Source organism: Drosophila obscura, unplaced genomic scaffold (assembly GCF_018151105.1).
Source record: "Drosophila obscura isolate BZ-5 IFL unplaced genomic scaffold, ASM1815110v1 contig_186, whole genome shotgun sequence".
Taxonomy (NCBI): Eukaryota; Metazoa; Arthropoda; class Insecta; order Diptera; family Drosophilidae; genus Drosophila; species Drosophila obscura.
Window position 1 is genome coordinate 7,835,277 of NW_024542774.1, and position 272,077 is coordinate 8,107,353.

General features: G+C 47.1%; 38 protein-coding genes, 1 long non-coding RNA gene and 2 other non-coding genes across 60 annotated transcripts; 17 read left to right on the forward strand and 24 right to left on the reverse strand.

Moving 5' to 3' along the window:
- Positions 1–19,498: 19,498 nt before the first annotated feature.
- LOC111075871 (protein phyllopod) lies at positions 19,499–24,538 on the forward strand. The gene is made up of 2 exons (XM_022369382.2): positions 19,499–19,945; positions 22,806–24,538. The coding sequence occupies exons 1-2, from the start codon at positions 19,754–19,756 to the stop codon at positions 24,105–24,107; spliced, it is 1,494 nt and encodes a 497-aa protein (XP_022225074.2). The 5' UTR covers positions 19,499–19,753; the 3' UTR covers positions 24,108–24,538.
- A 3,816-nt stretch (positions 24,539–28,354) lies between these two features.
- On the reverse strand, positions 28,355–32,007 carry LOC111075882. Its single transcript, XM_022369401.2, is given in 2 exon segments — positions 28,355–30,929; positions 30,931–32,007. Coding segments are annotated over 2 exon segments (2,646 nt in total). The 5' UTR covers positions 31,143–32,007; the 3' UTR covers positions 28,355–28,495.
- A 1,757-nt stretch (positions 32,008–33,764) lies between these two features.
- Positions 33,765–37,723, forward strand: LOC111075915. Its single transcript, XR_002607980.2, has 3 exons — positions 33,765–33,907; positions 37,388–37,584; positions 37,651–37,723. It is a non-coding gene; the product is annotated as an uncharacterized LOC111075915 (long non-coding RNA).
- Positions 37,724–38,016: 293 nt separating this feature from the next.
- LOC111075895 (stress-activated map kinase-interacting protein 1) lies at positions 38,017–40,183 on the reverse strand. Its single transcript, XM_022369417.2, has 2 exons — positions 39,805–40,183; positions 38,017–39,720 (listed from the first exon to the last, which is right to left on the reverse strand). Exons 1-2 carry the CDS (start codon positions 40,087–40,089, stop codon positions 38,287–38,289), a joined length of 1,719 nt encoding a protein of 572 aa, XP_022225109.1. The 5' UTR covers positions 40,090–40,183; the 3' UTR covers positions 38,017–38,286.
- A 240-nt stretch (positions 40,184–40,423) lies between these two features.
- LOC111075896 (zinc finger protein 239) lies at positions 40,424–41,847 on the forward strand. The gene is made up of 4 exons (XM_022369418.2): positions 40,424–40,534; positions 40,594–40,704; positions 40,766–41,325; positions 41,383–41,847. Exons 2-4 carry the CDS (start codon positions 40,636–40,638, stop codon positions 41,588–41,590), a joined length of 837 nt encoding a protein of 278 aa, XP_022225110.1. The 5' UTR covers positions 40,424–40,534; positions 40,594–40,635; the 3' UTR covers positions 41,591–41,847.
- A 10,722-nt stretch (positions 41,848–52,569) lies between these two features.
- Positions 52,570–53,932, reverse strand: LOC111075888 (lysosomal aspartic protease). Its single transcript, XM_022369406.2, has one exon. It carries the CDS (start codon positions 53,889–53,891, stop codon positions 52,662–52,664), a length of 1,230 nt encoding a protein of 409 aa, XP_022225098.1. The 5' UTR covers positions 53,892–53,932; the 3' UTR covers positions 52,570–52,661.
- Positions 53,933–59,388: 5,456 nt separating this feature from the next.
- LOC111075879 (diuretic hormone receptor) lies at positions 59,389–66,307 on the reverse strand. 2 transcript variants are annotated; one of them, XM_022369391.2, is made up of 12 exons: positions 65,770–66,307; positions 61,752–62,061; positions 61,497–61,695; positions 61,339–61,432; positions 61,094–61,268; positions 60,952–61,025; positions 60,775–60,885; positions 60,503–60,691; positions 60,294–60,409; positions 60,159–60,215; positions 59,891–60,104; positions 59,389–59,819 (listed from the first exon to the last, which is right to left on the reverse strand). In XM_022369391.2, the coding sequence occupies exons 2-12, from the start codon at positions 62,026–62,028 to the stop codon at positions 59,787–59,789; spliced, it is 1,539 nt and encodes a 512-aa protein (XP_022225083.2). In that variant the 5' UTR covers positions 62,029–62,061; positions 65,770–66,307; the 3' UTR covers positions 59,389–59,786. The 2 variants fall into 2 exon arrangements, with proteins under 2 accessions (XP_022225083.2, XP_022225084.2); XM_022369392.2 differs by having other exon boundaries at positions 59,389–59,813; positions 65,770–66,306.
- Positions 66,308–68,260: 1,953 nt separating this feature from the next.
- LOC111075908 lies at positions 68,261–69,026 on the forward strand. Its single transcript, XM_022369431.2, has 4 exons — positions 68,261–68,340; positions 68,400–68,519; positions 68,589–68,745; positions 68,805–69,026. The coding sequence occupies exons 2-4, from the start codon at positions 68,436–68,438 to the stop codon at positions 69,017–69,019; spliced, it is 456 nt and encodes a 151-aa protein (XP_022225123.2). The 5' UTR covers positions 68,261–68,340; positions 68,400–68,435; the 3' UTR covers positions 69,020–69,026.
- Positions 69,027–69,223: 197 nt separating this feature from the next.
- LOC111075898 lies at positions 69,224–69,759 on the forward strand. The gene is made up of 3 exons (XM_022369420.2): positions 69,224–69,326; positions 69,381–69,564; positions 69,632–69,759. The coding sequence occupies exons 1-3, from the start codon at positions 69,237–69,239 to the stop codon at positions 69,757–69,759; spliced, it is 402 nt and encodes a 133-aa protein (XP_022225112.2). The 5' UTR covers positions 69,224–69,236.
- A 79-nt stretch (positions 69,760–69,838) lies between these two features.
- LOC111075914 lies at positions 69,839–70,482 on the reverse strand. The gene is made up of 3 exons (XM_022369435.2): positions 70,390–70,482; positions 70,236–70,331; positions 69,839–70,174 (listed from the first exon to the last, which is right to left on the reverse strand). The coding sequence occupies exons 1-3, from the start codon at positions 70,480–70,482 to the stop codon at positions 69,839–69,841; spliced, it is 525 nt and encodes a 174-aa protein (XP_022225127.2).
- Positions 70,483–70,643: 161 nt separating this feature from the next.
- On the reverse strand, positions 70,644–71,557 carry LOC111075899. The gene is made up of 4 exons (XM_041593181.1): positions 71,528–71,557; positions 71,252–71,437; positions 71,070–71,168; positions 70,644–71,012 (listed from the first exon to the last, which is right to left on the reverse strand). Exons 1-4 carry the CDS (start codon positions 71,555–71,557, stop codon positions 70,644–70,646), a joined length of 684 nt encoding a protein of 227 aa, XP_041449115.1.
- Positions 71,558–71,681: 124 nt separating this feature from the next.
- Positions 71,682–72,584, reverse strand: LOC111075884. Its single transcript, XM_022369403.2, has 2 exons — positions 72,303–72,584; positions 71,682–72,248 (listed from the first exon to the last, which is right to left on the reverse strand). The coding sequence occupies exons 1-2, from the start codon at positions 72,501–72,503 to the stop codon at positions 71,697–71,699; spliced, it is 753 nt and encodes a 250-aa protein (XP_022225095.2). The 5' UTR covers positions 72,504–72,584; the 3' UTR covers positions 71,682–71,696.
- Positions 72,585–72,601: 17 nt separating this feature from the next.
- Positions 72,602–73,407, forward strand: LOC111075885. Its single transcript, XM_022369404.2, has 3 exons — positions 72,602–72,811; positions 72,880–72,963; positions 73,030–73,407. The coding sequence occupies exons 1-3, from the start codon at positions 72,629–72,631 to the stop codon at positions 73,393–73,395; spliced, it is 633 nt and encodes a 210-aa protein (XP_022225096.2). The 5' UTR covers positions 72,602–72,628; the 3' UTR covers positions 73,396–73,407.
- LOC111075883 lies at positions 73,348–74,508 on the reverse strand. Its single transcript, XM_022369402.2, has 4 exons — positions 74,389–74,508; positions 74,209–74,322; positions 73,743–74,146; positions 73,348–73,686 (listed from the first exon to the last, which is right to left on the reverse strand). Exons 1-4 carry the CDS (start codon positions 74,482–74,484, stop codon positions 73,422–73,424), a joined length of 879 nt encoding a protein of 292 aa, XP_022225094.2. The 5' UTR covers positions 74,485–74,508; the 3' UTR covers positions 73,348–73,421.
- A 198-nt stretch (positions 74,509–74,706) lies between these two features.
- Positions 74,707–75,899, reverse strand: LOC111075897. The gene is made up of 5 exons (XM_022369419.2): positions 75,727–75,899; positions 75,546–75,659; positions 75,130–75,359; positions 74,962–75,072; positions 74,707–74,905 (listed from the first exon to the last, which is right to left on the reverse strand). The coding sequence occupies exons 1-5, from the start codon at positions 75,841–75,843 to the stop codon at positions 74,740–74,742; spliced, it is 738 nt and encodes a 245-aa protein (XP_022225111.2). The 5' UTR covers positions 75,844–75,899; the 3' UTR covers positions 74,707–74,739.
- A 122-nt stretch (positions 75,900–76,021) lies between these two features.
- LOC111075900 lies at positions 76,022–76,971 on the reverse strand. The gene is made up of 5 exons (XM_022369422.2): positions 76,915–76,971; positions 76,735–76,851; positions 76,439–76,668; positions 76,260–76,370; positions 76,022–76,202 (listed from the first exon to the last, which is right to left on the reverse strand). Exons 1-5 carry the CDS (start codon positions 76,969–76,971, stop codon positions 76,022–76,024), a joined length of 696 nt encoding a protein of 231 aa, XP_022225114.2.
- A 723-nt stretch (positions 76,972–77,694) lies between these two features.
- On the reverse strand, positions 77,695–80,152 carry LOC111075893 (general transcription factor IIH subunit 1). Its single transcript, XM_022369413.2, has 6 exons — positions 80,067–80,152; positions 79,705–79,928; positions 79,296–79,634; positions 78,252–79,220; positions 78,006–78,181; positions 77,695–77,930 (listed from the first exon to the last, which is right to left on the reverse strand). Exons 2-6 carry the CDS (start codon positions 79,856–79,858, stop codon positions 77,805–77,807), a joined length of 1,764 nt encoding a protein of 587 aa, XP_022225105.1. The 5' UTR covers positions 79,859–79,928; positions 80,067–80,152; the 3' UTR covers positions 77,695–77,804.
- Positions 80,153–80,452: 300 nt separating this feature from the next.
- On the reverse strand, positions 80,453–81,141 carry LOC121403747 (activity-regulated cytoskeleton associated protein 2). Its single transcript, XM_041592783.1, has one exon. The coding sequence runs from the start codon at positions 81,094–81,096 to the stop codon at positions 80,512–80,514; it is 585 nt and encodes a 194-aa protein (XP_041448717.1). The 5' UTR covers positions 81,097–81,141; the 3' UTR covers positions 80,453–80,511.
- Positions 81,142–81,158: 17 nt separating this feature from the next.
- On the reverse strand, positions 81,159–82,084 carry LOC111075894. 2 transcript variants are annotated; one of them, XR_005967695.1, is made up of 3 exons: positions 81,948–82,057; positions 81,657–81,791; positions 81,159–81,314 (listed from the first exon to the last, which is right to left on the reverse strand). It is a non-coding gene; the product is annotated as an uncharacterized LOC111075894 (transcript). The 2 variants fall into 2 exon arrangements; XR_005967694.1 differs by lacking the exon at positions 81,159–81,314 and having other exon boundaries at positions 81,492–81,791; positions 81,948–82,084.
- A 94-nt stretch (positions 82,085–82,178) lies between these two features.
- Positions 82,179–84,787, forward strand: LOC111075862 (activity-regulated cytoskeleton associated protein 1). The gene has a single exon (XM_022369367.2). It carries the CDS (start codon positions 82,349–82,351, stop codon positions 83,099–83,101), a length of 753 nt encoding a protein of 250 aa, XP_022225059.2. The 5' UTR covers positions 82,179–82,348; the 3' UTR covers positions 83,102–84,787.
- Positions 84,788–85,020: 233 nt separating this feature from the next.
- LOC111075861 lies at positions 85,021–86,510 on the forward strand. 2 transcript variants are annotated; one of them, XM_022369365.2, is made up of 2 exons: positions 85,021–85,179; positions 85,336–86,510. In XM_022369365.2, exons 1-2 carry the CDS (start codon positions 85,120–85,122, stop codon positions 86,116–86,118), a joined length of 843 nt encoding a protein of 280 aa, XP_022225057.1. In that variant the 5' UTR covers positions 85,021–85,119; the 3' UTR covers positions 86,119–86,510. The 2 variants fall into 2 exon arrangements, with proteins under 2 accessions (XP_022225057.1, XP_022225058.1); XM_022369366.2 differs by having other exon boundaries at positions 85,022–85,179; positions 85,339–86,510.
- LOC111075858 (spermatogenesis-associated protein 20) lies at positions 86,466–89,419 on the reverse strand. The gene is made up of 4 exons (XM_022369361.2): positions 89,134–89,419; positions 88,942–89,079; positions 87,420–88,886; positions 86,466–87,361 (listed from the first exon to the last, which is right to left on the reverse strand). The coding sequence occupies exons 1-4, from the start codon at positions 89,274–89,276 to the stop codon at positions 86,692–86,694; spliced, it is 2,418 nt and encodes an 805-aa protein (XP_022225053.2). The 5' UTR covers positions 89,277–89,419; the 3' UTR covers positions 86,466–86,691.
- Positions 89,420–89,671: 252 nt separating this feature from the next.
- Positions 89,672–96,902, forward strand: LOC111075854 (protein clueless). Of its 3 annotated transcripts, XM_022369358.2 has the most exons (8): positions 89,672–89,803; positions 90,032–90,369; positions 91,543–92,662; positions 92,710–95,041; positions 95,095–95,220; positions 95,280–95,495; positions 95,579–95,790; positions 95,878–96,902. In XM_022369358.2, exons 2-8 carry the CDS (start codon positions 90,183–90,185, stop codon positions 96,068–96,070), a joined length of 4,386 nt encoding a protein of 1,461 aa, XP_022225050.2. In that variant the 5' UTR covers positions 89,672–89,803; positions 90,032–90,182; the 3' UTR covers positions 96,071–96,902. The 3 variants fall into 3 exon arrangements, with proteins under 3 accessions (XP_022225050.2, XP_022225049.2, XP_022225051.2); XM_022369357.2 differs by lacking the exon at positions 89,672–89,803 and having other exon boundaries at positions 89,871–90,369; XM_022369359.2 differs by lacking the exon at positions 89,672–89,803 and having other exon boundaries at positions 89,872–90,369; positions 92,743–95,041.
- LOC111075859 (ubiquitin carboxyl-terminal hydrolase calypso) lies at positions 96,592–98,800 on the reverse strand. Its single transcript, XM_022369363.2, has 2 exons — positions 98,365–98,800; positions 96,592–98,304 (listed from the first exon to the last, which is right to left on the reverse strand). Exons 1-2 carry the CDS (start codon positions 98,549–98,551, stop codon positions 97,064–97,066), a joined length of 1,428 nt encoding a protein of 475 aa, XP_022225055.2. The 5' UTR covers positions 98,552–98,800; the 3' UTR covers positions 96,592–97,063.
- On the forward strand, positions 98,791–99,276 carry LOC111075864. 2 transcript variants are annotated; one of them, XM_022369370.2, is made up of 2 exons: positions 98,791–98,990; positions 99,103–99,276. In XM_022369370.2, the coding sequence occupies exons 1-2, from the start codon at positions 98,883–98,885 to the stop codon at positions 99,211–99,213; spliced, it is 219 nt and encodes a 72-aa protein (XP_022225062.1). In that variant the 5' UTR covers positions 98,791–98,882; the 3' UTR covers positions 99,214–99,276. The 2 variants fall into 2 exon arrangements, with proteins under 2 accessions (XP_022225062.1, XP_022225061.1); XM_022369369.2 differs by having other exon boundaries at positions 98,792–99,020.
- Positions 99,277–99,450: 174 nt separating this feature from the next.
- LOC111075866 lies at positions 99,451–99,964 on the forward strand. The gene has a single exon (XM_022369371.2). It carries the CDS (start codon positions 99,732–99,734, stop codon positions 99,921–99,923), a length of 192 nt encoding a protein of 63 aa, XP_022225063.1. The 5' UTR covers positions 99,451–99,731; the 3' UTR covers positions 99,924–99,964.
- Positions 99,965–100,105: 141 nt separating this feature from the next.
- Positions 100,106–101,850, forward strand: LOC111075860 (lipoyltransferase 1, mitochondrial). Its single transcript, XM_022369364.2, has 3 exons — positions 100,106–100,769; positions 100,937–101,398; positions 101,471–101,850. The coding sequence occupies exons 1-3, from the start codon at positions 100,188–100,190 to the stop codon at positions 101,639–101,641; spliced, it is 1,215 nt and encodes a 404-aa protein (XP_022225056.1). The 5' UTR covers positions 100,106–100,187; the 3' UTR covers positions 101,642–101,850.
- A 25-nt stretch (positions 101,851–101,875) lies between these two features.
- LOC111075863 lies at positions 101,876–102,454 on the reverse strand. Its single transcript, XM_041592784.1, has one exon. The coding sequence runs from the start codon at positions 102,396–102,398 to the stop codon at positions 101,982–101,984; it is 417 nt and encodes a 138-aa protein (XP_041448718.1). The 5' UTR covers positions 102,399–102,454; the 3' UTR covers positions 101,876–101,981.
- A 233-nt stretch (positions 102,455–102,687) lies between these two features.
- On the reverse strand, positions 102,688–106,248 carry LOC111075857 (tyrosine-protein kinase Shark). Its single transcript, XM_022369360.2, has 5 exons — positions 106,070–106,248; positions 105,463–105,956; positions 104,880–105,401; positions 103,556–104,816; positions 102,688–103,497 (listed from the first exon to the last, which is right to left on the reverse strand). The coding sequence occupies exons 1-5, from the start codon at positions 106,143–106,145 to the stop codon at positions 103,004–103,006; spliced, it is 2,847 nt and encodes a 948-aa protein (XP_022225052.2). The 5' UTR covers positions 106,146–106,248; the 3' UTR covers positions 102,688–103,003.
- A 1,141-nt stretch (positions 106,249–107,389) lies between these two features.
- LOC111075880 (dnaJ homolog subfamily B member 6) lies at positions 107,390–125,314 on the reverse strand. Of its 5 annotated transcripts, XM_022369396.2 has the most exons (8): positions 125,100–125,314; positions 124,568–124,607; positions 109,564–109,726; positions 109,392–109,501; positions 108,980–109,255; positions 108,513–108,725; positions 108,105–108,447; positions 107,390–108,030 (listed from the first exon to the last, which is right to left on the reverse strand). In XM_022369396.2, exons 3-8 carry the CDS (start codon positions 109,626–109,628, stop codon positions 107,925–107,927), a joined length of 1,113 nt encoding a protein of 370 aa, XP_022225088.2. In that variant the 5' UTR covers positions 109,629–109,726; positions 124,568–124,607; positions 125,100–125,314; the 3' UTR covers positions 107,390–107,924. The 5 variants fall into 5 exon arrangements, with proteins under 5 accessions (XP_022225088.2, XP_022225085.2, XP_022225089.2 ...); XM_022369393.2 differs by having other exon boundaries at positions 124,568–125,314; XM_022369397.2 differs by lacking the exons at positions 124,568–124,607; positions 125,100–125,314 and adding an exon at positions 113,474–113,663.
- Trnae-uuc lies at positions 123,262–123,333 on the reverse strand. Its single transcript has one exon. It is a non-coding gene; the product is annotated as a tRNA-Glu (tRNA).
- Positions 125,315–127,887: 2,573 nt separating the features above from the next.
- On the reverse strand, positions 127,888–129,146 carry LOC111075887. Its single transcript, XM_022369405.2, has 2 exons — positions 128,999–129,146; positions 127,888–128,934 (listed from the first exon to the last, which is right to left on the reverse strand). The coding sequence occupies exons 1-2, from the start codon at positions 129,044–129,046 to the stop codon at positions 127,963–127,965; spliced, it is 1,020 nt and encodes a 339-aa protein (XP_022225097.2). The 5' UTR covers positions 129,047–129,146; the 3' UTR covers positions 127,888–127,962.
- A 301-nt stretch (positions 129,147–129,447) lies between these two features.
- Positions 129,448–130,745, reverse strand: LOC111075901. The gene is made up of 2 exons (XM_022369423.2): positions 130,590–130,745; positions 129,448–130,518 (listed from the first exon to the last, which is right to left on the reverse strand). Exons 1-2 carry the CDS (start codon positions 130,635–130,637, stop codon positions 129,475–129,477), a joined length of 1,092 nt encoding a protein of 363 aa, XP_022225115.2. The 5' UTR covers positions 130,638–130,745; the 3' UTR covers positions 129,448–129,474.
- Positions 130,746–133,193: 2,448 nt separating this feature from the next.
- On the forward strand, positions 133,194–135,873 carry LOC111075867 (ventral anterior homeobox 2). Its single transcript, XM_022369372.2, has 3 exons — positions 133,194–133,522; positions 134,598–134,746; positions 134,814–135,873. Exons 1-3 carry the CDS (start codon positions 133,270–133,272, stop codon positions 135,582–135,584), a joined length of 1,173 nt encoding a protein of 390 aa, XP_022225064.2. The 5' UTR covers positions 133,194–133,269; the 3' UTR covers positions 135,585–135,873.
- Positions 135,610–136,740, reverse strand: LOC111075870. 3 transcript variants are annotated; one of them, XM_022369381.2, is made up of 5 exons: positions 136,518–136,739; positions 136,385–136,461; positions 136,168–136,323; positions 135,947–136,114; positions 135,610–135,877 (listed from the first exon to the last, which is right to left on the reverse strand). In XM_022369381.2, the coding sequence occupies exons 2-5, from the start codon at positions 136,442–136,444 to the stop codon at positions 135,722–135,724; spliced, it is 540 nt and encodes a 179-aa protein (XP_022225073.2). In that variant the 5' UTR covers positions 136,445–136,461; positions 136,518–136,739; the 3' UTR covers positions 135,610–135,721. The 3 variants fall into 3 exon arrangements, with proteins under 3 accessions (XP_022225073.2, XP_022225072.2, XP_022225071.2); XM_022369380.2 differs by having other exon boundaries at positions 136,385–136,739; XM_022369379.2 differs by having other exon boundaries at positions 136,168–136,740.
- Positions 136,741–137,896: 1,156 nt separating this feature from the next.
- On the reverse strand, positions 137,897–153,000 carry LOC111075869 (aquaporin). 3 transcript variants are annotated; one of them, XM_022369377.2, is made up of 4 exons: positions 145,647–145,753; positions 143,302–143,480; positions 138,695–139,048; positions 137,897–138,623 (listed from the first exon to the last, which is right to left on the reverse strand). In XM_022369377.2, exons 2-4 carry the CDS (start codon positions 143,476–143,478, stop codon positions 138,432–138,434), a joined length of 723 nt encoding a protein of 240 aa, XP_022225069.2. In that variant the 5' UTR covers positions 143,479–143,480; positions 145,647–145,753; the 3' UTR covers positions 137,897–138,431. The 3 variants fall into 3 exon arrangements, with proteins under 3 accessions (XP_022225069.2, XP_022225070.2, XP_022225068.2); XM_022369378.2 differs by lacking the exon at positions 145,647–145,753 and adding an exon at positions 144,735–144,840; XM_022369376.2 differs by lacking the exon at positions 145,647–145,753 and adding an exon at positions 152,320–153,000 and having other exon boundaries at positions 137,898–138,623.
- A 6,056-nt stretch (positions 153,001–159,056) lies between these two features.
- Positions 159,057–164,757, forward strand: LOC111081112 (aquaporin AQPcic). Of its 2 annotated transcripts, XM_022377058.2 has the most exons (5): positions 159,058–159,266; positions 162,888–163,119; positions 163,176–163,319; positions 163,673–164,095; positions 164,292–164,757. In XM_022377058.2, exons 2-5 carry the CDS (start codon positions 162,928–162,930, stop codon positions 164,325–164,327), a joined length of 795 nt encoding a protein of 264 aa, XP_022232750.2. In that variant the 5' UTR covers positions 159,058–159,266; positions 162,888–162,927; the 3' UTR covers positions 164,328–164,757. The 2 variants fall into 2 exon arrangements, with proteins under 2 accessions (XP_022232749.2, XP_022232750.2); XM_022377057.2 differs by lacking the exon at positions 164,292–164,757 and having other exon boundaries at positions 159,057–159,266; positions 163,673–164,158.
- A 2,467-nt stretch (positions 164,758–167,224) lies between these two features.
- On the forward strand, positions 167,225–174,955 carry LOC111081114 (protein quiver). Of its 4 annotated transcripts, none has more exons than XM_022377060.2 (7): positions 167,225–167,325; positions 167,380–167,480; positions 168,055–168,102; positions 168,867–168,923; positions 169,983–170,035; positions 170,108–170,201; positions 170,405–174,955. In XM_022377060.2, the coding sequence occupies exons 2-7, from the start codon at positions 167,429–167,431 to the stop codon at positions 170,629–170,631; spliced, it is 531 nt and encodes a 176-aa protein (XP_022232752.2). In that variant the 5' UTR covers positions 167,225–167,325; positions 167,380–167,428; the 3' UTR covers positions 170,632–174,955. The 4 variants fall into 4 exon arrangements, with proteins under 4 accessions (XP_022232752.2, XP_022232751.2, XP_022232756.2 ...); XM_022377059.2 differs by having other exon boundaries at positions 167,387–167,480; XM_022377064.2 differs by lacking the exon at positions 168,867–168,923 and having other exon boundaries at positions 167,387–167,480.
- A 418-nt stretch (positions 174,956–175,373) lies between these two features.
- On the forward strand, positions 175,374–185,797 carry LOC111081111. 2 transcript variants are annotated; one of them, XM_022377056.2, is made up of 11 exons: positions 175,374–175,702; positions 176,769–178,097; positions 178,170–178,305; positions 178,364–178,602; positions 178,675–178,829; positions 179,019–179,186; positions 179,261–179,436; positions 179,508–179,893; positions 179,961–180,082; positions 180,163–183,737; positions 184,494–185,797. In XM_022377056.2, the coding sequence occupies exons 2-11, from the start codon at positions 177,945–177,947 to the stop codon at positions 185,786–185,788; spliced, it is 6,405 nt and encodes a 2,134-aa protein (XP_022232748.2). In that variant the 5' UTR covers positions 175,374–175,702; positions 176,769–177,944; the 3' UTR covers positions 185,789–185,797. The 2 variants fall into 2 exon arrangements, with proteins under 2 accessions (XP_022232748.2, XP_041448765.1); XM_041592831.1 differs by lacking the exon at positions 175,374–175,702 and adding an exon at positions 176,131–176,234.
- Positions 185,798–199,899: 14,102 nt separating this feature from the next.
- On the forward strand, positions 199,900–232,849 carry LOC111081214 (homeobox protein invected). The gene is made up of 4 exons (XM_041593094.1): positions 199,900–201,637; positions 230,763–230,768; positions 231,995–232,146; positions 232,304–232,849. Exons 1-4 carry the CDS (start codon positions 200,188–200,190, stop codon positions 232,574–232,576), a joined length of 1,881 nt encoding a protein of 626 aa, XP_041449028.1. The 5' UTR covers positions 199,900–200,187; the 3' UTR covers positions 232,577–232,849.
- A 17,292-nt stretch (positions 232,850–250,141) lies between these two features.
- LOC111080513 (segmentation polarity homeobox protein engrailed) lies at positions 250,142–254,405 on the reverse strand. The gene is made up of 3 exons (XM_022376171.2): positions 252,791–254,405; positions 251,428–251,525; positions 250,142–251,028 (listed from the first exon to the last, which is right to left on the reverse strand). The coding sequence occupies exons 1-3, from the start codon at positions 254,202–254,204 to the stop codon at positions 250,780–250,782; spliced, it is 1,761 nt and encodes a 586-aa protein (XP_022231863.2). The 5' UTR covers positions 254,205–254,405; the 3' UTR covers positions 250,142–250,779.
- Between the last annotated feature and the right edge of the window lie 17,672 nt (positions 254,406–272,077).

Below are 272,077 nucleotides of genomic sequence, written 5' to 3' on the forward strand. Positions count from 1 at the left end.
GCGGGAGGGCCATAACAATATGTCTAAATTAAATCCTTTAAGAACACACAACGAACCCAGGAAGGACCATTCCGCATGTGAAACATTTCAGCGCGTATTTCATTTAAATTATCCCAAATTTATGTGCAAAAGCGAAACGCGAGACGCGTCGAAATATTCACAGTGTGGCTCTGGCAGGAGGATGCTAAGGGTTCCCCTGGGAGTTGGGCACGCGGAATTGCGCCTTGGAGTCGCATCAGCACGTGGAGCAGCAGCCCAGAACTATGCACATGGGAGTCACAGACAAAAAATTGTGGGCGAACAGGAGCGGTGTGGAGCCAGCGATTGGGTTGGGTATGCGGCTGCGAATGGGGGATACACACATTGCGTTGCTTTTATTTTTGCATCGTAAAACGAAATGAAAACGTCTTTCGCGGAAAGTTTTCTTTTCGCAGCGAGGCAGCTCCCCTCTGAGCCGGGAATCGGTGCGCTCAACACCTCACGGGAGGAGGTTGTGGGTTGGATGGGTCCGAAAACTTGGCGAAAGGCGAGCTAGCAGCCACCAAACGCACATAAATCATCGCCAGCCAAGGTGGCACCAGCAGCAGCAGCAACTTGGGCGTGTCATAACTTTTGAGCCAGGGAGCAGGAATCTGCACGAGTGAGAGAAGGTTGAGCCAGAGCCAGAACTAGAGCCCAGTTGGCCAAGGCTCGGGGGAATAAAAACAATGAGGATGGAGCAACCGATGAGAGTGGCGAAAGTTGGAAAAAATTGCCAGAAGCATCGGCCAATGTGCCTATGGTGGCTGCACATTGTGCTGGGGGGGCCGGGGCCTGTCCGGAATGGCCACTGCAGCTGACAGACAGAACGCCATCGGTGGAGTGCAGTCCAGCCAAGAGCCAAGTGCCGAGAGCCGCCGCAGCAGCAGCAGAAGGACCAAGTTTTTTTCCTCTGTATTTCCGCTTGTTTTGCTTTGGTGTCAAGGTGGCTTCACACCTGAGATTGCGATTACTTTTTGTCAGACAGCCATGCAGCCACACAGCCAGCCGTCCAGGTTGGGTTAAAGTTTTTAAAAATCGTTGATACCCTGAGGCATGAAGGGGTGTATTGGTTTTGAAGATTGCTTCGCTAAGTTCCCTTAACTTTATAGCTTGTAGGGTATCCATATAGCAAACTTCTCTGCTCCGATTAGAAGATAGTTCCACCCCCTGAGACCCACGTAAAGGTACCGAAACTTTCTAATGACTGTGTCTGTATGTGTATAGGTTTTTGTGTGCCCAAAAGGAAGTTTAGTTGCGGGTATTTCGCAGGTCTCGATGCAATTAAAAAGCATTAGATTAGTACTTAGGATAGCCCGTTGACCCAATTACGCGTGTCGATGTCGGTGGCTGGTGGCTGGTGGCTGTGGCTCTGTCTCTGCGCTGGCGGCAATGTCAAACGATGTCCAAAAAAAGAGTCAAACAGTTCTCTACGTGATGATCACGTGATCTGATGATCTGGGCCTGCCAGTGGCCCTTTGACAGGCAGAGCCCCACACGAGGTTCGACAAGCTGCTTCTGGTTCATTAACCGAACGAGTTTTCCCCAAACACAACACTACCAGATTTCTATCTCCGTGTGCGGTGCGGTGCGTAAAGCAATTTGCGATGATGATGACGATGATGGCGACTTCTTGGGAAAGCAACGGTTCGAGTGTGCTGTGAGAATTTGGCACTTTAAGCAATCCCCAAAAGTGGAACTACAACTCCAGCAGCCCCGAAAGAAACTTTAGTCCCAGTGCCAGCCCCAGCCACAAAACCCTTTGGCCAGAGTACGAGGCACGGCGCTCGGGGCATGGGGCACGGGGCAGAGCAATTATTTATGGTCTCGAGACAAAGGCGTAGTGGCAGGGGGGCGGAGACGAGCGACGAACGACGAGCGACTCTGTGTTTGTCTTGTAAGACAAATGTGTAATTAATTGCCTCGCATCAAAAGGAAACTGTAAAACTATTTGCATAGCTCGCAAGCGGATGGTAAATTGTCTTGGCTGTCACTTCATGCAGCATGCGAGTACGGGTACGGGTACGGGTGCGGGTGCGGGTACGGGTACGGGTACGGGTACACACGTGCAATTAATAAATCAGAAAGGACAGGCTAAGCCAAAGGTCGTCTCTCCATGACCCATCCTGTCCTGACTGTCCTGACCCTTGCAAGCGGAAGTCTCCGACAAACAAAGGAAGTGACTTACTTGGCCAAAAGTCTTGTGCAAATTGAGACTCCTTTTTTTTTTGGCAGGGGGGGTTCGATATGTGGAGGTGGTTGTGGTTGCACGCCTTACGCTCAAGTGGCAAGTGTGACTGCAACTAATTGCATTTCATTGCATACATTTAGGCGCTGCCCCTACAGCTGCAATCACAACGCCTCACACAACCCCAAAACGTTACAAATTTGTAGCCAAATAGCCGGAGAAAGAGAAGGAGGGGAGGCAAGTCAACCACAAGTGCCTCAAGTCAATTTGTTGGGCAGAAGAAAGAATAAAGCAAGGAAGGATGTGCCGGGCAAGTGTTGAGTGCTAACTATGCTGTCTGCACAGAGAGAGAAATGGGAATGAACTCTGCCTCAACTGATAAGCAAAGCCCTGCACTCAACCCAAAGCCATCTGGCATTCAATCTGCTCCACGTATTTCCCTCTGTGTAGATGAAAGGAAAACACAGACACAGACACAGTCAGCCAGCAGCCAGCAGCCAGGAAAAGTCTGATTCGGAGTCTCGAACTTAAGTGAGTGAGTGTGTGGGTGAGTGGGCATGAATGAATGAATGAATGAATGAATGAAGCAGGCGGCAAATGGGCAGCCCAGGACAGGAAGCTGCTGCGGCTGCTGCTGCTGCTGCTACTGCTGCTGCTCATGGCAAGGACGTTGTTGGGTAAAACAAAGAGCACAAGAAGGAAGTCGTGAAAAAAATGGCAGCAAAGGAGGCGGAGGAGGCTGCCAGGAGCCAGCAGAGCAGGATGCCGACACCACAAAACGAAACAAATAACACAGAAAAAGCATTCGGAATGGCACTAGAGAGAAATGTGGCAAATGTGGCTAAAAGGAGAGGAGGGAAAGCAGCAGCAGCAGCATGAATAGAGGGGGGAGCGGGCGAGGAGGTCATGTCGTGGCCGTAGCTCATGATGCCTCTTCTTCTCTGTTTCCTCTCCTTCGTCTGCCTCTGCCTCTCAGACTTTTCGACAGCTCGTAAATGGCAACGAGGATATGTGAAAGTGATGTGGCAAGAGAGTGGCAAGAGCTAGGGGAAGTGCAAGAGAGGAAGAGGGTCCGGGTCTCCTACTTGGCTCTCCGTCTATGTCTACGGGGCAGGGCACTGTTCGGGCCCGGCTTGGTGTTGATTGCTGTTTGGGGTTTTTAAAACGTAGTTAGGCTGCCCGGCAGCCCCGGACCACAGCACATGGAAACGACACCCGCGGCACAGGTGGAGAGCACCCTGGAGTGTCGTGGCCAGCTGCCCGGATAACACCCTGTACGGCAATTTCAATGGTTATGGCTTGGGCACGCATACAGCAGCTGTATGGAGGATGAGGAGCTTTCCGATGGGTTGGGGACAGGGACAGGGGGGTGGGCCAGTGAATTGGGAGCATATGTGACAAACCGCTTACCTGAGTAGAAGCTGTCGAGACTCTGCAGCTCTTCATCATCGTAGTCCTCTTCGCCACTGAGACTCAGCAGGTCGTCATCCAAGTCCATGTCCTCTGGCTCCTCTGGCTCCTCTTGCTCCTGGTCCGCATTCTCAGCATCCGCCTCCGCGTCCGTCTCGTCATCTGGATTGTCCGTGTTGTGGGTTCGGGCTGGAATGGAATGGAAAGACACACAAGCTCTTCTTAGCCAAGGATTGCAAGGAAAATGCAGCAGGGACCTGACCTCGACTGGGGGCACGTTCCTGGCTGTGGAGTGGATGGTTGCCAGGGCACCAGGGAGCAGCAGCAGCAGCAGCAGTTGTAGCAGGGGCTGAAGCAGGGGCAGAATGCCCTGCTCGATCCCCAAGTGCATGGAATTTTGATTATGCTAAGCCCCAGGGTGCCATAATTCCATACCCAAGCAAGCAAGCCCCCAAGCTAACCCCCACGCTATCTCTTCCCTGCGGCACCCCCTCACACACACACACTTAAGAGCGTGGAAGAGCATGGAAGAGCATGGAAGAGCATCTAGCAGCAGCGCGCATGCCCAGCGCGAAGAGAGCCACAGCGACTTAAGAGAGACACTTGTTTTGGTCTCTCACTGGCAGCAGCTGCCGAAGGAAGAGGAGGAACAGCTGATAGCAGCACGTGCTGTGGCTCCTTGGCTGGAGGGGCGGTGACGGTAAGCGTCTGCAGAGCCACAAGACTCGAAGTTACTCATACGCACCGTTAGACGTGCCCCTTGCCGGGTGGCAGCTGGGTGAGTGAGTGTCTGCCCTGAGTTGGGGGTGAGAAGTAAACCAAGAAGCTGCTCCGGAGGGATATGCTAATGGGGTTGCTTGCCCCAACAGTTAGCTGGGATGATGATGATGATGCTAGGGAATGCATTGGCTTGAAGACATGTTAACCAATTAACAAGAAAAAGGGCAACACAAAGAGACAGAACAGATCTAAGATCAGTCAGGGATTCGTGTGAATTCGGAGGTCTCTCCACTCAGCCATTCATTCATCCCACCTTCGCATTCCGATCTGATCTCTGTCAAACACGTTTCACAGCATAAAACCCTTTGACATGAACTCATCAAGTCATCGGCCATCGACCATCAGGCTTTCACTGCTCTTGCCACTTTTGCCACTTTCGCGTTTTTCGGCTTTTACTAGTTTCTAATGACAAAATGGAATGTCGCGGCTGCTCCGCAAACCAGCCTCAACGTTGGATAGTGCAACATTCTAAGCGCGTTGTGGCACTGCGAGAATTTCCTTGATGGCGACGTTTCGATGATGTGTGGCATGTGGATGTGAATGTGGCATGTGGATCTGCTTTTATGCCACTTTGCATGCCAGCACATAAAGGCAGTGGCAATGCGAGAGGAGAGCTGCAGCAGGGGGATGTGGGGTGTGGGATGTGGGGGGAGATAGAGCATAGAGCATAGAGCAGGGTAGCCTGCTGGTAGCCTGGACCGCCACACGTCCAATAATCCTTGTCCTGCAGCTGGGGAATACTTCATCAGCGGAAACAAAATTTTACGAATTTCTCCGTGTCTGTGTGTGTCTCTGTGTGTCTCTGTATGTGTGTGTGTTAGTGTGGGTGAGTGTTGCACGTGCTGGCAGCTCCATCTAGCGGTCTAGCGGACCCTGGACCCAGGACAAGTTTTTAACATGCCAAAAACGCATCTCGCGGCCCCATCGTTGATGCCTCCTCCTGTTGGAGAGATGGCGGCGGCGACTTTGACACGACTCTGCCCGCTCTTTCCCCCCCTCCATCTCTGTGTGTGTGTGTGTGTGTCTCTCTCTTTCTCTCTGATGATGCTTGATGATTATTCAACATACGCTCTATGGGGAGTCATATGCCATGCTACCGCTCCTCCTTCCCACCTACTTCCGCCACCTTCTTTTGCCACATATGCACACTGGCTGCTGGCTGCTGGCTCGTGGCTCCTGGCTCCTGGCTCGTCGCTCTCGACGTCGTATGACGCAAAATTGGCTTTCGTCGAATTGTTGCTTTGAGTTTTGCAAATTTTTCGACACAATCCCTCAATGGGGCACACACGGTGGGTGGTGGCGGTAAGGCGGACAGGGGATTGGTGGTCTGGATGCATCTGCATTGGCATCGGCATCGGCATCTGCACTGCATTCATCATCATCATCAGACATCGACGGGCGCCTGCCTGGCTAATTTTATGACTCTCTCGCATCTTTCGCGAATCCTGATGTTAATGAAGCAGATCCCCCCCCTCCTCCTATATGTGTATATGTATGTATGAATGTGTGCGGCGGGATCCATAAATCGAACGAAATTTGCATATGTGGAAACTAGTAGCTCCATCTTTTGGCCATTTTTACGAGCTTCAGGATAATGCTGGTCGGGTGGCGTGGTGGTGTGGGAGTTAGTACTGAGTATTGGGAGGCCACGCCCACCACCACCACACATGCACAGTGGGAACAAACTGCACTGTGGAGACTGACGCTGCAGGCCTGCACTCGCCCAGATTTCCCAGAGCGACGCCTACGATATACAACAACGGACCAGTACCAGCACCAGGACCATCACCAGCACCAGCTCCAGGTCCAGAAGAGAGCAACAACAACAACAACAGCAAAAGGGTAGTCAGGGGCGTAGTCATGACAATTCATGACAAAAGAGTAGGGGGGGGGGATCGGCTGAGCATAGTTCCATCAAGTAACATCTCTTTGCAAAATGGAAAGCAGCTGTCTCTATATTTGTGCTGAACCCCTTTTTGAGCACTCCCCCCACCCGCCACTGCCTAACAACAACAGCAATAACAACAACTCCCTTCCGCTGTCAGACAAAGAATGAAAGCAAGCAAAGTGTGGGGAGAGGGTGGGTGGGGCAGTGGGAGGAGTGCTGGAACTCTGGGTCCAACTCGGACTGCGCCAGGCCCTGCCCCCTTGGGAACGGACTGAAGCGGGCGCTCGGCTCTGCTCTGCTCCACTGCGAGGTGGGACCACCTACCGTGTGGTGGCTCTTAATTCGATTCGTTGGCTCCACTTCCCCATGCCCATTCCCGCTTGCCACCCCGCCCCCTACTGCTCTGTTGCCTTGGCTTTCTCGACATCGTCGTCGTCGTCGTCGTCGTAGTCGCCCGATCCTTGGGGAATTGTTGCGCAAATGCTTTTTGTGTGTTTCTGTTTGAAAATTATTGCAAAAAAAAAAACAACAAAAAAATAAAGGGAAACAGAGGCGAAATAATAAAGGCAGCAGTCGACGTGCATGTAATCGAACAGGAGCCGAGGGGGTGGCAGGGGTGGTACCTACGGGGACTCGATATGTCTCTGATGCAATTATGAAGTGATAAATGAATTATGTATGCAGGGGGAATTGACGGCATTTCTCATGGTCACCAGCAGCAGCAGCAGCAGCAGCAGCAGCACCAAAAAGGTTGCAGTTTGCAAATTTATCGATCTGCCCTGGCAATCGATAAACTATTGGAGTGTGGCAAGAGCAGAGCGAGCTGCAACAGCACCAAAACTGTTGCAGTTCCATTTCGTTCAGTGCTGCGCTTCCTGCGAGTATCAGATACTCCGAATCCCAGCGAAGTTTCCTCATAAAAGTTAACGCTCCTTTTATGCTGCTCGCCGAAACTCCTCCCTCCACCCAGCCACCCAGCCAGCCACCACCACCACCCTGCCGCGGGTGGCAAACCAAAGAGTTTGCTGAGGTGTTGGTGTCGCTCCACTTGCTTTCGTTTGCTGGGCACCTCATAATTTTATGGCCACCTTTCGGCTCATGCATATATGGGAGTCCTCTAGGCGCCAGAGTGTGTGCGAACAGTGGAGAGGGTTGGAGCATGGTGGCAGCGGGGGGCAGCGGGGGGCATGGGGGCAGTGGCAGAGTCAAAGAGACAGAAGACGATAACTCACTTTTGTTTCATTTTTCAATACACAGTGGAATAATAATGGCGAAATGAGCAACTTCGCTATGCAACAAGATGTCTCTGTTCCCCCTCTATCTCTCTTTCTCTGGCTCTCTATTTCGGTCTCCTCTCGGTCTCCTCTCGGTCTCAAGATGCTCCCCAAAGAACATACCAATAAACACGCTACCAAAAGTTAACACACACACAGCAAACACACACAGCACACACTGAGAGTGAGACAGAGAGATAATACAGTGTGAGACAGAGACACCTTCACTCCTTGAGGGAGTAGGAGACCCACCTCCCTAACTCTCTCCCTCCCTTTGTTGTCTACTTCGTCTCGGCTGCTTATATGGCAATGTATAATTTTTATTCGCACCAAGGTTGCTCCCCAAGGACATGTCGTCGTCGTCGTCGTCGTCGTCGCCAGGGCTTCTCTGTCGTTTGGGCATCCTCCCCACCACCCCCTGACTCGTTGCTCTTGTGCAGCGGCCTGCCTTCCCCGAAAATTGCAACATAAAACTTTACACAAATATAATCTATAAGCAGCAGAACTCATATTAATATCCTGCGAGTTAGGGGGAGAGGCCAGCATTTAGAGCGAGTGGAAAGTGTGTGGTTGCGGGGGGGGGGGGGAACACACGTGTGGGTGTGTGTGACATTTTGGCGGGCGCTCAGCTGCACAGTGGTCTCACATGGCGCAAAAAGGGCCACAAAAAGATAGAAAATAACGAATGAAATTATTCTACTGTATATCATTTCTCTTTAACTTCATCCTTCTTCTCCCTTATAATTCGGCGCACCAAATACCTCAGAATTGTCCCACTGTACGGGCACCCGTCAACTAGGGCCTGCCTCCTGCCGCTGCTGCTGATGCGCACAAAAGGGCCAATTCATTCTCGCCGGGTTTCTCATGTCTGCCAGCAGCGTCGCAGCATCGCAGCAGCGTCGACAGCAGCGGCAGCAGCAACAACAACAACAGAAACAACAGCACGAAGTAGAAAGACAATTTTCGGATCCCCAAACTTATCACAGCCTCTCGATTTCCCTTTAGAACATTATACAACACACCAGAGAGTCCGCCAGGACGAGGCCAGAACCGAGGAGCGACAGAGACAGCACAGGGCCAGCAGGAGCAGCAAGAGCAGCAGCAGGAGCCCCAGCAGCAGCACCAGGCGGTGGTGCCACGACAGTAAACGGACGCAGTGCAGCGGCGTGTACTTGTCATATATTATGCGAGTGCGAGCGACAGAGATGGCGAGTGCAGGCGAACGCCCGGCGGTGATAAAGTTCGGTCCTCCGTAGTGCCGTTAGTCCGGGTCCGAAGTGTGCGCAGTGAGGTTAGCAGCGACGACTCTCGACCAGCAGCAGCACACCATTCAGAAGCGGCAAAAGCGTTGGGCTCCCAGGTACCCGCACCCGTACCCGGCAACAACAACAATAATCCAAGGCACCCAGACCATCCAGCTGGCAGGGGAGAGAAGAGAGCACAGCCGGACGGTTCTAGTGGAGGATGATGATGATGTTCTCCTCGATGCCGAGGAGGCTGCAGAGACGAGAGACGAGAGACGTGGACGATGCCGTCGCATGGACTCGCGGGAATTTCGACAGCAGAGCCCATTTCGACCCAGAACAGAACAGAGCAGAGCACGCAGCACAGAAAAAGAGCAACAAATAATGAACAGACACATGGGCTGTACATACATACATATGTACGAGTATGTATGTTTGTGGCGTGTGTGTGTGTGTGTGTGTACTGTTCCATTTAAAACATGTAGCTTGTTTTATTATGGTCGGGATGGGCCACATGGCGGCGGAGGCAGGCAGTGGCGGCCGTAACGAGCAGCGCTTTGGTCATTGGAATCGATGGCTTTACACCCAAGTGCCATAATCCAATGACGCACAGGAATACCAAATACATGGCCCACACACACACACACACACACACACACATGCCCAAACTCAGATATGGAAGTGTGCGTGTATGGGGCCGCATGGAGACATCAAAGTTGATGTGACCAGGCAGCGGCACCAATGGGAATACGATGCCAGACATACAGGGTATCTGTGCAGCTCTCTCTCTGTCTCTGTCTCTGTCTCCCACTCCCTCTCTCTCTCTCTCTCTCTACCCAAAATGAGTTTCGGCACTTTAAAGCTGTGGCTCTGAAAGTCAAAAGGTTTTAAGCCAGATTTCCTTCAGAAAAAGTCAGAACAAGTCCTCTAAGTTCCAGTCTTACCCCATAGTCACCCACAGCAGAAGGTTTAGCCAGGCACCCTGTATCGTAGACAGGCCAAGCCGTGTGATGCATTAACCTTATCCAATTTACAGGAGCATTCCACACTTTTAAAGCGTCACTATTTGGGGGCAGAGAGCTCTCACGTGTCCAGGACCATGCGGATATGCGGATGTGTCCTAGCTGGGTCAACAGCAACAGCACCAGCAATAACAAGAGCAGCAGCAGGAGCAAAAACCTTACATTTGCTATTTATGAGACTGTCGAGAGTTATTAGCCGGACATGTGAAAGACCCAGGGGGAATGCCCAAGACGACGAAGGACTTGGAACGGACTCGTGGCCAGAGGCCGGAGTAGGTTGCTGTTGCTGCTGGATGCTCGGTTGGGTTGGGTTGGCTTATATATCTAGTAGATATATACATATACATATATGTAGATATATCTTACGGCTGGAGGCAATAAAATATGCAAATTGAAGTCAAACTTACCAGAGGACTTGCAGTGCCCGTTGGCATTGGCAGCTGCAACGGATGCACCAGCAAGACCAGCAGCAGGACCTTCCTTATCCCGTGGGTGTTGTAGTTCTTCTGCTTCTTCTTTGGGCACAACCGTGGCCCTGCCCGGATCCTCATCAGCTGTTGTCCAGTGGCTTTGTGGCTGTGATTCATTGGGCTTGAGTGGCTTCTCCTCAGTAAACAGTTCTCCCTCAGCATCCTCCTCATCGGGGTCCTCCTCCCCATCCTCCTCGTCCGCACTGAGCAGCTCCTCCTTGGGCTCCAGCAGGTCATCCACATTGGGCTTGTCCTCCTCCTCCTCCTTTTCGCCAACTGCAAACAAAAATCGAGTATACGTACACGTATAAATTAAAGCTAATCAATTGATAACATTTCGAACACTCGCACAAATTGCTCCAGTGTCGTGGCAGACATTTACGGTGGCCATGTCTACGGTTATGGGCTACGGCTTCGGTATCGGCTTCGGGTGCTACCTCTACTCATGCAGATTATGCCGAAGCACTCCCTGGACGACCATCGTGCCAAAAATTCTATTTACACGTTCTGTGTTTTATTGTTGGGTCCGGCACCCGCTCCCTGCCCCCAGCCCAGTTCCTGTTCCGTTTCTGCTTCTGCTTTCGGGCCTGGGCAATAGCTCAAAACTCAAACTGCTCGCATGGCTGCCTGGCAAAGCCGCCACCTGATCGATGGCCTCTCCCTCTCTCTCACTGCCCAGGGCCTTGCGGGTGTCGTTTCCTCCCAAAAAAAACACACAGAAACAGATAAAACACAGAGCTCTTTCTCAAAAGTAATTGCAACCAGGGTGCAGCAACGGGAACAACAGTGACAAAAGTTGCTCCGGCAAATGGAAATGTGTAACATGTGTAATTGTGCAATTAAATTGAATTTTTCATACATTTCTCCAACTGCTTCGCTTCGCTTGTGAGTGAGCTGAAGTGAGGGAAAGACGAATGCTTGCGGCTTCTGGGTGGGGGGGTTGGACTCGCCACAGGTGGGGAAATCATTCACAGTTGTGGAGTTTCATTCCCGGACTGCAGTTTGGAGAGGTTTAATACATAACAAAGAAGCGTCTATGGATCACTGTGCAGCTACTTTGGGTGAAATTGCATCGTGAAGATGATCAAGAATGATCTTCACTTGGAAATTGAACTTCAATGGTTAAGCCTCATACGTACAAGCCGCCACACGAAAGTGTGAATGATTTGGGCTGGCAAGGAATAAGTCACCATCCCATCCCCATCGCATCCCATCCATCCTCACATGGTGGCAGCTTCGGCTTCAGCTTCAGCCTCAGCGATGCTGTAGAGAGAGAGAGACAGAGAGAGAGGGAGTCGGGGTGGATGGCGCGTGTCCATTTCGTATTGGTGACCGCGAGGAAGGTAAGGACTTAAAATATATTGCCAAAAGGACAAGCCGGAATCACACCGCAAGGAATCGCCATGGAAATGAACATTATGCCAGGGTACTGGTGTGAGGATGGGGCATGCGGCATGCGGCATGGAGCATTGGGCATGGTGGTGGTCACCATAATGGAAGCGAGAACGATGGCATGCGAAGTAAGGGGTAAGGGTAACCGGATGTGGAGACAAGAACATTTGGTTATTATTTCCATGTAAAGGAGCCGAGTGTTGGAGCCACTTGAAAGTGGTTGCTGCTCCTCCCCCCGTCCTCCTGCTCCTGCTCCTGCTGCTGCTGGTATTGGGTGCTGGCTGCAGAGGAAAGGATTGTGGGAAATGGGATGTGGCCCGGGTGGGGGGATGTGGGCCAACTGTGTGCCGTTTGCGGCGGAAGTGCCGCGTATTTTAAAATAAATGCGCGTGGCAGACAGAGACGGAGCATATAGTGGGGGGGGGTCTGGGGAGTGGGCATGGGACATGGGGCATGGGGCAGCTCGCATGGGGAGCAGAGTGAGAACCAGTTATGGTCGTTAAAATTGTCGAAGCACCGCAACAACAACAACGACGACGACGACGACGACGACGCTGTCGGCGTCAGCTTCTTTTTGTGCAAGCCAAAAAGGATATACATCCGCTGTGTGTGTGTGCGGAGTATACTCCTGTGAGTGAGTGCGAGTGTATGGGGTGTTGTGTGTGTGTGTGTGTGTAAGCGCCCATATGTATGCAAGCGATTTTCATTTTTGTTTAAAGCCCCCCAGAGTGCATTTCGCACTCGGTCGCTGGGTTGCCATGTCTCTCTGTATGTGCATGTGTGTGTGTGTGTGTGGGAATAAGTGCTATATGTGTATGTGTGTGTGTATCTGTATCTGTGGAGCACAAGTGCCCGACTCTGTGTGTGTGTGTGTGTGAGCGTTTCTTACTTGTTTTTCGGCAATGGCATGTTTTTAAGCGTTTTACTCAAACATCCACTCTACCCTCAACCCCCGCCACCTACCCTACCATGATCCCACCCCACTCAAACCAACACCAACGAAAAGGTGCGCGTACTGCCACCCACCAACACACACACACACACACACACACACATATTTGTAAACGTAATAATAAGCGTCGTCCCCTTTGACCCATCAATCCGTTGCCACTGCCTCCCCCCTGCCCCCTGCCCCATGCCCTTAGCTGTGCCCCAACGCTTGCCACTTTTCCAGCTCCCAAACGGCTACTAAGCGTGTGTAGAGGGCACCACCGAGCAGCAGCAGCAGCAGCAGAGCAGGGGAGGTGGCAGCAGCAGCAGCAGCAGCGAGTGGGTGGGCGGTGGGGGTGTGCTGGAGGCGGGAGTTGGCTGAAACAAAGCGCGCTTGCAACTTTTATAATAGCCATGTATGTATAAGTGTGTGTGTGTGTGTGGTATTAAAAAAATAATGAAATAACAAACCCGAAGGTGTTGTTAAAAGCGCCAACAATAAATTTGATCAATAGTTGGAGAACAAGAGAACAAGAAATAAATGTCAGACCAGACACTGCCGCCACCCAGAAAGAAAGATGGGGGGCACAGGCGATCCGTTCAGTGTTGGCAAGTGCATAGCCAGTGTTGATTAGCGATTTATAGATCGCGAATTTTAATAAAATAAAATAAGTAATTCTTATATTTTAGCAACTTGCGGACTGCTAGGAGTTATTTAAATATTAAGTTAATAAATAAGGAACTCACTCAACCCCCCCCGCCCCAATTGATGCCAGCCGAGAAATCGTTTTTGCATCCCTATCAAAATGCTGTAAGCCGAAGCCAAACTACTCCTGTACTCATGTGTGTGTGTGTATGGAACCCTATTAAGGAATCCTCAGAGCTGTCAAAATGCCACCACCATAGTTGTGTCCTTGTTGCTGTTGCTGCTGCTTACCCAAAGGTCCCAAGATACCTTTGGAGCCCACACCACACCATACCACACCACGGCACGGCACACAGCAGAGCAGAGCAGAGCAGAGCAACCCGCTCCACATACGAGTACGTATCGTACCGCTCATTGCCATCACCCAGGGCAGATTCTATTTACCAAACTAGTTACCGTTAGACGCAGCCAATATCATCCCACATTATGTACACCAGCAGAGCAGAAGCCATTGCACATGGCCTATGCCCAGAGCGGATTCCTGCTGTGACTGCTGCTCCAGCTCCAGCTACTTCTGCTGCTCCTGCTACTGCTCCTGCTGCTGCGACTGCTGCTCTTGGTCCTGGCTGCTCCTCCCGCTGTTGTTCTTGTTGTTGCTGCTGCTGCTATTTTTGGCGCGCTTTCGCCCTGCAATGGCAAATATTTTGCCAATACACAAAGGACCCGCGCTCACGTTGACGATGAGTTGGGATTGGGACTGGGATTGGGTTGGTATGCGATAGTCTGCTATGGGTATGGGTATCGGTATGGGTATGGGGTGACCGAGGAGGAGGTCGATGGCGAAAGGAGCCGCCAGAAGGCAACGACAACTTATGGCAGCTGGAATCCTAAGCCTTTTGCCCAGCCATGGGAATTCCTTTGCTCCACAGCACAGGAACTGGCATTTTAAAGCCGCACAGTGTCGGCGAATTGTACTCAGCCCTGTATAACTATAAAGAATGCCCAGAAACCTGTTCTTGCCACCTTGCCACCACATGTGTGTGCGCATACTTGTTGCGGACACTGTTCATTTGGCAGAGGTGCAAAAATCAAAGAATTCCTTTGGTGAAAAATGATTTCTTTTGCGTCTTGTGTTTGTCAACAAAATTACCTATACAAATACATACATACATACATACATACCAACATACATATGTATGTATGTACATATATGTATATATAAATGCAAACTGGCTGGAAAGGCCGTCAGCAAATGAAAATTCCCCAGGGAGTTGGCGCATGTTTCTTGTTGCTGCCACTGTGCCGCACTGCTGTTTGTTGTTGTTGCTTTTGCTGTTGCTGCTGCCTCGTCGCTTGGGATCCCATGGGATTGGCCGGAGAGCGCCCGTTGCCGACTCCCCCGAGAAATACATGGCAATGGGTTTTCTGTGTTTTGTGCTTTTTCCCGCGCCGCACACACACACGAGCAACAGCGAGAGAGAGCGAGAGGGCGAGCGGGCGAGCGGGCGAGTGAGTGAGAGAGCAGAAAAAGAGCAAAGCCAAAGTTCGCTTTTTTTATACTTTGGGGAAATTCTCATGCCTCAGCATGAGCATATCTCTCGCTCTCGCTCTCTGTGCCGTCTCTGTGTGTGTGTGTGCGCCAGCTGTCTTTGGGGGCTTCGTGCAGACCAGACCAGACCAGCATACCCTTCCCCACACCCACACCCACACCCACTCCATGCCAGCCCCAATCGCCCTTGCCGCATGCACATGTGTGCATTGGATTTATTGTCAATTTTATTTGTTATCATTGTTGTTGCCTCTCACTGCTCTGCTCTGCTCTGTTCTGTTCTGCTGTTTCTGCCGCATCTCTGCTGTTATTTACACTGACACAATTTGAAATTGTATTAAAAATTAACGGCACTTTGGTTGCCTTGACTGGGCTGGGCGGCGCTCGGCTGCACTAGGAAGGAGCAGGAGCAGGAGTAGGAGTAGGAGCAGGAGCAGCAAATGGAACCCCCGACAACCAGATCACAAAAATGAATGCCCAAACTGCAAGCTGCGTTTTGGCCAAGGAACTTTTTATGCCCCTCTGCAGTGAAGGGTATCTGTCGTGGGGTGTATAGATTCAGTTGTGCAGCTTGTAGCCAGTACCGGAAAAGTCTCTTCGGTAATGAATTATAAGTGCAAAAATATAAACATAAATTATATAATTAAGCGGACAAAGAGCATCCTCCAGTCGTTGGGCACTCCCAATATCCATCCATTTACTTGTTGGTTCACCAGAACACTCAATGTTTCAACCTCATTCTGGGGTTTGTTTGGGTTTTCATGGTCTCCGAGCAGGGCCCCAGTCCCCGCCACTCTCTCTCTCCTACAAAGCCACCCCTCTGGGGGCCGGGCCCCACTGCCATGTCTGTCCATCTCTCTTGCACTCGCCGGCTCTCTATCACTGACAGTTAGGTGTGTGGGTCCCCAGGGATTGGCCAATGCCTGCAAGCTGCAGCATGGTCGGTCGGAGAGAGAGAGAGAGAGAGAGAGCTGGGGGCAGGAGCATGAGTTGGAGCTTCAGCTGGAGCAGAAGCACCGGACGGGACGGGACGGGACGGGACGGGTCGGTGGCTCATCGCAGGCGGAGGCCATTTGCATTTGTCACATTTTGTGGTCCCGCGAGCAAAGTTTGGCAGAGTAATGCTGTGTCCTGTGCTGTGTTCACTCCACCCCCACTCTTCCTGTATCCGCCCCTGTCCATGTGTCTCCTAGGGTTATCAAAGCAAATCAATCAGATGCACACACAAACACACGCCGCCTGGCCACCCCACATGGAGACACACGGATACACATGGATACACGGAACATGGGCCACAGGACACGGAGTCGATGTCAGGCTTGGGTCACTGGGGAGCAACTGACCAACCAATTGGGTTTGCCCAACTTACGTTTGAGACAGGCGCGCGGCTTGGCCTGTTTGCGTCGGGACATGGCCAGGATGAAGGCCTCTCTGGAGGATTAACGTTAGCACTATGCAAGTCACTGGTCAACACACAATTTCCCTATCCTATATATCGGTATGTAGTTCCGGTATATTTGTATAGTCTCTGTTCGTCGGCCGATTTCGTTTCGCGCCAAACACGTGTCCACTTGAGGTTTGTTTTGGTTCTCGATGGGAATCCTGGCAAGCGCTTCGGATATCCTTGCGCCTTCAGCGTCGGCAACTGACTGAATGGTGTCCGCCGTCTTGGCCCACAACGTCGCCTGGCCTGGCCTGGCCTGGCTCTCTCTGGCATAACATCACATCCAGCAACACACAACCGAAACAGAAACAGAAGCAGAAGCTCTTAAAACAAAATGGAATTCGCACAGAGCAGACGCAGTGAGAGAGCGAGAGAAAACAGAAGAGAAGCGACGGTGAGCGCGCCACAGGGAGAGGAACCGGGAGAGGTAGATGCCAACAACAGCCACCCAAGCACTCCCATTCCATTCCATTCATCCATCCATTCCATCCATCCATCCTGCTATCCAGAGCTACCAGAGCTAGCCTGCCAAAGTGAAGCGAACCTTTTCCCCAGAGGGTTGCTGTTGCTTCAGTTCCATCCCCTAGAGACTTGTGCCAGCGAGTCTGGGGCGCGCACCAATCGTGACGTTTCTGGGTGCCGCATTGCTCTGCCACAGCCACACGGAACCTCATGCTGGCCGGGCACAGTAGGCGACGCCGCCACCACCACGTTCCTGTTCGGCTGTTGCAATTATAAAGTCAAGTCAATTATTTTATAGCTACCGCTGTCGCTGTCGCTGTCGCTGCCGCAGCGGCTGCCTGGCCCTACTTCAACTTTCGCACGTGCGTATGGGGGGTCCAAGTGCAAGGGGCGCGATCTTATTGAGCAAGTCCCAAGGTGCCTCCCGAATTGCAATTTCCACTGCCAGGTTTCTCAGCAGCGGGATAACATGCACACACGTAGCACGCAAGCAACTCCTTGGTGGGCCGTGAGAAACGTCGGAGAGTCGAAGTGAGAGCCGAAGGAGCACGAAATGCTCTGGCAGCGGGTGACGACATTGAAGGATGGATGGATGGAATGGATCTTTTGTTGTGATTTCCACTCGACTTTTGAGAGTGCCGCACGCATGGGTTACGACATTTCGATGAAGTTCTGATAACTGGACTCTGATGGCTAACCAAATGAAGTCAATATGAGAATATAGTTGAAGACAGATTCCTAAAGTACTTAAATATATATAAGTAAGCTCCTTGGAGCCAAAGACTGGAATACGGAAAGCTGTAGAACAAATCGGTAATTATTGGTTGATAATCATACAAAAATTTAAATAAACGTTGACTTTTGATTTAATTTCCACATGGGAATACATCAATTCTACATTTCTCAGCGGCGACATCTGACGGAGATTTTTTACCCATGCTGCAAACACCATAGCTAGGCGGTTTCCGAAATTCAACGACAGATGGCGTCACTGCACGTCCAGTTGGATATTTTAGATGTAGTTCGAAAAGAAAATAAAATAAAGAAAAAAAGAAGAAAAGAAAATAAAATAAAGAAAAAAAGAAGAAAAAACAGAAAATACTTAGTAAGTTTCCCACTTTAAGGATTAAAAGATTAATATAAAATATATTTTAATATGAAATTTTAGCTATAAAAAAACGGAATAGCGACATATCTCCGGGCGACATAGATGTATGTATGTATATCCTGACAGGCCCTAACAACATATCTCCGGCCAGAATTTAGCGACATTTCTCCTGCTGAAAAATGTATGGCAGCAGATATGTTGCCCGGAGATACATATGTCGTTACCCCTAAAAAAAACCCATCCCTAAATAATTTTCCGAAAACGGAAAAAACACAATTTAATCGAAGATTTGTTTCTATTCGAAAGGCTTGGATTGCTGATTTGGATTTTGGGGTTCCTTGGATTACAATAAACTTTGGTCTTCCGGTTAGGCTGGATCTCGATTTCGATCCACTGGCACCCTGGCAACTTCCTTGCCAGATTTGGTCCCGATATGGAAATTTGCTACGCATATGCCAACAAAAACGAATGAGGAGGATGCGTTCGTTCCGCTGCTCGTTCAGCGCCCATCGACCATTCATCAATTCATTCATGAACACAGTCGAGGGCTAGTGAGTGGAGTGTTTTACTCCTTTGTTTACTACAGACCCAAGACGCGTAGTACGAGTAAAAGTAGCGGCAGAACGCGGCAGTGGTAGCGGCAGCGTAACCCAGTCCCCCGAAATCAAGGTGGAGGCGCAAAGGCGAAGAAGGTAAAATCGAGAGAAAAGGAAGAAAACATCTGTCGCCGGGCCAGCATAAAGCAACAATCCGGTTGCAAGCTGCAACATTGGCTCAAAAACGATCCAGCAAAGAGAACATATGATTGAGTTGCCCAAAAACAAAAACAACAAAAAAAAAAGAGAAAAGATGAGAAACAAAAAACCAAAACGCACCTTTCGTACGAGTATTTTGAGGCAGCAGCAAGCAAGCAGCTGCCGCCTGTTGTCGCTGTCGGTGCATGGATGAGCCGCAGTCGCAGGGACAGACAGACAGACAGACAGACAGCCTGTTGATGAGCCCACAATGCACACATGCTCCATGCCACACGGTGTTGCCGTGTCTTCTTCCATAATGATAAGTCCCAAGTTGAGGAAGCCGGCCCGACACATTAAATTTGGAGTATTGTCGCTGGGCAGCAGCTGCAGCGTGGGGCTCAGGAAGAGGTACCGGTTCCCCCGCCCCGCCGAATCTGAAGAGGTAACTCGAGTGGCAAAAGTTCAGATAGGTCAAGTCAGCATGGGCGGGGGAGTGTCAAAATATTTGCAGATCGATAACGATTCGCTCCTAATTCCGACATTTAACTAGATATTTATTTTAGAAAATACTCCCCACTTGTAGCAAAAATTAACATAGTTAATCTGTAACTAAGTTGAAGTAAAATTAGTGTCCAGCTTGTATTCATTTAATTTCGTACTGCGAATACGTCAATGGCATTGGCATTTCTCTCAGTATCTCTCAGTGTTCGCATGCTGCCCAGAAACACACAGACTCAGAAGCACTCCCAAGGTATATACGGCAGCCAAACCCTACCCTACCTTTCTGTTGAGATACCTTTAAAGCAAAAAAGGAACGGAACGAACACAGCAAAGAGGAAAACGAAAACCGAAGGCAAACGTGCCACATCGGGCGCGTTCGTGCCACATTCAAAATTTGTGCGTGGAACCCAAAGGACGTTCTGCTCCGTCTCTACGTTCGTCTCGCTCTCTCGTCTCGCCTCGTCTCGTGTCTCTCTCTCTCTCTCTCTCTGCGTTGCGGTGGTATACGAATTTTTTGTTTGCCTCGTTTCGCGCCACCCAACCCCCTAGTGGACACAGTTACAGTTACAGTTACGTTGGGCAACTACGGTTACGGCTCGAGTTTCCGTTACCGTTAGTTCTGCAGTGACGTCAAAGGCCGACGAGTGTCCGTATCCGGGAAGTATCGAGGAAGTTGCAGAAGTCGCCAAAATGTCTGCCAACAACCATCCCCAAGTGGAGCCAGCCGCCGCAGTGGCCGCCGCCCAGAAATCCGCCTCCTCGGAATACCTGAAGCGCACCTGCCTCATCTGTGGCTGCCACACGAACCAGACCATCAATATCTACGAGCCACGCTCCGGCCCGAACATTGTCCAGTTGATCCAGGCCAAATTCAAGTTTCAGGTATGGATTTTCCCCCCCCCCCCCCTTACATCTAACAAAAATCGATAGTAGTAGCTGCTCGTCAGATGAGTGAGTCATCGTCTTGCAACAACAACAGCAACAGCAGCAACGACAACAACAACACCGTTACAACGTCCTTCGCAAAAAGTTCTGTTCTCTGGCTCTTGTGTCCGTGTCTCGTGTCGTGTGTGTGTGTGTGTGCCGGAGAGCATTTGCATGTGTGTGCGGGTTTTTGGGTTAAAAGGGGATGAACTCCGCCAGAGGCTCAGCAGCAAAGGGTGGCCAGGCGGGCAGGACAGGCCGCGTCGAGTCGACAGGTAAAGGTAGCAGCTCCCACAGCATCCAAGCGCTCTCCAAAAGTTTTCCCGCTCTCTGAGAGCGCATATCCATATCCTGTCTGGGAGCAGTAGCAGCAGCAGCTGGTGCATTATTTCCCCTCTGGTAATTGGACACTTTGCATATGCCGCCACTTAGTTCGATCCGATGCCTGTCTGTTCCCATGCTCATAATTCCCAACATCTTGTTCTAATGTGCATTGGGAATGAAAAGTGGACGATCCTTGACCCGATCCTTGGTTTGTTTTCTGTGGAAATGAGTTTCGGGTATCGGATTACACACACAGACACTCTCCTACCTGTTTCCGAACCTGCTCAAGGGCTGGGGGCAGTGGCAGATGCACCACAATGCGTGCACTTCCCAGTGGGAAAAGGAGGAAGGAGCAGCAGAAGGAGCATTGATTGCTCCAATTTCTGCGGGCAGTGAACGAACCTTCCCCAGACGGGACCATGCCAGACCCAGACCCAGACCCTTTCCACTCCAACGGCAGCTGTATTTGCGACTCAAAACTCAAAACTCAACCTCAACACATCAGGGTTCCCCGCTGCCCTGCTTCTCTGCTCCCCTGCTGCTGCTGCTTTATCGCTTCACTCTCTTTGGGTTCTGTGTGTTTTGTGTTATTTTCGCATATCAGCCAGCTATTGAATACCTGAGGCTGTGTCTGGGTTTTATATTGTGTGCACTTCAACCAAAAATTACCGACCCGACTGCTTTTGGGTGTTAGAGGGAAGGAACTATGTACACACATACGTATACGTGCCACGGTGGTGGTAATTGTGTCCTCGGAACAATGCCAAAAAAAACCTGAAAGGGATTCCGGTCCCTAAAATGGCGCAAATCCAAACAAAAGTTCTTGGGCTATCCCTAGCCCTTCCATCCGTCCATCCCCTGGAACAAACAACTTCAAAGACATATTTTTTGGATTTCCCAGCAAGAAGCCCTAAAAAGGAGCCTCAGCAGAGTGCCCGAAAGAAAACAAAGCCCAAACTAGTCTTGTCTACAATTTGAAGGTCTTCTGGGTCTTTGGCTACTCTGCTATTTCGGGGGAAACATATTTTCTACGGTTTCATATCATTCCCATATCACAAAGGAATAGAATGCTTGTAAATGGGTCAGAAGGGCATTGACAGCTACAGGAATAACAGAGGAAGGGTATTTTTGAAGTGGCTGCTAAAAGATTGAAGTGGGAATCCCATCAAAATATTAAATATCAAATTATTAATAGAAATCCTGCAGTGGGAATTACTGATCAATGATCATAGGAGTAACTATCAAATTTCGACTGCTCACAGAAGCTCCCTTTTTGTTTGTCACCCCTTAAAAACCTAAACGCTAAAAACCGTTAAACACACCCTGTGGCTTTGCCCTCGAGGATCGTTATTGCGAAAGCATACACCAACACCACCACCACCTGCCGCGATCGTAGCGTGGCAACCAGAACAGAACTCCACCCGCACCCTCGTAGGCCGCTTGAATTCAGGGAAACCCAATTGAGCCGCTGCCCAGAGTGTGCTGTGCTGTGCTGTGCTGGGACAATGCTCGTCAAGCCCTCAATGACAGTGCCATAAAGTTCAGTTGCAATCAGTTATCTGCCTGCTCCTTACCGCTAAGCCTCCACCTCTTGCTGCCTCCTCTCTCTCTCTCTGTCTGTGGCTGCCGGGTGCCTGCTGCTGTCTGGATTGCACCTGGCCTGCAATTTGCATTATTATACCGTTTACACATGGCCCTTGGAGCACACCTTTCTGAGATCCGAGCAAAGGTAAACAGGGATCGACAATCGTTCCTGATCCTGGCTCCCTACCGCTTCTACCCTTCCTCCCTTATCTAATGCAGGCAGCAGGCAGGCAGCAGCTGTCGCGCCTGCGCGTGCCTAATGTCATAGTTCTTGTTCACCCAGTTCCCGGCGCGGTTCCACTTCGATTCGGCGGGGCGCGTGGCCATTGGAGAAACGGGTTTGCTTTGCTGCTGCTGCTGGCTAACCTAACCGAATATCCCTTCGGCTTTGACTGGTTTTTGGGCCTTTTGGGCCAGCTGCTGCTGCTGCTTGTGCTGCTGCCTGGGCGCAATGGTTTCTTGGGCAGGTGCACGAAATTATTGATACCCGAGGAATGTTGGCTCTTGGGTAATTAATATGCCTGGCCCTGCGTGGCCTGCTCAGCTCAGCTCAGGGCTCGCCCGGCAGTCGCTTCAAAATTGATATGATATATTTTGCACCTTTGCCTGCAGATAGCTCTCCACGGTTCGGTTCGGTTCCTGTGCGAGTGCGAGTGCCAGTTCGAGCCTCATTAGTGGTCACTCGGAGAGCGATCACTAAGTGCATAGGCGTATCGTAATTTTCGAAAGGTTTATTCTGTGGTTATGCATGGCTACAGGTGACAGGACACCCATCGGCTGGGGAGGATCCAAAATGGTTGTGTTGTGCAGCTGGACGCTGATTCTAATACGAGCATCGATCTATTATCAAATATAAATTATATCAATTATGTTTCCATGTCTTACCCGCATTCTCCTTCTCCGATTGCAGCCACTCAATGAGGACAAGTTTCTGTGCTTCAGCTGCAACAATTGGCTGATCAATTGGCACTCCCTGCAGGCGCTCAACAGCAACGATGCCGACAGCCAGAGCCAGAGTCCCTCCGCCCAAATGGGCAACAACAGCAGCGGCAGTCTGCTGCCGCAGGAGCGGGCGCGTCCGATGGGTCGTCCGGTGGCCTATGTGCAGCCACAGGTGCGCGTCAATCCACGGTCTCAGCCTCTGGTACGCGTCCAGCCCCAACCACAGCCCCAACAGCAGCGAGTACGCGTCCAACCCCAACCACAACCCCAACAGCAGCGAGTACGCGTCCAGCCCCAATCCCAATCGCAGTCAAGGATTCGCGTCCAGTCGCGGGTACGCGTACAGCCTCGACTCCGCGTGCAGATCCAGGCCCAGCCCCGTTGCAATGTCAACCTGGCTCCGGCGGCCATCACCTACCGGAAGAGGAGCAGCAGCAGCAGCAGAGGCTTTGGGTCCGCCGACGGCATGAGCAAGATTCTCCGCCAGTGCTACCTGGAGAGCGTCAAGTTCTGGTCGCAGCCAAAGAAAATAACGCAGCAGTCGCTGAACGATTACCTCCGACAGTGCCAGGAGAAGAGCAATCTGCTGGGAAAGGTGCAAGGTGTGGCGCCACGGCGCAAGCAAGCAGCGGTGGCCAGGCAGAGGACAGCCTCTGCTCCCCAGCTAAGCAAGGAGGAGTCTTTGCCACTGGCACCTGCTCCGGCAGCAGCTGCAGCTGCAGCTCCACCTCCTCCGACTCACCAAAGATTCGCCCAGCCGAGTGTCGATGGCAAGGTGGTGGCCATGTTCCGTCGTTTGGGCACCACGCTCAGCAGGGAGAGTCCAATGGATGGACAACAATCAGAACTATCAGCACCCACCACCTCAACCGCATCGCCCCGCCCTCCGCAGATTATGAGCCCCACCAAGCAGCGACCACGCTGGTCGCGAACGCTTGACGATGATGAAGTCCTGCTGGAATTTGATAGCGTCATTTCCGAGGTCCTACCAGTGGCGTCATCATTGACAACATCCTCACCACCAACCACCGCAAGGCGTTGCCTCAGCTATCCAATTACCAATGAAAGGGAGGTGCTGGAGGAAGACCATGGGCAAGCAGACGAGTTAGAGGATATGGAAGTGCTGCAGGAAGAGGAAGTGCAACTGGAGCCGCCGCAGCTCCACGACGACGCAGAAGAAAGCAGCTCCAGCGTGGAAGTTTCCCACCAAGCAACCCTAGAGCATTCTGGCTTGCGGCTGCCCCGCGGCCTGAGCATCAGCCTGATCTAAGGGGCAGATCGATTACCCGGTATGGGTATGGGTATGGGTATCAGTGTAGGGTCCCCCAAGTGGGCCAAAAACCATCAAATGAATAGTCAAATTGAATGCACAAAGCATACATATTATTAGGCATTAGCTAATGTCGTATCTATAGTACCTTGAATTATTTTAATTGTTAGTCAATATATTAGCGTATGTATTAGCGCCTGAGCGGAGATTGAATGCAGCAGACAACAAAATACCTAAGAATGTTAAGTTAACGATGTGGAAAGCTCTATATTTAAAATATATTAGTGTTAATCAACATACCATTCCCCCCATCCCCATCCAAACCCCCACAAGCCAATGTAGTTGAATTTGTGTCTTTTGCTCCAAAAGAAAAAGTATTACAAAATATGAAAGAAAGAAACAAACAAATAAAAGTACTCAAATAGCACAACAGCAATAAACAAAAACACATGCAATTTATCTTTGTTATTTACACTTTTTTACTTTATTTGTGTGATTTTTCTTTTATAATTATTAATTTAAATTAAAATTCAAATTTTGAATTTACGGTAGCAGTGCTGCCAGACTGCTTGAATTTTGCGCCACGCAGATAACAGCGGTCAGTTTTGGAACTAATTAAATGGTGTTTGCCTACAGTACAGAGCTCGCTGCTATGAAATTGCAGTACAAACAGCAGATGGCGCCAGTCATTCCGTTTTGAAAAATACTTTTAGGAGTACAAACAAAAACCAACAGAAATTATATTTAAATATGCCGGTTGGTTCAAACCACATTAAATAAAAGTTCAGCTCCTTTGATCTATCCCATGATGGATACCCATATATCATAGGTGTCCAGCCATCATAAATATTGATCTAGCAGGTGGTACGGCACGTCACCCAACAGGTAGTTATCCCACATAAAGGCTCTGCGTATCTGTTGTTTTTGGGCTAGGTCAGTGTGCATGTGAATCATCTTCACCCACAACTGCCAAATACATTTGCCAAAACAATTCTAGAGACGCAGTTTTGGGTATTCCCAAATATCATTTTTATAGCTTGATTCTGAGAATTATAATTTGCTTTCGCCTCATGTACAAAGAATTGTACAAACAGAATTGTAATTTCGTTTAGTGGACTCGTATTTATTTTAGTTAGCCAATTGCGTAGTGAGAACGAACGTGTTGAGGTCAGACAAGCAACAGCATCGTCGCGGTGTTTATACAAGTGAGACTGAAAAATGTACGAGTAGTACACCCCATCCCCATCCCCATTCATTTTGGCATTACAATATGGCATTTCATCAATACGAACCGAATCAAAATGATGACTGACTGACGACATGACTGGCAATGTTAATAATCTTGTGCGGAAATTTCTACGCGCACTTCAAGTACAGTGCGCCTTAATTGTTGAGGCTGAAACTAAGGTTGCTTTTATTTATAAATAAATATTGTATCAATTTGCCTTCTGAACTTGAAGATGACTTGGCACAGAGCAGAGCAGAGCAGAGAGCGGATCGGAGGAGCGCATGCGAGTGACTGCCGGAAGTCAAGTCCCATCGAGTATACGCAGTGTGGCCGTGTAATGTGGTTAAATTTCTTAATGCCACCGCCAAATGACGGCCAAGGTTGAGGCAGGCAACGGCAACACACTTGCCACACGGCGGCACGTTCTACGCACTGCCACCGATGTGCCACAGAGGCCGGCATTGAACGCTTTGAGACATTTTTAGCCACCTCAAGGATGCGATATCTTGCCAAAAGTGTAGACCTGGCTAAGGTCAGTTCTCAGCATCGGCATCAGCATCGGCATCAGCATCGGCATCGGCATCTGTATCGGCGAACAACTTTCGTTCCATTTGGAGACGAGAGTTGAGAGTCAGCAGCAAATGTCAGTTCAATACACATCAGATTATGTCATCCGTGGGGCAGTCACCAACTCCCCACCATCCCACCACCCCACCAACAAAATGGATGCCTGCCTGCCTGACTCGTTTGCTATAATTTACAACATTTATATTTAGCCTAACATCAAGATCTGAATGAACTTTTTCCATTAAGTTATTCTGGAAAATAACCCGACTGGTTTCTCATTTAACTTTCAGTTTTTCGGTTCCTGTTTCAATAAATTTAATTAGCATATATTTAAAAAGGGAATTTAGCAGCCTCCCCCCGGGCAGGAAGTTTAATCATCCGATCACATGAACCCGTGCTCTGTGATTACTCGCCCAATTTACGGCCGCCTATGGATATGTGCATGTGGATATTATGCAAGAGGTACGCACAACATGCTTCCCGTTGGCCACCGGCATTCATGGCACGATGGGATCTAATATTGGGGCCAGCTCCAGCTCCAGCTCCTGGCCCACGCGGTGAAAAATTGTGCGACAATTAGTTCAGGCATGCAGGCAGGCGCTGTCGCTGCCGCTGGCCAGGCTTCCAAACGGGTTTTCTTCTTGGCCCCAGAGAGTGCTGGTGGGCGGCACTGGCCGATGCGTGTGTGCAAAAATCCCATATAATGTGCACGAGTACATATACCTATTGAAATTGTTTAATAAATCGAAAAATGAAACAAAAAATGAACTCAAAATTGAACAACAAATACCTTGGAACCGCAAAAAAAATAAGCAAAAAAAAAAAAAACGCACGCACGGCAACGATTAAGATACGAGTGTGAGTGTGAGTATGGGTATGGGTACTCGAAATACAGCTCCAGCGGCAAGCAGCAGCAGCAGCAGCACAGGCAGTAACAATGCTAACGGCCGCTTTATGAACAATTATGAACCGCGGGCGAGTTCGGATCCAAGTTGGGGGCGCATGCGTCACGCTTTTTGTGTGCCGCTCGCTCGCTCGCTCCCTCATGTCACTGTGTGAAGACAAACTTTTCGCAGAAATTACGAATATTATTCAGTATTATTCAATATAATTCAAATTGTTGCTTTCACAGGCAAGGCAGACTGGTTGAGATTGTTTGTTGTTGTTGTTGTTGCTGTTGCTGTTGTTGGCTATTTCGTTGGCCTAGTTACCTTCGGTTCTCGAGTGGCGCGAATTTCAGTTTCGCTTTCAATTTGGGGGCTGCCTTCGATTGCGCAAGATTCGGTGCGGTAAATGATTTTGGCAAAAAGACAGCAAATTGCTGGCTAAGCTCCATTTCAAGTTCATTATTGTAACAATGGACCCAACTAATAATACCACCCATTGGCTACCCTACCCCAGACGAGACGAGACGAGAAGTAAACGCTGTTTGTTCAAATATTATTTATTTATGGTTAACACACACGCGTAGGTACGAGTACGAGTACGAGTATATAATACGAGTATAATTTATTGCAATGCTTCTGTAAGAAATCAAAATTAAAAGCTAAAAGCTAAAAATGAAAAATATTTTTATTCTCTCCTGTAATAATCCGTTTTGCTGTTTCCTCCGTCACCATTCCATTCGAGAGGACAACCAATTCCATTTTAAGTCTAAGTAGATATATGGATTTATGCTAACTATAGTTACAACTGAAGAACAAGTATTGAAAATATAGCGAAACAAAAACAATTAAAAAAAAAGATCTGTGGCTGGAAAATGTGGAGCTGTTTTGCCTCTTGCCCAGCGTATGATTAATCTATGGACCCTGAGACTCTAATCAAGTTAATTTCGCGCACCTTTCTCCAAATTGCATCCGTATTATGGCCACTTTTCTAGAACTGTTAATTTATGGCAGCCACTCGGTGTATTTCAATATCCTACTTCTAAGCTAATTAAGTATTTTTTATTAACTATAAAAGAACACTAGTAAATCTTCGTATGGTTAATGGGCCATAAAGTGTGTCAACCCCTGGGGGAAATACACATGTATCTACCATAATGGTGGATTTATCTTCCTATATAAGTAGTCAACAGGTTATTAAATAGTTTGTGAAAACATAACGATCGATACAAAATATGATTTATAGAACCTACCATCTATCAACTGAATAATGCCCTAATGAGAGCCCTAATCTAATAATATTCGATCCAAGAATTGTATCTCCGATCTTTAAGTATTGGCAGTGTTGCGTAAAAGAATGATATATATGGATTATAGATTTGATCTTGAGCAAGAGAACGAACTCCACATTAACTAGACCGCAAGATCCCATTTCCATTTGAAGTTACGCTTATGGACTAAAAATTCGATTGCTATCCCATGTGTGGGGCTATAGATTGGGGGAGTTGTTAGGATCGGAATCGAATCGTGTGTGTGTGTGTGTGTGTGGGATATACATACAGACATACATACATATACAAGGGTGGACAGCATCACAGTGTACAGCCATTAATTTCACAAACAAGTACGAGTACGAGTACGAGCAGTAGACAAAGAGTTCCCACTAAAACTAATCAACAAACAATCCACGCCCCACGCAGCCGCATGGTCTAGTTAACGGGGGACACATCCTGGCCGAACTTCCTGGCACGCTGTCCGAAACCCTTGCTACCATCCGGACCTATGGGTGTGCGGACGAGGCTCTCTGCGGCACGCTGTGCAAAGGACCCGGACCTGGAGCGTGGTGATCCGTCCAGGAAGCTGCCAGTGCGAGATCGCGGCTGTCCATCGTATAAATCGACGCCGCCGCCGCCGCCATGTTTGTAGTTGCTCAGGAAACTGCCAGTGCGGGAGCGCGGCGATCCCTCAAACTCCGATCCGAAGGAGTAGCGGCGATCGTAGCCCGAGTCCGAGGATATGCGACGTCCTCCAATGTACTGGGCATTGTCGTAGGCCGCCAGCTTGTTGCTCAGCTGCTGGAAATTGTTGGAGTAGCGGCGCGGCCACACCTGGTAGCCGCCTCCACCGCCACCCACCATCTGATCGGTGGGTATCGGCTCGCGCTCCAAGTTGAAGTCGTTGGAGGGACGGCGATAGAAGCCGTTGCTCTCGCTGGCGTTCGAGAAGGTGCGCTCGAACTGCATGGATCCGTTGGAGAAGCGCCGCTCCCCGCTGTTGCCCTGGCAGCTGCCATTCGAGCAGACGGAGGTCTTGCGGTAGGCCGTGTCTGCCTGTCCAAAGTCCGAGACTCTCCTCGAGCAGGGACAGCTGTCCGAGCAGTTGGAGTCCCGCCGCTGCGGAGCCCCCGTCTCCGAGCAGTTGCTCGTCCTGCGGGACATTGGGGCGTTCGCCTCCGCGCTGTAGTTCTGATCCGAGCAGTTGGACAGACGCCGCTGCAGGCTGCTCATGCTGGACACCGGATTACTGGCACTGGGCGGACCGACGACAGCAGAGGGCGAGGGCAAGGCATCGCCCAAGGCAGCCGCCGTGTTGGCGGAGATGGTCGACGTATTGCTGTACCGTCTGGGTGCATAGGAGAAAAAACCAGCCGGAGCGCCGCTCTCCTGGTTTCCGATGCTGCCCCTGGGCTGGTAGTGCTGGTAGGGATTGCCATTGCCATTACCATGGCCGCCGTGGAAGTGCGGTGCTGCCGCCTGGTAGAAGCTCTGCTGGAAGTCCGAATTGTTGCGCTTCAGCTTGAATCGCAGGTCCGGCATGGTCTCGTGGCCGGAGAAGCTGCCGCCGCGCGATCTCTCGTAGCTGGCGTCGTTGTAGTAGCGATAGTTCTCCACCATGCGGGCGACGGGTGCGGCTATCTGGATGACGGCCGCCTTCTTGCCCGTCTTCTTCTTGGGTGCAACCATTTCGTAGACCTGGAAGGGACCGCTCAGGTGGCGAGCGTCGCGCGCGGAGGAGGACTCCAGATACTCGACCAGGGCGCACTCCTTCTGCTGCAGCTCCGGATACTTGTTCATGAACTGGCGCACATCCACGGGTATGGCCATGCCAGGCTTGAGGATGCGGATCAGGGCGATCTCGCCGCACCGGGAGAACAAATCGGAGACCTTTTCGATGGTCAGCTTGTCCATGGGCAGATCGCAGGCCACGATGGTGCGCGAGGGCATCGTCTCGTCGAAGCTGGGCAGAGCGTCGATGCGTCGCACCTTTGTTCCCTGGTCGTTCAGCTCGATCTTCCTCGACTTGCGACGCACTGCATCCCCCACGGTCTTCCACTCGCGGGTCAGCTGGCGCACGCGCTTGAAGCTGGACACCAGCTTAAGGCTCACGTACCCCTCCTTGTTGCGCCGCACGTGCTTCAGCAGGAAGGCGTCCTTGAGGATGCTCTCGTTGGAGAAGTAGAACTCCACGGCGTCGGTGATCTCTGCGGCCAGCTCCTCGCTCGGAATGAGCGACGGATCCATGTTGTCGATCTCGTTGGGCAGTTGGGAGGTCGCCTCCTCCACTGGGTCCATTCCCTTCTCCGCGACTCTCTCTTCCACCTCCTTCTCCTTCTTCAAGGCGAGGAACGAGCGGTGCTCCCTGCGCGGCTCTGGCACGGGCGAGTTGGCGGGGGCCACAGCTGGTGGTGGAGACGTGTCCATGGTGAAGTTCGGATGCAGGTAGATGTTGTCCATCTGGTGCTTGCGGAACTTCTCCAGATTGGCCTCGCTGAGCACGGCCGGCGGTGTAGTTTGGCGCTCGGACAGATCCACCTCGTGCATAATGTGATTGTCCACGGCCAGGGGCTTCAGCTCATCGTCCTCCTCCGATTCTTCGGAGTCGCCAATGGAGGAGCCCATGCCCACGTCCACCAGCAGCTGGTCGCCGTTTGGCGGCGACATAGGCGGGGCACTGGGCGCGGTGTCCTCCGATAAGCTTCCCCCACTGCTGCCCAGCTGCGAGTCCAGCGATTCCATCTGGTGGAGCAGTGCCTGGGCCGAGCGTTTGGCGTGGAAACGCAACAGTTTCGAAGGCAGCGATGATGAGAGTGGCACTATCGCCTGGGAGCTGCAACAGGGCTGCTCATCTTCGTCTTCCATCTGCCCTATCCTCGGCTGCCGGCGGATCCCGGGGCTTCATCACGGGCACAGCTGTCAGAATGGGAGCAGCTGGCAATGGAATAGGCGCTGGCATTGGCATTGGCATTGACGCTGATGCTGATGCTGGCACGGGACTCACAACAAAAGTGTGCCCCTGCTCGCCGGCGTGAGGTGCCTTTACCGCGTACGTGTGCTCCGTCTCCTGGGGATTGCTCATGTTGCTGGGTGGATCTTGGTGGCTGACCTTGGCTGATGCTCTGAGATGTCCAGATGTTGGCACTCCAGCAAAAGCAGCTGCAACTGTAACACTCTCTCTCTTATTCGGCAGCTTCTGCTGTCTTTCCTTTGCTCTCTTATTCCGGTAGGTAGCACACTCTCTCTTACTCTCTTAATCTCTAATCGCTGCTCTAAGCTCAAAGCTCTAAGCGCTTCGTTCAAGCCTCTATCTCTCTCTCTCTGTTGATCGTGCTCGATCTGTCTCCTATCTGCAGCTGCTTCTCTTTCTCTCTTTCACTTTCACTTTCAAGTTCAGTTGTCAAAGCTCTCCTCTCTCCCTCGAGATGCACTCACATTGAAGAGTCAAATTGGAATGGGAATGAATGGCAGTGGTAATGCTAATGGGTGGAGGAGCTCCCTATCTGCATTTGTGTAACTTTTGGCTCTTTAACCGTTCATTGAACGAAAGTCAGCTGTTTAAATGTTGTCGCTGTTGTTGCTTGCGTAATGTTGTCTGTTGTCTGCAACGTGCTCGGAATTTGTATATCGGGTAGTTTATTTCTTTTTCTAGGCCGCGCTTGACACCAATTGGCAATGCTATTCAATAAAAGTTCAATTTACAATTTCGAATGCGTTTTGGGGAATTTTTTCCCAGTTCCGTTTTTATTTTAGATGTTTTTTGTTTGTTTGTTTCAAATGTTATAGTTTTAGTTGCTGTTGTTGTTGTTGCCCGTTTCCTCACTAATTATTTCCGTAAGGCATTCACCAAAAAAAGTTTATAATCTTTTTGTTCAACTTTCTGTTTCGCACGAGAGAGTTTGATTGAGTTCATGCAACGCTGCAACGCGGAGATCGACTGAAATTGCAAATTGATTTGAGGCCGGTTAAATACCCTCTGCTTTCGTCTCGATTTTTGTTCAGGCTTTTTTCGTGTGCCGCAGTGGCAGCGGCCACATGAGAGGGAGACGGCGACGGTGACGTTGACGTTGACGGCGAGCGTAGCGTTATTGAGAGTCCCAAGTACGCACGATAGCAACAGCAGCAGCAACAACAAGCGGAGGTCGAAACTCTTGATACCCTAGCATAGCAGATCGAAATATAGTCATCTGATGCTGATCAATTTTGCCAAAGCTATCAATAAACACAGGCCACAATTGTTGGTTCAGTTTTGGCTAGAACACCAGCAGATGAAATGAAATGAACTGCTTCCCCTTAATTGACATATTAACGAACATTCCGATGGTTAATGCTGATCGTAAAATATAGATGATCTGTATTTAGTTTATTGGGTCGGAAATCTTTCCATCACTGCTTGGCAATCATCTGCTCAACATCTATATACCCGCTGCAAGCGTATCAGAAGCAAGCAGCCAGCAAGCAGTCAGCAAGCAGCAGCCTGGGTGAGAGAGAGAGAGAGAAGCCAGCAGAGGCGCCGACAGCGACAACTTATTGGCAACACACACGAAACTTGTTGCGTTGGCAACAACAACAACAACAACTAAAGCAACAACAAGCGGTGCGACAATCGCATTTGCTCAATGCATTTGTCAGCTTTTGTTGTTGGATGAATTTTTATGAATTTTATTTCTTATAAAGTGTTCTCTGCCACACACACACACACACAAACACTGCTGCACACTCACCTGACACACACACACACATGGAAACGCATTTCGAGGCACTTCCGATTTGCATTGATCGTTCGCATTTTGCGAAAATTGGGAAAGTGCTTTTCGTTTAGCAATAGTCGATAGATGTTGGTTGGGTTGTGTGATTTTGTTGCTGCCGGCGCGACATCGCAGTGACCTCGTTGCAAGCACACACAAACAATTGCACAATTACTTACTATGCAACACGCCAGCTTTCAGTCGGGTCCAGCAGCAGCAGCGCCTCTATTCACTCGTATCTATAGGGGAAGCAGGAAGGAAATGGCACGCTTGAGGGTTAGACGACACTCAAAGACAGAGGCAGAGGCAGTGCCTCCAGTGGAGGAGAGCGAGGCGATCAATCAATGGCAGGGGCGGTCCCAGTTCCGCCTAGAACCACTTAATCTATTAGGGGTGTCCTACCCAAATACATACTACGCGTAGTTAGTGCTAATGCAGCATTCGAGATTCGCATCTCATTTAATCTACGACTGACGAGTACGTACACGGTACTGCAGCAGCAGTGGCTGGTCTCTGATCGGCAATTTGCATGTCAAGTGCAAGTTCAAGTGCAAGACTGCGTTCTCTCGGCTTTTGCTTTACACTATGGGAGAATGATTTCACCGCATTATATCATCGCGTATATGAATGTATGCATACGCAACAAATCTATGTATGTATGTTATGTCCCATTCTAATCCTTTTAGCGGACCGTACCCCACATCTATGAAACTTTCTGTGCCACTGTCGTCTTTTTATTGCATCAGCATGCGGGGTGCAACGAGTAAGTATCTGCTGTTTACTCAACAACGAAAAATGAACTGATAAAATTCCAGCAAGAATGCAAGGAGGCGCAACAGACGTTTGCAATCCAATTATAAGGTGAACCATTCATAGTGCGGCTGGCTGCTGCTGCTGCTGGTGCGAGTGCCGGCCACGAGGCGTATACTTAATGTAAGGTCAAATGGCCATCGGATTGTTCATTAATTTGCCAATTGACGACAAGCATTTCATTTCGCTTGGAGTGGCAGTGCCCCCTACAATTTGATTTGCCAACAAGTAAATTATGTTGCCAAAAAATAGCAACAAAAATCTAAAAACCAAGACTTGCAACCTTGCGGTAAGAGACACACAGACACACTGGCACACAAAAGCCACAATAATCACTTTGATTTCTTATTGTTTGTTTGCTGCTGTTGCTGCTGGTAGCACAAACGAAATGGCAAATGATTTATTTAATAAATATAAAAATAAAATTATGTTTCTTTATGGCATTCGGCAGCGGCAGCCTCCAAGAGAGAGGCGTGTCCATCTGAGATAGATTAATCGAGCTTTTTATTGTTTGCCAGAGCTCGCATTAATCCAGGAAGTGCGAGATACACATTGAGGTAGGTCAATGGAAGGTGCTGGTGTAGGCGGGGGTGGGCAAGGCACGCGCAGACACCAAATTGCCTCTAAAAGCCAATTTTTAAGCCTTATGCTGCATTGTTGCTTGTTTGCTTTGTTCACGCATTTATTTGCCTTTATTTAGCGTTTATTTTACTTACTTTTTGCACTTTTTTTTCGACTCGAACCCGAGACGAGCGCGTTCAGGGCCATAGCTATAGCTATAGCTATGGTTATGGTATGGCCGATCTGATTGTGATCGGCGCACATTAGCAATTGTTGTTAGCTGAAGTTTGTCCTTCGGTTGACATTTTGCACGCGTTTTAGTGGCTGTTGAGCCTACGCAAAGGTTTCCACTGAAAACTGAAGTGTTTGGAGATCGTTTGAGTGGGCTGGGAAGAAGAGGCTGGGCCATGGCAGATCTCCTCAGTCTAAATGGTCTTTTGACAGCTCTCTGACTCTTAACTAATTTTAATATATTTTATTTTAATTGTTTGCACACCTCAACTCTCTGCTTTCGTCAATTCAATCAGTCACGTTGCATGAATCAACTCTCCATCCAGCTCATTAGATTGCATGACACTCGGCCGCCAGACAATTGCCAATCAGCAGAGCAGCCTCACCTCACCTTACGTCAAGTTCAATGTTGCACAGTTGAAAGCTGTTGTGGATGTGGCATAAATTATAGTGCATGTGAGATTTGATGAATTATGATCCCCTATGCTGGTAGGCCTGCCAAAAGTGGGTCACGAGAAGGAATACAAGCGCACGCACACGCACAGGGATTACATAAGTCAGAACCTTTTTGTTTATTTCGTTCGGGGAAAACAGGTTCAGGGCAAGGGCATTGCAACCTTCGGATGCACGATCCTCCTCGTTTGTCTGCAAGTTGCAATCACCAGCAGCAGCAGCAACAGCAGCAGCAGCACCACCATCACCTGTATAAAGGGCCAGCCGCACTGACCCGGTGGCATCCACTTGAGATTGTGGTGCGAAACCAGTTCCGAGTCGAGTGAAGTCAAGTGCCTGCAACGAGCCCAGGTTTCGGCACTTCATTAAGGAAGCCTCCTACAGACAGTGCGACACGGGTGCAACCTTGGCAGCGGCTGATGCCAAGTTTTCGATTTTTTTGAGTTTTTCGTGTTTTGTGGCAGGAAGACAACGCTGCCGCCGGCCATCGGCATCGCGATTCTCAGACCTGTAACAGGTTGCGCGTCCAGGCGGTCAGTTGATGACCTCCACCACAGTTGGCATTACATATTTTATATAGTTTTCATTCCATTTAACCGCACGCTTTTAATTAAACTCCATCGTTCAATCCACCGACATCGTAGAGTGCGAAGTGCGATTTTTCCCCTTCTCGAGCGACAGAATTGGGTTACAAATGTCTCAGGCTCGAGAACAAGCTCTGGCTGGGCCGCCGTCTCGCACTTTTCAGCCCAAATCCGACTCCGACGCCGAATCCGAAATTGTTGTGCAATTAAAATTGCATTTTGGTGCCGCAAACGTTTTGTGAATGCCTCCAGTCAGCTGGAGTTTAGTTGCCGACCACAGAGAGTTTGTGGTGCGTGCAACGCATTGGGGCAGGGCAGGGCAGGGCAGAGCAGGGCGGGGCCAGGCATGGGCAACGCCTGTCTCCGTGTGGGTTGGTCTCTGGTATGTGCATAATGAAATAACCGACATGATCATAATGTACGGCACGCGGTTAATGTTAAACCCAAACCCCCCGTTTATTGCCGCTACAAATTTGTGCTGGCAACACAAAGGGGAGGGAGGGAGTTTTGATCTATGAAATTTGAGAATAATTCCAACCATTCTCAACAGTGTTCTCTATACATGCGAGAGTTCCCGTTAGAGAATATGTTATAAATCTCCCTCAATAGCTCAATTAATGTACAGATTGTGATCCCACGAACATTAAGCCATTAACATTCTCACAGCATTTATTTCATAACGAAAACGGAAGCAGAGTTCCACAGACGTTCGACACTGAAACAGTTGAGTAAACAACACATAAATAAATTTGATCGAAACGTTAAGGTTGGCTATGGCACTGCTCAAAAATATTTATAATTGGAAGCACAACGGGGGATAGGATTATCTTGGGGCACGATAATCAAAGTAATGCCAGTGCCCTGGCTCTGGCACTGGCTCTCTGGTTGCGTGACTCAGTCTGTGGCTGCCTCTGTCCAGCGATTTCTTCTAGTTGCATCGTGATTAATCTGCATATATATGTACATATATCACTGCATACATGTATGTATGTCTATATAAATATGTACAGCAGCCGATGGCCTTCATAATATGGCAAACAAACAACGCGACATTAAATTATGCGCCTAGGCCTATTATTTTATGCAATTGATAAATTGACAACGAGCGGACCGGACCCGGACCGCTCACTTTTTTCACATTTCGCAGTGCGTGTCTCTTGCCACGCCCACCCTCAATATACGCCTTTATGGCCGCCTGCACCTGGAAAATGCCTGGCAACTTTCATATCGATTGAACTTTTCGCCAACTGCAGTTTGTTTGTCATTCGGTTTCAATGTCAAGGTTGCTGCCGCCTATACATAGTGCACTTATTGACTTTCAATTAGCTGCAGTCGCTATTGCAGTTGCATCCTTGTAACCACACACACACAGAAAACGGAACAAGTCTGGGGTCTGTGTCTGGGTGCATGCCATTAGGCAAATGAGCTTGCGATTATGCTCCATTGAGTGAAATGTTCTGCCAGCCCACACTGAGAACCAAACCAAGAAAACCGCAGTCTGAAGGTAATTTGTCGCACTCAACGCACTTGCCGATAATAAATTCTACATATATGGGGAAGTGTGAGAGGGGTGTAAGAGGGGTGTGGCGTGGAAATATCATTGAACTCACGCCATATTATTTGACAAATTGCATGAGATATTCAAATTTGTCTTTGGAAAGAATGGGCCTGAGTTTCAGCCAAGGCTGTGCGCGCTAGGCATAAATCATTTGACTCCAACTGGAGCCTGGACAAGACACACTACACAGACATTGTATGAATGTGGCCTGGGAGAATTGGCAATGTTTTCCTTCTATTACATATCGAGAATTTAAGATCTTGACCGATTGTTAGTCATTCAGAGATACATACATACATATATCAAATTGGGCGTATGAGTGATGCCAAATCCTGTTGCTACACTTGCATTTCACCTTTCCGACTTCCTCTGGGAATAGCAGCGCCCCGTGAATCATTAACCATAAATTGTGAGCCTGTTCAGTGCCTCGATATGGTCACGCCAGCACGGAGCATCGAGCATCATCCACATGACCTCAATTGTCGTGCGCTAGTCGCGACTTTTTGGCGTGATTTTGTGCTGACAACCTTGGCCTTAGAACGAACCATTATAATGGAACAGCAACCGATATACGGACTGGTACATACATACATACATACATATATCTATAACAATCAACTAACGGCAGTTGATCAATTTCCACAGCTAAACATCTGTTAACAGGCGAAACACAGCGCCCAACCCCAACCCCAGCCCCAACCAACACTAACACACACACAGGCGATCTCGCTGACATTGCAAAACTAAAAATAAACTTTAGAAAACGAACAATATGCAGTAATACAGACTACCGTTAGGCCCGTCCCCGTCTGAGGCGGCTGCTAGATTAATTGCACTTTGATTGCGGGCCATTGCAATGCCAGAGCGAGGGAGCTAGCAAATCGGAAGCACAAAACGCCAGTAAACCGCATGGAAATCGCGCTGCAATCGAGGCGGAAGCTCGCGTCTCGGGCTTGGAGATCGATCTAGTGTCGGATCGGATCGGATCGACAGTAGACACACACGTGGGATGAACTTTAATGCGTTTGTTTATTTTCAGGATCGGGCTTTCGTAGTTAGTTGAGTTCAATAAATACTTACTGGCTATTTTAAACATGTGTAACACAATCTTTAGTTAGCAACTACATAATACGAACTTATCGAACAGGAGGCGGAGGCTTAGGCGTACGATTTAGGCTTAGTCAAAGTGGGAGGAGGCGGTGGCCCTGGCGAAGACAGAGGCCCGCTTGCTAGGCACACGAGCAGCTTTTCTTGCAGGAGACGCCGCCACAGGAATAAATACTACAACTTGAGCTGCTTCTTTACCTGCTGCCGCTCCAGTTTGCGCTCGCGCTGCTGCAGGAACTCTCGCCTCAGCTCGCTGGAACGCATCTCCAGGATGCAGTTGAGCTTGCCGTGGATCTGCTCGGCCGTGTGCGTGTCCGTATCGAAGTCATAGTGCTTAAATCGAATATTGCTGGTCATGAAGAAGCCGAAAGAGTTTCCCGGACTGCTTGGGGAGTGGGCGATTCCGGCACTGCTGCTGCCCGTGCCCGTGTTCAGCGTGGTCACGCTGGCATTAATGGGCGCCGAGGTGCAGCCGGAAGGCATAGAGGAGGAGGTGGAATTGGACTTTAGCCAGATACGAAGCAGGGCCTTCAGGTGACGCCGCTCCACAATCTCGCAATGGGCCACGGCATCAATGGGCGTGGAAACGGGCTTCTTCTGTGGCCAGAACTTGGCATTCTTGTACTGGTCGATCTCGATCCGCTCGCCGGAGATGCCAAGCGTGACGTCAGACTTGAAGAAACGCTTGTCGATGATGTTGAGGCGGAAGGAGCGATGCATGGGCGCCTCCAGCATATCGTTGTGATTGAGCAGACGCTTTTCGTACTCCTTGACATTGTCGTGCGGACTCTCGTCGCCGCCTCCGGCTGCTCCTCCCCCTGGATCGGCTCCTCCTCCATTTAACGTAATGTCCTTCAGAGCCCTTACCGCTGCTTCGGCCAAAGTGGCCTTATCATCCTCGGAGGTCATAGATTTGGTGCCCAGCTGTCCGGGGTAGTCCACCCTGGTGACGGGCGCCAGGGGTCGCCGCTCTGCGAGGGTCAGGTGCGAGAATCCAAACTTGGAGCAGGGCTCGCGATTGTCTAGAGGCGGGAAGTCTTCCATGTCGTCGTTGTCCTCGGTCATGTAGAGGCCATAGTGCTGCAACGACTTCAGAGGCACGTCTGGATACTGCTGGGAGGTCTTATAGCAAACGAAGCCAATCACCTCCTGGATCTTGGCAGTGGACAGCACGCAGACCTTGAGGGGATAGTTGCGGTCTGGCTCTGGCAGCATGCTTAGATAGACATTGATGCGCTTCGTCTGCATGCCCACCTGGGCGGTGCCATCGAAGCGGGCGAAATCGATGAACTTGTTCTGAGTCTGTTTGGGGCTATTCGCCAGTTGTTCCGTCAGCATGCTCTGAACGCCCTCGTCGGATAGCTCATCGTCGTTCGCCTTTTTCTCCTTTGGGATGCCTGGCTTTATATTTGGTATTTCCTTGCGCTTGAAGAAATCTTTGTCGTCGGGCGGCTGCACTTCCTCGTTGTAGTTGATGCTCTTGATGCGCGCCGCCCTCCGCTTGGCAATGTCCAGTTTCTCCAGCTTTTGGGCCGTGTTGGACCGAAAACGGTGGGCCCCCACCTCGGGGTACATCTGAATGTCGAACGAATGCGTGGACATGTCCTCCTAAATGGAAATTCGTAAATTGATTCAAACAGTTCAAACACACCCTGCAGGCTGCTCGAATGTGATTTAATCGCTGAATATTACCTCATCGTCGCTCAGATCCAGGCCGGGGTAACATACAAAGTCTACTTCCTGCATTGGCGCGTCCGGATGCCGTATATTCCTGTCCGTTGCAGCGCTGGCTAGCGGTGGCTTCAACGGCCTACGCCTATGGGATTCCGCCCCAGCCGATGAGTTGAATTTTCTCAAATAATGCTTTGGCATGTCATCGCTCAGCATCACGGTCTCGCACATCCCGGTGTCGTCGGTGGAGATGAAGGAGTTGCGGATGTGGGAGAGCAGCCAATGCTGGTTGGAGTAGGTGGCCATGGTTGAAGAGAAATGGTTTTATTTGTAAATTACTTTTATTTCTATTTATCTCAGCATCGCGCAAAAATACACTAACGCGTTCCAACCAAACTGTGAACGTTACTTGCGAATCAGTCACTTTTCGCAGGTATTTTTAAAAACATAGTCGCGGCTCTCACAATATATTAAAACTAGCTGCAGGGCATGGAGTGTACGACAAAAACACGTTACAATTACAAAATTTCAAGTGAAGTTCATTTACATTCTGAATTTTCTATGCTTTAAAGAACCATTAAAACTGCCCAGTAAGAACGATTGTGATTCAGTAAAAGTATTTAGTATGTATATCACAGTTTAAATGGCGTGGTATCTTTTCGGTATATTCCTGCGCTGCTATGGTCACTCTAGGCCACCATATGACTTTTTCCAGACGCGAAAAATTAGACAATTTCAGAATAGTTTCCAAGTAAGTTTTCACCATGTCCTATGCATAAACTGGAGTCACGTTATGCTCAACTTTTTCAGTACACATAACTGCATCGCCTCAATGTTGTAGCAAGGCTTAAAATGGCGGGCCTCGAGGTTGAATTCGACGAGACAGCGGTCAATCAGTTTAGCTGCAAGCGTTGCGACCGCGTAAGTATCTCCACGATTTTGGTGTTGGTTTGCTAATCTCAAATGCGATTCCTTATGGCAGACGTTCAAGAGCAAACGCGACCAGACCCTTCACCGCCAGGAGGTTCATAATCACAACAAAACTACCTATGAATGCAAGCTGTGTGCAAAGAGTTTTTGCAACTCGGGCAACCTCGATCGCCATATGAAGGTGCACAACGATGTGCGGCCGTTTGTGTGCAACATATGCTCGAAGGCATTTGCCCAGGCGGTGAACCTGCAACGCCACTTTGCGGTCCACAGTGGCGAGCGGCCGTTCACCTGCAACTTCTGCAACAAGTCCTTCACGCAGCAGAGCAACATGAAGCGGCACAAAATGACACACACCGGCGAGAAGCCGTTCCGCTGTCAACGGTGTGGCCGCTACTTCTCCCAGCTCGTGAACCTCAAGAAGCACAAGCTCGGACACCTCAACGCCAAGCCATACCAGTGCAATTACTGTGAAAAGGGCTTCACCCAGCTCTCAAACTTCAAGCGTCACCTACAGTCGCACATCAAGGAGGGCGTCGACGTGGATGTGCCCGCTTCGATTCAAGCGGCGGCGGCCCTGGCGAGGGAACGTCTCGAGGCGGAGCAGAAACCGTAAGGAATTCCATTCACTCTCCTACTCCAAAGTTTTAATGCATTTTCTACTTTTAGGAGTTTCTTTGAGTGCATGGTTTGTCGAGCTATTTTCGATACGTTCTCGGACTACGAGAAGCATGAGACCAAGTGCCATGAGGAGAATGAGCGGGCCACACTGGAGGTAAATCAAATGGCCCACATGCATCCCGATGACTATTTGCCCATGAAGTTTGCAGTGCCCGACCTGGACACGCACGAGATCATAATCGAGACTACACATTAGAGTTGCGATAATGTTAGACATACACGGACACAAACAACCACACACACACACACACACAGACAGACAGAGCTACACCCACACCTACACCGACACATACAAATAGCAATGAAAACGCGTGTCTGGAAGATTGTAAAAACCATTGCATGAATTATTCATTCTATATACCATATGCAGGCCAACCAACCTAGTTCTCCACTGAAATACAGCAATAAATGCAGTAAATATACTTAATATATGAGTATATAATCAGTTTTAGCTTAATCAGCCCGATTATCTCTGCGTTAACATTGTTGAGGGATGATGGCTGATGGCTGCTAGCTGCTAGCGATTTAGTAGCTCTAAAAACCCTTAACTACAGCCTTTTATTATGTGTGATTTTATGGCCATATGATTTTTGCTGAATTTCATTGTCACATCATCAAAGTGAATCGCTCGTGCGTAAGTTCCCAACCTTTGCAGTGCGTAAAATGTCGCCTTAATGACACATTTACTGCAGCTGTAAAATGCTCCTCCCCTGGCAAACATTCTTGCGTCATTAACATGGAAAAGACTGTCCTTAAAGGCTCGCCTTAAAGGCAAAAAAAAATCAATTGCAACAAACATAGATGGAAGAATGGAGATATCCGCAGAGAGATGGAAAACTGGAGATATCCGCTGCCGTAGCTGCTTGACAGGGAGGTAATTTATACGTATGTTCAACGGATTTATCCTATTTTCTTGGTTATTTGATTGAAACTAATTAAGGGCACGTACCCGACTTGTTTACAAACCATAATTGATCGGAGAGAAGAGTCCTTCTTATCGGCACCCGGATGACAGCCCTGCCCTGGGCCAGGCCATGCATGTCCTTGGGCGCTCTTGGCTCTACTCGTTTTTGCTGCTGCAGCGCCAGTAAATCAAACTATTTATACCTCGAGGCAATAATATTTCATGTTCACATGGTTGTCCTGCTACATTATCCCCACTTTGTATATCCTCCGCTTGTGGATGTGTGGCTCGCCTCGCCACTGCCTGGAGCCTCGGGCTAATAGGTGCACATTTATTAGGCTGCCCAGTGTCATTTGTTATAAATTTATTAAGCTGCTTCCATTTCCATGGCTTGAATTTCCCTTGCAGACTTCCCCGAGTGTGTTTTAAATGAAATCAATAGCAGGGATCTCGGACTCCAATGTCCAATGTACTTTTTTGTGCTGTTCAAATATTCGTGCACTGATTTTGTATGGCCATAGTCGTTCGATTCCCGCGTCGTGTCCCCCTTCGGTTATTTGGCCAGCATGCAAATAATCAAACGGGGGTTGCACAAACATTTAGAGGGGGAACTGGTGGTGTCCTCAAAAATGCCAATGGCTGGGGTAATGGGGTACTGGGTGTCGAGAAATTAACCAAACAAGTTGACAAAGACAAACAGCGCACAGAATCCATTGTGGCAGGCGACGCCTGAAGTTAGGCAACGGAATTCGTAACCTTTGTGGCAGTCCCCCACACAAGTTTTCAACTTTAAACGGTTACTCCCTGAAGTGGAGTGGCTTAGTGCCGCTGTGAAAAGCGCTTTAAAAGCCAATTTCCAATTGTGATATTTTATGCCATACGCCCACGCTCCACCCACACACAGGCAGGAAGGACAGCCCGCATGTCCTAAATTGATTTGGCAAATGTTCAGCCATCATCATCATTATCAGCTCTGGTTCTGGCTCTGGCGCTGGTTGGTGGTGGATGTGGCGGCGGTGGTGGCACGGTCCCTTCAAGTAACAGTCGAAACCACAAGAGTGGTAGCCAAGTCAACGGCAGCCACTGGAAGAAGCCACAGAATGAGCTGAAAATATGAGAACGCTGTTCCTGTGTTGTGTTGGTGCTGCTGCTGCTGCTGCTGTGTCGGTGTTCGCTTTGACGTTAGTGGGCGCACATTATGGCCGCCAAGTGCCTGCCAGGGACATCATCAGAGCCAGCTATCAGACCCACATGGAGCAGAGCACTCATTGTGGAGGCAGCGACAGAACCACATGGAGCGTTCCTCTAGAAGCAGCGACAGGACAGTACCCACGTGGGGTGGCGTATTAAAATGCAATCGCCCAGCTCCATGGCGGTTGTTGCACGCCAATTTGCCGCAAATGCATACCATAATTGAGTTTTACGTGCTCCAGTGCAGCAAACCTAAAAAACCTGATTGCGTATGGACTCGGTTGTGTTTTCCGCTGCGGGCCATCTCTTCGGATGAACTTTAATTAGACATATGGCAGACGGCAATTGAATTTTATGGCAGAACAGAACAACAGAAATAATGGCCATTCGAAAAGATACAGATACCAGTATAGCCACATTTGATTGTCCCAAAGTAAGTAACAGATTTCATTGGATTCGGGAGGTATGTGCGAAATCTATACAAATGAAGTCATTGCCATGCCAGGCACTATTACAATCGACAGATACGACAATAATCGTACCCGTATTTAGGAGTATTGGGATGGATATGTTTTCGCCTTTTGTATTGGCCTTGTATTTATTTTGCGTATGCCACACACAGCGGATGTTTTGACTGGCGAAACGTGACACTCACAGACGGTTTGTCCTTCTGTCCGACTGTTTCCTCGCTTTCTCCCTCTCTGGGTGTGCGTGGATGTCGCCACTCCAATAGCAATGACTGTTTCCCCCAGCGTCACACACATATGCAGAATGGAATGGCTGTCAAACACGCAGGACGCTTAAACTAACGCCACAGCCTCTGCCTGGGCTCTGTCTCTGGCTGTGTGTGTTTGTGCGTGAGTGGTTTTTGGGGCAGGTTAATTTGGGAAATGTGCAAAACACCCAACGGGCAGGTGGCAGTGGCGGGTATCCCACCATTGTGGGTACCACCAGCACCCACCTCTTGGGGCCTAGATAATTGCCATGAGTTGGCATTTCGGGTAGCATCATTTTGTGAAATGAATTGGAACTGGAGGCAATTGCTTATGACTTTGTTTGCCTGAGTGGCTGTCTGTTTAAGCAATCAACACATGGACTCTGACACTAACGTATTGTGATTGGAGATAGATCTGAACACCAACGAAGAGGAATCTGCCCATAGGATACCCTTCTGATATGCAAATCCTGTCGTTTATCTTTTGCCTTTCGCCTCTCACTCGCGATATGAAGATAAAAGTGTTAAGCGTGCACGTGTCCAAACAATGACCACATTTCAGCCTCGAATAATGTAAATTTGTCCGTGTATTAAATAGTCAAAAATATGCACACCCATCGGGGCTGTGGGGTTGCTATGGGGTTTGTTGTTCTGTGCCACACTTGCCACAGATTGAAACGAAGCGTCAAAGCTGTTGACCCGCCTGCACATGCAAATTAGAGGGCGGAACAGCAGGCGAACTCCGATGGATATGCACAAATTGGGTCAACAGTTATTAAATACGTTTCATTTAGAGCATTTAAGCCCCTGGCGGCATTAAACAAATTAAATTCCTGACTGCCTGGAATGTCGCCTTGCACTCCCTTTTGCATATCAAAGGGTTGGCTCGGTCATCTGGGTCTGTCGTCCTTCGTCAATCGTTCATTGTGCATAGGTCATAAATATTTTATGAGTTGCTTGAATACCGGACATGCCCATACGTCCGCCCCTGCCTGGCATTCTGACTGTCTAATTTGTTATTCCGATTCGGACAGGAAAATGAAATAGCTGATGAACAGTTGCAGCTGGCAAAAGAGATTTCCACAATTGTGCAGTAGATGAAGCACAAAAACAAACATTTAAATTGTTTGCAACTTTACTGATTGCCTCTCAGATGGAAAAACACATCTCTGGTGTTCTATGATGGCAATTAATTTAAATGTTGCGCCAATTAACTTGTTTTTCCCGTTTCTACAAGCTACGAGTATCTTCGTTGGAGGTGCAGTCATTATGAGGATGGTTTATCGTTTGCTTAAGTTGTTTGCCTCGTTGATTAGAAGTTGGTGCATGGCAGCGGCAGCATATGGGGCTGTGCAACTGCAGCAGCAGCATGAACAGAAATATTGCATAAACTTGGGTAAAATGAAGCTGTTAGAGATATCATAGTGGGGGATATTCTCTGCCTTGTTTTATCGTTTCTTTTCGCTTTCTTTCTCCATATTTTTGTCTCAAAATATTGATTAGCTGCGCAGATTTTGTCATTGATTTGAATTTTAAATGAAGACCACAACACAAATTTAATATATATTCAAATATGAGCAACAGACTGAACACAGACCCTGCCACAACCCCTGCCACAAAATAAAATATAAATTACAGAAAATCGACCGGGACCAGGACCAGGACCAGGACCAGGACGGGGACCCGCTTCTAATTACAAACGAGTTTACTGCGTATTAATGTCTCATTTGATTTTCTATTTTCTTTTCGCATTGTATTTTTCTGGCTTCTTGTTATTAAAACTCAATTTCGAGTGTTTTACATTCTATTTTTGTGTGCGGCGTTGGCATAAATTTCGAAAGCAGCTTTGCGTTGACAAAGAACAGACTTTGTTTGTGGATAATTTTAGATAAATACATTTCGCTCGGCCATTAAGGGAAACAAAGGAGTCCCGTCCACATGAGTCCATGAGCTTCAGCTCTGGCTTAGGCCAAGATTTATGGCTTAAGCGGCAGAGGAGAGGGAGGTCCGACCCGACACGAGACGAGTCGAGTCAAGCATGTGGATAGAGTGCTAGGTAAGCTGAGGAATATTTCAATTTGCTTGCCGCATTTTTAATATCCAAGCGGAAATTGCAGACAATTTTTCCTCCATCCCCCTCTCTCTCTCTCGCACGCCACCAAACAAAAAGAAAGGAAAGCCATTCTCTATTGTGGCTTCGGTGATTGCCTCAAATATTTTACAGCTGTCTGAAAGCTGCCGTTGATGCGTAACTAAATGCTCATCGTTTAGAGCAGAATGCCACAGACAGGATGCCAAATATTCGAGTCCATTTGGGGGGCAAGTCAGACAAGATGCGTGCAACAAATTTTCGCACACAATTTGTAAATGAAAAGAGGGAACTCTGCCACTCTCCCACTCCACTCCCCACCCCACTCCCCACGGTCTCCTTGGGAAACCAAAGTGATGGCGAGATTGAGGGCTGCATAGAAATCTCTGAGGATTTGCACATCAAACATTTTCAACGCACTCGAATTTCGATTAAAATTCCGTTTGTCATCGTTCGGCAGCCAACAATATGCTTGGCTAAATCTGTAATCCGTGCCTGGTTCACATTGAGATTGAGGGCCACTCCAGCGATGACTCAATCCATTTCGATTCATTTACCATCGAGTGGAGTGGAGTGGAGGATCTCAATCGAACGACTGACCCCGATCCAAGCTAATCAGTTGTGTGGAAACTAGGACTTGATTTGATCCCAGAACTAATGAAGTTGGGGAATACTCACTGCCCATGAGATTTTTCGCAGTGAATTTCCCTTTTTGTTTAAATTGTAATGAGAGGAAGCTGCTGGTAAACAGGGAAAAACAACAGCCAGAGCAGTGAAAATCAACAACAAGAAATGCTCACACTTTTCAAACTTTAAGGTTTGCATTAAGAAAAAAAAAAGAAGAAAAATCCGATAGAGAGAGAGAGAAAATGGGTCATATTACCAAGCAAAGAAACACCCTGGGAAAACTCGGGTCCTTTGCATGTTTTCTTTTACCATCCCTCAGGTTAACACCGTGATATGGCTGTATGCCTGGCTTTTATTTATACACTCGCGTTGCTTTCATTTTTTCAATGCATTTTTTACGCGGGTCCGAAATGAGTTTTAACCGAATGTCTGTTGGGAAATTGTCCGACGTTGTCATACGACGGCCGTAATAAGCGTAATTACTGCCACTTATTCCTGCCATAATGTTGTTGTTGCACGTTTAACTAGTCAGTTTCATTAATCATCAGCGGCCGACGCGTTGCATTAAAAATTCATTAATTTTTCGTTGCATAAGAAAACAATTACTGATGAACAGCAGAGTGTCCCAGAAGCACATAAATATATATATTTTGCAATGCAGATTTTGCCCCCCACTCGTAGCCACCCACAGAGTGACCAATAAGTTTTCTGTTTCAGCCAGCTTTTCCTGGTAGCTTTCCATTGTTATAGCCGACTAACTCACTTTTCAAGAGCTGGAAAACTTCACACATAATCAGTGGCAGGTGCAGTGACTGCCCCGCTCAGCCTGTCTCTTGAGAATTTTACAATGGAACAAACGAGAATGACTTCAAGGCTTCCACTCATAGGTGGAGGAAAGTGCTGCAGTCTGGAGCTGGAGCTGGGGCAGGGCAGAAACAGAAACAGAAACACTCTTAGGGCGTGTTGTGCACACAACATAATTCAATGCAAGCCGGGCAACATTCGAAGAAAAAATTCACTCGAAAGCAAAGGGCCAAAAGGATATGGATATGGCTATTCCCAGAGCCATTTCGTATCCATGCATGAGCTGCCTCTATGGAAGCCCAGGAGCAGCTGATGGGCGGAAGTAGCTGCCTCTATATCTCTCCATCTGTCTATCTTTCAGGACTGCTGGACTGATGGAGGAGTCTTGGTCGAGTGGGACATTCGTCGAATGGCAAGAACACTTTGTCAAAAAAGTGCAGAGCGCATAAATCAAACAGCAGGTCACTGTATTGTTGCCCCTCTGGCCTTCGGCTGGCAGTTGATTTGAATTGCAGAACAGTCGGCATCGCCTTCAAATAGAATTCCAGTGGCTAACCCATTAAGATGCATGAATCGAAGGAATCCATTGGGGGATTAAAGTGTTAGAGTAGTGCTGTGTGGCCAGGGGGGAAAAACTGCAGGGGGGAATGGTTTTTCTCCTCCTAGCCACATCCGAGTTAGCCCTTCCAGCTTTTCCTCCCCAAAGGTTCGTTTCGACCCCCAAAATGTTTGCAAAATTACTCGTTTTACCTTGCTGCTGCGAGTGTCGTAACTTTTTCGATTTCATAAATCTGTGCGGGCCGAGGGTACAAAGGGAATGTGGAATGAAATGGAAGTTTCCCAACTGGCAATGAGTTTGCACTTTTTGACAATGAGGCGCCGCACAACTTTTTTTGGGGGAACACATCAGTTGCACAAAAACAAACGGGCATGCAACGATGACTGGATTCATTCTACTCGGAGCTGGCGCTGCACATATGTATGCCCCATGCCACACGCATTTCGATGGAGGGAATCGCACATTTTCCAATGGAGTGAATGCCACAGGCGAAATTTTGCTGCAGTACAAGGGGTGAGCGCCAAAGACTGTAAGCTGATTTCCATCAGCTAAGTACGACATTATCACCTGCCAACTCAAATTCTCAGAATTCAAATTCAAGCACGGCTGATTAGCTTTATTATGCAGCATTATTTTCCGGCAAATCCACTTTAAGCTGCACGCTGTTAAAGGACTTCGACTGCCTCCTAATTAGCATTCATGTCACAGCCCCGTGGAGAGACTCTCGACAGTTGGGAAGGGACGGGATATTCAATATTTGTGCACGGGGCTACGAGGTAAGTCAAAAAGGTGTACACTGTACAGGATACGCGCTCCTGGGGCAATGCATTGAATGTTGAGAATGTAAATCCCACATGGAAGTCAATAGATAAATTCTATATCATCCACTGGGATGATATATCCCATATCTGCCGTGTGTCGTGTGCCTTTGTCCCTTTTCTTGGCTTCAAAGTCAACTAATTTAACGTTAACATTGTCACGTTTGTTCAAGCAAATCGAACGCTTAAGACACACGACAGAGAGGCACAACAATGACGCGGCGCACGCGGCGTATGTGTAATGTGTGAAAAATGAGAGCAGTCTGCCGCCAGGCATTATTGGGGAAGTGACTGGAAGGATGTGATGGCGCGACCTTGAAACTAGAGACCAAATACGAAGCCGAAGCCGAACCCGTACACGAACTCGAACCCGAAATAGAAACAGTTTTTTGGGGGGCATACAAGCGTAGAGGAGCAATCTTACTTAACACAAAATATATTGTGACAGATCCAGTTTCAATGGCTGTTCGAGGGCTGTTCGTGTAGTTCGCTGCACACTCAAGGACACCCAAGTGCACGAACTGATTGTTGAACCCACTCGGGCGGCTACTTACATGCCGCTTAGATTAATGTTTCGCCCTGGCAGACACAAAAGGATATTTGATAAATGATCCCTGACATGATGTGCCGCCCAACACCCATCCGATGCTCAATATGTGTAAGTACATTTATGGTTCTACCATAGAGCAGATCCCTCTCTTTAAAGGACACATATTGTGTGTGTTTATGTGTGTGTGGAGGAACACTCAAAATTAATTGGCAAGCTAATTGACATTTTAAATGCAATCAGCTGCATGGACCATGCACATGGTCCGGCTCAATCCCTTGGCCACTGTCAAACTGTCCCTTCCATGCCCAAAAAAGCAACAGGCCCGAACACATTTACTCTCGCCGGCCTCAACAATCCCCTGACATAACAAACCACACACACAAAATGTCATATTAAAGTAATTAAGTGGCATAACAACTTTTAGGCAGCGTCCACACCCCACCCTACATCCTCTACACACCACCCGTATCCCGTATCTCATGGCTTTCATGGGGAAATTGGCTTATTGACTCATTAGCCCAGTTTTGAGGGTCATTAGCTAGGGCCTGAGGAATTTAATATAAACAGCAGACCCCCCACAAAGTATGTACATATATAAATTTGCATAGAAATGTCAGGGGACATGGACATAGACATGGCCGTTGGCACGAGATTGTGTGCATAATCTTATCAAATGATTTAGTTCTGCTGCTGCTGCTGCTGGCAGGCGGTTGTTCCTTTGTGATTGTCTATCCCCCGGTTATCTGCCAGCACTTGGACAAATGAGCAGCCTGGACAGTAAACTAGCCCCCGAGTAACATCCGCTTAATGCTGGGAGAGGGATGTTGCCAATTACCTTCTTTTTGTCATGGAAATATCTGAAAGCCTGACAAACATCGAGGGAATATGCCTGGTTATTCTGTTCGCATTTACTTTTTACGCATGAAATGACGTCAAACGCTGCTCAAAAGATATTCTGCTTGGTTTTTTCTGTGAACAATTATTGACATATTCGAACATGTGCAAATATTTTATTCATTACTTTGACGGACATCAGAATTTCTCGTTAAATTCAATCAACATGCACCTTCCAGCATCGAATGCAACGCAGCTTTGAGCGAACACTTTCAAAAGGATATAAGCAGAGCAGGAAGTGGGCGTGGGCGTGGGCGTGGACATGGACATGGACGTGACTTTTATAGCCCTCATTCGGCATTCGACATCCCACACAGTTGATTGCGCAAAGGCCACCGGCAAAATGCTGCAATCTCTCCCATCGATGTTCCAGTAGAGGATTGCACAATCCACAGGCAGTATTGTGGGTGTTGCACAAGGCCAGAAGTACGACGAGTATCAGGCTTGTCAGCCAACGGCTTAGCATTTAAATGGCAAGCCAACGCCTGGCACTGTCGTTAAGAGTCTTTTCAATGGAAAACATTTACCCCTTCTACAAGTAGATGGAATTTACCCTTTATAAATGAAGGGTAGGGAAAGTGGCGGCACTGTGCAGAGGGAAAAACCCAGAGTAGGGCTGTTCGATTTGGGGGCAAAACTGTTTTGGCTAATGGCAATTTATTATCGAATATTTGCGCAACTAATGCCGACCAGGAGCAGGAATCTGGAATCTGCTCAGCAGAGCGAGCACCAACAGCAATGAAGGTTCGAATTCGGATTAGTCAAAGATAATGCAAAGATTCCGACTAGAGAATACCCTGTGGCGGGGCCAAACTACACAGAGTCTGCAGGTACGGAAGGTACCTCCAAGCACAACTACCCACAAAAAGCTCACCCGCAGGGTGTGTATCCAAAAGGTTTCTCTGCCCCCACAAGCAACACGCAGAAATATTCCAAAGACCCTCAAAGTCAACAGTTTTTGAAACCGCAAATAAACGGGGGGTGAAACTGAGAAATGTGGAACGAGATCTGCAGAATGAATGAAACTGAATGAAAGCCATAAAAAGGCCAAACGAAGTGGCCCGGCGAGCGTGTAAGCCGCCAAACCCAGACCCGACGTAGGGGAAAGGTCAATGCGAGAAGCGTTGGCAAAAAAAAAATCAAATAAATGAAAAAGAAAAGAAAACGTCGCTGGAGTCACCAAAACAGGGGATAGTACAGAAACAGAGACATAAACAGAAGAGAAAAGCATCGAAGAAAAGGAAACGCCAGCGATGCGTGCACATAAAAAGGCAATGGCAATGCGTACATATACATACACACATATGTATGTACACACATATACATTGTACATAGAATGTTTTACTATATACTTGACTGGCAGTTGAACGCTGGCTGAAAGAGTAGATACCCTCTAGCAACAAACTGCGGGAAGAACACTCAAAATTTACGCAAAGAAAACCCCCCTTCCCTTGGCGAAAACTCTTCTCCCTTGCTTACTTTTCCAGGGTATTCTCAGTTTTTTTGCATCGTAAAATCCGCCAGAAACCACTGATATAAAGCGGATACCGCGATACAGCAGCAGGGGACTGGGACAATGAGGCTCCAAAATACAAAACCAAACGCTGCGCGTCAGTCGTAAAACATAAAGTTATTTATTTGAATCTGTTAAAGCCCACAATTTGCATTCCGGCAGCAGGGCGAAGAAGCCAACAGCAGACAAAAGAGACATTGTTTTTCCAGGGAATCAATTACATTCCCAGTTTTGGCCCCAAGGGTAAGAGGCTCCCTCCCGTCTCTCTCCCACTCTCTATCTTCTGGCCGAAAGCGATTTTTGATTAACTTCCGCCCACCACGAAGGACAGTGGAATGTGGTGGCAGGAAAAGTACAACGCTTATAATGCATGTGGCAGGAGGAGCGAGCAGGTAATAAAATAATAAAATTCCGTTTTGATTTTGGGCCTGAAATCATGACAAACACGTGCCCAAATATAGCAACAGCTTGCTGAAAGAATTTCCTTCCACCCGATTCGAACAGCAGTTGGAAAATATAGAAATATATTAACGAAACAAAGGAGAAGCAACAGAGGGTATCCCATTCCGCATCAAAGAGCAAAGAGCACAACAAGTAGTTGAGTCAGCTCCTGGCATCGGCAAAACCTATGCGATGGTTGCCCATATCAAATTCCGTGTAATATTTTCCCAGAAAAACGTCCCCGAGTATCCACAGGGGGCCGCTGGGCGAGGGCAGATCCACGCCGATGAGCGCCGAGAAGCAGATCTCGCGATCCTGGTAGATGTCGCGGAAAATGTAGTCCCGCCCGTCCAGGGAGAACTGGCGACTGCCGATGCGTAGGGTTAGGCGTGGCAGCTGCGGCACCTTGTCGCAGGGCACACTGTACTGGCCGTAGTCGGAGGGCGTGCCGCCTATCGACTCGTTGATGAGAATCGCCTGCTCGTAGGGCAGGGCCAGGAAGGAGGTGCCCGTGTCGATGATGACCTCGCAGCCATGCTGGCACAGCTGCAGATCCTTCATGTTGGCCGCCTCCATTCTCACCTGCCAGTAGGCGCGATGGCTCACCGGCACGTAGGTGAAGTTGCCCCGATAGTACCTCGGATTGGATCCCCCGAAGAACAGGGCTCCGCCCTCTCTGTCCTCCTGCCGCCTGTTGAGGTACACACTGAACACGGGGCTGCTGAGGAGCTTCTGCTCCATGATCGCGTAGAACGGCGGCTGCACGCCCTGCATGGAGATGCTGCGATAGGCCAGCCCGAAAATGCCATCGAATTTGGCTGCCAGGAAGATGGGCCCCGGCATTATGGTGGCCTCTGCGAATGTCTGATTGCGGATCTCCAGGCCAGCCACTCGCACCGTGTCGCTGGAGAGGTACCCAGCCAGGCTCCCGCTGCCGTAGTGGATGGCGAAGTGTACTCCGTTCCGGCGATGGCTGCTCGACTCGCGCGCGTTGTAGCGACTGTGCACCATGCAGGCCACCATGGTGGGGGCGCAGCTGGTGGAGGGCACCCACAGGTTCGAGGATCCCGTGTCGAAGATCACCTTAAAGGTCTGCGGCGGGCTGCCGATGCTAATGGGCCCAAAGTACTGGGCATCCAGATAGTTGCTCAGCGGCTCGCTCCTCACCTCCCAGCGACCCCACGACCGACCTCTCTCGCCCACGCCGCTGTACTTGAGCCGCAATCGATCCATCCGTATGCCAAACTGCACGAAGCGATTCCGTGCCGTGGGAAACCGATGCAGGGGGACACGGTACAGCGCCGTTCGGGGACTGGCTCTGGCTGCCACAAGGGGCAGCAGCACGAGGGCCAAAAGTATCAGCCACATAATCGAATCAATAACCTTTGGCATCAAATTTCTATCGTTCCTGACTTGTTGATGTGAAGTCAGGGGCAAAGGGAAAGCAAAATGCAAAGAATTCTGATAGCTCTGTAATAAAGTGAGTTTAAATATTTCCTACGCGTTGCGCGGATTCCAATTACAACCAACGAATACTCTAGAAAACAGAGTCACATCTATGTATAGCCAAAGCCCAACCAAAGGGCATTAAACAGCACGAAAATTCCCGTGTAATTGTAATGGGAAATGTGAAACGTTTCGGCGTGGGGATTTTTCAATTGAACTCCCTTCCCTCGTGTACTGCAATATGAAAGCTGTCCAGGTATCGGATTGCCAGTGAGTGAATATGTGAATACGCGCTCGCGTACTCACACATAGACTCATAGTTGCAGTTGCTGCTTTTGATGTGCTCCGCTCGATTGCACACAGATTTCCACATCCATTCACGAATTGAATCGCTGGGCTACGAATTTGAATGTGTATCCTGCTGTATCCCTTGCTGCGGTTGCTGCTGTTGCTGCTGCAGTGTTTTAAGTGCTTTTTTATGGGTTTGGTTTGCCCGTAAAAATTCAAGGGCAGACATACCGCAAATACATACATACCAACCATAGCCACAGTTTTCATACGCCCCGTTGTCTGGCCAAAAATGTCCTCCAATTAAAACGTCGACTTTCGGGCTAATGCGACAATAACAGCTCTGACACTTAAGGCCTCACATAAAAGCGGAGAAGCGAAACGAAAAGACCGAACGGATTCGCAGATCCCAAAACCATTTCACCGAGTCCTTTCTGTCACCTTCAGGGCCCTGTCTGCCAGTGACAGGCCACACCTGCGCTAATGGGCGCCCTGTGGGCGGCTATATCGGTGCTCCTTTGCATTATTCTTATCTCCAATCAGCAGCGAGGCAAGGCAGGCTGGTCAACTCAATTAATTACCTCCGTATGCTGTGCTGTTCTGTGCTGTGCTGTGCCGTGCCGTGTCAGGCGTAAAAAGGATTGTCCAAGCAGCTTTGATGTTGGCCAAGTTAATTGAAAGCGAAAATTGTGCAAATAACATTATCGCAGAAATTCAAAATGGCATTTGACTGACTCTGAAGGGGAGCCAGGAGAGCCTCCTGAAGTGGCATTCAGTTAAGCAGGCAGGCGCCTCTCATTGAATTTGCCAAACACAATTAGAGGCAGATGGGGAAAACTTTTGGCAGGGTCAAAAGTCATGTCACCAAAGGAATATCTGCAGTCGGTTTGGGGGGCGGGGGGAGCGTCTGTGGCAACACTTGTTGATTTTTCCAGTCAAAGTAAAAGTTTTAGTGCCCACCACAAGGTGTGCCCAAAAAAGGCAAAAGGTAAGCGGAAATTGCAAACAGCAGCAGGCAGTCAGGCTGCCAGCAGGCAGCACATTTTGTATTACTTGATGCTTATAAATTGGGTTTTGGTAGCTCTCTCTCGCTCTCTCTCTCTCTCTGAAAAGGGACTTGACAGCTGCTAATACGAATGAGATGAGACAAGAGACTGACAAGTAACGAAGCAGAGGGAGAGGGAGAGCGAGAGCGAGAAGGAAGTGTGCAGAGACCGCAGCAGCTGTTCAAAAGTTTTTGGCAAGAACTGCAGGTCCAAGTCCCTGACTCTCGTTTATACCATTCTCTAGCTGTATGTATTATCTGACAAAATATTCCCCCACAGGTCCAAGTCCCTGACTCTCGTTTATACCGTTCTCTAGCTGTATGTATTATCTGACAAAATATTCCCCCACACAGAAAAACAGCAGGAAAAGGGTAACGTTTGCGGTTAGCTCTTTAAATGGATTCCATTAAAGTATATTTCGACACACGCTCTGTTATCTGTGCTCGAGACTGTGACTTGTTGCCTTGCTGTATTATTTATGAGCCAATTAGAGGGCACCACGAAACAAAACATAAACCAAACAACTCCGCACAGAGTTCTGTGTGCTGTTTATCGATTTACTCCAGCGGAGAAACCGCCAGGGAAAACTCCAGCAACGACCCGTAAAAGTGCGCCACAGAATTGTTAACCCAGAAACATGATGAATGTATGCTGTGGCATGCATTACCTGCTGCCACTGCCACTGTGTTGAAAATGTCAATGCTGCAGCTGAAAACATGGAAATAAATTGCCAATGCCACGAGATGCACAGCATAGAGAGGGAAATGGAAGGTTTTACATTTCAGAGGATTACTAAGTACGATAACTCATGAATGGTTCACGCAATGAATAAAGCTGAAACGATTGAAATGGATAATAATTTCAGGGGAATCCCCTGGCAGGGCAAAAGTTTAATCGAATCAATCAACACTTTCGGGCACAATTTGATGCACTTTGATACTTTTAAACACTCTCCGTAAACTTCTCTACACAATTAAGAAGTTTTAAAGCGTTTAAAATGGCACTGATGGATATCCAGAGTTCCGGCTGCTGCTTGCTGCTGCTGCTGCTGTTTCTGCTGCTGATGGGGCAATCAATTAAGCTAACGGGCATGTCAAACACTTTGCCCCTCAAATTTGATTGATTTTCTGCGGCAAAAAGCAGAAACAACTCCTATTTTAAGCGACTCATTTGCCCACGAAAGAGAACGATATAAAGCCAATATATATAGAGAATGTATAGCCACGATAAGCAGACGAATACGTGATTTCTCCATGGCTGCATTAACTGGAAGCCCGCCTGAGCTCGATTTGCATAGAGAAAATTGCCGTGTCAGTGGCCGTGGCAGACCCGCTGCTTTCTGTGACAGCTTTAAGTTCCATTCCCCCGCCCTACAGAGCATGTGCAAAGTTTCCTTCAACAATTACACACAGTGCTGTGCAGGCCTGGCGGAACAAATATTTAATTAGTCCTCGCCCTCGGAAAGCAGGCGATGAGACTGTGGCGAAGCCCAGCTAAGCAGATCGAGTGGCAGGACAAACCGACACAACATACACACACATCCTACGGCCAAATTCTGTTTGCCACTTGCAGCCAGTCGAGCGTGAGGCACGTCAAATGGAATTCATTTACTAGGCAGAAGATTAAAGCAGAATTCCAGCCGCCAACTAGGCGCAAACTTTGCCTCTATTCATAATATATTTACACATAATTAAGGGAGATTCGCTGAAAGGCGGCTCCATAAATCACAGTGCGTGTTCCCGCCATGAACTGCAGCCACAAAGCCCACAGAGAGACACACCATCGGGGGGGAGGTATACTCGCATAGAGGACGCAATTTTAGTTAAAGTTCAACTTTACTTTTGCTGCTCTTCCATTAAAATGTGTCATAAATTCCACAAATAAAACCCCAATTTTGCTGTGCATAACGGAATTCGAGCAGAATTTTTACTGGTTGTGGCGTATCTGGGTGCCATCATTCATTTATGTATATTTATTCCATAGGCTTTGTCTGACCTTTGGCCTGTTAATGTGGCCTTAAGTGGCTTGCTACTTGAGGCAGGCGGCGGGTAATTAAAGCAGTCAGGAACCCCTTTGCAGCAGATTTCCCATTGAGGCCAAAGAGCGTTTTAATTGAGTTCCGTTTTGTACTGTTTTCAGTTTTCCAGCTGCTGAAGTTGCCATTTTACATTTAACGGGAACAATTTGGTTAATTAAAATGTTACAATTGCGTTGGCTGGCACTTTTGTGGCGCCTCCTACACCTGCCTCACTCAGGCTTACGTATAGCTACTTCAGACAGGTGGCAAGTGTCCTTGTCCTTGTCGTTTGTCCGTGTCGCCTTCGTGGAGTTGAGAGGCATTTCATGGCGGCGACTGCACACATCGCATATGCTGATGGAAACTGGAAAAGTGCTCAATAATCAAAAGGGCTGGAAAAAGGTGGCAGGTGGTTGGAGGGAGAGGGAGCGACACATGAGACCAGTATGCCACACATGGTTGGGATAATGTTAGTGCCTTTGCCGTACAACTCTTTTGCTTCACGTTGGGTGGGTTTCCTTTTGCTTCATTTTTCATGGAATTACAATTAAGAAAAATTCCCACTTCCGTTTCACATTTCACTGCCAGAAGCCACACAGAAAAAAGAGAAAATAATACGATAATACGAAGAAAGAAATCTCTGCATATCAAATGAACACAACAACCAACATGCTCTGCATTATTCGTGCACATTAAATATTTATTTCTATTTCTATTTATATTTTATTTTTATCTTTTTTCCCCCGCTCTTCCTTTTGGCATGCAGCAGCACGACAACGTGGAGGAGTGTTCGCATTTGGAGTGGAACACGAATATTCGCATTCTCTTTTCATGGTTGGCGTCGGTCCTTCGTGCTCTGCAGTTGCCTTTATGGCTTTCTTTCGTACCTGGTAATCTTCTACAGCCAGGGTGTACTTATATTTGCTTAGTTGTGGGAAGAGTAATTTACATGTATCCACAAACCAAATATTTACTCATATCCGAGCTCACATTTTCACAGATATCCGGCACTCTTTCAACATATGTAAATGTATGTGGGAGCTTTAGTTATTAAAACATTTTAAATTACAAAAAAAAAATGCTACAATAAATCAAATTTAAATTCAAATTTTACTTGGAAGGCTGGATTGAAACTCTATCTCGCCGATGTGCTCTGCGCTCCCTCGCTCTCGTCATTGCAATTCGCATTCGAAATCGTTTTTGCTGTGCCTAGAGATCGCCGTTGGCACTCTTCTTACCTCTTATCCCTACACACTTTTAGTGGGCATCAAAAAGTCGAGCATAGATGCCAAGAACAAAGCTCTGTCAGTTCTGTGTATCTGCACTTGCCCAGAGCACCAGCTCATGCAACATTCATAAGCAACAGACCGCCCCCACCACTGCCACTACATTTTAATATGCAACAAAATATATTTGGCTAAATTTTGTCCGGGGAATGAAGCACTAAGTGGGATGCAAAACTTTCTTGACGGAGACGGAGAGCTTAACCTTTTTGCACAGCCTGCTCAGCTCACTTAACCCATTACAGCCACTCGGTCTATACCGCAGCCGCCTTCCCCCACCCCCCCGGCTCAGGTTGGGTCTCATTAGCGAACAATTAGCCAAAGCCATGGGCAGATTTCCAATTAGGATACCAAATTACTATTAATTATGGATATAATTGGCTGAGATCTTGCGCTGTTGGTTGAGTGGCGGCTGGGATTCGATTGGGTGATAGAAAATTGTGTAAAATCCAGCAGATAATCACTAGAATTTTCATCCATTCGAACTCAGCTGCTGCGTTACGTGGGTTCTTTGCTTACCAGCTACCAGCTACCAGGTTCAGTTTCAGTAGTTGCTGACAAACTTTTGCTTTGTTCCGCCTGTTCGTTTCAGCCCAGAACTCAGTTCTATAGTTACGCGGAAACTCTCTCCACAAACTTAAACTTGCTCAACTTTCATGCCATGCCACAGCAGATGTTGCACGGGGGACATGCAAAGTTTTAGCTCATCTTTGATGTTGGCAATATTCTTTGAAAAATAATTGTATGACAGCAGCAACATCAAAAGAACATCAATATCTCTGAGCTTCAATGGAAACCATTGTCATGTGTACACTCACAAGTAAATAGACCATTTATTCAGATGCTCGATTATGCTACAGTTTATATATAAGTATTTGTACACACAAACAGACACACAATGTATTGGCTAATATTGGAGTACGTGGAGTATTGTGTATGGATTGGGTTCAGGGGTAGCCGTGGGTTGCAAGTTGGGCTTGTGGCTCACATAGACACGACAACGACATTTGACTCGACATTTTGCTGCTCTGCTGTGGCTCTGACTTGGAGGCTGTGCCTGTGCCTGTGTCTGGTACGTGGTCTGGTCCTTCCATCATTGATATTCTCGCTAATATCTAAGTACTACCTCATCGCACTCACAGATCTCCGTTCGGAAATGGAATTCAATGAAAGTTCAGTCTCTTAAGATTCATCTGTGGGCCATCCCCTAAACGGAGTTCTCCTCGAGTCCTTGCTGCAACTTGGAAACGATTAGAATTATTGGAGGGACAGCACGATGTTTGGTTTGCTTTGCCCTGTGTGTTACCTTACCTTCATCATGGGACTGATTGCCCGGGGCATGACACTGAGAGTGCTGCCGGTGCCCAGGCCCATGCCCGTTGTGCTGGCGCCTCCAGTGTGCAGGGCATTGGTGGAGCCACGGTGCAGGGCGTTGCAGGGCGGATGCTGCCCCACCAGTGTCGTGGTGGTGGCCGAGCTGACGCAGGACTCCCGCTTGCCGCGTCCATAGTAGCTGGTCAGAGGCCTGTAATGGATATCAGCCTCTACACATTACATGCCATCCACTCCCGCCACTTACCGCATGCTCTCAGCCCGCGGCGAGCTGCCGCCCTTGGAGAAACTTTTCGCGGTGTACCTGTCGACGGGGAGGGTGCAAGAGAGAGGCAAGGATTGAGGGTGGTGAAGCTCCAGCTTTGTTGGACGCTATACCCACCGTCGGCTCTGACTCTGCTGGATGTCACGCGTGTCCCGCCATGTGGAGATGTGATGTCGCAGCGCATTGCGCACCTCCGAGTTGAGGAAACAGTAGAACAGCGATACGGAGAAGCCCTGCCAGGTGCAGCAATAATTGCAAACAATCAGCGAACAATCAGCGAACAATCAGCGAACAATCGGAACGGGAAACGACAAGGGGGAACCCACCTGTGTACTCAGCAGAGCAGCGCGCAGAACGGCGAACATGTGACCCATAAGACCGACCTCGGACGGGCCGGCCAGCACCACCAGGTAGGTGATGCCGAAGAGGGGAATGAGCACCAGCAGTGCCTTGGCCGCCTTCCTATACTGACGCGTCTCCACGGTATTGGCCGAGCGCAGTTTGGTGATGAGCACCTGGCAACAGAGAGCAAGAGAGATGAATGGCTGCTGCTCTGAGGCTGCTGTGAGGCGCTGCTGCTGCTTTCGGATGCACTCACCCACATGATGCGCAGCAGGAAGGTTAAATTGATGAGCAGCACCGCACAGACGGGTCCCTGGAATATCCAATCCACATTCGTCTCCTCCATCCAGGGGCAATTGATGTCATACTAGAAGACACGGAGCAGGTTCAAAGGCGCAACTAGGGCAGCCGGAGCGCCAGAGACGAGACTTACCTTTTCGGTGCTGTTGTAGGTGACAGTCAGACTCTTGGCCACCAGCCAGGTAACGACAAACAGGGCCGGACCACCTGGCCAGCAGAGAAACAACAGGGACCTTTAATTGGCTGCGCAACCCTGCCACCACCCAGCTACTCACCCCATCCGATGGAGGCGTAAATGTTGAAGCGTATATTGTCGCCGGAGAAGGTGTTCACCACCAGCATGTACAGATAGAGGCCCTCCACCAGCATCCAGAAGAAGTTTGTCAGCGTAAAGAAGTGGAAGAGCGTGACCAGAGCAATGCAGCTGGCCTGTCCGCTCCGGATGGAGATCTAACGAGGCGAGCGAGGGATTACAGGAAGGCTGGGGACAACAGGTAACACAACACCGCACTCCGCTCACCTGAACCGATAGCAACAGTATCCAGAACAAAGCCGACATAATGTACGTGAAGAACAAATTGGCGTGAATGGTGTTACGCAGGCAACGCAGCTCCCTGGGGGGAGGCATAGAGAAATGTGAGATGGCAGCAGATGGAGGCGCTGTGGCGCTCCACTTACTTAAAGTACGCAAAGACAATCAAAGCGAGGCTGAGGGAGACCAGGCTGAGGGCGTAACCGATGTAGTAAATGATGGTTGGCAGCTCCACGATGACCTCGAACTCCGTCACCGAGTGGGAGGCTGGCAGATGGGCGCAGGCATCGTAGTTGGTGTACTTCTCCCACGTTCCATTCGCATGGCAGAAGCGGGTGGCATTCTCTGCGGAGGGCACAAAGGTTCAAAGACTCCCCAATCAATCTGACATCACAACTCACTGCTGCTGTCGTAGTGTATGCCCTGCAGCTCGTCCATGCACTGCAGCACGGCCAGGGTGCCGTGCGCCGTTCGCGGCCAGCAGAGGATCGAGTCGAACTGTGTGAGACAGTGGTCGCTGGCATTGCCGTAGGTCGTTGAATCCAAGTGCTCCTGCACCAGGCACTGCAGCTCCACACTCTCCCCGATTCCGTCCAGATTGGACAGCATTAGCAGCGGATCGATACCGCTGCCATTGGCACCGCCCGCCGCCTCCATGTGACTGCTGTGGTCACTCATTGTGTGGACACCACCACCATTCTGCGGCTCCACCTGCGGGGGCGACACCAGATGTGTATCAGAATAACATTCTCCCCCCGCACTCAATCGGGAAGTTTAATTCTTGCTATTGTCTAGGGTACTGCCCGCTGGGCTGTGGGAGGACAAAGTTCAATTGGCAGCTTCTCCCCTTTCGACCAGAACGTGTGGCCTTTTCCCAGAGTGTCCGTTAATTGCATTGACACTGCCACGCTGCCACAGAGGGCTGTGGCCAGACAGGACCTTTGGTTTTTCCTGAAATCCATTCAGAAGCGAACTTAAAGGCAGGCCGAGTGCCATAAAAATTCATTAGTTCGTCCATCAGAAGGCAGACAGAAGCGTCAGCAGATTGGTGGGAAAAGACTCTCCGCTCAGGCACAGCAGACATGTGGCCATAAAAAGAACACACACCCACAAGTCAAAGGGCTCAGTCAGACCAGACCAGACCAGACCAGACGGAGACCAGTCCCCTGGCTCATGGTTATGCATCGAAATTAGAAACGCTAACTTCCTGCCAGCGGGTGTGTGTGGTGGCTTTGGGTGGCATCAGCATCAGCAAGCGGAAATCTCGCATTTTAGCCCTGATAATAAATGATGCATCGTTACATTAATGTGGGGCATAAAACAGGGCGGGAACCGGCGGGCCCACAAATATTTATGGGATGCTCTACAGTGAGTGTCGAAAGCCAGCGGAAGTGCCAATAGAATTAGGCAAACACTAAGCAGCGCAAGAGAAGTTTACTCCCAAAAGAATTCCCTCCTCTGCATTTGGACGAACTTCCAGCGAAATGAAAAGTTTGCCGCGTGGCCAACAGGGCGTATGAATAATTTAAACGCACAATTAATCGAGTTTCCAGAGAACTACAAATTGTTTTACCAAAAATTTATTTCGAAACAGTAACTTTCTACGTAATTTTAATTTGCAGAAATTTTCCAAAAAGCAATTTTCCAATTGAAACAACAACAACAACAGCGAATCCCCGGCAACCCACACAGCCACAATCCATGAAATATTAAGTCAGCAGGCGAACTCCACTCAAATTACAGCCAGAGGAGTGTCTGTGGGTGCTCTACTTCTGGCACAAACTGTGTGGGGTGTTCGCGTTGTTTAAGGGACACTGCTCGTAAATTGGAGCACTGCATGTACATAAAACAAAGCAAAAGTTGATTATTACAACCCCACAGCGCTGCGCACGGACTCTGCCACCAAGTTCTCTCCACGCGCATTCATTAGCTTCTCGCTAAGTTATAACACATACGCCGTGTTGGCTTTTAAGACACGCTACTCCTTACGCTCCAACAGACACCCACCAGAACAGACCAGCAGACATGAGAAATGAGTTGGGGCCACCCAGTACATAAGCCGCAGAGAACAACTCAATTTAAAGTTGAACATTTTGCACATTCCCTGGAGAGGAAGCGAGAAAGCAAAGGGCCTCTAATTACCTCATAAATAATGCCGCTGCTAAAATGGCCAAGTCAGTGGGAAGGCCTAAGTTATGGCCAGAACTGCTAATTGCGTATTTGATTTCAATTAAAAGCGACAGACAGCAACAACAAAAAAAGAATCGCAAAAATCGACATAAGGCAGCAGGAGGCAAATTTCATTTGCAAATGTAAATGCAAATTTATTCTGACATCTCGCATGGACAAATCTCATTTATGGGCAGTCAGCGTTGATGAATGTCCAATCCATCGAACAGAAACAGAAACAACCCATCGGAGAGCAGGACATTTGGCAGCAAACAAAAATGGCATTACCAGGACATAAACGCAAGCAAACCAGCAAAACCCGCATCTGATGTAGATGAAGAGGGACAAATCAAATGCACAGACTGCCCAGAGATCACAGAAGGAATGTGGGCTGTGGTTTGTGGTCTCCCGCCCCCCTCCTGCCACATTCCCACTGCTTCCGCTGTACATGGCTATTACAGAAGATTGTATCTAATCTCGTACGATTGCACACAATGGATTTGCCCAGGGCGACACAAATGCGCAAACGGGAAAGGCACAAGGCATGCCTTGTGGTTTGGGTTCTTGGGGCACTTTTTTTTCTCTCGCTCATGTGAGAATTTCTGCAATTTCCGGCTGCTGCTTTAAGGCTTATAAATGTTTGCATTTAGGGGGGATTTTTGTTAAGCGAATTGAAAATATAATAGTCATACGAGTGTGGTCCGACCGTTTGGCATTCCCCCCACTCGATAAAAATAAAAATAACAAAAACCAAAACCTACATTGAGTTTGAGACTTTGCGGTCCATTGAGGGATCTTTGCGGCTCGTTTTTCGTAATTGGTGGAATATGTTTCATTCTCGCCCGGGACAACGACGGCAACTGCTACTTTCAGTGCTCGTTAATGTTGCTCATTAAATTTTATATGCATAAACAGAAACCAGACAGCAGACAGCAGACAGAAGCAGCAACAAAGAACATGTTAAATTCATAAGCCACGCCGTGTGAGAGGTGGTGTGTGGGGGGGAGGCGACAGGGAAACCTTGAATGGCTGCCCCCAACGAGAGAAAGTTTTTTAATGAAATTGCTCATTTAAGCGAGAAAGCATTGTTTCATATCGGAAAGTTATCGCACACTTTGAAGTCGGAAAAAGTCGGAAAAGTCGGGCAACAATTTTTGCATTTCCCTCACTTTTATTTAGCCTGCGGGGCCAATCAAATTTGATGGTCGACCACTTGACCCGAAGGTGGTAAGTGGTAGAAGCTGGTCGAGAGCCAAGACCATCGAGCATCATAATTTGCAGGCACGCACGCAAGTCCTTTGCCCGTTTCCATTTCCGTTTCCGCTCGGACCAACCATTCGCTGCTGAAGTCAGCACTACCTGGCAGCGGAGGAGGAGGAGCAGCAGCAGCAGCAGCGGTAGGGGCAGGGGCAGACACTCAAACGATTGCCAACAAGTGTGGCATTTTATTGTCTGGCCTTTAATGGCTTTCCGCTCATTGTGTGGCACGTGCAGGTCTGTAGGTCGCTGCAACACACCAGTTACGTGAGGGATTTCAGCTTCTCGAGATAAATCCATAAATATCGGACACAAAAGGCAAACAAGCAGCCGAGTGGCAACAGAATCTGCTCTGACTAAATCTGTTATTTATTGGCTCAATAAAAATTTGGTTTAATGCATTACAAGTGTGTCGAAATATTTGTGAGAGATTTTCACGAGATTTACGGCACGCACCGCACCAAGTGCGGAAGTACATAAAGCAAAAGGGGCAACAAGTTCTGCCTGGTTATCAGAGAATGAATGGGGGGGGGGGATCACCTCCTGGCGGTGGATTTGCCCAATCGATTCTGCAAACACACCCTACAAATGGCCCCCCAATTGGAACTCTTCCCGCAGAAACCGCAGCGTTGCCCACTGCATTGTTCCCTCATCCATGCGCCCGTGTGAGTGTAGCTGCGTGTGTGGGTGTGCGTATCCTTTAGCCATTTTAATTAACCGCAAATTGTTTGCCATTCTTTCTGCACACCCAACATCAGCCTACTGCCATGCACATGCCTGCGGGGCACAGGAAACCCGCTTACATTGTTGGCACCTACTGCTCCGAACCGGGGGCCTGGGTTCCTTTGTGTCCTTTGGGATTTCGTTATTTTTTTCTTACATTTAACACTTGCAGATTGCCGAGCTTAACGGGATTCTTCCACTGACCACAGAGTGAGAGTGAGAACGGGGTGTGGTATGTCCTTTGTCCCTTGGGCCAGGACAGTCACTTACTTGACCCGGCTTAAATGTGTTTAACGCCTTCTCAGCTGCCAAATGATGATGTTTGAGCTGCTTTCTTATACGCGACTATGTGGGTGGGTTTCCGTTTACACCAGTCTGTGTCTCCCTTGCGCTGTCTCTGTGTGTGTGTGTGTGTGTGTGTGTGTGTGTCTATCTGTGTGTTTGTCTAGTTGCCTTGGTTATGGATGGACACACCACCCACCCACAAACACAGAGCAGAAACTTTATGGTTTTGGTTTTGGTTTTTATCCAGAATTATTTGTTATAGTTACACTCGAACTTGCACAATAACTGTGTGCCCTTTGGGCGCCACTGACTTTATGTCGTTGCTATTTTTTCGGAGGAAATTCTTTTTTTTATATATGCGAAATATATGAATTTTTTTTGTTTTGTTTCTTTTTTTCGAATATTTTTCAAACAATATGTCAATTTTTGTTAATATTTTAGTTATTCTTTCCGCGCTGGCATCTGTCCCAGAGCCCAGAATAACCAAGAACCGCACTCGCTCACATCCCGCTGATAACTGAAGCGTTGCCCGCAGGAACCATCTTAACATTCTGGACGTCGTTCTTACCAAAAGGCGCGAAACGCATTTGCGGTCCACACTGCAAAAGCTACCCCAAAAAGCTGCGTTCCACAGGAGCTTTTTGGCGGCAGGCAACGGCAACAGGTGGATTCCATTGGACCCGTAGGACTTGCAGTTTTCTAATGCCTGAAAATCTGCCTATTTGATTTATGCAAATATTTGCCGGAGTCCGATATTTGCTGAGCATTTCCCTGGCTGAGGCCCTTTCAGTCTGTTTGCTTAGGTCGCCAACGGTATGGATCCTGGATGTATCGGAATTGCTATCAGGGATACGCGACCCTTTGAAGTCCCCCACGTTGATTTAATTGTCAGTGTTCCAATGTTCCCCAACCCAGGTATGGAGCCGCATGTGCGGCTAATCAAATTAAACTCGAGTAGAGAGCAGCCGCTCTGGCTGAAAGTTATTGAAATATCAGTATATGGGGTTCGCATGGGGATGCTTCGGGCTAAAATTGGTTGCCGGAAATGCGCTGAAATTAAATTGTAGAGAAAACAAAGGACTTTTTTTGTATATACATGTATATATTTACAGAAGCTTTTCATTCCACTCGTGAATGTGATATTACAATGATAAACATTTAGATGGCGGCTGCTGCGGGCTCTGGTATGTGTAGGACACACACACTCACAGGATGGGCATGGATGTGTGGAAGGGGCTGTGAAGTGCGCGCTGGCAACATCCTTATCCAAAGTGTTTGATTTTCAAACAAATGCTAATGTCAACTGCCACTCAAAAGCATTTAAATTCCAATTTTAAAAATGCTTTTTGTCTCTTTATTTTTATTCGCCCCATGCCAAGAGCAAGCGAATGTGTTCTCTGTCTCTGTAGGTATTTCCCATTCTCTGTGTCTCTTTGTGTCTCTCTGCATCCTCTGTTAGCATTAAAGCGTTTATCCTGTCGCATGCAAATTTAATGTCACACGCATTTCCAGTGGTTCTTTTTTATTCCATTTAAATGTTCGGCAAACCTTTTTCCATCGATGAGTGCCCGTTTTCCTTGAGTTCTTTTGGGAAATACGTCAAAGTTTTTCCATTTACTTTACAGCAGGTAACTTTCAGCCAGAGTGGAGCAAGCTTTCGCTGCAGTTAGCAAAGAGATTTTTCAATTAAAGTCTTTTGGGAAATGGAAAAACTAGTATGCATCAATCAAGGTGCTCTCCGCTGTGCTAAGTCGGTCTTGAGAACTTGAGCAGCGTCGTGGCCACGGCGCGTGGCATGGAAACATTGAAGCGATTGCTTGGTGCCGCCCAAAGCCATCAGCTTAGTGGCTAAAGGCATACGGTGAAAATCAGTGAGCAGAAGACACAATAAGAGCAGGGCGACGACAGACAGGCGAAAATGGAAGAGCTCACACGAGCAGGAGTGTGGGTGGGTGGGTGGCACTTGTGCTGTGGCGGTATATGAGCACTCAACAATTACTTAGCAGCCGTTTCATGGGGCTCGTCTCTCAACAAGCTCATTAATTGCACGACGCACTAATTGGCAGAGCTAAAGGATTTATTCTACCTCTGACTTCTTCCGACTGGCTGACTCATCCCCATCGCTCTGTAAATGATATTCGAGATTATTCTTCTGGTATTTCCCCAGTTGTGGTCACGCCCGAGCTGCTGCACTCGCAATCGGAACCGGAATCCGGCTGCCGTCAACCTCTTTTTTTCGTGCTGTTTTGTTGTGTTTGTTTACAGCCTTCAACAGACGCATTGAACCAACAAACAATGACAAACGACCCGTTTTCATTACAGACTCATTAGCTCTTCAATTTGGCCAGATTATTTGGCTATATAAGCGTCAGTCGGGTGGGTTAACGAATTTCATTATTTTGCCGGCACCCAACCCCAGTGGAGGTGAGGTGAAAGTTCGTCCAGATGCCCGAGCTGATGATTTATTTGTGCTCTTTGATCTTTGCGCTGTGCCAGGCCCACGCCCACGCACAGACCGCCTACAATTGCTCAGCACCGCCGAATTTTAATAATTTTGTAAGTAGAAACAAACCACAAAATGGATTAATACTAATGATTGAGCCAAACCCTTGCAGGACATTAACTCTTGCTGTCGCACCCCGGAACTGGATATGGGCGATGTGCCGCAAAAGTGTCAGAAGTACGTGGGCCAACTGAAGTCTGCCAACGCGAATTATCCCAGCTATGCCCATTTGGTAAGTCTGCAACGGGAGGGAGAGGGAGTTTCCTGCATTAATCGTTGCTCTCTCTTTTTGCCTTCAAAGTGCTATCCCGATTGCATTTACCGCGAGACGGGTGCCCTGCTCAATGGTAAAATCCGAATGGACAGAGTTAAGCAGTATCTGGAGCAGCATGTCCATCAGCGGGATCAGGATATGGTGGCCTACATCGTGCGCTCCTTTGACTCCTGCCTGGGCAACAGTGCGTATGCGTGTGCTCCTCGCAATAGCTAACCATTAATCCAATTTGCTATCCCGTAGTAAAGAGCCACATGAAATCAGCCAGCATTGCGGCATACAAGGTGCTGCCCCATGGCTGTTCGCCCTTTGCCGGCATGCTCTACAGCTGCGTGAATGCCGAGACCTTCCTCAACTGCCCCGCCAGAATGTGGAAGAACGAGCGACCGTGCAACCAGGCCAAAGAATTTGCCGCCCAGTGCAATCCCCTGCCGCACGTTCCGCTGCCCAGTAGCTAAGAATTGCACCCCCCATTTATGCAGCCTCAACAAATATTTGTAGTAAAATGCTTCGTATTAAGTTTAATCTGTGATCGGGTTTTTTTCGGGTTTGATTACATAATTCATCCATTGATCATTAGCCAGCAAATTGACCGTGCCAAATGGTTTGCCCTTTGGCTGCTCCAATTTGGTTGTACGATCAGTCAAAGTTCGATGTTCCACGGAGCAACACACAATGAATCCGCCGCTAACACTCGTATTTGGCCTGCTCCTGTGGATGGCAGGAGTGGATGGTGCCTTCAGGGACTTTGTTGTGGGACCAGAGGTGACTAGCCCGAAGCTTACCCACAACCCCAAGCAAGTAATTCTCCCCCCTTAGGACGATTTAGAAGACAACGCACTGCAGACTGATGGACTGCAGCAGGACCCAGAGGACTATCATGATGAGGATGTGCTCGTCTCGTTTCAGAGCGTAGAGCACGATGGCCTTGTCGATACTGAACTGCTGCTGAAGGCTCTCATGCAGCACGCCCAACGGCTCGGCCTCAGCTTGGATGAGTTGGGTGAGCGCCTCATTAGGCAAGCTTCAAAGGTGATTTCTGAACCCAAAACAAACCACAATTTGTACAGCAAACATGAGGTATGCGGTCGAGGAGGACAACGAAGATAACCAGCTGGATCAGGATATGCTGGGCTGCAATGCCAGGGATCAGGAATATGCCCAGCGGCCCACCTGGCGGGATGTGCTCTTCAATTGATCCTCACGAATAAATCAATCAATATTGTGTGTACAATGATCAAAGCAGCTGCAAGTGTGCATTTATTCGGGGGTAGGACTCATTCGCAGTGAGCACTGTACGCCCTGGCCTCGGTGCACATGGTGCTTTTGCTCGCCGCACGCTCCGGACAGTTTCTGTACACATACCGATGGGCGCACAGGCCGTACATGACCGACATGGAGGAGCACTTGCCTGTGATGGGCATACGGCGACGCTTCAAGCTCTTGATCATGCCCTGCTCCTCGCCTGCACACTGGCCAAAGCCCTCCGTATAGATGTCCACAAACTCCTGATGCCCCTGCAGCAGGGCTTCCATCATTTTGCGTATATTGTCCATCACCAGACGCGTGCCATTCAAGGCTTTTGCTGCCTCGAAAAGGCACTCGAAGCTGCACTGTAAATGCAGCAGCGGCCCATTAAAGGATTCCCTCCGAGTCAATAAGGATCATACTTACGGGGGTTATGTGTGCCCCATTGACCAGATACTGGCCGCACTGCGAGTTGTATTTGGACAGCTCCAGCAATGGCATTTTGCAACAGTTTTTCAATGCCTATTTCAGGGAGGATGTGAAACCCAAAAAGAATCTCTTGGCGGCTGATAATACTCACATTCAAGTCGGGACGCTGGGCGCAATCCGGCTCGCTGGCCAATCCTGGACTGGCCAGGAACGAGAGGAGTATCAAAGCCAGCTGGTGTAGCATTTCAGGCAACTTCTGGTCAGTGGACAGCACCAGATATGCCATTTATACCCCCAAAACCAACCGGATGGGCGAATGGCATTCGACTTGGGCCATTTGCTGCTGAATGCTGCTGAATGCTGCTGAATGGGTTGCTCGTTTGGGATAAGATAGGTATTTTATTTTCAAATGGGTCTGGCACCACGCGATGCACGCATGGTTGGGCAATTGAGATCCTGCAGGCGAGCCGTCTCGCACAGCTCCGTGTACGACCAGCTGGACGAAGGACAATAGTTGAACACATATCTGGTGGTGCAGATGCCATAGTAGAGGGGCACCGGGGAGCACTGCTCCACACCGGCCACCGGACGCGGCCTTCTGGCACGCATCATTGCCTCCACGGCACCAGGACACTGCAGCATGCCATCCAAGTAGACGTCCAGAAAGTCCTGATTGTTGCCCAGCAGCCGCTGCAGCATGCTGCGTGCATTTGCCACATCCAACTCCGATCCGTTCAGAATTTTGGTTGCATTGAAGATGCAGTCGTAGAGGCACTGCCGCACACAGAGAGTATTAGCGGAGGAAGGGCTGTGGGGGCAGCTTCAACTTACGGGCGACACGCGGGGTCCACCGTCGGGCATGTATCTGCCGCACTGCTTGCCAAAGGCCTCAAAGTGGAAGGTGGGAATGCTGCAGCAGCCCCTGACAGCCTGTGGGGGGATTAACACACAAATTCAAGCCCTGCCTTGCCTTGCCTTGCCTTGGTTCAGCCGAGCTGAACACTTACACTCACATTGAAGTCCTGCCGCCTCGTGCAGTTCACGTCCGCTGGCGCAGAGGCCACCAGGCTGGAGCACAGGAAGGCGCTCAGCGAGCAGCAGATCATCAGAGCTCTGTGGCTAGCCATTATTTGTGTCAGTCTGAGCTGCGCCTGAGCATAACCGCTTAATTTATAACGCCATTGCGACTCCGGCGACTGCTGCCGGCGACCAATTAATGGAGCAAATCGCCATTTGTGGCTTGTGACGGACGTTTAATTGAAGGTCTCGTGACCCAGCGGCTGCAGCACGTGTGCCCCAACTCTTAACTGACTCCACATGATGAGCATTCGCTTCAAAATGCTGCTGTTCAAAGTCTACGTACCTATCTATCTACCGACACTCAATCACATGCAATTATAGTGTCTGGACCCAAACCGATTCCCCGCATTAAACGCATTCGAGTTTCATGGCTCGCAGTCACACAAACGACTCGGAACATATATTTGTGCTAGATCTGCTGATACAGGTGACACTAGCTACAAATGAAAACAGAAAAAGGATAGCTGCCCCTGGGCAGAGCCGACTGCTCGCACTCCTTGTCTGCGGCTCGCTCTTCGAGACACTGCCATCGTCGAAAATCCTCACGCACGAGCGGATTGTCTCCTTTAGGATGCTGCACTGCTCATCCTGCTGCCAGTATTTTTGTGGACACTCGAGGGTCAGATATATCGCCGCACACTGCGCGTGGTACATGGAAAAGGGCGAGCAGTTGTTGGCCGTGTTGGCAGTGAAGTTGCCCAGGCCCAGTGTCTGCTGCAAATGTGCAGAGTAGAGCATTATGAAGTCGGCGTATTTGGTGCCCAAACTGTCACACGTCTCGTACGCCTTCTTCAGGGCCACTCCATAGCTTTCGTATCCATTGAGGGGACTGTACAGCCGGGTGATCATCATGAAGAGCTCGGGCATTTTGAGTTTGAACTGCGTTTCGTCGCGTATCCCCCAGTGATTGAAGATGCAATCGTAGCGGCACTGTAAAAGGCATCCTTTATTATCACAAAAGCATCGTTTGGGGGCGGTACTAACGGGTCCATAGTCGCTCAAGAAGGAGGTACAGTTGCTGCCCACAAAGACGAACATGCTGAGGATGTTCCTACCGCAGCACCAGTCCAGGGCCTTGGTGTTCATCAGCTTCGTGCAGTTTGCCATATCCAGAACCTCGCCGCGTGCCACGCCCACCAGCAGCAGTGGCATGCAGCACCACAGCCAAAGAGCATTTGGGGACATTTTCTTCAATTGGGGCTAATGAATTTAGAAAGGGTATCAAATACTGATTTTCTTTTGTTTTTTCCAAATGAAATAATAGGCACAGACATCTGTTTAGGGTTAAAGCCACACCAACGGCCATCTCCATGTCATCTCTCTGCCTGCCACACGCAACGCTGTGGCGAATGTTCCCACTCGATTTGGTTCATTCGTTAAGCGAAGCTGCAGCCATGTGGAGTGGTTGGATTGCCATTCTGCTCTCAACGCTCTCCTGGACACTTCCTGCACTCGAGGCAGCCAAGTGCAAGGCAGCCCCCAAGTCTGTACAGGTGAGTATCCATCCACACCCCACCCCCACAGTAGCCAGCAATTAAACAGGTGCAACAACCCACCGCAGAATGTACAGATATGCTGTCCCGCTCCCATGCCCAATTGGGGCGTCTACAACGTCGAGTGCCGCGACTCCGGACAGCAGCCAAGCGTGAGTATCCCCGTTAGTGATCTCTTATTGCTCATCCGCCCCTCCTTCCATACCCATTCCCCACAGTGCCGTCTGGCCTGCATATTCAATGCCAGCACGGCCCTGCAAGGCCCTCGCTTGCGGCTCGACCGAGTGCGACCCATGCTGCAGCGCGCCTTTGGCCACCAGTCCACCATCGACGCGTACGCCTCGAACTTTGGCAACTGCTCCGCCCTGGTGTACAGCAAGTACCAGGAGCTGGCCGGAGTGAGTCGCCAGAGCGACGCCTGCGACAGGCACGCCCTCTTCTACAGTCTGTGCGCCTACTTTCGGCTGATGCAGCACTGCCCCACGGCGTTCTGGCAGCGCAACAATAAGATGTGCCAGGAGGCGCGCTCCTACACGAGCAACTGCTTCTGGCCTGGCTTCAAACGATTCATGAACAGCACCTGAATAAACTCGGTGGACAGAACCAGAACTCAGCTTTTATTGCGGCGTATGGGTTGCGTGATCAGGTCGAGAATGCTCTGCTTGCACCCGCTCCGGTAGCCCTTGCAGCTGCCCCTCTGGCCAGCCAGCTCGGCGATGTAGTAGCGCTTCGGCAGCGACTCGTAGCGAGAGCTGGTGGGACTGAACATGACGTGAACCAGGCTGCCCAGCACTCCATTGAGATTGCCCAGCTGGTAGCAGTTCGCCTCGCAGATCAGCCGCAGCAGGCACTGATCACCGGAGCCGAAGCCGTGCCTGGAAATTTATTTCGGTCTCAGTCTGGGATCATTCGGGGGGCAGAGATTACTTACTGCTCAAAGCGGCGACTCAATATCTCGTAGAACTTTGAGCGGGAGAACAGGGATCTCTCGTGGCGATGCCTGGGCACTGGATCGCCATCGCCATCTAGCGGAAATCCCTCAAAGAAGTCCTTGTAGTCTCCATCGTCCTCGTCGTTTGGTGGCGGTGGCGTCGGCTGCTTCTTGTGCTTGTGCTTACGTTTGTGTTTATGCTTTGGTGGCTTCAGGGCAGCTCCTCCTGCTCCTCCACCTGGGGGCTTTTTCTTCTTCTTCTTCTTATGGTGCGACGGCTTGTGCTTGTGCCCTCCAGAATGATGATCATTGCTGTAATCCTCATAGTAGTCAGGCCCGTAGTGTCCAGGATGCCCACTGTACTCACTCAGAGCATAGTCCCCATTGGTGCCATTGCCATGTCGCTAACGGGGGAGGCGGAAAGGAGGAGTATTGGTAGCCATATGACAAGCCAATGGAAACTTACCAGAACGACCGGCTTGTCTGTCCAAGATTTGGGCAGTCGGTAGGTAACCTCAAAGTTGTAGGACAGAAAAACTTCGGCCTTCAACTCCAGGGGTATAGCAATGGCCACAAAGATCTGCCAAGTCGAAGGGAATTGGGGAATTGGGTAAACCTTGACAGCGCAGTTTCAGGCACAACTCACCGAAGACCCACCCCCCGTATTCCAAACAAAGTGGGACTGTATCCCATGCAGCGAGCACACAGCCAAAAGGAGCAGATGAATCCACGGCCAGCCCATTTCTACCTCTGGACAGCAACAGTTGCCCCATCGAACTGAGCCGCAAAGACCACAAAGACTGCGGAGTAAACCTTTCTCTGTGCGAAAAATGATAATCCAATTATGAGCTGGCAAAGAACCTGGCTGGGAACTTTGGATGGGATCTTTGTTTCTGGCAGCGAAAGTTGCTAATTGAAAAGCGAGAAATGCGAATCAGGTCAAACGGTTGGCATCTTTCTGCCTTCTGCACTGTACGCGTATATTTCTTGTATCATTCTACATGTGATGCTGTCGCTTCAGCAGCTCCTCAAATGGCTCCGAGATCAGTTCCAGAACACTCTCCCCGCAGTCCGAATGGTAGTAGTGGCAGCTGTCATGCCAGCCATCGTGCTCCGCCTGGTAGTAGCGCAGCGGCAGCTGCTCCGACTCCGAAGTGCTGGGACTGCAATATTTGGAGAGTCAGTCAAATATATTCACCGAATAGAGAGTTCCTCCTACCTGAAGAGCACATGCATTAGGCTGCCCAAAACGCCATTCAGCTCGTTCAGCTCCCCAGCACTCGTCTCACAGATCAGGCGCAGCAGACAGGCCTCGCCCTGGAAGCCGCTTCTAAAAGTGCAACTTGGCTCAGGCCGGACTGAAAACCCCCTCGAAGCTCTCACTTACCTCTGCAATTTGTCTATGAATATGCGATAAATGTTCGAACGTGTGATCAGAGCGCGACTTGTACGCTGATGGATGGGAGCCTCAGTGGTCTCCTCCTCCTCCTCTTCCACCTGTTCCGCATTGGTGCAGTTCTGGCAGTCACCTTTTATCTTACGGCTCGACTCCCCCTCCGTCTCCTCGCCTTCCTGCACCTCTACCTCTTGCTCCTCCGACTCAATGGGTCCGTTTTGCTACAAAAGAACCAAATTCCATTATCATCGTCATTCTATTTGTCTGTTTCGGGCTGTTTGCTTTGCCCTAAAGCCAAGCCAAGAAGCTGTTAATTGGGGCACAAAAGGTGTGCTAATGTCTCAGCAAATGCGGCATTTTATAGCCTCAAACAAACACAACACAACAGCCACAATAATTGCACTCACAAATAGCGTAAATTTGCCCCAGTTAGCGGGTAAATTGTAGTTGGCCTCAAAGTTGTAGGACACAAAAACGTTGCGATGCGGCAGCTCCAGGGGCACTGCCAGGGCCGCAAAGATCTGCAGGAAAAAGAACATCCAATTGAGGCCAGACCAATCGATACCATCCATTCGTGGATGCACTCACACCGTGGGTGCTGGCCGTTGTGAAGGCCACATGGGCGTCGGCTAGATCCAAGACACAAGTCACAAACAGGGCAACCATACCCGGAAGGGGCCGAGCTCCAATTGAAAGCATTTTCATTTATGGGGAAACGCACGACAGACCTCCACGCAGTTCAGTCAGCAACTGAACCGACAATGGCCGCTGGGTACTCCACAGCAAGTGCGTGGTACTGCGGTGAGAGTGTCCGCTAATTGGATAAGCAAGCCAGCACCCCACCCACAGAAAGAAGAGAGAGAGAGAGTCGTGGTACACTATTTTATTTTGTTCTACGCCCACTTACAATGTCGCTCAGAGCCTGCTCCACGGGCACTGAGATCAGATCCAAGATATTCGCCTCACAATTGGCGATGTAGCCGCTGCATTCCCGATGATGGCGACCATCCCACTCGGCTTGGTAGAACTCATCGGGAAGATGCTCATCCTTGGAGCTGCTGGGACTGCAACGAGGGATCATTGAGTGTCGTTGAAAGATTCGATTTGCGGTTTTAGCTTACGTGAATATAATGTGGATGAGGCTGCCCAAGAAGCCATTGACTTCGCCCAACTGCGAGGCATTCGTCTCGCATATCAAACGCAGCAGACAGGCCTCGGCAGGGTAACCAGATCTGGGCAGGGATAGGCATAGCGATCACAAATAAGTATTATAAATATTACAAGAAGCTGCGGTACGCACCTTTTTAGTTTGTCACTGAGCATTGAGTAGAATATGGAGCGATTCATCAACGACAGGGAACGTTTTCCGCGCGACTTTGATTGCGATTCCGTTGTTGAGTTGCTGCTGCTGTTCCTGTTGGTGTCGCCCTTCTGATCCCTCTCCCGTTCAGTGCAGTTCTGGCAATGCCTGCCGCTGTCCCCACGTCCCGAGGTGGGATATGTCAGATACGAGTCTTCATAGTCGCCCATCTAATGATGGAGTTGGTACAACTTACACAAAAGACTCACGACACAAGCCACACAGCAAAGACTCACCAGAATGGGCGGATACTTGTAGACATGCTCTGGCTGATAGTAATTGAACTCGTAATTGTACGACAGAAAGACATTCCGATGCGGCAGGCCTATGGGCACCGATATAGCCATAAATATCTGCGAAACGGAAATCCGATTTAAATATCGACCTGGAATAACCACAACTTGAGGCTAGATTACCCCATACTCAGAGTTTGTGGTGAATAATAGAGCAGAGTTCACTGAATTCCAGTTCATCATGCACCACGCCAGGCACAGCCATTGCGAAGGGTATCTGTTGTTCATAGCATCCAACAACTGGTCCAAATCGTATCTAATGATCCGATGCTCGATTGATCGATGCTTGTCTCTTCAACTTTGAAATTCGACTGGCTGGCCGCCCTGGCCAGCAGCGGCCAAAAAGGTGCGTGGCCAAGAAGCTGTTAATTAAAATCCCGAATAGACATGCAGAGCCGGCAATTTGGGTCGCCCCGAATTGGTTTAATGCAGTTCAAACTGTAACCAAACAACGGTCTTCCAGTTTACGGTCTTTCATTTCGTAGTGTTACAAAATCACGTACGATATTCCCCAATGGCGTCCCCCTACGGACTATATTTACATCAGAATCGTTATCGTCTAACGTAGGCTTTAAGTTCTCCAACAGGGAGAACACCCGCGGAGCGCGATTCTAAAAATATCTATTTCGCATCGATTGGTTAGCATTCAAATATTTTAGCTGCTAATAACTGCCGTCTTGTTCACGTGTATGCGATATGCACTACGATGCCCAAGAGTCCATTGAATTGGTCAGTGATTTGGGCATTAGTCTGCAGTAATCTGCCTAAAAAAATTTTAAAATATTCAAATATTCACCCAACATAAAGAAAATAGCAAGGGACAGGCACAGAAACCGAACAAAATGAAGACTTGGATTGGTTTGCCAATTGAACAGAGCAAGAAACACTTAAGAGTCCCTTATATAGTTTCAAATTATGATTTATTCTGCTCACTTATGGCTATGCTCCTATTCTATAATAATGGTTTGTGAGGTGAGTGGCAGAAGCTCGAGTTCACCCACGGCGGGTTCCTGCTATCTGTTGTTGCGCAGCTTGCGCTCCTTCCAGGTGACAAACTTGGAGTTGGCAGTGCCCAGCAGCTGGTTCATGTGCTGAGTGAGTGAGGAACGCAGCGGCGACAGCTCGTGCATGGCACGATTCTGTAGAAAGAGCAAGGGAGAATGAATAACTGCTTACAGATGCTTCGTTTGGTGGAGGGCCAATGAAAAGCCTACCTCAAATGGAACCAGCTTGGCCATTTTGAAACGTTGTAGGGTGTCGTGCATGCGCTGGAGCTTTGCCTCCAGCTCTTCGGTGGTGGGTGGAAAACAGTTCCAGAAATGTTTCAGCAGCTCCGACAGTGAAAGATACAAATGGCGCAATTCGCGCTGAAAGTCGCTAGGAACCAGCTCTGTTCAAAAGAAAACAAAACAAAACATAATCTACAAGAAGAAAATTAAAGAAAATGCAGTGCAACTTACGTCCTGCCGACTGCTCTTGGAAGCCACGCATCAAGGTACCGCCCGGACTTAGCTCTCCGAGAGCATTCACCGCAGCCTTGGGGCAGATGACACCGCGCTGTACACTGCGATTCAGCCAGGACTCCGAGTTGCGCACCAGTTTGTACTGCACTTCCTCCAGGCTAAACTTTTCGCTGTGATTTTCGTACATGCCGTGCTGAACGGGTCCGTTGAGGTAGCGCTCTACCTTGGAGAGCTCAAACTGCTTGGCCTGGCCCGCGTCACCGTTGGATGAGTCGTCGTTGACTTCCATTAGAGGATCGCCCAGATCATCGTAGTGAATCTTTTCCATCAATCGCTGTTTCTTCGTATTCGGCTCATCGATGTCCGGTGTATCGGCGGGTTGGGACTTTGCGGATGTCGCAGTAGCCGTGGCCTTTCCATTGAGGCCGTTTGTGTAGGCAGATTGCGATACTGGTCCGGTGGCCTTGTTGGTGCCGTTGGTCATGGAGGAGGGTGCAAAGTTGACATTGGCACAAGTCTTGAGTACCATAATGGAATGCTGGTTGAATCTCTTGATCATGTTCTGGTGCACAATGTTGCCGCTGTTGACGACATTGCGATCGCCGGCCACGCTGCCAAAGCCCTCCTCCAGCGGTACATCTTCGAACTTCTTCAGATCCAGAAAGGGATCCCCAGCTCCCTTCTGCACCGCCGCCTTGAGTGCCTGATCATCGATCTTGCCGCATTCGGTGAATATGTCCTTTGTGCCAGCGGTGAGGCGATCGCGATGAAAGTAATGAGATTGAAAGAACTTTGTCCAGAACTCCGACTCGGGCATCTTGTTGGGCACGTTCTCCATGTGCTTGCGCTTGACGGCGGGATATGTCTTAAATATGCAGTGTATAACATCGGAGGTGAGGTTGTACTTCAGGCCATTGCATCCATCCGTTTGGGGCTTGATGTCAGCCAGAAATGCGCCAGATACACCTACAGAAGAAACCCAAAAAAAAAATCATAAGCAATGACAAATATTTGAGGATAAGGGCCTGCCTGATCACTAACCGATTTCCTGGGACTTGCCCATCTTTTTGAGCGCATGGTCTTTGGCATGCGTGGACCAGAACTCATCGCTGGTAAGGACTTTTGTAATGACCAAATCTTTGTACAGCTGAAGCAAGTTGGGATTCTCCATAAGGACGCGGTTCTTGTCCTCTAGGTCTTTGTCTACCTTGCGCTTGAAGTTGGGCAGCAGTTGCTGGAGCAGCTCCTTGACCTTATCGCGATCGGCCAGCATTGCCGGCATGCCCTGGCGATTGACAAAGTGAAAAGTAGAGGTGTTGCCATCGTGGAGCACCACCTGTAGCTGCACCTTTGGCTTGCCTTCGGGCGAAATTTTCTGTGCTGCACGGGTGAGAGGGAGAACGGCAGAGTTTAGTTTCTCTGGCATCAAACGCGATCTGGTCGAGCATACTTTTGATATCAGCATAGCGGTGAGACACTGTCACCGTGTCTCGGTGCTCGGCCATCCACGCCAGACGCTCGTTCATCACGTACAGGGTCCCATCACCCTTCTTATACCGCACCTCGCCCATCTGCAGCAACACATCCTCGCTGCTCGTGGTCATTATGTCTGCTCAGTGCGCAGCGATTTCACATCAGAAAATTCTGAAGCAGACGCCAGGACTCGACCGCAATCTGAAATTGCAGGGAATGCGTATTTTATCATCATTCAATATCATTTTCACAGATGCCCCAGCCGCGGATCTTCTCCAAGCGGCAATTTTCCCCTCTGGGCTACCGCAAAAACGCAAAAATACTTTGCAATTCACGCACCTCAGAAAAAATGTGAATTAGTGATGATAAATATATGACATATCAATATATCGATATATATTTTTGCTGATATATTTGTAGGTGATAGTGAAGGAAATTATTTGAAGTGAAGATATAATATATCATCGGTAGTACATGTCCGAATTCAGAACAAATCAACATTACTTTTCTGCTGTTTCACGCCTTTAGATCAGATTTACCGACTTTTGGTTCTTCCTATTCTCCATAGTAATAGTTTCTTTAAAAATATCGATATTTTTGTGCGATAGGCGGAACTAATCGGCGTTGTATTTTGAAAATAACAATATCATCTGTCCTGATGCGCCTTTCCAAAGCGATGCAGCTGGAGAAGATGTGCCCCAATAAATCGAATGAACAAACATTAATGCTTTTTAACTTATTATCTTATTTCAGTTTTACTATTTACAACTATCTACAGCCTTCTTCAGTGTCTGGTACGCTCCACTGTACGTCCCCGGTCCAACAAATCTCGAAAACTCTTAATTTCATGCCTTGGAATACTCTCCCTGTACTTGGGCTGCATCAAGCCGTAGATAAAGTCCAGCTCTGTTTCCTCGTCGTGCCGGCCGTCTGGTAGCTTGGCCAAAAGCGCGCGCTGCTTGCAAATAAACGAATCGATGACTTCACCTCCGCTCTGCTTCGTCTCGAAGATCTCCATGTAGATTTGATAGGAGGGCTTGGTGGGCGAGAAGTGGTCCCGCAGAAGCTGCAGGGCATCCGGCCATGTTTTTGCATCACGACGCACTCCCTTCCACCACACAACGGCGATGTTGTTGAACAGCAACGGCAGCCCCTTCAGAGCGTCCCGATCGCTGATCCCCTCCACCTCCTTGTACGTCTCCACCGCCGTTATAAATTCATCCACGGCATCGTGATCACGCTGCCCACTGAAGCGGACGGGGCAGTTGCTGAAGCTTCCCTTCGATTGCGGCTCGTCGTCTTTGATGGGTGCCAGGGCGCGTATTGTTTCGATGAGTATGCGGAATTGTTCATCCGACATCTGCGTCATTTTGTCCCCAAATTTGATAGTTTCTACTTCACTTCGACAGAAAACTAAGAAGGGAAGGGGAGGACGGCGACGGACGGTGGAGTATACAAAACTGGTCAACAACAGGCCACAGGCGACTGTTTTGTTTTTGTTTAGTCAACATTTTCTCTTGTGAAATAATCAGCTCATGGGGGGCTTTTTCGAAATTCGAACATGACATGGTATTGCGAAATGGGGTGCTGCAAAAGTCAAGAAAACTTGATTTACCGCAATTTATATTTATATTATTAATATTTCATGTTCAGTAACTCCATTAGGAACAAGAACATTTAATATAAAAATCTGAGGGTACAGATCCCATGAAATTTACTGGATTTTCAGATATACATGTGTAAATGTAAATGCAAATGCAATCGACTATAAGCGCATGACTTGCGTCAAAGCTGAGCGAGTTTATTCAGGTGTTTTTTTATTTGTAAACGTTTTTCCAATCACCCAATGCCGTTCTCTGATTAATATATAGGGTACTGCCATCCCACTCCTCGGTGGCCTAAGTTGTTGCCAGCCTGAGTTGTCCATACCTTCAATAGTTGTATTATGCCATCTTCGAATTGACTCTCTTGCGAGCCAGAAATAACTCTCCCTCTCTCGTTCTACATGTAGGAGAGGAGGGGATTCACTTTTCCTATCACACCTTTTATCTGGTTCAATTATATCTGGAATACATAGCGATAAGTGTTGTTAAAACTCAGAAACATGCATTTGTACTTAAACTAACTGGAAAGTCTGCAAAAATGGAAAATAATTGATAGAAATACAACATTTTATCTAAGACTATTTTCGTTATGTTAATACACGATATTCTGACTCACAGAAAATAGTTATTAAATCAGTCTGAATTTCACAACTGCGCGCAAATTGCATTCGTAAACTGTACAAAACATAGAGAGCTGCAGCTGGTACTATCAGCTTTTTTTTTGTATGGTGAATCATATGTATCGAAGCAACAACAATTTTGTCGAGTAGTGTAATCAAAGCTCTCTCTTTCGAATTCGAAACTGTATTTCACAACAGTCCGCTTTATAATGGATCCCAAGTAGCGGGAAAAGTTTAGTCACTTCGACCCAACGGCAACATTCGCTTCAGCCCCACTGGCTTTGTGCGCCGTTCACAACACAAGAACAAAATAAATTAATAACAACCAACGTGTTTTCGCTTAATTCCTCACCAAAGTAACCTCGAACAGAACCAACACCACAGAACACAGATAAAAATGGCGCAAACAATACAGATGACCCAGGAACAGCTACAAGAGCTCATCGCAGCCGTGCGCGCGTCCGGCGTGAGTGGCGCTGCCGGCGGAGCCGAGGGAGCTAATGCCAAGGCAAAGGGCAGCTTTGCTGCCTGCAACCATCGTTTTGGCGGAACACGCGACTACGATGAGGTCGAGGCATTCATTTCCAACATTGTCACCTACAAAGAGCTGGAGTGCATCAGCGACGAGAACGCCCTGAAGGGTCTGTCTCTGTTGTTCTACGGACTCGCCTCCACCTGGTGGCAGGGCGTGCGCAAGGAGGTCGTCACCTGGAATGACGTCATCGGGCTGATCCGCGAGCACTTCTCGCCCACCAAGCCCGCCTACCAGGTTTACATGGAGATCTTCCACAAGAAGCAGGAGGATATTGATCCCATCGATTCCTTCCTGGTCCACAAGCGCGCCCTGCTCGCCCAGCTGCCAGCAGATCGACACAACGAGGAGACCGAGCTGGACTTCCTCTATGGCCTGCTGAATATCAAATACCGCAAACACATCACCCGCCAGAGCGTGAAGACGTTCAAGGAGCTGCTGGAGCAAGGCCGCATCATCGAGCACAACACCCAGGAGGACGAGGACCTGGCGGCAACCAAGAACACACGTGGCTCCCGCCGCACCACCCGCTGCACCTTCTGCAACTTTCGGGGCCACACGTTCGAGGCATGTCGCAAGCGCAAGAAGAACCGCGACGAGGAACACGACGAGGAGTAAGCCAGACAACACAAGCATTTAATTTGGGGGCGACGACGGCTCACCGCCAGCAGCATTCCGCTCCCACCCCCCGCACACCAGAGAACTTTTCACCGCCGCGCTAGCCGCCCTGCGCCCTGAGAGAGTGCCATGCCCCCCAAACCCAACAACAGCGACAGCGGAGGAGCAGAAGCAGTTTTAAAACCAGAGAAAGCTTTTATCCCCAACGAATTCAACTCTTTCACTATCGCACACACACACACACACACACACAACACTCACACTCTCAGTCAAACGGCGTGCCGGTAAGCAGAGAAAAGCTTCTCTTTCTCTCTCTCTTAACAACTCTTCCGCTATTTGTGTGACGAGTTTTGCTCTTTCAGCGATTGCGGCCAAAAATTGGTGGCCACTGCAATCCCTTCGAAGGGCATTTCTCCGATAATGAGTGGCGACGTCTCAGAACATTCAATTTCACGCTGCCCTGCGGCTATTTTGGCGCCGAACGCCAACTCTTGGAACTCTCGAAATTTATTTCGAAACACTGTTTTTTTAAACTACAAACTAGAACCAACATCGAGCGCTGCCAGTGGAGGATGGGAGAGGATCACGCATCTCGTTTCGAGTTTGGATGCTTTGAATCGCAGATGTAATCCATGGCCAAACGCTGGTGGGATGTCCAAGGCGAAAGCCTTGTGCATCTACACCTGGCTTTAGCTCTGCAATTGCAATTGCGACCGAAGCCCCGAATAGATGTTGCGGGATCCGATCCTGTCCCCCGTCTGGTAGAGCTCAACAACCGCCGCCTTGACCTTGTGCCTGTCAGCGAAGAGGCAACGTATACGTGGCGTAAATGGTGACCACTGTATGCACCATACTGCAGGTGCCACCGTTTTAGCCGTTGTTTGCGTTGCTTCAGGTCTGTGCTTGGTCCTTGATGAAGGTGGCAAAAAACCCCCCGCCCGATGAATGCTCGCTTAGATCCTTTTGCATGTGGCTGTCGCTAGCCCAGGGCGGTGACTCCATGCTGGACGTGGCCTCGGCTGCGTCTGGTATGTGGTTGCTGCCAAAGGTGATGCTGCTGGTGCGACAGGAGCTACAGCGGGCACGATCTGGGCAAAACCACAAATTTCTCCGGAAATTTGAAACCAAATCAATTTTTTGACTTTGTCAAAATATGATCTATCTAGCACACATCGCACTACGATGGCTCCCGATTCGCCATTCGTGCGGTTGGCACGCCAAATTGCCAAATTCGGGATTACGGGTTCTGGGCTTTAACCCCTGCGATCCCGCGGCAAGCATTAGGCACGCCTTTCCCATCCACACACACACACACGCGAGCTGGGTCTCGTCGTTGTCGCGCATCTCCGGCCGGCACCGACTCTCCCAGCTCCACAATCGCTAAAAAACCAGACACTTGTGCAGAATCCATAGGCGCGTAGTGCCATCCAATAAGAGATTTCGACATGGTGGCCAAACTTGTGGGCGCGCCAACTGCTGGAGACTGGCCACAAACGCTCCACGAGAATGGCTCGCATTCCTCGAGGGACAGGAAGAATATTGTCAATTCAAATGACATTAAACTTGTCCCGAAAGCTGGGGGCCTATTGACGACCATACGTGTCTGATTTGAAGCAAGAAAATATAAACTGTAAAGACTGAAACTAAAACCAGAAAAAACCAAACCATAAAAACTACAAAACCGCATATGTTAAATTGTTTATTTATTCAATGGGACTGGGTGGAGTGGAGGGGGAGTGGAGGGGGTGTAATCTGACTCCAGCAACATATATTATTTCCTATAAAAGAAGCGGCTCCTCTCAATCAAATTGGATATTGGAAACTCTGATTCTGCGTTAATTTCGATATCGATGGCAGACGCGCGGAAGACACCGTCTATCGATGAGCTAAATTGCACTCCTGCTTTCTGGGCAATACAACCATCGTTATTATCGATAGTGCCATCGATGGTTTTGCTTTTGCTTTCTGGGCAATAATAATAATTTCATCCAATCAATATACCTGATATCAACAACTGAATGCACAAAACACACCGTCTGACGGAGAGCCAATACATGGAGGTTGAGGGTTTGCTGCAGGTAAATAATTGTGCCACTTGCAACCGCTGTAGCGGCTAGGTTTTCTGAATGTTATGGTTGCTACAACGCCCTTACTTTTTGCCCCGTCGCCTGCCGTCTCCACCCACTCGCAAAAAACACACATACAAACACAAATTTGTGCCTGCCCACGGAAAGCAGGCTATGGACATGCCCAGTAGTCGGGAGCACGACCAGGAAGGAGAAATCGAGCCGGAGCCATCATGCCGACTGAGCCGGTATAATGTGACGAACCTGTACGATGGACCTGTTACGGGACCGGGTCCTGGGTTTGGACTATCAGCGGGACCGGGACGTCAGCGTTGCTACACAATGCCGCACGTACCTCCACCAGCGCCGCCCTCCACACCTACGCTGCTGACCAGTGCCAACAGCAACAATAGCAATAGCAATGGAAATTGCAGCTCCAGCTCGCCCACCTGCTCGGCCGGTCTCACGGCCGACAATCAACTCAATCATTTTATCTATGTGAAAGGCAAGAACCTGCGTCGAGAGTCGCGCTGCGTCGACTCTGAACTGTCCAAGCTCTTTAACGTTGTGTCCATCACGAATCGCCTCACGGCCTTCAAGAATCGTTCGAAGCAACTGCAGCTGGCGGATCGTGGCATCATTAATGCATCGCGAACCATATCCAAGCTGCATGGTGCGACGGCGACCGCGACAGCGACGAAAATCTTCAAGATTCACCGCGATCCCAAGGACTTCCTGCGCGAAACGGACGAGGATTCTGTATCGGCGCCGGAGTACGATGAGGAGGAGGAGGATACGCGATTCCGTTTCTTCCGACGAACACGGCACTCCCGGCGACACTCTTACACCCGCATGGAGCGCAAGTTCGCCCGATTCGAGCATCACGAGCGCATGGAGACGATTGTCGACAGCTTTGATGCGGCCATGAGCTTCAACGATGCGGACACCTGATGGGCAACGAAAGCGTCAGCGAGCTCCATCAGAGGCACGCGCTTGGCAGAGGTGGTTGGCCAACCAATGTGATGAATGTGAATTTCAACTAAATTATTTTTATTACTACATACTACTATTATTACGATTATTATTACCGAACTGTTCTCTCCATACACTTAGTTCCCTTCAACGCCGATTGCCGTCGCGTCCTTGCGACTCTGAGTCCGACTCATTCCGACTCGGACGAAGGACGCAGCGCAGGGCAGAGCATTTAGTTTAGCTTAGTTTTTACGCCTCTGGGGCGGAGCAGAAGCAGCCGGAAGGCTGCACTCATGTTGTGCTTACACAAAAAACCGACAGAACGATTCCAATAAAAGCACAAAATGTGTTGTATGTATTTGAGAAGAGAAGAGAAAGAGAACTGCTCTTTGCCCCCCCGCGAATTGTGTGGGGCTTTTTCTTGGGCACAATAGACGTGCATGTGTCTACAAAGTTCCGAGAACCGAGCTGCGCTTTGTAAGCGAAAACAATAACATAACTAATAATAACATTCAGTGGGGGCTTAAATCTAATTCGAGTAATCTCCAATATTTAGACGCGCTCGGTGAAGAAGTTGGCCATCAGGTTCTCCTCCAGCTGCGTGGGATCGGTGACCGGCATGCGGCAGACGCGATCGTGGCAAATGTAAACTGTGGTCTTGCCATTTACCATCTTGAATTTCTTCTGCACCCTCTGATTGCTGGCATCGTCGGGATGCAGGGGGTCCACGTGCAAGATGATCATGCCTGGTATGAAAAACTTACGACAGATCTCCACAAAGCGCTTGGTATCATCCGAGTCGGGCCCCACCACGGCCACCAGATCCAGTCCGTTCTCGTGCAGCAGCAGTGCCGAGAGCATTTCGGGCAGGGCATGGCCAAAGGGCGAAACGTCGGCAAAGAAGTTCAGCAACTTGGCGGCTCGCTGTAAAAAACTCTCCTCGTCGTAGTAGTGCGACAGCAGCGTTAGATTGCGGGCGGAGACACTGTTGCCGCAGGGCTCAGCACCGTCATCACCATCCTTTAGCCGAACAATCACATTGGGGGCATTCTGTTGCGAGAAGAAGTAGGCACCATTCTGCTCGTCCCAGAAGAGTTTATCCTGGGTCTCTTGCAGCTCTTTGGCCCAGCGCAAGGCGCTGAGGTCCAGCGAGGCCTTGTAATAGTCGAGCAGACCCTTGATGAGGAAGGCATAGTCATCCAGGAAGCCATCGATTTGTGATCTGAAATGTGGGGAATATCATTATCTATGACTGCTTCATCTGCTAGAGAAACACCTACTCATTCTTCTCCAGGGCTGGATCCCCCACAGCCACCCCATAGCACGAGCGCAGCAGCAGCTTTTGTTCCGGATCATACATCTCCTTGCGCAGAAATTCTAAGAGTTCTTTGGCCGCTTTCATGTACTCCTCTCGCTTGGCTGTGCCACAATTGGCCAGCTTGGAGAGACCCGACAGCATTAGGCCATTCCATGCGCAGATAATCTTTGTATCCAGATGTGGTCGCGGCCGCTCATCCCGCAGCACATGCAGTATGTCATTTGCCGTCTCCAGCAGTTTGTCAAGTTTATCCGGCTGCAGGTCAAAGTTGGAGCAGGTGTCCTCCTCTGATCCACGCACAATTAGTATATTCTTTCCGGTCAGATGGCCATGTGGATCACTGTAGGTGGGCACATTGCCCTGCGGCTTGAGACCGTAATGGAAGGCATAGATCTCAAAGGCGCGCTTCGGCAAGACGTCGTCGAAACGCTTGGCCTGGTCCTTGAAGGCTGCTTCAATTTCGCTCCAGGTCCACGCGTAGAAGGCTCCCTCAACCTTGACCGTGTCTTTGTGAGTGGGCAATGAGTCGGCATCCTCGCCGGCATAGAAGCCACCCAGGGGATGGCGCAGGTCCTTCATTATATACTTATAGATATTGTCTGCATAGGTCAGAAAGGGTGCGCTCCTCGTCAGCTTATAGGCATTGGAATAGGCCGCCATCAGTTGGGCCTGGTCATACAGCATCTTCTCGAAGTGCACGTTGTGCCAATCCTTGGTTGTGGCATAGCGCGCAAAGCCACCAAAGATGTGGTCGTTGATGCCGCCACGACCAATGTGGTCCAGAGTCTGCAGCACCATGTCCAACACGTCCACATCCTTGCTCACCAGATAGGCATGAAAGAGGAAATTGAGGCGAGGCACCTCGGGAAACTTTGGCTCCGAACCGAAGCCACCGTTCGCTTGGTCGAACCGCTGCTTGTGTACACCGATAGCTTCCGCCAGCTTGGCGTCGGCGCTGCCCGGCTCAAAGGCAGCCTCTGCAACAGCGGACACATCCTCGTTTGTCTTCAAAGCATTGAGAATAGAGGAGCCCGACTCAATAAGCATTGGTCGATTCGTCTGCCATTGCTTGGCTATGGCCAGGAGGACAGTTTTGAACGAAGGCATGCCATACCGGCCTGTCGGGGGGAAATAGGTGCCAGCGGTTAGTGGAGCCAAGTCGGGCGTCAGCCAGATGCTCATGGGCCAGCCACCGCCACCCTTGGTCATGCGCAAGAATGTCATATAGATCTTGTCAATATCGGGACGCTCCTCGCGATCCACTTTGATGTTTACAAAATGTTCATTCATAACTGCCGCTGTCTCAGCGTTCTCAAACGATTCGTGCTCCATGACATGGCACCAGTGACAGGTTGAGTAGCCCACAGACAGAAAGATCATCTTATTCTCGGTGCGGGCACGTTCGAAGGCCTCCTCGCCCCAGGGATACCTGCAAAGAGTGGGTTATGCCAGCGCTCAATCGATGCAACGCTTAGTTTACTCACCAGTCCACTGGATTATACGCATGCTGCAATAGGTATGGAGACTTTGAAGAAACCAATCGATTGCCTGGAGCCTTTGGCGGCGCTGCCTTCGTTTCCCCTCCACTGGCCATTCCACGGTAATCTTGGCTAACTCCCGAACTGTCGAATTGGGACTTTAGTAACTACTTCCAATTATTTATGGGTTTTGCTTACTCGATAGGACTACGCCAACTGCGATGCAACACTCTCGGTGGCGCCTGGGGGGCAACAACTGCTGCGATTGACGTAAACGCGTGAAGGTTCCTTGCCGCTGTCAAAGTGCTTCGTATACCGAGATGAAGTTTGCTTCTGAACATATCAAATTGATGTTGGATATATCGAAGCGCTTTCTTTTCACTGGGCCACTAAAAGTGCAACGTGTGCAAACGCGTCGAAGCTGGGACTAACTAAGGCAATGTTTTTAATTTTATTTTGCATATCAGCTGTTTGACTAGGGCTGGCGGCAGCCAATTACATGGCTCATTTGCATAGGGCTGGCGAAACATCGTTGTTATTGCAATTGCGTGAATGAACTATGTAGACGAACTGGTAGCAACAGAGCGGCAGAGATTTGACTGACCATATAGTATGTATGCAGAATATATTTCCATCAATCAAAGTATTTCCAGCAAGAGTTCAGACACAATTGCCTTGTTTTTTGGGTTCTACCAGTCAAACGTAGTAGTATCCTTATCTATTGCAGTCGTATTTATTCAGCATTAAAATTAACAGTAAATATCTATTATTCAAAACAAAGAAAATATGTACTCTTTTCCTGAATTTGAACTAACGGAAATTTAAGCCAACTGAAATGCCATCCGTGGTCGCCGAAAAATACTAAACCGTGTGAGTGGAAAAATAGTATATTTCTGGGGATCAGCAGGGTATATTTGATCGCCAAGTCCGCGGTCACACTGCTGCCTGCCGACAACAACATAACTTTTCTATTTTAAACGGGCCTTTAATCGAATTATATTAGGTGTAATGTGCTGAAAAATACATAAAATAGCTACTTATCATAGATGTTAATGAGAAAGTCACTCATTCAACACCCACCACGTTTGTTATCTAGATTAGTTCATTTTATATAAATCAAAATCCTCATCTCGGCTGTGGCAAGCGGTTAGAGTTGTGTAACACGGTCGGGCCCGAAGACAGCAGCAGCAGAAACGCGAAAAGAACCTTGTGTCGCTGTGTTTTTTGAATTGAAGCAGATTAATACCATGGCGCTCGAGATGGATACTAAAAATTCAAATTCATCGGGGACGGCGGATGCAGCGGCTGCAACAACAAAAACCAACAAGGCCAAGGAGAACAACAATTTGGCCGGCAGTAAAAAGAATCAAAGTCAGAACTTGGTCAATGGCAATGGCACTACTGCTGGCGATGGCCCCGCAACGAAGAAGAAAGGTGCGTTCAACCTCTCCCTCCCCATCACACCCACCCCTCCTGTGCTCTCCATGGAAACTACCTGAATATTATTGCTGCAAAATCGAATCACATAACATTTTTAACATTACGTAATGGGTTTTTTCTCCCTATCATGCCTTAAAAGCGGCGCCCCCGCCCGCTGTCTCTGTCTCTAGCTCTGCCTCACTACCCTCTACCGCCCCCAATTCACCTCGCGATAGGCTGCAGGAGCCGCGTGCGTTACAATTGCAATGTAAAATGTGTGTTGGATTCGAAGTTACATTTTCATTTCGCTCGTCTGTCGTCTTTCGTCTGCCGCCTGTGCCTTCGTGCCAGCATGTGTGCATGTGTGTTTCTTGGCATGGCAACGCACATGTTGTTCACCCAATCCCGACTGTTCATTAACCCCTGTGGGACTGGCAGGGAGGAGATTTCTTGTTGAGTTTAACCTACAATTAACACGTGCTAGCTGCCCCAACTGCATGCAACAAACACACACACACAGATTACTCGACAATTATGTAAATCATGTTTTCTAAAACAGTTCGACACATCGCATCGGCCTATCTCTCGCCTGCTATGCTCTCTTTTCAACCAACGCATCGCGGGAGCGTTTTCCTCTTGCCCGCTCTCCGTGTTTACTTTGCATCATTGCTATCAGCCAGAGCTCTGTTCGTTCCCGTGCTGTAATCTCATAGGCGACAGTCGAAATTAGCATTGCTCTGGTAAAAATCGAAGGAGATCTCACGTTCGTTTACTGTCTGGGACTCTTCGAAATCGAATCCGATCCCGAACCCGGCCGGCCCCTTTGGCCTTATCAGTGGCGTGCTCTTTCTTCTGTTTGTTTTTCTGTCTTTTGTTTCATGAACTGCACACACACACACACACACGCGCAGGCAAATACAGACACAGTGAGTGGCGGCAGTAAACGAACATGCTGGTTCATTCGTTATGTAAATCTGAGACACACAAAAGACTTCAGAACCAGCCTGGGACTTAGCCTTCAGAATTCATAGGTATTGTAATGTATTGTACATTAAACAATGTCTCTGGAACCCTGTCAAAAGTTCAAAATGTTTTGGTTTTTAGCACTCCATTCGCACCGAATTGGGCCCCAAGTCTTTGTCCGCAAATTGAATGACAATACTAACCAGAATCCCATCCAATCTGTAGGCAAGAAAAACCGAAACAAAAGCCCACCCGTAACCGCAGATGAAGCCGCTCTGAGCAATGGACATGTCGAGGAGAAGAAATCCGAAGAAGATGGCGAGGCCTCGGCATCGGCATCGGCCGATGCTAATGCGAATGTGCTGGCTGTCAAGGAAGAGAAGGCGGCGGGCGGTGATGGATCGGCTGAGGCTGCTGAGCTCGAAACGGAGGACATTGACCTGGATGCCCTGCACGATGTGGGTATTCATGTGAACATCAGCTGTCCCGGAGCAGAGCTATTGACCGTGCAGCTGTCCAGCATGGAGCTGGTCCAGGAGATCCATCAACTGCTCATGGATCGCGAGGAGTCCTGCCACCGGACCTGCTTCTCCCTACAGCTGGACAACGTGACGCTCGACAATTTCGCCGAGCTGAAGACGATCGAACAGCTGGAGACGGGCTCCACCATCAAAGTGGTCGAGGAGCCGTACACCATGCGGGAGGCCCGCATCCATGTGCGTCATGTGCGCGATCTGCTGAAGAATCTGGATCCCGCCGATGCATATAATGGCATTGAATGCACCTCGCTGACCTACTTGAATACGATCACGCAGGGCGATCTCTTGGACAAGAAGAAGACGCGACCCGACTCTGTCGATTGCACGCCGCCGGACTATGTGACCCCCGGAGTGTTTGAGCCGCCACTGCTGCCCCTCCATCCGAACTTCAAGAACGCCAAGGGGCCACAGGCCCTGAAGGTGCTCACCACATCCGCGTGGAATCCGCCGCCTGGTCCCCGCAAGCTACACGGCGATCTCATGTATCTGTATGTCATCACCATGGAGGAGAAGCGCTATCACATCTCGGCCTGCTCCAGGGGCTTCTTCATAAATCAGTCCACGGACGACACCTTCAATCCAAAGCCAGACAATCCCAGCCATCTGAGTCACTCGCTCATCGATCTGCTCTCCCACATATCGCCCTCGTTCCGACGTGCCTTCCAAACCATACAGAAGCGTCGCACACTGCGACATGCCTTCGAGCGGGTGGCCACACCTTACCAGGTGTACCAGTGGGCGGCCCCCACACTGGAGCACACCGTAGATGCCATACGGGCCGAGGATGCCTTTAGCTCGAAGTTGGGGTAAGTGGCCCCTAATTAAGCAATCCCAATTGACCCTTTACTCACAGTCTTGGCGGTGGTCTTTCGTTCGTTTCGTGCAGCTACGAGGAGCACATACCCGGCCAGACGCGCGACTGGAACGAGGAGTTGCAGACGACGCGTGAACTGCCTCGCAAGACACTGCCAGAGCGCTTGCTGCGCGAGCGCGCCATATTCAAAGTCCATGGTGACTTTGTCACTGCCGCCACAAGGGGAGCCATGGCCGTCATTGATGGCAATGTGCTGGCCATCAATCCCGGTGAGGACTCCAAGATGCAGATGTTCATTTGGAACAACATATTCTTCTCCCTCGGCTTCGATGTGAGGGACCACTACAAGGAGTTGGGCGGTGACTTCGCCGCCTATGTGGCACCGCGCTACGACCTCCATGGTGTGAGGGTATACAATGCCGTCGATGTGGAGGGTCTGTACACCCTGGGCACGGTAGTGATTGACTATCGCGGCTACAGAGTGACCGCCCAGTCCATCATACCGGGCATCCTAGAGCGCGAGCAAGAGCAGAGCGTTGTCTATGGATCCATAGACTTTGGCAAGACTGTTTTGAGCCATCCCAAGTATTTGGAGTTGCTGCGGCAGGCGGGCAAGCATCTGAAAATTCTGCCCCACTCCGTGTACAACGAGCGAGATGAGCCTGTCGAGCTCTGCTCTTCGGTGGAGTGCAAGGGCATCATTGGCAACGATGGCAGACACTATATTCTCGATCTGTTGCGCACCTTCCCGCCAGATGTCAACTTCCTGAAGCTGCCGGAGGTCAAGCTCAGCACGGAGCTGGCTGAAATGGGTTTCCCCATCGAGCATCGCCACAAGTTGTGCTGCCTCAGGCAGGAGCTGCTGGAGGCCTTCGTTGAGGATCGGTACGTGAACTTCATTCGGATCGCTGCCATGCATCTGCAGCAGCTGAATGCGAAGAAGCCGGAGGATACAGAGCCAGAGAAGAAAAAATTGCCTGCCATAGAAGAGGCAGAAAAAGAGAGCAAAGAGAATGGAAATGCAACTGGTGAAAATGAGAAGCAGAACGAGAATCAGCCGGAACCGGAACCGGAGAAGGAGAAGGAACAGGCTACCCCTGTCGAAACAAAGAACGCCGAGGCGATGGTCAATGCCATACGGGAAGCCCAGTCGAATGTGGCCACCTCCAATGAAATTCAGGCTGCCGAGGTGGTCAAGCAGGCATGCGCCGCCGTTGGCTCGATGAAGGAAAAGGAATTCGATTTTCGCTTCAATCCCGACGTCTTCTCTCCGGGCATTCGCCACGTTGATGGCGAGGAGGGCACCTCTGGGTCGGTGGCTAAGCAAAAGCTGCTCGTGCAGGATGCCGCCGAGTTCCTTGTGGTTAAACAGATACCCGCCTTTGTCAAGGAGCACCTATCCCACTCCTCGCCCCCAATTGATGGCCAGAATCTGACAGAGTCCCTGCACAGTCACGGCATCAATGTTCGGTATCTGGGCAAGGTGATCAAAATGCTGGGCCAGATGCCACGCATGGACTACCTGTACCGCATTGCCATCATGGAGCTGATCGTGAGGGCAACCAAACACATTTACTACACCTACATGCAGAGCACCGACCCCATGCAACTTTCCGTCGCCATTAGCCATTTTCTGAACTGCTTGCTGACCAACGGCCCCGTCAATCCTGTCATCAGCAACGATGAGGTGCACAAGAAGCGTGGCGGCAACGGTGGCAAGCACAACAAGCACAAGTCCTCCAAGGGCGGCAAGGGACAACAGCAGGCGGCAATCAATCAGAATGGTGGTGGCAGCTCAGCATCCTCCTCCAGCTCCTCGGGCGCCTACGACTGGACTCTGGTCACACCGCGTTCGCTGTGGCAGCAGATACGCAAGGAATCGAAGGCGTACTGGGACTGGGATCTCGACTGCGACTCCATGGACAGTGCCATGCAGAAGTTTGGCATCATGCGGATTTGCCTGCTGCGAGCCTTCTGCCTGAAGGTGGGAATTCAGGTGCTCCTGCGCGAGTACAACTTTGATTCCAAGCACAAGCCCACATTTGGCGACGATGATATCGTCAATGTGTTCCCAGTGGTGAAGCACATAAGCCCCAGGGCCTCCGATGCCTACAATTTCTACACCACGGGCCAGGCCAAGATACAGCAGGGACTGTTCAAGGAGGGCTACGAACTAATCAGCGAAGCGCTCAATCTGCTCAACAACGTATTTGGGGCCATGCACCAGGAGAACGGCTCATGCCTGAGAATGCTGGCCCGGCTCAGCTATCTGCTGGGCGATGCCCAAGATGCCTTGGCCATTCAGCAGCGTGCGGTTATCATGAGTGAGCGCGTAAATGGCATTGACAATCCATCGACCATTTTGGAATACGTAAGCATTCGCATCCCCCTCATGCATTCAGTTAATTGAAACGATTCTTGCAGACACACCTATCGCTCTATTCGTTCGCCAACGGACATGTGGGAATGTCCCTGAAACTTTTGTACAGAGCCCGCTACCTGTTGGTGCTGACTTGCGGCGAAGATCATCCGGAGGTGGCTCTGATCGATGTAAGCATTGAATGCATGTGTATGGAACGAGGGATATTGAATGCTTCTTTTGATTTCAGAGCAACATCAGCTTGATCCTGCATGCGCTGGGAGAGTATGAGCTGTCGCTGCGCTTCATCGAGCACGCCTTGAAGCTGAATTTGAAATACTTTGGCAACAAGGCAATGCATGTGGCAGTCAGCTATCATTTAATGGCTCGCACACAGTCTTGCATGGGCGACTTCCGCTCAGCGCTGAACAATGAGAAGGAGACCTACTCCATTTACAAGTCACAGGTAAGAAATCCATACCCCAGGCGTTGGCAGCCAGTGGAAATTTGTACGTACCATTTAATTGTGTTTGCTTTACTTTCGTTTAGCTTGGCGATAAGCATGAAAAGACTCGGGACTCGGCCGAATGTCTGCGACTGTTGACCCAGCAAGCTGTGCTCCTGCAGCGCAAGATGAACGATATCTATTCCAATGGCAAGCTGACCAGCGACCTGCCGCCCATTCACATTACACCGCCCTCGATGGGCTCAGTGCTGGAGATGCTGAACACAATCAATGGCATTCTGTTTGTGCAAATTAGGTGAGTCCTATGGCTGCGGCAAACGAACTCAAAACTGTTGCTGTTGGCTAACGTTTCGTTTTTCTTTCTTTCTTTCGACTCACACAGCCAACGGGACATCGTTAAGGTGCGCAGCGAAATTGAGAAGCATTTGAAAGCCAATACCGATGAGAGTGAGGTGAACGAGGCGATCAAATCGATGGTGGCTGCTGCGAATAACAACGGGGAATCCGAGATTGTGGCGCCCGCTCAGCTGACAAATGGCGAGACAGCAGCCACCAATGAGACGGTATCAAGTTGAAGACTCTAAAAGCAAGCAACAAACAAAATGTCACAAAGTCGTATCGTATCGCCAAACTTATTTTTGGGACTCTGCTAAATTGCAACATCAAAAGTTTTGAACAAACTGCAACGTCAACAACAACAACAACAATAAGCATGCTAAACAAAATAACATAAATGAAGTGTCTGCGTTTTTTAAAGGCTGCTCCTTGTACTGCTCACACACAAACACACACACATCGCATCGCAACGCAACGTATCGCGTATATAGAAATACATTACATGTAGAACGGCTATAACCCTTAATGCGGTATATGCCAATAAAATATTTTAGAATTAGTCAAGCAAACTATCAGTCAGTCAATCCACACACAAACCAAGCATCGTTATCCACTTTCCCCCCAGCTATAAGACAAAAAGTTGTAATGTTTTCAAACAGAAACACACAGATAGACACACACACACACAGATTGTTTTGTTAACCATTTGAGAGTGCCCATCAAATGCCTTTTATAGTTAATAATAATTCATTGATTGCACACATCCTATCCTACTATAATGCATTCATTGTTTTCTGTTGGAATCAACTTCACATCGAGTGCATGAATTGTTTTACATTAAGGTGCGCCTTGGCATTGGCATAAAGAGAGATCAGAGAATTATTGAATGAGTACGTTTTTTGTTATACAACCATCATATAGATATATATACATATATCAGAACATTATATTACTTATAATGCATACACGTTTTGCTGGGGTCCTTGCTGTGTCAAGGACTTGCCGAACATTAATCATATGAACAAAATGGTTTTTTATTATTAAAATGATCCGAAAAATGATCAATAAAACTTAAGAAGCTGCCAAGCCAAGCTGTTTTCTGTATTCACCAGGTTTTGGGGATACTCTATTCGATACTGGAATGGCGGTACATCGACGTCAACATTTGGTACACATAAATCGTAATGTATAAATGCATAAATGTAGGTACAATATATTCAGAAACTTAATCTCTACTTCCGTTTCCTGCACTTGTTGCGCCCCTTTCGGCGTCGGCCAGGAGTTTTTCCTGGAGATTTGCCATTTTTCGCTGCTGCAGTCTGCTGCGGCTGCTGCTGCTGTTGCTGACTCTTGGGCGTGGAGCCCGCTGTAGCTCCAACGTTGCCTCCAGCACTCGAGGCGGCACTGTTTTGTTTGCTTACTCGATTGGCAGCACTTTGGCCGCTTACCTTCTTCGAGGGCAACAGATGCTGGCTGACCAACTCGCCGAGAACGCCCTGGTGGGCCAGCATTGAGAGGAAGGTGCAGATGAATTTGTCGTAATTGTGCGTACGACGACTGGCATCCACTTTGAACATGTGCCGACGATCGTTCTCGTCCGCCAAATGCTGCTCATTGATGGCAATTTCTGTGTCCAGGTTCTTGAGCAGTGACTGCAGATCCCGGGCTGTGAAGGCGCTGGGTTCTAGGAGTGTGGTGGGTGTGTCCGGTCGCTGCTGGTCACCATTACCCGATTCGCCTTGCTCGTCAGCCTTCAGCAGTTTTTGCAGTGTGCCGGAGACAATCGCCTGATTGGTGCGAAGCATTTTCAATTTGTGAGTAATTGCAATCCGTCGGTCGGGCACAACGGCCATCAGATTGAAGCGTATGTCCTGCTCGCCTGTGGCTATGCCCAGTCTCTCCGCCATCACACGCCGAAACTTATCCGTCCAGTCCTCATGGTCCTCCCATCCGCCATGATTCATGGGATACGGCTTCAGGCCATCGAGCTCAAATAGCTGACCATTGATGGGCACAAAGCTGACAAAGTGAAAGGCTTCTCCCGTAAAACGGCAACTGGCGACACCAGCGCCAGTTCGCTCTAGGCGGCGTCGTGCCTGCGGCATGGCATGGGAGTTGTGGGCACATGCCAGCTCCGGAGTGTTGCCTATGGCCAGCCCTTTGTTCTCCGGACTCATGCCTTTGGTGTGGATCTTTAGGCGACTTAGTGTATCGCCCAGCTGCAAGTTATTCTCGTTGCAGTTCAACAGGACGGAAAGCAGGGCATGGGTGGCACAACTATTGGGCACAACCTGCTGGGCAAAGAATATGCTGGAGATGGCTTCTTCGTCCTTAACGAAGATCTCGGCGGTGGTCTCCACAATTTTCCGACGTGCTCGCCGCTCTTCGATCCAGCGAAAGAGGAAAATGAAACCGTAGGGGCTTTCGATCGGCTTCTGGAGATCATACACCTCCTCCACCTGAACGTCGTGACCTAAAAAATCAATTGAATTTGAATATGGTGGGCTGAGAAGTCAATCAGGTTACTAATTACAGCCGAAATCCTCTAGGAGCAGCGTGAAGAGACCCGGATCGGACTCCAGTTCCAGCCAACCGTCCGCTAGTTGGGCCATCGGCATGGTGGTAGCTCCAGTCGTAGATCCCAGAAGAGAATTATTGAAAATGCTGTTGGCTGCAGCCGCACTTGTGCTGGTCGCCCCAGGACCTGCTGCGACGTTCATTGTGAAGAGCCGCTCCAAAATACTCGGAATATGTATGTCCAAATGCTATTTACGAAACCGATCAACGGTTGAAAAGGAATTCCGAGTAAATTGTCGTGTTTTGCTATTTGCGGCAGTCTTTTTTTCATTAATTTTGTTGTCTTTTTGATTAATGTTGGAGATGTGCAGAAACGTTTTTATAGTTTTTCGATAGTTAAATAGAGATGGGAGCAATACCAAACTGCATGATCCGGCAGCACTGTTCAACGTCAGCTGTTATTCACGTAACTGGAACAACACCAAACTTTTCTCAAACTTTTCGCTGAAATATACAAAATTTGTCCTTAAAGAAATGGTACGCACCACGGTAATTGGTCTGGCCAAGCGTGTGCCGCTCATACAGTTCCGCAAAGGAGGATTGGGTGCGGCTGCGGCCGGTGCACAGACTGCAAATAAGCAGGCAAGTTCAAAGCCAGCAGGAGGCAAAAAGGTTAACTTTTGAAGCCCATTTACTAGAAAATCTATTGTGCTGTAGTGTAGAATTGGAAAACACTAATTTGCTCTTCTTCCAGCTGGCTGGAGGACCTGCCATAGAGGATTGGGAACTGCCGGCACGCTTTGCACGCAAACCCATAGATCCCCTGGAGGCGGAGTATATCAACAACGGCGGCATACCAAACTAAAATTGCAAAGCTTACGCGGAAAAAATGTTTTATTTATAAAATAAATTTGTCTTGAATCCACCATTTGGCACGAAAATAGTAATAAATTTAAAATCTACGACTAATTGTACAACAACAAAAGATAGTCGCAGCTGGAGCGAAAGCTCCGAAGTGCTTTTTTCTCTCTCTGGTCACACTCTATAGAATTTGTGACGTTTTAGACGCTTTATCAAAAAAACCAAAATATCGAAACGCAAGCCACATTTCGAGGTGCTATTTTTTGTGGAGAAGACGTTTCATTGCCACCCAGCCAATTGTTTGTCTACCCAACGCTCATTTTCCGCCGCGTGCCGTTGACCGTCGCGAACAAAGAGTGGAAAATTTCCAACTCAGCAGAAAAATCCTTTTGTGTTGCGGTGTACCGTGTGGAAGGGGAAAAGTGAAACGAAACCTAAATAACTGCTGCTGTGCTGCTGGTCAAGAAAAGAACGTCTTTTCTGGCCCAAACTTCTGATCGTCTCGCATTTGATTTAATTTGGATGGGTGTGAGGCGTAGTATGCAAGAGAACTGCTGCAACAAGGACTGCCTGGGTCTCCGAAAGCGTGTCTGCGGTCTCCATCAAACCTTCAAGTGGCTGCACCAGACCCCCGCACTGCACGAGTATTTGATCTCCGCCAGTTCGGTTGCTGCAAACACAGGCAAGGCAAACGAGCCCAGAGCAACAGTCTAAAGTCCACCCCAAGACCAAAGCAATCAAACCAAACGAATATAGATCAACAATATTAGCTAAAGTAGATAGGAAATTCGATTCTAAATTAGGACAGACAATCAAAATTCAACCTAACCGCACAAAGAACAAACAGCAACAACAACCGTTACGAACTTTTGCCGACATCTTTGACCTTGTTTTGATTACAAGTGCACTCAGTTGTTTGCACCCCTTGCACCCCGCTCGCTTGACAACTGATACAGTTTTCCTCTTCCTCGAGGCACAATGAGCTTGCTCTTGCGTCGCAATTCGAGCCAGCTGCGTCTGCTGCTGGCATCTGGAAGCAAAATCACGCGCCTCGCCTCAACTGATAGCAGCGATGTAGGTGAACCATCTGCCCCAGCAGTGCCCCCCACAGCTGTAAAGCAGAGCAAGCCACAGCGACAGGCCCCAGCAGCTGTGCCAGATGCCGAGATCAAGAAATCGGTGTTCATCTCTCAATCGAATGACATCTTCACCAACCTGGCCCTGGAGGATTGGCTGTACAAGAACTTTGACTTTGGCCACCATCACGTCCTACTGCTGTGGGCCAACGATCCCTGTGTGGTCATTGGTCGCCACCAGAATCCGTTTACCGAAGCGAACGTCTCCAAGCTGATGGAGCGCGGTATTACCCTGGCACGGCGCAACAGCGGAGGCGGAGCCGTTTACCACGATCGGGGCAATCTCAATTGCACCTTCTTCACGCCCAGAGAGCGCTACGATCGCAAATACAATTTGAATATTGTCACTAGGGCGTTGTTCCGCGAGTGGGCCATCAAGGCGGAGATCAATGAGCGTGACGACATCGTGATAAGGAACAAGAAGGTAAGCACGGGGAGCAGAGCTTCTTATCAGCCACTGATCTCTAGTTGACCTTGCATTAGCGCCAGCACACACACACACACATACAGCTGAACTCGTATTCGTATAGCCAGGCCAGTCAGGTCTGTTCCCCAGTCCCATTGATAATTTACGCCCTTGCTCAATTACAGATTTCAGGAACAGCCGCCAAGCTGGGGCGCCCGAACTCCTATCACCACTGCACCATTCTGGCCAGCGCCAACAAGCTGCATGTGGGGGAATCCCTGGTCAAGGAGCCAGCCAACTACATCAGTCGTGCCACAGCCTCAGTGCCTTCGCCCATACGCAATCTGGTGGATGTGAATCCGAATGTGAACGTCTCGCAGCTGCTCTCCGCGGTGGGATACGAATATCTTCGGACGGTGGCGACCTCTTTGGAGGATGGCGGAAGCGCCCAGACAATGCAGCAACGCGGCTTCCAACTGATCAATCCCACGGAGAAATGGTTCCCTGGCATCGAAGAGCTGCGGTCCAACTATAGCTCTTGGGATTGGGTCATTGGAAAGACACCGAAGTTCACCGTCGAAAAGGATCTCGAACTGAAGGGCGACGAACAGGGCATGATGCTCAAGCTGACTGTAGAGGTGGAGGCAGTGAGTGGAATACTTATAGCTTTTATAACCCCTTATTATATCCCCCCTTTAATTGCGTAATCTTCCTTGCAGGGCTTGATGAAAGAAATCGGCATTAAGCTGCCACACAGCGAGGAGACTGTGCCCGTGGTGACGCCCCTCCAGGGCAAGGCCTATAACGAGCAGAACCTGAATGGCATCATGGGTGCCCTGAAGCTTGTCTCCGCATCCAATGTCAAGCAGGCAATGAACGGCTCCGGATGATTGGAGCTTTCTTAGCGGCAAACAAATATTAAAACCTTTATACAAATAGTCCAACTAATCCGCCTAACGTAGATATAGTGTTTTCATGAAACCATATATTACTAACATAGTTTACAATTAATTAACAAAACCAACTAAACCAACTAACTTTTGTTATCCACGTTATTTTTTTATAAAAACAACTGCAATAAAATGTTGAAACATTTCTATACAAATATTAAGATCCTTAACGGGGAAGAACAGTAAGAACAAGCACCAGTAGGAAGGACACTGTCGACCGATAATTTAATTGCTACAAACAGCAACATATACAGTACAGTAGATATTGGTGAATGAATAGCTAAAAGCCCGTATCACGGTAGTCAAAGGTGTGGACATCTACCTCGAAGCGGTGATAGCGCTCATAGTATTGGCCAAAGAAGAATCCCTCCGTCTGATACAGCATATACATTCGATATTCGGCCTCGCTCATGAACCTCTGCTGGTACGAGTCTCTGCAGAATTTGGGAAAATCGTCCATAAACTTAAATGATCCAGAAACGTCATAGTCGCAGGGCAAGTGCGTATCATCGAATGATAACTTAACTTTTGGCAGATCTGTTCTCGCTCGCTTAATGCGCTTAATGGTCTTCGCGGCGGATGGCAGTATAACAGAAGGGGCACGGACTGGTACCTTTGCCTTGGATGTGGCGTTGCTCTTCGGGCCGAATGCATCGTGGGTGCCATTGCTGGAAGAGTTGCTGCCTCCGTTCTCCATGGAGATATTCTTGGCATCGCCGCATGGCAATTGGACCTGCAATTCGAGACTGAGGATCTAAGGGTCTATGCAACTTAGAAGCAAAAGCACTTACCAATAGTAACACAATTAGCGTCAAGGATATGAAATACAATATGATCTTCATATTATCGAATAAAAAACGAATGCTAACAGTGTGTGCCTTGTTCGTGGAGTGAGTGTGATTGAATAAACTGTGTGGGCGTGACAACAATATCACTGACAAACAGTCGGAATGTTTTTTTCTCTTTAGGCAGAAACAACAGACACATCAGGATAAATACAAAAATTCATTTTATATGTAAATGTTTTAAGGCACTTTCGATTGACACATTTGTTGTACGAATATTACAGATTATACAATACATATACATAGATCGGGACTCGCGAAATACTTTTAGTGCAGTGGGAAAGGGGATATAACAAGCGCGATCAACGAGCCCCTAATGTCTAATGACAAAATCAAATAAAATAAAATACTCCAATAAATATTGCGAGTAAAAAATAAACACACAAAAGTAACTTTAAATAAAAAAAGATTGCACTTCAAAAGAATGGGACGAAGGTGGAGCCCCCCACACGGGATCCTATATATGAACGGTTTGCACCATATCGGGCAGGTTTTGGTAGTCGGGATCGCGGGTGAAGAACTCCATTAGATAGGCAAAGGTTGGCCGGTCTTTGGGATGCTCCTTCCAACAGCTTAGCATTGCCGCATAGATGTAGGCCGGGCAGAGATCGGGCTGGGGCAACCGCTCGCCACTTTCCACCAGCTTGATGGCATCCACATTGGAAATCTCGCCATAGGGAGGCGCACCGAGAGCAAACATCTCCCAGATGGTCACACCGAACGACCACACGTCACTGGCATGCGAGAAGACGCCCAGATTGAAGCTCTCCGGGGCGTACCAACGTATCGGCCAGCGACCACCCTGTGTGAACTGGTATTCGGTGCTGCCGGGCCTCAGGGAACGCGACATTCCAAAGTCACTGATCTTGGCCTGCTGGCGGGCGGTCAACAGTATATTCCTGGCAGCCAAATCCCTGTGCACAAAATGCTGAGATTCCAGATAATGCATGCCTGCAAATAGACTTAAAGTGAGAGCTGAACTACGACTGTGTCGAGACTTTGTACATACCACAAGCGATCTGAGATGCCCACAACTTCAGCTCTGTGTTGGCGGTGATCTGTGCACTGTGATCGAGTATGTACTGGAGCATGGAGCCCAGGGGAGCCAGCTCCTGTACCATCATCAGCATATCTCCCTTCGATATGCCAATGAGACGCACAATACACTTGTGCTCCAGGCGCATCATCACCGAGGCTTCGCGCAGAAACTCCTGTTTGTTGCTGTGCTCATCGCACAGCATTTTGATGGCAACCTCCTGGCGAGCCGACTCTATGGTTCCGCCGCCGCCTCCACCCTCACTGCTCTTCTTCAATAGCCAGCCACGGTGCACAGAGCCGAATTCCCCGTGTCCGATTTCGTTTTCCAGCAACAGATTCTCTCGGTCGATGAAAAATCTCAGCTTGGCCGCCTCCAAAGCGGCTGAAGTGGGCGTGGTTGGAGTTTCGCTGCACTTCCGATGCAGGTAGCCAGCCATTTCGCTCTCCGTGGAGGCGGTGGAGATGAGCGAATTGAGGCGCGTCGGCGCCGGTGGCAGCGCCTTGATCGGTTGATCCAACAGCCAGAGCACATCCATAGTAGGCTGATAGCCATTGGCGTTCCACTGGCCGGCACGCTCCCGTTCAATGGCCACATCGCTCTTGGTGAAATACTCCACTTCTGCTTCAGTCTTTTGGGCAATTGGAGGCAAGTCAATATCAATGGGCGTATTGTTTCTGGGCACATTGTACAGCTCGCCCTCAGCTGCAGCTCCTGCTACGGCACCAACTGCATCCACATTGAAATTGGAAAATTCCGTGGAGAATGACAGACTCTTGAGCATTGGGGCAGCTGCCTGGAGCTCCTGCTCCCGCTCCGACTTGGCCAGCGATCCGCTCACACTGCTCTCGGACTCGGATCGCTTGCTCTTGGATTTGCTCTTGCGCAGGCTGTTCATGTCGAACAGAGCCTTCTTAGGGCTCGTCAGGCGCAGAGTGTTGAACATGGAGCTGCTGTTCTCCTTTTGCTTCTTCTTCGAAATGGTCAGGGCGGGGACATGCGGGTGGGCATTGTGCGGATGCGGCACTGGAGTGGGCGGCGTCACCGGTGGCGTTGTCCTGTTCTTCACCGTAGAACGTGGTATGGTCGCAAACGAGGGCACCTCCGGCTTCGGCTTTGGCGGCACGGCATACTTAAGGCTAACTGGCAGGCCATACGAGAAGCGCATAAAGTTGGCTATCAGATGCTCCAGGCTGGGCCAGTAGGGACCGTCATCGATGAACACGAATTTCGACTGAAAGGCAGAGTTTGGTTAGCGGAACTTTTCGACACTTAATTATTGGGTTGCATCACTCACGCCATCCGACTGCACTTTGACACCGTTCGAGTAGAGAGTGGCCTGCGATATGCGAAAGTTCTTCACCACCTGATCGCTGAGGAGGGTCAATACCAGGCCAGACGCCGCCGGGGATTCGGAAAAGCGCACAAGGAAGCAGCCAGAGGTGTCGACACCGGGCTGCTTGGCCAACAGCTCTTTGGCATATTGCGTGAGCATGGCCACGGCCTCATCCCTCGTCTGTGTGCCATGGTACCACTGCTCCCTGGTGGTGCTTGCCGGCGGCAGCTTGTAGTTGAGCAGAAATTGCTCGACGGCTGCTTGTCCCGCTTCCTTGGCCAGATCAAAGGGAAACTCGCCAGAGCTCGTGCGTGGCAGCAGGGGAGCTTCGGCCAGCAACAGCTCCTGGACAGCCTCCAGATTGCCATGCTTGGCCGCCTCATGCAGCGGCACGAATCCGTTCTCAATGTTTCTGCCCTGGACATTGGCCTGCGCAGAGATCAGGGTGCGTATGAAGCTGGCCGGTTTGTTCCGTGCCGCGTACTGTGTAGATTGAAGCGAGAATTAGCAGGGAAATCAGCTATCGAGATCGTTGGACACTCACATGCAATGGCTGGCATCCGAAGGAGTCGGAGCTGTTGACCTGAACTTTCGCATCCAGCAACAGTTTCAAGATCTCCTCATCGCAGTGCAGCGCAGCCAAATGGAGGGCCGTCTGTCCATGCTGATTCTTGGCATCGAAGTTGCGGTAGCCACACTTGAGCAGCTCAAACACCACTTTGCTCTCGTTCTTGCTGGTGGCACGGTGCAGCAGATTGGTCACGCCATGACTGCGTGTGTTGTGTGGCGGCGGATCACGTAGCAGCGGTACCGTCAGCTTGGTGGGCAGACCATTTGCCCCCTGCTGATAGTAGTCCACCAACGTGTCCAGCCCGTGAAGTATCTTTGTCTGCATCTCATCATCGATGGAGAAGAAGGCATCCTCCCCGTGGCGTCGCACCTGATAGTGGCACACCTCCTCCTGGCAGAGTATCGACAGTACAAAATCGCCAGCTGCTGTGCTGCTCTCCCGCACCAGAAACGTACCATCCTCGTAACCTGTGGTGGTTGGAGGGGACAATCAATTTAAATTACGATTCATTAGGGTACGCCACGCCCACGTCCCTGTTTTCAGTGATTGAGAAAACCAAAGTTTTTGTCTGTTTACTTGCCTTGTCTCAACAGATCGTCAGCCGCCTCACGTGATAGATTGGCGTGAAACCATTTCATGTGATCATCGCGACTCATCGTATGGCCATCTAATTGCTATCCTTTTCTATTTTAATCTAAGAAATTAAAACTATATTTTAATTTATTGTGTTAATAAATTGTTTAGCAGTGTGACCGCGCCGATAACGATAAAAAATACCATCCGACCAAAAAATAAATACCATTAAATACCATTTTAGTTTCGAGAAATACCATACCATAAAAACACCATAAAGTGACCAAGTCGAAATATAGCATTATATGCCTGGAATTTTTTTAAAAATATCAGTCTTACCATGTATAAATTCCTCAAGTGATTTCACTTGATCGCGCTTGAAAAATATATCGTTATACCGAAATATTGATTAAATATACCATTATATTCCGATATATATATATTGGTTATCGATCAGAAAACTGAACGCGGTCTATCGAGGTTGACCCATCAATGAGAGTCACACCTGTTCATATTAGGCGCTGGTTTAAATTTTAATTTCATGTATGTGAAATAATCTGCAATCAAACTAAATACTAAAGTAAAAACACGTTTATTTTAATGGTATCGCTTATTGTTTTATTGCGTTTCTTTCAGTTGTTTTTTGTGTGTTTGTTTTCATCCTCTTTTCAATTTTTTTTGAAGGCGCTACTAAAAACAAAGAATTCAATTATGAGCGATTACTTGTATGTTAGATTATATTCATTTGTTTTCTCTCCGCTAATTCGTTTGTGGTGGTTATGTGAGAATAGGCTTAAGCATTTAAAAAACGACTATACGCTATGAAATATGTCATTAAAATTAACACAAAGAGTTTTTTAAATTATGAAATATATTTATATTAAAACATTTAATGTCATCAGAAATGTATTCATTTATTTATTTATTATTCTGCATATATGCATTTATTGGGTTTTAGGTTGTTTCTTTTTTCTCCATTCAGCGCAGAGGAGCACTCATGAGTTTCGTTTTCGATTTTTCGTTTCTTGCTGTTTTTCTAGTTGCTGGTTCTTTTTTTAGTTTTATTTTTATTATATTTTCTCTAGTAAGTATTGTGGCAACTTAAGTGACTAAAGGTAGATAGCTACGTACATACATAAAATATATATTTAATTCCCCCCACTCGACTCACTCCCCCAATTCATATACACAAACACGCAAACGCACACGCACACTGACACACACACACAAACACTCGCCCTTGGATCCAGCGTTCAAATCCGCCCTTAGAATTATAATTAGTGGCTTAGAATTGCTTAAGCGTACAGCATTTTCGATTGTGTGTTGGTTAAGTAGCTGTTCTAATCATTTTGGATTTTATTATTTTCAGGCATTTTGCCTCGAAACAAACCACCATCAAGAAAATATACAAATTTCGCTTATGTGTGGCAAGTTTTCGAATCAAATTGCTGAAAATCTAACTAGCATTGACAATGAATTTTGGTTCGACTCCTGGCCGGTTTTTGCTTTTGCTTTTGTTGTTGTTTATGTTGTCTTGGTCCTTTATCCACTCTTGCTGCTCTGGTGATCTTCTTCTTCTTCATCTTGTGTGCTTCGGCTCCTGGCTGCTGCTGTTCTTTCCATTAAAAAATAACTAAATTCTAATGTAGAACAAAATTAATGAACGTATCTCCATCTATCGAACGAAGCACTCAAGAAATCATATGTTCTTCTTGAGTTTTGTTGTTAATGTTTTTTTTCCATATCCATTTCATTTTTTTCCTTTACATTTATGACTTTTTCTTTGTTGTTGATTGTTGCTGTTGTTGTTGTTGCTCGCCGCTGCCGCTGCTTGTATATGTTATATATATTTGTTTCTTGCATTAATTAGATATTGAAGAGAGCTTTTGGGAAACTCCGTTCACAGTCTTTGATTTAAGGACATCGTTTTCATATGAAAAGACGGTTTCCTTGCCGTTCTCGATGACCCTGCAATGAATTGAACGAACGAGAACAGAATTGTTAATGAGATACTAAAATGCATTTGCTGCAGCCTATCATACCGTTTGGTCATCAGCTTCTTGCCATTGACAAACACCGTCGATGTGGAGGTGCGCTTAACGGCTGCATTGGGGCCACCAGAGATGTGGGTAACGCCACTGCTGCCATTTCCAGCTGTCATGGACGAGAACGAGGTGAAACCGCTGGTGGGGGGCATAAAAAAATCCATCATTGAGTAGTTGAGCATGGGCGCCCCAAAAGGGCTGGCCATTTTGTGCTGGTGATGGTGATGATGATGGCGCGATGCTCCTCCAACGCCCGGAGCACTGGACCCATGACGTCGACTGCTGCTCGAACCGACGCCACCGCCGCCGCTCGTTGTTCCATTTGTGTATCCATTTGCATCTGAATTAGAGATTAAATAAGATCAATCAGCAGCAACCGCTGCGGATACAACCGCACACACTTACCTCTGAAAAAGTCGGCAAAGGGCGAATTTACGCCAAAGAACTCGCGGAAGACCTCCTCTGGTGGTCGGAAAACGAACGGAAAGCCGCCCATAATATCAAAGTCATCCACAAACTCGTGTGTGTTGTAATGATGACGGGCATGAGAGTTGCGGCTCTGGCCGCGTTCGCCCAGACCATCCTTCCCGTACTCGTCATAGATGCGACGTTTCTTCTCTGCAAAAGCGAAAGCAAAAACACACACAAACAGAGGGGAACATAAGTAAAAGTATGGCAAGTATTGGGGGGGCGGGTTATTTTTTTTCTTGGATTAGTTTGAATAACATTTTGGGCTGCATTTGGGTTAGTGCGCTCGTCTCAGGCCTAACATTAGTTGCAACAAATAAGAACAAAACGTCGTGCGTGGCAGGGGTTGTCAAGTCAGCAAGGAAAACAATAAACGAAATGCTTGCAACAACTTGTGGCTTTACCAAAGAGCTTGTGAAATGGTGTGCCCTCGAACAAGTTACGGAAGGTGAACGCCTGGTAGCGGTTGCCGGACCTTCGGCCGCTGCTCGGATAGTAGTCATAGTCGTAGTCACGGCCATAGCCCGTGGAACCATAGCCATAGCCATAGCCACTGCCTCCGCCTCCGCCTCCGCTGCTGCTGTTGCTGCTGCGATAGCGGGAGTAGCTGCTGCTGCTGCTGTTGCTCGCCGAGGATTTGTGCAGCGTGGCACGGGCATCGTAGATCCTGCGCTTACGTGCTAAACACATGATAGAGACTTAGGATTGTGATTCGTTATCCTTCATGGGATACACCGCGCCCCTTGTTTCCCGCTGCCCAATTCCCAATATGTCCATTGGGGGCTGTGGATTGACTTGTGGGGTGGCCCAACTTACCATCGGATAGGACTTCGTAGGCTTCGGAGAGCTCGCGAAAACGTTTGTTGGCCTCATCCAGATTGTCGGGATTCTTGTCCGGATGCCATTTCAGTGCTAGTTTTCGATAGCTGCAAGGACAGGACGATTAAGAATAAACACCTCCATTATCCCCAGACCAATCTTTACTTACGCCTTTTTCACTTCACTGTCGGTGGCTGTGCGCGCCACATCCAGAACCTGATAATAGTCCACCATTTTGGATGGTTTCTCGTGTGCAGTCGGAGTGTCTAATTGGTGTGGTGGGATTGCGATTAGTTAGTTACTCGACCGTCCAGCAAAGGGTGGTGCTGCCTCTGCAAGAGATTCAAAAATACAAAAATGAAGACTAACATTAGTCGGTGGGTTGCGTACCGGATACAAGAGTCAACAGCACTCGGAAAATTTCGAATTGTGTATTTTTTTTCAGGATGCTCTCCTGCAGCAAAAGCAAAGGCTACTGGGAAACAAAAAAAAAAAAACGACTAAAATGAAACCTGAAATTTATCGATAATTCTCAGTACAAATTTCACATAAGCGAGCGGAACATTCGAATAATGGGTATTCGTATAGTCGGGGATTGACCACAGCTTACTTTGTTTCTCTTTCGCTTCAGTCGACACTTTTTCGAGTTCAATGTCGTACGAAAACCCCATTATGCCACCAGCAGCCGCAGCCGCAGCAGCAGCAGCGCCCACACACACGCGAATTGCGAATAGGTGAGAGGGAGAGAAAAATACAGACAAGAGAGACAGTGGGGCCGCCAGCACAGAGGAGAAGGCAAGCCGCTCCGTGCCGCATGTGTAGGGCGTTCAACAAGCAGTTCAGGCCGTTCATCAAACTGTTTTGGGGCAATAGTTGTTCACGCGTGTGTGCTTTTGCATGTGACTCTCCTCCCCTCCCCACACACGACCCTTTGCCACCTCCTCCTTATCCTCATCCTATTGTTTACCCACCAACCGACATTTTCGTGCAAAATAGTCGCTAATTTTATTTAATTTGCTTTGTTATTGTTGCTATCGCCGCTAATGTTTCTTGTTGTCATGCAGCCCCCTTGACACAATTTAGTTTGATTTTGTTTCTTTCTTTTCTATCAGACATTACACGGGGCAATTGTTGATGCTGCCACACAGGAAATCATGCTGTTAAATATTGGAGCCTCCCCCCAGGCTAAATGACAATCAATTTGCGAGAGAGCGAACACTGAACCGATCGTCAAAATTGACCAACTTTTGCAGATACACGAGTGTATGTGTATGTATATCCAATGTTGTGTTATGTTTGTGCTGTTTTCTGTTGTTTCGTGTGGGTTGGTTGTGTCTGGGAGTTCTTATGGGGCGTTTCACGCGATTTTCTCGACCGTGCGAGTGATCAGATCAGATCAAGTGATCATTTAGTCAACTTTTATCTATATACTTGCGCGTGAGAGTATTTTTCTAATTTTTGTGTGTTCTAATTTATGGGGCATTCAATGACCGTTGCGTGTGCGTAAGATTCATATAAATTTGTCATTAACTCAGATTAAACACGCATTAAAACACCATGCGGATTATCGGTATGCATATATAGCTTTACATACATATGTATGTATATTACAGTCTAAGCTGATTCAAATTGAATCAATTCGGACCTTTATAAGTGCTTCAAAATATGTTTTTCCTTTCGATTCTTACTGCAACATTCAGTTTCGTTAATTGAAAATAATTAATGTTCTTTGCACAGCCAATTCCCAAAGAACTTTTCTACCTATATTTCCCATCAGTTTGAGATTTAAACTCGGTTCGCTGGGTTGTGGCAGTGGCAGTTGCACCGGGATACGTTCTACAACAATCATTTCGGTTCAAATGAGTTTTCCTTACGTTGAACGAATATGCAAATATATAAATATCTTAATATTCTTGCGTTAATCTTCCTGTCGGATGTGGAATGCCCCCACAAATTGCAACAGACTAAATATCGAAAAATCTATTCTTTCAGAACGAAATGAAATAAATTACCCGTTTAGTTTCTATAAACATAGTCCCATATAAACCATATAAATAAATAGCATGTATATATCAAAACATAGAGATAGGTTAGGTTGCTGCCTCATTTATATAAACGATATTTGTGTGCTGTAGTTTATTCGTTGGCTCCTCCTATACATATGTATGTATGTATGTATGTATGTATACCCGTACTCGTATACCTGTTGACATATTCGGCAGATTCTAGGTCGTAGGTGTAGGAACTTGTAGCATTGTCTAAAAGCAGCAAATGACGACTATGACAACGCGGCGTCGCCGCTGCTGCTGGCCAGCCATCCGCATGACACACTCGTTGGTTGGAGCTTTGCACGTCAGCAAAGGCACAGGCCAGGCCAGGCCAGTCAGAGACGGAGACGGACAACCAGACATGGAGATCAAGATGAAGACATGGACGTACGGACGTACGGACGGACGGGCAGACGCGGCGGTTGCGGTTTGAATTTCCCTGCCAGCTGAGCTCTGCCACTGGGGGCTGAGTCAAATCCAATCGCATGGATTCGAATCGAAGCAGTTCACAGACTACGACTATATCTGATGGCAGTCACTCAGCACCTTGCTAGAATTCTGTTCGGTACTGCGGCGCCCGATTGCGAGGGCGTTTTTGCGGCATTTAAGGCATTTTGCGGCTCAGTCCGATGAAGATTTCATTTTGGGGGGAAAACTACTGGATGCCCTTGCGTACAGTTTAAACACTTTTTAATCGGGGAAAGATAGCGGCGGCGTTCGCTCAAAATGTTAATGAGGAAATTAAAGCAATTAAAATAGTCGCTACACTCTCCGCCATACTCTCACGAACAGTTAGCAATCAGAACTGGTTTTAAAGATCAGACTAATTTCATCATGCAGATGATTCACTGTGCGAGAAATTAACAGAGTTACAGAATGTTCTCTTGGGAGTTGTTTCGAATGTAGATACATATGTACATATGTACGTCGTACTATGTGTACACGAGAGTAAGGTCAAAGCTGATAAAAAAAAAACCAAATCACTGGGTAAACAATGCAATGTGTGCATGTACAAATCACTTGATTAATTGAATCACACTCTGGCTCTGACTGTTCCGGAAATAAGCTGCTTTCGGGAAAACAAACAATCGTATGATATTTCTGAAAACTTAAAGATACATGGCAGCGGTCGCTGGTGAGTGCTTGCCCTGGATTGGCTCTAATAAGCAATCAAATTCAATCAGCAATAAATGCAACTCTTTCGGATAAGTGTATTTAATGGGACTGCCTACGCGGTGTGGTGTGAAGCGTCAAACCTGAAACACTCCGCCAAGCTATGTGTATGTGTATGCGTTTGGTATTCTGTGGTTTGCAGAGTGGTGGATGCTGATGCTGCTGCTGCGGCTGCTGCGGCTGTCTATGCAAATTACATCACCTCGTCTTGCCACTGCTGTGGTTTTGTGTTCACACTTTTTCCCATTTGTTGTCGTTTCGATTAAACCTTAATTGTACCGCGGCATAGACCCCCCAGCCCAATAAGAGAAGAGAAGAGCAATCAGGTGTCGTTGCTGCCGTTATCAAGGGGAGAGCCACAAAAAGCGGTTAGGCGGCGGGCTCTCCAGCAACAACAGTTGGTTGCGTGCTCACTTACACGATAGAGTGAGACAGATAGAAAAGGTGGGGGGGCTGTTGTTGGTGTTGCAAATTTTGCCATAACCTACTTTTTGCAGCCAAGGTTCATTTTTGAAGGGGTGAGGTAATACGCTACCCCTATTTAAACGTTTTACTTGCCACTCTCTCACTCTGCCATTCTTTGTCTTATCCCCTTTTACATGTCCCGCATTAACAATACTTGTCAATTAAACAGGCAATGCTTCACCCTACGTAAATACACCTTGATGCAATAAACACACACTCACACACACACACACGCTCTGCCAGAGGAAACCAGCAATGAAAAACTGATAGAGGCCAAAGCAAAGCAAAGCAAATGTGCGATAAGAAAACGCTGCGCATTTGTACGAATCTTGAGCTTAAAGAAAAGTCACGCAATCCGAGTGCGCGAGAGGGAAAGCAGATGCACTCACTCACTTTTAATATTTGTGTAATTTTATTTCCTTTTTTCTTTATTTATTTATTTTTTTTTGTTAACCAGCAATTTCAGTTCTCGTTTTTATCACATTGTTGTCGTAGTCGGCGCGCTGCGTTGCACAAAACATTATAAAGAAATAAAGAAGAAGCCACGCAGTGCAGTGCATAAATTAAATTAACAAAAAACGCTCACGTACGCGGCAACGGTTTAAAATTAAATGCAGAGACCCCCAAACAACAAAACAGCACAGCAGCAGCTGACAGCGCAAGGTAAATTTATATAAGGCGAGGCATTGCCAGAGAGCGCTCTTTTGCTGGACACTGTATATGCGATCGAGGAGTTGCGAAGCAGAGAGCGCGAGTGGAAGGAATGATACGGCCTCACCTTAAATGTATGCAGCCTGGGAGAGCACTCCATGAGAGAGCGATGAGAGAGCTTTTGTTTGCATTAATTCGCTCCCCATCCCTCTGTTTACTGATATTCTTTTTGGTTTTTTTTGTGCGTACCTGGCGTCCGCTCACCGGAAGTTGTTTCGTTACGCCAATTCCTGCACAAATTATCTCCTTTTATCATTTATCTTTCCAGTACGATTTTGTTTTTCGGTCTTCTTATCAGCGCCAGCGCATGTCTACACGAGTGAGATCCGTTACTGGTATTATGGCTAATGGTGGTTTACCCCCCTTTTTCGGGGAACATGATTCATCTGATAGATTCCGCAGAAATGCCTGTGCTCTCCTGTGCCGGGGTTTATCGATTGGAGGTTCATTTAAATAAATATGATTTCTATATAGCCAAAGTTTATAGTGCTATAAAGGCGGCAGAGCACGGCAGCGAATATACGAAAGGCAAAACAAATTTAAATATTTAATTTTAGAAATATGCTTGGCGAGTCGTTGACGCCGTCGAACAGTGGTACACAGTTGATTGAAATTAATATTGTTGGGTTGTCGCGGGTCGAAGATCATAATCAAATATTCTATGGAGAACTTTCAGCCCGTCTATACAGTCCTATCCCAGACACATTCTTCCAGCAAACGCCATTCTCGTTAGCTCTTGAACCAGTGTGCAGCTGTACAACAACAACAACAACAACAAAAACAAAAGCAAGAAGAGCAGGTGGTGATGAGTGCGGGGGGAGAAGGTGCCACGCAAAATGTTGTGCGAAAATTATTGAAAAGTTTATAAATTGGAAATTTTTCTATACAAATTGTTTTGGGTATGTGTGTTTGTGTGAGTGTGGGAATGTATTTTTAGTTTAGCGGAAAGTAAAAGACTCGAGAGGGTGTGGGAAATAGCGAAATGAATTGGTCAAAAGTGTTGCGGAAGAAAAATATGAATGCGAAAACCAACAGAGAGAGAGAACGAGCGGGAGAGTACAGAGAGAGTGAAAACATTAACGAGGGAAGAAAACTGTAAACGGAATGCTATAAATTGGAACAGCGGTAAATGGTCAGTAATTATTACAGGGAAATAACACAAATTAAATGTGGAAAAGAAACAGAGAGCACTGGGGGAAAGTGAGAATAACGAAACGAGATCGGGGAAAATTAAAGGAAAGGGGAGAGCGATCCAAAAGGTGGGAAACTCGCCAAATTGCACAATCGAGGGGCAACAATAGAAGGCACAAAACAAAACAACACTACACAACACAATGCAATGCCATGACATGCCATGTGAAGCAATAATAATAATAACAAAATGAAAAGCCACACACCACAAGACACAAGACCTAGAAATAGACACGTGGGCGTGGGAATCAATCTATTTATAAGGCACCCCACCCACTCACTCCATACACCCACAAGCCGCCTTGCCTTTTCTTTGCATCCAAAAACAAAAATGCTGTTGTAAGTACATTACATGGGGGATATTCTCTCTATCACACATATCGATACAGCACAGAGAACGGACTTTGCTGATTCATCCGCCAAAGAGATTTTTCAGCTGGCCATTCCCTCTCCCTCCCCCCAACCACTGGCAGAGTGTGTTTGATAGACTCAAAGAACTGTTGTAATACATATTACCATCCCCAGAGCACCATATAGCCATAGGGCATGGGCGGGGCGGGGTGTCTTGCCCTTTTTTTTTTTTTTGTTATTTGTAGTAGCCATAGGGGGGGCGTGGTACTCTCTGCACTGTGTATCTAATCAAAGGCGTAACCGCGGCGTCCCTTCCGTTCCATTCCGCTGTTGGATTTGTTTGTTCGGCGAATAAATGAAAAAATCATTCCCATGTAAATTTCGAAATAACTGTGGCTGGGAATATTCTATGGGTGGGGTGGGGTGGGGTTGGCTGGTCTCTGTGGTCATGTTGCAGCCATGTCATGGCTTGTCGGTCTTAATTATGAAGGGAATTACATTCAACTTGTCAAGAGATTTAGCTCAGATCACAAGTAAATCCAGGGGTGGTATTAATAGGTAGCCATACCATACGAAAGTATCTCAATCTCTGCCTTTGGATGAGCAAGTGTAGTTTGGGTTACACTCGTGATCTAATCTAATCAAGCGGTGCGTATAAACCCTGTGCACCCTTCTCCACCCTGCTACCCGTACTTTTGCCCAGCAGCATGGTGGCCTCGTGTGTGAGGGTGTAACCAGCGATCGATCGACTTTGAGTTTGTGTTTGAGTTCGAGTCCGAGTCATGCAGTCATAAAACACCAAAAACTAAATAAGGCAAGTCGGGTTTAATGCCGACAACTGACATAAACAACTACTACCCACCACAATCGTTAGCCAGAAACAAACCTGTAGACCAAGATCCCAAGCAGCACAGCCATTGAGACAGACAGACAGACGGACGAGCAGACGGATGATGATCTCAATGTATACTGCCGTTTGATTTGTGGAATCGTTGTGGCAAAGCTCTGAAGCTCTCTTTCCATCGCCCCATCGTCGGAGGCTCTCCCCATGCTTCCTTGTGCGATGGCATAAATCTGATAGCCATCGCTGGGTGTCGTGTCCATCCTGGGACATAGGATCGGCGGCTCAGCTACTGTGTGTGTCTGCGCCAAGCCAGCCCCACGAAGCAAGTCCGGTTGCCTCCAGCTCTGAGCATCATCTAGATCAAGTCCGCAATGGACAATGGAATTGCATGGATCGCATGGATGGCTTGGCTTTTTGTGTTTGGATGTGCAGCCGTATGTTGCATTGACAATGAAGTTATTAAAGCGCAAACTGCACTTTGCCGACCGCAAAAGCCACAGAACACAGCCACAAACAAAAAACCACAAAATAAACACTGAACCCTGCAGCTATTTTTCTTTTCGTTCAGATCGGGCGGAAACCTGTGATTAGCCCCCAGAGACAGACAGAGATAAAATAAAAAACTAACTCGGTCAGCAAGAAACATAAACCTCTCGTCGGGCCATAAGAGGAGTCCATAAATCCAGCAGATGGATAGTAAAAATAATTTTATTAGCGAAAGCAGAGAGAGGGAGGGGCAGAGAGAAAGAGAAAGAGGGGAGAGACACTAAGCCAATGTAGCCACTGTAACCACTGTTTCCCCCCACCCCATCAATTCAGATCGCAGCTCGTTTCAGAGTTTAAGGGCTTTCTCATAGTCTTAAGTTGCCCCAATTTGTAGCAAGTACCCTAACGTGGAGCCAACGATCGCATCGTCAAACATTTCCCAATTAGATAAACCGCAAAAATCAACAAAGAGAGAAGGATTGGACTCTGGCACTTCTCTGGAGATGCGGTTGAGATGCAAATGAGCAATACAATATCTACAAATCGTCTGTTTGTCTCTGCCTCGAGACGAGACGCGACGGGACAACAGGTGGGCGCTCTTATGGCCTCTGGGTAGATTACCAGCTTTGTTGGCATCTGGCTATAAGGCAGAGTCTCTTCTTTTATTGTGTGTGTGCCTTGGGGTTCGTTGAATGCATTTGCAATTAAAGCCAAAGGAATATAAAAAAAAACGTAGCTTAAGGAAATATCTAGCTAGGGTAATAAAGCAAAAGAGTAAAACAAGCCAAAGCCTTTTGCTAAATTTAGTGTAAAGTACTAGCAGAATGATATATCTTTGGGATGTTCCATTAGCAGCAAAAATTTACCATAAGCGAGCGGAAGTTTGAAAGTTTGTTTGAAAATATCAGCTGTTTGGTTTGCCATTCGCGCGTGAACGTAGTCCGAGTGTGATGTTAATGGAATTGTGATGTTAACTGATGTAAAAAGTTCATTTCCAAATCAGTTTTCAAAGGGAAAAGCTGACACATAGCACGTTAAATCTGAATGCTTTCCACAGAAAGAACTTCAAACTTCTTTTGTAGTCAGCATTTATTGCTGCACTAAAAAGACTTCTTTCATAGATAATTGAAACACTCTCAGATGAGAAGCCTCGAGTGCCTGAAGAAAGAATGAATGCCTTGCCCCTCGAGCACTTAAAGTACAAAAAACAACTTTGAGGTCAACCAGCAGAAGCAGAAGCAGCACCAGCGTCGATGACTCTGTGAGTTGTTTGTTCAGCTGAAAATTTAGCGGCAGACGATGCGTCGTCGTCGTCTCATCATCATCATCTTCACCATAGCCCCATGGGCCATCGCCATCGCCAGCTGTTTGCGCTGTTTGGTCAGCGGAGATTGAGTCTCACAGTCAGAGTCATAGTCCGGCGGGGCCTGTGCCCCAATGATCTTTGGGGCACGCTCACGCTCGTTTGGTCTCTAAGCTGGCCGGCCCAGCAACCAGGCACCCAGGCACCAAATGACAGCGAAAAAAAGCGAGATCTTTTTTTTTATTATAGTCGGCGCTCTGCTCCGCTTTGTGTAGGTTTATTTGCTTTAGTAATTATTATAAATAGTTGGGGAATTAAAGCCATAAACCAAAATGAAAGCTGGGTAGAGATGGTGGCGCCTCGGAGCGTGGTAGCCGCCGGCCGATGGCCACTGGCCGATGGCAAGAAAACGGACCCAATTTCCAAAGCAATTTAATTTAATTGAATGCAATAATCATAAAAAAAGTAACGAGAGACAAAAGACAGTAATAAATTGTTGTAATTGGCAAGTAATTGCTGCGAATGTCACACACATACAGACAGCAGAAAGGTAATTTTGGAATTAATTACACTACAAAACAGTGTTGATAGGCGATAAGCGACAATACAGGCTGGGTGGGCTATGCAAATGGGAGTGAGCAGCACTAACGCTAACGTTTAAGTGTTGGTTAAATGATAAAAGCTGCACTCACGCTTTTCTTAGTGTTGGTTAAGTGATGGTAAAAATTACTTCACTTTGCTGTCACGTTTTCTTGGTTCGGGCAAGGTATACGCGTAGTACGTACACATTTACAATTTAACAAAAATAAAAACCATGTTCCGCCTTGGAACATGACTCAATGATAACCAAACACACATCTTGGAAATGATTCGCAAATTGAAACGAACCAAAGAGTTGTGTTTGGCCATAATTAAATGAACAAACTGGGAAACACTGGTAACAATGCAAAAATCAGATAAATTATTATAATCATTTCTCTGTCTGTCTGAAGAAGCAAACTGATGTGAGACAAAAGAATCTCGACTGACACGCATCCCCAGCGACTGTCTCTAATTAATGGATATAGACACAGAGATACACACAAAAGGCGCGGCAGCCCCATTGAAGAGACCTTCGTGGATCTTGGGTTTGCGCTTTACTCTGAAATCGAATCAAATCCAATTCTAGTCGAAGCGTGTCGTGGCAGATCAGAGTAATGCCGTCAAGTACACAGCGATTATCGTTTCCTATAATAAGTGCTTAGAGAAATTTGAGAGTTGCAAGGCCAAACCCCCATTGATGAGTTGGTGTGTGTGTGTGTGTGATAACGATCAAGTAGCAATGCCAAATTCTTGAGAATTTCAAGGGAAGAACAACATCACGGCAACAACAAAAGCAAAAACAATGAAAAAAAGAGCTACATAAGCACAAAAGTTTGTAGTAAATGACATCATTTCAAGATTCAAGCTTGGAAAGTGTATAAAAATAGCTGCGGTTTGTGTCTGGGGCAAACCTTAGCCAATTTCATTAAAATAAACCATTTAATCAATCCACAAACAAGTTCATTACCCCGATCCAAACCATCCAAGTCTCGACCCAATTAATAGATGATGTTTGTAATATTCGTATACCCCATGAGACACGTGTAAGCGATACCCATGGGCTCTGTGGGAGACAGACAGAGGGAGAGAGAGAAAAAGCATTAGCCCTGTTAACTTGTGGATGAAGATGGATACACGGTATAAAATATGATTATGCTAAGGGGCTGGCTGGGCTGTATGCAACAATCTCTCAAACCCCGAAACTCTTGTTGGGACAACAAGTGCCGCTCATTAGGTGGGGCACTGGGAACCGGTTCAATGATTGATTCACCCGTAAACAGTTAGTCAAGAGAGTAGAGTTTCCCCCAAAGAGGAGCCACACAGTTTCAATGCCGCCGCTGACAGGCAACAATTTTTTTTTGTTGATGTGCGCTTCAAGTGCATCCGGACATTCAATCATTTATCTTCATGGAGCAGCGGGCAACACATCGCCTCAATGGTCACAGCATACTCGTTTTGGCAAAAGATGCGCCGCCACCGCCGGCGTTCAACTGAAAATGGAGCATCGTGGGGCAACAGTGGAGGAGCAACGGCGGAGGAGTTGCTGATTAGCGGAAAGCATTGCAAAATACGCTGTTAATCCAACAGGCGCAGACGTTGCTGCGTCTCATCGAATTAAGCCCGAAAAGGAAATGCAACAACAACAGCCACAAGATACGTTTTTGTAATTTATTTTCACTTGAGCAATGCAGTGCTTAAGCGTGCAATCCAGATTCGTAATGAGGATGAGAGAGAAGCACTCTACGCAGAGTTTAATGCTATCTAGATAATGACATACATACATATATCAAACAAATAGCTATATGTATAGCTGAAATACAATCAATCGGCAAGAATATCTAAAGCTTTACGGACCGAAGCAATCCTTCCTTTAGTTGTTTTTTTGTATTCCGTTTCGGATTCCAATTATTTTGCAGTACTTGCAGGCAATGCATTTGGGCTTCGGTTCGTTCCATTTTCCATTTCCATTTCCCTGCCATGCAATCAATTTTCTCACTTGCCATGGGCGCAGTTTTTATTTAATTAACTATTGCCTATTCTCTCCATCCGAATCCCCATCGCTTTTGGCGCGTTTTCATTTCGTCTGTCTGCCTGTCTGTCTGTCTGTTTGTTGTTTGAGGCGGAGTGTGACTTCTCTTCTCAAGCGTGTGACCGGAGGTGAAATTTTTATATTTGATTTTTTTTTTGGCATTAGGCCCCCGCCATTGCTGGCAACCACCACACGGCAGAAGCGATAAATGTGCGCAGATATGTTGTATGTACGGTCGGGCTGGACAACTGGTAGTGGGTCACAGCTGCAGAGCTCAGCTGCAAACCCAACCCAGAGCTCCGCTTCGCCGAATGAAGCGATTATAGGGATGCAGGCCAGACCAGAGACCAGAGACCTGGCCCGACTGACTTCAGACCGGTTCGTGTCTCTCCCGCCATCCCGCGCCATCGAAGTGCTTTCGCGCCATCGTTTCTTTCGATTCTTTCGTTTCAAAGCGTAAATATTTCAATTTATTTATTGGACATGCGTCTGTCTACCTACCCGGCATCCTCTCAAGCATCGCTTTTCGAACACTTTCTTTCTGTTAGCCTCTCCCTCATCTTTTGGGAGATGTATCTACATACGCGTCGCTTCGTCGTGTCTTGACCAAAATCACCAATATCTGGCCTCGGACTTGGGGCACGCAAAGCCCAAGACACGCCGAAAAATGTGTGTCAATGCCCTTCTTTTTGTTGATTTTTTTGTTGGTGCGGGGCGTGTCTCCCTGGGCGCATTTCCACGAACGTGAAAATGAAGAGTGAAAACAGTTTTTTGCAACAAAGCCAAAAAGGTGTGGTACGCCGCGGATTTCAACTGCAGGCCATGCATGACCTGCGCGTATTAGTGTTCCCCTGTTCCCCTGTAACTCCCTGCCGAGTGCCATCGTCCGATTGTCATGCTAAATGGGCGATGGATGAGGTGAAACTACGACTACGACTACGAATACGAGTACGACTTGGGGGCATTAGCTTTGCTTTTCAGCTTATTTATTTTCGCTTTTTCCTCTGCTTCTGTCAAACTGTCAAACGAAATTTACACGTTTTCCTCCCCAACTGTTGCTGCTGCTGCTGCACCTCACGACAGAGACACAGACAAAGAGAGAGAAAGAGAGAGAGACAATGACAACAAACAGAGACCCGCAGTTAAATGGATAGAGGAGTCACAGAGGCCAGAGCCCCACAGACAAAGAAATGGGGAGTGCGTGAGGCATTTTTAATGGATTGATTGTCTGCCGTTAAAGTTTGCATGTTAATTGCCTTTATGGTGGCGATAGACAGACGAGACAACAAAAGCGCACTTAAAAGTTAAAAAAGATATTACAGAGGTTCATGGGTGTTTGTTTGGTTCTCCCATTTTATCAGTCACATTTGGAAATGGAACATGCCCCAACAATTCAATGAAGCACCTGCCTGCCTCTCTTTGCGAAAACCAAAAAAACCAAATGGTGGCAGCACAAACCGTGCCCTGCGCTCTTCTACAAAACAAACAGAGCTTAGAGACACAGAGCAATGCGGTCGGTCGTTCGTCGGACGGACGGCGCAGGCGCACCAGCCGGACGGGCAGAGCTTAATATGCAGTCAACGTAGCAGAGAAGAGTGCGCTGGAGTGGCAGAGGGGGAAGAGCAACAGCTGCTGCCTTTTGTTCTTGTTGCTCAACTGGTTTTTAACAAATAAAAGGCAGGAAGCCAACGATAGCAACGAATTCTGTATACCCTTGCTGAGTATTCTGCAAGCATTTCGCATGTGAGAGATTCCTTGGGATTTACTTTGAAATGTACACAATATTAGGTATTGGAAATATTGGTTTTATTAACTCTTAATCTCCCTGAACCATAAACATATGATAATACCCTAGGGAAGGGTAAACAATATATGTAGCTCAGTGAGCGTTGGCGTTACTTTTAGCGTTTAACAAAAACGAAGAAAAAAGTTTAACGTCTTTTTTGCTGCTTCTCTCACGCCGCCGCCACCGCCACCACCATCGATTCGACCGGGGCTTGGCTTTCTTTGAGGCAAAACAACAACAAAAAACTATATATAAAAAATGGTAATTTGTACGCTTTTGCCTTTTTATCCGCTTCTGGCTCAATCGTACGTCTCACACGCGCTTCTAATGTCTGGATACCGAGATACAGATACTGTACGGATGATGTTGATGTTGATGATGATGGCATATAAAAAGGCAACATGAGTTTTTCAATTGGCTTGGAAAGTGGCAGACAGCAGACAGCGAGCAGCATGCAACTAATGGGGCGGACACTAGCGAAAAGTAGGCGTGTTGGGCAACAACAATGGCTCACTGTTGGCAGCCCCGGCTTTGCCACACTTTTGATGAATTAGCTGATTTTTTTTTTGCCTCTTTTTCCTTTTCCATCGAGTTTCGAGTTTGGAAAATTGAGTTGCAGCTGGCAACTGGTAGAGAGGGGGGCCGGTGGCGATGGTTCGTTGAGCCGGATCATACCCATTGCTGCGACTGCTCATTAAAAAACCACTTGAACCCAGGCTTCGTGTTATACAGCTTACAGTCTTTGGTTGGAGGTCAATAAGTGGAGCTATTGTCGGATTTTCGACTTCCATGCCGCCCGCCAATTGAAGCCTCTCTCTTCGTGTTGCATGTCTAGATTGTAAAATGGGATAACTGATTTAATTGAAATGCATTAACAACATTAAAAAAAAAAGTGTACTTCCCATACCGGGAATCGAACCCGGGCCTTCTGGGTGAAAGCCAGATATCCTAGCCACTAGACCATATGGGATATGCATGGCCACATCCTTATCTCATATTGTGTTGGCATCCCCTGTTAGAATTTTCGACAACAGATAGCTCGAAATATCCTCGGGAATTAAATTTGATTTATTTTTAAACATTCCATTTCAGCGGTGTTGTATGCATTTTGTGGCATTCAACAGACGCAGCCAAGAAAAGTGGGTCTTTGGGACAGTGAGCTATCTATGAAAGACTTGGTCTAGTGGTTTCCTAACCGGCTTATACCCAGAAGGTCCAGGTTCGATTCCCAGTATGGGAAGGGGCACACTTTTTAGTCTTTTTTTTTCATTTTGTTGTATTAATAAAAAAATATGGACTCTGTATGTTGAGCATCTCGTTGCATCAATGACTATTGGCAATTACTACACTCTTATTTGTTTTCCATTTTGTTTCGTTTCTTATTCGTAATTGCCTAGCGCCAGAGCGAGTGATAGGAAAAAAACCTCAAACAAAATGGGGAAGAAAAAACACGGCTGTCATTCGTCGTGTGGCTGGGGCACATGAGAGAGAGAAGCGGCAAGGCAACAACGTTTCGTTAACAACGACGACCAAAGCTCAAAGAGCGGTGTACTTAACTTTTGTTAAACCGAAAATTAGCCATGCCCATTGCAACATGATGTGGAAGGCAGCAGCAACGACAACAATAGCTTGCCTGCCGCAAAGCGTGGCAAGCAAGCGAATGGTAAAAGCAAAAACAAAAGACAAAACAAGACAATGCCTTGACTGAGTTTTTTTTGTAGATGCGGAAAATTGCTAGTAGTTGTTGTTTCTGACAATTTGATTGCTGCTGCAAACGGAAAATCAATTTTTAATTGCAACAAATTCGATGCTTGCGAGCCAAACAAATTGCTGGACGGCCAAAAAAGGTAAATTACCGCTTGCGCTCGATAGCAACACAAAAACAATTGGCATTTTGAGTCAGAAACGGGTTTAACGGTCACCGAGCGAGCGAACACAGCTGACGCAGCAGCCAGCTGCATTATCGTTTGAGGAAATGCGACAGAACATCAGATCAGATCGGCCAGAGGAGCAATAACTCAAAATCTCAACGAGCGGTGCATTGAACCGTTGTTCATTAGCATACATACGCGTGTGGGACAGAGATGACAATAGCCACTTTCGATTATTGAACTTGTCAAAAAAGAAAAAAACAAAAAATGCCGTCTGCCTGGTGTGTGTCCAGTTGCCAAACGGCCATTTTATTCATTTGTTTAATAACTTACCGTTTTCTGCCTTTGAGCTGGAAACCTCTCCCTTCCTTTCCTTCTTTGCGTGAACCGAAAAGAGGCGATAAATTGTATTATTAAAAGTCGCTCCAATGCGGGACACGATAAAAACTACAAGCCAAACACGATAAGGCGAGCGACAAGAGAGAGAGATAGAGAACACTGCTCGAGAGAGACCACCCCTCCGGCTTGTTGACGGAAATTGCGACAGCAACAATTACAGCATTTTATTGATTTTTAACAAAGCATCGAATTGGCACGAAGCAGCAGTCGTCTAGTGTTTTGCATTTGCACTTGGATTTTGCTTTTCGCTTATTTTGCAACTTTTTTTCACACTTTTGACTTTTTGCAGAGAATAACACAAAAGAATTTCGCACACACCAACACACTCGCGCACACACACAAGCCACACACGCGCTCCGACTTCAATGTCAACTTCGTCTTTGCTTTTTGTGCCTCTGCTTCCTTCTTCTTCTCTGCTTCTGTTGCGATAAATTTTTGGTTATTTGGATGAATGCAAATTAATTACCGTCGCTCTGCACTAATTTAATCTTGCAGCGAACACCAATTATGTATGCCCGCGGCTTTTAACTAAACCCGCCAAGTCAAGCGCGCGATTTTCATGTAAAAATGCCCCAACAGAATTCAGAAAAAGGCGTTCTTTTCCTGTTCGCGCCGAAAGACTTTTTTCCGTACGTTGGGGCTTGGTTTTGCTAGAGATTTTATTTGTTGTTGTTTGGCGACGAGCAATGTTCAAAGCTTGTCCAAGCTTGTTAAAGCGTGCTCATTTTTGCGTTTCAAGCAGCTGTTTGCGCCTTTTCTGTACAGTTTATGATCGATATATATTTTTAGACTGCCAGAATATGGATATCGATATTTTTGTGCGATAAGCGGAACGTATTGGGCGGTTGGATAGCCTTCTTTTGAAAATAACAAAATTATAGCGATTAGAAATGAAACTGTGAAACCGTGATGCTTGCCTAGTGCTCAGTGCTCTCTCGATATTCTCTTAAATTTGTGTTTTATTTTGATTTATTTTCTAGAGAGCTGGAGCGCCTAAACAGTTGAAACTGCATCAGGACTACACCATCGGTAGATTCCGCCGCCCCCGACCGTACTCCACACAACTACATATAAAATGTGTAAAAGAACGGTTCTACGTATATTCTTAGGCTATACGGCAGGATGTTGGAGTCGCGACACACTGACGACAGACTGGAATTCCCAAGACCTGCCCCCAAAAACTAGTCGACATTCCTAGAGAGCTGGCGCCAAAAGGCGTGTCGCTAATTGTCCTCTAAACGACGGCGTTAGGCGCCAACTTTCCAACCGGAAGTAAGGGTAGGAATGGGAAAGGCATCGTCGGATTTGATTCGCCTTGTAGCCGTCGCTGTGACTTTGACTGGTACTGTAAGTATCTCCGACATTTGACCATTTAGTTGCCACATCATAGCTAATAATAAAGGCTAATTAAGCACTTCTGTGACAACACCTGTATGTGGTTCGAGGAAGCATCACAGCACCCCTCTAATGACAATAAATCGCCCGCTAAGTGTCACCGATGAGCATCTGCATCTCAAGCAGATTCCACTCCAGAGCCAGGGGATTGGAGTGGGGGCTATAGCTAGGCCGCTTCTAATTAATTTATGATTTTCCTCACCGCATTAATCTCCCTCGGATGGCGGCGGGGCTGTCGCGAGCCCCACCAAACAAGACAACAACAACAAAATGTCACGCAGATGTGGCCACAACACAATGTTGGGTAGGGGAGCAGGGGGAAACTGGCAACGCATTGGGGTATGGGCATTTTGTGGCATTAGGAGGGCGGGCTCATGTTCGGGTTAGACATTTGTCATAATTACATAAGTAGGATGGCGTCAAACAAAGGAATTAGTTGGCTAAAGGGGAATCGATCAAGGCGGGAGACTCGAGATGCAGCAACATGCCAAAGGAGATGCAAAGATCCGCAAAAGAAGAGCAAGGCAAGGAATACTTTCTTGGGAATTAATTAAAACATATGCTCATCAGTTAGGGCCATAAATCTGCCAGCGACAATTATCAGATTCAATTTGTGCGTGAAACTGTTTGATATCACAGACACAAACACAAACACAGACACAAACGGGGAGTACGACAAGCGTACAAGTTGCAGCAGAACAGCCATTGCCGATGTCAATTAGTAGACTCTCTCAGCATAGAGGATCGTATCTCCCCCCTCTCTCTGTTGCAACAGAGTCCACCCCTTTCACTGGGCCAATTTGACGCCACTCGAGGGGAGTGCGTTTGGCTCATTAAAATGCCGGGCCGGGCCGTTCCGAGCCGTGCCGTGCACAATTGTTGTGGAAATTGAGGGAAAACTCAACTCCCCCCCCAACCACCTCACCCAGTGAGTGCATCACAGAACCCAGTGGCATCGATGCGTTGAGGTGGCAACATCAGACACCACACCACACCACACTTTCTCTCTCAATCTAGAGTACGTAGCGGTATCTGTCAGATCCATGGACGCGGAGGCCTGAGTAATTGCACCAAATTAATTGCCCGCCGCCTGTCAGGGCTCACATTGTCTGCTAATTTTTGTCCGATTGCAATGCCGAGGCAAAGTTTTCGTTTAATTGTCGCCATCAGCAAGCAGCCCATGAATTCAAATCGATTCTACTTGTTCCCCATACAACAAAACAAACGCCAGCAAAGTCCGTAAAGAACAACGAAAGCGGAGTACGGATCTGTATCGGTTGTCCCGCTTCGCTCGATGGTGTCGTAAAAAAAAAACGGAGATCACTTTTATATGATTTAAACTGCATGTTTTGTACAAATCTAATTTGATAATTGGTTGTAATTTATGAGCCTTGTCTGCTCTCTGAAAGCATAAACACGACACGGAATGACGGAATGACGCCTTCAACTTCACGTACTCCTCCCCAAACATGTTTCTTGGAACAGGGAGCCGGGAAATGGGAACCGGGAGCCGGGAGCCGGGAGCCGGTTGCCGGCAGCCTGCAACTGAATTCGAAACGAGCTCACATTAAATTAATAATATGCAGCAGCAGTGTTCATTCCCTCTCTCTCTCTATCATTTTTTCTTAATTATTATTATTTATATCTGTCAGCCTATAGGGCGGTGCAGAGGATGGAAGCAACCAACTCTTGGGGAATTTTTTATGAATGAAATTAAATCCGAGGCAAATCGACAACACAAATCGAGTTATATGCTGGTCCAGGCAAATGTTTGTTAGGCCAATGACCGGCAAAGGCTAGAGATTGGAGCCAAGGTAGAGATGAGATACATTACATTGCATTACATATACAAAATACTCGCATTTATATGTTTTTATTGTTCACAATTAGCTGACCATAATAATGGTGATGAATGACCAGACCATTGGGCATATTTACTTGCCACCCCAACCAGGTCCGTGTGTGGAGATATGCCCCCGGGGATGGATGGTAGTTGCATGGTACATGGGAAAAAAATAGGCAATCTGGTGCAACGGATATTTGGGTACCATATACTCCATTCGCATATTCCGGAAAATGGCGCAATTAATGTAGTCGGACCACTCGCGCGTATCGTTCGTGTGGCACATCTCCGATATACCAAAGTCGTATATCTCTTTGCGGAGGGGCCAAAATATGGGATGAACGTATAATGAGACATTACGGATTCGAGGCTTTAGCCAGTCATATACAATGGGAACGTTGTAGAGGGTGGATTTACCGCGGCACACCTTGGTGACCCCGACACGATCTGGTATATATTTCCAATTGGGATTATCGGTTAGTACGGGATACCACCAGTATATGGTAGTATGATAATCTGTGGTGTGACTTGACGGCCAAGTGGGTGCCGGCGTTCTCGACCTTTTTGCTTTAATCTTTTTTGGAGGCCGCAGAAAGTTGACCCCGCCCCAAGGATTCGCTGGCCAACTGTCGGTGGTTTCCTCTGCGTTGCGATAGCGGCCTTGAACAGCTTCAACACTGGTGGCCACTGTTTTCGTGTAACGAGTCGTAATGCCATCATTCTCTGAACTGGCCCTTAAGCCTTGCGTCGTTTTGGATTGCTGGGCGGCTGGTGGGAGGGCTCCAGGAAATAGACGAATAAGCCCATCAACTGGCGCGCTGCTATTTGTTCGCATCCCATTGCCTTGTGTTTCGTTGTACCCAGAGACATTGGAGTCGGCAGCCACCATCTGACCTCTGATTGTGCCGCCCGCGGACTGTGTTGTTGACTTCGTTTCCAGTTGGATGACATTGGAAACCCACGAGTGGCTGTGTACGATGCTCTCGCTGATATTTTGGAATGATTTGTCCGGTTCCTTAACGCTCAGCAGAGGCGGCATAGCATGCACCAGGAATGGCATCACCTGGAATCGCACATCGGGATGGCTTTGGGATAGCGAATTTGCACTGAATGTGGATAGAACTTACGCTAATCAGGCAACCGATGCCAACAAATACTAGATAATTTTTCTTCATCACTTGAGTTTGTTGTGAATAAAATAAATATATGTATTTTTTGTATTGTTTTTTGTCTTTCGTATTTTGTGTTGTTTGCTCCTGCCCTGCTATGTATGTATGTACTACATATGTAGCACCTAAACAATGGGAAAAGCAAAGCAAAGCCAAGTAGATAAAATTAACATTGCCTTGGCTAGGTTTTCCTTTTGTTTTGTTTTGTTTTTTGTTCTGTTTTATGCCAAGTGTTGAGCAGAGCAGAAATTCCATAAATTAGAGATCAAATAACAAAGATATGTACATAACTACATTGTACATTGTACACTTTCACACTTATACATATACAAATGTATGTATACGTACGAGTATATAGAACTGCAACTGCTAATTGGGAATGGAATGAGTTTTTGTTTTTTTTTTTATTTCTTTTATTGAGTTTTCCGCAACATTCACAATTTATACGTTAACTCCTTTCTATACCATTTATGCCAATAGCCGATCTGATGCAATGGATATTTGGGTATCAGATATTCCATTCGCATATTCCGCAATATGGCGCAATTATTGTACAGCAGCCAATCGTCCATTGCCGATATGTGGCAGGCCTCCGATCTACCCATAGTGTAGATCTCTCTTCGGAGATCCAACCAGATGGGCCTGTACTTGCTGAACACTTTAAAATTCATTGTTTCATTCAATAGGATGCGGCGTTCAAGCCACTTGTATACCCTTGGCTTGTTGTAAATTGTCGACTTGCCTCTGCACACTTTGGTCTGTGGCTTGTTGTATTTAAGAGCATAGTTGCCACCCCATGGCGTATCCTCCAGAATTTCTGTCATGCTACTCTTCACTTGGTAGTGCATTCGCGTATCTTGCCAAAGTACTCCGAAGGTGATACCCCACGGATTGAACACCCAATTTCCCATTCTATCGCTATGCAAACGCGGTATGGATACCGTTCGCTCCAAACTTTTGGTACGTATTATATTATCGCCTGCTCTAGGTTGTATTTTTGGGGCGCGTTCTCCTGGTGCTGCTGCATCTTCAGTGCCATTTCCATCAGCCGAAAAATTTCCAACATCACCTTTTGGCTTAACTTTGGGCTTGGCCCAGAAGTTTAAGCCAGCCTTTGTGAGCGGATGAGGTGCCACTAATCGTTTAGTTGTAGACGACACTATAAATTTCACTGGTGCTGCTGCTGCTGTTGCCGCTGCTTTTTCCGCTGCTTTTTCCGCTGTGCGAAGTTTACTCCGATAGGCACCCGGAAACAGGCCCATTTTCTCCTGGCCAGGCCATGTCCCATTCGTCCTGATTTGACGTTCCGATTTATGGCTGCGGTATCGAGAGCTAGCGGCAGCCGCCTCCAGGTCCTCCAGGACCATCTCAGTCTTCCATGGAACGCTGCTGTTCGCGGCCGCGAAACTCTGATTGCTGGCAGTCCGGTAAGTGGCGGCGCCGGGCAGGGGTATGGCAAGCACAATAAAAGGCAACACCTGCAAGTGCAACGTGGTAATGCGGCCATAACGATGCGGCTGGATGGATTTTAGATGTTGCAAGAACTTACGCTAATCAGGCAGCCGAGGCCAATAAATACTGAATAAATTCTCTTCATCGTTTGTGCAACTGTAAAATTTTACTTATATGAAAAATAAACTTGTGTTTGCCCTCTCTCCCGTGTTTGCGAGTTAAGTATAAAACACTAGCTAGCTGGCAACTGTACTACTATACTATACTAAACTGCAATGAAATATTTAGCTAAGGCTCCTGTCCAAGGCACACCGGATTGAAATATATTTCCTATGAAAATCTGAAGAATTCTATGGGGCTTAACGTATAATTTACATTCCCCATGCAGTCATTATTCCATCAGCCATGGACGCATTCAATCCAAAACTCAATGCACACCAGTTTCTACATGTTTCTAGGCACATTTTCCGTCTGGCATTACCTACACATGCCAATGCCCATGCCATGCCCATGCCCATGCCCATGCCCATGCCCATGCCCATGCCCATGCCCATGCCATGTCCATGCCCATGCTCTGACCTATTAGTTTGTCACACAAATTGGGCAAAAATGAAGCAAACAAACAGACAGCCCCACGAATTAATCAGGCTACAATTTCCACAAAGAGTTCAATGCACGCCCTCCCATGGTAAGGGAAGGGAAGGGAAGGTCCAATGGTGCACCTTTGACAACTGTAATCGGAAACCGAAACCACGAATGCCGTGGGAGTGTCAGAACGTCACAGATACTCGAACTCGATACAGATGTTTAAGCTGTGGATGCCAGACAACCCGCAGGATCTGAGTGCATCATTAGCGGAGTGCGATGACAAAAAACGTGAAGGAAAAACAAAGAAGTGAAGGAAAGACTGACTGCACCACGCGACTGCGCCTCCGTCTTCAAGTTGGACTGTGATTTATGCTGCGTGCGCCTGACAAACACTTGAGAAGTGATGATTTATAATGGAGATGCATGCTCGGTTATTAATTAAATTGTGACACGGTTGTGCTCCATTTAACGTTAAATGCGAGAGCGGATCAGATGGGCACCAGAATGCGCTGATGGGACAGGGTTAGGGCTGGGGATGGAGATGGAGATGGGTATAGGGATAGGGATAGGGATCTCATGCCATAACTGGCCAAAGGGCTAACAAATTGTTAATTGATTCGAGATGCCACGACAACAAGCCAAGAGGCCACAAACCGAGAGAGGGAGAGGGAGAGCGAGAGAGAGCGAGAGAGAGAGAACAGAAGAAGAACAGACTCCGCGTCTCGTCTGGCAGCGGAATTTGAAATATGGCAAGCAATAGTCGAATATTCATTTAGCGCAATTATGAAAATTAAGTTGTCATTTTGATTTGAATGCCCGCGACACTCGGGCATGCGGTCCCATTACCAAGTGCCCCATGCCCCCATGCACCATGCACCATGCACCATGCACCATGCACCATGCACCACCCCTCGTTAGGGGCAGACGTCGAGTATTCTCATTAAATTAAATCAAAATGACAGCGCAGCCCTGCTAAATGGATGCCTTGCAATTCGTCCTCTCGCCCCATCCATTCCAATGCAATGATCCCAGAGATATTCTGCTACTGTCTCTGCCGCTGCCTTTCTGGCTCTGAGTCTCTGGCGACTAATTAACGTGTTTTCACATATTTTGTTCAAGTCGTGCGTTAATAATGAAGACGTTATCACACCGCATCCAGCCACGGCACTGCCACTGGCACCGGCACCCTGTAGTAAGCGACGCGACGTGGAGCTGGCTTCCCGCCAATTGGCCAGCCAGCTAATTTCTGAGGCCTCGCACTATTGAAGATCGGATCTGCTCTGAATTATGTGTTCATAATTTCGAATTAATGAACGTTTCATTTGGGGCCACTGCTAGAGTAAATAAATAAAAAGTTTCTCCATACATTCATGACCCATTCTCGGGTGCTGGATGACCGAGTAAAATCATTCTTTATTGATTAGGTGCTTAGGTGTCTTTCATGGGATGGAATTTTGAAAAATACTGAGACAGATATTCCTTAGAAATCGATTAAATATACCCATGAGGGGGGAATATAATTCAAATAGAAATATCAGAGAAATTCTACACAAAGAGAGAAAAACTTAAAATACTCTAAAGATTTTTGTATCCAATGGAGACACGTGTCTGCATAATCAATCAATAAATCAATCAATCAATCAATCACACGCCCAATAATCAGTGGCATATGAAATATGTTTGCAAACGTATTAAATATATTTAGCAAAGCCATCGAAATATTAAATGCCGCTACTTGTAGACAATTAGCCAAAAATTATGGCTTTTAATCATAGCTGAATGTGTCTCAGAGAACACGAAAATGAAAATATAATATAGGGGAATATAGGGGAATGGGAATGCTAGCGAAAGACACGCCCAGACAGACACCCAAACGATTTTACACACATGTTTTAAAAATAAATCCACATGTGTGTCTGCTTCATCTCTGCCTCGACATCCGCATCGGCTACGGAAACAGGGCTATGCCTGTTTCTTTCACTCCTTCGGGAAAATGCAGACAGATAGCGAGAGAGTGAGACAGATAGCAGAGGCCACGCCCCGCCAGGCATGCGATCGTCTTGCGTGGATGTGCAGGATGCCCGAAATATTCAAATTAGTTTTCCGAATTCGCTCGACGCGCGCTGTTGTTTGTGCAGCGAGTTGCCTGCCGTTCGATCCTCGAAGCCACAGCAGTACCAAATTCAAATATGAATTCCCAATCGTCGGCGCGTCGGTATCCGCACAGTTTCTCCATCGATCAGATTCTGGCCAAGCCAGAGCTGCGCACCACCAATAACTTCGAGGTGATTGGCACGCCACAAGCCGCATCGCAGGATGACAGTGGCAGCGGCAGCACTTGTGATGTGTCGCGCGTCTCCAGTCCGGCCACATCGAGCTGCATGGAGGATGCTCTGGACGATTCCAAAAGTGATATAGATATTGCCTCAGATGACGGCAACGGTGCGTATTATTAATAGAAGAGCTCTGCAGCATAGCCGATAAAAGATAGCCAGAGAGAACCCAATCAAGTGGCAGCATTTCAAAATTACAAAATGGCTGAATGAATATAAAGTTGGTATTTTTGTTGAATTAATGACAATTAAGGAGGATTTTTGAACAGCTTCAACAGACGAGTCTATAAAGCCTATAAAGTCTGTATATCTGCAAGTTATTCCCTCAGCTTTGAAGCTGTGGGAAGCGGCAAATTTGTCTCACTATATCCTATAGCTTCCATAAAATCACATAAAATCCACATTTTGGTGACTGAAAATAATTCCAACAAAATATTAGTTGCTTCAATAATTAAGAGATCGGAAAGGCAAGCACAGTTTCTTGTGAAATTTATAGGATAAGCTTGCTTTCTTTTCTGCATCATATAAATATCGAGACTTAGACCGTGGATCATTTATGTTTCTCAGATATTCCTAGTTTTTGCTAGCAAAGAGAAACTCGCATAGATATGTGTTAGGTTCCCATTCATCTGGCTGCTGACTGATCTCATCTGTCATCAGTGCGATCAAGAAACAAATGGCCAAAAATTAGCTTCAGGGGGTGAACGAAAATACCCCAAAAATATAGAGAAACAAAAAACACCCCCTCCGCCACCACCTACGAGCAGCTAATGATGCAATTGTCAAAATCAACCATAAAGACAATGAAAGAGATCGAGCGATCGGGAAAAGATCTGAGAGGAAAGATGAGAGAGGAAGGTAAAGAGGGACAGCTAGTCCGCCCGTAGAGAAGGAATTTATATGACAATTTGTTTTCGGTCAGCCAAGAGAATGCCTCGCCAAATGGCCAATTAGAGGCTATGGCTGAATGAGATGTGGCTTTCTGATTGAAACGCTTGAGTGGGGTTGCCAACAGCCCCAGAGTGCCGCAAGGGCCTTGGTAAACGGATCGACAAATTACAATTAGCAGCAAATAGTTGGCACCGATCCTGGCAATGGGGTCGGCCCGCTGTCGGTAGCAATGAGTGTAGTGTCCAATTCAATGAATCAATTTCCCTTTGCCCATGCATTTCCTCCGCTTGCAGCGCTCGGCGACGATCGAAAGAAGCGACCGCGAACTGCCTTCTCGGCGGCACAAATCAAGGCACTGGAAACGGAGTTCGAGCGGGGCAAGTATCTGTCGGTGGCCAAGAGGACGGCGCTGGCAAAGCAGCTCCAGCTGACGGAGACGCAGGTGAGGACACGACCCAAACCCAAAAGGCAGACAGTTCCCGTTCCCTGCTAATCCGCACATTGTGCAGATCAAAATCTGGTTCCAGAATCGTCGCACCAAATGGAAGCGCAAGTACACGTCGGATGTGGAGACGCTGGCCTCCCACTACTACGCCCAGCTGGGCATCGGGGGCCTGGCCCGACCCATGGTGGTCGGAGATCGCCTCTGGCTCTTCAGCCAAACGCCCGCCGGCCCCACACCCATCCAGTCCATCATGCTGAACGGCAGTGGTTCCGCTGCGCCCATGACAGCGGCCACAGCGACGCCAATGCGTCCGTATCCAACCAGCGGCGGAATGCCACCGCTGCCGGTACCCAGTGTCATGGAGAGCGCTCGCAATGCCATTCTGTCCCGTGGACAGCCCCTCAACTTTGCCCTGCCCTTTGGCGTGTCCAAGTCGCCTGCGGGTGGAGGAGGTGGAGTGCCCTCCGGCAGCTATGTGCCGCGCTGCAAGTCCTATGCGGGAGGGTACATGGACTACGTCCCGCCACATCCTCAGAGCGAGGCATATCTCCAGCTGAAGTACGCCACCCTGACACCGGAAATGGAAACGGAAACAAGCTCGACCAACGGCCTGGCCGAGCTGGAACGTGTTTTTGGGGACGCCAATGCCAACTTTCTGCAGCACCGGAGCGTCCCTGGCACAGGAGGTGCCACGTCCTATGGTCACGAGGCACTGGCCCAGGCCCAGCGCAGCCGCAGACCCACGCAATCGGAGTCCGAGTGCAGCGACATCGACTGCGAGCAGCTGGACGAGGATGAGGAGACGGCAGCGGCAGTGGCAGCGGCAGCGGAGTAGCCAGCAGCCAACTATTTGGATGCAGTCATCTTAAGAATTTATTTTATGTATGTTCCAGTTTAGATAGGAAAACTACCCGTCAAGAAACTTGAATATCGAATTGTATCAAACATTTCAAGGGCAGACAAGTTCATAAGTCACGAAAGAGTGAAATACAATTTGGTTACAGCCCGATTGATGTCGTAGGCAATCCAGACTATTTGTAGCATATAATCTCCTTCCGGAAATGGCAGCACACTACTAAAATGGTGATTAAAAGTCGTGGTGGGTATCTTTTCCATGATAACAGCATCCTGGAAGCGAGAAAATAGTTGAAAATATATTTTTCAATTGTTGGACACTTGCACAATGGATTAACTTACGTTGAAAGGACACGAATGATTTATATTTGAGAATGAAGTAATTATGTTATAAAAGAACAATATAACTGGGTTCGATTTGGGATTGTTCAGGAATCTACATCCATCCACAGTGACATTGTACATGAACGGCCTATAACCGCTGAATCGTTTATGCAGCGATATATTTACCTAAGATTTCAGAGTGGGATTAGTAGGTGAAACTTGCACTGTGCGGCACTTACCTTTATTTTCTTAATCGGGGCTTGGTATAAGTTAAATTTAGTAGACATGTATTTATACGTCCGATTCACCGACTTTAGATAGCAGTACTCAAAGTCGCCAAACTCTTTATCGAAGGAAGTACATACAAAGTTGGTGAACTCGACCTTCGCTGCGACCTGCCCCACACGGCCTGAAGGTTTTAGAATGTATCCCAGTGCTTCAGGTGGTTTTACATACCTCAATGGCCACATATGCAACCACAATTAATGGAACGAGTACATTTATTTGGGGGGACATCTTCAAACGTCAAAGCCCTAAATGGAACTAAGTTTCACCAACGAACTTCGGCTATATTATTTCTTATAATCACATTTTATCGGTTTATCTTCATGCTATTTGCCCATTGACTTTAATGTCGCCTAAATACATTTTTTGTTTCTGCTTCACCTACTCGTATTGGTTTGATTTAAACATAAAATGATGCCTACGGATTGAGCAATTCGTTTGGTTTCGACTGTTAGTGCGGATACGTTAAATTTCCATCAGAATTTGAAAAGTTATATATGTGTGTACATGCTGCCAGTTACTAAGGGCTTTGGCAGGTAAGTCGATTGGTTCAAATTGCAACGGAATACAAAATTTGTTTCGAAGCAGCCCTAGATTGAGTCCGCAACACGCTGCGATAGAATTATCGAACCTTTAAAGAATTTTTAGAAACGCTGTCGTAGAGAGCTAACAGAGCTGTAGCCTGCAGGCTGTTACGGAGTGCTGTGAACAGCGCTGCTGCCATGCACAGAACATGTTATGTCAACATCTTGCCAGCAATTTGTTGTACAATGTTGCCAATTTGGTAATTTCAGGTTCCAATTATTGCCGCCCAGTGGCGCTGTTTGCTCACGGCACCACTTATACAGCTATTGGCTGCTAGTGGAAGCTCGAACTCGAGATTCCACGAAATCAAATAAATTAATTTTTATACCCGTACTCAAAAGTGGGTGGTGGTAAAGTGGGTGTGTAACGCAGGGAAACGTCCGACCCCATAAAGAAAACTCGCACATAGCCGGCATGCCTGTCTGTCTGTCCGTCTGTCCGCTGTCTGCTTGTTGAGCGCCAGCCAGAGCTAGGCTAGGGCAACCAAATTGGTTCCAGACATGTTACCCCAAGTGTTCAAAATCGCCCCGCCCCCTTCCCCCACACAAAGAACGAAAACGGGCAGGCACTTAAAGGTACGATAAACAAAACGCAGATCGAGAGATGACCAATCACCAGACGCCGATCTGAATCAGCGGATCATAATTAAGCCAGAATGAATAAAATCAGTGCTTCCCCCCCCCTCCCGCCACGCAACCAACTCTTCCCCGCCGCCACGCTGCCGCGTTCCCCAACCCCTAGCGGAGGATGTAGAATGAATGAACATGTACAATCTACATGTTAGATGTAGATATACATTGTAGATGAGATAGATAGCAGATGAGCAAAAAAATGTAAAATTTTTTTTTTTTTTTAAAAAATTATAAGCTCATATGTATATACTGACTGAGTACGGGTATAAGTAGAGTCGTGTCCCCAGAAACGACTCACACGTTCCTTCTCGTTTTAAAATTAGTTATGTATAAATCATGAATGTTTACTGCTTATTATTTTCTTTACTTACTTACTTATTTACTACTGCACTGCATTGCATACATATATGTGCATGCATATGTAAATGATATCCCACAATCCTAAATCAGTTTCACACAAAAAGTTTATATAGTTTTTATTTTTTATTACACATAATCATAATACAATTCGTAGTTTACCAAAGAGGTGCGCGCTGGTCGGTGCTAGCCAACTGAAGCTGCTTTCGAGGTACAATTTAGATGGTTTGGTGCTCTTCTTCGATTTCGATTTGTTTTCACGGCGGTGCGCATAGCATATAATTTAGCTTAAGATTACTCGAATACAGTATTCAACAATTTTGCAGTTGTTTTACTTGTAATACCTAATCAACATACATACATACAGACATGTATGTGGGTTAGTTATTACAACTAAAACAAGTCGTTTGTGTTTCATTCTTTAACAAATAAAATTGGACAATTGTGAGGGGGCAGGGATGGGGAGGGATAGGGCCTAATCTAGGAGAATTTTCAAATCGAGTTCAATGCGTTGTTGTGGATGATGCTGGGGCGAATGAAAATGTAAAGTGGGAAAGCGGGAAAGCGGAAAACTGGGCAACTGGGAACTCTAAGCAGGTGCAAACATTTACAACAATATGTGGATGGAGTACCAGCGTCCGGTCTTAGAAGTCGTACGAGCCGTTGGCTTCATCGTCGCCCTTGCGCACCTTGAAGATGAGCTTATAGAGGACGCCCGCCAGCAGGCCCCCGGCAATGGGACCCACCCAATATACCCAGTGGTCGGTCCACATGCCCTGGACAACGGCTGGGCCAAAGGAGCGGGCCGGATTCATGCTGGCGCCGCTCAACTTGATCTGCAATCAATAAAAACATTAATCACTGCATTGCCAGTCATTGGCTGGCATCTCTGTCAGCTGCCACTTACCGCACACAGATGTCCGGCGGCAATCGACAGGCCCACGGCCAGCGGCGCAGAGCCTTTGATGTCCTGGCGGCCCGGATCCGACACAGCCTTGACCACAAACACCAGAATAAAGGTGATCAGAGCTTCAATGAGCACTGGCTGCCACACATCCAGTGCAGGATCGTATGAGGAGACGCCCAGGCCGCTTCCCACAATGCCGCTGAGGGCCACCCGTATGACAGCAGCGCCAGCAATGGCGCCCACGCACTGCACAATGATGTAGAAGGCTGCCTTCAATATGCTGATCTCACCGACAATCAGGAAGCCCAAGGTCACTGCCGGATTGATGTGACAGCCACTGAGGTGGCCCAAGCCCTGGAAACAAAAGAGAGAGTAATGAAAATGTTTAATGAAAATTCCTTTAAATGGTAGTTCTCTCTCTCTCTCTCTCTCTCTATCTTTATCTCTCTGTGGGATCTATCAAATGTCAAGTTAACAATGCAGCAAAGACAACCTTTGTGCCCTTTGCCATGGCAGCTGATTTTCGCCTTCCAATTTTCCGTTGCACAATCGCCGTACGCTTGCCAGCGGATACGAGCAATTTGTCAGAGATGTGAGATGTGCACTCGAGAGGCAACGGCCACGGCAACATCGATGGATCGATGGATTGGATGGATGGCAAAGTTCAGGCTGAGATTCAGACAGAAAGTAAAAGTGCTGAGGGTTCTGTTGAGTCACTGACTCAGGCGCAGCACTTGGTGGCACTTGGGCAAATGTTAAATGGTAAATGGAAATCGAATCCAACAAATTGCCGCGAGTGCGAGTGTGAGTGCGAGTGTGAGTGGCGGTGTGAGTACTCCGTATTATGAATGAATCGAACGCACTGCATTCAAGGTCGATGTGCAGGCTTCTATGTTGCCCGATATATTTTTGTTTTGGTTGTTGTAGTTTTTTGGAGATACCAATTCGATTTCGATATGGATTTCTCGGTACACCGCGTCGCATGGCCAATGTCGTGCGTCGCTTTGCGTTTAATTAATAAATGCAATGCGCAAAAAATGTTGCACAAAAAGGTAAGCAAAAAATTGTGTTGGCCGTGCAACCACAAAACGCTAATTACAAAAGCCGCCAAGAGCAAGATCGACTCAGTTCAAGTCGGGCCTAGCCGAACCGAACCGAACCGAGAGCCCAGCCCAGCCCAGCCGAGCCGAACCTCAGCGCACCGCAGCGCACCAACAATCCAAACAACAATCCGAACAACTCGAACAACTTTTTGACATTTTGGTTATGCTCATGCGTGCCGGTCTACGGCCGTGCCGTGAAGTGCCATGCCGTGCAATTTCGTCTATAATATTTAGTTGCCACTTTTGTTGCACCTGCCTTTGCACCTGCCTCTTGGTCCAAGATCTCTGACAAGACTGTAGGCCTATCGCATTGTTCTCAACCCTCCCGCCTGCTCCGCTTAATTGCACACTCGAGGAGTCGTCAAATTAATCAAATTTATTGTTCGGCATCTACATATACATATATATCGACAAGAGCCATAATTAAATTTAATATATGCAAGCAAAGCAATCGCGATCGCTCGGATGCGTGTGAAGTCTGTGACTGGCAGAGGCTGAGTCATGGCCTATACATAGGCCTATACATAATCGTAAAATGAGATTAACGTTTGTGATTGGTGGCTTGACATGACATTGGCATAATGATCGAATGCCTGGGAGGATGCATTGCAGCAGAACGCTTTCGAGCTCTTCAAGTACTCCCCATAGATTAAAATGTTTCAGCTTTCATGCTTTGGATAGTGCCAAAAGATCGCTAGTCAGTTATTATTCGATCAGGCCTCGTGTCAGCACTCTCCGCTTCGAAGGCCATCTCGTGGCTACTCCAAGTCTGCCGTGGCATGGTGTCCCCCAGTGCCCCCGCTGCCCCTTCTGCCCAGCTATCGAGAGATCGATCGGTGTACGCATGTGCACAGCCCCTGCCCCTGCCCCTGCCCCTGCCCCAAACTGTGGCTCGACATTTACGCTTAAATCATATTTTATGGCTTTTCAGCTGAAAATTGAATGTTGAATGTTTGTTTCGTTCTGCTTTTCTGCAGCACTTTGGCGACTGTTGTTGGCCTGGCCTACTGGTTTTCCGATTCAATTCAAGTTCGCATCGGAATCGGAATCGGATCGGGCCAAAGCCAAAGCCAAAGTCGAAGTCGAAGTTTGTCTCCGACTTTGCCGATCGATCGCGAGAATTGGAAACGAAAACGTGAACGCAGCACGCACTTAATTTTTCTTGATTTTCCATAGAAATGGCAACACAGCTTGGCACAGCACAGCACAGCACAGCTTTTGCTTCAAGTTGGCATAAGATAAGGCCTTTTTAATTTGATTTTGAAACGAAACAAGGGAGGCATCTCCAATTATATTGTTGCTTCGACCCACCCTCTCCGCAGGTCTGGGTCTCCCTCACAGATTGCAACTTCCATTGGGTTTTTGTTTGTTCTTGATCTGTGCGCTATCTTCAGATCTATTCCTAGTACTACTAGAAGCATTATGTTTGCCAGCTTACCGCACAAATCAGACAAAAGTAAAGTGGAAGCCAAGCCCTCTAATTGTCGGGCCGTGCCACCGATAGACATCTAGGCAACATGAGGCGGACGGCATTTCAGATTTACGACCCGCATAGAACCCGCATAGTTGACAGATCGTATGTATGTATGGTGTGTACTATCTGTACGATCGGTAAATTAAAATGTGCCGTGTACGTTTCATTCGTATTGTTGTTTTGCTGTTTTCTATATCTATTATTTCTTATTAGTTGATTTTTCAATTTAATTCAACTCTAATCGATTTGCATTTTCTGGGCTCCACTTCCTTTTGGCAGTCTGTCAGCTGACACCCCGATGCTGCTTGCATACAAATGTGGATCTTCAAATGATCTTCTACTGAATGTTGGTGCCGTGCCAGAGAAAGGCACACGATACCCGGCTTGAGTAGAGGCTTGGGTGCATGTATTATATTTCCAGAGATATTTATATTTCCCCCTCCCCGCCCCCAGCTTGGGCGCTTGCCATTCCAAGGTACAAAACTACCTGGATATTAAGCACGTTTCTCAATTTGACGCCATGTCTACACCTTGCCATGCTCCATTGAGCAGTTAATGCACTGACGATAACGATAACGCTGACGAACGTACTGCCGGCATTGTCGTCACACCTTGTGCTTGTGGGAAATTCTCCATTCATGCTGCACTGCACTGCACTGCACTGCACTGAGCTGAGCTTCAGAGCCTGCGCTTAATTTCGATCCGATAGGACTCGTGTCGCAACTGCCGCTCATCGAATATCTGTACATAATATTCATACATACATACATATGTATGTATGTATTTCTCATATGCCGTGAACGTGCCACAGGTTGGCAAACGAATCTCGTGACCGTCTCTTGCATCTTTCGCCTGGGTGTTGTTGGGCAACTAATTGGCCAGGCCAGGCCAGCCAGAAATGCCCCAGCGGCAGACAGGCAGGGTGGCAGACAGACAGGCAAGTGTCGCAAATGCTTCCAGGTGGAAATTAGTGAGGCAATCAGCGATAATGTGTCTGTCTACATTTATCTATTGGTAATCCTGCTACCGTGTTTTGGTTTCCCCTCCCGAGAGCGTTTTACTAATTTTCCATCAATTAGTTGCAACGTATCAAAGTTTCGCAGATCGAAAAAGTGCAGTACTGTCGATCGAATCATAAACAGAGAGATGGAGAGGGAGAGAGATAAAGAGAGCGAGAGCGTCATCTTAACATAACCAGATAACAGTTTCTATAATTAGAACACATCTGACCTGTTCTGTTCTGTTCTGCTCTGTTCTGTACTGTAGATCGTAGAAGCTTTTTCATGTTTGATCGATTGATTGGCATACTTAGGTTTTGTTTGTTGTTTTTGTTTGTTTGTTGTTGTTGCTGTGGCCATAAATTCAATGCAAAGCGAACATCGTTTTAAATGCTCGTCACATTTTCAGCAGCATAATTAAACGCATAATAATCTAATTGCATATTTTGCGTGTTGATTAATGTTAATTGCCTGCCACAGCACAGCGCAGCACAGCACAGCACAGACGTAAACGCATTCGTATTCGAACAACACTCATTCTCGTATTCGCACTCGTATTCGTATTCGTACTCGTACGCGTGCGTGTGTGCGCTTACATTCGCACGCAGACTTGAGCTGCATTCGTTTGCTTTGCTTTGCTTTGCCTCCCGGCCGCCCTGCCCACCCCTCTGCCCACTAGCCACTAGCTGGATCTTAAATGCCAATGCCTCTTGCCCAAAACGTTGCAACGTTTGTGAATGAGCGACGCACCGCCAGCTTGGCTTCGCTTTGGCTTTGGCTAACTTTTCTATGCTCGGGGCCGAAACTGTAACGCGGCGGTGGCGTGTCCTTGAACGCATGCACATATGTACCTATGTACGTACGTACGTACATATGTACGTACCCACCGAATCAATACGCACTAACTTGAATTTGAAATCTCCAACTCAAATCACAAATCTTGTTGTCGTTGTCGTTGCGTTCTCTTTGTGTGTGCCAATACACATCTGAATATTTATACAGAGGTGTGTGTGTGTGCGTGCGTATATTTACCTGTGCCAGTGTGGCCACTGTCAAGCCAAAGGTGAATGCAATCTGTGGTACACTTCCGCTCGTTGTGCTCCCAACGCCGACGAATACCAAGAAGAATGTGCCGACCAGTTCGCCGAGCAGAATCCGCCAGATTTTTTTGTCTTCGGTTATGTCAGCGACGCCAACGAGTTTCGACATTTCTGCAAAGAAAAAACAGACAAAAAAAATAAAATAAAATCAGTATAAGTAAACGAAAAAAACAACATTTAATTTTATCCAACTCCCAAGTCGATACAAATCTGCACAGCGCATGCCAAAACTCGAACTAATTATTAATTTATTTATGCACTTTCCGCTGTCATTCGCATCATCACTCAATCAATCAGTCAATCGGTCAATCAGCGCGCAGATGTAAAGAATCATTTAAGTAACAGGCTTAAAACATAACAGGCAAATTTCCTCTCTGCTCTCTCATGGCTATCAATTCGGTGCAATGAGCTTTGTGACACCCTCCCCCTACTTCTGCTGCGTCTTTCAGTCCGTCTCTCTCGTTCTCTCGTTCTGACACTGGGCACGGACTGTGTCAGTGGTCTACCTGCACAGCTTAAACAGCCCGAAACCCCGTTGCAAATAGTGCAATGTTAAACTTATCGAGTAACAGCAACACTTATGTTTGCAATCTGGCGATCATTTGCCCTTTGCTCGGCTTGCACAAGCAATTTGCATCATTTGATTAATTAATTTTTGTCAATATCACTTGGGTGTTTACTTCCTGTCATAATCGCGGCTGACTGGGCTGTCTTGCCTTGCCTAGGCTGCCTGGGCTGGGGGGATGAGTGCTAATGAGCAGGTGTAAATTAATTTGCCTGCTAGCAGCACTTTGGCAAATATTTGCAAAAAATAGCATTTGCTTAAGTAAAACTATTTATACGTACTCGCACTCGCACTCGTACAGGTGATGAAATCCTTTTAATTTCACTTTGTAACATTTATTTTTTGTGGAGCAAAGGAACTGCCCGCCGCGCTGAAGTGTTTTGGATGCCATAAAAGACTTTACCTCGTTCTCCGAAGCCCCATTTAATCCGCGTATAAAGTGAAATCTTATCGGGCCACGTTTAAGTAACCGTCACTTAACCGAAATGTCAGTCCGTCACTCAAGCACAGGGTCTCGGCCCCCCTGACCGCCCCGAAGCCACCCACTGATAAGTGTCGCGATGTTATCACTATCAAACCGTTCCACACTTCACTTAATACGGCAATTATCTCGCGTGTTTGCACCCTGGTCCCATGACACTGACACTCTGGCTGTGCGAGGAAACGAGGTAACACACCCAAGATAAAAGCCAGATACGAAAGGATGCGAGAGGGAAAGGGTCAACAAACAGTTGGCTACTGGAATCAGCTGCAGTCACTGCAGTTTCCGCAAAGTGAAAATATCAAATGAATGGAAATACCTTTGGCCAATATTCAAAATGCTCTGCAACGTGCTCTGAATACCTCTCCACTTCTCCTTCACGATCGGGAATGAGGGCTATAATTAACTGGGAGCTGTCACCGCTTCACCGAATCCAATCAAAATGTGGCGCCTACTTTTTTTTATCAGAATTCAATGATAAAATACCTCGAATATTTCAATTTTTAAGGGGGGTGAATAGTGATTAGAGGGTGACTAACAGTATTCAAATGTGTCAGAAGATAGGAGGATAATATCAGACATAGGAAATGTCAATTAAAGAGTATTTATTGTGTGCTGAATTCTGATTGCAGCGCAAAATTGTTAAATATTCAAGTTGTTTTGCATTCGCGGTGGTGAATACGGGTACACCCACCCATGGATACATCCGATCCAAAGGCCGAGAAGTAAGTACCATAAATAAGAGTGGTAAATGAAACCAGATCAGCATGTTGACAAGCATCGCAATTGCCCAAAAGGCAATTAGCATATGGGTGGAAATTTATGGGTATATTGATTTAATTTAATTCAGTCTGTTCGTTCTGTATTCTATCGCCTCCCCAAATGCAGATTCCGTTTAAGAAACAAATTTTAATTGAAATTAATTAAAAATAACAAAACGTCAAGCATAATTACACGCGCATTGACGAGCGAGACAAACAGAAATGATTCAATGGTTCAATCAATCAATAATTTGGCGGGGAAATTAATAACTTCATCTTGCCAAGAGCCAAGCCAAGCCAGGCACTTGCCGCATTAATCACGAATCGAATTGCAAAATCGCGATTCAAGTTCAATGGAACCTCCGAGACATTAATTAGCAATTGGTTGCGCCCCTCAGCTCTCTCAGTTGTGACAAAAAAAAAAAAACCACTTGGATGGCTGTGCAGTGCAGTGCATCTTTGTCACTCACTTTAAGCTGTTTTCCCTGATGAATTTTCCTGCCCGGCTGTCTTTTCTTGCCTTCTCAACCAACGGTGTGTATATGACTGGGGGACTTTGTGGAATAGGCTTGTTGGGGGTTTTACTTGCTTAAGTTATCAACTGAACGCAGTTTCATAATTGATGGGCTTTATATCGTTACCTCTGGTTTTGCTTGGTTGTCAGGAAGCAAAAACCATAAAGATAAAGTAGTTGGTGCTACCTAAAAATAGGTCTTATCGCCAGAGAGAGCCTACCAAAAATAATCTAAATTGGAGCTTGGGGTAGCTACCTAGTTGGCATGACAACCTTCGGGGCAGGTTTGTGTGGTAGGCTTTCTTGTCACATCCTTGGAGCCGGGCTAATGCTCAACAATAAACATCTTGAGATGCCTTTTGTTTGCCATTGAAATGGGTCTGAAGAAAATGCGAAATCCAATAAATTATTGTGGCTGGCGGGCACATTAAAATAAAATGGAATTAACAAAAGGGAAAGAAACAAAAACAAAACAAAAAACAAAACAAAAAACACCATAATAATAATAATAACAACAATTACACACAATAGTCATCAATTGGAAGGTGAGGGCGTGCCGACGAGTCATTGAGTGGATTCCATTATTTTTGCCAAGAAATCGCAGACCAGACAATAACAATCCATCAGCAAGGCCAGATTTAGGCAGAGATAGTCGACATTTGCCAGCTGAAGATTTATTATTTGTGTTAATTTCGGTTTCCAATTTGTCTCGCACAATTTCATAATTAATTGATAATAAACGAATTAATTGTAATAGATTTTTAATTTATAAAAGAATTCCCCAAAGGGTTGGGTGGCTCTCATTAGTTTCCCCTACCAGCTGCTGCATGTTAGCGCCATCTGCCACAGCGTTATCAATCGCAATGTCATTGCCATGATTGACACGAAATTAATTAGTGGATGGGCAAACATCAAACGCTGTGCTCTTCCGCTATCTCTACTGGGGCCCAGAGTACGTTTAATATTTTATTTCTTTCAACGCGAGCAATTCCAGCCGCATGTGTCATCTCACATTTTGTCGCTCGCAAATTGATTCTGGAGTGCCAGAGAAGAAGAGAACTTGCTTCGCCCTGACCCACATACCGATATAAAGTGCCAAACAGACACAACTGTACCTGGCACACACACACACGGACACACAGTGGACTTTTCATAGCTTTGTCCCGTTTTCTTTTTGCACAGCCAAACGGAAATTTGAAATTCAAAACAGGTACAGAGTGGCTTCGTTTACGCTATTGTTTCTGTGTCTTACTCCTTACTCTCTTTCTCGCGTCGCTTCCGTGTTTGACAGCCACAACAAGCAAGCCGAAAAACAAAACAACAACAACAACGAGCCAAAATGATCAAAACAATTTCTGTATTATTCGTACCCGAAGAGATTCAGATCTCTTTCAGGTAAAGTTTTTTCAAGTGTTTTTTATACTCTTTCCAGGGGCATATTTATGGTGAGTTTCAGCAGAAGCTTTTCAATGTTAAAGAAATGAAAATTGGATTGGAACATTGGAAGTAAATGAGAGCATTGGAAAATAATGAGAAGGGTATGAAGGGTAGATTTTATGCTTTTATACTGTCCTGTTTTATTGTTGTACCTAAATTAAAGGGTATCCCATCTTCGTTATATTGCAGAAAGTCATATTTGAATGCCCTGCAAATGTCAAGGTCGTAGCACACGTTTTACAATTTCCAGGAATCTCGGCACTTTCTCCAGTCGCTCGTAAAACCCTGGAAATCTTGATTTACCTTTCATGCAAAACGAAACCATTTGAGTAGAATTATTCTGGTATTTCGCAATGCATTAGATAAAATCTCAAATCCGCGGCTTGCTCGCTTTCATGTGCCGTGGAGCTTTCTCGTTCTCCCTAAAGATTTATGACCACTGCCCGCGGAACTGATGGCCGGCTGGCCGGCCGACAGACCGACTAACTGACCGATAAGATAATCGTAGAGCAGGTAAGGCAAGGCGATGTGTGAGTCAGTTTGGGGGCTGCTCAGTGGGGCTGAGTGCTTTCAGATAGCCAGAGTTTAGGATCTCCATTTAAGGTTCGATTTGGCTCAGTTGCGTAATGGACAGGCGTGTAATTATCGTACAATTACCAACTCCCTGGCACTGGCCGCCGCTCCAAGCCAAATATAGTCATCCCCACAATATTGTATGTGGCCTATTCGGACGGGAATGGAATCTATGCCAGTAAGGCATTCCCGCTTTGGCTCTAGGCCATTAAATGCATGTTTGGCCGCTATGGAGAAAGCCGCTGCAGCTGCTACGAGTAGTATAAACTTGATGTGGCTGCGGCTGCGGACATCCGCTCGACATGGACTTGCCCGTTGTTGTGGCTCGTCGCATCCTGCAGCTCGTAAAACATGCACTGGGAGAAGCGAATGGTGTGCTTAATCATCTGGGCTGGCGGGAAAGAAACCAATCCCCTTTCTTTCCGTGCTTCTTGTGGCAGCCTTGGGCACTCAGCAATGCACTCAGCAGTCAGAGTCAAGGTGGAGGCGTGGCCTGGCTGCGCTACACGTGCCGTCTCTTCACTCTGGAGGCCAATTAAAAGGCTTGGCCTCCAACCACACCCTTATCCCTTGGCTCCCGAGTCCCCCGATGCCTTGTTATGCTTATTGGGGACTCATGACTTATCTGCTTATTATTAGAACATGAGCAAATGTCATCGCCTAGCGCCTGTTCTTCTGTTCCACATTTCTGCTGCCTTCCGCGCATTAATTCGGTGCAGACACGCGAATAAGCCATACATTTGCTAATTTAGCTATGTTTTTCCCTACATGTTTTTTAATGAATAATAAATAAATGAAGAGCCGGAGGAGACTGACAGCAAGGCGGAATATCGTTGGGAAATGTCTGTATAATATTTTGTTACTTCTCTAATCATGGTTCGCTTAGTAGAAAGCGAAAGCAAGCTTGTGAAATGTAAATAAAGTGAAGCTTTAGCTTTGCTTATTTTGCTGAGCTTTGGCTTGATCTGCACGCACTCACGCGCAGGAGGAGAGAGAGAGAGAGAGAGTGTGAGAACCAAAGCGCATCACAAAGAGAACGAATGCCGCAAAGCGACAAATGAAGCTCTGCACTTAATCGCTGGCTTGTGTCGTCGCAGCTTTTTTGCAGTACCGTTAGTTCGGCTTAAGGTGCGGCCAGGCTAATGTGCGTGCACACACACTCACACACTAAATCACTTGGGTTATTTACGTGCGTATGCAAATCGTGTGTGTATTTATATATACATCTGTTATTGTTATTGTCGTTATTCTCTGCTTCAGCTTAACCGAAGCTCACACACACACACTGGCATAAATTTCCCACATGCCAATTGTTTAAGTGCAAAACAAAAGGTTCTCTTCGCAGTTTGTTTTCATTCCGTATCGCATCGTCTCGTCTATAATAATTAATCAATTTAATCGGATTATTCATTCGGGTTTGCGCAACCCTTGGCACTCTCCTGGGGCAGGCAGGCAGACACTTTTGTCGAGTAAGGTGATGATTTTATTAATAATACATTGCGTTGCAATGGTTTAGCAGTGAGAAAGATCGAAACCTGTTCGCTGACCATTAATGAATTGCTATAAATTAATTAGTCACATGGGTATGGGTCGGTCGGGCGATGTATATGGACATGGGTTTAGGTCTGTAGCCGGGACTATTATGTTTTGGTCTGTGGTGCGGGGGGAGAAGGAATGTGTCCAGTATTTGTACAAATATCTTTATGGCCATTTTAGCCCGAATAACATTATGTGAGGCCTTAACTGGCTCCCTAAACAACGCCCATAAATCAGTGCGATATTTATTGATGTTTGCGGTTTATGACTAGCTTGAGAGATTACCATTTAACTGCGATAATTTGGGTGGAAACACAAAGGGAGTCTGCTCTTAGAGGGATTCCCCAGCTACTAATGGGGCGGGACGAAAGGCGAAAGAAAATAACTTTCCTTGCTTACCCCTCGTCACTACAGAACTATATCATTATATTTTTCTAGGAACTGCAGAGATGTGGAATTTTTAGCCTGCGAGAATTTCCGCTTTAGATTTATAATTAATATGCACAATGTACGCCCTGATCTGTCAAATTCAGCTTCTCTATGCGCAATAGAGAACATTTACGATTAATTCTAAGCTACGACGCAACTGCAAAAACTTTCCATGAGAACTAAAACGAACATCTCCGCTGTGCTGTGCCCCCAAGGGGCAGCTTATTAGCTTAAGTATAAGCTATCCGATTAACAGACAAGCAGCCTGATCTTCCATTGAGAACTACTATGTATACGCTGCATTAACTGTGCCACATGTCTACAATTTTCGCTATGCCATGGCATATGTGTGTACATTTCCTGTCTCCTAGTATTTTTGTGTGCTACTGTTTTGAATGCCATCCATCCAACGCAAAAACAATTTCACCGTGATGTCATGTCAGCCTGCCTCACGATTATTACTGTAATTTAATATCTACGAATTCAACTTCATAAAAACACACAGCAGAAAAAAACGTTAGGTGGGGGGATGGGGCATGGGGCATGGGGATCTCTCCATCGTCTGTCAGCCTGAACATGTATAATTTCCAGCGATGTTGGCCAGAGATGACAACGCATTGAATTACGAGGCGGTAAAGACATTAAGCGCCGAGGAGAAGAAATTATAAACACGTTTTGTGCGATAGAACTCCAGCGCCAGCGAGCGTAACAATTCTCACGCACATACCAAGACGGTCACGCCCCTACCATTACCCCCCTAAACTGCTCCACTGCTAGCAGGCACTGGAAGATATTTAATATTTAAAGCAAATACCGAACTTTGTGTTTAAACAATTGTCCAAACAGCAGCAGTGTGTGACGTTAATTAGCTGGAACCAAGAATTTCAATTATGGAAAACGAATTCGATTTTCAGCGCTGGGCAAATATTTTCGACTTTTATCAATTCGCCGCGGTGTTTGGTCGAGGCGGTGAACCTGACGCCAGAGATCGGAACGCTTAAAATTCGGCGCGGTGTGTGGTGGGGTTGGGGCACACGCACACACAACAAATGCAATTAAGATCTGTATTAATTGATGCTGTTGGGGCTGCACAAATAAGGTGGATCCGTAAGAGCAAAACACATTAGTTACCCATTTTGGACTCTTAATTGGTTTCTTTGACTTTCGCTACCCTCCTTTGGGGCAATAAACACTTTGAGCAGAAGCTTGAAACGCCAAAGAAACGGAAGCATTTCCAGATATCTCTAAAGTGTATCTGAAACTGCGGTACCTAAGCCGAATGAACTATTCCATCGCACATTTGGTTCTTATTTCGATTCGCTGGGCAGTTCATTCACTCTCACAAGTAGTTTTATTGCTTTCGTTGAGGAAGTCGAAGTCATCATCATCATTGTCATTGTTTAAATTACTGATATGAAGTCTCTGCTCTGCTGTTGTTTACCTATCAATGTCCGCTCTTTCTCCCGTCCGCCTGCCACCTCCCTCTTTCTTTTGAGGCTTTTGCTGTTCGGTTACAGAAATCATCAACGTCGGACCACAGACTTGGCACGGAAGCCAAGTCCAAGCAGCACAGAAACTAAAGCTGTAGAAAACCATAAGTAATGAAATGGTTTTAAATACTCTTCCACTGCCAATCTTTCACTCATTCTCATTGGTATTACCCAATATATAGTTCTATCTATATCTGTGTCTTTTTTAGTATTCTTTGGTTTCTTTCTGTCTATACAAAACTCTTGTCCGAATCATTATACCCTCTGCAAAAGGGCATACAAATTGCTTCGGGGCTAATTTGCCGTCTTTGTCATGCTTCGCTGTCGAAATTATCGTAAAGCAATCATGTCGTTATCGGTATATCGGTAATGGGCGGAGACAGCAGCCGCCCAGGCCCCACTTCAATTGAATGGACCCCCAAAAAGACGATTCATCAAAGGGGGGGATCTTTGAAGTTTCTTCTTATTAAAGATGATTAATAGCGGAGAGATGATTTATTTTCGGGGCGATCAAGAGAGTTAAGTTTGTTTAGAAAGTGAAAACTAAAACGGTAGAAACAGGAGGTTCGTAGAGGGTTTGAATAACTTTTTTAAACTGAAACCAATTTGTTATGGTTTTCAAATCAATTTTTTACTTCGTAATACAATTAATTATTCAAGCTCTAATTATATTAGAAACATTTAAGCAGATTTCATTCAAACTGTTCGACATTTCAATTCAGATTTAAATTGTGCTAATTTAGCTAAAATTGGTGCTAAATTAATTATTCACACTCTTCTAAATTGTTCTATAATGTGTTGCTAATTAATAATGGAAATTTCGCAATAATTTGCTTGAAACTTGCTTTATTTCATGTTCACAATTGATTTAAGATGTACATTATTATTCGAAATGGGCCAAGGAAAATTCCCTAAAGATGATTTATACACCCTCGACCTGTTTGATAGAACCGTGGGTGGTTTTTTTTTTTGACCAAAGAGAGCTTTCACAATCTTCAAAAATTTCAAATATTTTAATTGAGATTTGCTCCAAAACAAAACAATTTCGCACTCTCCGCCTTCGCGCTTAACCTTCGCGCACACGCACACACATGGTCTGTCTTCGCTCTCCAGCCTGCAGCCTCCAATCTCTATCCCCTACACCTCCGCGGGACACACACTCACCTGTTTTCTCAACCATTTTGTTGTCCGGGGGGGCTGTCTGGCACTCGAGTTTAGCAAGGCGTGTAGGTGGGGGGAGGTTGGCGCTTCAATCAAACTTTTGTTTTGCTTTCGTTTTCGAACAGAGTTATTTGATTTGTTTGATTTTTTTGGTTTTCGTCAGAGTAAAAGTAAAAGGGGCTGCACTTGGATCGAACTGAATTGTGCCAATAGCTTTTGTGGCCAGATGGTAATTGTTAAGGTTAAGAGTCTTGAGGTTGCACAATTGTCGGTAACACTCCAGCGGTGCGGGGGGGAATGGCGCAACAAATGAAATTTTGTCAAATAAATTTCAATTTCAATTTCACTCGAACGAATGTTTTTCCTTCTTCGGCGTGTTTATGTTCGCACTGGACTGGTGGGGCTCTCTCAATGGCAATTACCAATTATTTCTTCTCCGCCGTACCGAAATGGGAAAGCGCGTCGGACAATAACTCGATTTTACTGCGAGGTGTATTTTCAATTAAATTAGATTAAATTACTGTAAGCCGCTCCAAAGTTTCCTTTTCGAATTTCTATTTTGAGCTCAGCCTGGACACGAACCACTGAACTGTACTGAACTGTTTGTTATATTCGCTTTACGCTTCTCGCTTTTCTTCGCCGTCTCTGAGTCTGTGCTACCACGTTCACTGTTCGAGCGCAAATAAACGCTACCTTGCGCTTACCTGTAACTGATATACTCTCAGTCGACTGCGCTGTGGCGTCGCGGCTGTGCTGCTGGCAGCGTCTACGCTGGCGTCGGCTGTGGCAGTGGCAGAGCGACGTTAGATTTTAATTTTTGGGGCTTGCCCCACGGTTAATGGAAGGATCCCAGCCCTGCCCAGAATACACCTGTCCTCTGATGACTTCATCGAATGGAAAAAGGGGAGAGGCTGTTCCATTCACACTGCATGGAATATGAAAATTTATGTCATCCCAGGGAATGGCAAACAAAGCCAATTCAAGAACAATTTCTGTATTGAAATATTCCCTAAGTTTAGTTTTTAATTTATTGAGCATGGGGGGAAAGTTCACTTCCATTTTGAAAGTTTGCACACTGCTTTCAGGCTAAAAGTCTTTCGCACGCCATTTTAACTGATTGATGTGTGGGGTGTGCGGTGTGTGCCACGAGTATGGTTTATAGGCCTCGAGTGGCCATAAAATTATTTACGTTGATTATTCGAATTGTGACGGTCATGCAGAACGCCAAATTTCTAACCTGCAGACAGTATTATCGCCTCGAGGCATACCTTATCTCTGGAGCCGGAAAACACCTCAACACGGTTCTGGTTCTGTGATAATCCACAGCCGTTGCACGTGACTGCCCCACCTCCAGCTCCCCCCAGTTTAAAGAGAGTTTTTCCACTTGTTTTTGTGGCACATTAGTGCAGCTTTTTTCGCTAATGGGCCATGGTTGGATGGCCGCTTATCAATTTCACTTTTCACAGTTACCACTTTCCACAGCTTTAATATTGATTATGGATTTGCGCGGTGATGGCAAGAACAGGAACCTTGTCGTTGGCTGGATTATTTATATCAGGGCAGAGAGCAACAGTTGCAAGTTATTGACAAAACAAGTGGCGACGGGACCCCAAAATAAAGCAACAAATTTGCCGAATTCCTCATAGGTAAGTACATATCACATTCTCTATGTATGTGTGTTTTTGTTTGTGACAGCGTCTGGGCCCATTATGTGAATGTCTGTTAGCAAAAAGTCAGCGGGAATTTGCGAGTATGCGGGGATCTGAGGCTTCACTTTGCCGACTTTGCTAGCCTTAATGAGTAATTACATTTAATGCCAGTTGGCCATTAAAATGGCACGAACGATGGACGATCATCGTGGTGGGGTCCGTCTATGCTGTTTGTCGAATTAACAGAAAATCTGATATGGATACGCCCCCAGCCCCAATGCATAGCTACCTGTTCCGGAGGAGTGATTTCACTCTCATTTATGTCGGAAATCTTTTTTAATCCACAAGCTTGCTATAATTACTAAGCGCTCCCTCTCTCTCCTTTTTGGAGTTATAATGGCTTGGTAATTGTAGAATTTAATATTGTTATAAATCACTTTAATCGGTTTTGATATTTACGAAGAACAAGTGTATTTAAAACAGCAAGAATCCTGGACTGAGCCCCATAAAATATGCTCTAAAGATGCGACGAAAGATCAAAATATCTGCACCCTGAGTTTGTGCTGGCTGCCTTGCAAAATGGTAACAAAAGTTGCCAGAAACGAAATTTAAATTGTATTTTGTTCAATTATCTGTTTCCTCTGCACTGCACTTGTGTCTTGTGACGCTGTGAAAACAATGCGAGCAGACAACACAAAAACAATCATAAAGCCCAGAGGCTGGGGACAGACAGACAGACAGAAAGACAGACCCAGACTCTTCCAGTGGCATTGAAACGGTTTTGGAAGTGTAACTGTAACCGTGTGCGCTTCCAGGCATCCATTCAATCCAACTTGATGTGCAAAAACAACGAAACAAAACGAAAACAAAGATCACCAAAGTAACACCAGACAAAGTCGAAGCTGTTAATACCCTTGCAGATATGCATCGATGCCATGGGAGCGTAATTTGTATTCAAGTTTCCGTTTGAGCTAAAAACGAAACCAAGAAACTACAATAGGTTGATGCAATGCAACCAACTACCTACTGTACCTACTGTAATTGAAGCCACTTCCCTTGCTCTGTTACCTACTTTTGCTACAAGTCATAATGCCCTGCTCTTTGAGGGTATTAAATGCTAATCTCGTGTGCTTTGTAGCGTTGGCGTTGTGTCGCTCGTCGAAATGATGTACTTATGCACAGTTATTATGTTTTTTTTTGTGCGGGAAGGGCGGGAGGGGGCGACAGCTAATAAACGGAATAAATTGCACGGGTGCACAACACGGGGCCGGACAAACAATAAGCGCACATGAGTCGGTGGAAATTCAGTCGGTGTATGTAACCCAAACGAAATTGGATCAATCAGGTGGAATACGCATGGCAGGGTGTGATTGGATGATTGATTCAGGCCGGGGGGCGCACACAACCAAAATTCAAATAAAGGTCAATGTCACAGTGCTGTCTGTGCTGTCTCGTGCTCACCGCAAACGCCCCGATCCGCCCCTCGCCCTCGCCCTCGCCTGACACTTCATCAATCTTTGTTAGTAGTCACTGTGTACGCACACTTGTGCGAGTCAGTGTGCGAGTGTGTCTCTGGCGGCGATGCGTGAGTGTCCAACTCCAAGTCGAAGGTATGCAAATTTTGCCAACGCTCTGATTATGGTTTTTGCTCTATGGATCATGTGGATGTGGGTACATGTGCAGTACAGTGGAGACTTCTTTGGTGGAAAAAAAACCCATTCTGGGAGCTTATCCAGGAGTAACTTTTCTGTAGCTGATGCCTCTCATAATTAAAATTATTTGTATTACTTTATCTCCAATACGGACTTTTTCTCTGTATAAAGTCACCAGCTGGTCACGTGGAGCATTCACTGTACACTGTATACAAAATGTTTCAATAAGGCCGCAGCTTGCGGCTACACACACAAACTGCTGTTTGTCGCTGCCATTGTGTGGTTCTTCTCGTTATTGTTTTTGGCCAGCCACCACGTCCCCACCGTACTCCGTCTCCCCAACAAGTCCAATTTGTTGTTGAGTCTGGGGCTATTTGTTTTGCACATTTCCAACTCAACTTCTACTCCATCATCTCTGCAGCCATGACTAACGGTTTGGTGTGGTTTGGTTTGGTTTGGTTTGGCTGAGTGTATGTACGAGTGTATCTGTTGTGTTGCCATTGTCTTCGAGTTGTCTTCACGCATGCGCCGTGGGAAATATTTGCCAGAGATCACAAGTGCTATGCGGGCGTCGAAGCCCAATTTCTGGTCATGGAATCAAAACTGGTAAGATCTGCGTCTCGCATTCTCCACACACAGCACAGCACACCACTCGTACTCGTACTGTTCAGTGATCAGATCAAAGGCAAACGAGCATGAAAGAAATATATAAGAATAAAGATTGATTCTCACACACGAGGCGCGCACTTCCTGCTGCTGGTGAAGGTGGGTGCCGTGTCGCAAGGTGGGGGAGGGGGCTGGGCTAGCCCTCATTCGCATGGAGTACGGGGAAGCGCGTGCCGATCAAAAATTGCAGGCAATTAACAATGCCAATACCCACACTACACTGCCTGATCGATCTGCTCTGTCTTCTCTGTCTTCCTCCTCTGTCCACTCAACTGGGTAAAGTAAAGTTGAGAGCGATTGCCTTGATTGACACAAGCACTACTTGGTGCTTGTACGTACAGAATTTGCCATTTATGTTTACCCAAGTTCTTTCTCGCATACCCTGCCAGAGGCTGCTGCGCCTAATCCATTGAGCAAGAGTTTGAAGCGCGAGATGGAGGCATATCCATGGGAATCCATCTATGCCATAGGGAACTACTGTCTCTGAGTATTTTCCCATTTCACATTTCCATAAAAGTAAAGGTTAAAGTTAAAGTATCAACAGCTTCGACCTTCGAACTCAGTCCATCTTTTGTGTTGCTTTTTTTTTGGATGCGACGCTGCTTTTTTGTTTTATATAAAAATACATCAAGAACAGAATTTTTTTGTCGCATCTTTCACTGTGCGATTTGTGCGTTTTTTTTTTTTGTTTTTGTTCTCTCAGTTTTAGCTGGGTTTAGGCACGGCCGCTGTTGACTTATGGCGTACGTGTTATATATCGAGTGCCCATTAACATGGGGAACGGTAATGGGAACATAAAAACTAGCAATTGATGGAAATTTGCTTTGCCGTCCGATGCTGATAAGCCGACGCAGATGCTCAGCTTATTTTTTGCAAGCCCCTCAATTATGATGTGGTGAGCGGGGAGGGGAGGGTTGCACAAGGGGTCTTCAGACACACTTCAACGAAAGCGAAATTTGCTCGCTGCATGTGAGAATTTTGTAAGCTTCCGCGATATTCTCAGAAGTGCCAAAAAAATAGAAACCACTCCCCACACCGTACTTAAAATGCGAGTGGCGTTCTGTGGAGAATTAATTGTTTCCAGCTCTGGTCTGGAGTTCAATGAATTAAGATAATCAGAACTTGGTATGGAATTGCTGCGACTAGTTTCAATAGTGCGGAAGTAGCCCCGGCTGCCAGAACACTTGATTAAACAATTAAATGGCACCAATATACATATTGTAGATAAATAGATTGAAAGATCTTTTGATCTAGAGAGTAACTAAAAAGGAACGCAGCGCAGCTGATTAAAAATAAATCACAAGAAATTCCAGTCGATTCTGAGAGGTTGCTGGAATGTTTCTGGATTCAAGCCACAGCCCATCAGTAAGTTATCCTTAATTCCCATTAGTTAAGAGCTCATTCTCCATCAAAGACAGCCCATCCTTTATATCACGTCATTGCGGGACTGTCCAGCGACAGCTTTGAGTAGTGCCAACTAAGTGTGCCCGATTTAATTAATAGCTTCCTTAGAACAGAATTCTAATTTATTATTTCGCCAGTCAGTCAGTGGCACAATGAAAATTACTTTGCTTTGCCATATTTCATAGCGAGGGGTCACAGCGAGTCCTGTCCACAGGGGATTACGGGCCTGTATGCAAATGGAGCGCAATGTCATGGCAAGGACGGTACCAAGGACGACGGACCTTCCGTGTCTCAAAAGTGGGCGTTGGTCCTGTCAGGTGTCAAGTGTAGCCAGCTTGGGCGATACATTTTCTCTCGAATGAAATGTGGTTTTGATTTTAGCTTTTTGCACTGCACTAAGGGGAATTTATGGAAATTAGAAATTAGATCCCTATCTAATGGAAGGTTTCTGAGTGGATTTTTCACTCGAATTCCACCACAAAATAAAACCAAATTAAAATCGCGCGAATGCCAGAATATTTTCTTATTGGAATATATTGAGCGCAAAATATTGCTGGTAGACTGCTCGTCGTGTAACAGGCGGATTCTACACGTAGCTTACACTTACATGACGTAGCTCATAAAAGTGTGCTTTGTTTTACCAAGTCATTCCCCTTAGATATGCTACATACTCGTATATATTTACAGAAATTAAATATATTTATGGTTACTAAATTCCAAAATATGTGCCTCAATGGCATAAAAAGAGTTGAATGCACATCCAAAATCCAGCCACAATCTGTGAGTGAAGTGAATGTGATTTGCTTTGCTCTAATTTTAACGTTTTATGCCCCGCAATTCAATTCAATAATGGAAAGGTTCCCTCCAGCGTGTGGTGTGGCCCTAAATTAATTAAGAAAAGACATGATTTCTGGCCCAATGATAAGCAATAGATGGAAAATTTTCTGCAAACGTCACCTGATGACGTTAATGAGGGGGTTGGATGGGCTGGTTGGTTGTATCAATTTCACAATTGATATTTGCATGCCATAAAATGTTTTTCAATTACTTTCGGCTGATTTTTTTAATGATTTAATTACTATTTGGTTTGGTTTGTGTCTCGGCTAAGCCATGGCTCAAGTGTGGTGAATTTCGTTTATTATATCCATTAATCGGAGTTTAAGTTAAGTCCCTCCATTTATGTTTAGTCACTGATTTAGTTGCACTGATAAATGATGTGACAAGGAAGGGAGCGAGAGAGTCGCCGACTCTTTTTCCCACACGATCGATGACGTCGTCGGCGGCCCCCCCCGTCGTCGTCGTCGTTGTCTCCATCGTTTCGTTTCGTCTTTTGGGGCCTCGGCTGTTTCTGATTTTAATGCTGGCGCGCATTCATTTTCGTTGATTCCAAGTGCGCGGATCGCCTCCAAGCGAACCGATTCCTGGCCCCACAATAAAAGTAGCCTGCATTTTGTGTTCGTTCGTTGTCCAGTGCAAACGTTTGTGCGTGACCTTTTGTTGTGGAGTGTAGAAGTGAAACTGTTAGCAAGTGCCAAGGTGCCAACTGTGTGGAAACCAGAGAACGAAAAAAAAAAACAAGGTAAACTTCGAATAGTTACTATAATTTTCAGTCTCCACTGTCGTCCAGTGCCTGCATGTGCTGTTACTTTGTCTCCTTCGTTTTCGTTTCTATTTCTCTTTGTGGGATCCACTAAGCTTACAAGTTCCCCTCCATGTGTTTCCATCCACCTTTTATGTCTCTCAGTCTTCTCAGTTGGCCTTTCCTTCTCTTCCCCCAAATGACTGACTGACTGATCTGTTCTAAATAAACAGATGACAAGATCATCGCCGAATTTCCGTAGCATGTGTCAATCGTAAAAATTATAGAAATTTATATAGAATTAGGGGGCAAGACCCAAGTCTGCTATATCATTTTATAGATCTTTATTAAAAAGTTATTTTGGTTTTGTTTTTGTATAATTTCAAAACATAATCTCGTATTATTTTCATTTAATCGAAAAGAACTTACATCAATATTTTGAATTTTAATTTGGATAATCGATTCATATCGCCGCATGGGCCATGAATCATTTTTGTGGCAATTATATCAAACAGTAGTTGCACTTTTCCCGATGCGCATCATATACCATTATTTACTCATGTTTATATTTGAGCGCGTGACCGTGGGGACATTCCTGGTCCATAGCACCAATCAACACTTCTCAACACTTTCTGATGTGCGGAATGTTCAATAGTTTAGCAGGAGTTCAATCACAAACAGCGTGTCACGAGATTTTAATACATATATAGAGATTTTAGTCTTGTTCTCAGCAAATTCTGGGTAAATAAAACCCAAAAGAAAAAGATTATATAGTGGCTGCCTGTGGCTGCCAAAATGTATAATATTGGGACTTTGTATTTTGGCTTTGAGCTCAGCGTAGCGTGAAATGATTCGGTCGTGTAATCTATATAAGCTTTTAAGATTTCTATATATTTTCTATTGTCTGATTTAATTACGAGCAGAGCAGAGCAGCTACAGCTACAGCCATACCATGCCATGCCATGCCGTGATATGGTAATGGCTAATGGCTCGCGGGGGTTCTCTGTCCGTCTATGACACCCATGTTGCATGATTGATGGGCGGCTGGTAATAATTTTCTGGTTTGCTGGTCAGCAATTTGAAAAGTGAAATGATTTCATAAGTGGATCGCGACCCTTAAACCAGTGACCGTTGTGCTTAGTGTGACTCCACTGTGGCCCCATACTGTGGCAAAGTGTGGGAGTTGCCGATTAACATTAGCTTCGGTTTCGACGGCTGCATACCAATTCCAGTTAACTAAGTTTTATGGCTTTTTAAGTGACAAAGTTGCGACCAGACCAACAATTGCGAATGTCTATATCGGTGCATGCCATCAGCAGACGGCCAGCGACAATTGGAGGCTAGGTCGAGCGACAGCGACTGACAGCTAGATCTACGTAGAAATGGAGCCATTGAGCTACTTTATAATAGACGGAGTAGATCATGTGTGTGTGTGTGTGTGTGAGTTTGCTATAGAAAATCCATAGCTCTGATCTGATCGAGCCTGGAGCTGTAATATTTCTATAGCCATTTCTATAGCCATTTACAGCATATATATATTAATTCTAATTTCTAAACAACTTTTCGCAGCAAGTATGACAGATGCAATGCAAATAGTAAAATGCTAAACACAAAGCCCATACAATTTTGACACCTGTGCTCCGTGTGCCATAAAAGACATTGCGTCATCGGGCGACAACAGAAGATTAATACCCTTGTTAGTATCTGCGGTGTTTCATCTCTTTAATTAATGGCAAACAGCTTTGTTTGGGACCAGAATTTTCTTAACAACAAGTCGCCTCAAAATTTTCGTATAATTTAATTTAATGGCGATCGACGTTTATTAGCAGCCGCTCCGCGCCGCCACTCCACAAGGCACTTTCGAGTCAGAGTCAGTTCCGAGTTAAGGTTCGAGTTCAGGTTCATGAACCCCAAGTACGAGTATATTCGTACACGTTTTTGCATGCCACTGAAAATACCTTCGAAAAGCTAAAATGCGTCAAAATGCATTTTGTTGGCCATTCAATTGGGTGTGCAACAATTTGTGTGAGTTTTGTGTGTGATTCGTTCTCGCCGTTTGTGCTAATTTGTTGAGCAAACTTTTGCTTTATTGTTCCGATATTTTGCGAATTGGCACGGACACGGACACACTCGCCCCATTACCGCGCCACTGCAAATTCCATGATACAAACACTCGCGCATACAGGAACAACACTAAAACAAAAAGCAATTGGCATGCAAACAATTGGGTTAAGGTATTAGGTTTGGCTTCCAAATATAGCCGCCGCTTATCGTCCATAAATTGCAATTCTATTATCACTTAAGCTGGCCGAAAACAATCGCAAAGCAAACTTTAATCAAAGCTGATTAAGTGTGTATAGATTTTTAATTGTGTTCCAACATTTCTGCTCGACAACTCATCCAGATAGGAGATAGATGGGCGCTGTTTTTCTCACCTTTGGAATGTTGGCTGGCTGTTCAATTTTCATGGAAACCAATTAACTTTATAATTGTCTGCTCAAATTATAGAATAAATAAAATAACTCAACAATGGATTGAATGATGACAAATACTACTCATGGCAGTCAATGCGAACGACTGTGTGGCGTGGGTTTGTTCTTAATAACATAACGCGGTGTTCTCAGAGGCCCAACCTTAAGTCAATAACCAATTGCTATCTGCTCATCCAGTTTCAATTAAAAAAGTATCAGCATTTTAGGGCACTCGCAGCCCTCTATCAATGGCAGGGCAGGTCACATAAATGACGCAAATAAAAACAAGAATTCAATCAGATTGCATTAAAGAAATTGCTTGGAATATTATGTGAGCATAGCAAATGAGAATTAACATTGAACGATCGCCTGATTGATGGCAAAGACAAATTACAAATGTGTTTGTGTGTGTTTCTGTCTGATACCTGATGTGGGGGCATGGTCAACGAGTTTTAGCCCATTTTTGGGCCTGACTGACGAATGTTCGTGACCGCAATGTGCCATATAAGAGAGCTGAGCCGCAGAGCAAACAGAATCCACTGATTCTCAAGTCCATTCTCTCTAGGGGAGTGGGGCTTAATGCCTGCTCGTAACAGCTCTCAAGTGTTGTTCACTCCGCTGGTGCTGCTGCTGGTGTTGTGCTTAAATATTTACCTCAATTTTACGACTTGTTGCCAATTAAATATACATACGTAGGTATGTGTTTTTTTTTTCTTGCTTTACGTTGTTTGCACAAATGCAGCTGATAAAATTTGTGATAAGAGAACCCCAATTATTCGCAGGCTATCTTTGGGATATTAAAAGATATATCTGCCCATTTGCATGTATGGATAGACATACGCATTGGATACATGTGTAAATATGTCATGTTAATGGCAAACCAGACGGACAGACAGACAGACAAATTAGGCGTCAAGTCAAATGCAACGGAAGTGCAGCCAACGAAGCTGTCAGCTAAGGCCCATCTAATGTCCACACTTAATCCATACTAAGTGACTAGCTGTGACTCTGGTTGTCTGACAATTGTCCATGGCCATAGCCATTGCCATTTCCATTTCCGTCTCTGGATTGGGGGAGATTTTTGCATTAATTATAGTACGTTTGGCCAAGTTGTCAGAGCTAAGCAAAGAGTCTTCTCCGTGTCTTTCAGCCCCGCCAGTCATTACCCGTTGGAACGTTGAGCGCAGAGGATGGGAAAATTCGAGTACTCGCTGGGCCTCAATGAGCTCAAGTCAAAGGAGCTGCGTCTGTGGCAGGCCCTGATCGGGGAGTTCCTGGGCACCCTCATCCTCAACTTCTTCGCCTGCGGCGCCTGCACCCAAGTGGAGGATGGCACCTTCAAGGCATTGGCCTTTGGTCTTTCCATCTTCATGGCCATCACGGTGAGTGCTGTAGGATAGATTTAATTTAATTAATATTTATTGTTTTCACCTTTCAGATTGTGGGCCACCTGAGCGGTGGACATGTGAATCCTGCCGTAACTGTGGGCATGCTGGTGGCAGGACGCATCAGTTTCCTGCGCGCCCTGTTCTACATTGTCTTCCAGTGTCTGGGCGCCATTGCGGGAACAGCGGCTGTCCGGGTGAGTACAAGGCAGCCCATCGAGGGTTAATCCAAGCGATTTATGAAGTTTAAGTAAGCGAAGGAATGCTTGTGTTTGTATTTGTTTTGTAAGTTATCTTTTGGGGAGCTTTTGATTAGCCGACTTCCGTCTGTGGTTTCGTATTTCGACAATTGCTTTTTCGTTTCGTTGAGTTAATGAGTGGGGGGTCTGGTCTCAATGTTGAGAGTTTATGATGTCATGACGATAACGAGACTTCAAGTGGATCATTTTTGTACCCACAAGGGCAACAAAAGCATACATTATAGATACATATGTACATACATATGTATACTCATATTTGTATCCTTTTCTCCCCAAAAAACAACACACAGATCCTCATCGATACGGACTACTACAATGGCCTGGGGCACACGAGTCTGGCGCTGAATATCACTGAGCTGCAGGGTCTGGGCATTGAGTTCTTCCTGGGACTGCTGCTGGTGCTCACCGTGTTTGGCGCCTGCGATCCCCACAAGCCGGACTCCCGTTATACGGCGCCACTGGCCATTGGCATGGCCGTGACCCTGGGACATCTGGGCACCATCCGCTACACGGGAGCCAGCATGAATCCGGCACGAACGGTGGGCACAGCCTTTGCCACGGACAACTGGAGCTCCCACTGGGTGTATTGGGCTGGACCAATGCTGGGAGGCGTGGCCGCTGCCCTGCTCTACACACAGGTGCTGGAGGCGAAGCCGCTACCGAAGACGGCGGAGGCGGCCGATAAGTATCGCACGCATGCCGATGAACGTGAGGTGAGAGTCAGATTGATAGGCGCCTGGAGCGAAGATTACTTCTATTGAAGTGCTCACACACACTCCCACACACACACACACACACACTCACCCACTCATACACATACACATTGTAAATACGAAATTTATTTTTGGAGTTTTAACCACCTGCGACTAATTCAATCGACAATTTATCTTGCATTTCTTCTCCACACAGCTGCGCAAGCTGGAGGGTACACGGGATTATGCTTAAGGACTAAAAGGATCTTAAGCTCCGGCAGTTGGCCACCACCAGAAAGAGAAATCGGGAAGCCAGAATATCGTGCCAGAGAGAGAGAGAGAGAGAGAGAGTGGAACAAGAAGCGGACAGAACGAAACAGATTTTTGATGTTTTGTACATGTCCCCCCCCACCTCCTCCCTGTACACTGTACTCATTCATTTCAGTGTCTAATTCTATCATAATATTTTCTGTGTTCTTGTACTTCTCGTTCGTGTCTGTCTATTTATGTATTTATTTATGCAAAGTTCATTTTATATCTAACTAATACTTACACTTCTACTGATACTTATACTTGTATTATACTCTTAAGCAGTGCTAAAAAGAAATGCAACCAGCCAGCCACAAAGTAGTAAATGTATTCTCATGAGTTCGCAATAAAATTGAAACAAATATTGGAACTAATTAATGAATTTTGTTGTTAATCAATTAGAAGATTTATTCATGGATATACTGTTTGATTTATGCTCTATTAAGGTACTCAATGACATCTTGACATCTTTCTTCTAAGATAAAATCTTTATTGCTGCTTCTATGCTTTCATTCAAACTTTGGCGCCCTCAAAAGTTTATGCTAAAAGCTCGCCAGCGATACAATTTCCAACACTGGACGTGCGTCCAAAGAGTCATGCGCCAAAAGTGTCAAAAGGCGTAAAGGGGAAAATCGGAAAATCGGAAAATCCACAGCACGGCCTCCTGCTCAGTCGTCGTTGTCGCTGTCATTGCCGTTGCGTGTTGCCTGCCCACTAAAAGAATTAACAAGTAAAAACGTGAAAAACGTGCAAAATTACCAAACCAAAAATCGTCGAATCAATTGAAAAATTAAGCAGAATAATGAATCCAACAATTTGCAAGCCAATTAAGTGAATTTGAAACAAATTTAAAGAGAAATCAGCCCAAACACAGGCACAGCCGTAAAGTGCTGTGTGAGCCAAATCAATACAAAATTCAATGCGAGGCTTGGCCCGAAAGGAAAAATGTAAATTATAAATTAAAGAAAAAGGAAAAGCGACCGCTTGCAAATTGGATTTTCCAAGCCGCATTCCGACGTTGATGCGAATCGATGCAAAACTTATTATGAAACGAGAACTAAGCGACAACTGAAAAGGGGAAAACCAAGTGGCAAGTGGAAAGTGTGGCAAGTGGCAAGTGGGGAGAGTGTGGGAGCGAGGGCGAGTGCTGTGCTGTGCTGCAGCACCGTGTAAACATCATCAAAAATCAATACTCGAGCGTGACTCGGCCAGGAGGAGGCCTATGCCCATGCCAGGAAGTGTCCCCAACAAAATGCGACTATAATTCAGTTAGGAGCCACGGAAACAAGGCAAGTAATTAAAGCCACAACTACTCGCATGGCAGGGGCCAAGGGTAGCCGTAACCATGCCACCAGATACAACCCCCTAAGCCAGAGAGTGCCCCGCGAATCCCCTTTTAATGCCCGCATATGAACATCTATGCAATTAACTCGTTACTTAGCCATTAATATGTGATAAATGGCCCCTGAAATGTGATCAACGGCACTGCAAGACACTTGTTGAACGGCAGGAGGACAGTGAACCGCACTCTGACCCACTTACAGGCCTCGGGCTGCAGTGCTTTCTGTCTGCGGATGTGTGTGAAGGATGTGGATGTGGTGGATGTGGATGTTGGATGTGGATGTGCATGTGCATGTAGATGTTCTTGTCGATGGGGGATGGCAATATCGATGGGGTGGCAATGGGTATGGTGGGCACTGCAGTGGAGTCAATATTGGCGGCAAATTGTGCTAAATTTAGCGATGCCAAGACAAAACCTTAACCTGAAAACAAAATATCAAAGAGATGGTGCGACATTTTTTGTGCTTTTTACCCATTGCTTTATGGGGTAGATAGATGGGTTTAGTTTTAGGAGTGCGCAGTGACATATAAATGGAAATATATCTCCATGTTATTTTTGTGAATATTCGTAAGATAAACCAAAATGTAGGAACAAGACTGGAAGTTCAATGCCAGGGTATCTGTCAGTCGCTCCGGCATAGTTGTCACTCCTCTCGCTTTGAGCGTTTTCTAAACAGTGACACACAAATAAATATAAATAGTTTTTTGTGTGCCCGCTACATTTATCTCATCTCCCCCACTCGGCCGAGTCTGTCTGTTTTTCTGATAAAATTTTGACGCTTTGCCAAAGTTCAATGCAAAAAAAAAAAAAAAATGCCACTATAAATTCAAACAATATGTGATAAATGCACATCGAATAGTGTAACATATTTGTGAATTGAAATATTTGATAAGCAAAAAAGACTGCTGGGCAAAGGGCAAAGGAAAGGCAGCAGCAGCCACGACTTGAGTTGACTTCCCTTTGCACAAGACACGACCCCAGACCCATTGGGTTGACCTAGAACACTTATTAGAGGTTATGTGCCGCTATTTATAGATGGGTGTTTTTGATCCACTTCCATCTATACAATCTATATATACCCCAGTATCTGCCCATATTTATATTGTCATATTGACGTACGCATGTGATGGCGATGGGTGGGGGAGGAGAACTTAAAGTGTCAAAATAAATTTAGAACCAAAACATAATTCATTTTCAGTATACTCCCCCTCCGTTGACGCTCGCACATGTGGTCCATAAAGTGGTGGCGGGGGGAGGGCCATAAAATGCAGGCAACCAGAGGATGGATGGTTCCCAAAAGCGCGGAAAGTGTTAATTTTTGTGTGACAAATTCTCAGCTGGAATTGGGGATATCTCCTGCAGCTGTAAATAAGTGGGGTGGACTATAGTTAGAGTAAAAATGTTTATTTATGATTTATTATGGAATAAACTCAATATTGTTATGCAGTGTAGAATGATTCCACTTAGTTGGTTAACCTAATTCCCTTCATTTTAGTGACGGGCATCAAAATGCTTAGAAGCAAGAGCCGCCGGACCTGAGGGGAAGTGCACATTGCAGACACTGGACTGTCGAAGACATCTAGATCATTCGCATTTCCACGCAAGTTTTGACATCACCATAAACTCCCGACACAATCACTATAATCTGTTCTAGCCCACAGGGAAGTGAGTTAAGGAGTAGCCGACGCGCCAGGACACTTAAGATGTGGACAGAAAAGGGAAATGCAGTCGGCAACTGGTTGTTGGCTTTCACAGGTAAACCCTTCACGCATCCAATCAGTCCAATAACATTGAAACACAGACATAAAGAGGAGGGGCGTAGCCATAAGATTATGTTTGAACAAAGATCAACAGCGAATCGAGTGATAAACGGAAGCAGGGAGAAACCAACCAACAGCACATAAGAGACATGCGAGTCATCTAATTTAAATACGCACTCAGATCAAAGAACTGACTAGGGATTACTAGGGCAGGGCAGGGCATGAATTACCAGATACATTATTCATACAACAAAGTTGAAGACAAGCGCAGAGACACAGATGAGATTAGGTCTCGCATTTAAATATAACTTGTTGGGTATTCTTTCGCCATCTTCATACCATACCGAATATCGTATCGCCTGCCTACCAAGTGCGAAACGATGGACCGATTCGAAAGTGTTTATATTGGGGAGCTTAGATGATTGATTTGCATTTTGTTGTTGTTTTTTTTTTGTCTAGCTGGTAGACAGACCATTAATAATTCAATTACTTTCGATCAAAAGCATTTTTACATTTTTCTTTTATTTTTCTTCATTTTTTCATCTGTATCGAAAAATAAAAAAATCAAGTTTTTTTGGCATTGGCTAAATTTGCTACAACCGATAATTGTTTTCCAAGTAAGTTTCAGTTTGATATCGAACTGGTTTCATTTTGCATATAATTTCCCCCCACCCCAGCCATCCCAACCCATTTTCTTTTCGATATTAACAAAATTCCCTTATGTTATTTTTTTTATATTAAAACTAAAAAATGAAAATCCTCTGTAAAAAGAAAGTCAATCAAAAAATCAAAAAATTGTTGCGTTCCATTTGGGTTTGGTAATGGTTTTGTTTTTGGTTTCGTACGTGCCGTTGAATGTAAATGCCGTTCTATCGATTATAAGAAGCTGTCTGTACTCTCTTTACACTCTATACCCCACATATAAGCCCCGTATATACCTACAATATAATTATACATATACATATATGCATATTCCTGGTCACATCCAAAAACACGACACGACACGTATCGTATGCCTCTTGAGTTGCAGTGAAGTCCCCCCCACCCACCGTAATTTGTAAATTGTAATCTCTTCTTGTGTGCCTTTTACAACACTGTCTTTGTCGAGTTGGTTTTGGGGAACGAAAAAATTGTAAAGTTGTTAGCATTTCACCCAACTCTGCTATATACTCGTACACCCCACACAATCAATTCCCCTCCCCCCCAGCCAGTCGAAGGCAGCCCAAAGGCAGGAGGCCAGGATCCGACTGTACCTGCCTTGGGTGTACTTCGCGAGCCCAATTTTAACCACCCCACCCCCCTCTACGTTTGGTTTTAGTTTCACACTCCTTCTACTGCCCTCTTCTACTTTGCTCTCTTCTCTTTCATTGTTTATTTGCAGCCATATTCGGATTTCTAACTCTCATATGGATTCCGCAGGCCTCAGCCGAATGCCAAAGTATGAGTCCATTTGCCTTTCCAAAACAGAAACAATTTGCTTAAAAACAATCACTTACCTTTTTGCCAAAAAAAAAAATACAATAAAAAAAAAACAACAAAGAATTTAAGACATACTAAGAGTCCATGCATAAGTATATGTATATTCAATCTTTAACGAAACTCAAATCGGTTCATGAATAAGGAATATTTATGTACTAGTATCAATTTTATTTAAGATCGTTTTCGTTTTCCTATCCAAAGTTCCGATCGATTGATCGATCGATTACATTGCTTTCTACAAAGCATTGCCAGCCATCGCTGGGCTACCAACTCTTTCTCCCTCCTCACTTTACTTTCTTTTGCACTGTTCTCTCTTTAGTTTTACTCTGTTTTTTTCTACCTATCGATCTGAATCGCATTCCCAAGTGCAATCCCACTACTTTACTATTTATGGAGGCCGTGCGATATATGTAGAACTTCAAGTCACTTGTATGGTTCGAATGATGAGCATTAAAGCAAACTCTAGCCAAATAATTGAAATCGATTGATGGAGCTTCAATTGCGAATTATTTAATGGGAGCTCACTTACAATTTGTCTTGAAGTTCTGACAAAAAATGTACCTTAGATTATCTCTTTTATCCTACGTATTTTTTTGTGGGTGTGTGTCTTGTCTTGTCTTGTAAGTGTGCGTGTGTGTGTGCATGCCTTAGAATAACACACATAATAACCCAAAAGAGCGTCCTGTAATCCAATACAAAACAGATTTCTATCACTTTCTCGCTCTTGGCACGTTGTAGTTTACAGTTGTTTCTTATGATTTGTACAACATTTTGAAATACGACTTTGACTTTATACAAACAACAATTTCCATACCACAAAAACCCCCCATTTTAGTTGGAACACTTGAAAATGTTTTTGCATAAATGTTTCTTGCCTGCTTTTGAGAACTTTTTTGGCATGCTTTGGCGTTACTGTACATAAAAAAAAAAAACAAATCTAACCTCAAACTAGTGCAGCGACTTACCAAGAAGATCAGCTTATGTTGAACTGGATATTAATGGATCTCTTTTCATCTAGCGCGATCGATTTACTGCTACGAATGCGATTCTTGGACAGATGCCCGCTGTAAGGTGAGTCGAACGAGCACGAAAATAATTAAACTAAAGATCTAAATAAATAAACTATCTTTGAAAACTCCTTAGGATCCGTTTAATTATACGGCTCTTCCGAGGGACCAGCCACCCCTGATGACCTGCAACGGTTGCTGTGTGAAAATGGTTCGCCATCAGAGATCACGTGAGTACAGTACCCCCCCTCCAAAGCAAGCCAACACAAACCTGTACCTCAACCTGTACACTCCTGCCCGTAACTGTGCCTGTTACTGTAACTGTATCTGTACCGAAGCAACTCTGATTTCTAACTAATTGATTAACATCGTTCTCTGTGTGCGTGTCCCCTCCATGTCTTTGTCTCTCTCTCTCTCTCTGTCTCTTTTGCAGCCTACGAGGTGGTGCGCCGCATGTGTACGTCACAGTTACAGATCAATTTATTCATGGTCGATCACGTGTGCATGATGGAAAGTTCAGGCAATGGACATATGTGCTTTTGTGAGGAAGATATGTGCAATTCTAGTAAAGATTTATACACTCATGGCCACCAGTTGCATCTCATAATTACCATCGCAGTGGCAGTGTCCTGGCTAATGGGTCAATTGCTCAACAGATAGAAAGTGCTGTTAGGTTCAGACCCATAGATACATACTCACTCACACACACGCCACACGCCACACACCACACACACATAAAACTGTCAAATCTCTCGCTCTCCGTCTCTATCTATCTCTCTGTAAACATATTGATTTGTAGCTTGAATTTCATTTTGTACGTTTGAAGCACAGTTTTCGATGATCTGATCTGAAGCCGAAACGAGCATTGAATTGAGTAGTTTGAATACATAAAACTTAGTTCGATAAGCACCATTAGATAGCTCAAGTAGCCCAATGCTTCCACAGACAGAGGCTTCCTTTTTTTGTACTCTAACACACTTGAACACACACTAACACACTTAACACCTTGAACACACGTACACGGTAAGCGAGCTTTGGATGCACTCGGCGTTCGTAAGAGACGCGACGAGTAGATTCGAACGAGTGTTTCGAATTCAGGAGTCACAGTACGAGTACTCCGTATTTGAATTGCATGTGTTGTTGATGCTAAAGCAAGCCTGAAGCATGTAGCGCTTAAGTAGGAATTGTAGTTACATTTTGTTTTCGTTGTTACTTACATTTGTAAATGCCCCCCCCCCGCCCCCAAGAAGAGGGATAAACCAAAACCAAGCCCCAAATCGATTCACACATAAATATGTATGTATGTTATGTACATAAACATTCAATTATATCATATGTATGTAAACTTGGAATAACTCGCCAACTCTTGGTTTGTAAATACCTCCAAATCCAACTACAGCAGTGTTCATCCAACACGAATCTGACGTTAAAGGAAATGGAATATTTGCTCATCCTGTTTATTCCAAAGTCAAAGGAGAGAACTTCATGTTGCATTACATTAAGCATTAGTCATATCACGTAGCCCAAACCAAAATGGGTATCGAGTCTTTGGATATATCGATCTTAGTGGAGTCGCATCATTACCTCCCACCTCCCCCCCCCCCCCACCCCCTCAAACTGTATAAAAAATCAGTCGTCACGTCGCCCGTGCTCCCTTTGGTTTGTATTCAACAAGTGATAATTAGTTAGTAAGTAGAAGACTCCACTCCACATACCCCTAGCCCTAGCCCCATCCCCAAAACACATTATGAATTTGAAAGTGACTCAATTCTCATTGTTATGCTAGTGATAGACTTAAACGAATCGAATTATATAGCTTATGTTTTGAGTTTTTGGATAATGAATTAATATTATTACGTATAGTAATGGTTAACCTATCGAGCACCACTCGATGTATTCGACTCGAGATTTTGTACTGTACTAAGCGCATTTGAATCGTTTTTCATTTGTACTCGTATTATTGAGAATTGGCTAAATAAATAACAAACATTTTTACCATAGCATAACATCTCTAGCTAAATTTACTCTTAACCTTTCAACATTTTAGCTTAGATCCGTTTATTATCTTCAAGTTCTCTTACCCACTCTCTCTCTTTCTCACTCTTGCACTGCTCCCTCACGCATTTGTACAATATAATATTAATCTTCGTACTGGCTTTGGTTGATTTAATTGAAACTTGCTTAAAGAAATTTGCCAACAAGTGCAAGAGACATTTTTCCATCCGTCCAGCTGTGGAGCATGTTCCGTTCTCAGTACTGCAGTGCTTTCTGGGCCCGCAAGGTAAGTCACCAGAAAAGTACAGTTGCACACCGTTTGCCTTAGTTCGCTCCTGACTACTCTCTCTCTCTATTAGTCTCGCTCGCTCGCTCTAGCTGGGAGTCAGAGTCGGCCGCCTATCTTGGTGCTACACACACACTCCTCTCTCTCTAACTATCTATCTATCTATCCCTTTATATCCTTATATCCATCCCACACTTGGCAAATATTATGCAATGATCTAACACCATTAGATTTGAGTTCGATTTAACGTTTCATTTGTTGTATAGTTTATAGTTATGCTTTCGTTGCTTACGTTGGATTGTTCGATGACAAATACATATACATATGCAACTTATCTATAATATCCACACACACACATATGTATATCTAACCGATTTTGGTTTGTGAATGTTGACAATATTCTTGTAACCAGTATTTGATTGAATGATTGATTGACGGTTAATGCGTTTTCAAGTTTATTAACCATACCAAAAAACAAAAACTAAAACATAAACATAAAAAAATACTATCGAAGCAGGCAATGAAATCGAAATGAAATGAATTTGCAAGCACACCGCATATGGATTTTGTAGTGCAAAAAGAGATATTTTTTTTTTAATTTAGTACTTTTTGTAGTTCCAACATCTAACGCCCACTTTCTGCGCCCACATTCTCTCTCTCTCTGTCTCTTTCTATAATTCTCTTATGTATCTCTGTAAATCTTTCTATCTGTTTAACTAACTCTGTAACTCACTCTACTAATCTTATGACTCTTTTTACTAACATTCTTTAAAACCGAAACATAGAATTCCTCTTCTAGAGACACACACACACACACACACCCGTAGCATATAAAACAGCAACAAACGATAAACGATAACACCCAACCCAACCCAACCCAAGCCAACACTTTGAATAGAATATACACAGATATATGCACTCGTCACTGGGATCATTGCAAGGTAACGATTAGTCACAAGTGCATATACCCGGACATACACAGAAAGTATACAAAGATACATACTATATAAAACAGATAATACTACTGAATCATTAGCCCCAAACACTTAGTTCAAAGATCATAAATAACAAACATAAATTTTTACTACATGTAGGCGCGAAAAGATATTAAAACTTGCTCTGCATTTGAATATACATATATGTAGAATATCTGCCGTTGAAAGACCCGAATATTGTGGGCCAAGTTTCCAATCCATAGATTCCTCACAATACAAAAAGCACTAAATTAATATCATAGACTTTACCAATATAGCCGCCAAAGCGCTATCTAACTTAACATTGGTATTGGTTGTTGAATATTGCAAAGAAAAACCAAAAACTAATAATATCAAGAAAAGAAAAGGAAAGCCAAAGAAGAGTGACCAAAGAATCAAAACAAAAGCAAAACCAACTCGAGAACAATCAGCCTTCGCCTTAATTTTGTTCAGTTTACTTATTTGTTTCACCTTAAATATCTCATTTTCCCGATACATAATACATTTATCGCCTTGAATAGCAGATACTGCCTTTTCCTTCAAGTTCCAACACACTTTACGCTTTAATTTCTATTGATTTCACCTCAACTCACCACGAATCCATCTTCTTCTATTTCCCCACCACCTCACTCAACTGTCACCTGCCACCCACTCTCACCCACTATTACTCTCTCTCTGAATGTCTGTCAATCAGTCAGTCAAGTCACCAAGCCCCCCGGCCAAACCGCTCGCGCTCAGCTGCCATGGAACTCAAGCTGACATAGCACCCACATATGTTCCACCACTCCACTTCCACCATCCCATCGAACAGCAGAGTCTCGTCAGGTGACGGCGCGCAGGCGCTGCAGTCTGCGACAGAGCTTACTCTTCTACCACTAGAGGACTGCTCTCTCGGAGCTGGAGGGTTCGCCTGCCCGTCCGTTTTATGGTGCTTTTTCACATACGACACCACTGTCTGACTTAAGTTTTTTCATCATGTACGCCATCGCAACCATTGACAGTGGTCGCAATGCTGCGACAGCCGCTCCACACTTGCCGCAGTGGGCATGTGTGGGCGGCATGCGCGCTTTATTGCCGAGCATCTGTTTACAGTTGGCCAGCCCTTTGGCCTGTGTGCGCGTAATGCTAGCCGCATTCGAAATGCACTTGGCCACAAGCGGCAGAGCCGCAACATGTAATTGTGAACGTCTGTGCGGTGCGGCATAGCATGACATGCTTCGATCGGGCCACGACACGACCGCTGGCGCCACAAAACCGCTGGAGGATCAGCGCGGGACCCCGAATCGTGAGCAGACGGCGGAACAGAAACGGAACAGACAGCTTTGGGGGCTTCCAATGCTTTGGCTTGAACAACACCCAAAAACCCAAAGCTTTCTTTTATCTACGCCTCAACTCAATATATAGCCATTAAATATTTACTCAACCTAGCTCAACGGTGCTTCCAGTTCGCTTTCGTTAACCAGTCAATGGCTTGCCAAGGCAAAGAGGAGCGAACAGAACATTTCTCGGTTAAAGTATTGAGCATTCTGAATGTAAATCGTATTAATTATCCGCTATAGCTTAAAAATACTCGTATTTAAATGCATACTCGCAAGAAATTGTTAAAGATCCATTTTAAATTTTAATATTATGTGTTATAGGGATAAAAATCTATGAGCACCGTACCAAAATATCTCAATCTCAACAATTGTATCTAGCCAATAAAGATATTTCAAGTAAACATTAAATCGATATAAAGCTAAAATCGCGCATATTAAGATTATTTTGCAGCCAGAGCATTGTACAAGATTAAAATAAAGATGAATGTATTTAAACGAAACCGAATTTTTGGATATATTTCTTCAATTCAAATTCAAAATGTAACGGACAGAAAAATGCGTTTATTTGTCGCGCAGCATGTTGCACAACATTATTTCCAGAGAATAATATCGATATCGGTCATACACACACACAAACAATATACAATACGGTCTCTACACCTTGTTATTGTTTATTTATTTTGTATTTTGATTATATACATTTTAAGATCGATTCAGAGATGACAAAACATCATGGATGAAGTTTGTAAAATATGAATACGCGAAACTAAAAAATCGGTTTTGTAACAAAATATCGATATATTGTAATCAAACGTTTTACAGCACCAGTGGGAGGGTAAAGATGCGACTAAACAATTTATTTAAACAAATTCAGCAGCTGCCAATGATCCCAATGCATGCATTATTTTCCTGCCAAAATTCTACAGGTACCAGCGAAAACCGCATTCGATTTCATCAAATAGATCAGGAATTGAACGAGCCAAAATAATTTCGTCAGTATTTTGGACGATTGCACGACTCCGAAAATTTCATTTGTGATGGCCGCCCATTAAGTAAAAACGTGTCCCGCTGCTGAAGACAATTTCGGTCGTTTTTACCAGCAAAACTTATTGAATATTGCTGAAATTTTGGCAGTTGCTCCAGCAACGTACCGAGTGGTATGTAACGGTGGTGTGGTCGTGTAATAATTAAATAAAATGTAAAAAATGTGTGTGAAAAAATTTAATCGATTTTTTGTTTGTGAAAAAAATCATGGAGTAGTAGTGCCTAAGAAGCTCGCCAGAGGGAGCCAACACACGATTCGGAGTAAATTCGGTCTTCCGCGCCGCTCAAACTGCCGCCGAACGGCGATATACCGATAGTTATTCTATCGGCAAAACAGTGATGTTTATATGTGCCGCACAATGAAAAAAATTATTAACTACTATATAAAATTAAATTAAAATATTAGCCCAATCTCTGGGGTGTTATACTGTGTTAAAATGGCAACAAAAATTGAGGAACTGCGGACTAGCCGCTCCGAATGACTTCTGCCGCCGTTATTTAAAATTCGCGGCCTGTGAGTCCGCAGCGTCGTCAGTCTTCGGCTCTCTGGCCGCCATTATTGCTTTCCAGCAAAACCACGCTACGCAAAATCTAGAAATTTGTGTAAATTTTTCAAGCGAATTATCAACAAAATTTCGCTTGCAGGTGTGTGAAAAGTGCGGTAAACGATGTTAAAAATTCATTAAAGTGCCTGGAAATATACACACCCAGCGGTGGCTCACTAATTTGGCCAATAATTGCAAAAAACAAATCTCACATGAGGAAGAGTTGCCTACATTTTTTTCTTCTTTTTCGTCGTGTTTTGCGCTTCGTATTTCTTTCTGCTTCGTGCAATTCGCCGCGTTTGTTTGCGGTTGTCGCCGCGTGTGTGTTTGTTTATGCCGCCTTTTTTTTGTACGCGGCTTTCTATGATTTTGCATTTTTCGCATTTGCGACAAAAAAAAGAGGAATCAAGCTAAGAATGAAATGATTCATAGTATGAAACAAAGGCGAATGTGAATTTAAAGCGAAACAGGCATAATCGTCTCAGTGTGTTGTGTGCGTTTATTTAGATTATTTTTCCCGCGCGCGCTCACACACACGCCCACGTACACACGTTTCTACTATGCGTTCATTGTTATTGTGTGTGTGTTAGTTGTTTACTTACTAGTTTTGTTGTTGTCTTCGTTTCATTTGTAGATTTTTATCATCCAACGATAAGGAAAAGACAAAGAGTGAGAGAGAGAGAGGAGAACAACAAGAAAGCAACAACGAAACGAAGCGGCACACGGCAACAACTGGAAAAGAAAAACAATTTTCAATATAGAAAAATGATGATGAACTGAAATGTGCAATTTTGATGAACGTAATTATGCCAATTCACATACTTTTTTCGATTTCAACGTGAAAAATGTCGTCGACACAATTGCTGCATTCGTTGTCATTGTTGTTGCTACCATTGCGTTGTCGTCGTAATTGCAATCAGCTAATATCTCTGGCCATCTTGCTGCTGTCGGCCCTGTCTGCACGAATCGAGGAGTCCGGACAGCAGGAACAGCAGTCGGAGGAGGCGGAGCAGGAGGCGGCGGCGGCGGCAGAGGCGGAGGAGGAGGTGGACGAGGACGATAACGATACGCCCTATATAGCAACAAAGGTTGCTCTCAAGCGGCGTTCATTGATCATCAACCCAATTCCGATTCCGATCCCAAACCCACATCCACACTCACACCTATACCCACACGCGAATCTACATCCAAATCCACACCAAATCCCAACAAGTGGCAGAACGTTTGCCAAGGGAACGGGCACAGGGGCTGCGTTAACCAGCTGGCACAGCAGCCACAGCCACCGCAGCCCCGGTGCTAAGTCGTCGGAGGAGGCGGAGGAGCAGCTGGCCCGACTGTTTGCCAGCAGAATCATCGTACTGCATCTAGCCTGTTCATCCCTGCTGTTGCATACGCTTGGGACTAGCAGCATATCTCCTCCATCCATAGCCAGGTTGCCAGAGAGAACAACCGCCACACCAATAGCAAAAGCAACAGCAGAAGCAGCAACAACGAAACGCTTAGCAGCAGCAGCGGTAACGCATCGGAGTAAGATCCTCGAGAGCGGCGGCAGTAGCAGTAGCAGCACAAATCCCTTGACGCCGGTGGCCGGAACAGCCGTCAGCAGAAGGGTAGCAGCTCCCGCAGCTGTAGCAGCAGGAGGAGCATCCATAGCAACTTAAGCAGCCAATTCCACTTAACCAACCATAAAACAGATACAAAAACAAAACATAAGAAATATACAAAAACAGCAACAGCTAAAACGTTCCACATACTCCATATACACCACTCACATACAAACAAACAAACAACAGCAAACAAAAAAGTCAAAATGTCGAAGCTATCGTTCAGAGCACGCCATCTGGATCCGTCCAAGCAGATGCCCATCTACTTGGCCGAGGAGCTGCCCGATCTGCCCGAGTATTCAGCCATAAACCGTGCCGTGCCCCAAATGCCCAGCGGCATGGAGAAGGAGGAAGAGTCGGTGAGTAAATTCCCATAGAATGAATATTCGAAGTGAGATTTAATCATTGCTTTCGTGTCTCAATAAAAACAGGAACATCATCTGCAGCGGGCAATCTGCACGGGCCTCATCATCCCCACACCCGAGGTACTGCAGACGGACCAGCCCTTCTACGACACCTACTATCCGCCGGACTACAAGATGCCCCGCCAAATGATTCACATGCAACGTGTGTTCATTCAATTTCCCATATTCTTTCCAATACTAAACGTAATCCACTTGAACAGCTCTTGGCCTGGACACTGAGGTGCCCGACTACGATATGGACAAAGCGGACATGGAATGGCTGAACCAGCAGGAGCGCCTGGAGCTGACGGAGCTGAAGTTTGAACAATTGATGGATTTGCTGGAGAAGAGCTCGGGTCAAACGGTCGTCACACTCAACGAGGCCAAGTCTCTGCTCAATCAGGATGACGAGACGAGTATATCCCTCTACGATTACTGGCTCAACAAGCGCCTCAAGATGGTAGGCATTCGATTTGTTTTGCATGGTGGGACACCCGTAGATAATTCCCACTTTTTGATTCATCCTTTGCAGCAACATCCGCTGATACTTACTGTGAAGACAGAGAGTCGTCCTGGTGCCAGCTCCAATAATCCGTATTTGGCCTTTCGTCGGCGCACTGAGAAAATGCAAACGCGCAAGAATCGCAAGAACGATGAGGCCTCCTACGAGAAGATGCTCAAGCTGCGGTAAGAATTGAGGGGAATCTCACACATAAAGTCGGTTGCATAATTTCGGTGTAAATAATGCTGGCAAATTGACTGCCCTCTGATGCTAGAAAACATCATCATAGATTGTACCAATTGGCCAGCATATAGCGAGATATATTTCCATTTATTGTATTAATTAATTAATTACTGTTTTCCATATCAAAACAGACGCGACCTGCAGCGCGCCACAACTATACTGGAGATGGTGCGGCGACGCGAGGAGACGAAGCGCGAACAACTCAAGACGACGGTGAATATCTTTGAGAAGCGCGTCGAGATGCGCGACTTCAATGGTGCTGTCTACTCCGAGCTGAATGCTCAATACAAGAGCACGAGGTGAGCTCCCAACAAGAGAAACTGCCAGTTATCCAATGTATACTGATCCGGTCGCTTTTTTGTTTCGTTTACAGACCCGCGTATAATTCAGTGTATGCGAATCAATACTCACAAGGGGCGCCGGCCGCGGTTGGAACAGCGGGCGCCATTCTGGCTTCCCTGCCCCCGGGTCTGCTGTCAAGTGGAGGAGCAGCGGGCAATACGAATGTGTATGCCTCGCCGTCTCAGTACCTGAACACGTCGACAATGGGTAAGGCAAAAGGATGAAAGCATTTTACTCTAGACTAGTAACTAATTCACATTCCATTGTTTCGTTTTTAGACACCATCCACTCGGGCAGCGGCAACGGCAACGGCAGCAGCAGTCGCAAGGAGAAGCGTCCGTACAGGAAGCGCAAACACAAACTTCCCCGCGACAAGCAGCAGAATCAGCACCAGCAACTGCAACAGCAACAACAGCAGCAGCAGCAAACTCAACAGTATTTGCCAGGGCAGTCGTCGGGATCTGGAGCATCGCCTGCCCACCATTTGCCACATCATCTGCATAACAGGCAGCAGAGTGCCTCGCCGGCGGCAAACGATTCGATTCTGGACAGCGAGGAGGACGACTATCTAAATGGTGGCCTCAATGGCAACCAGCTGGGCTCCGAGAGCGAGGATGAGGCACCGTTTGCATTTCGACGGAAGCCAAGCTGTATTTACCTGCCCGTAAGTGTCTCTGAACATTCCCCCGTACATTACAAAAATTATATTAATGCTGGTGTTGTATTTCCAGACACGGCATCGAAATGGACGCTGGCCCTATGATTCGGCAGATGAGGAGACGGAAACGAGCAGATCGGGACCATATTCGGATCCCAAATATCGCTACACGCTGACCTCCATCAACTATCCCAGGTTTGTTGTGTTGTTGGTGTTTGCTCTTTTGCCTTTGCCCTTTGCCACGTACTCAAGCATAAATCGGGCTAATCTTGCAGGCCGCGTTGCATTGGCTTTGCCCGCCGTCGTGTGGGCCGTGGCGGAAGGATACTGCTCGATCGGGCCATAACGAACTTTGACGATGTCTGGTCGCAGTTGGATTACACGGTCATGGAGAGTGTCGTAAAGAGCAACAACGCCCAAAGGAGAAACAACCAACTGAAGCCGGACCTGCTGCCGGTGGCCAAACCCTGCTCCCCGCCCACTGTTGTTGATCTTGTTGTTGCGCCCGCATCCAAACCCATGGACACCGATGAGACGTCGTCGTTGCCGCTCGACATTGTCAAATCGGAGCCCACCAGTCATCAGGCGGATAAACCCATCGCCAGCACCGGGTCGTTGGGTGATTTAATGCTACCCCTGCCTCAGGACAAAGATTTGGACGAGGTGCTGGAGCTCGAGCCCGATGGGGAGGAAGATGACCTGGCCACCGATGACGAGAATGTCTCGCGGCTGAGTTTCTACAGTTCGGCAGTGACGTTGTCCCAGAACTCGCACGACATGCGCCTAAAACGGCGTCGCCTGCGCCACAAGAAACAGCAGATGCGGGAGCTCAATGCGGCCAAGCGACTGAAGAGGTCGTCGGAGGCAGCAACTGGAGGACAAGCAGCAGAAGCAGCTGGGGAGGAAGATTCTCTCGCTGCCTCGCTGGGTCCTTTGCCCAGGGCGTACCTGCAGCGTCTGGTGCTGGCCTTGGGGCAGAAACTCAAGCAGGAGGTGGAAATGGAAGTATGCGAGAATTTGGCGCCGCAAGAGGAAAAAAGCAGTGCGGCTGAGGAGGTGCAGCAGCCTCCTCCTGCGCGAGCCAATCATCAGCAGCACCACCACCGTTCCAATAACAACAACAACACCGTGTTGAACAACAACAACAGTAGCAGTAGTAGTAGTAGTAATATGAATAAGGATGTTAGCATAAGCGAAAAAATCAATGTGATAAAGCTGGAGGCAGAGGCGAACGATAACGTTGGGCAAGAGCAAGAGCAACCGGTTGCCTCCACCTCAGCGGCGGCGGCAGCAGCACGAGCCGTTGAAGCAGCCGCTGCAGCGGAAGCAGCATCATCGGGAGCAGGAGCATCCATGCTCGGACTTTCAATGGAGGATGCGGCCAAGACGATAAAGCGGGAGCTAATCGATGCCGACGACTCCAACGAGCCGCTGAGCAGCATACGCACCGCAACGGCAGCTGTCACTGTACTCCAGACCACCTCCGATCCCGAACTGATGGACGATGAGGCCGAGGACGATGTCAATCTCGCCCAGCTGAGCAGCATCATCCGCCATACGGCTGTCAAGAAGGAGCTGGAGGCCCAGCAGCAGCAACAGCAACTGCAGCAGCAAGAGCAGAGGGGATGCCCTCAGCAGGAGCTGAAGGAGGAGACCGTCTGCTTGAATCAGCTGCCCGATGTGATTCGGTTGCAGAATCTGCGCAACAGCCAAATGTACTCGAAGCCCAGGGACCTGTATATCGATGCCCCGGCAGAGGAACTAGACGTGAATTACCTGGGCGGACTCTCGCCCACCTCCAGTCAGCGTCTTGACATTTGCAACGAACTCCTCTCCGAAATCAGACGCGACTGGCTGCACTTTCGTCCCAAGACGCCCACGGACGAGCTCTCCGACAGCAACGATGGCGATAGCAAGCTCTGCAGCGGACTTTCTGGTGTCCATGCGGTGGACTGGACCCAGGATACGCCTATCAGCGTGGAGCTGAATCGTCTGGGAAAGCGGGAGGAGATCGAGAGCGACACCAGCACTTATTTCCTGAGCAATGCCTTCAAGTACACGGATCTGGACTCGGATGCCCAGCTCATTCAGACGGCCTACGCCCAGGACTATGCCCGAGGTACCAGCAAGAGTCCGAACTGCTCGGGATCCGGATCGGGATCCGCCCTGGAGTTCAACTTAAGCGCTGGCGATTCGCTCAATGACATCAACAATCTGCTCGGTGACGACGAGGACGACAACCATGAGCACATGCTGGACAACATCCTGCAGGAGTGCGCCATGGACGATCCCAAGGCTCTCAACCAGGCCACCAGCTTCTGGAACGGCATCCTGGACGGCGAGGCGGCTGTAGACGAGGTAGAGATTGCCGATCAGCTACTCGACTGCATCGACGAAAAGAAGCCCAAGGTGGGCGGAGAGTCGTCTAAGCGCGCTGGGCGCACTCGCAAGCCGCGGCCAGCGAATGTCCCTGTGGGGAGCTCGTCGTTTACGGTCTGTCCCACGCAGGAGTCACTCAAGGATCGTGAGGTCTTCTTCAGCCAGGAAGTGGTGACGCCCAAAGAGGAGCCACAGCCAGAAGCAGCTACGGCTCCCGTTTCGGCCACGATGACAACAACGCCAACGGCGACGGCAGACACCCTGGATCCTGTGAAGGTGGAGCCAATGGAGACACCTCAGCCGGAGGTGGCGATACCACCACCAGTCCAGTTACAGCCCACGGCACCGCCACAGCCACTGTTGCAGTCGCAGTCGATGCCACAGCAAATTGTGGCGACTCCCACGCCTCAGCTCATCAATATACCCGCCCAGATAACACCCCAGAAGCCGCAGATGTCGCAAATTCATTCGCAGGTGCAAACGCAGCAGCTGCAGCTCCCCTCACAGACACAGGCGCAGGTTCAAACGACGACCGGGCCTCAGGTGACGCAGTTGCTGAATCAGTTCGCCAATGCCAGTCCGCAGATCATTGCCAGGACGGAATACGGCGGCGGAGCGGCCGTCGGGGACATTGTGACCATCACACCGCACACGGGTAGCAGTCCCCTGCCCACCCTCTCCGCCCAACAGCAGCTGCAGCACCAGTTGGCCCAAGCCCAGCTACGCAATGTGACCGTTCAGCAGCGCCAGGGCACGCCCCAACAGGTGCAGCAGCAGCAGCAGCAACCCACCCAGCAACTGCTCTTCCAGATGCAGCGGGACGGGATCGGCTCGCCGGTAATCACCACACAGAGCATCGTCACCTCCTCGCGCTCCTTGACATCCCTCAACGCAGCCGGCGCTGGCGCCGCTGGCAATCATATGATCTACACCACCGGCAGCGGCGAGATTATCACGGCAGCAACAGCTGCCGCCGCACAGAAGGTCACCTACGCCATACAGAAGACAAGTGGCGGCGGCGGAGGAGCCACCACCACATCGATTGGACCCAATACCGTGATCACTCTGTCCAATGTGAAGCTGCAGAGCGACGATAACTGCTCCGCGGGTGGCGTCGGCTCCAGCTCCGGGTCAAGTGTGAACATCATCAACACGGCCAGTGGCCAGCAGTTGGCCGTGCACAGCATAGCCGGGATGCAGCAACACCAGCAGCAGCAGCAGCAGTGCACCACCACGACGCCTCTAATTGTCACGACGCCCAACCGCAACAATGTCCAGCAGCACTCGCAACAGCAGCTGGTGCAACAGCAGCCGATTGTGTGGCGACAGGTGAGCGGAACAAACACGGCGGTGGCCACCACGGCGGTGCTCTCGACGACAGCGGACACTTCGCCAGCGGCGGTGGGCAACAAGATACTCTGGACGAGTCGGGCCACCCAGAAGCGGCAGCTCAATGGACCCGAGAACACAGGTGAGTCACCATTCCGGTGTGGAACAAATATAACGTACATATTCTCTTTCGTAGGTTATGTGTCGTAGGAGAGGTACGAGCATCTAGTTTTCAAGATTTAGCTGCTTTTTTATAGAGTTGATATCTGAGGATATCGGAGGTATATTTGGAGATCAAAGATAGCCTCACGATTACAAGAATCTTCTTGAATTTTTTGAGTTGCATTGCAGGGAGAGATCTCCCTTATCAACATATACGTTTGGTTTTATTCTGTTCAATTCGGTTCTGTTCCATTGTTTTGGCCACGGATAATTCGAGTTTCATTCGTGCCGATTGTGTCTGTTCGCTTATGGGATATTTTTACAGGGAATATACGTCATTCACAACATTTGACGAATGTATGTGAATACTCCTTTGGCTAATTGAACGTTGGTTGGATTAGCAATCGAACTGCTTCCATAGTTCTACTAAATCACTTTTGTTACTTCTACTTCGATGTTAATTTCTCAGTGGAATTCACTTGCAAGTACTCTCACTCTCCCTGATTCTCTATCTGATATGATAGATTGGATGGCTTAGGTTAGGTTCCATAGGTGATCCGCATCTGAATAAGTTGTTCTGTCAGTGGCTGTGATTTTCGTTTCATTTCTCATATTCCATTACGCTGCAGGACGAGTTTGCATGATTGCTTTGGATGACCTTTGAGTCTGCTCCCACACAAAATGTCATTGATTTGAACGTAAACTAATTATCTTTTGCATTATATTTTCCTTGCAGACATCAACAAGCTGCTGCTGAATCGGAAGTTCTCACAGAGGAAGGTGATTGGCCAGCATCCGGGAGGACAGCAGCTGCAGCAGCAGGCGCAGCAACAGATTCAGCTGACCAAGCAACAGCTGCAACAGTTGGTGCAGCACGAGGATGATCTGGTGACGGCCACGACGACGATCAACAGCGGGGATCAGATGGACACTGGCGAGTCCCTGCAACAGCAGCAACACCACCAGCATCAGCAGCTGCAGAAACTCAGCAAGGTGATCAAGATGTCGCCATTCCCCCTGCTCGTCTCGGATCTCAATCTTCAGCAGCAACCGCAGCAACAGCAGCCTGGCCAGCACACGGGCCAGTCCCAGCAGCAGCAGCAACAGCTGAAGCCCAACTCGGCGGCAGCGATAGCGGCCAACCACAACTACAGCCTGCAGCCGGCCACAGCCATTATCAGCTCGCAGGCGGCGCCCCAGCAGGCCAACAAGATCTTCCTCACCAGCAGCAACAGTGGCGGCGGCGGCAACTTCACCATTGCCACGGCCAGCGAACTGCAGGCGGCAGCTGCGGCGGTGGCGGCCAGCAATGCCGGTGGCCAGAAGCTTCACTATAAGGAGCTCACCAACTCCAATCTCAAGCTGAACTTTGTGAGCAGCACGGGCGAGGCGCTGGCCAGCCAGACGCCCCAGCAGGTGGGCGCGACCACGGTGGTGCTGAACAAAGCCCAGCAGCAGCAGGTACACCACCAGAAGCTCAAGACGGTGGCCGCGGCCAATGCCCAACAGGTGCAGCAGGGCGACAAGCGAGTCCTTTACACCAGCTTGCTCAACGTGAAGCCGCTGCAGAAGAACAACAGCGGCCAGATGCAGATGCAGCTAGGGCCCGGCGGACTGCAGCAGGTGCTGCGCGGCCGCCTCAACAATTCGGCCATCATCACGAGAACCCTGCCCCTGGGCACCACCGTCAACAGCTCGGGCGGTGTCGGAGCCGGCGGAACACCCACCACCATCAGACAACTGGTGACCACCAATGCGAACAATGTGGGCTCCTCGGACGGAGCTCTGCTCAACGCCAAGGATGTGGGCAAGAGCCTCACCGTGGAGCAGGTGATAGCCAGTGCCAACAATGGCGGAGTGGTGATGCCCACAAGCAACAACAATAACAACAATGGTGGTGGATCAGGCGGCGGTGGCGGAGGTGGAAGCGGTGCAGGAGGAGTGAGTGGCGGTGTGACCGTGACGACATCGAGCAATGTTAACGTCCCCGGAGCCGGGGGAGCCGGAGTTACGTCCACCATCAACAGATGAGACGCGGACAGCAGCAGCTAACATCTAATGCCAAATGTTTTCTCCGTCAGTCTGCCCGGCGGCACCTCGCTGGGACTGGGAATGGGTCTGGGTATGGCCCAGGAACAGGCCGAGTTCCTGCTGACGCCGATGAGTGCGGCGCAGAGTCCGTTGATGGTGGCCCTAGGCCAGCTCCTGCAGCCGTCCTGCTGCTGTGCCCTCTGTCTGGTCAATCTGGGCCAGTCGGCGGCGCATCTGGGCTAATGCTACTACTACTACTACAACAACGCCCTATATATACATACTGTAGATTAAATGTAGAATTTCATATGCATACAACCCGCGCACACATACACACACACATGCCAGCCAGCCTTCAAAAATGGATTAGAACGAACCTAAACGATAATCGGATGGAAATTCCAAATTTTGTAACATAGCCAGGCGGCAGGGTGAGCTCTCCAAGGCCAAAGGGAAAGGGCCAAGCAGAAAGGGTCGATGTAGATGAGGAAAGGGGAGAGGAGGAAGGGAAGAGAAGAGATTGTATAAACGAAAGCCACCAATAACAAAGTTTTTGCTTAATTTGATTTTATTTATATATTATATATATATATAAACGAATATATTATATATATATATATATATATATGTATGTATGTAGAGAGAGACATGTGTGTGTATAACGATTTAGGTCTTATTTTTCAAGATCGCCTAACCCTAAACCATATTTAGAATTACACAAATAAAAACAAGAGATATATATATATATATGTATGATGTATATGCATATGTGAAGCATTACTCGAGAACACTCGGCTCTTTCTGCTAAGTTGGAGATTTCCCCTAGACACCCCGCACCACGCCCCTGCCGCTATAAACCCGCTCCATGTGTTAAATAGCAAACTGTAAATATTCGATTGTAAAACACACACCACCCACAAAACACACACACACAAACAAACAAACAAAAAAAGTAGCAGCAGCAAGAATTAATTGTAATTATGAAACTATATATTTAGTGATACGAATAGTTGTAGGAACGATGGAGAGGCCGCCGCCTCTCAGGCTCACGCCGTTTCAGAATCACGCGCTTTATCCGGGCTGCTGTTCGATGTGGCCCCCACGCCCTCGCGTCACTGCGATTCGGGGGCGGGTAGCCAATCGCGGCAGCCCCCCTCCCGGGAGAAAAACCACAAGAAGAAAAGAAAAAACACATTTTTCAATGTACGTAAATTAAATTAACTTATCTTGTAGCCTAAAAGATGATAAGAGAAGAGAAAAACCCACGTTCACTCCCCACTGCAGAGGGAAGAGCAGAGGATCGATAGAGAGGAGAAGGGAGAGTTGGAGGAAGGAGCATAAGAAAAAAAACTATTATTGTATGCGATTATTATTATTATTTTTATACAAGGTAATACTTTTATTGTATTTGTAATGCTTATGCAACAGCAACAACAACAAAAACATAAACATAACAATAATAATATGATAATGATGATAATATGTTATAATATAAACACACTAATGATAACAATAACGATAATATTTTAAAATCCAAAACGAAAACAAACAAAAAAACAAAATCATTTAAATTATAATTACGTAGAGATGTACTTTCCTAGATTGTAAATTGTAGAGCGGTAAGAGCGTAAGCAAGAGCGATAATAAAATGGAAAACAAATTGCAAACTTCAACAAATGCGAAAACTCTAATAAAATCAAACATCCCCAGAACATCTACCCTTCATCCCAGATCCCGAGAAAGGCACCCACCCATCATTGTGGTCCCAGTTTCAGTTTTCAGTTTCAGCACTCGAACACCTCTAGATACGAGGAGTATAATTGAGATGAATGCTGCCTCACGTACCTTGGACTTGAGTGTGTTGTATTGGATAATCTCATTTCCCCTGATCATCCTTTCCCCCATAATAAGCCCCCATTGAACATAAACCGATTGTGATGCGTACAACTTCTATGATTTGACACACTTGCAACTGCAAATACGGGTAAAAAAAACACACAAAAAGAACTCTATTTAACCTTTGAACATTTAGAGGAATAGTTAACCACATATGAATATATAGATATATATAGCTGTGTGTGTATATACGACTTATGCGACTGTCTAATATCTAAAAAAACAAAAAACGATTACGACTTTCTATTTCTCATTGTTGGATCATCCATTAACGGAAAGCACTTCGAGAAGAAATCAATGAAATCATAGCTTTGACTTTGTAAGAGTTTTTTAAACTTATTTATGTCTGGTAGCCTACAATAATTGTAAATAGTTATTAACTAAACAACAATAGTAATAACAACAATCATATTTTTTATATGTACTTAACAGTTTTTAACTTCTTCTTTTGCATGAAGTGTACACAGAATAGAAATGGGGAAACCTACAAAAAAAATACAAAAAAACAAACACGTACTTAAAATATATATTTATTATATATATGTATATGTATATCGATACAGCCATTTTGCGTATTTGTATTTGAACTAATTCATAGCTAAATGTGAAATTGTTTACAGCGAATGCAGCAGAAACATCTCTAGGATACAGCCACCCCCATACATTATATTGTAGAGATCCTTTCTCCACACTCTCACTCACACACACACACACATCCCACACTTCAAAAGCTCTCTATCGATAATTTTCTATAACTAACTGATATGTGAAATCTACCAATCGAGTATTAATAGCTTAATATGCATATAGCCTCTCTGTATAGAACTTTGACTCTTTGCAATTGGCCCAACGATCCCATCAGCGGATTTTATTTCTGTTTTTCCAGTGTGGTATTTACTTACTTTTTTCATATTTAAGGTTTTTCAGTTTCGTTAAATATTTCAGTTCACCTTCTTCAGTTTCCTTCTAAGTTTTAAATATTTTGTGTTGCTTTCACTCTATTTTCTTTTTCATTGATATTTTGTTTCCATGTAAATTTCAGTTGCATTCCAATCCACTTATCATTTCATTTCAATCATATTTCGGGTACTCAAAACAATCGCACTGGATGGAAACGGAATTCAATCCACACTGCAGTTGAGCCAATTCCCTTATAAAGTATACATATATACATAGATAAACCTGTATTTATTGTTAGTAAATCAAATAAGAAAACTGGAAACGCTTGTTGTGGTAATTAAGTAAGCAAACACAAACCCAAAAAACCAAAATAAACAAAAACATAAACTTAACAAATTATATATAATTAATAAATAATTAATCAAACAACTTGCTACACTGTAAAAAATAAAACGAAGCACAATGAATAAAGAATAAATTATAATGAAATGATAAACATAGAGATCGATGGATGGATAGATGGATGGATTTACAGATCGAATAACAAACGGCATGATATTTTAACTGTTTCCTGCATAAGCTATCAAATAATAAAAGCAACAAATTATACATATGAATAATGTTCCATAAACTGTCTAGAAGCATGAAAAGTTCATTGAAAAATATGTGTAATTACGGATACGGCAAGGGATAGGATATATGGATATATGATATATGGATGGATATGGCCGCCCAACAACCCCCTCCCCCTCATAGAGATGGCTAAATTTCAAAGGTGTACATACATACATACATACATACATATATACTCATATATGCAAATATGAATCGAAAAAATATATATATATAGAATTGGTGACACATTCTGGAAAACTAATTAAAAGCTAAACGATCCCAAACCGGCAACTAAACAAAATGCAAACCAACAAAATGCATTATTATGAACAAACAAAAAATAAAGAGACGAAATAAAAGAATTACAATAATGATCGATTTTTCTATTACTGGGTTGGTATACCATCTACTTTCAGTGTTTTGTTGTGCGCTCAAAAACTGTACCGCGTTCCTTTAGCATCCGTTGTAATCGACCTTCAATCAGATGATATTCCATGCCTTTGATTAGCCCGCCCATTAGAATTTCAATTCCACTGCTATTTGGCGATCAATTAACACGCCGATAGCCAGGCCAGGTCCGAAGCTGTCAATTGGTTTTTCCTTCGAGTGTGTTTACTTTGCGCCTCGTTAAAGTGCCAAAATCAATTAAGGCGGCTCTACGTTTGACAAAAATTCAAAAAAAAAACACAAACAAAAAATATACCCAAATCGAAATCAAACAGTAACAGAAACAGAAAAACAGCAGCAGCAAAAACAAACCAACTGAAATTGTATTTTTGTAAATTGGCAACAGATGCGAATAAATGAATGCCAAACGGGCATTGGTCGAATCGAATGCACTGGAATGGCTACAGTGAAGCCTCCGGCGAGAGGAACGCCTAAAGAAATCTTTGCCACCAAAGCTTAGGAATTTTTTTTATAAATATAAAGTCTCGCAAGAAAATGTCTAGTCAGGCTTTAAATGCCTTTCGTTTGGGCAGCAAACATTTTAGCTCGAGTGTGTCTCCTCTTTTGGCTGTCCTCACAGTCCCGTGCCATGGCGCGTGTGTGAGAGTGTGAAAAGTGTTCGATTTCGCATGCATTTGGTGCGTGGATTGGAGCATGGATCGGTGTAGCTGTGACTGTGACTGGCTCTGGCTCTGGCCCCCCAATCTGCAGCATGCGTCGACGCTGAGGCTGGTGTTAAATATATTTGAAAGCAACGCCGTTGCAGTTGTCACTCACTGCCGATGCAACTACCGCTACTACCACTGCCGCTACCTCTGTTGCTGCTGCTGCTGCTGCTGCTGCTGGTGAGAGATCTCAAAAAGGAGTCGGGCAACAGAAGCTCATTTTGCTGTCATGTCGAGGTGTCATGTTGCAATGTCCCCGCTGCCGTTTGGGCCAGGCGGCCAAAACAGAAATCAGGCATGAAATTTGCTTAACGGTACGGCACGTCGACACTCTGCTATCGAGATGTGAGGAGCGCAGCGGAGCGGAGCATGCTCGCATATCCGCTGACCTTTATTAGCATATCTGTGTACTCTCCCGTTCACATTAAAGATGCAATTAAGGTTGTCCACCCTCAACCCCAATCCACAGGCCCAATCCACAGGCCAAATCCCATCCTTAGGCTGCCTCCTGCTCGTTGCTGGAGGAGGAAGCCTGCCTGGTTTGTTGCTTGCCTAATTTGATTGCCTCGCTTAGATTTCTGTTGCCAGTTACTGCCTACCAATCGTGACCAGGACGGGACAGGACAGGACAGGCAGGGGCCGCACCTCCAGCTCCACCATTGTCGAATCTCAGCCAGCATTTTGTGCTCCTCTGCTGCTCTGTTGCTCTGCTGCTCTGCTTCTCTGCACCTCTCGCTTGTCGTTTTTCGCTTTTTTTAATTGGCTACATGACGCGCCAACTGCTCCAAGACGCTAAGTAACATGGATATGCCCCAGTCCAGACATAAGGGGTTCCTCTGCCTCTGCCACCGCCTCCACCTTCACCACTCAGCTCTGCTTGCTCTGCGCCATATTTTGCACTCAATTCCAGGTGCCGACTTCTGGTTACTCCTCCTCCTTCTCTGATCCAGCTTCAGCTTTAGCTCCAGCTCCAGCTCCATCCTCATCCCAGTCTCCTCTTCTCTCCTATCCTTTCCAGAGAGGTGTCGCAGTTTGTTTGTTGTTTGCTGACTGCTTCGTTAGCATTGTCAGTAGTTGATTTAAGCCACTTTTGTTGGCTTTTGGCTGCCTTCGGCTGCCTGCGAATGGCATTGGCACTGGAATTGGGAATTGGGAACTTGGAATTGGAATTGCATTCGGAATCCGTATCGATGATGTGGAGCCTCAGTCTGTGTGAATATTGTCGAGGACTTTCCTTTCGGTTTTGACCTCTTGGCCTGACATGATGTTTATTATAATGCAGCTATGTGGATGTCTCCGTGTGAGTGTGTGGTATGTGGTGTGTGGGGTAAATTGATGGGAAAATAAGTTTGGAGTGCTCCTCTTAGCTTGGTAGCTTGGCTCATTAGCGAAGGTTGTCCGGGTTGAAAGGTAGTTGGAATTGAAGATATATTGTAGTCTACGTATAGCTAAATGAATGCCCCTGATATATTCCTTAATTCCGAATTCGTTCCGGTGCTAATCTTCACAACCATTCTATTTTTTATACCCATACTCAAAAAGACATATATATATTGTACATATATTGTATTTGTGGTAAAAGTGGAAGTATGTTACGCAGAAAAGGTAACTTTTCCGACCCCATAAAGTATATATATATTCTTGATCAGCATTAATAGCCGCGTCTATGTCTGTCTGTCTGTCCGTCTTGATGAGCCTAGATCTCAGAGACTATGAGAGATAGAGCAGCCAAATTTAGTTTCAAGGCTCATGTGATATCACACTGTTACAAGTGTATTTCAAAACATCGCCCCGACCCCTTTCGCAGTGTCGTAGAGAATGACCATATTTACCAGATTGCCGAATTTGAATAAGATCGGATCATTATTATAGCCAGAATAACAAAATTTATTTTCAGTTGTTTCCCCCACCTCCTCCAGCAAGAGACCAGGCTACTCATTCTCTTTCTCGCCCGCACACTCTTCCTTGTTCAGCGCGCGAGCGCTCTCTAGCGGAGAAGATGTAGAATCTAAATGGTATGTGTAAAATCTACATTATAGATGTAGAATATACATTGTATATGTAGATAACAGATGTAGCCAAAAAATGAAAAATTTTAAATATTTTAAAATCCTACAAGTATAAAAGTAGAGTCGCGTCCACAGAAGCGACTCACAACGTTCCTTCACGTGTTTTCCTTGAATTAATAATTCCCAAATATTTTCTTGCATCAAAAGCCTTCCACGTAAATTAACCCGGAACCGCCTGGGCCGCCTATGTCTATCTGTCTATCTGTTTCCCTTTCATTCCCAATGCTGTCACTGTCGCGTGGAATTGTCACTTGCAATCAAAACTGTCATTTTTGTGCAAATATCAATAGAAATGTGTACTTTTTTTGGCCTGTTGTATCCCAGTTGACACTTGCCGGTCACAAAAGTTAAATGAGTTTTGGGTCTGGGTTTTGGGTCTGGGGTTGGGTCTGGGCTTGGGTCTGGTTGTGCTTCTGGTTCTGATTCTCCTAGTGAACAAAGTTTGATCGATTTGAATGTGTCAATGTCCGTTGGCGGCAGATGAGATACTCTTTGGTACAGTTACGTTTCTGCCTTTACTTTATCTACCGTTACGTGCTGGTGCTTGGTGGCCATTTTCTGCTGTCCTTTAGCTGCTTTTGGAGTCGCTTTCATCACTGGCATTTTGTCCCGAGGTTAACAGTGCCACAAGTCATCTTGTACTTTCTTCCACCCCACCGCTCACCACCCCCCCCCCCTGTTCCTTGTGCAGCCACGAGCCCATCTGAAATGGGTTCGTCATGAACAAATCAATTTTGAATGCAATGAAGCGGTGCTCGCTTCCTCCCCTCCCCACCCCGTGATCTTCCAGAGCCAAAAAACAAAACCGTTAAATGTGGCAAAAATGCAAATTTCCCGCTTATGGCTTGTGGCTTGTGTTGCAATGCAAGTCTCCTCCTCCTGCAACTTCTCTGATGTGGCTGCCTCTTCTTCCTGGCTGTTCCTGCCGGCTCTCCTGACCTTTAGCTTCTCTCATACCCCGCGACTACAGGGTATTTTAGGGGGGTACCATAGTAGGCTTATGGTGAGCTGCACATCAATACGATGGTTACATTGCACTTGCATTAATAGCCACTCAGAGGGCATCTGCTGGTCGACTCCCTGTAGCGGTGGACAGTCGGCTGCCATGAATGAAAACATTTGCCATCGCGAATGCCCCGGGGCGTCTGGTGGGAGCAGGTGGAAAGAGCAAGATCAGCAGGAAGACGGGGAGATCTTTGCCGTCTTGGCATCGCGATCGTTTGGCGTTAATAGTTTTGTTGCACACTCTCCCTCTCTCTCTCTGACTGTATCTTGCTCTGTGCGCCTCTCTGGGGCATGGGCATATTCCATGTTGATGATTAAATTGCGATAAATTTTAAGCAAATTGCATTTCGTGTACAACAAATTGCAGAGGCGTCGATTTTTCGTTACCGAGCGAGCAGATCTCCTATCGATGATAGCCAACGGATCAGAGATCGTAGGCGTTACGGCAATTGGTTGGGTGAAAGCTTCATAGCTGCGATCCACAGTCCAACAGCCACCATCCACAATCCACAAGAGTTCCACGATCATCCAATCCACACGATGAGAAGGGGGGGCTGGGCAGAGAGATGTGCGATGGTCATCGGAGGGGACTTTATCGATAATAAATCAAACTGCACATGCACATGCATTTCCCCAATCCAAAAGACATGGACACGGACAAGACACACACATGGCAGTAGGGGTAGCCATAGGGGGGGTATGGTATGGTATGGTATGGTACAGTGAATACTGATTGGCTGGGCCGCAGAGAGGTGGGTAAATTGCATGCGATTGAAATTGAATGGTTTAATGTTTAAACGGTCATTTCAATGGCTGCAATTTAACAAGCCGTAATTAGTGGATTGTTTGTACTAAATAAGCTTAAATCAACAACGAACCGACAATTGACATTTGCATGGGGCCGAAACTCATCTCCTCTCCTTTCCACTCCTCAAATTGAATTGAATTGAAAGGACCGGGCCGAACCGAACCGAACTGAACTGAAACTGAACTGTTCTGCCGTCACGTCACGTCAGTCTTTATCATGCATAAATAAGCAGGCGTTACAAACTGCTTACACACACTCGCACACACACATGTGTGGCTGGGGCTGGGGCTGTCAACGTCGTCGGCCATATTGTGTCTGTCTCTTACCCCTCTCTCTCTCTCTCGCTACGACTCTTCATTGCTCTCTCTCTCTCTCTCTTCTTTCTATCTGTCGGTGCGACCGCAAGCAGTTTCGTTGCAGTTGCTGTGGTTGCTGTTGCCTTTGTGCTATTTATTAACCTTTTATTTAATGCTATTTGCTTAAGCGTTTTGCCACAACAAGAACAAACCACACGAGCCGAGCAACTGATGACAGGCCATCGTCTTGCAATTACCCCCAACCATTCCCCCACTCCAACCCCTATGTGTGTGCTGTGTGTGCATGTAATTAGGTGATTGTCAGTTTGGTTCAAATGTCGCGTTTTATTTATTTACTTGCCTATCCACGAAGCCAATTCAATGGAAGAATCGAAGTGGAATGGAAAGGGTTGGGGACTCGGACTCGGCCTCGGACTAGGACTGGTGGATGGGTGTTGCAGCAAGGGTTCGACATGCAACGGCAGAATTGAATAGAAAATGATCCCCAATAGCCGATGAAAACTTTAAGAAATTGAATTGTATTGCTAATGGCATATAATTTTACGTTCGGAAAGTACAAACGACACACAGTTTGACCAATTAGGTAGGATGGATCTCAGCACTCAAGTACATATATTGCAGCAGAATTCGACAGGAGAGCAGCAAAGCAGTCCTCTGACATTGCGAGTCTCCAAGAAATGCTTAAACTTCCATTAAAACTCATTTTAAAGTAGATTCGTGCGAATTGAAATTACCTCTAATATTTACATATCCTCCCCATCGTTTGGAGTCACTCACACTTGAAAAATACAATTTGTTTCTGCCTATTAATTTCCCTTAAAAACTTTTCCCCTGCTAATTGCCTTTTACGCACTCCGCCCATTGATAACCCCCCCAGAAACCCAACCGAAACCCAACTCAGGCCAACCCCAAGCCATCTGAGAGCCATCCCTCCCTGCACCACCGGGTCGGGCCAGGCCCAATCGATTTCCATGGCAAGTTGAAAAGCATTTAACTGTCAATTAAATACAATTTCCACATGCCTGTTATTGATTTTTCTCTCCAAACTGTCGACAAGTGGAACGAAGCTGGGGAGTCGGGGCTGATGGTGATGTTGTTGCTGGATTTCAATTGAATTCGAAATGGGAGTTTGACTGCCGACTGTTGACTGTCGACTGTTAACTGTTAACTGCTCCCCCCCCTCCACAATGACGATGATGGCGATAACGATGATGGCTCGACTCTGCTGTCGTCACGTGTTAATTGCAATTAGACCAGACCAGCACGCTCTCCTCCCTCCCCTCCCATTCCATCCAAGCCAATCCAAACCATAAATTATGCAAATTCCATTCGGGCAAGCATAAATTGAGACGAGAAATCACATCAAATCCAATCACATCCAAAGACAAATCAAACAGGCCGCTGGGGGATTTGCGCAAGCCTTGGAAAAGCAAATTATTAATTTGCGCAACAAATGTTGGGCATTTTTTTATGTGCTTGTTGTCCGCTGTGTGGTTCAGGCCTAACTTATGACACGGCCATGTCCATTGTTTGCTAAACGACATTAGACAAACCAGCCACAAAACAGACAGTCGGTTCGGCTTGGCAACAATCGCCGCAATCACAGCAATTACAGTCGGGCCAATCCAAATCCAAGTCCCAATCCCACTGAACATAATAAATGCTACGATTCGATTAAAAGATCAGCCACAAACGAGCCTCAGCCTGAGCTTGAGCCCGATCCTTGGAGCGACTCTGAGTCTCCCAAGTACGAAAATCGCGACAGAGCGTAAACACAAGCAAGCCCGAAATAGTCAGTGTTCGGGACTGCTGGATACCTTGGATAGTCAGAAAAAACATTCTAGAATATGGCAGCTTTTATGGATCCCCAGAAAGAAACCTCCTGCCTGTGACATACAACCCAATGGATACAACAGACCCCCTCTTACCCGCCAATGACTGGGTAAGAAAACGAATGCACTCCAATGAGATTGACAATGAGAGCAGGCAGCGAGCGCATTGCAGCACCGCAGCTAACGAGAGCCATCGATCGATCCTTCTTGCGAGTGAGAGAGAGAGATCACTGAGTCGCGGTTGGAGCACTGCTCCGCTTAGCTCTTGCTCTGCTCTGCTGATGTTGCTCGTTTGTAAGCTACATACATTTTTGCGCTTCGAACGACAGCAGTGAGGCCCCAAACCTCAGCTTTGATTCCCCAAACTCCCGACACTCCCCCGTACCCCTCTCTCTGTGGGGCTCTTTCTGGGAGTAGGAGGCGCAGTTTCGCTACTGCTAGAGCGTACACAGGAGCGGACTCCATGGCAAAGGGACTAGGAGATGTAATAAGCGTTTGTAGCATTGAATAGCATCTCTGCCATTGTGTCCCCACTCTTTTGCCCTGCGCTCCTGGCTGCTGTCCGTCTCTGTCGCTCCGCCTGCCGCCTGGCTGAGCAGCTTTGTTTAAATAAAAGCCTCTTTAAGTTTATCTATTGCCGCGCATCTAAATTGTGTGCGGTGTGGTGTGCTGGAGCGGAGACTTGAAGATGGAGGAGTTGCCCGCTGCCTCTGCTTCTGCCACTCGATGCGATTATGCTATTTGTTGCTGTTGCTGTTGCTGCTGCCGCTGCTGCGATGGAGCCCAAGCCCCAAGTCTTGTAATGTTTCGCCGGCGCGCTTTGCTCTTTTGTCGTTGTCGCTGTTACTTATTGCTTGCGTTGTAGGCTTCATGTTTTGATTGTATTTATTTTAGTTTGAGTAACTTTACTTACTTCTCTCGATACCCCGTACTCGTGGTGTGCAAGGGTAGATATGGTTTCTGGGGCGGTGGATGAGACAGGCAGAGGGAAGCCATCAGTAAATGCATGTATACTTTGCATTACAGAAGTTTTTGTTAAGGTATTTATTTTTTTGAGACAAAAGTATAATCCATTAAATTAAACACCATGACAATGGATTTAATCAGAACCCAAGTTAATCCAAAATAAAAAAAATATTGATACATAATATTAATATTTGTATTATTAATAAATAATATTTAATACAATAATTAAATATTTTCTTACTTTTGTGTCCGGGTGTAGCGGGTATCCCCATTGTCGCCACAATTCAACGTTGGCCCCTCAGTGGCTGTTTGCCGTCCATTTCTGATGAAGATTTTCTGCCCGATTAACTAGCGAGATCGCTTACGCTTCGAATGGGAATGCCGCATGCGGCGTCTTTTATGTGAAAAGCGTTTCGTGCGCGGCTTTAATCATGTCTTTTCTGCTTCTTTTCTCTTCTTGGCTGGAATCTGCTCATCGAGAGAGAGAGGGATGGCAGCAGGGGGGGTGCCGGAGTGCCGGAGAGTGGGCTGGATGGTGCTGGTGCTGGTGCTGGTTGGGTTAGATCGCTTTTCAGACATTTTGAGCAATTGCGTTTAATTTTATTCATAATTCGTGGTGCTGGGTTCCGCGTGGATTACATCTGCTTGTTTTTCTCTTATTTTCTTTTCATCTCCACTCTTTTCTGTTGTTGTTATTGTTTAATCGCTGTATAATTGTTTCTTTTGTCGAAAGCTGAAATTAAGCTTGATTAATTCGTCGGTTTGGGGGGGGCTATCGCAGCGTCGGCATCTGCAGCTCAAGACTTTGTAATGTTGCAACAAAGTTATTAAACTGGATTGGTTTAACTGGGAAGGTGTGACGGGGGGTATGTAGGGTGTGGTGTGTGCATTTGGGGCGTGGTCCTCCGATCCGTATGCATTATGGCCGATCGTAGTCGTTGTGCGCTGGGGCGAGCGATAATAAAGCGTGGACAGCTTCGGGGTCGAGTTCGAAAATTTCCATGATCCCGGGGAGCTTTATGGGTTCAACAGCAGCGATAAAACCGATTGCTGGAATTCCGATATTTTTAGTTGCTTGTTGTTTACGGCCAATCCGATGCTGTCTGCGATAAGCGGAGAAGGTGCAACTTTGATGGGCCATTCCAGATATGAAATATGATCCATTAAACACACAACATGGCCCCAACGAGATAAGGCTAATGGAACACCCAGTCCTGCGAGGATATTTGGAAGAATGTATAAAAATTCTATTGCAACATTGAATCAAGTTGTGTGTTGATTTTAATTGAAAGATTTCTTGGAGATCTTGTATCTATTATCAGTTATTTTTAGGCGGAACCTCAATTATTCATTGCAAACTTGTTTTCACCCCACACACATGCCACACATGCCACACATGCCACACACACAAAAGTCATAAATAGCTGAAAGGAAAGCTAAATGCAGATTTATGAACACAAAGCCATGCCTGCTACAAAACAATGTTGGCCAATTAGACAAGCCAAAACACACGGGAAAGGGGTTGCCATCCCTTATACCCCCCTCCTCCTGTGTATGCTGACTACGCTCCTGTATTTGTATTCATTTACGCAGAAACTATCATCAATGTTGTCCAATGGAATGGAATGGGTGTGTGATGTGCTGTGGTGTGGTGAGGTGTGGGGGGCAGGAGGACAGGCCACTACAAAAACAAGTAGAACAGCAAAAACAGAATCGAAAGCAATTATGAAATCACAGCAGATGTTGGAACAGAACAGAAACAGAAACAGAAATTGTGGTGGTGATTTATAAAGCGCAGCTAACGACACACACGAAAAGCAAAGCAACAACAATGACATCAAAAAGCGCAAAATGCTTGCAAAAAAGAAAACAAGAGGAAAAAACGTCAAAAGAAACGAAACCAAACCAAACGAAACACAAGGCTCTGTGGCATGTGTTGCAAGAGTATATAGACTGGGCACACACACACACACACAGACAGACAGAGAGACAGACGACATGGGCGCTGGGTATATAAAACAGGATGGAGGATGCCACTAAAAGGACTGCAGATGCCAGACCGCAGGCAGAGCCAGAAAACAGGGAGACGACGACGACGACAGTGGAACCTACATAGAACGAGATTTACGACTTAAATGCTGCAGCGCATAATCAAAACGAGAGACAAGAGCCAGCACACAGAACATCAGCGGGCCCAGAGGGAGAGAGGTGAAGTGGCCTGGAAGCGCGCTGGAAGAGTGAAGTGGAGTTTTCGGGGCGACGACGCACTTAATTAACAAATGTACGAACACTTAACATAACCTCAACTGACAGGCTGTAGCAGCAGCAGCCGCAGCCGCAGCACCAGCACCAGCACGGAGATTGTCCGCCTGCCAGCCAGAGCGAGATGACACTACAGTGCCAGCCGGGTAGGACGCCCCAAAGCCTTCCATTGGATGTTCGAACCGTCGCAAGAGAGAGAGAGAGAGAGCGGGTGAGCGAGTGAGCGCACGCACCCAAAGAGAGGAAGAACGTGTTCTGGTGGTGGTTCGGACCCGCTCACAGCCACTTTCCAGTTTGCCAGATGGCCGAGAGCTTCACTCGATTCATTCGATTCATTCATTCGTGCGGTTCGGAACGAACGGCCAGGCCAGCGCCAGCGATCGAGCGTCGGTACTTTGTGGCTTTTAATGCTTTTTATGTTCAATTCAAATCAAATCGAGAGCGACGCATATTCTCCCGCTCTGCGCGTGTGGGCGTGTTGCCGTGTTACCGTGTTTTGTGATTTGGGGAACAGTTATTTAGTGGATTCAATTCGCCGTGCGGCTGAAAATGCCGTCGGCTTTGCAGAGGCGCAGGAATAAAGATAGAAACCGCCGAATCAACGCCCAGAGTAACTGATGTCCACTTTGGCAAGCAGTCGCCCGCCTCCACTCAAATTCAGCATACTGAATCGCATCCAGCCGCAGCAGGAGGAGGAGCAGGAGCAGGATCAGGAGGAGGGGGAGGATCAAGATCAGGAGGAGCAGCCGGAGGAGGCAATGCATCCGGACTGCCTGCCACTGCCGCTGTCGCAGCACATCAGCAGTCCGCAGGTGGAGGAGGAGGTCGAGGACGAGTCGGACATAGGACGCACCTCCATCTGCAATGAGCGGCACCTCAACATCGAGGATGAGGATGAGGGGGAGTCGGCGGATGCTGATATCGAGGAGGATCTCGATCTGGAGGACGCCGCCAGCTGTTGCAGCGAGAACAGCGTCCTGAGCGTCGGCCAGGAGCAGCAATCCCAGGCAGCGGCCCACGCCCAGGCCCAGGCGCAGGCCCAGGTCCATGTCCAGGCCCAGGCACGGCAGCGGCTCCTGATGAGCCAGCTCTACCGGCCGTCGGCCTTCAGCAGTGTGTCCACAGATCCTCCCGCCGTCTCAGTAGATGCCGCCTCCGATCCGGGCAGTGGTCTCGTGCCCCTGGTCGGACCCCCAGCCGGCAGCTTCCAGGAGGAGTTCCTGCGCAAGTCGCAGCTCTATGCCGAGGAGCTGATGAAGCAGCAGATGCACCTGATGGCCGCCGCCCGCGTCAATGCCCTGACGGCGGCGGCAGCGGGCAAACAGCTGCAGATGGCCGCAGCAGCGGCGGCGGCAGCAGCAGCAGCGGCCGCTGTATCCGCGCCCACGGGCCAGGATGCACTGGCTCAGCTGACGGCGACGGCGCTGGGAATTGCAGCGCCGGGAACGGGAACGGGCACGGGACACCACTCGCACCAGCAGCAGCTGCTGATGGCCCAGCGGGAGCAGGCCCACCACCACCTGCAACAACTGAACCACCACCATCACCTGCAGCACCACCACCATCACCACAACAACAACAATGAGAATCTGCACGAGCGGGCGCTCAAATTCAGCATCGACAACATCCTGAAGGCGGACTTTGGCTCCCGTCTGGTGGGTGGCAATGTCGGGAACCTCCAGCCGAAGATCGGAGCAGGCGGTGGCAGTGGCGGGAGCAACAGCAACTCAAATAGCAATAGCAACAGCCATCATCCGATCAAGGCGCCCAAGAAGTCGGGCAAGCCGCTTAATCTGGCCCAGAGCCAGGCGGTCAACTCCAGTCTGAGCTTCTCCAGCTCCCTGGCGAACATCTGCAGCAACAGCAACGACTCGAACAGCACCGCCACCAGCAGCAGCACTACGGCCACCACTCTGGCAGTGGATCTGGTCAAGTCACCACCACCGTCAGGGGGAGCAGCCTCAGCAGCCAAGGAGACAGCCAAAAAATCTGGAGAGGACTCGGGTACACCCATCGTGTGGCCGGCGTGGGTCTATTGCACTCGCTACAGTGATCGCCCCAGTTCAGGTGAGTGCCGACAACTAAGTCCACCCCCCCACCCATTGGCGGAAGCCACTCGGTTCACTCATTCACTCGCTTTCCCAATGCAAACACTCGAGAGGGGCTTCCAGTTGTGTGTTGTGTGTTGAGTGTTGAGTGCCTCATAAAGCGGTTGTGCAAACAAGCTGCAGACATCACACACCACACACCATGCCACTCCACATCGTTGCCAAACCACAGCAGCCCACAGCTCATTAGTTTACCATCCACCAAAAAAAAACATGAAACAAAAAGGAGAGACCAAAGTACCCTGGAATAGCATACTCTTGCAGAGTGTTTGGATATATTTTAAGCAGAGTTCCATTCCCATTAAATATCCTTCCATAAGGAACTTTTCTATAACAGTGAGAACTATACAGAATTTGAGATAGATAATTCGAAAATGCATAAATATCCGAGGCGACTGTTGATGATAGATCCTAGTCGGAAATTTTGTATAGTTGAAATAACAATAATTTACTATATTACAAGGGTATAAAGAGAGTGAAATAGATAGATATACAGAGAGCGAAAGAGTCAGAGCAAAGGAGCAACGGAGCTAAGCAAACCCCAACCGCAGCAGGAAGGCTCTCGTACTCACCCTTGTGAAGTGTCTGCTCGAGTGGTTTTTGTGTCCTTATGGCTTATGTAACATAACTTAAGCTCATTATGCCCTCTCCCACCCTCCGTTGCTGTGCGAGTGTGTGTGAACTGAACCCTCCCTTCTCCCTTCTACCTTCTCCATCCACCCCTACCTCCTGCCCCTGCCATGGCAATCATGGCCACACTCATGAATTTTGTTTATGCCACCGCAGGGAATCCGTAATCGTTTGCCCAATAATTTCATGCGGCCAGCTAAGTGGAGTGACGGAGTAAGGGAGTGCTGGAGTGTTGCAGGGAGGAGTTTATGTACTCCATATGTTGCGGGTGGCTTTGGGGCTGGAGTTCATTTCCAGGGTGTCCTTTTATTGCGAGTGAATGTGTGTTTGTACAAGCAATTTGGATTCTTGGGTTTATTTGGGTGGGTGATCCCCTGGAATCTCTGTGGGCTCTATGGATCCATCCTGTGGTTCGGGTGGGTTGGCAAATAAGAAAGTGATTTTACCAGCTATCTCTGTGGCCTGAGTGATTCGAAGACGTTTTTGATTAGCTCCCTGAAAGCTGAAAGATTAAAGAATTAATAAGTGAATTAAAGTGTTTTGTTTTGTGGAGTGAAATGCAATACAGTGTCAGTCCATTGTGAAATAAGTTATGCGTACAGATCGATTGAACAATTCTTTGTGGCATAATGGAATTAAATTGCTCGCTAAGGAGATATGAAAATGGTGCAACAGAGTAGTTGGATTACAAAAGACTCTTTTGAATCGTTTAATTGTTAAAGATATTTGTGTAACTCAAACCCTTTAATGATAATCATTTGATTGCTTTATAAAGAGTCATATGATGCAATATAACTGATGGAATTGCTAGCCATATAATCAATCAATAAAATGCAGCAGATGCAATTCAATATTTATAGGCAAAACTATTTGATGTCACTGCACGGGTGATCTCTACTTCAATTGCGAACTGAACTGTACAATTATGCATCTACTCGTACAATATTTGGATAATTGATAGTTGGATATTATTCCAATGTTCTCTTTACCTAATGCTCCATTCCACCCATATATTGTACAGAGAAATGTGTATAATTCCTCAGCAATTTACTCATTACGCTTATTAGTGTCAAACCCCATAATTATTCCGAAGGGGGAGACTATAAACTAGGCAGGGTGTGGGGGTCGCGCAACTGAATCCGACGAAACGGAATTCCAAGTTTCCGAGTGCATAAATCTACGCTTTTGGGTGGGTTTTTTTTTTTTGTCGCGCTCGCTAATTAACTTGAAACGATTTTTCGTTCAAGCCTTCCCTCTCTCTCTCAATCTCGCTCTCTCTCTCTCCTTTTAGACTGCTGTCTCGTTCCCCCTGCTGGGTGGTTTTTAAGGTGTGTTTATTGTTTGTGGGGCTTTTTCATTTTCTCAGTTTCATTTTTTATATTTTTTTTTTTAGTTATTTTTTCCAGCTCTTTTCTGTATAAATTTAGCGTGACTAAAACGAGATCTCGATCGCACTGCGGTTCCATAATTTGAATGAATGTTGTAGGCGATGGCGTCGTCGTTGTCGTTGTCGTCGTTGCCATTGCAGTCGATTCGGCGGAGTCGCTTTCGTAGTTGCCCCAGCTGCAAACAATGATTTAGCGTGAGATTTGGCCCAAAAGAGAGGCAATCACTGCAGCGCCAGCTAAGCGAAATCAACGAATTAAAATTCCCTACCAACAAAGAATAAAACTCATAAATTTGTTTTGCCATTTTTTTTTTTTGTTGTTGTTTGGAAATTATTATTAAAACTTTTTATTATGCCATAAAAGGTGTTAATTTGACAAATTAATGCAACATATGCCGTGCTCGGCTCGGCTCGGGTGGGCGACTAAAACATTTGCCAAATATCGTTCATTCGGAAACAAATTAGTTAACTGCAAATCCCGAGCCGCACACACCACACACCGCACACAATTTGTGGCACAAATGATATATTTATTGTATGGTTGCCATATGTTGCCTGCCTCTATTTAGTGGCAATTAATTGGTTGCTTTGCTGCTACTATAAAACTGTGAAAAGTGGTGCATAATCGATGCAAGATTGTCTTTAATCTTTGCAATTGCAACTTGCTGGCTATTGCTGGTTTATTGATTGCCGTTTTGGGCCATGTTTTTGGGGCGTGTCGAGCGTTTAATTTTGCCTATATAATATACCATATAGGGGTGTAAGCCGATTAACGAACAAGCTGACATTCGAAAGTCAGGCATTTAATCATCAATGTTATTGAAGTTATGGAAATAAGTGAAAATATGTCCAAGCTTGCCCACTGAATATGTCCCATCTTCATGATCCATATCCTATATTGAGAATATCGCTTGAATAAAATTCACCCCATGTTCCGCCTTTTTTTATTCCACTTTTATAGGTCAAGTTCTTTTTCGAAGGCTCTCAAGGCGAAGACCTATATTTACCACATAATTCCGGGAATATTGTCAGCAAAAAACATATCCTCTTTTTAACCCAAGCTGAATCCGCAAAAAATGGCCGGAATAACCACAAAGCTTAATAACCATGCGGCAAGTGTCGCTTTTTCTCTGAAAAAAGTTGCAATAGTTTTTCTGTTAATCCTTCAAAACATAATTGAAGGTTAAAGCTTGCTTCCTGAGTGGTTAACTGGCAGTAAAAAAAAGCTTAGATATCAGAAATATGTTAACAGATTGATTAAATTATTGTCTAGCTACCTGTCTGCTGCTCCTTTCCTTTTTTTTTTACAGCTCTCAAACACTGTTGAACAAGTTCATGAACTGAGCAAATGTTCCTACTGTTCATTGGAAAGATAAACAAACTATGTTTGAAGCGATTTTGGTCCCCGCCTCTGACCTCATTCTCCTCCTCCTTCACCTCGGTTCGAGAGGAGAGCAATTTTCGCATTTGTCCGGCACTTTGGTACTCATTTAACCGGTAGTCCGGGACTCGGGACTCGGGACAGCGATCGCCACTGAACCATTAAGTAATTTTCAATTTGCACAGAAGACAGAAGACGCGGTGCGGTGCGGTGCGGTCCAACAACAATGACAGCATAAACAAACGAATTTCAATTACACTGCCCTGCAATTACCCTGGGCCCCCCCGCCTGGGCCACTGCCTATGCTGGAAAATTGCTGGAAAAGTTTCTTTCTTCTCCCGTCCAACCCCTTTGCATGTTCTAAATGGAAAATTGCTCTAAACTGAAGCACAAGGCAGACAGAAGGAAATAAAATGGAAATGAAAAGATTAAAAAGGCGTGGTAGGAGGATCGGTTCGAGTATAGGAAAAGCACTTGATTCTCTGGGAAAGTCTGCCCGCGTCCGATGATGTGCGAAAAGTTGGAAAGGAATTTTGTGTTTAATTTTTATTTGCATTACTCCGCTGTAGGAAATTCTGCCATTTTGTGGTGCTGTTAATGAAGATTTAGTGGCACCCTGCGGCAGGACTTAACGTGTTCCCATTACAGCTTTGAGTGGTGCCCCTGGCCGCCAGGCGAGTGTTTGCACATTTTGCCCAAAGGCCTCAACAGATTTGAGAGTGTACGGAATTGGGCAATAATTGAGATCATAAATGGACAACAAATTCAATTTAATTTAGAGTCGAGTAATGGTGCCTTTTGATAGCTCCCCCCAGGCGAACACTGGGATTAGTCCCCAACGTCCGTTTATGGGAGCAATCAGAAATTTTGGGCCATAAATCGATGAATTTTTATGCTCATTTGATCATTTATGCCACTCAAATCTATTTGGCCATGCAATGGGAACAATTTGAGCATAAATTAGGCAAAGAATTGTTATTTGAAGGCCATTAAGGAACTCAATCAATGATGGAAACACGAAGAGTTCCTTGGGCCGTTAAGTGCGCAATTTGCGTTTGAAACGAAATGGCACTATGACCCCAATGCATCCATAAATACGAGTACCTTTAGTACCTGTCACGTCATATGATAATCACGGGGTACTGCACACACACACACACACACGAAGGCGCTCAGAAGTCTGGCCCGTTGGGGCAAATTGAGCCATTGGGCAAAATACTTACCTGCCGGATGATTGGAGCGCTTCCTGGTGGAGTGGACTGCTAGTGCTCCACTCTCCCGCCACTCTCTTATCTACAACGGTAAGTTGGCCCATCCAGCCAGTGCTGCCCGCCTCTCTTCCTTTTTGGGTCAGCGGCAAACGCAGGCATAACTCAGCGAGGGAGAGGGAGGACAATCGGGCTCTTGCTTGGCGATTTATGAAGTGACAAAAATTAATTTCAACTGTTAACTTATCGCACAACCAACAAACAACAGGCAACAAACTGTAACTGTAGCAGCCAGCAGCCAGCAGTCAGCAGCAGCAGCAAGAGAGGAAAGCACGCACTTTGAGAGTCGAAGCTTTGAATACTCTTTCCCATGTGATTAGTGATTACTCTTCAAATAATTATATATCTTCAGAAACAGATGGTTCCTACTATGACTGCCATATCCTTTACCTATCCCTTTTTTGTGTGTGTGTTGGAAATACTTTCTTTGGGGCGACCCACAAACATCAGAATACCCTCCTGCAAGGGTACAACATCTAGTGGTAGCGCCTTTTAAGGCTTTGGCAACTGCAACTGCCGCAACTGGAATCAACAGCAGCAGCCATGCACCATGCACCATGCCGTTGGTAATAAAACTGTCATACCCGCTGCCAGCCCCTCTACCCGCTGCATCCCGCTGCACCACGCTCTGCACTGCGATAACAGTGGCAGCGGCGAAAAATGTCGTTTAAACTGTGACTGCGACTGTTGACCGCATTTGGTTAATGTGAGGCTGAGAGGCCTGAAACTGTTGCAGTTGTTGGATGGTGGATGGATGGTGGTTGCATTTGCGGCACGGCACTCACTTGTAGCCAACGTTAATATGGCCTGAAATTGGGCATTGGACAGGCATTTTGTAATTGCTTTTGTGGCGGTTACATACCCTAACTCAAGCGCAGAAGATCACTACGATGGATAGCGCAGCAGCAAATAAGGAGAGAGAGAGAGAGCAAGATCGATCGTGCTTCAGAGAGCTTTCTGTGCATAATGTGCTCGCTCTCTTTTAAGTAAGCTAATCCATCAACGGGCGGGAGAGTGAAAAAGATGTGTAGATAAGAAGTAAAGCAAGATCTCCCTCTCTGCATTGTCTCTCTCTGCAAGCGAAGTGAGCGTAGGTATTCTTGCTCGCTCTCTCTGTTTTAAATACCATTTACAGTTAGAGTGTCACATGTTCGTTACTGTCTCCACCTTGGTCACTGTTAGCCCCCTGCCCTTCCCGCCACCTACATTCCACCAATTTCACACTCAATAAGCTGCGGCCTGTTTATCTAGCTTTTGACTTCAGGCCACCAAACCAAGCGACGAATATTAACAGAAAATCAAAAATGTTCAATGTTCGTATGTAACAGAAACCTCAAGATCACACAGCAATCACAAGCCTCAACGAGCTTTAGGCCCAAAGCGACCAGACCACCCAAAGCGGGCCCAAAAGCCGCGAAACAAAAAGCCAAAAAGCCAAAAAACGAACAACAACAACAAAGAAATATTTGAATCGAAAATGAAAGACAAGTTTCCGCATTTGGATTTTGGGTTTGGTATTGGGGTTGGATTGGTATTCGGGGGATTTCGTATTGTATAACTTTTGGGCATGGCATATAAAAATCATTTTTATAACTTCATTTGTGTTAATTTGAAAACGAGGCAACGCGAGAGTGAGAGAGAGAGAGAGGTGCAGAGTGCCCGGGTGTGGAAATATCTACAGCTGTCAAAATATTTTCTACAAGCAAATGACTTCATTCATCAGTCAAATAAATAATAATAATAATCATGCCGAGTACGTGTATCCATTGGGGCGTGGGAGTTGCCTCGGTCCCTGCCTCTCTGTCGTCCGTCAATCATCTGTACACAAATATGCATCAGGCAAAAACAAACAAATAATAATCCCAATAAGCCTCATTATGACTGCAGCAAACAGCGCAAATCCAGCACAGAATTCTCAAACACTCATTCGCTCGCTCGCTCACAGACTCACAGACTCATTGATTCATTCATTTGATTGTTGTCTCTGCCTAATCGATTATTTATCGCTCAGAAATTGAGTTCTGTCACTGATAATAAGCTTATAGCTCTCTGGACCTCCTTCATTCGTGATTCGAGTCTGCCATAAGTCGAAATGAGCATAAATACTTGATTTGAATATTTCAATCGATTCAGCACACAATTTGTGGGGTTCCGCTTTCATGGATTTTCTTAACTAAACACATTTATCAGTTCGGTAGCTGGCCACTCAACGGATTATTCTGGCGTACTGAAGACAATTTTTTTTCATCCATCTAGGAACTCAACTGCCGATTGATCTCGCAGGATATTTCGGGCATGCATCTGTAGTCTCAATATAAAAAAAAACCGATGGAAAGTCGATATAGTTTCTCTTTGATGATGATGATGGATCTCTGAATGATCCCCCAAAAATTTAACCACAACTAAAAAACTTCCCCGCCCCAATCTCTCGTATTCGCTGCCCCTCAGCCTCTTCTCTACTGGTGTTAATTGACGCACATAACTCGCACCCAGGGCCCTGGGATGATGATGATGATGATCTGATAATGATGATTCCACAGATGATGATCTGAGCTCTGAGGCTTTGGTGACTTCCTTTGACAGCTCTCGAATGCCCTGGGAGAGACGAGAAGAAGCTCCGCAGAGAGATGCAGAGATGGAGAGATGTTGATGTGGTTGTCATACAGTTTGACATGTCTGTCTGAAAGCTGGGATGGAAAAAGGGATAGGGACAGGGCCATGGATCGCTTTGATTATTTTATGCCTGTGCCACGCCGTCCGTCTGTCCGTCCGTCAGTCACGACAGATATCCAACTCAGAGACAGCGCCAAAGTCACAGGCAAAGTCAAAGGCAAAGGCAAAGTGCGTGTGTGTGGTCAGCCGCATTTGTCAAGTTTAATTGGGAAGCGAGTTGGGTTTTCGAGATGGTTTCACTTTTGTCCAAAAAGATACTTTGCATGCCTCCATCGATCGGTGTGCCCCCCCACCTTTTGTCAGACATATGTTTGGCGTCGGCGTCTTATTGTTTGTTTATTACTTGTTTCGCTTTAATTACTTGTTCGTGATGACGATCATGATGATGAGGAGGAAGATGCTGGATGGAAGATGCTGGATGGAAGATGGCTTTGGCTTCGTAGCAGCAGAGAAATCGGATAGTCACACTTATTGGAATTACTGCTTCATTATCATGTGGCTCTCTCCGTGTGTGTGGAGGCTTTTGGAGGGTTTGAAAGATCACAAAACTGGTTCAGCGTCCATCCATCCAGTGGAGTGAAGTGGCGGCTCAGATTGGTAGATTGGAGTTGCCATCATCTGTGGAGTGTTGGGCAAATAATCAGTAAACGTAATTGAGAGATTCTGGTACAACCCCTCCAACGCCGTTCCAGGAAGCAGCCAGCAGGATGGGGATGGGGGCTGCCAACTAATTGCGAACGAAGCGACGGGGAGATGTCAACTCGTTCTATTGTCTAACTTTGGTCTATATACGGGAGTAGTGCAGAGAGGGCTCCCTCAACTGCAAAATTAAGTCAGAAGGCACAGAACAAGTCTCAGTTCCAGTCCCCGTCCCCGTCCCCCCCACTCCAGTGCTCTGTTGTTCCGCGCTCGGCTGTAGTTGTAGTTTCTGCGGCTGGAGAGGCAAACTCTCGGACCACCCAAGTTGACAGCGAACACGAACAGCGCTTAAGCTTGTCCTGCACAGAGGAAGAGCCAAGAGCCAAAAAGACAGACTCTGGCCAGAGACAGAGAGAGCTGCAGATGGAGTCGAAGATGGAGCCGAAGAGGCTGCTGCTGCTGCTGCTGCTGGTGCCACACATTTTGGCTGGCCGAACGACAACGACTGAAGACATCGTTCCAGTGCATACAAATAAATTTTATTAAGCAGTTAGAAAACAAGCCTTAATGAAATGCACCGCGAGCACGGGGGCAGGGCACAGTCCGCACATCGCTGGAGATGGGAGCGTGAGCCCCCAGAAAGAAACAACTGAAAGAACTAAAAGCAGAATGGGAGTTACGCTCTCCATCATCTAAGAACTGCTCACGAATAGCCAGCGTCGGACACGCTGCCATCGCCAGCAGCCTTTGATCCTAAGCTGCGATAGTTGCGTACCCAATGATGATGATCTGTTGCGAAGTTCTGTTCACAGAGGAGGAAGAGGGTACCCGTACCCTGGAGAGTGCAAGAGGCAAGAAGAGATCAGGTTAACCAGTAGCTGGGATCAGTTGGGACATTGTTGAGCTACTCAATTTGCTGTTGGCCGTCTGACCGTCTCACCGTCTGACTGTCCGTTGCCTGATGTATATATGTATGTATGTATTTCTGCTATGCCTGCCTGCCTTGTGTCCCCCATTTTCCTACTCGTGATCGGCAGCGATCTTTAAACATTGCCTGACTACGCCACGACATCGTATCGTCATCTCCATCGTCGATTGCCCTCAGTTTCATTGCGATTTATGTGCGTAATAATTGTGACAATCACAACAAATGCGAATCGGAGTCGAGTCCGAAGCTGGAGGAGTCGCTGACATGCGCCTCTCATGATCATCATCATCATCATCGTGATCATGATCATGATTGCATGGAGAGATCTGACAATCTGCTTGAAGGCATCTTTATGATCAGTTTTGTCATCATTATTGCTGCTGTAGCTATTCCGAGCTCATCTCGTGTAATTAAATTGCATTTCCCCAGGAATTTATGTATGGCCCCTTGGGGCAGAGCCGGAAATTTATGGCATCGATCGATACTCCCCAGCCCACCCCAAGTGTAGTTGTCTTTTGGTTAACTAGTGAATGATAAAACTCCATGCCATGCGGAAACAGAGGAGTTTAAATTAAGTACAAGCAATGAAATGAACTGAAATTTAATTAGGAAATCTGCGAAATATCCGTTGTATTTTTGGTCAAATAAATAAAATAAATTAACTTAACTATTATTTGCAGATGCTTGCAGTTTACAAATATCTAAAGCTCTATTATTAATTCCTTTTATGGGAATGCAAAGCCAAAGAATCTCTAGAAATGCCAAAACCCTCATAGTGATTCCTGCTGCTATCTCTGCTTATACATGATATACCCCACAGATCTATTAGCGACAAATTATAACACTCTCCACCACACACCACAGCAGACCGTAAGCGTTTCCATCTCCCTCCGGTTGGGTTTCAAGTCTCACTGATGGAATTTTGTGTGGAAAATTCAATTGCCCCGCTCGACATCGTTGATCGTTGCTACAATTGCTTCAGGGGGGTTGGGGAGACCTACACTCAAACCAAGACCAAGACCCCGAGACCGACTCTGACGCCACGACAGACTGTGATTTTGTTTTTCCCTCAAACAAAAACAAAAAACAACAACTACAAAAAAATCAAAGAAACAGTGCCAATAAGATTGATGGCTTGAAGCTTTTGCCCAGCCGAGACGAGACGAGTGTCCACCACGAGCCGCTCTCATAGATTGTTGCATTCAAAACTGGCTCAGAGCAGTCGAGAGTATCTGTGTGAGAGAGTATCCACTGTAGCAGCAGTAACTTGCTGTGTCTGTGTGTGTGTGTGTGTGTGTCTGCCACTTAAGTTTGGTGTCAGTCAGCTAGCGGGGTCTTCCACAGAGCCAGAGCCACACAGCCAGAGCCAGAGTCAGAGTCTCTCCTCGGAGACGTAGACGGAGGGAGGCTGACGATGATGTGGGGACCACACACATTGCAAATGTTGATTGCTGACTTGACTGACACTTTTTGATAAGTTGATTAAAATGTATTTCTTGCCCTCTCCCTCTGTATGTCTCTATCCCTCTCTCCTCTCTGTGTGTGTGTGTGTGTGTGGCTTCGAGTGCATTGACATTGAGCGGACTTGATTGAGTAAATGAATGAATGAATGAGCTCTTCTCTGCGGCATTACACCGATCTTGGTCAATTACGAACATTTCTTAGAACCACAATTAACGCGGCTAAAAGCACCTGCCCTCGGTTCAATTTCCTTCCCAAATTACTTAATTAGAAACCAACACAGAACGAGAGAGAACAAAAAAGAATGGGGCTGATTTATCTAAGATATTTTTTGTGGCTATTCGAGGCTATTCCCTCCACATCAATTTCGAATGCTACAAAAAATACAACAAATAAAACAATTTCGATATCATTTATTGTACATATGTATATGAATACATATGTGTATGTATGCATGTGTGTACATAAGAGTCGTTTGGACAGCGATTTAATTGCCCCATTCGAAAGGTTAAATTATTTTGTAGTCTATGCTTATATTTGGTATTGATTAATTGCAATTGACTCTGCCGGCCAAAATTGGCTACTGGTCTCTGCTTCCTCTGATCTCTGTGATCTGTCTGATCTGTTGTTTGTTTTATTGTCTGATGATGCTGATTGAAGTCTCAAGTCGATTCGCAATCCAAGTGGAAATTAAATGAAATCGAAATCGAAACCGCAAAGAATGCTGTGACATCGAATGGAATGGAATCGAATCGAATCGAATGGAATGGAATGTGTGTAAATGGAGTGACAACTTGTCCGAAATCTGTGACCAGAAGGTTTTTCAAGCCACTACAGTAAGGCTACGCTAAGCATTACCGAAGGGTGTGGAGGGAAAACTAATTTTGAACTGGCATTAAATTAAAATTAATTCCCCTTAGCCAGCAATTAATTCTTGCAGTTAAGAAATCTTCTGCAAATCGATTTAGCACTCATCCCCTGTGAGGCTTCACTGTACTCTGGTAGTCGAAGCCTCTTGCTGATTGTTCAATTAGTTAAACCCGCAAAATGACAAACAAAAAAAAACCGACTCGAACAGACTCCCGATCCCAATTCAATCAGAAGAATGTTGTCCATTAACAAGTTGTCTCCAGAGTGGATCCCCAGGCACCCTCTGCTCGGATCAGCTCCCATTCTACCGCCACAAAACATCTGCTGGAGATACTTGCAAGCTTCCTGCTGCTGCTTCCCGCTGCTGCTTCCCGCTGCTGCTTTCTGCTGCTGTTTTGGCCCTGATTTGAACATCTGTGTGTCTGGTGTGTGTGTGTCCCCATGGAAATGGCAAGAATTTGCATTTAAACATCGTAATCATATTTTGAACTGATGTATGTGAATGCTTTATTATTCGCAGTTAGTTTCTCTGTCAATTTGGATGATTGAAGTGCCTGCGATTGAAACATTTCATTACCAAGGCCGCTGGCCGCTGGCCTTCGCCCTTCGTCATGGACATCTTTTCGGGACTGGCATTCGGACTGGGATTTAAATAATTGGATATGCGTGTGGTATAGCGCTGAGGAGTTCAGCTCCCAGGCTCCACATTTCCAAAGACCTTCCTTCCATCTGCATTCGACGTTGACGTTGATTTTAGTTCCTGTCCAAACTGGCGCCTGCGCCTCCTTCCCCACTCTCCCATGTCGAGTGCAGAACTGCAGCTGGCCGGGTATCCTTCCTCCTCGGCGGGGTTCACTTGTGCGGTTAATTTCTGGCCAACTAAATGGAGCTTTGGAGCCCCTTTTGCGGTTTGCTCACGACCAAAAGGAGAAACGAATTTATGGCATTTTAATATTGATTTGCAAGTTAAGCGGCAAGCACCATTGTGGTTTGGGTCTGTTCATTAGGAGAGATTCTTCTGCCTGCCGAATGGTAGGAGGGGACTTCGATTCGGATGTGGTTGTTCCTACTTCCGCATATTTCTGGGACAGAGAGGATGAGCGAGTTGGAGAAGACCAAGGGGACAGGGCAAAGCTATGTGGAAGGATTGTAGATTGGCTGATAGAAATTTCTTATATCCAGGATATCTATTGCACCAAACCTGTTGGTCTATAAGCAAAGGATCCTTTAAGCTACACTTTTTCCCCATTTTATATTCCATTTTCCTAATGCACCAAATATATCTTCCCCCAAACAAAATCCTTCTGTTTGATTTACTTTTTAGAATCCCTTAGGAGTTCTCATGATCTGTCACACATCTCCCTCCCTCTCTCTCTCTCTTATTCACTGTCTCTCTCTCTCTCACTCTCTCTGTATGGGTTAGTAGTGCTCTGCCAGGTCAGCCATAGATCAGGCCATGGGTGCCATGCCTCGTTGGTTTCATGGCTGGAGTTGCGTTCCTTTCCTTTCCTTTCATTTCGTTTCGGGGGCAGCAGCTCTTCGAAGCACTTAGAGCCGCATGTCTACTGTGGCCATTGTGTATGGTATGGCTTAGCGGCTGCCAGTTGCCAGTTGCAAGTTGCAAGCTAGTGGTGGCTGTTGTTGCTGCTTCTGTTGCAAGACAACACTTGTTTGCATTTAATGTCTTTTTAATGGCCAATGCCATGTTGTGTTCGTTGCGTTTGTTGCGTTTTTCGCCGTTTTTCTCTGTTCATTCAATGTTCATTCGCATTGCATTTTTCCATTATTGAAATGCTAAACGAAAAATGCATTTGGTTAAGTTGAAAATATCATTTTTATTCTCAGTGTGTGTTTTTGTTGAGTTAATGATGTTGTTGCGTCGCTCATGTTGTCGTTGTTTGCGTTGTTGTTGTTGTTGTTGTTGCTGTTGTCGTGTTTGTGTCGTGTGTCGTGATCGCACCCAGCCAGGCCAGGCCAGACACTCCACTCCACGCCACACTACACCACACTACACCACGACACACCACTCCGTGGCGCTGCTCACTCTCCTCTCTCCTTCCTCCTCCGGCTGGCCCATCCAATCCATCCCCTTGGCTTTTGGCCAAGACGAACGGCTTCAGGTGCTACGCTACGGGTTCTCTTTCATTTTGACAAACGCGTTTTCTGTGAATGTTAATGTGTCTGTGTGTGTGTGTGTGTTGGCCATGTTTTCCTCATTGGAGCAATTATTATTTATTATTGCTGCTGCTGCCTCTGCCTCTGTTGCTGCTGCTGCTGCTGTTGAACAGGTGAGCAGGTGTTAATTGTCAGAGTGGTCTCTCCACCGTTTTGCACCGCTGTATCTGCCTGTCTCTCTCTCTCCAGAGCTCTCTGTCTCTGTCTGACTTCTGTCTTACAGTTTTTTTTTTGGGTCTGGCACTTGCTACTTGTAGCTTAGTTTGAAGAGCTACCAGCCAGCGGTTAGAATTGAGTTCATGCCTTAAAAGTACAGTAGACAATCGCAGAGGAAAACAAAACAAGCAGCTACAGTATACAGAGGCACGAGTGGCACTCTCTAAATGATAAATGCTAAATGCTGATAAATTATAATTACAGTAAAAAAGTGTTTGAATATAGATTTTTTAATTATTTGATTTATTTTGATTTATTTTGTATTGAAGAAATTAAAGAAATTTATAAAGAATAAATTTACAAATGTTACAAGACATTTGACATATCTCAATCCAATTCCCTGCTTTCAATTCCCTTTACCCACTTTTCTTCTACCCCCCGCCAATTTCCGCCCAGTGATCTTTCCATCAGAAATCCTCATTCATGCTACTTGTACACTGGCCCCTTTCCATTCCTGAACGACCAAGACGACCTTCTTGTTCAATTAACTTGCCTTGGCATGGGGGGTATTTGTTGTATTATCCACCACTGCTCTTGCTCCAGCTCTAGTTCCAGCTACTGCCCCTCCATCTGCCACTGATGTGCTCGTACTCCATGGCCCCTCGGTCTCCTAGCAAACACAATAAACGATGTGTCCAAATAGAACTTAACCGCAAAACGATTACAAATGGTGAATAATGTAAAATCCATCAACTGCAAATCAGACGAGCGGCCCGAGCGGCTGCCTGACAGTTTGTTTGTGTGTCTAAAACGGCAGAGGAATCCGCAACCGGGCCCAGTTGGGTGGCAGAGAAGGGGCATGGGCAGGTGCTGGTGCCGGTGCTGGTTAGAGCCTCAGAGAGACAACAACGATCGTTGGCATGTGGCAGGCTGGAAAACTGGCTGGAGACGAGGCAGTCACAACAATCACAGCACGGCACACACACACACACACACAAAATGCCCATTTGATGGACCAAGGTAAATGGAAATTGCTTTTCTGCTGCAGAAATAAACAAAAGCCGGGCCACAGCCCCAGTCACAGTCACAGTCAGTGGCAGAACAAGGGGGAGTGGCAGTGGCAGTGGCGGTGGCAGTGAGTCAGTCAGAAAGTGGAACCCAGCAAATATTTGCGCTCCATTGAGAAGGTACCACCTCCTCGAGCAGAAACTGTGGGCGGTGAAAGCTGCGTACAGCGGAACTAAATGTTTTGTAAATTTGTTGACATTAGCAGTCGGTGGGGGGAGGGAAACCCCATATTATATTATACGATTATGGCTACCGCAACAAAATGAGTTATTTTCCACTTTGCCAATGGGGCAGCTTGAAGACTTGTCATTAAAAATCCATTAACTAGCCTTCTGGGCTTCTCTCTGACGACCGACTGACTGACTGCGCCTGCCCCACAGCTGTCGTCGAAGGAGCCTTGTGGTCCGAATCGAATGACCCCCTGAGACACCAGGTGAGCAGGCGTGCACAAACACTGAGAGAAAATGCTATTGAAAAGAGAAAATGAAAGTCTTTTATTATCATCTTAAGAAGCCATTAAGGTTAAGTCGAATTACTGAATAATTTGGAGGCTTCTGTGAGCTTTCATTGATTGGCATTTAAATGGCTTACAATGAATGGCAAATCAATCCTTGAACCTCTCTTTGAACTTCCATTTCCCATTGGGGACACAAATCTGCTGTACAATAAAACAATTTGCAGGTTTAAAACCAATCTGAAACAGTTTATGGCTGGCTTTTAATGGACTGATTTAATGGATTAGTTGTACGGAGAAGACCTTCCACCAATGTGTGATACCATTTGACAGGCGACAAATGAAATTTGTTCCTAGTGTAATTTACGAGTATGTCTTTGTCACGCCTGCTCCATGGGGCCATGACTCACTTCGGCCACCATCCCATTCCATCCATCTCATACCATTCCATCTGGCGGCCCCAAAAAAGCCCGCACGGAGGGAGACCACACACAATGTGAGGGGCGACAGATCGGAGGAGTTTTCATTGTAAGCTATTAAAGTGGGGAAAAGCGTGTGTGTGCACTTCCAAGCCATTCCAGCCATTCCAGCCATCCAACCATTCATCCATCTATCCATCTATCCATGGATCCATTCCATCCATCCATCCATTCATCTGGGCCACCCACACGGCTGGGGGATCGGGGACCCCATTCTTCAAAGGGACCGGCAAGTCGGAGATTTGCAAAAATATTTCACAACATGAGAAATGTGATGCAGAAAGATGTCGCAGAACACTTACCCGTACCCCACCCCACCCCTCCTTGGCAGAGATGGAGTTCCCCTGAAAAACGACATCTGTGGTGGTTGGGGGTCGGTGCTGGGGGTGAGGGCATAAATCACCCTGTGCTCTATGGAGGGTGTGGTGCATTTAAAGGGGATGCACTGTACATCCAATTAACTGGGAAATACTTTCCTGATTCTCTTAAATCAATCGGAATCGATGCCCAGACTAAAACAACATCATCCACAAGAGAGAGGGAGAGAGAGAGTGGGCAAGGAGAATTGTGTGGAGGGGGCGCCACACAGACTTAATTAAGTCATCAACCAGAAGGCAGGCTAATTGGAGATCTGCGCCGCGATCACAGCAGCCCAGAGAGAGGGAGAGGGAGACCAGATGAGAACGAACTCGAAGCCGAACCCGATCCAAAGGCAGGGACCAGGGACCACTGATATAGGGCCTGGCGTCGGATCAGTGACCAAAAGACGACGCACCCGCAACTGGAAGGCGGCGTGGCGGCGCACACAAGAACTCCATAATGAACATCATCATGAAGAGCAGCAGCGCCAGCAGCAGCAGCCAGATCATGATGAACGGGGGACTCGATGATTCAGTGCGTCAGCAGAGACCACACACGTGTCTGTGTGTAGGTAAGAGCGCTTGTCCAGCTAGGAGTTCCCTTTGGCTCCCTAGAGGTAGACAGACAGAAACAAAGAGAGAGAGAGAGATAGGGAGTGGATGACTCACAAGCTGCGCTGCAGCTTTTTTGTTTTGTTTTTGTTTTTTTTTTTTTGGCAAATCCAACAACAAGTGGAAGCAGCGCAGAAGCAGAGCGGAGCGCAGCAGAGGGACCACCAGGAAAGCTTAAGGTTAAGGTCTCTCACAGACTGCTTGAGGGTGGTCCAAGCTCTGGCTCTGTTCCTGCTGCTGCTGCTGCTGGCGGCTGTAAATGAAGGCTCTCCCATAACACTGTGCGACAAGCGACACAAGCAGACACGAACAAGCCCGAGAGAGCTGAGACATTTTTTGCATTAAACTCAGATCATGTCATCGAGTAAGTAAAGCTTGCTTACACTAATCAGCAAAGTACGCAAAGCTTGCCTCAGCACATTATGTAAATCTCACTCACACTACGCCACAAAAACCGCAATTGGAGTACGGCTGATAATATAATTTAGCCTGAGGGCAGGGTAAAGCTAAAACTCCTGTGGTCTAGTGTAATTCACCTGATCCCGCTAGTGGCTGCTTGTTCGGTTTTTTTTTGTTGTTGTCCCCTCTTATCTCCGATGCTTACATTGATTCGGGATTAGCTGTTGCTGTCTCTTCCGCTCCCCGTCGCTCTTTGTGTGTGTGTGCTGTTGTTTTTGCTGTATTTGCATATTGTGTTTTGCATTGACATTTTTATTAAGAGAGTAGTTAGCGGGCGCCAGGCGGACCAGTAAACGCTCTTAACCCAAAGCCTAACCAAGCCTGACCACACACACACAAACACACACTCGCATTCGCACTCGAGCACACGCAACCAGCAGAGGCAGAGGCAGTTGCAGTTGCAGCGACATCAGCCATAAAATATTTACCCTCGATTGCAATTACAAAACACCGATAGGCATCTCGTTCTCGCAAAAGAATTTGCATTTGGGGAATTAAATAACGCGGGGTCGACTCACTAACTCTCGCGCTCCTGCCCTCTCTCTCTCTCTTCGCATATAATTAAGCGTGCCTTTAAAATTGCGAGCATGCGAGGCGACGACGACTGCAGCAGCAGCCAACGCCGGCAGAAGCAGCTGCACTTGGGTGGTCTCCCCTCTTGCTGCTTGTCAAAATGTGTGGTCTTTATTAATAACAGCCAGCAATGCAGCAATGCTGCATGGGTGTGGAGGTTGGGTGGAGGGGGGAATGGGGGCGAACAGAGTGGATTTTTGCTGTCGCCAATACAAAACGGATGTTGTTGTTCTCTCTTCGGGAGCAGGCTTCGAACATGTTGCATGTTGCAATGCGATCAGTGAGTGGTATCCAACATTCTGTCTCTTCTGCTGGTGCTGTGCTGCTCCTCTTGGGGCTGCTGCTGCGCGGCATTTACGCCCTTTGATTTTTTCCGCTCAAACGGGCAGAAGCTGCAAATTAAAACATTTCTTCTCTCTCGCACTCGCACACGTCCCGTTCCTGTTGCGTTTTTTGCGCTCTCTCGCTTCCCTCTCTTGTTGTGGCTTCTCTTTGTTTGTTTTGCTGATGACGATCATTTCGCATTAAGTTTAATTCAAGTTGAAATTAGTTCGCTAATGAACTCATCAGCAACAGTTTCTGGCTTTGGTTTATGGCCAGAGAAGAAGATACGATACCCTATCCTCTCTGCAGATTTATGTAAGATATTGGTGGCGCGCTCTCCCGATCTGCCTCTTCTACAGCTGCCAAATCTGTTAATGAGTTAATTAACAAAGAGAAACAAGAAAAACAGCCACGTAACAGACAGCTAACATGCAGATAAATAAAAGGAAAAGAAAAAAGGAACAAGAGAAAGATGCAATGAGATGAGAAAGAGCCAAAGAAAGACGATGAAACTGCAGCAGAGGAAGAGCATCTCTCGCGAAGATTTAAAATAACTCGAGCGTAGATCTGTCGCTGATTCTGTCTGCAGCTGCATCTGCATCTGAGAGTGAGACGTCAGGCGGAGGCAAAGGCCAAAAACAAAAAAACGCCAAAGAGAGTGAGTGAGCAGTTGATGAAGAAAACGATGTCCCCCTGTCTCTTTCTCATATAAATTTCTAGCACGCGTGCAAGTAATTAAGAGTCCCAAAGATGAGACATCTTTTTGTCGCACACAAACACACACACACACACACACGTAGATCTCTGATACTGCTATCGACCATGTCCATCTCTTGCACTGGACTGCAGAAGAGAGTGTGTGTCGCGAGCGGGGGGAGTGGGAACCAAAGAATTATGACAACGCACACGAAGAAAGAAGAGACCAGCCAGCCAGAGGCGCGGAGGAGCAGGAGACGGTGCGGTGCAGCAGCTGAAGAGAAAGTGGCATGAGGTCAAGTTTTTGTTAGTCGGTGACTTAATGACATGCTAATGACTTCGAATGAGTCGACTTTAATGTAATTGAACAATTAACAAAGATAAGGATCTGCCAGGGGATTGGTCAGGCCAAACAGCAAAAAAAGAGAGAGCCGAAGAAGAGAAAGGGAAATTAGGAGTCATACAATTATTTTTGAATTTTTATTAGGACTATTTTTTATGAGGAACACATACCAGAGCCTGAATACCCCTACACAACTATTTTGTAAAGGAAAGTAAAAGAAATTCTCTCCTGAAGGCACACAATCGAAATTGCTGGACCATATCTCTCCCTCGTGGCAACAGTTATTCAATATTTGAACCACCCCCACAGGAGGCAAGCTTTCCACCGCCCACCGCCATACTCCTCCATTGAAACTGCCAACTCGTGATGAATTCTTGGCCTGAAATTAATTTAGTCAAATGCAAATTGAATGCCATCGAGCGGCAGGCAGGGCCAGAGCATATCAATTAAGAGTCGGAGAGCCGGAGCCGCAATTTACATTTCAATTACAGAACATTTGTCGAAATGTCGAGCAGCAGGTTGAATAAGTATCCGCATCTGTGTCTCTGTGTGTTGCTCTGTGTAGCTTTTGCGTCTACTATATAGATCACATTCATTATTCAAACTTGGCAAATTCTATGCCATACGGATCGGATCAGTGGCAGGGGGGGCAGAAACGCGGACACGGACACGGACAGACTACGGCGTTGACAACAGCAACAGTAACAACAACAGATGTCAATTGTTGTGGGGCTTGTTAACACGATGCACACACAGACACAAGTATATACATATGTGAGTGCACGTATGGCCACAGAATATTAATTACAAAACTAAAACTGCAACTGCAACTGCCACAGAAACTGCAACAAAAGCCATCCATTGTCAGTTGGTTGCTTGGTTGGGTTTCTCACACTGATTGATACCCTGGCTGCCAGTTGTGCAACATTTTTTTTTATTGAAATTGAAACAATTTATTCACGCAATTAAGTTGAAAGCGGAGGCTGCTTGCTGCTGGCTGCTGCCTCCGACTGAATCTGTGGCATGCAAGTAAATTTGTTTTCTGCAGCTTCATGTGCTGCATAAACAATGTGCCACACGGCCCAGGAATGGATCCATGAGGAGGATCCATGAATAAAGAAATTAGCGCCATCGAATACACTCGCATGAATGTGGGTCTTGTGTGGATGGATGGCTGGATGGAGTGTGCCTGGAATATTGTTTTAGAAAGTTTCACCCAAAATATACGAGTACGAGTATGTGCGGCTGTTCATGCAGCAGTCCTTCGATTTCACAAGATTTACACTCGAGTTTTCTATCCAATAACCATGGAACCAGTCAGTTTCTTAGCGATACTCTTGATTATAGTGACATAATACCCCCAATAACGTGTGCGTGTGTATTTTTTTTTTTATAATTAAATTAAATGAAATTTTTGTACGAGTCCATCCATTTCAGAGTTAATAATTGACTGTGCCAGGGGGTGCAGCTTTCAGGCAGCTTTCATTCAATAAACGCGAATCCAATAAAATCCACACCCCCCCATAGAGACCCAAGCCATCATCCCCTGCGGTATAAGAAGTGCTCGAGTGTGCGGCTTATCTTGTCGACACACTCGCAGCAGGGCATGGGTGGGGTGGGGACGGCAAGGGCTGTGGGCACAGTGGGGTGTGGGCTGTGAGCTGCTGGGGTGGGTGGCTACAAGTGGTGGTGGCTTATGATTAGCGTGCAATATAAGCAAAGCGCCTCAATCTCCCGCCAAGTGTTGTTTCGAGCTAATTTTTTGTTTTGGTTTTGTCATCGTCCATCCTCCTTGCCCGGGGGTGGCTCTGCTCTGCCATTTTTAGGGGCGTTGCCAGGGAAAATTGAAGCCGCAAAGATAGCTGCAATGGTAGTGCGGGTGTGCAGGGGGGGGACAAACTTGTTGCCCGCTCATGGATCGTCATGGCTAAAATCGTCAACTCGAGGCTAATAACTCATTTAAAGAGTGCCGGACGCAGCTGCGGCAGCTGTTGCAACTCCAATTGCTTGCTCTGGAACTGGCTGTTGCTGTTGCTGTTGCAGTGGCCCCAAGAGCAAAATAACTTAATTTCATAAATGGCCAAAGTGGAAAACGGCTTTTAGTCAGTGCAAAAAATTTTTAGCTGCCATTTTTGCCTCCGTCGGCAGTCGACTGATGGACGTGGCCGTTGCAAGGAAACCAGCTATGCGGCACTAGTACTCCTATGTGTATCTATCTACATATGTGTGTGTGTGCCATAAACTTGGCCAATTCGTGTGCTTAATTATGCCAGAAATTCTAGCTCTTATGCAGGGTACTCCCAAGCAGAGGGGTATGACTGATATGACTCTGCATCTGATGATTTTTACAAACAGAATAATGTACATATATGTACCATGTGCAATTTCCATCCATTCCCCAGCTTGGATACCCTTACATTCGAATAGAGGGTATCCCATAGTCCATAATATTTGCTTACCTCTAGAATTGCCTTCTAGTCTCGCCTTGTTTTGTCTGCTGTTGTTGTTGTTGTTGTTGTTGCTGCCACTGCCGTGTGTTGCATGCAACATTTGCATTGATTGCCGGTTGTTTTCGTCCAAGCCAAATTGCCGCCAGTCAGCCGCCAATTTGGCTGATGGAAATTATTACGGTGACATTTTCATTTCATGGCTAATTGGGGCTGAAAGAGATTCAGAACGAGGCACGGCAAAAGTGAGTTATTAAATGCTGTGCAACGAGGCGTATGAGTAGTTCCAGAATCTCCTCTGACAATTTGCGTAAAGCGTTTACGTTTACCCAGAAGGGCCCTGCCAAGGGCCGGGCCTAATGACTCATGAAATCTTTACATTTACTTGGCAATCTTTTACTAACAATTTAATAGGAAATGTCACGCAGCATTCGTGCTCACCTTGCCTCGTCTTCATTCCAGTTTATTCTTTCAAGCATTCACACACACACACATTCATTTTGATATCGAATTCATTTGAAAGTTTTCTGGCAAAAGACCCAATCGAAAGCCGAAAAGGGAATGCATCGCGGAGTCAACAAATCGAATCGAAAATTGAAAATTGAGAATCCGCTGCAGACGAAAACGAGCTCCCCCGCTCTACAATACACTCCCCCACTGACAACGCCACCGCCCACGCCCATGCCCATGCCCATGCCCCTGGGTGACGAGTATCAAAAGCTCGTGTATATCGAGAATCGAAGGGCAGGAAAGGGAAGGGAAGCTGTCAGCTCGAGTTGAATTTAATTAAATCCTTCATGTCGGCGTGTCTGTTAAAAGCAGACAAATGACAGTTTCCTCTTCCCAGCTGGATGGAAAACAGGATGGGAAACTGCAGCCAGACAGGACTTTGGATATGGTGTGGAAAGGGATGGGAAGGGATGGGAAGGGACGGAGGCGGAGGCGGAGGGTGCCAAGCCAAGTGCAGCTCCGATGACAGTTGCAAACTGAAGCACAGATTACCCAGAAATTCGAATTGAAATTTGTTCTGCTTTCCAACACTCGCAACTCCCCTCCCTGTACTTTCCGTACCACCGTCTTGGGCCTGCCTCCACCGCCTCCTCCTCCTCCTCCTACCATAATTACTTAATTAAAGGCGCTGATCAACAACAAACAAGCGGAATCGGCCAGCGGAGAGAGAGAGAGAGAGAGAGAGCAAGAGGATAACAGTAATTAAAAGTCGCCAGACTGAAGCGTGAGAATTTTAACAAAAACACACGACAAGAGAGCCCTGCACATCGTCCATGCGGATGAAGATGAGGATGAAGCTCGAATGGAAACTGGAGCTGAATGTGAAGCTGCGACTGAATCTCGCGAAGAGCAAAACAACAAACAAAGTTGACATTGAGCAGGCCGTGGGGACGAGTTGATAGTCGATAGTGGATACCCTACCACAGGAAAGACCTCTCTGCTTGTGTCATTCGAATGGGATACTTAGAATGTTTCGTAACCTCAACTTTATTCAAATAAAAATAAGGGTATTCCCTGCTTCGTTGCTGTTTATTGTATCCACAATCTGCCGCCAATCCCCTGGCATTGCTTGGATGCCACAAGAGGCAGGGTAGGGCAGGGGACCCTTTAATGCCGATCTTCTATGCGGCGTCCACTGGCGCCAGCTGCTGCTGCTGCTCTTGCTGCTTGCTGTTGTCCCCCCTGTGCGGCAACCTGCTGACGTCATAAAGACTTTGATAACTTAATTAACCGCGGCAGCAACAGCAGCAGCAGCACAACATTCGAGTCTTCTGCAATCAAGTCGAGTCGGCTTCAGAATTCCGCTGCTGCCTTCAGCTCTGCTCTTCATTTGACCCGAACCGAACCGAGAACCGACAGAGAATCCAAAACCAAAACCAAAACTGATACCGTATCGGAGCCGTAGGAATGCGGTAGGTAAAGTAAGCCAAATTAAAAGTGATCGCATCATTTTATCGATAATTTATCAAAAGGCCGAAAAACCCAGTGGCGAATACTCTGCTTTTTTATTTGGTTTTGCTTTTGGTTTTGTTAATAAAAAGCCGTGGAGACGGGGCGGCGGCTCGGAGAGACGATGCGAATCGGTCGACGTGTGTGGTCCACATGGCAGAATCCCAGCGTGGACGTCGTCGTCTTCGAAATTAGCATAAGAGCAGAGGGCCAGAGACACAGGGAGACAGAGAGCCAGTCCAGGCAGACGATGATCATTATGATTACGTGTATGCTGATGATGATGATGATGATGAAGTTGCCCCAAGTCCAAGCCCGAGATCAGCTGCAGCCAAAGAATGAGTCTCGGAGTGCAAGCAAAGCCAAAGCCAAAGCCAGAGCCACAGTCGGGGCCATAAATCCACTGGCCGAACACCGCACAGGTGGTCAACCTGGGCGGCTCGCCCTGCTGATATTTAAAACAATCTGTTGTGCTTTTCAATTACTTTATAGTACGTACACGACATACGAACCAACGAACGAACAAACGAACGATCGGACCAGAGCTTGCGCTCTCTATCCGACTGGCACTGAGACTGGCCATAAAAAAAATGAATACAGGAGCGCATCTGCGCTAAATTCAGTTCAAAATACTATGTTCTACAAACGTTCATGCTTTGGTTTATGGATTCCAATAAGTTCCATGAGGAATCTCCTGCGTTTAGACTGGGATTAGATACCTATAAAATCTTTGATATTCTAAAGAATTTAAACCTGAAGACTTACAATTGGAGTGCTAATAACTGGATTTTCATTTACCTTAATGTGTCAAACTCCTTTAGGGACAGCTTCTAACAAAATCCAACAACCACAAAATCACTGCCCATTGCCCACTGCAATCCACCCCCTGGTCCGCCCAAATGCGCTCCTGTGCTGCAGCTTGTGTGTGCCCGAAAACATTGGCACAAGAAAATATGAGAAGCTGAAAAAAAATCTTATGGGCCGAGCTGTGCTATTAATTGTTTTATTAAGACATTTCAAGATTTAACATGCCAGATACGCTACAGCAGCAATTGCAGGGCATGGCAGGCCGTCGAAGGGGAAACAAACCCAGCTTAGACCCCTCTCAGAGACTTGAGACAGCTCTCCTTGTGTAGGGCATTGAGAGAGTGCCACAAACTTGACCCACACTCGGGGATCGGCATGGATCGGATCGGACTCTCTCTGACTTTGACTTTGACTCTGATCTTCTGCATCGGTGCTGTGCGCCCGCAAGATGATGATGATGATTATTATCATTATCATTTTATGCGCTTGACTGCGTGATCGGCGCGGCGCTTTCGGGATGATGATGAGAATTTTGGTGTGGTCTAAGGTCTCCGAGCCGAGCCGAGCCGAGCGAGTCTCGAGTGCTTTGCATCTCTTTGATCCGTGGAAGATTGATGTTAATGTCGGTGTGAACACACTTATTCGCATATTTGTTTTGCTGATGTGGTGGCAACCCTGCCCATGGGCCATGCCACACACGACGATCGTCCCATCCCATCCCGTCCCGTCCCGTGAGCTATCGCCACTAATAGAGCCATAAAGCGAACATTTATTGATCTACAAATTATTTTGAGCTGCCGCTGAGCATCGATCGCATCGGCTCTTCACTTGGTATTTTATTTTATTTTATTTTGTATTTTATTTTTTGGTTGGTTTGGCTTTTGGGTTTCGGTGGCTTCTGCTGTGGTGGTAGTCGTAGGGTAGGGTAATCTAAATATTCATTAGTCGCTTGATTGGTCGGTTGATCGCCTCAGAGATCGCAGCGTTCTTTGTTTTAATTTCATTTTTATGGCCTCAAGCAACAGCCCCAAATAAACAGGCACAGACACACTCACTCGCGGGTGGTCCATGGAGATCAAAGTTCCTGATGTGTTCATTAGGGTGAAAGTCAGTCAGTCAGTCAATCGACAGAGAGGCTGATGGCTGGAGGCTGGAGGCTGAATCTAGAGCGGTTGATTGCGTTAATTGAGAGGCCGTAAAAGTGCATTAATTTAGTCGAAATATCCATAGAAGCGTAAAGTGTTCACACCTCAATTGCACAAAAGCCAAAGCCAAAGCAACGAGTCTATTAAGGCAGGCTCAAGCAGCCGAGATACATAGCTTTAGATACAGATACAGATACTTTGGCTACCCATATCAGTGTCGTCGTCGTCGTCGTTGTTGTACTTGAGGTCTCCCCTCCCAGCTGTCTCCGAGGCAGTGGCTGCCACCTGATGATGCCCCGCTGTATCGATTTCAGTTGCTTAATGAAATTGTTTGCTAATATCAGCGTGAAATGCGGTTTGCAATTTGTCAAACCAGTTGGCCAGATCCATGGACCCAATCAATGTTATATCTGTAAGCGATATAGCTGAACCGATGTAGCAGCAGGAGGAGCAGCAGGAGGAGCAGGAGAAGGCTTTGATTTGAGGTGTGAGTGCGCTTCGCAGTTATTCTCGTTGGGACTCACTCCCCTACATACGAGTCTGTGTATATTTTCATTTACTTTCATTCGCCGACTTCAATTGTCTTTGGGTTTTGTTTTCTTTTATTGTATCCACATGTTTTGTGACACCTCCGACTCCCTGTGGCATATGCAATGAAGCAAGCGCCTTGGGATGAAAGGCCAAGCGAGTGGGTGGAGGGACACGTTTGACAGTGCCAATTTCATATGCAAAGCTGGCAAGGGCTATGCAAATCAGTTGTGGTACGCGTAATAGCCGACAACAACCATGCACCATGCAACATGCACCATGCAACATACACTACTGATAGAGCAATTAAGAAATATTGTGCTCGTATGTTTAAATATTTTCATGCAGGAGAGCAGAAATTATGCGCTGGAATGCTGTCATGTTTGCCTTTGGCGTTGGTTGAGCGCTTAAATGGCTATTTTTGAGGCACCAGGTCCAGTCCCCCCCCACCACCACGGCCACAGCCACAGCCATAGCAGCGATTGAGCGATAGACAAAACGCTGACAGAGTTGCCAGCCATCGGCATCGTTTGTCATCCATCCATACTTACATCTATCTATCTATCCATCCATCCAACCATTGCGAGTGTCGCACTGTCTCCGTGTCAATCATTTCAATTAAACGTGCAATCAAATCGATGAGCAACGCGTCGTCATGTCAATATTCATCAGCCTGCGATTGACGCTAACCGCAGCTTTAATTTGCCCATTCCCCCCATACCCCATACCCCATACCCGTTTCCAGCCGCGAATCGCCCTAATCTGATGATCAGTTTTTGGTGGATTGCCATCCATCATAGGCCCGTCCCGGCCCGGCCCGGCCCGGCCCTGCCCTGCCTGATCCATCATCGATGGGGCAGGGCGGCGCTGGAGCTGGAGCTGGAGAGAGAGCTTTCACTTTTTCACATGTAAATATTGTAAATATTGCCCCGACAACGTGTTGTCTTTTATGGCTTATTAATGATCTTGACTCGAATGTGCGATCATTAGATACAGATACAGATACAGATACGAGTGTGCCCCAGCCAAGATCTAATCGGAGAGGAGAGCCAAATGTTGTGTCTCCAAACAGATCGCTTACAACGAAGCTCGGCTCCGACTACGGCTACGGCTCCGGCTCATGTGACTGGTTCTGCCTCTGCTAGAGGGGGCTACGAGAAGGGGGGGCCGCGACCAGAGGACAGACCGGCTCCAGCTCCACATCTCTGTATCTGTAGCTGTAGCTGTACGAGTATCTGTATCTGTTTCAGTCTCCGTTTCTGGCTCTGTCTTTGAGTTTGGGTCTGGGTCTCTGTCTCTGTCTGTGGCTCCCCTGTGACGCGGTCTGGTCGCGACTGTGTGTGGCCCGTTAGTTTGAGATCTTTATAAGTCAATTTCGGTTTTCTGGGATCTGAGAGTTCTCTGTTCCAGTTCTCTGCGCTCTGCGCTCCGAGCTCTGAGTTACGAGTGTCGTTGGAGGGGACACTCCCTACCTTTTTGGACTATATGCTCCTGAAAGGAAAAGCCAGGGAGCAGGCAGAGCATCGATCGATCCTTAATTGCGCCCTCACATTCGGTTTCATTCATTTGCTGATCAACGGGATGCCTGCTTTTGGCATTTGCAACTCATGTTAAGCATAAATAAAACAAATGCGTTTACTTTAAACATATGCCCCCAGTGGCAGGCAGCGAGACGAGACAGCGGCTGTAGCCGTAGCTGCGCCACTCTTTTTGCTGGCTCTGCTGGCCCCGGCCAAGAGTTGCTGTTTGCCGTTGCCAAGTTGGGTCATTGGGGCTGGCTGCTGATGAAGACATCTTCCCGTTTTTGTTTCGCCTGCTGTCTGCTGTCTGTTCGTAGTTGTTGTTGTTGCTGTTTTTTTTTATTTAGTTTTTTTTTTGATGAGCTTCTGGCAAATGAAAAGAATTTATGTGAATGTGCGAAGACGAGGCCGAGCGTTCAGTGTTCAGTTTTTGGTTGAGCCAGGTTTTAGCATAAAACAAAGCCAATACTACAATTGGACATCTTTTTGCTCTGAAGGAAGTCTAAAATACGGAGATATTGGCAGCATCCCAGGGCAAACAGTTTGAAAAGCGCAGAGCTGGGCTTCAGTTGGAGAAGCACCTCAGAAATGATCAAACTTCAAGGCAAATACTCTAACAAAAAACTTCCCAGCGTAGTTCTTGGAAGTCTAGATAAGTCTTCAAGAGATTTACCAGTAATTACTCAGCCACTGCTCATCCTAATCGATCCCATAGATATCCCTTTAAGTGTTTCCCGCCCACTTGTAACGAAGCTCCACTCTTAAACAGTCCCTGCACCATCGTTGATTGAGTTCATATAATTTATATTAAAGCCAATTTGAAGGAACCCCAGGGCCAGGGCCAGGGCCCAACCCTCTGGTAAAAATAACTTTGAAACTTTTATTGTGTCAAAGCAATGAAAAATTTAACACGCTATAAATCACAATTTCCACAACAACAGAACAGAGGAAAACGCTGGGCAACAGCGAAAAAGATTTGACGCTGCTGTTGCGGCAATTGTTGCATTTGTGGCGGGGGTGGAACGGCGAGAACAATGCCAACCCCTTGGCAATGTCCTTGCGACGCTGTGGCATGCAGCTTGAAGCTTATCGCCGCTTGCCAACGTGCGGGTGCCGCCTGGTGTGTCGGGGTCACCATGACGCGGCAGCCACCAACACCATTCAACGTCTCCCGGTTGTCTGACAGGTTCAAGGTCTGCGTATCCGTCCGCCTCCGCTCCCGGAGAAGGTATTTTTGCTGTCGGCTGCGTGTGAAATTTAAAACCGTGATAACACCTCCTAATAGTCACGCCTCCGCGCTCCAACTTTCCTTTCCTTATTTCCTCCTGTTTTTTGTGGATGTTTTTTTTGTTTTGTTTGCTGTATGTATTCCGGTTTAATTTCGCGCCCTTCGGCCGCTTTGGCATTTCGTTGACAAAATTGATTTGTTCAATTTTTCCAACGATTTAACTTAGGGCATGACTTGGCTTGGCTTGGCTTGGCTTCGTTGCGTTGCCATTAGTGCCGCTACATTTGTTTTGAAGGTTGTTGCCTGCCGGTCCCCGCAGATAGGATGAAGGGAATTTCTGCACGTTTTGCCAGCGAAAAGTTTGGGTTTGTGTCCGCTGACGTCGTGGAATTTAATCAATTTCCGATATTTTATTGATTCACGTTAAAAGTAAATTAAATTTTAAATTGTTTACCCCAACAAATTCTACTTGATTTCTAACACTTCTCCAATCTTTTCTTTTTATATCGTTGCAGGTCGAAGTAAGTAAACGGAAGAGGACGAGCAAAAACTGGAGTGAAAGTCAGTCAACGGGAAATTTAAGTGAATCAATGTGACGGAGGTCAAAGTGTTGTAGTTCAGAGTGGAGTAGCACAGCATGGGGAGGACAGGGTTTTCTGCAGAAATAAGCGCCAGAGGATTCAAAGAGTTGAAGAATACCAAACATCGATGGAAAGCCAAAAGTGGGAAAATAAATCTAAGGAATTTATGGTTTAGAAATCGGTTTTGTAGGAGCATCCATTTCGAGTCAAAATTAACTTCTTAAAACTGTTGCAGTTGGTATCCACACTCAGCGCAGAATTGCCTCATTCAAACATTTGAAAATTTACTCAAGAGTTTCTTGAAAGTCCTGCCACAGGACATTCCTTTCCCAAAATGCCTTATGATAGATGAAGCTCTTAAATTACAAAATACTTTCGACATATTTCCGTTCGAGCTTCCATCCCAAAAAACCAAGAGAAGAGAAGCACATCTTGCGGTCACTTGAAGCTTCGGCTCTGACCAAAATATTCCCATTAGTAAAACCTCATAATTGCTTCATCTTCCGCTTTTCCATTTCCATTTTCCTTTTCAGTGTCAGTTTTCAAACTATTTTCAAAACGAGCGCAACTTTTGAGACCCATCCAACCCATCCACCCGTCTTCCACTTTCACATTTTGGATAGAATTTTATTTGCTTGGAAGAGGTTTTCCAAACCCTCATCAAGTGGGGAGGCCGGGCCCCGATTCTCTGCGGCTGTCTGCCTCGAACGCTGTTAATTAAATCCAAGACAACTCAAGTCGGGATGATGCCCACGCCCACTCTACACCCCTGCCAGTGGGGGTGGCTCCAGACAACCGGGGTGGTGAAATTAGCCACAGTCAAAAGTCATTGCGTTGATTACTTTTTGAAAATGACGCGAGCAAATTTCCCAAAAACTTTAATTGTTTTAGCTGGTCCGACATGATGGCAGTTGGGGTGGGGGCTTGGGCGGGTATGAGGGTCGTTCCTCTGGGGTTGTCTGGACGCATTTAAATTTGAATTAATTGCCGAGCATCGCTGCATATATGAGGCGCAGGATTTATGTGTGCTCGATGAGTCGGCAGGCCAGGTCCAGGTCCAGTCATGTTGATGCCATTAAGCGCTCCCTGGAATTTTTATGACCCACCTCATCTCACACACACCATCCATCTCTCTCTCTCTCTCCCACTCTCGCGCTCTCTCGCAGGTCCGCGAGCTCGCAAACCCAAGAAACCATCGACGGCCAGTGCCGCGGGAGGCAGCGGGAGCAGCGACAAGGGGGATACGGATGCTGGCAACGTGCCGGAGGACAAGCGGCCGCGGACGGCCTTCAGTGGACCTCAGTTGGCCAGACTGAAGGTGAGTAGATTCCAATCGATGGATTATCCGAGAGTGTTTACGTTATCTCTTCCATGTCCAATAATCGATTATACAATCGTAGTGAAAGCAAATACTGACCTTGACCCACATTCTCTCCATCTCTCTCTCTCTGTCTCTCTTTCTGTATCCTCGACAGCACGAGTTTAATGAGAACCGCTACCTAACGGAGAAGCGTCGTCAACATCTGAGCGGAGAACTGGGCCTGAACGAGGCACAGATCAAGATCTGGTTCCAGAACAAGCGGGCCAAGCTGAAAAAGTCGAGCGGCACCAAGAACCCATTGGCCCTGCAGCTGATGGCCCAGGGCCTGTACAACCACTCGACGGTGCCGCTGACCCGCGAGGAGGAGGAGCTGCAGGAACTGCAAGAGGCGGCAGCCGCCTCCGCCGCCTGCAAGGAGACCTCGTAAGGGGACGGGACGGACCCTTCGGTAGCAATATGTATCTACGATTAGTATTTATGGAGTAGTCCGTAAGCCTAGTGCCCTAAGTTGTACAATATTCTAGTCCCGCAGTGCCGCACAGAGAGGTGGAGTGGGAATCGGATTCAGATTCGGATTTGGAGTCCCCTCGTACCTCGTCCCTCTGTTGCGTGCGTGTTTTGTATAATATCTAATAGATTCATAAATTCACAACTAAATAATTTAATAAACATTTAAATTATACGCATCTCGTGATCGTTGTCATTATGGTGGAATTTTTGCATAATTCGTGTTTAATTTTCATATCTCTTTATGGCCCACAACCAATCGAGGCCAGGTGGGTGGTCTATCGTCCAGAGGTTGGCCGTAGGCGTCGGCGTCATCATTAATTACTCAATTAACAATCCAAGTTTGGATCGTATTGGATCGTATTGGATTGGATTGGATTGGGTTTGGACTGGCGCAGATCAAGAGATTGGCCGCAATTGCGGGGCTTACATTCGAATGAAATTCATTATGCAAATTGGATTTCAAAGCGCTATCTTTGAGCATAATCGCGGTTAATAAACGACTCCGACCGATGCCTAGCATTATACTACGAGTATTATTAAATTCTCTTTTTTTCCTCGTTTCTCTCTTTCCTCTAATTTAGCCATTAAATTTGCATATACACACACACACACATGGCTCTCCCTCCCTACCACTCGGGGCTTGTGGTCTTGTGTGTGAGTATTGCCAACGGCACAAATTGACACCTTGACGGCAAAAACGGCGTCAACGCGACGGCTACGGCGGCAGAGCTTTGCTTAAAGTGCAGCGTCAACATCGTGTAGGTGTTAAATGTGTCTGTCATTGCGGCGATGGGGTTTTACCAGCGGGTGGGTGGCAGAGAGAGAAAGAGAGAGAGCGGTTCAGAGATGAAGACAGAGGAAGATCTTCCACATGTCTTGACGAATATTTTTTTATTAATAAGAACCCAACGCCTGATCAAAGAGAGTATAGAAATCTTCGGCTTCAAAACACTTCCTTTTTTTATTGTTTTGTCTTTATCTTTTCTGCGGGCAATAAACTTTATGTGTAACAGTTATAGTTGTTGCCTTATTGAATATTTAAATTTTTTGCATATTATGGCAAATCCAACGCATTGAGAGCGGCCCTCCCGACCCCTTTTGTACAAGCTTGACAGTTGTGCTTAACGGCGAAGGCAGCACCGTTAAAAGCAAAAACAAATTCGCCATCACCTTGGCCTGCGCAAAAAAAAAACGTCTTAATTCGCCGTGAATGATTTACAGTTTGGTTTTGGGTTTCATTGTTGGCGACATTTGTTTGTGCATTGAGCAGGGCGAACAAAGAGATCGGGAGAGAGAGAGAGAGTGCACGGATCCAGCGTAAGCTTAATCAAGGTATACAAGATATTTAGGCAGGGTAAGGCATTCTCAATCTCCAGAGCAAAACAACCAGTCTCTTTCTCGCTACAAGACAATCGCAATTGAGAGAAAACATTTGCAGGCAACTTTAAGAGCACTCGCTTTGAATGCCCCACCTTGTGTGAAAGCACCTTGGGAGAGCAATAACGTAAACTTTATTTGCATGTCCATTCGTGTTCGTCTCTGTGCGTGAGCTGGGCCTGCATGTGTGTGTGTGTGTGTGTGTGGGTGCTGGGTGTGCGTGGGAGTTTTTGCATTTCTTAAGTGATTTTTTATGGCACGCGTCGGAATCGGCGCGACAGAGATATAACTTCATAAAAAGTCAATTTAAGTTTTGTAATATTTTGTTGAATTTATAGTGGAGAGTATTTTGTTTAAGCATAATTTTTTAACGGCTCTGCGACAGTCTGGAGAACCGGAATGCAGGGATACCCTGACTTTGGTTCTTTGCTACGAATGGATTGGCAGGCAAGGAGGAGCAGGATCTCCATGACTCATGGGTCTGGGGTGGGGTGCGAGTATATTACGTTATAAATTCAATAAATGTGACCATAAAAAGGCCCATTCAAATACCTTGCCCGCGTACATTAATCCCGCTGCCTCCTTAACCCTTACCAGCCCCAACCCCCTTCCCCCCTCTTCAGGGACACACATTACAACGCCTCGAATGCTGCCGCTGCTGGAGCTGGAGCTGTCGCTGTCCCTGTCCCTCCGCCAAATGATTAATGTCTGGCAGGTCGCAGCCTTGGCCAGACTCCGCGTCCGAATCCGAATCCGAGTTCGCGTCTGAGTCCGAGCCAGAGTCGGCCCCCAGGCCCCAGTCCGTGTTCCCGGAATGCGAGAGAGAGAGAGAGAGCAAGTAACCCGAAAAAAAAGACAATACGCATAAATCTATGGGGTTGACACTTAGTACCCAAAGACCACAGACTTCAAATGAATTTGTTTTGCACCAGCACCAACACCAGCAACAGCTCAGCAGACGGTGGAGGAGCAGCAGCACGAGCTGACTGGATAGAGAGAGGGGTGGTGGAGGGGAGGGAGAAGGTCAGCTGAGTGGCGAGGCGTCATAAAATTGGCAACAAATTGTTTTTCACGCCGTTTTAAATACACATTTTTTAGCCGATACTTGGAGACCGTTTAATGAGCGAACCGAACGCAGCCGAACCGGGAACGGGCATGGATCGGGAACGGGAACTGGCACCTCAAACCCACGGCAGAGAGCAACTGCACTGAAAGAAATATGCGTTCCCGAAGCAGGAAAATTGTGCTCTAAGATTACAAAACTTCATATCTAAACTAGATTTAAATCAATCAGTCCCGAAACAGTGCAAAAAGGAATGGCAAATCCCTTAGAAAAATACATTCTATAATTTTTCTCTATTCAATTCTCGATTTCTAGTTGGGGTTTTTTTGTACAGTGTAGACGACAGGCAAACGACATTATTCGACTTGACGAACGTTCAGCGTTGGACGTGGTGGCTGGATGCTGTGTGCTGTGTGCTGGATGTTGGATGCTGGACTCTGCCTGCTCGTTCGCTAATAAATTTGCGGCTAAGGAGATAAGCTTATAAATTTTAACTGTAATTATGCGACACAAGATTTATGAAGAGAGTCCGCCAACCAACCATCCAGTCAGCCAGCTTTCCGTTTCGGTCTCGGATTATTAATGAAACACAAACTTACAACGAAATGCGCTCAGCCGCCGTCTCACACCCTGCCACCAGCACCATGCCCACTGGGGTATGGGTATGGATATGGGTGGGGAAGGATAGGCTGAGCGGCACCCTTTTGGCCCAAAACTAGCACGAGATTTACGAGCATTCCCATTCTCCCACTGGCCGCGCATCTAATTCCCAGCGGCTTAATGAGTTTTTGGGGCTGGTGCATGCAAATCTTCCAATTGCTTCCCCCATCCTGCAGCGCCTCCCATCTCTGCTGCGCTTCGCCACTCGGTTTCATTGATCCCATTGATGGGCACCCATGCATATGTATGTATGCATGTAAGTATGCCTGTGGGTGTGGCCTGTCTGACGAGAGATCCAGAGTCTCGGGAAGACCACCCACGTAGCGCCAATCTGATGCCAAGATCTGCGTATTTGACATTGCTGCGTTGCTTTGGCTGGAGCTGGGAGCTGCTGATGCTGATGTTGATGTTGATGCTGCCTCTGCCTCATTACGCCTGCGCGCAGACAAAATCACCAAACCGCCAGAAGAAAAGGAAGGAGAAGGAGAGAAATCCAGCAAACTTTTGGGTAACCGAGGCATTGGATACGCTTGCAGAACATGATACTCACATGATGTAGTAGTTGGCTACTGGGGATCGAAGATCTCAACAGGAGATCCGTAGGCACCACAGAAGTTAACCCAAAGTGCATAATACCTTCTGTCAGGGTATATTGGTGGTTGTGTGGGAGATTTAGTCTAAATCTGCGATATATTCAGCACAATCCCTGATGGAGCAAATGAGTATCATCGCTGTGTGGTGTGGATTATTGAGCTGTACTCGGCCTGAAACAAGAGACGAATCTTTATGGCCACCATAAGATGGTGAACTTTAAGGAGGAGCAAGAAGTGGTCTAGACAAATGCAAGTGGGAGGCAGAGATGAAGATTGTCAAATGAAACAGAGACCTCTTAGCTGAAAATCGATTGAGTTGTGGCCCAGTTTTCCTCATAGTTCGAGTTTCTACGCCACCTCAAAGCCCTACTAGGAGTTTCCCCAACAAAACAAAAACCATAAGGAAATACCTTTGCCACCTGCTCGAAAATGGGGGTTAGTGTAGGCAGCGAACAGACTGATGGGTGGGCTTGGGGTTAATTATGCAATGAAAATACTTCAAAGCTACCGTTGACATATGAAAATGTGGAAATTTCATTACATTTCCATTCCATGCTCAGCCATTTGGCTGCTAACGAGTCATCAGGCCATCAGGAGGGTGGGCTGGGCTGGGCAGGGCAGGGGAGGGGTAGTCGGTGCCATTCGAGGAGCGGAAGTATCTTGTTAACATGCAAAACAAGCCATTTGCGTAAGGTAAGGAAGGAAAGGTAAGCCGGGAATTGGGAGCTGTTTATGAACCTGCCAAAAGTGTGTGCATGGAGCAGCCTGCGGATGGCAGCCTTTGTATAGGTGACTCACTGGAAGTTACTGGACTCGCAGTTTGTGTCTCTGACTGCTTCCGCTTCAATTCAATTAGGAAAAGGCAATCGGAAATGGCAATTGGGAATGTATGGGGATGGTGGGTTTCTAGGGAGGTTTGGGGTTTGGGGCTTAAAGGCGGGGGGACGCGGCCAAAGCCGCATCGTAAAATCTAACGATGTGGCCCAACCCTGGGATTGCATTTTCATGGCACATTTACAGCGCACTTTTAATTGTATCCAATGAGCAGAGTTCCAGAGTTTCAGAGTTCCAGAGACCCAACCCAGTTCATCCGGGCAACCCTTTTCTCACTGTCGCCGGACGCTTAACGCGATTGGACACGCATGTCCCTGCGACGAAGGACTCTGTGGCAGAGGGGATTGGGCAGGGCCGGGCATGGCAATAAACACGTAACCCAAAGCCCAAATAATGTTTAAAGTGTTATAAAACTGTCACCAGGACAACCAGCAGATGTCACTCGAGTGTGCCCTCCTCCCTCCCTGTTGCCCGTCCTTTATCTTCTCTTCTTTGATATTGGTTTTTCGATTAAAATTAAACTCCTGCAACTGTTTACATGGTTAAACATCTGTGACCTGCCCTCCACACACAACAGTGCCAGTGGCAGTGGCATTGTGGCAGTGGTGTGGCAGCCAGGCAGAGTGGCAGTGGAACATCAATTAGACACACTTCAACTCCCCTGACAGCCAGAACTGTCAAAACAGAAATTGATCGCGTCTGGGAATGGGACTAGGATTTGTGGCGTGGGTGTGTGCCTCCACCTGAAGAGAGTCAACGAAACAAATCAAAACATTACTTGCATAAAATATGAACAACAAACACACACACACCGAAGGCAACCGCAACCCGGGGGGAATTCACAAATTGCAAACAATCAGCCACAAAACAGTGGCAAGGTCGCACATTCCTAGAAGCAGAAGTCCCAGTCCCATTCCCAATCCCAGTCCCAGTCCCAGTCCCATCAACCATTTAATAGTACACTCCCCATGCAGTCCAGACAACACGTCCACTGCATACAATTATGGCTAATACGACCAGTACCTACCATGAGAGTTAAAGGGGTGAAGCCAGGCAGGTGTGACAAGAGATTGGAATCAAGCAATCAAGCAGGGAAAGAAAACCTCAACAGCGAAATTCTCAGTTGGTTTTAAAAACAAGGAAATATAGTATTGTATATATATTAAATATATATGATTACAGCTCGTTAAGTTACTTAAAAATAAATAAATCAGTTTGATTTTGCCAAAGTTTTCGATAGAATCGCAGGACCAGAATTCTTATTTTTTATTCCCAACATCTGCAGTAAATTAGAATATCCCCCTGAAAGTGTATAAACATTATTGGTAATCAACAAAGAATTAAAACGAAGTGAAAGTTTCTTCCGCACTCCATGGCGACCCATCAAATGACATCCTAAATGAGCCGCAAAGAGACATCCCATCCCCTCCCATTCCATCCCCGGTGAACCCTCAGTCAAAGATATAACAAAACCGTAACCTAAATGATATGCACAGTAGCCATGTGGCTCCGGGGAGGTCCAATTAATCGAGTGTCGAGTCGGACATACAAATTAAAAGTCATAAATCCACGTTGCAGTTGTTGAAAGTGGCCACAAGGAGGAAATGTCACCGAAAATTATGAAGGTTTACCTTTCGTTGGTACGGGGAGCTGGTGGAGTGGGAAAGGGAACGAACCCTCTGCATTCATTATGCATGGGGCGTGCGCATTAGACCAGGCCGAGGCCCAGGCTCAGGCCAAACGGGAAGCGGTTCAGGGACCCCCGAGTTCGTTGGGCTCCTGGGCACAAAGACCAGACCCACCGGCCTGTGACAGTTGCACAAGTTGAGGTACAACAATGCTGTTGTCGCTCTTGTGGTTGCCACTTGGCAATCTTAAGTCGGTCAGACTCAGACTCGAAGTCGGAGCCGGAGCATGCGCGCCTGCATATTAAGAGACGATGATCAGAGAGGCAGCAGGAGAGTGCCGAGAGCCGAAACTGAAACCGTACCCCAAAACCCGAGTCGGTGCAAGGGCAGGGGGAGATCGATGTTGCTCATTAGTATTATGCTCATATGCATACGTGCTCCTCTCTCTCTCTCGATCGCATCGCCTCGGCTCGCCTCCCAGTTATGATGAGTGACATTTGATCTTGTTTTGTGTCAAATTAAGAGGCTGCAGCTGGCTTGGCTGCGATGGATCTGATCTGCATGTGGACGTGGATGTGGCTGTGGATCCACCTCAACCCTGATGATCGTGCGACCTTTTTTCATGCCTCATGACTGGAGGCTGTTGGCTGTTGGCTGTAGGGATCCGATGTTTGTATGGCGCACACTTAAGCCGTTGAGTGGTTGATTCCTGGTACTTTGGAGGCGCTTCATCGAGGAGGGCCACACGTACTGCGTCGCCTGGCACACTGGCAGGATCAATCTGGGCATGAATCTGTATCTGCATGTGGATCCGAATCTGTATCTGTAACTGCCTTATGCCATGTCATGATTTGGCACTTGAGTGCCATAGCGTGGGCCACTCCACTCCACTCCACTCTGCGCTGCTCTGCTCTGCTCTACTCCCTTTGTATCTTCGCTCTTCGCTGGTTCTCTTCGGTTAATAAAAGTTGGCAGTTGGCACAAAAAGGCAGCTTGGTGTTGATATTGGTTTCGGTTTACCAATCTTTTTTTTTTTTGTTGGTTTTTTTGGTCACTGACGCTGATGGCTCAATTGTTTGTGGACCACACGGCAAGTTGCCCCGAAATCTAGAGCGAACGAACCTGTTGCCGCCGACTCAAGGGTCGTATGCAGATGACAGATCGTAGGGGGACCGACCACCTGGCTCTGGCTCTGGAATGGGCCAGGGGATTAACATTTTGCATGCACTTGGAATGAGCGATCAACGGACTCGCTCTAAGCGACAATCCTTTGTGGAATTGCTCTTCGCTTGCACTCTAATCCATACCCATTCCAATTGATCCAACAGCGAATGATCCTTATCCACTGAAAGTGATTTGTTGTCGCACATTTGTCACTGTACAAAACTCTCATCAAAGCAATTGAAACTCGGGCTATTCTCTGTCACTTTCTACCCACCCCGATAAGAAGGAGACATCCAATAATTGCATGACTCACAAGATCAGTGTCCGCAGCTCAATCACAACTAGACATCAGTCCATCAGTTCATCCATCCATCGATCCATCCATCCATCTCGGGACCATCTCAACACTTTTGCTCGCCTCCAGTGAGATTAATCACCGAATGGCAAGGCGCTTGATGAATGGTTGGTTCGTTGGTTGTTTGGTTGGTTGTTCACTTGCATTGACTCATTGCCACATTGATTGACTTCGGTGACAGAATGCTGTCCGATGATATTCTACGATCTGCTGTCCGATCGCAGGGCTAAGTGGCTGGGCTTGGCTTGGCTTGGCTCGGCTCACTGCCGAGTCTCGATCCTGATCCGGATAAGCCGCTGATGAATATGTCCAATGAGTGAAAAATGTGCGGCGATAATTACCCAAAGAGCAACTTGAATTTTAATTATGCATGAGAGAACTACATCGTATGTGTGTGTATATTTTTTTTTGGTTTAATTAAGCCATAATTTATCGCCAACAGCACGCGGACACGCAGACCCCGCAACAGTCGGGGCCACACTCGTCGTCGTCCTCGCCGTCTCCATTTGTTCTTCCGTGGCGTCTCCATCGCTGGCCTTTCCCTTTTGCCCCGCTGGTCTGGTCTGGTCTGCTGTGACACCTGCCCGTGTAAATTACCCAACAAAGCGACTCTGCTCCACGCGACACTTTGCCCAGAGATGCAAAGTGCAGCGACAGAGCTGCAGAGGGCCAGGCAGGCAGGGCCATGGAAAACCGCCCGCCCGGTGGTCTAATTAGAAACGATCTTGTCAATTAGCCAGAGTCAGAGTGAGGGGAGCAGGCCAGCAGCAGGCCACCAGGGGGCGAACGAACCGCAACTGCAACTGCAACTGGAACTGAAACCATGTCAACTTGTCTCTGGAGTTTTTACCGAAACTGTGTTTCGGTTCTGTGTTCATTTTTTGTGGGCATGCGACTGGGACTGGGACTGCGACTCTGATTCTGACTCTGACTACGAGTGTGGTCAATGATCGATGCGAATACAAGGATCGGGAGAAATTATATGGCTGCCGTGGCTGTCGATTCAAATTTTTCAATCTCTCAAAAGACAGTAAGCAGAAGCAGAAGCAGCAGCAGCAGCAGTACATGTTGTCCGACTCCAGAGACGATCGATTGAGGTTTGTCCCCAGAGAAGAACGGCTGCAGGTGACTCCAACTTCGACTGGTGGGGGTATGGGACTCTCTCGATTTACCTGGAATTCGACGCTTAACTAATGATGCTCATCAGCGATCGGGATCGGGATCGAGATCTGCTACCGTATGAGAGAGAGAGAGAGAGAGAGAGTGAGAGCGAGCGATCCGATCAGTTTGGAATTTCCATGGAAGATCAGCGAGGAACGAAAATCAATTTTCAAACCGCATTTAATTACCCATTATGAAAAATTGCAGTCATTAATGTGTTTTTTTATTCGGTGTGGGGTGGCGGCTATCAAAATCGGATTTTCCAAATAAAATACCAAGGGGGTGGGGGGGCGTAGAGAATGAGAATGGCCGCCTGATGATGTGAGGATCATCATCATCATCATCTGCACCATTAAGAGAGGAGCCGAGAGGAGGCAACAGCAGCAGAAACAGCGTGGAAGCGTGTAAAATGCTTTTCCGCGATTTGGGCTTGCAAAAAAACCTTTGGCCCTGGCTGGCTGCAGCAAAATGCGGCAGCAACAGCAACAACAACAAACAGCCGCAACAACGAACAGCCCTCTACATACCCGAACCGAACCTCAAGTCGTCTCGGACACGGCATCTGGACCACCCAAGTCGCCTCTGCCACTGCCACTGACTCTGACTGGGACTCTGACTGGGACTCTGACGTTACGAGTATCTGAGTATCTGTGTGCCCCATTGGCGAGCGAGCGAGCGAGTGGACAGCAAGGCGGCGGCTATTAAGCTCTGGCCCCAACTCGAGGCACTCGATGATTACTTGAAATTCAATTGCAGTCCATTAGGAGTGATTAATATGTATGCGATTCGAGGCAGAGGCCACTGCAGCAGCAGCAGCAACTGCAGCTCCAACTCCACTGCCGAAGAGCGAGCTGCTCCATGGCGAAGAGCGAATCCCACAAAAATGCAATGCACTTAAAATTATTGACACTTTGGCGATCGAGGCGCATCGCGGCCACGACTACGTGAGGTGGCTACTGTGGGGCTTGGCTGGCCTGGCTCTTAGCCTCCTGTCTGCAGCCTAAGAGAGCGGCTAAGAGCGCCAAGAGCCGGCCAAAAGGGAGGATAAACAGTGGACTGGACCACACACGACGTCTGAAGCTGCGCCACAGGCAGCAGCGCTGGCTGCAGCGGAGGATGAAGCTGTGGCTGGGGGCAACGGAAGGCGGCAACATCGACAGTAGTTTTGCGGCTCGTTTGCTGCGTTGACTCCTCGCTGAACATCATGATCATCATTCGCATCCTCATCCACAGCCACAGCCACATCAGGCTTTTGGACGGGTCTGTTGGGTTCAGTTCGGTTTGGTTTGGTCTTGTGTCTGTTGCTGTTGCTGGTGCTGCGGCGCCAAATTGCAGCAAAGTAAAACAGCGTTTAGCATTGTACTTGTAATGATCTTGGTCAGGCAATCCGCAGACTGCAATCATCTGGAATGGCACATCCACAGAAACGAAACGGAAGAGAGTCCCCCACCCATGCACGCAGCTTAAGAGAGATTGCCAGAGGAGAAGAAAGACAGACAGACAGACAGACAGAGGGGAGAGCAGAGGACACAGCAGAGCTCGTTCCCTGAGTTAGCGCCTTGGAAAGGGTGTAATAATTTATGTATTTTGATTAGGCTGAGAAAACTGAGCTGGAGCTTGCACAAATTGGATTTAATTGATAAATGCATTTGAGATATATTTTAATGCAGCTTTAGCCGATTCTTAGCTGTCCCATATCTTTGTTTGGTTTTAGCTATCTGAAACCGAATCGAGTGACCATCTAGCGACGTTTCAGCAGATAGCCTTCCTTTCTTGTTCCATTTTGAGTGTACATCCATCAGCCAGATAATAAAGTATTTTTGGAATGCATTTGTATCTTCAAGTTCATTTATTTGAATACATTTTCATTTCATTTCCGCTCGTGTGCTAATGTACCCTATGGATACGTAAACTATGTGTCATTTCATTGCGCTCATTACGAAAAATGTAATTAAAATTAGATGATGGATATACGCGTACTTCCCAGGCAAAATATATGAGTAGATGCTTTTGTTTTATATTATTTTGGATATAAATCTACATACAATATTGGTGGAGCCAAGACTCAGCTGCCCTTCTATGGGCAGCTACCAAAGTTTATTGAATTTTGTTGTTTCCCTGTGTGTTCCCTTTCCCTATATCAACGCCTATTCGCCTTGACTTCTATTCGAATAATGAGTGTGATTTGATTTGAAATTCGAGCTTAAGTATCTGCGAGTGCGTGTTGGGTGTATCTTTCAGCTGAATTACATTACATGTATCCTCTCACTTCTTCGTGCTAGATCGGCTCAATTACTCTGCCCTCGCTGCAGCCATTTCTCCCTTTTATCGCACTAATTACATTTAGACCTGTCTCTGTCTCTGACTCTGACTCTGTCGCTGTCTCTGTCGCTGTCTCTCTGGGTATTTGGAATCTTCGCGTTCCAACGAACTGCCGGGGCCTGAGTGCCATAAAAATCACATCAAAGTCGCATCCGTTTCGAAAACTAGTTGCTATAAAACTGCAATTACCCCCGGCAAACACTAAAACGCTTCACTCGCAGCCAGCAGCCAGCAGCAGGCAGCAGGCGGCACTCGAATTTATTGCCATCAAAAAAGCAGAGTAGTAGTATATAAAAAGAAAAGGGGGAGGTGGCAGGGTTTTTCAGCGCATTAAATCTCGCCCCAGTGCGAATCCACCTCCCACCACCCACTCCTTTTTGTTGGGGTTGGGCAAGAGCCCATTGTTCTTCCTAAGAATACAACACAAAAAAAAAACAAAAACATAAAGGAAATAGCAAGAGCAAGAGCGAAAGAAGCTCAGCAATGGCAACAAAAGCTCAATTTGTACCTCAATTAAGGCGTCGTCCATGGCACAGTGGGGCAAAAGCTGAGCACAAAAACTCCGCTGAACCCAGCGGGACTGCTTGTGGCGCATTTCCGTTTCCGCACCACACACACACACAGCCGTACTGTATCCACCCCTGCAGCCTGCCGTACTGGTGGGGGCATGTCTGAGTTATGGCCTCGGTTCGTGCTCAAAAGCGCTGCACGAACACAGATAAAAACCGTTACTGCTGCGTCCTGCGTCCTGCGTCCTCAGTCCTGCCGCCTGCCTTCTGCCTCCTGAGTCGTGGGCCCTTGGACTCTTGGGTTGTGGCTCCTGAATGGAGAGATAACCAACGGCGGCGCGCGATTTTCAACACATTCGGGCAGGATACACATCCTTTTTTCTGCTGCGTTCGCACCCCCAGCCGCCCCCCATCCGCAACCCACAACCCATCCCATGGTTCGTTTTATTGCGCCAATGTTCAGGCTGCATTTGGCCCTGTTTTTCCCTTTTTTTTTTGTCTTCGCTTTCCTCGCTTTTCCTGCTTCTCTCTTTTTTTTCGTTGTTTGCTTTATTGAGCTTTCAGCACTTTCGCTTCAGCTTTGGCTTTGGGTTTGGGCTTTGGGGTTGGGCTCCGGCTCCGGTTCCGGCGCTGGTTTTGGTGTTGGTGTTGGTGTTGGCGCTGTAAAAAGTGCAGAATCAAATAATTTACTTTCCAATTCGCGCTGAGATCACGTTTTTAATTTGAAAATTTTACAACTGGCGCGAACAATGTTTATTTTTACACTGCCACAAGGGGGCTGAGCTGGGGTGTGGTGTGAGGTAAGCGAATCCAATTCCAAGTGTTGGGGTAGCTCCTCCTCGCTCTCATCTGCTCGTAGAATCAGCGTTGAATTTGTTTACGAAGCTCTGGCCGTGCCACCAATTAACCCTTGTGTGCCTGTGTGTCTGTGTGGGTCTCTTTTTCCCACTTTGCATATGGAAAACAATTTGTTTTGGCATGCGGGGAGCTTTCCCAACCAGTTCTGGCTGCACAAAAAATGCAGCACTTTGTGAAGGTGTCAACACTGGAGGAGACGATGGGATACCCTTGGGGGGGGATCTACTTCTAACATTTTGGATTGAGTTACCTTTAATAGATTTATACTAATAATTCCGTGGGTTGCTTCCTCTAATTCTGTTTATTTATCCTAGTTTTCATTTTGGGAATATTCTCTTCCTTTTAAGTTAAATAAATTTAATTTATTTTTCCATATCTGCAGCTTTCGTCTGGCACATCCACGGCCTCTACCCTTTCCTTTCCTTTCCCTTCCTTAGGTCTCGAATCGAATACGAAACAAATATGTTTCATTGTGCAAACATTTTTGTTCGTAATTTGTGTGCGTTTTTTTTTGGTTGTTGTATTTTTTGTATGTGGACACAGGACACTGTTTGCACGGCTTGATTAATTAAACGTGGGAGCAGAATCCTTTGGCGGAACTACCAACGTTTTTTGGGGGCCACCCACAAGCATAGCGCGCGTCTGTAGGAGTACGTGAGATTTTGATATATGATTGGGGGCACCAGAGAGCGAGAGCGAGAGCGAGAGAGAGAGAGTGGGAGAGAGAGATCGTTTGGGATGCCGTAATGGTGAAATGCCGGCGATCAATTTCGTACTCCTCTGGCCTGGCATTTCATCGCATGATAAATGACAAGTTTCCTGCTGCACTTCTCCAGCACGAGGAGGAGCAGGAGCAGGCGCATTTGGTTTGTATTGTTTGTCATATTCAAATGCCAAAATATTGTCATTATCTGACATGTTTTGTTGTTGCTGTTGCTGTTGTTGCTGTCCATTGTTGGGGATCATTTGTCTTTGGTTTGGCATTGACTCGTACGCATGCCTGCTCCTGGGGTGGCCTCCACTGCAGCCGGCCACTGCCAGCCAGAATGTATCTTTTGGCTAATGCATTTCTGGCCACTCTTCCGCTCAGTCGTTCCCCCCAGTCAGTCAGTCAGTCAGTCTTTCGCTTGGTGGCTGCTGTTGTTGTTGTTGCATTTCAATTAGACGGAATCCGCCGCATTCGAGGCGGGGTCTCTCAGTCTCTCTCTCAGTCTCTGTCGTCGTCGTCGTCGGTGTCTTTTGGTGAGTTGCTTAACAGCCTTGCGGTGTCTTGACCCGCAGTTCAAATTAATAATTGTTTTTTTTGTTGTTGTTTCTCTATCGACTCTGCAGCCGGCTGCAGAGACACCTCAATGACATTTACATAAAAATAATGTTCGTTTTATGGTCGGGCATTAATAAGCACAAAATAATGTTAATAATGTCATCATTGAGGCAGTGCCAGTGCCAGTGCCAGAGGAAGACCTACCGCTGAGGTATCCACCAGATGCATACAGTGCCAGCTCCCACGGGCTCCCCGGCTCTCCCCCAATTTCCATAATAACAATAATATATTTATGGCCGTTTTGATATTGCTCATAAATGGAATTTCAATTCAATTTGCTTGTTAACAAATTAAAGATTTAATGGCAGCAATTGCATCCGGAGTCCAGAGCCCGTAGTGCCCGGAGTGCCCAGCCGAAAAAGGCACCGCAGCTGGAGAGGACCTTAGAGCCGTCGCCAGATACTTGTCATAGACGTGCGACATTGCCCATTAGCTGGGTGGGGGGTGGGGAGGTTCGTTTGAATCTGGTTATTCAACTGGCCAACGAGAGGGAGGGAGGGAGAGGAAGAGACGGGCGGTGGCCGTGTTGGCCAACTCAATTAGCGGAGCATTGAGAGCAGTTAGCGGCCAACTAACAGCTAAAAAGGTGCAAATCGCCGGCCAAACAAAGGCGCAAGCAGCGCAGCAATTAGCAGCCAACAAATTGAACACACACTCGCGGACTCGCTCACAATGGGAGTCACAAATATTTGGCCAGATCTAAGCGCCAGGGGATGCGCTGCTAAAGGGGTCTCTCGCGATCCTATGAGATCGGATCCGATGGGATGGGTTGGAATAGCATGGGATGGGGCATATACGCAAGCCGATTATCAAATGCGTTGAGTCAACATAGCATTGACGTCTCGAGTTGACGGCTTCGCGGATGATGATGACGATGCTGACGATGATGATGATGATGCCGAGGCCTATGCCATGTCTGACTCTGAGACTCTGGGAGATCATATCCCCTCCTCCCTCCTCCCTCTGCTCTTTCTGGCCATGTTGGCGTTGACTTCTGCTGAAAATCCAAGCCAAGTGTGCTGGGCATTTGAATGTTTGTTTAGGCTGTGCCTGAGACGGAGTCTCAGATGGAGTCGGATTCGGAGTTGGAGTTGGAGACTTGGCAGCCCCATAATGTGAGATGAGATACTCTTGCGAGATACTCCTCATGCCATTGGTAGCGCCAGAGCGGCAGCCAGAGCGGGAGAGCAGGAGAGCGAGAGAGCAGCACTTGGAGCGAGCGCCTGTCTGTTGGCCATAATTGAGTGCACTTTCCATGGAACTGGCAGCAGCAGCAGCAGCAGCAGCGATTATGAAATGCCAACAGCCACAGAGCAGCCACACTGACAACTCTCTGTAACTGGGGGACTGAGGGACTGGAGACTGCCGCTGCAAATGGCGAACATCAGTGGCTCGTAATCGTAATGCTTAAGTATTTTATATTCCATTTGATGGGGAAGTTTCCATTTCCATTTCAGTTTATTCGCATTCGCATTCGCATCACCATCGTAAATCAATTGATAAAGCGAAGCGGAAACAAGTGGCAGCTCCAATTGCCGCGAGGGGGGAATAAATCTAGCAAATGCCGCCACCACACCACATTCTACGACATTTTTACGTACTAGAGTCGCGGCGGCGGCGGCGGCAATTAATACTACAAAACTGCAAAATGCACCACACCACTACACACCACACACCACCCCCAAAAATGCAATTAGCGATGTGTATGACACGTGTCCGAGGCCCCTCGATATCAAAGGGTACTCCCTCCCCTCCCCACCACCATTTCAGACAGAGCGCCTTCAGATTCTGTATTTTGTAGTGAACGTCAAAGGCGCATAAATCACGGATGCGACTGCCGCGGCAGGGTATGCGCCCACACAGACCGTATCGAGAAGGGGCAGGAGGGGGCATATGCCACTGACTTATGGAGCATATGTGAGTTTTTGTGGCTTTTTAATAGCTCGCTCGATGGATCGCAACCCCCTGCCCCCAGCATCTGCCATAACTCCACTTCCATCTGCATCCCCATATATCCATCTCCAACTCCAACTCCAGTCTCGACTCCCGAGCTAAATGCCTCCCTACATTGTATGCGCCATTGGAGTGCCATTTCGTTGGCTGGCTGTCGGAAAGTGAAATTTAGTGTGTCACTTGGCAATTTCTGCTAATTAGAAGTGTTGAAAGTGTTTGTGCTTTGGTATCGAATCGAAACCAAACAAAAAATGGTAGTAATAATGAAAGACTTGGGACTTGGCTGAGTGGGGGTAGTGGGAATACCCTTGAGAGAGAGAGATTTGAGCCCTTGGTGTAGGTACTCCTGATATCTATATACAATAAATAATCAATTGTGGAATTGTGAAGGTAATTGGTTATTGCTTTGATGGTTCCAACTAAAATATGTACACTCAATTACTCGTACTGCTGCCTTTGCGATTATTACTCACTTAAACACGCTACTTTCCAATAAAGATAGAGTCGTGAGCGGCAGTTAGTTACCTTACCTTACCCCACAATCAAATCGATGAATCAATATACTTTACTTAAATGATTCATTAGAGGGCTAGCCATTAAAATTCATTGCATGAGTACTTTGAAATTAGATAATTCCCCAAGCAAAGGGTATTCAAAGTAAGCACCGAAAAAACCTCAATGTGTATTCGTTTTTATTTGATTGGATTTGCAGCTAAACGATTGCCGGCAAATACGTCTATAAAAAGTCTGACAGATTGGGGCAATATGTCTGTCTGTCTGTCTCTGTGTCTGTGTGTTGTGTGTTTGTGTGATGTATGGCTAATGGGCAAATTGTCTAATTGGTTCATTACGTGCACAAATGGATTTGCGCCTCTGTAATACGGCTGATTTAAATCCGCCTTGAGAGACATGCAAGCTACTCTCCTCTCCACTCCTCTCCTCTGCTCTCCACCAGCCCGCTCTGCGATCGTCAAGCTGCTGCAATTAGCGTTTGGCATCGATTCATATTCGTATTTCATATGTAGGCAGGCAGCGAGGCAGCGAGGCAGCGAGCCAGCAATGTGATCATCGGATCGACGGGCATTTATGTACATCAACGCTTGCCAGTAAATGTCAGCTGCCCATCTACCCCAGAGATCCCTACCCCATCGAGTCGAGTATCTTCTATGCACATTCTCGCATTCTGCATTTATTTTCAGCAAATTAACGCCGCTCACTGCAAGATCCGCGCCAATAAATCATTTGATGTCCGACTCCCTGCGGCTTTTCCTCTCTTTTTTGATGGTTCGTCGCGTCGGTGGGGCTGCTGCTGCTGCTGCCGCCGCCGTCTCTGTTGTCTTTTCGCAGATATTTGTTTATATGCAAAATTTGTGTCTTTAATTAAACGGCGGAATGGCAGTGAGGAGTGGTGTGGTGTGGTGTGGAGGAATATTCTGATTCGCAGCCAATGCTGTTGCCGTCACTCAGGCCAGACACTGCCCCGATTTTGATTCTGATTGTGCAATTAGCGGCATTACTTAGTAGTCACCACCCCGCAGCCACCATCCTCCTGCCTGGTGACAAGTTTACATGACTTAAAAATTCCGACGGCCTTTGATCTGACTGCAGGGAATAGGGGATGAACCAAAGTCGCCAATAATCTGCGAATGAAATTCGCTATAAATTAAATCGATTTGGGCTTTTTGTTTTAACATTTTTTAAATCTTTTTTTATTCATTTTTTTATATGTTTTGTATAGATTTTCTTTTCTTGAACTTGTTTTAGCACATGCATTTCCTTGGAATTTTCTTTCAAATATTTTTGTTGCATCTCTTTTGTGCGCTCTTATTGGATCCATAACAAGACTTTACTTTTGCCGACTTAAGAACTAAAAATACTCATTCATAGCTATCCTCTGTGGGGCTGTATTTAAACTACAAAATTAAGCTAAGGGGAACAGTTAAGTTACTTAATTTACAGAGATTAAATAGACGATACATATCATAGGTGCATATATATAAAGTACTTTCCATTACATGTATCTTTTGTGTAGGAATAAACGCTTGAAAGTTGAAGCTTTTTTAGGTGTTAGAAGAATATTAGATTTGGGATTGATTTCGGATATAGCATAATACTTTCCGCTGTCCGCCATCTCTCCGGGATGGTTTAAATAAATACGCCAACAACTTACATATCGAATTTGCTAGTTATATAACTTAATGTATAGGCTAGCTGATAGATAATATATTACAATTATATCACATGAGAACCATTTGTACACCCCAACCCCAACCCATCATTTGTATTGCACACACCCCCTCGGCACGCACGCCCCCCTTTTTAGGGGATCTGGCCATTCATGCGCATCTCGAGCTCCTCCTCCTCTTTGGTCAGTGGCACCGTCGTGTGGTTGTACAGTCCCTGGGCCATCAGCTGGAGGGCGAGGGGGTTCTTGGAGCCGTTCGACTTCTTGATCTTGGCCCGCTTATTCTGGAACCAGATCTTGATCTGGGCCTCGTTCAGGCCCAGCTCTCCGCTCAGCTGCTGGCGTCGCCGTTCCGTCAGATAGCGATTCTCATTGAACTCACGCTGCAAGTAGAAAAATAGAGAGAGAAGAGAGTCGGGGATGAGTACGGGAAGGCACAGATACGGATGGTATGGGATCTATGGAGGTTGTTGCTGGGCTGCTGGGTTTGCTGGGTTGCTGGGTTGGTAGGTAAGGTAGGTAAGGCAAATCAATTATTTGCGGTTTGAGTTGAAAGAGGCACCCCGAAGACTGCCAGAAGATGCAAGTCCGTGTGAGATATGAGCGTGTCTAATTGGTTAAGTACGGCCCGGGGCAGGACATGCGGTTGCCAGGATGCAATCGCCGCGGGGTTCACGGAAAATATGTGTAAATATTTTGCTGCAAATATGACACAACAAGGGAATCTACTCGGAGCTAGTCTAGCTATGGATGCCACATGGCTCTATGTATGTGATGCTTACCTTGAGGCGGGCCAATTGCTCGCTGGAGAAGGCCGTGCGGGGTCGCTTCTCATCATTGGTCTTGTCCTTTGGCTGTTTGGGGCGGCGGTAGCGGGGTCCTTTAAGTACAAAAAAAGAGAAGAGAAAACAGAGTTTAGTTTTGGGGGCATTTGCATATAAAAGTCTCACATGTGATTAATAATATTAATGATTTAATTAGCATATGCCTCTTTTTTTGTCTTTCGTTCTGTCTTTCTTTCTTTCGCTATTTCCCCGTTCCTGGCGTGACGGCGGGGAAGTGTTCAATTTGTCAGCTGTCAGAGGGCTGCCGGGTTGGGTCTAACGAACCCGAGTCGCCTCGTGTCAGGCAGGCATATTTTAGGCAAATTTTAAGCCGTCTAATTAGTGGCGTTCTCGGACGTCCCCAGTTCTCAATCTAATTGGCAGTGCCATCCATCGAGACAGAGAGAGAGAGTGAGAGAGAACAGAGTGACTGTCAAAGTGCTTATTAGATTTCCACACATTGTAAATTATAATTAAATTGACTCGAAGCGCGATGATGCTTTGATTAATTCCCATTGGGGAATGGCAGCACTGAGCAGCTCTCTACACTCAACGTTAATCTGGCTGGCTATCAACGCCTCGTTTATGGGATGCCATCGATTGCATCCACACCAAATTAAAAAGCCATTTCCACTCATAAAAAAGCACTTAACTTGTCAATTAACACAGACTCCAAGAAAAGAAAATCGTGAAAAGCGAAAATGGAGGGAGGAGTAGAGTTTTCCTGCGGCTTCTCTCTCTCTCTCTGTCTGTCTGTCTGTCTCTTTGTGTGTGCCCCCGTCAATCGTCAGCACATTTTAGGTTCCCTGCGGCCCTGTGGCGTGTGTGCGTGACTTCTGACCTTCGATCTACGATCTTCTGGTCGTGTACTCCCACTCCTACTCGTCCCGGCCGCTTCCTTGTCGGCGATAAGCAAACGACGATATACGGCCCGGTCGCTGCCTGCGCTCCATGTTGTCACATAAAGTGTCGCCTCTTCAAACGTAGCGCTGCGCTGCGCTGCGTGCGGCCCTGAATCGGAATCGGATTCGGATTCAGAATAGGAGTCCAAGTCATTGCAGTCATTGCCATTGTCCGCGTGTCTCCTAATTGTTGCAGTGTCCTTCGAATTTATGACCCAAAACAATGATGGATAAAAGAATGCCGCGCCGCCGCCGCTCCTTGGGGGTGGTCTACGCGCGTAACCTGATCCCGTTCTTATGTCTCACATAGAATCCCACACATTCATTCCCCTGTGGAACACCATCCTTATGCAGTTCCCCTTTTGGCAGTGTCCCTCAACCCTCACTTATTAGAGATTGTTTTAGCGGCTTCTACTAACCTGAGCTGGGACGATCGCTGTAGCGGGTGCAGTAGACCCAGGCGGGCCACATCTCGTTCTTGCCGCCCTCGGTGGTCGTGGAGCCCGTCTCGGAGCGTGTGTCGTCCGAGGACTCCATGCCAGAGTCGCGGCTCACGGCGGAGGGTGGTGGTATCGGCTGGGGCTGGGGGCTGCTGGCATTGGCCGCTGCACTGCCGCCCAGGCGACTGCTGGGCGAGGAGTTCAGGGAGCTGGTGGCCGAGGAGCAGCCCGAGGAGCTGGAGGATGAGGAGCTGGTCGCCGTCGAGGTGGAGCTGATCGTGGAGGCGTTCGAGGCGGGCGGCGGACTGGCCAGGTTGTTGGCCAGACTGCTGGAGCTGCTCAGCTGCGGGGGCAAGGTCGTGGTCATGGTGGGCTGACCGATTTGGGAGACGGTCTTGCAAAGGGAGCCCAGGGCGGACTTCTCCGCGCAGGGTTCGCTCATCTTGGAGGCTGGCGGGATCACCGTGTTGGCGGCGCTGCGGCGCAGTCGGCTCTGGACGATCTCCTCGTGGATGCGTGGGTAGGCGGCCGGGTTGAAGCAGTTGAGAAAGTTTGCCCGCTCGATCATCATGGCGGCGGTGGCTGCAGCGGCGGCTGCCTGCTGCTGCCGACTGAACTCCAGTAGATCCACCCGCGTGAAGGCGGAGGGCGTGGCGGCGGCTGCCCGACTGGCCTCGAAAGGCCGGAAAATGCTAGCAGCCGCGGCCGCAGCAGCGGCCTGGGACTCCAGCGAGGCGTTTGGGGATCCGGATCCCGGCTGCTTCTGCTGCTTGGGTGCGTCTCCGAAGCGATCGCTGAGGATATTCGAGATGGAGAATGCCAGCGAGGGCTTGGCCGTGGACTGCTGATGGGCTGGCGGGGGCAGGCGTCCGGAAGCCGTGTCATCCACATCCACATCGATGTCGTCGTCGTCCTCATCCTCGGTGGCCGTGCCGTTGGTGGTGTGCGTCTGGTTGTGGAAGCTGCCGTCGCCCATAATGGAGTCGCCCTCCTCCTCCTTGATGGTCAGTGGCGTGGACGAGGCGGGTGTGGAGCAGGAAGCAGGCGAACCGCTGGCGCTCAGACGCTGCTGCAGTGCAGCCGCGTGGGCGGCGGCTGCTGCCGCCTCGAAGGCCACTGCCGGATGGGGGAAGACACCGGCACTGGCAGCCAGCTGCTGCTGGTGGAGCTGCTGGAGCTGTTGCAGCTGGTGCAGGTGCTGCAGCTGTTGCTGCTGCTGATGGTAGAGCGCGGCCACCGGCGCGGGTGGCGGGCTCTGCTGGGGATGCTGCAGACTCATGTCGAGGGCGGTGATGATGCTGCTGGTGCTGGTGCTGCTGATGCTGGTGGTGGCGTAGGGATAACCTGGTGGACTGGGCGCTGTTTGTGGACTGCAGCGATCCTCAAGGGCCATTTGTTGGGAACCACGGAGCCACGCACTTGTCTGTCGCTTGTCGGTAGCGCCTAATGGAGACTTCACTCTCTAGTCACACGATTCGCGATGCACTTGGCTTGCACTTGGTTTATCGTTTCGTACTCCTGCTACTGGCTTCTTGCTACTTGCTACGTCTGTTATTGTTTTCGTACACTTTCTACTACTCTGCTACTCTGCTACGCGCACCGCACGTCTGTTCTGTTTGAGCGCAACGAGAAAATTAACTAATCACTGCTGCCGGGCTCGGCGACGAAGCAGCGACGAGCAGCAGCGGCCGACGACGACGAACCGATTGAACTGTCAGCTGAGCGCAGGTCGGAGCGAGCGAGAGAGCAGCAGTCCGAGGCGGGCCAGGGCGTGCGCGAGACAGAGCGAGCACCACTATGCCAGCAGAGTGGTGCGAGAGTGAGTGAGTGACAGACAGCAGCCAGCCAGCCAGCCCAGTGTGACAGTGACGATGAAGAGACGCGACACTGGACGTGGACTGGAAAAGAGACTGGACTGGACTTGGACCTGGGAACTCTGATCGATTTTCCACTCTCTCTCTTTCTCTCACTCTCTCGGAGCGTATGCTGATGTCGATGCTCTGTCACCTGCCAGAGCAAACCGACAACAAATGCTCGCGAACCGGTTTCGCTGCCTCGCTCACTCCGCCTTCGCTGGAGAGCCACCCCACACACAACCCCCCACCCCGGGTGCTTTTTTCTGTGTCGGCGAGGGGGGGCTTGTTAGGCCCCGATATGACTTTATTATGCGCGCGCTGGAGCTGTCATGCGGTTGACAACTGTGTCGCCTGCGTTTGCGTCTGCGCTGCTCTCTCTCTCGCACTCTCGCTCTCTCTGTGGGGGCGTTGCCCTGAGCGTGCATATAGCTGTGCCGCTCGCACTCGTACTGGCTTACCAAGCAAAATGGCTGACTGTTGGTTTTCTTAGTTGATTTGTCAGATGTTTTCTTTCTCTCCATCTCTGTCTGTCCCTGTTCCACACTCTCCCACCCCACCCACACGTGCAGAGCAAGAGAGAGAGGGAGAGGAAGAGAGCGAGAGAGGCCACCTCTCATAAGTATTTAGTTTTTGTTGATTTTGTTTTCGGGCGCGACGTTTCAATCTGCGTCAACGAGAGTCGGGCCTACAACTTTATCGACACCCATGAGTGAGTGGCACCGTCAGAGGGGAAATGTGGTTGGGCTAGGGGGGGGATGCATGTACGTGTGTACGTGGTGTGGCAGCCACTAATTGTTATAATTTAAATAGGAACCCTGTACACCCCGACCCCTCCACACCCATCATCCAAAATCACTTGCCATTTCTCACAAAAACATGCCAAAAATGGCATCAATTTGGGGTCTGCAACAATCATGATTGGCAACAATTAAACGGTTTAATGTTCCATCGCGGTATCCATCCGTGGAGACTGACGCAATGTCAGTCATTGATTGGTATTTAATTGAATTTTAATTGATACTTGGCAGCCTTCTTCTGCTATTGAAAATCAATTCGAAAACCAATGGGAACTATTGTGCCAGAAATTACTACATCTATTACATCATGCTTAGCGTCAAAATCGACTCGGAAAGGTGTTAGAAATGAATGCCATTTGGCATTGGGGCCCCTCCACAATGGCAGTCAGATCGTCGTGGGGCTCTAATCAGGCGCCGAATCTACGAAATGTGAAACATGTGCTGCCAGATTCCGATTCCGTGCATATATCCCCTGATATATGGCACATAAATCACATAAAAGCCAAATCAAATACTAAAATCGCTAATGAATTGCCTTATATTGGGATATTGCTGCGACTGGAATTATTTGTGGTGTGTTGTTAATTTTGCATAATAAAAGCATCGCCTCGATGGAGATTCGTTGGAGATGGAGAGGAGATTCCATTCGTGGTGGTGGGTCACCTGTGATTTACGGTCTATCCATGTTATGGCTCAGGTATTTCGGATAAGTGGTAAGGATTTAATTATAGAATAATCAGTAGATTAGAGCCACTCCTCCCCCGTACGCCCACTCGTTTCCGGTTGCCATTTGCCATAATCAATGATATCGATTCCAATTTGGAGCAGACTCCGCTGAATCGCTCGATCGAACCTGTTTCCATCGAATCGCATCAATGGCCACAATTTATGCAATTAATATGCGCATTTTTATTGAAATTTTAGATAAATAAATAAAATATTTAACAATCTTTCGAATGAACTACTTTTTGTTTTGGTCTTGTGGCTCATTGGAACGGAACTGGCACTGGAACTAAAACTGGAAGGCGCTCTCTCGCGCTCTCGCTCTCTGTCTCTCTCTTGCGCTGATCATTTCCGCTCTCTCGAAATTCAAATATTGTTGTAACTAGCTGTCCCGCTTGCACAACTACCCTCTGTCTCACTCTCACTCGTTCGCTCTCATGCTCTCTTTGCGCTCTCACGCATGACTTCAATGGCTGCTCTTCTCTACTGTGCTGTTGTTGCTGTTTGCTGTTGCTATTTCTGTTGCTCTCAATGCCGTCGGCAGCTGTTGATTTTTCCGCTCAACGCGCACAACCAACCAACCAACCAACCCCATGCCCATTACACACCCTCCCCCCACCACATAACACAGCTCTTTCCGCTTTGATTGCCATGATTTTCAATTATTACCGTTGTCATGTTTGTTCAGCATTTGACGCGACGGCAACCGCAACCACAGAAGGGTGGTGGGGAGTTAGGTTAAGAGCCGCCGACAGTTGCGTAAAAATGCGTTAATTAAAGTTTTCAACTTGTTTCTGGCGCTGCTGTACTGCTTGTACGGATGGACTGCTGGGCTGCTGCTTTTGATTGTATTTCCAGTTTTGGGCTTTGCCCTTAATGATAATGATGTGTCCGTCCGTCCGCCCGTCCGCCCGTCCATCAGTCCCTCTGTTTGGATAAAATGGTAACTGCTAATGAGCTTTGCCCATCCATCCACCACATTTCGGCTACTGTTTTCTCCCTAATGATTTTCTAAGGCGGCAACGCTGCCGGGCAAAACAAAAGACTGAAGCAACAAACTTGATCGAGTGCCAAAACATAACGCAAAATGCGAATTTATTATCATAATAGTTTCGATAAGTGTTCGCTTCGAAAGCTGCTTGGCTTGCTCCTTTGTTACGTTATTCTAGGAAATGTTTTTTCATCCTCGTTGATTGCCCTGCGAATGTGAGATGTTCATTCCCATCGTACAGACAACTCAATTGTATCTGTATCTGTATCTGTAGCAGGTCGTGTCTCAAAACTGGAAATGTAACTTGGAATTGGAATTGGAACTGGAACCGTAACGGGCACTGGACATACACGTAATTAAGTAAATGTATTGTTGGGGTCACCACTGGAGCTGGAGCTGGAGCTGGAGGGGCCGAAAACACATGTCTGTCTGCGCTTCATCTGCGCCTCCCCGTCGGACATTCAGCCCAACGAAATGGTTTATCTCCGCTTCACAGTTTTTCCTCTTTTTTTTCTCTCTCTGACTTCGAACTGGAACTGAAGCTGATACTGGGAAGGGGGACTGGCCAGAAGGCAGGCAGCCAAGGGGACTGGGACTGTGACTGGGCTTGTGGTAATTTAAAATTCATATTTTACACAGCAAAATGCGTAAATGCGTAAATCCGTGAGATGTGCGCCCTGTGCTGAGTGCCGGCGAGTGGCAGTGGTCGGGCGAGAGTTATTAATGGACACACATGCGAGTGAGTCCATATATAATAATATGGGGGGGGTATTCCGTTGCCCCCGGCTCCCCTACCCTACCCTCAACACAAAACTCTTCCACTTGCGAGACAAATGAGCTGGCCTGGCCCACTCTCCGTCATTTGCATACCCTACAAATCTCGGATGCTGCTGCTGCAGCTTCTGGGAATTACGTGGCTATACGGCTATCGTCGGGTGTAATCGGAAACTTTGATGAGATGAAAAAGATATACTATCTGCAGAAGCAGGGATACCGATGAGGCAAGTGCCTACACTTAGGAAGATAAACGATTTCCGTATGATATTTGATATTTGATGGATATTTAGCATGATTCATGAGGATAACTAAACATTTATCTAGATTTAAAATGTTCCCTTTTTTTTAATTTATTATTTTTCTTTTTCTTAGTTAGAAACTTTCTTTTAATGCAGAAATTTTAATTTTATTTATACATTTTTGTGTAGGGTATTTCCGGGCTGTAGCATTCCCTTTCCTCCTGCCATCTTCAAGCTCTGAGCGTTGACTTTATTTAAAATTTAACTCTGTTCGTAAATCGTGTGTCAGTGCTGGGATCCACCACTCTCCACCCTCCCTGCCACAGCACGCACAATGCCTCAGGCCTTAAAACAATTTTTAATTTGTTAAAAATAAATTTTTTTCTTATGTATATTTTTGTTGTTGCTGAGTTGTCGCCTTTGGTTGTTTCTGCGGACCATGTTTAGGGTTAAATGTTAATGAACTTGTTGATTATAAATTTGACTACTTTATTTGCCCATTTCGGACGGGACGGGACGGGACGGCCCGAAGAAAATAGCCAACTAATAGATCGTGCAGATTGGGCCTCGCAGAGCCCCGAAACGAGTTTCATATTTATTGTTATATATGCGGCATCCCATTGCCGATTTTTATTAATTTATATATCCGCCATTAGCAGCCTCCAAAGACCGAAAACAGACTCCGAGAGTCGTAAGAATTTTATGACTTCATCTGCCCCATTCATTTTTTTTGGTGGGGTGGAGGGGCACAGATATTTGCATGCCAAGTCTCCCTGTCTGAGTGTCTGTATCTGTATCTGGCTTTGGCTTTTGTCAAACGTAACTCGTTTTCAATCGTTGGCTCACAGGGGGCCGTGGGGTGGGGTGGGGGGGGAACCTGGCAGCTCCATCATTTTAGCTGGCCAATTTCCGCTGCAAAGCTGTAATTTGTCTAATTTGTGCCACTCGCCGCAAATGGCTTTTCTCAGCTAATTTGTTAATTTGCCTACGCTCCCCTTTGTCTCCGTCTCTCCATCCCTCTCGTGGCCGGGCTCGTTGAGGGCGCTAATTGGCCTGGCCATAAGTGTTTAATATCTTATTTTATTGTTTAAACAATTTGGCGCAGTTTCACTGCAATTAATTTCTTTTTCTGTTGTTCGCTGTCGAAATTTCACTTTTGTTTAAATCGCAAAACTGTCTGGCATTTTCGCGCCGCGTGGCTGGTGAAAGTTTTCTTGGCGAAATTACTTCGATGGCAATCTTGACCTTTGCTGGTGTCCTAAGTCTGTTGTTCGACGCCCACTTAATTGGCCATAGGTGTCGGCATTTTCCACGAAAATCTCCGGATCCGTATCGCAATTGCATAAGCCGAAAGGATAAATCGGCCTGGACGGCGGTCCGGCCAGCCGGACTTAAGACACTTTTGTGTGTGTGTGCTTTGTGTGTGGTGAGGTGTGGTGTGGTTAATCCAATAAAAACCTAAGCAGTCTGGTGTTTGCAAACAGTCCCTGGGATAACTGAAGGCAAATCTCTAAATTCGATTAAACCGCAAAGCATGAAAGGCACAGCTCAGGACTAAGGATATCCCAAGAGCAGGCCATTAGACACAGACACAGATACAGAGAGAGCAACAGCAATAGGGACAGGGCACAGATGTTGGCCAAGGACTCACAGCGAGGCAAGTGCATTGGCAATTGGCAACGCAACCAGCAGGCGGTCCCTTTTCAGGCTGCAAATGATTGTGCGGTTGGCAGGACGAAGACGAGGACAAGGACGAGGACGAAGGCTACGGAAGCTGCGAACGGCAGCAACTGCAAATGGGCCCCAATCCCGGACGGCGGCCTTGACTCCGTCCTTGGTCTAATTGCCGTGTTTTCGTGTTTGCTAATGAAGCATTGATTTCATGGGCAATCGCCATTCCAAGTCAAGGACAGCAGAGTCACACGACCAGCAGCAGCACCAGCAGCAGCAGCAGCAGAAAGGAGAAGCCTCCGAAGCCTCCTGGGTGGCTTGGCCTTGCCCGGCAAATTAATTTCCCTGGCACTCGTCTCAAAGGAGCCCGATTCCAGCGGCCATTTTGGATGGGAGAACATTCCCGCCGACACCTGAAAACGTCCGAAATGAAAAATATAACCAATTTATGGAAACAGGCAACAGCAAATGGCAGAGAGGGTCAGACACACACACAGGGAAAATGACGGGGGAAAATCATTTATCACAACACCCCAGTCACAGACCCATCCGAATCGGAGAGCATATGTATGTACATATATGTATAGGGTTACCTATGGGAGACCGACCCCGTCTCCGCTCTCCTCTCGCTCCGCTAATGATCCATCGGGCCAGGTAACGCAGCTGGAAAGCGAGAGAAATCCAATAACATTTTAATAACAAAGCCACAGCTCGGCCATAAATAAACAGATTTCCAGAGAATGGAGATGGAGATGGAGCGGAGCCCCCAACGAAAATGTATCTATATCTCTGGAGCGGTCCCAGAGACCCAATAAATAATTAGTGGAGAGAATGATTGAGGCAACAACAGCAAGCACGCCCTCAAAAATGCCGAAAAAACCGAAAACCAAAAACAGAAACTTGCCCAAGCAACCTACGAGAGAGCCTACGAGAGATGCCTTAGATAGGCACCCATCAACCAAGCGAGAGAGAGATAAAGATACATGGTGGATGGGACGGGGGGGTATCGTATGTATCTACAACGTTTCTCACTTACAAACACACACACACACACAGGCACTCGCAGAGCAAAGAGAACAGAGAGATTGTTCGGTTAGATTGGGGCAATCAATTTCAGTTTTCCTACCAATGACCTGAAACTTCCATAAAATTAATGCGCCTCTCCCATTGGACGATTAGAGGATTGAGATCTGTTCTCGGTTGGGTTCTGTGTTCCTCGTTCGTTCCTCGTTCTGGGCTCTGGGCTCTGGGTTCTTCGGGTCACGTTGCAACAATTAGGTGGACGCTGAATTCAATTATTACAAAATTAACATGCATATTTGCTTTGAAATGAAGCTAAATCAAGATATATCTGAGGGTTATTTGGAGTCGTTAATGGGGGAAGGAGATAAACAAGAGATGAGTACAATTATTGGAAATACATACATATTTTAATCATTTAATCTTTGCAGAACTTTGCTACTCACTTGAGTCGAAATAGAACGTGGAATGCTCTTTGACAGAAGAACCTTTGAAGAATCTTTGAAAGGTGAATGCTGAAAGGATCCACACATCGATATGTATAATGAAACAGAAGAAATTCTGTGCCACAGCTATATATAAACGTGAAAAATAAACAACTAAAGCGACTTTCTAGATATCTACAGCCGATAGATATAGCCTCATCAATGCATTGTTCATTCCTCTATTGGTACAGCGATTCTTTAATTCCCCATAGAAAATTTCCAAGGTGATCTTTCTTATATTTGTATAGCATACGTATAGCCACGAGGAACCATTTACCACCTACAAACCCCACTTGATATCTATGGATGCACCCCACTGCACTCTCTCACTCCCCGCACTCCATTCGTATCATTTAGTTCCACTTAAATGCATAATGCAGACAACAACCGTTAGCTAACTGAGCAATCAGAGGAATAGTGTAAATTATGGACGCAAAAATTGCTCGGCTCGGAGGAAAAAGTTTTCAAATCCATAAATTAGCACCTCATTCCACATAATTGCAGCCGCTGAGGCGGCTCCGACTGTGGCTGTGGCTGTGGCTATGGCCTGCCACAGCTCTCGAGCTTGATTGAAGCTTTCAAAATGCCGTCCAAGGGGGCTAGGGGGTATGGGGTATGGGGGTAGAGAGTGATGCAGCGTCCCGAGTGCTAAGTGCAGTGCAAATATTTACAGGCAGCAGCAGCGGGCCGTGCACGGGTTTTTCTCCATCTCCCTCTCCATCTCCATCTCCCTCTCCATCTCTCTTTCCAATTCATTTATCAATTCAAGCGTAAAGTGAACAGCAGGTTGGGGGCCACATGGGAAGGCTCCACAGTGCCAGCACCAGCCCCAATACCAATACCAATCTGACTCTCAGTGCCGGCAAGTCAATTGAATCAGTCAAGCAGCAAACGCTGATTAGCGGCTTAAACCAACAGGCAACAGGCAACACCAGCAACACCAGCAACAAGATAGACAAGCTCTCAGGCAAGTCGACTGACTCGCCGAGGCGCACTTTGCTCAATCAGCGGACACCACACCGCGGCGGACAGAGTCGAATAGACACGGCAGCGGACAGTCGAACCGACTGGCAGGACAGTCTGGACAGTCTGGGGCAGCTGGACAGCCGGAAGGCTTTACCAACGAGCATCGAAACACGTCAATTGGCTGCAAAATTAACGCATTTCGCGCTTTCATTTGGACTTCAGCACGGGCTTGGGCTTGGGCTTGGGGTGGCTCCAATCGAATGGGATCGGATCGGATCGGCTTGTTTGGGGTGTGGAATAGTTTTGAGCACGGCGCTGACAAGCCACCGATCGAGTTTTTCCCCTCCCCCTCCCACAGCACTTGTCAGCTTGTCAGTTAATCATGCGGCGAAAGCCGAAAGCAAAATATTGTTATTACAATCAGAGGAAAGAAAAGCACTTTGTGCCCCCTCTCCCCCACCCATCCCCTTCTGCGCGTAGAGTTTTCCCCACCCCCGCTGGTTAGTCGTAAATTATGATGGGGGAAGGGGTTTTCTTTTTGTTCTGGTTTTCCATTTGTTGTGGCCAGATCCGATAAGGCGGCGAGTGGACAAACGAGATGCCGCCGACACCGACACCGACAAATGCTGGACAGGACATTAGTGTCACATCGAACAAGGGACGGGGGCAGGGGCAGGGGTAGGGGCACTGGCAGGGGATAAGGAACCTCTCCCTGATTCCGATGATGCTGCTGCTGCTGCGGTTGCATTTTGGGGGCACTTTGCGGTCAGGTCATCTTATCGGCGGCTATGGCCGTGGCCGTGGCAGGGGCAAGCCTCAACCTGTTGACTGCTTTGGGTCATTTTTCATGGCTTTTGTTTGGGTTCTGTTTCTGTTGTGACAACAAATGGATGTTGCTGCTGCTGCGGCTGCTGCTGCTGTCGATTTACATTTAAAATGCCTTCTAATCGCTTCTCGCATCGCCCTGTGTGGTCCTTGTACTTGGCAATTAAAAGGGAGTGGATGCTGCAGCAGGGGCATAACAGAGGGGCCTGCAAAGCCGCTTACCACAGCCATCGATTCCATCGTTCGCCTCTCCCCTGCACACCACAGCACTCCGCTCCTTTTGTGGGTTCGTGCGTGTGCATTTAATCGCCGCTGAGGTGCCAAAAGTATCTCTGAAATGCGTGGCATTCCATGTGCCCAGAGAACCAAACTCCTCCACCAAATGCTGCTGCAACTGCTGATGCTGTTGCTGCTGCTGCTGCTGCTGCTGGCACTGCCACGGCCAGTGGCAGATTTCGCTGAAATTCAGAATCGTGAGAGAGTTGCGACTCATTTAAATCTCGTTTGCGCATGCGTCGTGTGTGGTCTCCGTCCAGGGACATTCGTTACGTTCCCTTGTCCCCCCCTGTCTCCTGCCATTGTCTGCTGGAAGTTATCGAACTGCTGGCTGATAAGCTGCAGTTCATTTCAACGCCTGCCAATTAGGCGGCTGGCTATCTAATGCCTAACTCGAGCGTCGAGCGTCGAGTGCCGAGTGCCAAGTGCCCGCTAATTGGCCAGAGACGGAACTATTTCGCTATCAGAGCGCTGACAGACAAGAGGATAGCACACACACACATACACACACAGACACAGACTTGGCAGTACGCTTTGGCCAGGCCAAAACCATTTCGAACGTCAACACAAGCGATAAGCAACTAAATTATTAACACGAACACCCCAAACCCAAACCCAAACCCAAAACAAGCAACAACAGCCGACAACAGTCGACAAGCGACGGCTCCCGTTGATATTTCCTTTGAAACTTGGAGGTGCCCCAGCCCAAGCCCCAGCCCAAGCCCCAGCCCAAGCCCCAGCCCAAGCCCAAGTCTGAACCGAAGCGAACCGCCTCTTCCCCTCTTCCCCACCACCCCTTTTGACTGCGATTCGATTGTTGAGTCATAAAGTATATCGCATGCCCCGATAAAGCCAGAAGGCCAGAAGGCCCCTCGCCATACACCTCGGACACCTGAGCCTGGCATTTCCCCATGAAATAGCTGCAAAAATTTCAATTTAGAAAAGCTATTCCCAGAATGAAAACTTCATTTTCCAAGGGGGTGGTGGTGCAGGGGGGCATGCAATTGAGTTGTGTGGCATGCTGAAGGGAAAGGGTGGCCAGTGCCAGTGCCAGTGCAATGTATTTTCAATGTAGTCGACATCCAATTAAACGATCATGCATCACACAGAGACAGAGCCAGAGACAGAGCCACAGACACAGACACTAAGCTGCTCGGACTCCATCTGGGGCTCAATCTGTCTGCTCCCCCGCCCTGCACTCGTGGCCCCACTCGTGGCGATGATGAATTACGTTTGTCAAAAGCCTCGTGTCAGAGTATTTCGCTACTGTTGGGGCAGAGGGGGAGAGACAGAGGGGCAGACACCCACACACAGAGTGGCAGTGGCTCTCAAAGGCATAATACAAAAATTATAAGCTGGATTAGTGTCGTCCCAAGCCAACGAATTGAGACAAACAATGACAGGCAAAGCAGACCAAAATACGAGTGGGGAAAGAAAGAGAGAGAGAGAGAGAGGGGAGAGAGAGAGAGAGAGAGAGGGAGAGAGTACACTGAACAGATACTGAAATATCTAAAGTCAAAAGTCTGAAAGGAGATTCCCAGGTGAATCGAAATGGAATTATTCTGCCATTTGATTTTCGTATTTCTTAGCGTTAAAATTTCTCCCACAATTTCTTTATCTATCTTTTCTGCCAGTGTTCAATAGTGCTATGTGGGTGTGGTGGGGGGTTACTACAGTGAGTCTTCCTGGAAGACACGGGCAACTGCATAGGATGTCTCATATGAATCTACTACTGTGACTGATTGACTTCTCCCTCTATCCGGCTCGCCCTCACTCTGAACATAATTTCATATAGGATCTGTTTTGTCTGTGTCCAAGGTGAGCCAGTGCCCCCACGCGGGGCATGAGCAGGCAAGGTCACATCGTAAACCCATAAAAATCCATGGAATTCTACTCAAGGCAATGCCTACTGTTAGTCCTTCGACTGATGCGCGTGCCACGCGTGGCAGGGAAGCAGGACGGCAGGTCCTAGAGAGGTCGCAGGTCGCAGGTCGCAGGTCGTGTGTCCTTTGTCCCGCTGCCTTGTGCCACAGTCACAGAACGCGTGGCAGCAACTCTATACGATCTCCCTCTAATTGCTCATAAACTCAAGTCAATTGCGTTGACAACCTTCAGACAGCGTCACAGCCTTGGACACTTTCGATTTGCAACAACGCAAGAAAAAGAAAAATTGCAACAACAGCAGTAAAAGCAGCAGCAGCGGCAGCAGCAGCAGCGGCAGTCCAATCAACAGCTCTTCCATCTCTGTCCATCTCTCTCTCCGCCGGACATTCCACGGCTTCAGGCAGCGCTTCCATGCTTCGCCCGATTATATCGTGGACTCCACTCCGATGGAGTTCAACTTCATTAACGGTGATTTGTAATGGGTGTTCAACAGAGAGAGAGAGCGAGAGAGAGAGAGGGAGTCAAGGCCTGCCCATCGATAAAAATCGTATTAACTGAAATAAATGCGTTCCCCCCATTGCATTTGGCTTGCATTATTCATTTGCAATTGCCATTGCGGTACGAGCCATAGATCTTGCATTATATTGCCTCCCCTCCCCCAGTAGCAGCTGTCATAAGAATATCTTACAAATTGCTTTAGGCAATTATCGCCAGTCCGATGATAACGGGCGATACTCAGCCGCAGATCATTGGAGCAGTCGAATTGCAATCGGCATGGACTGGGAGGGGATGCGGCAGGCTCTCTGGTTAATTGCTTTGCCAACGGTTCGACGAGGTGGCGATAGTGAGAGAACATGGCTGCAATTATCTAGATACATTTGGTTTAATTGCGGAACAGGCCGAGGATGGGGCGTTGGACGGATCGGATGGATCGGATGGCTGGCTGGCTGGCTGGCTGGCTGGCTGGCTGGCTGGCTGGATGGGAGCGTGTGAAACAGTTTGAGATAGTGCAAAACGATGGGGACAGGCTTCAAGATGGGTGTCTGGTCTCGCTGGTAGCCCAAAAGTAGGCATCAGAAAAGGAGCATCCATCACAAGATACTCCTCGCAGTCAGGTTCCTTTCGGACTTGAGTTTGGGACTTCTGACTAATAAATTCGTAATAAATCAATGACCCCGACGAAGGAAACCCAAACAGAAGAGGGAGAGAGACCTCCCCAGATGCCAAATAACAATACGAATCGATGCTAACTACAAGAATTTCTACTTTAGCACCAAGTAGAAGTTGGCAATGGATCCACAGATCCACAGATCCACAGATCTGCAGATCCGCAGATGGAGGCATTCTTCACGCATCTCAAAATATGCCACAGGAGCGGGCTACAGTGGGCAGGGGGCAGGGGGCGAGGACTGCAGCCAGGGTCCACTCAAGAGTCGAAAATATTAACCAAAAGTGTATGCCAAAAGAATCTCCTTGTCGTTGTCGTTGTTGTTGTCGTTGTCGTTGTCGTTGCTGGGCAGCCAGCCAGCCAGCCCAGCCAGCCAGCGTTCCCACCAGTTCAACTCTAATTGTGACTTTATTTGCGCATTTATTGCGGACTCCATCCAGCACACACACACACACACACACATGGATACAGCGCCCTTTGCAGCAGTTTAAAGCATGCAGCAGAGGAGCAGCAGAGGAGCAGCAAGGCAGCAGCATCCTTAGCGCTGCGTCAACTTGGGTGGTCTCGAACAACTTTCGCGGCGCATCTTCAAAGCCCGCGGACTCGTCTCGTCGCATCTCAAACCTGAACATGCACCATGAACGAACCTAAAGCTGAAGCACAACCTGAACCTGAGACCGCGACCGAGGCAGAGCCAGAGGCAGAGGTAGAGGCAGAGCCACAGAGCAACAGCAACAGCCAGAGCCAGAGCCAGAACCAGAGCTAAAGGCAGCCCCACCAGTTTGGATGGGGCATGCAACCGCAACACAGGCAACACAGAGACAACAACGCTGAAGTCGAGATCGAGACCAAGACCGAGACTGCCAGGCTGTGGCACGGCACCCAAACTGAATTCTAAATGATCGTTGAAAATTCTGCGGAACAGTGTTTCGTTGGAATTTGCAAATGAGTTGTGTTTCGCCGAGAGTTCCCCTCGCCGCGATGGCAGGATCGAGCACTGAACAGAGCAGAGCCACCTCCAGCCACTCTCCCAGCCACCACCCTCTCCTGGCAGTTGTCGCTGATGCCAGGGCAAATAATAAATTCTCAGAGACATTCAGGAGACGTTGTAATCCCCCCCAGAGCAAATCCAACGAACAGACACAGACCACAGTCCAGAGCCCCGACCAGACTCTCTGACTGTGACTGTGACTGTGCCTGTTGTCTGACTCCAACTGACCCATTTCCCGATCGCTTCTAGGCCTGAACCTGGACCCTGGACCCTGGACCCAGCTGCTCCAGCAACTGCTTGTTCGGACCTATTGAAATTAATCACCCCTTTTGGAGGGTGTGTGGGGAGGGGTCTCTAAATAGATTTCCATGTTGATTGATGAGCACTCGATGGCCTGTTCGGATTTTATTGGTTTGCCGCTCGACATAAGAAAACATAAATCAAATTCGCGAATTTGCAACTTTGCAACTTTCGCCACACAACTTTTCGTGGCCCAAAGTGTTGGCCATTTGCCCAGCTAATTAGGCAAAATGGAGAACCAACGGCGGGCAGCCTGGAGCGCAGCTTGCCGCGTGTGGCACGTTCGATTTGAGCTGCTGATCGGGGGCTTCAAATTAATGGTTGAGTCTCTCCACAGCTGGGTCTGTATGTAGCTGTGGCTGGGGATGGCAGAACAAATATTGATCACTTACGCGGTGCGGTGGCTGGTTTCTCGCACTCAACTGTGAATCGTGGCCATCTAATAATAATCCCAGCCATTAGATGGCCAAGGCTAAAACTGGCTGATCAAATGCCAATTACGCCGAGGTGTGAAATCAGAAAGAAAAGAGAAGAGAGGTGCCATTTGCGTAGTTTTTGCTTTGTTTTGGTTCTGCCATAACTCACTCACTCGGAAGCCGCGTGGCATATTTTATATAGCTTACTCTCGGCTCTCTGTGTCTCTTCCACTGCCACTATGAGCATGGATAATTTGCGGCTACCCCATGACGGCACGTACCCCTCCAAAGGAAACGAATATCCATGAGGAAGTTGTCAGAACTACGGAAGAGGCGTCAGAAGCCCCTCTGGGGGTTCTGTGGAAAGGTGTGTGTGTGTGTTCTGTTAGGGGACATTTTGTGCGAAATACTTCATTTATTTAATTAAATTTCCTGATGGCAGGCAAGGGAACCACCTGCAGGCCATCCATCCACAGTTTATGCAGCATTATCCACCAGTTCCATCTACTATTAGTTTCCCAATCTTCTCCCCTTGGAAATTCTTCAATTTGCAATATCAAACAGCAACTTTAACAGGCACTTGGCGCCACTTGCAAACAAGCTGCAGCTGCAGCAGCAGCCACTTACACGACAAAATGGGGGCAGGGTGGGCAGCACAGCAAACAAAACTGACATTTTACACCTTTTCATTATCGCAGCCGGAAAACAGGCAAACAAATCAACAAAACAGAAACAACAAACACAACAACAACGGAGGCAAACAGGCAACAATGAGGCAGAAGAGCAACAAAAAACAGCAGCAACAACAGCAACAACAGCAACAACAACTGAAGAACAATGCAAACAGATGAACGACGTGAAGGGGGGGTGTGAAGAGAGGATGTGTGCTGAGGGCAGGGAGGTGTGTGCTGAGGTGGAGAAGTCTGAACAAATAAGTAGTAGGTGCAATGTGTTATTTGTTTTATCGCTTAAATTGCCAGAGAGGAAACTGAGGAAACCCAGCGACCAACGAGCGACTAAAAAGCGTTAAGCGTTGCCCCCCCAGATAACCCCTCCCCCAGCCCCCCTTGAGGCCAGCAGCACCCACAAAACGCTCTGAGGGATTGTCAGATTGAGACGGCAATTTGGGTGTTCAGCGTTGCGCGAAAGCTACGATACGGCTGCAGTCAGGTTGAGGGGAGTTTCGGTTACCTTGGAGTCTAAGCATAATTAGCCAAGAGGCGGAGCCGCAGCAGCAGCAGGGTGACGGTATCATCCGCTTTAATCATGATCCCATTTGGGCGGCACATGTGGGGAAATGGAATGAAATGAAATGAAATGAAAACGTTGCACATAATTTATGGTCTGCGCTTGCGTGGCAGAGTATTAAAAGTATTCGGCCCCTGCAAAGGGGGGGAATTATCAGGCCATTTGGGGAGGAGCAGCAGCAGGGAGGGAACTACTAGAGAGAGAGAGAGAGAGAGAGCAGCGGGGCAGCGGGGCAGAACAGAGCTAATATTAAACCAAAGGTGGCATAAATTAAACGTTCATAGCACGTATCATTTAACAGGAAATTGCGCATTCTGCCGCTCTTGATCGAATGCCAAACATTAAGTCATAATTGCGCCAGGGATGGCCGGGGGGGCAGGGAGGCCGCATATGTGTGTATCTCTGTATCCCTGTATCTGCATCTGTATCTGTCAGATACATTTCGAAGTTGGGGTAGCTCGAAATGCGAAACTTCGAAAACCCGTTTCGGGATGCGCAACAGAGACGGCAATATACAGAGAGACAGCGAGACGACAGCGAGAGGCGGCGACTCACTCTCCAAGTCTCCACTCCACTGCACGCGCAAGTCTCCAAGGAGCGAGCGAGTGGACGCTCCTTCGCTTCGCTTGGCTTCGGTGGTTGATGCTTGCCGTCAAATTGCTTGGGCGGAGCCACACCACACAGATGTTCATCTGTGAAGGATGAAGCACCCCCTTGCCACTGCTCCTGCCCCTGCTCCTGCCCTTTGTATATATTTATGGCCCAAACTTAAAACGTTCGCAATTTAATTAGTCTCGTGTACTAGGCCGCAACGAAACGGAGAACTGTGAAGAAAGAGGAACTCCACTCTGTACTTTAGTTTGGTTTAGAATGCTTCGGTTCCAGTTCCAGTTGGGCGGCCAATTAAGCGATCTTCTGGCCATGGCTAAAGCTCTCTCTCTCTCTCTCTCTCTCTCTCTCGTCCACTCTTTTCCTTCGCGTTCTCCTTCTCAGTGTGGTCTCTGCATGGTGGATCTACCATCTTTCGCCTCCATCCACCATCCACCATCTCACATCTCCAATTTCCGTTGTGCCTCATGGGCAACCAGACGGCCAACAAATTGCGCACAACTTCATCATAATCAACGCTCGGACAGCTGCAACACACAACAACAACAACAACAACAGCCACAACAATGCTAGCTGGCTTGGCTGGCTGCCGCTGCCGCTGCCACAGCCCCAACCGATCCCCCAGACACCGACCGGCGAGTGGCGAAAAACTAAGGTTAAACGCTGGTTAAATTATTTTACGTGCCGCACTCGGACCCAACTCCAGGCTGCAGTCTCCGGTCTCCGTCTTGGACTTGCTCCATCTCATCCCATAACTCAGATATCGGCAAAGGGGGGGAAAATGATGTGAAAATTGTGCCATAACTTTTGGTGGTGGCTGCTGCTGCTGCTGCAAGTCTCTGTCTCCATGGTGTTGCATGTGGCATGTTGCTCGTTTGTTGCCGTTGTTGCTCAATCCTCTCGTGCCTTTGCCTCTGCCTCTGCCTCAGCTTTTGTTTCTGCTTGGGAATAGCCTTTGCTATTTGTTTTGGGAATCGAAGCCACAAATCATAAACTGCATTTTACGATATTGATTGACCAAAAAGTTGCTGTGGCTGTGGCTTGTTGTGGTTGGTTGTTGTGGGCGTGTTGGAGGCGTTTGTTGGCTCAAAAGTTGTTCATTGGTTTCCCCCCCCCAACACCCAACCCCTCACCGCTTTGCAATTTTCGATAGAGTTTTTTTTTTTGCGCTCTGGGGCAGTGCCGTGTTTGTTGTTTACCTTAGCAGGAAATTATTATTATTATTTGTTTGAGATTAAATATCATTGAATTATGGGGTTGGTTGTCTCTGGCACTCGATTGCCGATCCTCAGTCTGTCGGGGTCGGTCTCGGTCTCGGTCTCCCCACCCCACGCTGAATGCACAATTCACACTCAAAGGTCGAAAAGTGTGGGAAGAGGCTGCAGAAGTATTTTCCATTTCCGAGATTCCATTTGCTGCGATATCACTGGAGAGGCAAGATTGGCGTGGATTGTGGCACTTGAAGTGGAGGTTTATGTTTATGTTTATTTTTAGAACTCATCCGCTTATGATTATCTGCTTTAATTTGGCTGCATAAAATCCCCACAGTTCCAATTCCAGTATGGATTTTAATTGAGCATTTTTTAAGCCTTTGCTGAAATTATTTCCTTTTTTTATTGACTGCAGTTTGAGCAACTGAGGCACGTACGAGTGTCTGCCGGCCCAAAATCGGATGACGCCAGACGTCCGTGGGGCTTCCAGCTGCTAGGCAAACCAAACCACTCTATGAGCCTCAACAATGGCCAAGTGGTTCCTTATGAAGACATAAATTTGCAAATTGAGCAGCCAAACCCAATGAACATCAGAAACATCAGGCAAAAAGATGAGATGGGAATGACGAGCAGGCGGAGGAGAAGGAGGAGGAGAGTGAACCTGATCCATCCGCGAGACAGGGCTTAATACTGAAACTCATTTCGACACTCCAAGACGGGGCACTGTGTCTGAGCTGAGTCTGAGTGGCAGTGGCAGTGGCAGTGGCAGGGGGCAAAGACCTACAATTAAACCATTAAATTAATGAGCCAGCT

What these genes read in the sequence shown, in the direction of transcription:
- LOC111075871 (XM_022369382.2), top strand. Translation starts at nt 19,754, where the DNA reads ATGTCTGCCAACAACCATCCCCAAGTGGAGCCAGCCGCCGCAGTGGCC. An exon ending in AGGCCAAATTCAAGTTTCAG is followed by an intron (nt 19,946 to 22,805) that starts GTATGGATTTTC and finishes CTCCGATTGCAG; the next exon opens with CCACTCAATGAGGACAAGTT.
- LOC111075895 (XM_022369417.2), bottom strand. Translation starts at nt 40,089, where the DNA reads ATGGCCACCTACTCCAACCAGCATTGGCTGCTCTCCCACATCCGCAAC. An exon ending in TGGATCTGAGCGACGATGAG is followed by an intron (nt 39,721 to 39,804) that starts GTAATATTCAGC and finishes ATTTCCATTTAG; the next exon opens with GAGGACATGTCCACGCATTC.
- LOC111075896 (XM_022369418.2), top strand. Translation starts at nt 40,636, where the DNA reads ATGGCGGGCCTCGAGGTTGAATTCGACGAGACAGCGGTCAATCAGTTT. An exon ending in GCTGCAAGCGTTGCGACCGC is followed by an intron (nt 40,705 to 40,765) that starts GTAAGTATCTCC and finishes TCCTTATGGCAG; the next exon opens with ACGTTCAAGAGCAAACGCGA. An exon ending in CTCGAGGCGGAGCAGAAACC is followed by an intron (nt 41,326 to 41,382) that starts GTAAGGAATTCC and finishes TTCTACTTTTAG; the next exon opens with GAGTTTCTTTGAGTGCATGG.
- LOC111075888 (XM_022369406.2), bottom strand. Translation starts at nt 53,891, where the DNA reads ATGCCAAAGGTTATTGATTCGATTATGTGGCTGATACTTTTGGCCCTC.
- LOC111075879 (XM_022369391.2), bottom strand. Translation starts at nt 62,028, where the DNA reads ATGAGTGACCACAGCAGTCACATGGAGGCGGCGGGCGGTGCCAATGGC. An exon ending in ATTGTCTTTGCGTACTTTAA is followed by an intron (nt 61,433 to 61,496) that starts GTAAGTGGAGCG and finishes GCCTCCCCCCAG; the next exon opens with GGAGCTGCGTTGCCTGCGTA. An exon ending in CCTACAACAGCACCGAAAAG is followed by an intron (nt 60,886 to 60,951) that starts GTAAGTCTCGTC and finishes CGTGTCTTCTAG; the next exon opens with TATGACATCAATTGCCCCTG.
- LOC111075908 (XM_022369431.2), top strand. Translation starts at nt 68,436, where the DNA reads ATGGGCGATGTGCCGCAAAAGTGTCAGAAGTACGTGGGCCAACTGAAG. An exon ending in ATCCCAGCTATGCCCATTTG is followed by an intron (nt 68,520 to 68,588) that starts GTAAGTCTGCAA and finishes TTGCCTTCAAAG; the next exon opens with TGCTATCCCGATTGCATTTA. An exon ending in TGACTCCTGCCTGGGCAACA is followed by an intron (nt 68,746 to 68,804) that starts GTGCGTATGCGT and finishes GCTATCCCGTAG; the next exon opens with TAAAGAGCCACATGAAATCA.
- LOC111075898 (XM_022369420.2), top strand. Translation starts at nt 69,237, where the DNA reads ATGAATCCGCCGCTAACACTCGTATTTGGCCTGCTCCTGTGGATGGCA. An exon ending in ACTTTGTTGTGGGACCAGAG is followed by an intron (nt 69,327 to 69,380) that starts GTGACTAGCCCG and finishes CTCCCCCCTTAG; the next exon opens with GACGATTTAGAAGACAACGC. An exon ending in CCTCAGCTTGGATGAGTTGG is followed by an intron (nt 69,565 to 69,631) that starts GTGAGCGCCTCA and finishes CAATTTGTACAG; the next exon opens with CAAACATGAGGTATGCGGTC.
- LOC111075914 (XM_022369435.2), bottom strand. Translation starts at nt 70,482, where the DNA reads ATGCTACACCAGCTGGCTTTGATACTCCTCTCGTTCCTGGCCAGTCCA. An exon ending in CCCAGCGTCCCGACTTGAAT is followed by an intron (nt 70,332 to 70,389) that starts GTGAGTATTATC and finishes TCCCTGAAATAG; the next exon opens with GCATTGAAAAACTGTTGCAA. An exon ending in ATGGGGCACACATAACCCCC is followed by an intron (nt 70,175 to 70,235) that starts GTAAGTATGATC and finishes CTGCATTTACAG; the next exon opens with TGCAGCTTCGAGTGCCTTTT.
- LOC111075899 (XM_041593181.1), bottom strand. Translation starts at nt 71,557, where the DNA reads ATGTGGAGTCAGTTAAGAGTTGGGGCACAC. An exon ending in AGTTAAGAGTTGGGGCACAC is followed by an intron (nt 71,438 to 71,527) that starts GTGCTGCAGCCG and finishes GGTCGCCGGCAG; the next exon opens with CAGTCGCCGGAGTCGCAATG. An exon ending in GTGGACCCCGCGTGTCGCCC is followed by an intron (nt 71,013 to 71,069) that starts GTAAGTTGAAGC and finishes TGTGTGCGGCAG; the next exon opens with TGCCTCTACGACTGCATCTT.
- LOC111075884 (XM_022369403.2), bottom strand. Translation starts at nt 72,503, where the DNA reads ATGTCCCCAAATGCTCTTTGGCTGTGGTGCTGCATGCCACTGCTGCTG. An exon ending in TCTTGAGCGACTATGGACCC is followed by an intron (nt 72,249 to 72,302) that starts GTTAGTACCGCC and finishes TGCCTTTTACAG; the next exon opens with TGCCGCTACGATTGCATCTT.
- LOC111075885 (XM_022369404.2), top strand. Translation starts at nt 72,629, where the DNA reads ATGTCATCTCTCTGCCTGCCACACGCAACGCTGTGGCGAATGTTCCCA. An exon ending in CAGCCCCCAAGTCTGTACAG is followed by an intron (nt 72,812 to 72,879) that starts GTGAGTATCCAT and finishes AACCCACCGCAG; the next exon opens with AATGTACAGATATGCTGTCC. An exon ending in ACTCCGGACAGCAGCCAAGC is followed by an intron (nt 72,964 to 73,029) that starts GTGAGTATCCCC and finishes CATTCCCCACAG; the next exon opens with TGCCGTCTGGCCTGCATATT.
- LOC111075883 (XM_022369402.2), bottom strand. Translation starts at nt 74,484, where the DNA reads ATGGGCTGGCCGTGGATTCATCTGCTCCTTTTGGCTGTGTGCTCGCTG. An exon ending in ATACGGGGGGTGGGTCTTCG is followed by an intron (nt 74,323 to 74,388) that starts GTGAGTTGTGCC and finishes TCGACTTGGCAG; the next exon opens with ATCTTTGTGGCCATTGCTAT. An exon ending in CAGACAAGCCGGTCGTTCTG is followed by an intron (nt 74,147 to 74,208) that starts GTAAGTTTCCAT and finishes CTCCCCCGTTAG; the next exon opens with CGACATGGCAATGGCACCAA.
- LOC111075897 (XM_022369419.2), bottom strand. Translation starts at nt 75,843, where the DNA reads ATGAAAATGCTTTCAATTGGAGCTCGGCCCCTTCCGGGTATGGTTGCC. An exon ending in CAACGGCCAGCACCCACGGT is followed by an intron (nt 75,660 to 75,726) that starts GTGAGTGCATCC and finishes TTTTTCCTGCAG; the next exon opens with ATCTTTGCGGCCCTGGCAGT. An exon ending in CTAATGCATGTGCTCTTCAG is followed by an intron (nt 74,906 to 74,961) that starts GTAGGAGGAACT and finishes CAAATATTGCAG; the next exon opens with TCCCAGCACTTCGGAGTCGG.
- LOC111075900 (XM_022369422.2), bottom strand. Translation starts at nt 76,971, where the DNA reads ATGAACTGGAATTCAGTGAACTCTGCTCTATTATTCACCACAAACTCT. An exon ending in CCACAAACTCTGAGTATGGG is followed by an intron (nt 76,852 to 76,914) that starts GTAATCTAGCCT and finishes TCCGTTTCGCAG; the next exon opens with ATATTTATGGCTATATCGGT. An exon ending in ACAAGTATCCGCCCATTCTG is followed by an intron (nt 76,669 to 76,734) that starts GTGAGTCTTTGC and finishes CTCCATCATTAG; the next exon opens with ATGGGCGACTATGAAGACTC.
- LOC111075893 (XM_022369413.2), bottom strand. Translation starts at nt 79,858, where the DNA reads ATGACCACGAGCAGCGAGGATGTGTTGCTGCAGATGGGCGAGGTGCGG. An exon ending in CCAAGAGCAGTCGGCAGGAC is followed by an intron (nt 78,182 to 78,251) that starts GTAAGTTGCACT and finishes TCTTTTGAACAG; the next exon opens with AGCTGGTTCCTAGCGACTTT. An exon ending in CCAAGCTGGTTCCATTTGAG is followed by an intron (nt 77,931 to 78,005) that starts GTAGGCTTTTCA and finishes CTCTTTCTACAG; the next exon opens with AATCGTGCCATGCACGAGCT.
- LOC121403747 (XM_041592783.1), bottom strand. Translation starts at nt 81,096, where the DNA reads ATGACGCAGATGTCGGATGAACAATTCCGCATACTCATCGAAACAATA.
- LOC111075862 (XM_022369367.2), top strand. Translation starts at nt 82,349, where the DNA reads ATGGCGCAAACAATACAGATGACCCAGGAACAGCTACAAGAGCTCATC.
- LOC111075861 (XM_022369365.2), top strand. Translation starts at nt 85,120, where the DNA reads ATGCACAAAACACACCGTCTGACGGAGAGCCAATACATGGAGGTTGAG. An exon ending in AGGTTGAGGGTTTGCTGCAG is followed by an intron (nt 85,180 to 85,335) that starts GTAAATAATTGT and finishes GCCCACGGAAAG; the next exon opens with CAGGCTATGGACATGCCCAG.
- LOC111075858 (XM_022369361.2), bottom strand. Translation starts at nt 89,276, where the DNA reads ATGTTCAGAAGCAAACTTCATCTCGGTATACGAAGCACTTTGACAGCG. An exon ending in AGTTGGCGTAGTCCTATCGA is followed by an intron (nt 89,080 to 89,133) that starts GTAAGCAAAACC and finishes CCAATTCGACAG; the next exon opens with TTCGGGAGTTAGCCAAGATT. An exon ending in CCAGCCCTGGAGAAGAATGA is followed by an intron (nt 87,362 to 87,419) that starts GTAGGTGTTTCT and finishes CCCACATTTCAG; the next exon opens with ATCACAAATCGATGGCTTCC.
- LOC111075854 (XM_022369358.2), top strand. Translation starts at nt 90,183, where the DNA reads ATGGCGCTCGAGATGGATACTAAAAATTCAAATTCATCGGGGACGGCG. An exon ending in GCCTTTAGCTCGAAGTTGGG is followed by an intron (nt 92,663 to 92,709) that starts GTAAGTGGCCCC and finishes CTTTACTCACAG; the next exon opens with TCTTGGCGGTGGTCTTTCGT. An exon ending in CATCGACCATTTTGGAATAC is followed by an intron (nt 95,042 to 95,094) that starts GTAAGCATTCGC and finishes CGATTCTTGCAG; the next exon opens with ACACACCTATCGCTCTATTC.
- LOC111075859 (XM_022369363.2), bottom strand. Translation starts at nt 98,551, where the DNA reads ATGAACGTCGCAGCAGGTCCTGGGGCGACCAGCACAAGTGCGGCTGCA. An exon ending in GCTCCTAGAGGATTTCGGCT is followed by an intron (nt 98,305 to 98,364) that starts GTAATTAGTAAC and finishes TTGATTTTTTAG; the next exon opens with GTCACGACGTTCAGGTGGAG.
- LOC111075864 (XM_022369369.2), top strand. Translation starts at nt 98,883, where the DNA reads ATGGTACGCACCACGGTAATTGGTCTGGCCAAGCGTGTGCCGCTCATA. An exon ending in AGCCAGCAGGAGGCAAAAAG is followed by an intron (nt 99,021 to 99,102) that starts GTTAACTTTTGA and finishes CTCTTCTTCCAG; the next exon opens with CTGGCTGGAGGACCTGCCAT.
- LOC111075866 (XM_022369371.2), top strand. Translation starts at nt 99,732, where the DNA reads ATGGGTGTGAGGCGTAGTATGCAAGAGAACTGCTGCAACAAGGACTGC.
- LOC111075860 (XM_022369364.2), top strand. Translation starts at nt 100,188, where the DNA reads ATGAGCTTGCTCTTGCGTCGCAATTCGAGCCAGCTGCGTCTGCTGCTG. An exon ending in TCGTGATAAGGAACAAGAAG is followed by an intron (nt 100,770 to 100,936) that starts GTAAGCACGGGG and finishes GCTCAATTACAG; the next exon opens with ATTTCAGGAACAGCCGCCAA. An exon ending in TGACTGTAGAGGTGGAGGCA is followed by an intron (nt 101,399 to 101,470) that starts GTGAGTGGAATA and finishes TCTTCCTTGCAG; the next exon opens with GGCTTGATGAAAGAAATCGG.
- LOC111075863 (XM_041592784.1), bottom strand. Translation starts at nt 102,398, where the DNA reads ATGGAGAACGGAGGCAGCAACTCTTCCAGCAATGGCACCCACGATGCA.
- LOC111075857 (XM_022369360.2), bottom strand. Translation starts at nt 106,145, where the DNA reads ATGAGTCGCGATGATCACATGAAATGGTTTCACGCCAATCTATCACGT. An exon ending in TCGGATGCCAGCCATTGCAT is followed by an intron (nt 105,402 to 105,462) that starts GTGAGTGTCCAA and finishes CAATCTACACAG; the next exon opens with TACGCGGCACGGAACAAACC. An exon ending in TCAAAGTGCAGTCGGATGGC is followed by an intron (nt 104,817 to 104,879) that starts GTGAGTGATGCA and finishes TCTGCCTTTCAG; the next exon opens with TCGAAATTCGTGTTCATCGA.
- LOC111075880 (XM_022369396.2), bottom strand. Translation starts at nt 109,628, where the DNA reads ATGGTGGACTATTATCAGGTTCTGGATGTGGCGCGCACAGCCACCGAC. An exon ending in ACCATTTCACAAGCTCTTTG is followed by an intron (nt 108,726 to 108,979) that starts GTAAAGCCACAA and finishes TCGCTTTTGCAG; the next exon opens with AGAAGAAACGTCGCATCTAT. An exon ending in CTTTGCCGACTTTTTCAGAG is followed by an intron (nt 108,448 to 108,512) that starts GTAAGTGTGTGC and finishes TCTCTAATTCAG; the next exon opens with ATGCAAATGGATACACAAAT.
- LOC111075887 (XM_022369405.2), bottom strand. Translation starts at nt 129,046, where the DNA reads ATGAAGAAAAATTATCTAGTATTTGTTGGCATCGGTTGCCTGATTAGC. An exon ending in GCATCGGTTGCCTGATTAGC is followed by an intron (nt 128,935 to 128,998) that starts GTAAGTTCTATC and finishes GTGCGATTCCAG; the next exon opens with GTGATGCCATTCCTGGTGCA.
- LOC111075901 (XM_022369423.2), bottom strand. Translation starts at nt 130,637, where the DNA reads ATGAAGAGAATTTATTCAGTATTTATTGGCCTCGGCTGCCTGATTAGC. An exon ending in GCCTCGGCTGCCTGATTAGC is followed by an intron (nt 130,519 to 130,589) that starts GTAAGTTCTTGC and finishes TTGCACTTGCAG; the next exon opens with GTGTTGCCTTTTATTGTGCT.
- LOC111075867 (XM_022369372.2), top strand. Translation starts at nt 133,270, where the DNA reads ATGAATTCCCAATCGTCGGCGCGTCGGTATCCGCACAGTTTCTCCATC. An exon ending in TGCCTCAGATGACGGCAACG is followed by an intron (nt 133,523 to 134,597) that starts GTGCGTATTATT and finishes CTCCGCTTGCAG; the next exon opens with CGCTCGGCGACGATCGAAAG. An exon ending in TCCAGCTGACGGAGACGCAG is followed by an intron (nt 134,747 to 134,813) that starts GTGAGGACACGA and finishes CACATTGTGCAG; the next exon opens with ATCAAAATCTGGTTCCAGAA.
- LOC111075870 (XM_022369379.2), bottom strand. Translation starts at nt 136,398, where the DNA reads ATGTGGCCATTGAGGTATGTAAAACCACCTGAAGCACTGGGATACATT. An exon ending in CCCCGATTAAGAAAATAAAG is followed by an intron (nt 136,115 to 136,167) that starts GTAAGTGCCGCA and finishes CTGAAATCTTAG; the next exon opens with GTAAATATATCGCTGCATAA. An exon ending in ATCATTCGTGTCCTTTCAAC is followed by an intron (nt 135,878 to 135,946) that starts GTAAGTTAATCC and finishes TCTCGCTTCCAG; the next exon opens with GATGCTGTTATCATGGAAAA.
- LOC111075869 (XM_022369376.2), bottom strand. An exon ending in CAGTGGCCACACTGGCACAG is followed by an intron (nt 139,049 to 143,301) that starts GTAAATATACGC and finishes TTTTGTTTCCAG; the next exon opens with GGCTTGGGCCACCTCAGTGG. An exon ending in CCGCCGGACATCTGTGTGCG is followed by an intron (nt 138,624 to 138,694) that starts GTAAGTGGCAGC and finishes TATTGATTGCAG; the next exon opens with ATCAAGTTGAGCGGCGCCAG.
- LOC111081112 (XM_022377057.2), top strand. Translation starts at nt 162,928, where the DNA reads ATGGGAAAATTCGAGTACTCGCTGGGCCTCAATGAGCTCAAGTCAAAG. An exon ending in CCATCTTCATGGCCATCACG is followed by an intron (nt 163,120 to 163,175) that starts GTGAGTGCTGTA and finishes TTCACCTTTCAG; the next exon opens with ATTGTGGGCCACCTGAGCGG. An exon ending in CGGGAACAGCGGCTGTCCGG is followed by an intron (nt 163,320 to 163,672) that starts GTGAGTACAAGG and finishes AACAACACACAG; the next exon opens with ATCCTCATCGATACGGACTA.
- LOC111081114 (XM_022377060.2), top strand. Translation starts at nt 167,429, where the DNA reads ATGTGGACAGAAAAGGGAAATGCAGTCGGCAACTGGTTGTTGGCTTTC. An exon ending in AACCGATAATTGTTTTCCAA is followed by an intron (nt 168,103 to 168,866) that starts GTAAGTTTCAGT and finishes GTTTATTTGCAG; the next exon opens with CCATATTCGGATTTCTAACT. An exon ending in GGTTCGCCATCAGAGATCAC is followed by an intron (nt 170,202 to 170,404) that starts GTGAGTACAGTA and finishes TCTCTTTTGCAG; the next exon opens with CCTACGAGGTGGTGCGCCGC.
- LOC111081111 (XM_022377056.2), top strand. Translation starts at nt 177,945, where the DNA reads ATGTCGAAGCTATCGTTCAGAGCACGCCATCTGGATCCGTCCAAGCAG. An exon ending in TCAACAAGCGCCTCAAGATG is followed by an intron (nt 178,603 to 178,674) that starts GTAGGCATTCGA and finishes CATCCTTTGCAG; the next exon opens with CAACATCCGCTGATACTTAC. An exon ending in CAATGGACCCGAGAACACAG is followed by an intron (nt 183,738 to 184,493) that starts GTGAGTCACCAT and finishes TTTTCCTTGCAG; the next exon opens with ACATCAACAAGCTGCTGCTG.
- LOC111081214 (XM_041593094.1), top strand. Translation starts at nt 200,188, where the DNA reads ATGTCCACTTTGGCAAGCAGTCGCCCGCCTCCACTCAAATTCAGCATA. An exon ending in CTCAGTTGGCCAGACTGAAG is followed by an intron (nt 232,147 to 232,303) that starts GTGAGTAGATTC and finishes TATCCTCGACAG; the next exon opens with CACGAGTTTAATGAGAACCG.
- LOC111080513 (XM_022376171.2), bottom strand. Translation starts at nt 254,204, where the DNA reads ATGGCCCTTGAGGATCGCTGCAGTCCACAAACAGCGCCCAGTCCACCA. An exon ending in CAGCGATCGTCCCAGCTCAG is followed by an intron (nt 251,526 to 252,790) that starts GTTAGTAGAAGC and finishes TTGTACTTAAAG; the next exon opens with GACCCCGCTACCGCCGCCCC. An exon ending in AGCAATTGGCCCGCCTCAAG is followed by an intron (nt 251,029 to 251,427) that starts GTAAGCATCACA and finishes TTCTACTTGCAG; the next exon opens with CGTGAGTTCAATGAGAATCG.